Genomic DNA, 288358 nt, shown 5'->3' with positions numbered 1-288358 from the left:
CTTCCCTTCTCCCTGGTTCATCTCGACGAGCTGGATTTTGAAAGAGTCGGGCACTCATGTTTACTAAACGAACAGGTTCGGTAGTAACTCAAAGTGCACAAATAATCTACAAGTGAGTTTCATGGCGAGCAACCTTACTTCCCTTTTCCCTTGTTCATCTAACAAGTTGGATTTTGAAAGAGTCGGGCACTCATGTTTACTAAACGAACAGACTCGATAGTAACTCAAAGTACGCAAATAATCTGCAAGTGAGTTTCATGGCGAGCCTGAACTTCAATCCAACTAAAATCAGAAATATAGGCCTGAGATTTAAGACTAAAATCAGAAATATAGACCTATTTTTCAGGTAATTTTTACTTTCTTTAACTCTATTTTACCTGTAAATTAACTGTAAAAAATCAAAGATTTTTTATTATTTAAATTTGAATCGAATATTTTCGGATATCCGATAATTCTTTCGGATGCGAATTCGAATAGTGGTTAGTGATATCCGATCGGATTCGAATTCAAATATAGCACTATCCGATCGGATACCTATCCGTTGACAGCCCTAGCTAGATATGTGTCTACCCATATCCATATTCGGATTTTTAATTTGGGCCCAAATCCATATCCTACTGACTCAAACCATATCTGATTGTTTTTGCTTCCATTAAACTCATATCCATATCCGATCCGATCGAATCTATTGATTCGGATCGAATAATTTCAAACCATTACAATGTAATTTATTTTTAAAATGTGGCTTAAATATTATTTGAACTCAAGACCTCTTTCTTTTTTAAAAGAAGCTTTGACCACTACAACTAATACTCATTTGTTAATGAATGATAGACTAAAAAATATAAAAATATAACATACACCATACAAAATAATATATCACTCGGATAGAGGGATGGGTCCATATCTGACTCGAATCAAGGAACAACACATATCCAACTCATATTTTAATTTAGATACACTTCAAGAAACCAAATCCGCTAAAAATCGGATTCGGATCACTCGAATTTTGAATAAAATCTAACCCATTTTAATCCCTACTTGGATCAAAATCTTTTTATTTTTTTTTTTTTTTTTTTTTTAGGAAGATTAGAAATAGGATTAGAGGCTTCAGACTCATTGCTAGCCTCATAAGTAAATGAATTAAAACTCAATATTAAAACTAAGGATTTAATTAGAAGTATCATCACAATTTTGAAAATGTTGATTATTAAAATTTTGAGGTTCCATTATATAAAAATTAACAATAAAATAAAAAATAATATAGGTTAATTAGATTTCACTTTGAAGTAGAGAAAAAATAATAAAAAATAATAAAAAATAATAAAAAAAAAAAGGGAGAAGAAGATATTACTAATAATATGAAGAAAAAAATTAGAATCACTACACTTTAATGTTAGAAATTTTGATTTTGATTGATTGATCGTGTCACATGTCGATTTGATCGATTGATCTTACCAAGCAAAAAAAGTTCTTGATCACTTGACAAAATTAATTGATAATAAATATCAATTTAATTGAGACCTTAAAGAATTACTATAAATTATGAAAATAAATTAGAGAATTGAGAGATTGAGAGAATTTTGAGTAATAAATTATATAGAATGGTATAGGATATTTATGAAAAAACTCATATTCAAATAATTAAAAAATATTAAAAATATTTTTTGAGCTTGATCAATTGAATTGAAAATGGACGGTTACCAAGTACCCAAACTTAAAATTAAAATTCAACGGTGTTTTTAAAAATTTGCAGAATTTCGTCCTCTACAATCCCGTGGAATCAGATCATGTTTTAGAATGTCACAAATTAATCAAATTAGGGACAGGAGAGAGAAATTTCCACTCTTGTTGCTGACATCAATGGCTGTTGGACTGTGAGCAAAAAAAAAAAAAAAAGCACTCATTAATGATGTATCCCTCACCTTAAGACCTCCACGATGAGTTTGGGAGTCTACGGGGATCCTTTCTACGTAAAGGAGTGATGGATGTCCTTAATCGCAACTCAATTCTAAGCCCCATCCATGTGCTAAGAGAAAACATCCCCGTACACATGCGCTAATTATATTCCATCAAGCTCAGATCTAATGGCATAGATTTGACCGTCAACTATGAGATGTAGCCAGGTTGCTTTCGGATATATCTTTGATTTGACATAAAATTTGTAGATAACATGTAGTTAGATAGTGAACTGGCGTGCATCTTTGTGGATATGATCCACATAGAGTGAACCCACGTTAGCCCCTGTGGTGTGGATTATCCCTGCTTATTTACTTCCGTATTTCACTTCCTAACAAAGAATGTTCCCCCAACACATTTTTGGTGGTCTTCACCTACAAACCCTTTTTACTCATATTGTGGTCTGAAATTTTTTCTGCTAAAAAAATTTATTTTGTCGTTTAATTTGAATTAGTAATTCAATAATCCAAATAGAAGAAGAAAAACAGAAATCATGATCAATCATTCACTTCTCAATCAGGCAACATCACACCATAGCATAATGACCACTTATTTTATTTGTGCATTCTAAAATAAAACATTTAAGTCTAAACGTATATCTATATATAGATACATACATACACACACACACACACACCAAATTATATAACGAAAGTTGCCAGTTTGAAGTGCATTATAACATTTACATGGGTATTATCCTTCATACCCATTTTGTTGCTAGAAGCTTGCAATATTGGTTTCATGGTCGGTGCTTACGTGGATTTTGGGTGAAAAATTTGATTGAATGGAAGATTAATACAGTCCAAAAGAATCCAACGAGAATTCCGACCCATACTCCTTCCCACAAAAACCATGGCTCCTCCTCCTCCTCTTCATTGACTTTATAACTTGGTGGACTCATAATGGAACAGGGAACCTCAATTTGTCTCCCACACAAACCTTTGTTGTTAGCATAAGAACTGAGAGCATTCATGGTGTCCATCTGACCACCTGTTGGAATCTTACCCTCAAGTTCATTATTGCTCACATCCAATGTAGTAAGTTGTTTGAGATTCACGAATGTTTGTGGAATTACACCGGAAAGTGCATTATGTGATAAATCTAAGCTCTCCAGATTTTCAAATCCTCCAAAGCTTGCAGGAATGCTCCCAGAGAGTCTGTTACATGAAATGTTGAGTGACTTGAGGTGTTTAAGAACACCTAATGAAGGGGGGATCTCACCGGACAAATGATTTCTTGACAAATCTAGCAAGTAATATATACTTATCCCACTGCTAGGTAAACTTCGCATCATACTCTTCCAATTCAGTTCCGTGCCTCTCGGTGTCACAAAATTTCGCGGCCTTGTTCCGTGAAAGACATTTGATATATCATCAAAAGGATCATGGCTCCCAATCATACAGGTGAGATTTCCAAACATTAGTGGGATTTTTCCTGTGAATTTGTTGCCAGAGAGGTCGAGGATATGCAGGTAAGTTAGATTGGAAATACAAACGGGGATTGATCCATGTAGGTTATTGTCCCTTAACATTAGAATTCGCAAGCTTGAGAGTTGAGCGAGAAAGCTTGGTACCTCACCCGAAATTCTATTGTTCTGAAGTTCAAGGTGTCGGAGGTTTTTCATGGTTGTCAAATTCTCTGGCAAGCAACCTGAAAACCTATTTTGGCCCAACTTGAGTGTCTGTACATGTGACCCAATGTTCACTGGAACTTCACCATAGAATTTGTTGGAGGAAAGGTCTATATACAATAGACGGTCAAGTTTAGGAATTTTACCACCTAAAAATTTGTTCTGGGACAAGTCTAAATATTGTAATTTAACTATTCTTGACATGGAAATTGGCAATGAGCCAGAAAAGTTATTATGGCCCAAAGAAAGGATTCTAAGATTGATCGAATCACCCATATTCTTTGGAAGTTGGCCGATAAAATTGTTGTTTGAAAGATGAAGTTCTTGCAAGTTAAAATGGAAAAGACGAGGTGGGAGCGAACCTGTGAGATTGTTGTTGGATAGAAAAATTTCAGAGATATCCAAATCAAGAAGCCAATGAGGAATTGGTCCTTCCAATGCATTGTCCATTAGATTCAATGTTTCAAGATCTTTCTGGTTGGACAACCAATTTGGAAAGTTTCCGACAATGCCACAGGATCTCAATGATAAGAATTGCAATGAAAATTTGGCGGTGATCAATGAGTTGTTGCTCCAATTTAGTTTGTTTCCCTCTAGAGAGAGTTGCTCCAATTTGTCCTTTTTGAACAACTCCATTGGAATCCCTCCTATAAAAATAGAACCATTTGTTAAATAAAGGATTTCCAAAACTAATAACTTATTGAACCAATATTGAATTGAAACTCTACCTGATAATTTGTTGTTCTCAAGGTATAAGAAAACAAGGTTAGACAAGTTGGCAAGAGATGTTGGCAATCCACCGGTTAAGCGGTTGTAACTGACGTCCAATGCCTTAAGATTGAGCAAGTCGCCAATTTCAATTGGAATATCCGAAAGAGAATTGTTTCTGAGGCTCAACGACTGCAAATTTCTCAAACATGCAATGGATTTTGGGACACCTGTTATTCTGTTGTGACTTAAGTCCAACATAACAAGGTTCGACAAGTTGCCAATTGATGTTGGGATTATCCCTGAAAAGTCATTTCCCCATAGGTTCGACGTCTGCAAATGGGAAAGGTTTCCAATCTCCTTAGGGATCTTTCCAGATAGCTGGTTAGTGGATAAATCAAGCACTCTCAAACTTGAAAGATATCCCACTTCACTACTTATATCTCCACTTAGTGAATTCACACTCAGATCAAGGAATTTTAAACTTGTAAGACCAAATATCTTAGAAGGAATGGAGCTAGTAAGGCTATTACCACTCAAGTTGAGATAGACCAAACTCGTGAGGTTTTGAAAGCCATTTGTCGGAATTCCACCATGCATTCTGCTCCCAGATATATCCAGATTGATCAAGCTTGTTATCTGGAAGAGTGGTGTCAAAGATTCAGCAATTGAACCATTAGTAATATTGGAGAGATGAAGGCCTTGGACAGGCCTTGAAGACAAAAGAATAGAACAGTTCACCCCCTTCCATGTACAACATCACAACTGGGGACCCAAGACCTTAAGTCGAAGGACTTGAAATAGCGCTCGTTTTGATTTCCAACGAACAAGGATTTGAATTGGAGGAGGGCTAATTTATGATGTTGAGGGCAGCAAAGACAAGTGTTAAAGAGACTCAGAGATGTGAAGAGGAAGAAGAAGAAGATGAAGTAAGAAGTGTAATGGAGTCGGTGTGATTTGGCCATGGATTGGTTTCTTTCTTGGCTTTGGCAAAGAGAGGGTCTATTAATATTGGGTGATTGACGCCCATTCTTGACCCAAATTAAGATGGATGGGGTGATTGACACTAATTCTTGAGAAAGAAGACCAAATTAAGATGGATGGGGTGATTGACGCTAATTCTTGACAAAGAACCAAATTAAGATGACCAAATTAAGAAGAACCAAATTAAGATGGATGGGGTGACGTTAATTCTTGACAAAGAACCAAATTAAGAGGACCAACTTAAGATGGATAGAACCAAATTAAGATGGATGGGACTAATTCTTGACAAAGAACCAAATTAAGATGGATGGGGTGACTTTAATTCTTGACAAAGAACCAAATTAAGATGACCAAATTAAGAATTTGCATCAGCTTACTGTTGATCTTTCTCTGGATTGATTGTCTTTTAAATGCACGTAGGGATGTACGTTCAGGTAAACCCCAACCGGACCGAATCGAATTTTTGGACTTGGTCCTGATTTAGTTAGAATAGAGACCAACCCAATAATTCGCGGTCCTGATTCGTAATTTTGAAATTCAAATCTGTATTATAAAAGATGAGTTTATAAAGACTTGAACCAAAGATGTTGTAAAGTCACGACTCCCTATCAACTAGTCAAGTGAGTTATTGTATTAAAATTTATAACAATTAATTTATTATAACAACTTGGATTTAAAAACATATATAAATGTAAACTATATAACTTATATATATTTATAAAACTTAGATAAATTTATATAAATAATTTATATTTGTAATTATATAAATTATATTACTTATAAATAACTATACAACTTACACTTAGAAATATATCACACAATAAATAAATTAAAAATGAACCATAACTCTTTTATTGATAAAATTAGAAAATTCCATTTAGATATTAAAATTATTACATTGAGTATAAAAGTAAGTTGAAAAATTAAACTAATTATGATTACAAAAATAGGGAAGTATTGCATCAAAATAGTTTGAATATATCCCAACTAGGTTGGCACCCACTCATTTTATTTATCATATGCACAACTCAACTCAAATAAATAATAAAAAATAAAATCAAATTTAAAATTTCTCGGATGATTGTTCTAATTGTATTTCTTTTTATTGTTATTCTCCTCTTTAGCCTAACTACCAATCTTTCAAACAAATTAAAACTTCTAATATATCTGAAATGAAATGACTTCTATATTGAGATAAGATTTTTCCACCCGTACCGAATACTAATTCTAAAGTCACGATAGACACAATAATCATTAATAGATCACATGCCATTACAGATAATAAGCAATGTTGCATATTACAATTTTTTGACCATTCTAAAATATTATAATGACTATTATCCCCAATTTATATGAGACCAGAATTCAAATAATGTTGTAATTTGAATTTTGGATTATTATTATTAAAAGTTATAGGCGCTCTTAATAAATGTCGAAGAAAAATAATTTTCAAATCAGAAGATGAGGATGTTACATTATGAGAACTACTATTAGTAGTATTATTTAAACTATACTTAATTTCATAAATGTTATAAAGTTTAAATTTTTTTTTTTTTTAAATTTTTTTTTTTCAACTTTACCATCAAGATCACTATTTAAATTAAAAATAAGTTATAAAACCTTAATTTTAAATTTAAGGTCTATAATTGATGAAAATGCTAAGTTTGTGGAATAATTTTTTAATATTTATTAAATTTATAATTCATTTGTGTAAAATTATTATTATTAAAATTCAAATTTAAAAATTCTTTAATTTGAGTTAATTGCACAAAATTTGACGGATGTAACATATTTTTATCCAGAAAAAAACTTTTATAATTTTAACAAAATTTTGAAAATAAACACAAATATTATATTAATTATTCTAATCATGTTATTCCAATTTTATTCCATTAGGTGTGTCTTCTAAAATATTTTTTATTGGATTTTTATAGTGAATTGCGTGTTGTAATATATAATAGATGAAATTCTATCAATGTGATACATCTAATGATAATTAGTAGGTGGTAAGTCAAAAAATATATAATATCCATCAAATCATTTTTGTTTAATATGTGATACTCTTATACTATTAATAATTTTTTTAACATTTTCAAAATTATTATTTATATATTGAATATCATCTTGTACTATTAAATTTAGAATATGTGCCGTACGATGAACATGTAATAATTATTTTAAAATTGGTTCTTCAAATAAAACATTTTTAAGATAAGTTATAATATTGTTATTACTACTTACATTTTTTTAATGTAATTATAAATATTCTATTAATAATTTTATAATCTAATAAAATATTTTGTAAAGTTTCAAAAATTGCTAAGTCAGTATGTTTTGCCTTTAATGAAGAAAAAGATATAATTCTTTTATGTAATTTTTAATTTTCATTTATAAAATGTGTCGTAACACACAAATTGATATATCTTGAATGCAAGTCCATAAATCAAAAGTCAGGCATATTTTACTAGATGCATTTTGTAATAAATTTGTAATTTCTATTTTTCTTATTTTAATTACATATCTTTTCATTGTATTTATAGAAATACTTTCAAAATTAGAAAAATACGTTTCTTGAATAAATTTGTTATAATGTATTTTTTTCAATTACTAAAAATGACATTTCTTCCATAATGAAAATTTTAATAGTTTTTTGTCATTCTCTTTTTGTATCATATGACCATATGCTTACTTCGTCGATGATTGATTAACTAGGTAGATTTTAACTAATATCAGATTATTCTCTTTTTGATCACGAATTTTTTATGTGTTTATTCATTGTACTCGTTCCAGCAGATGTACTAAAATTAAAAAACCCTTTATTGTGGGGTTCTCCAAAAAATTAAAAAACTCTTATTCTACATAAGTCAAAATATTCAAAATTTAAAATTTAAATTAAACTTATCTAAAATATTATCATAATCTAAACAACTTAACAAATTAATTAGAGACCAATAATATTAACTAAACCTATAGGTTACTCTTCAAAATGTTTAAACAATAATATTGTACAAAACTTTTATAACATAAGCTTACAATCATGAAATCTTAACGAGTAAAAAACATTACAACAATAACAATAAGGAAATTAACAATAATTGAAAATCTTACTATTTAATTATTAAAATAAAATTATTGATAATTCCAAACAGAATCGAAAATCTAAAATATATGGATTTGATAAAACCCAAGCAAAATCGAAAATCTGAAAATATGTATGAGTTTGAATAAATCCAAGCAAAAGTGAAATCTGAAAGTATATAGGTTTGGAAAAACCCAAGTAAAATCGAAATCCAAAAGTATAAGGGTTTGGAAAAACCCAAGTAAAATCGAAAAACTAAAAGTATACAGGTCCAAGCAAAACCGAAATATCTTAAATATATAGGTTGGAAAAACCCAAGTAAAAAAACTGAAAAAACTAATAAAAAGTATATGCGTTTGGAAAATCCAAGCAAAATCGAAAATTTTGAAATATTTAGATCCAAAACGAAATCGAAATCTATGAGTATAAAACTCAAAATGAAAATCTAAAATCCATCAGTATAATACCCTAAATGATAATTTGAAATCTATGAGTATAATACCAAAACGAAAATCAAAATATGTGAGTATAGATCCCAAAAGCGAATAATCTTAAATTTATGAGTATGATATCAAAAATTGAAAATCTGAAATCTATGGGTGTAAATCTAATCACCATAAAATTTCTACAAGATTTTAAAAAGAATCTAGCTAATATGACAACAATCATGCGTGAATAGACTTTAATCTAAAATATAGAGATTCAAAAACCTACATTCTGATATCACATGTGAGATTTATAACACAATCTTATTCGCATAACTATTAGTCTATAATTCCCAAGATCAAGAATCAGTCATATATCTCAAGAACGTAATCATGTTCCTAAAGATCAAGAATTTTAAGGTATTACCATGTGTCATAAGTCAAATCGATGATCCTAGATTATATTAGAGGTGTGTCTTTTGTAATCCACGGGCCAATGATCCGATATGTGCAAATCTCAATCGTGTTTTTTTAATTTTAAGATTCACCTTCTCTCTCCTTTCTATTTGGATCAACTAGCGTCCTAGTGATTGATAGAGATCACCACGACTCAGAACCCTATAAGCTATGTATGTGCGTCTCTCTATTATGGGGTGTCGATCCACTTAAATAGATGAAAATAGAAGACTTAGATATCCTCTTTTAATAAGATTCCTATCTATCAAAATTTCCTACTAAAACTTAAAGAGTATATTTCTAATTCTAATTATATTAGGATTTATCATTTATTCATTTATTATTGATGTCTTTAATATATAGAATACTTATGCAAATAATATACTTAAAAAGTGTAGGTTACTTTGGACCACACAAAATTGGATACTAACGGTTCTCTATTCAAATGGAATTGGAACTTCAAAACCAAGAGATTCTTCGCCTTTCCACTAAATGATATGGGAATGATTTTCCATATCATGGGATCGAGCTTACCTGTTGATCAGAAAAAAAAAATTTTAATTTTTTTGGGACAATATTGACCGAAAAGTTACTGCACATGTTTACCCTTTCTTTTGACCTTTAGATGAAGGAACATGAACTAAAACTTGAATATTAGAACTTCAATGCCTATCCTCCCTATCCCTATATCAGTTTGCCTTTTTGATCTTGAATTAATCCACTTCTGCTGATTTCTTTTGTGGGAGAAGTGGATGTTAAGAAACCTCTCTAATGAAATTCATCAATCACCCAATCAAATTCCATTTATCCGATGATCCCACAAAGTTACAAAGCCGCCACAATACAGCTTAAACATCAAAGCAAAGAGTAGCTCCAAAACAAGTTTCAATGAGATCCGATGCGATCAAGACTTTCTAAAACAGCTCTCATCCGTGGCCGCATCTCTGGGTACAATTCTGTGCAACTAAGAGCAATGTGGAACGCTGCAATCACTTGTTTCTTTGCATAAACTTCATGCAGAAGCACTGAATCTATAATCTCAGACAGCGGACGTTCCTCACGAAACGCCTTCCTCACAAAGCTCTCCAATTCCTTCCCATACTTTTCCGGCCCTACTTCATCAGGAAGTTGTCCAGTCAAAATCTCCAAGATTACAATTCCAAAAGAGTACACGTCACATTTCTGTGTCATCCTACAGCCAGGGCTCCGAGCCTCTGGAGCCAAGTAACAGATCGACGAAGATGAGGTTTTTGTCTCGATTCCTGAGGATACAGGTTTGTGGGTAGAGCTGGATTTCTTGGAGATGAATTCCGTGGATTTAGCGGTGCTCGCAACAAGTCGGGCAAGGCCAAAGCCAGAGATATATGGCTGCAAATCTTCGTCGAGAAGGACTTTTGATGATTTAAAGTTCCCATGGACATACTTGCGAGGACTGCATTCATGTATGTGTGTAAGACCTTTAGCAACACCTTGGATGATCTTCAAACGAACTTCCCATGATAATGGTGGCAAGGAATTTGAAGGCCCTCCTGAAAATTTGGTTGAAATTTTTGTAAATATAACCTTTTCCCCTTGAGTTGAATGTATGTTCACAAGAAGGGTAAATAAGTAAAAAGCGAATGTGATTTATACATTTAATAACCATTTTCATTAAAAATAATAATTACAAACGCAAACATAGGGTCATTTTCTTCAATATTAAAATAACATGGCTGGTTCAATAATTGTTGCATGATATTCATTGCTTTCTGTATTTCCTTGCAAATATGGTGGTATTGTGGTTTCTATAAAGCCTACCACAAAAATAAGTAAATAAAAATAAAAATTGACCATCATCATCGTCGTCATCAAATCCATATCCCAAACAAAAATTTCGGATCGGATGAATAAATCCTATTTCTCCATTTAATTTTTGTCTAAGCCATGTCTTCTCTATCAGTCAATCAAAGTGTTTTCTTGTCTGCTCTCACTACTTCAGTAATGGGTTGTGCATCTTTAATATTTATTGACAAGTCTAGCATATTAAAATGATGCATATAAACAATTATCACCTTTATTTCGACAATTAAAAATGGTACCTTAAAACATTCCAATTAAAACGTGTTGGCCAAACAGTTGGCACCTGAACAGCTCCCTATATATAAATATACACCACCACTATAGTTAATTGCAGCTGCTACAACGCTAACGACAATTAACCCCATATGTTATAACGACAATGAGCAGAGCATAATTTTGAACATATACCACTCTTGTCTCGAGAGCAGCGTTGACCACCCAAAATTATTGGACTTGAACATGGTGGGTGGGGGTAACTAACAAAATGGTTGGTTCTGAATTTGCATTCAATCAGTCTGAAATGGTGGTCCAACTAGATTTAAAAATAAAAATAAAAAATAGTCAGTTTGGCTCAAACAGAACCAGGATATTAGAAAGAACCGACAGTATTCCACAGAACCAGGGGTTCAACCAACAAAAATTGTCTTAATGAACACGTTCAATAATCAAACTGATAGAAATTCAATCTTGTCCCTTTATGAAAATAAAATAAGGTAATTTATCATATTTCAGTGTATAATGAGGCTAGATTGCCTAATTATAAAGGCAAAAAAAAAAAAAAATTTATTACAGAACTGATTTTGAAAAGAAAAATCAAAGGTTTTGTTGAAGATGATGGCATTCAGGTCATTTTTTATTAGTTTATAAGAAAAGACTAAGGTAGTTTGAAAACATAGGGTTATCTTAAATATTCACAAACATGGAGGGGCGTCCATAAATCACCCACAAAAATCAATAGCAAAAGAAAAGATTGTGTCAGAACGCGTGCAGTCAATAAGACAAAAAATATTATATATATACTCAACTAAGCTAACACGAACACACACACATACTCAAATTCCAAAAATGCCCCAAATGAAATTTACAAAGACCCTTATACTGCCATACAAAAATATGTATATTATATATTATAATAATAATAAAAGACAAATAACATAGTTAATATCACTTGAATTCTGCCAAAACCAACCCTTCCCTGAACTAGTTGGGGTTTGAAGCTGAGTGAATCAGTCAACCATATGTCCCATTATATGCATTGGGACCACACTTAATCAACCCAATTAAATCATCCTAGCCATCCAAGCGCTACATACTCTTTTTTGTTGACTGAGGGATATTTTAGTAATCTAGATTCTAGAACAGTTTTCCCTATTTGGTAAAGAATTTAATTCCTAAAACGGTAATTAACCGGAATTAAAATGAATACTGTTCTGAAAGGGAAATTTCATAATTTATTGCCCATATTTTTCGGAAAGAGTCCGTGAGTAAAACATACCACGACAATTAAATTAAAATTAAAAGATGAAGAAAAGGAAATTTACCGTGCAACGCGGAGTACAAGCTGCCATTAGAGATGAAATCAGAGATCAAAAGTTTCTCATCACTTGCATAGTAATAAGCTCTCAACCGTACGATGTTTGGGTGGTGGACTCTCCCAATAGCTTCCACTTCCGATTCAAACTCTTTGAACCGCCAAATAACTCCAACTTCACTCAGTCGTCGTACCGCCACAACCACACCTGCTGCACCTGATCCTCTCCCCACCACAACCTTGTACACTATCCCACTCCGGCTCTTTCCCACTACGTACGCAGATGCCCTCAACAAATCCTCTAATTCCAACCCAAACCCTTCATCTACAACCGCGAATTTACCATTTTGCCCCTCTTCCTCTTTCTCCTTACCAATTTTTTCTTTTCCTACTATTTTACTCTTCTCAGAACTCATTTTTTTCCGAAACAACCAAATTGAAACCGAAACAGCTCCAACTATAAACGACACTCCAGAGATTAACGGAACCGTTACAAAGCTTCCTCTCGCTCTCTCACTCTGTTGGGGACGACTTGCTTCATTTGAGAGACTAGAGTTAGGGTTAGGGTTTGTAGAGATTTCAGGGATTCTAGGGTTTTGAGAATCTGGGCATGGATTCGACAATGGAAATCCACACAAATTAGGGTTTCCAGAGAAAGCCGTGGGGCCTTGATTCAACAAAGATCCGATCTGTGGGATTTTTCCACTGAGATTATTGTAACGAAGATCTAAGCTCACAGTGACCCGAAACGTCCCAAAAGATTCTGGAACTTCGCTGGAAAAACGATTGTAAGAAAGATTTAGCGTTCCTGTAAGATTGGAAAGTTCGCTGAGACTATTTGGGAGAGATCCATTTAAGAGATTCGAAGAGAGATCCAAATGGGTTAACGATTTAAGGGTTTTGATTTGATCTGGAATCGGACCAGTAAGTGAGTTGTGAGAGAGATCGAGTGAGATGAGAGAGGTGGCGTTAAAGAGGCGAGAAGGGATAGGTTTGGTGAAGTTGTTGTGAGATAGAGAGAGACGTTGGAGAGAAACGAGTGCGCCGAGTACTGAAGGTATGTAGCCATTGAAACTCTTATTGGGGAGGTTGATTTCGGAGACTTGACCATTAGAGCAAACGATTCCGACCCATTTACAAGGAGTTGAATCGGATTCAAACCACGTGTCGAGATAGTGAGTTGGATCGGTTGTTATGGCTGATTTAAGAGCAAGAAGAGAGAGACCATCGGAGTTGAGAGAAGAAACAAGAGAGGAGAAGAAGAGAATAAATGCAGGAAAGCTGAGTAGGAAAAACTCCATTTTTTTTTTCTTGATTTTGTGTTGGTGATGATGTAGTGCTTTTTGTGTTACTCTGCACTGGCTATGTAGGTAACATGCCTGCAACGAGGAGTTGCAGAGAAGAGAAGAAGAGAGTGGAGCGCTTTGGAACTTTTGTTGTTGAGGTGTGTGGTAGTGTAGAGTGGGGAGGGAGAGAGGGAGAGAAGGAGGGAGGGAGGGAGTGGAGCAGTGGGGAAACGGGGTTGTTTTCGAGACAATTAATTTGAAAGCGAGTTTTATTCGTAGGCATCTGTAGACTACTTTTTAAACAGTCGAGAGAGTGCTACGTTGAGAAAAATTACAAATAAAATAGTACTTTAACACTCCCCTCTAGGGTTCGTTTGAAATATCGTATTTAAATAGCTACTTTTTTTTTTTTAAGTATGATTTTGAAAATGAATAGCTACTAACTTCCAAATCAAAATTTAAATAATGTTATTAAACGAAAAATGCCAAAATTGTAGACAAAATTTTGTTGTATATGATTAAAAAGTTTTGAAATTTGCTGATTTTCTGTGATGATGGTCTCTCTCCTCACAAAAAATCAGTTCGTTCCAAAAATTTTAAACCCATAAAAAATATTTACAAATTAATTGTAAAAAAATTGACTATCTACAATTCTTTAACTTATAAAATTAGGGTTAGGAATTTTAGAATGGACTGATTTTTGTGATAATGATTTTTCTCATTTTGGAGATTATTCTCACAAAAAATTAGTCTATTCCAAAACTTTTAACTTATATAGGACAAAACATTTCATCTAGAAATTTGTCTACAAAACTTGACTCCTTACTTCTAATTGAAAAACTATATGAGCACATTTGATTCTGCGTGAAAAATATGATTTTAAATCTCGTATGAAACCAAGACAACTCATTTGATATGTCTCAATATTGTCCCCCAATGAGACACTTAGACAAGTCAAATATATCAACGAGATTTAAAATCATTCCTCAAATATATCGAAGAAATTGTCCGAGATGACTCAATCTCGTTCATGGATGAGACGTTAAAACAAGCTTTAAAACCATGGTGAAAAATAAGTGAAATTACATTTTTCATTGTTAGTTTTTTATGAAAATTGATTTTTATCCTCATCTAAAATTTTATTGGATTTTATTTTCCTACCCAACCTTGTAGAAAATGTAAATAAAATATTGAATTGTTCCTACAATATTGTCCTCGACACTGTCTTTACGTGGTGCTATGATAGAACCCTTTCTCAATATACTAGTTCGTACAATCTAAGGAAAATAAATGGTTCTTTGTTCAAAATGAAATATACAAGGTAATAATTGATTGTCATTTACTTCGTAAAAATCCCATCTTGCTATTGAGGATTGATAGTTAAATGAGTGACAAATATCATACCCTCGATAGCGAGTTTAGGGGGAGAAAATATAAGAGGTGTTGACTAGAGATTGAAGGCAACGACACTTAGATCATTTTTGGGTAGTATTCCAAATTCGAAAGTAGAACGTGCTCAATGTTTTAGCAAATATTTGAGTTACCCTTAGTTTTTTTCAAATTAGTGACATGTCCCCGAATCTCAGTCTTCTATAGTAGACTATGAAAAATGATTTAAATTTCCTCATCTTCAACTTGTAATCATAAACTCTTACGTTTTCTGTCCAAAACTGATCATCTTGAGGTACGATAAAATCTTTTACTGTATATCTTTTTTAACATAAAAAAATAAAATAAAAACTCTTCAACCTTAAGATTCTATAACTCCAAATATCCAAAACAAGATATAATTTTAGGAATAGAAGATAAAATTATTGATAAAATAAAAAAAAATCAAATGTTTTCTTCTAAGGATTAAGGTGAGATCAGAAAAGATGGATTGATGAAATTCAATGGGTTAAAGATAATTTACCATAAAGATTGAAGACTTTGAAAATTGGCTGATTTTTTATTTTTATTTTTTTTCAAGGGATGGGGTGGGGGTGAAGTCAAAGGTTTCTAGTTATGGGTTTTAGAATAGGGCATTTAGGTCATTTTTTAATTTATCCATAGGAGAAGAACATTGAGGTCAGAGCATGTCGACCATTCATGAAAATGTGAAAGCATATGTCCAAAACACCCTATTCACAAGTATTTTGAAGAATGAAGGAATTTAAAAATAAGACTTGATTAATAGAAATGCTGAAATTGACAATGAATATTAGTCTTGTTTAACTAGGTGTCAGAAACCTAATTGGTAAAGTCTTTAGGTGATGATATCAGAAACTTGGGTTCAAATCCCTCCAACATCGAGGTATTGAACTCATTAAAATTAGGCTTACAGATCACACGCACACACACAAAAAACAAAGACTTATTTAAGTTTTTTTTTTTTTTAAGGAAAAAAAAAAATTCAAAATGTTCAAAGGAGCATCTTCTCTTAAGTTTGAAAATCATTATTATTGAAAATCAAAATGCTCAAAGGGACACCACTGTAGAAGTTTGAAAATCAATTTTCAAATAAAAAAATTGAAAATCCTTGTTATCCAACAAAAGGCTCACACAAGCCACAATATCTATCATTTGACAGACTCTGATGGAAAATATTCTTAGGGATTCATTAGATGGTGGACCTGGACTACAAAACATGTACTAATTCGTACCATTACATTGACTCTGTGTGCCAAATCCAATTTAAAATGCTCAAGAGATACTAACTACCATCCATGTATTGGAAGTGGGACCACCACTTTCCAATGTTCTCTTTTGCACATCGACCTCACATTATTCATTTAAGGGGGCGACTAGTAAGTTTCAGGTGTAAACATCACATCTTTTATTTGTAGGATTTGTTAACTTGTTCCCCTAAAGTTGTATATTTTTAGAGTTTGTATTGCCGCACCCCATTTTTATTTATAGAACCATAATTTTAATGGGATTAAAATAAGTGATAAAAATGCCTATTTTTCTTTTACTTTCTTTTAGATTTCTTTTAAAATTGAAGGAATAAGTAAGAAAAGGGTGAATCTTAGTGGTAAACTCCCGATTATCATTTCAGAAGCTTCTTCTTTAGCGGTGTTTGATATTACTAGTTTATTTGAAGACAAAATTTCATATTGAATTTCTTAATTTTTTAGGTTGATTTAAGTAATAAAAAGCTATAAACTCTCTCAAGACCAACTAAGAAATGGAAGGAGGTAAAATTTATTTACTATCTTTTTTTTTTTTTTTTTTTTTTTTATAATCTCCATTTCAACATTATTTTTTGTATAATTATTCTTCTTTCTATCTCTCCTTGGTAGCTTGGTTTACAGGGCGTGGCGATGGTGACAATGGTTGGTGGTAGCTAGAAATTGAGACCTTCTATTATCGCACTAACTTTTACTAACCCCACCCAAAGATGTGTGCTACGAGTCATTCATGCAAGGAAACAACATCTACAGTTATGTGTGCACCTCCACGTCAGAAATGTAAAAATCACAATAAATCCAATGTCACCCCAGCATTAGTGGTGTACTATTTCTTTGGTGATTTACATAGAATTGCGGTGGCGTGAGCAAAAGTTGGTGTGGTAATAGAATCTCTCAACTTTTTAACCCTCGATGTTGAAGGAAAATGTTGGAGAAACATAAAACTACACATTGATTCTCACATCATTGACGTGAATGTATGTATGCAACCATAAATGCTTTTCATTGAGATAGGAACGAAAAGCATCTATGGTTATGTGCACACCTCCAGATCAGCAATGTGAGAATCGATGTACATTGCAATGTTACTCCAGCATGACTTTAAAAAAAGAAAAAAATTTGAAAGCATTTGAGTTATTTTGGGCATGTCCTCAGCTTGAAAACCTAGTGTATCATTTTCCAAAACATTTGGATTATTTTTTAAGTAATGATTAAATGACTCCCCCACATATATACTAAAAATACTCACCTACGTAGGGTGCGCTAGAACCATAGATTTTATGCCTTGGGATACACAACACACATCCCCATAAATCTGTGCAGGTTTGTATCCCAATGAAAGAAAATCAATGGTTTTGGCATACCCCAAGTCATGTGAATATGCCACGTGGAGGAGTCATTTTTATCACGATTCTTATTTTATAGGACATTTAGCGAAAAATAATGCATAATTTTATGACAATGGTAAAAAAGGTCTTTTTTTTTCCAAAAATATGAGTTATTGTAATAAATGGATTGTTTTTTAGTGTAAAAAAAAAAGTGGTCATTTTTTTACGTTATCGTAAGCCTATGGATATATATATATTTTTTTTTGCTGAACATGCTATTTTTTAACAAGCGGTTGAAGAACAAATGAAAGGGGTGTGCCATTGGTAGATTTAATGAAGTTTTGTCTATAAAGACATCCAATTTGATTTTTATAATATGAAACCATTTCCTTACTAACACAGTAAGATTTTGAGCCGTAAAAAGAGTTGTTTTGCTCAAATGGATTATCACATTAGAAATCCAACACCACAGTCCTTTAAGTTTTATCAAAAAAATTAGATTAAAAAAAAAAGAATTCAAAAAGCAATTTCTTTTGAACTAGATCCAAGGTTTTGAAATATGACAACTACCAAACTTTCACATAATTTTCAAACTTAAAAATGAAATTCAACGGTGAAAAATTACTCTTTTTTTAAAGAAAAAATATTCAAAATTCATAGAATTTTGCCCTCTACAAAACTGAAGCATCGGCTCATGCTTTTGGATGCCAAGAGATGAGTTCAAGGACCCTTAGTAAGAGTGAAATCCTTGCTTAGTAAGGTTAGGGGGACTCTTTTATAATTCATATGCTATAGGTGAAAGTTGGTGTGGTCATAAAAGCTTTCTATTTTTGTAAAAAAAACGAAGCAGTAAAGAGAACAAAAAAATTGCACACGAACAACACAAGGATTTACGTGATTCGACAATGTGCTTATATCCATGGATCAAAACAAGAACAATCACTAATTTTTAATTATAACAAATTAACTAAGCACTTCTTCAATATCATTTGACTATCTTTCCTGAGCTTTATAAGGGTTCCTGAGATTTCGAAGGTTAGTGGAATATTAATCTTGGAGTGAAAAAAATTATTTAAAATATATAAACTTTAACCCTAATTTTGATTTTTCAACAAATTCCCACTTTTGATCAAATATTCAAAATTATCAAATTTCCCCTAAGAAGAAGAAAATAATGGATTGAGAAAATTCATATATTTTTAGAAAATGAGGATCAAATTATTTAGAAAACTATTTCTGCAATCAAATCATCCGAATATCTTTGCATAAACTTTTAAAATTATACTACAAAATTTAAATATAAAAAAATATATAAAAAAAAAAAAGACAAAGTTGGCAAAAATTATACTTTTTCGAAAGCTTTGAAAATTGGCTGATTGATCATCAATTATGGATGATTTTACAAATTGGCAGCTAGGGCCCACCAATTTTTATTTTTATTTTTTTTACTGTCGATTGGCAAGACAAGATACAGATCGGCCTCACGGAATTTCCTATTGATTGTTTCTCGAAAATCACCAGCTTTGCTTCACTTTAGTAATAAATTAGAGTGGGGCCCGAGATCATATCCCGACATCTTTTAGTGTTTTTTAATTTTTTATTATTATAGATCTTTTTGAATTAATCAATAAAAATTAAATATTTTATTCATTTTGTCGTTTTTCATTTTTTTAATTTTTATTTTGTTTAGAATTGAAAACGAAAATCACCTCTTAGATTTCTATCAAACCGTGTGAGTACCATATATTTATTTTATTTTATTTTTGTAACCATGGTGTCTGGGTCTCTCCCGACAAATCCCTCGGACACGTGCAGTCCCCTCAACCCCACATGAACTAAGTAATTTCTAGAATAAATCACTAAGGATGGCCCCTTAAAAGCGATTAGAAATTAAGACATCCGCTTACTTAAGATTGGACCCCAATACACCAAGATGAATTCTAAAATTCATTTTTGCAAAAAAACTAACTTTAAGTTCGTAAAATTATAGTTGCAATTACATGTTTATAAAAATTACAAAAACATTTTTATAAATAACATTAAAAAAAATAGAGGAAATGATGTCTTGTACATACTAAATATGTATAGAAATATAAAATTACTTCTTTATCCACATTTTGAAAAATAAATGACATCTCACTAAAACCAACTCAATGATTCAACTCGAAAACTTGGATGCATAACTCTAAACAATCATCTTCAATCCATTGGCTTCAACCTCTTGAAGAAAATCATTTTATACCCAAAAAAATCCTTCATCTCTTACTTCCACACAAAATCATATCTTGTAAGTCAGTTATGAAGGTTGAATAAGATCAGATTCCACTCCCCACCATTTTAAGAAATACCTCATACTTTGCTTCGTGATGTTTCAATCATGGTTATAAACCTCATCCGTGATAGTGAGGAGTTGCCCAAGTCATCTAAACATCATTCGTGAACAAGATTTTCAATATGAATCGCAGATCTTATATGATTTGTATGTTATATATGTTATTTTGAAAATATCACCCAGAGTTAGTTAACTCAATATTCACAAGACGAAACATAACATAGTATCAAATATTTGCTATTTAAGGCCAAAATCAAGATATATTGTATGACAATGTCGTATTGATTATCTAACGGGTATCAAGGTCAATCAAACACAATCAGAATGCAAAAAACTCCTTTCTCACCAAAAAAACCCAACTTCTGGAACCACTTCTTGACCCCTAAAAATACTCCCTGAGCACTGATCAAACAATAGATTTCACAATAAAAATTCTTACATAAGTGACTCCATAGAAGCACTTCTGTTGAAAGCAGAGCTGCTCTAAATAAATCTTAAAGATCACTAAAGAACGATAAAGGTCTTAAAATGGGGAGAATGTGTAAAATTACATTTAGTGGCAATATAATTCTCTTGAAACATGCTGAATTATTTTGTGGCCCTGTTGTTCAAATTGGATTTAAGATTAGATGGATTGCGTACTCAGAATCTGTGAAGATCTCCACTTCATTACAGTGACTAAAGAGACAATTCATAATCTTTAGAAGTGCCAAGAAGCTTGAAAGGATGAAACATGAGGACCGATATGAGCGAAGGCAGATGTCATTGATTAAAAATAACTCCACGACATTTTATGTTGGTTTATGGCCCGAACTTGAGTAATATTTGGGTGTATTATCGCCACCCGTGGATGCAGGCAACTTACCGAACCATGTAAATCTCTTGTGCTCTATTTTATTTTCTCGTTTGAATCTTCGTGGTTTATCAATCTTGATAGATCAAAGGGAGATTTCGTAGTATATATATATATATATATATAAAGAGATCTGATACACACAAAGAACAATTGTGAAATATCAAAAGAAATGAAACACATCAGATGGTTATGGTGACTTGAAAGAATTGGTTATTTGCATTGAAATCTACGTGGCATCTATATAATGTTAGGTCACCCCCTCTCTTGCTTATGTGTGACATGCGACAGTACGAGGTTGGCCATACACCATCATAATTCCCAAAAGGTTATTAAATCAGCTACAAATTGAGAAGGATTCCATAATTTCTGTTTGAACAATAATTAAGATTGCTCTCAAATTCATTTTATATGTCTCTTGATTTCTTAAACCACAAAGCTTGAAAAGATGGTACTTACTAATCATGAACAAATTTTTTAATTTTTTTTACTTGTTCAACGATTTAATTCTCGGATTCAATACTTAGTAACTTAAAAGTACCTCCTGTGAAGACCCTCCAAATTAGGTGAAGCAGCAATTCTCAAAAGCCAAAATTACTAGGAGGAAGAAAGGCTAGTTCCTGAAAGACTTGTCCTCTGTGCTCAAAATTTCTAAACTCATCATAGCTCGCACAACCTGGGCTCAATACGATTGCATCCCCTACATTCGTCAAAAAACTGAATGAGATTCAGATCTTAATTCAAATTATCAGAATCTAGAAAGAAAGATACAGAATTAAGACTTGATTATAGTATTTTTAAAAATGTCAGTGCATTTATTTAAGGAGGCTTCTATTGCCACACCAACTTTTGCTAACACCACCCCAAGATGTGTGCTAATTCTTTGGTGATTTGCATATGAATTGCGGTGGTGTTAGCAAAAGTTGGCGTGGCAATAGAATCTCTTATTATTAAAGTCCCCATCTCAAGCCAAAAAAAAGACTCATCTAAACCATCCCAAACTAATTGAAGGCTCATTTGTATCACTCATATAGTCGCCAAGTAAGAGTACGGCCTTACAATGGGAAGGGAAAACTTCGGAGAAAACAGAAAAATGGGGGGAGGGGGGCGATGGAAAATTATTAAACATTATGAATAAGGTAAAATATATATCTATATATATGAACAGCGTTCCTAAGACTCATATTGGGACTCACATTGCGACACACCGTTTTGTCTTATATGGGCAAAAATATTTGGAATGGGCTGATTTTTTGTGAGGATGATCTCTATGGTGAGGAGATCATCCTTGCCAAAAATCAGCTCATTATGAAACTTCTAGACCGTCCAATTTTTGTTGAAAAATTATAGACCGTCCAATTTTTGTAAATCAATTTTGATGGGGTTAGAAGTTTTGGAATGGGATGATTTTTTGCCAGGATGATCCCCTCATCACAGAGATCATCCTCACAAAAAATCAGCTCATTCCAAACATTTTTGCCCATATAAGACAAAACGGTGTGTCGCAATGTGAGTCTCAATATGAGTCTTAGGAACGTGATATATATATATATATATATATAGGGAAATGTTCAGCACCCTAAGTTTTACCACACACTTTAACAAACGTTTTTTGTCCTACATGGGTTAGAAGTTTTGGAATGAGCTGATTTTTGGTGAGGATGATCTCTATGATTAGAAGATCATCCTCCCCAAAAATCAGCCCATTCCGAAATGTTTAGCCCCATGTTTACACGTTGAAAAATCGTGGACCGTCCATTTTTTGTAAATCAATTTTGACGGGGTTAGAAGTTTTGGAATGAGCTGATTTTTGGTGAGGATGATCTCCTCACCATAGAGATCATCCTCACCAAAAATCAGCTCATTCCGAAACTTCTAACCCATGTAAGACAAAACGCGTTTGTTAAAGTGTGTGGTAAAACTAAGGGTGGCGAACGGGACCCATATATATATATATATATATTATATATATATATATATATACATTATATATTTATTCTAAGCTTTCAACATATTTTTAAGCTAAAAACATAGTATTGAAATATACATGATAACATGTTTCCATTCATAATTAGATATGTTATAATGCTAAAAAAATCTGTAAGTCACCATATCTTTTGAGAAAAATAACACACTAATGAAAAAATCAACCACCATAACATCAAGACATAATCATAAATCAAATCTCACATTAAACTACATTCATAAATCACCAAATTCTACTTTATGTACTAAATCCCACATTAAACTACATTCAAGTTTAAAACGTTAAAAAGCATGTTTAAAAATGTTTTTTTTTAACTTATAACAGAAAGAACAAAGAGAAAAAACATGTTTAAAAACAAAAATAATTTGTTCTTTTTTAAAATGTGCTTAAAATGCGAAAAAGATTCTTAAAACATACAAATATGTTTTCTTTTTTTAATTCGCATTTTTTACTTGTTTTATTTGCCAGGGCAAAATGTGTTTTTTTTTTTTTAAGTAAGAAGAAGGTTTACTCCAAACTTAAGTAAGGAGGTCATTAAAGATCAAAACTTAGATTTATGTGTGAAAGTTTGCATCAGCAGAATTGAATGGAGGGAATAGGATTCGCTTAGCCGACCCCAAACCATTGGGATAAGGCTTCGATGATGATGATGAACTATGTACAACAAAATCTTGATATGGGAAGAAGGCAGACCGTATTTTGCTATACTGCGTGCGAAATTCACCGCATCCTTGAGATTTTCTGCTCTAATACAAGGAATGCTAAGACCAGCAGCACACAATGTCTTATGAATCATCGATCCTGAAGATCCAAACTTAAGACATCCATAGGTAGAGATAACGTTAGTTTGTAAAATTGTCTAGGAAATCTTCACGAAACATAAAAGCATAAATGCAAAATATTTGTGATAGAGAATAACTTCAAGAACTACTGATCCAAGAAAAGAAAAGAATTAACTTCAAGAACTCATGCAGACAAGCATCTATCTTAGTTACAAATGAAGAGACAATGTAAGAAAAGGATCACTTACAGTAATGACAGATCTATGGTACTTCAAAGGCTCTACTAGCTGTTCAAAACCATTGGATCCTTGAGTGTTTAGAACCTGAAAAGTCACAGAAACAATTTCTAATAAAATAGTAGTTGTATGACCATAATTTTGTGTGACCTAATAAACCATTTTATTATATATTTGTAAAACCAATTACGGTCGAGACATAAAATTCCTCAACTATATAGGCCAGCTAGGTAACAATGGCGGATCAAATCCTGTTCCCAGCATTGAGAATTCTACTTTCTGCTTTGAAGCCTACTTACTCCTTTATCGTGTAGTGTAGTCAAGGCAAGGAGGCCCGGAGGGATAGGCTTCAACTTACCGCTACCTCAAATCCGTGCCCCCCAATAATGGATGCTCCTCTTTGAGTCTGCTTACATGGATCTTCTGTTAGACCACTCAAGAAAAGGGCTGTGGCTTCTTCCTCACTAGCAGAAGAAACAGAATTAGCATAGTAGAGAGACTCAGAAAAGGCGTGGGGGAATCCGGCACTTTGCTCATCCGAATGTGGTTGACTACGAATTTAGGTTTCTATTGTTCCAACATGTAGGGTGTAAGGATCCAAAACATGCAGAGAGACTCAGAGAAAAAACAAGAAGGGGGGGGGGGGGGGGGGAATCCGGCACTTTGCTCATCCGAATGTGGTTGACATTGAATTTAGGTTTCTATGGTTCCAACATGCAGGGTGCAAGGAAGCACACTCCACTTCCTAAAAAAAATTCCTGCATTGGACACCATGTCTTACCCAAATGTCATAATTATGCCAACATATTTAACGGATAAATCTTTAAATGATTCAAATATTTGTTGCAGCTACTGTCATATGATTTTAGTGCATATTCTTTTTATATTGTATATATGAAACAAACTATTCACAAACACACACACACACACACAAGAAGAATAAGAGAGAGAGAGAGAGAGATGCTATTGGCACTCCAAGTTTTGCTTATTACACCCCAATTTCTTAAATTATTTATCACATCCCAATTAAAGAGAGAGAGAGAGAGAGAGATGCTATTGGCACCCCAAGTTTTGCTTATTACACCCCAATTTCTTAAATTATTTATCACATCCCAATTAAAGATTAAAATACACTATTCAAACATTACAAAGGTTTGGTTCAAGTTATTATCTCAACATTACAAAACATTATAGCACATTCAGTCAAGCAATTTTGGTAGTAGTTTACAGTTAGGATTAGGCTCATATAAAATCCAAAACCTTAAAATAGATATCTAACAAAAAAATGAGAGCTTCTATTGGTACCCCAACTTTTACTTATTCTCAACCATTCATTTATTTATTTATTTATTTTAATTGGGTTGTAATAAGTAAAAGTGGGGGACTTGGTGTGCCAACAGCAGCTCTAAAAAATAACTCTAATCAGAGAGAATAAATTGAACAGATGGTGGTGTATCTGGTTTGTGGGGTTGTTGTCCTAGACACCTCATACCCGTATAGACACAGAAACTTCGTGCATGTCTTTGTTATATAGCCTTGTGCATATCTTTATTGTATAGCTTTCAGAAATATAAAATAGACACTACTACACCCTACTAACCTTAAAATATTAAGAACATTGCAGATCACATGATTAAAATGATGGAAAAAAAAAAGACATATTAACAGAAGTAACCTTTGCAAGGCCACCGAGTAAAATCACAGATTTTTGTTCTTTAAGACCCATAAGCCCAGTATATGTTGCTTCAACATTTGTCGCCTTGCTGTCATCCACCCATGTTACCCCATGGGCATCTCTATGTACTGCATTAATAATTCAAAAAGTTCTCAGAAAGATAAATCCATTACGACAAAAGATTTCAGGACAATTGAAATTATCAGACACAACAAAAAGATGAATTGTTCTCAGTGTAATGTGTTGCATCCTAAATGTTTTAAGTTTGATCCTAGATTACCTGCCGACGTAGTTGTCATAGCAATCACATATGCTATTTTTGGTCAATAAATCGCATATTGTTTTTTTTCTTTTTTTTTCCCTATTTTTAAGTGTGATAATTAAATCTCCGTGCGAAAGCGTAACAAGAGAAAGAAAATAAAGATGAAAATGAACACACAAAGAACACAAGATTTACGTGGTTCGGCAAATTGCCTACGTCCATGGAGGAGAGGGAGAAAAATCCACTATCAAAGAAAAAGATTACACTCTTTTTCCTCTACAACTCTCTCAGCCGCAAGGAACCTCACAGAGAAAAAGCATAAAGAAACCCTAACCAAAAATACATATATATATATATATATATATAGGGTCCCGTTCAGCAACAAACATTTTGGCAAAACATTTTTCAAAACATGGGTTAGAGGTTTTGGAATGGGCTGATTTTTGGTGAGGATGATCTCTACGGTGAGGAGATCATCCTCACCAAAAATCAGCCCATTCCAAAACTTCTAGCCCTAGTTTACAAAGTTGAAAAATGGTGGACCATCCATTTTTTGTAAACCATTTTTGATGGGGTTAGAAGTTTTGGAATGGGCTGATTTTTGGTGATGATGATCTCCTCACCGTAGAGATCATCCTCACCAAAAATCAGCCCATTCCAAAACCTCTAACCTATGTTTTGAAAAATGTTTTGCCAAAATGTTTGTCAAAATGTTTGTTGCTGAACATTTCCCATATATATATATAGGGTAGCGTTCAATGGCTAACTTTTTGGCAAAACATTTTCAAAACATGAGTTAGAAGTTTTGGAATGGGCTGATTTTTGGTGAGGATGATCTCTACGGTGAGGAGATCATCATCACCAAAATTCAGCCCATTCCAAAACTTCTAACCCCATCAAAAACAGTTTACAAAAAATGGACGGTCCACAATTTTTCAACTTGTAAACATGGGTTAGAAGTTTTGGAATGGGCTGATTTTTGGTGAGGATGATCGCCTCACCGTAGAGATCATCCTCACCAAAAATCAGCCCATTCCAAAACTTCTAACTCATGTTTTGAAAAATGTTTTGCCAAAATGTTAGCCATTGAACGGGACCCATATATATATACCCAAGAAAATCGCCTCGGGGGCGCTGCCCTTGAACCATTGCATGGACCTAGTCGGGTAGCCCAACCCCTTCAAGCCCACTCTGCTTCAGAAAAAAGTCCCCTTTGATACTGTTTTGCCTCTTGAAGTCCAAGCACAATAAGAATACTTGACATATCCACCTTTTTTATTTTTTTTTCTTTCATTTATTTCTATTAATTAAAAAATATGTAAATTTTCCTCTTTGGGATCACACGTGCTATTGTGTGATCGCATATGCCCACAGACATATGCTGATCGCTCAACATAGCGTATGTGATAACATTGCCAACTGAAGAAAACCGCCAAATGTTCCATTTAAAAATCTAAGATGGCAAAGCATGAAAGGATGTAAACCAGCTTTTAGAAATTAAAAAGAGTCGGTAAGAGTAGCTGAGATATGCGGCTAATTAACACAAGAAAACCTGCATCTGTTTTCACTAACCAATTTGCATTCGATGAGGTGGAGGACTCAACAACTCTAGTGTTGAACTAATGGAATCAACATCAATTCCGACATCCAATCCAAGAACACAAAATGCAGCCACTGCAGCATTGTGGTAGTTATGGATCCCCATAGTTTTCATTGTTCCCAATTGAAGCTGTGAAACAAGTCCACTAGTGGGAATTTTCAAGTCGGCAACCTTTCCTTCTGTGTCCATCTTCGTAACATAAGCCACTACTGTCAAATATGTTAAATAAACCATATTCAAAAGATATAAAATATGTATAGAAGAGAAGAAGAACTTACCCTTAAACCTGGAAAGGCTCCTATCCAAGCAACATTACATTTGTCAGCGTAGTCACTAAAAGCTTCATTCAAAAGTTGATTTCCTGAACAGTTATGCATCACCAGCTGTTAAAAAAACTGATAATAAACTTCATAGGGAGAGGTTTATTTTGAAAAGTTAAAGTGTACGGAAAATATCAAAAGGGATTCTTATCCAGGGCTCGATAGATAATTTGATAAGCCAATGATTTTTTTCCGTGTTTCAGAATACGGTTAACCAACATGTTAACTAATCGATTACGATAAATTGGATCGGATTTTGCAGTTTTTTCTTCTGCAGTACCTCGACGTGACATGAGCGTGAAAGAGGTTCAAGAATTCGTTTTCTTTTTATAAGGGCTAAAATCACTTATTTTGGCTTTTTGACCCCATATTGTAGGGTGGATCTCGAAAGATATGAAAGATCTCCCTCCAAGCCACATACGACTTGCATCGAATACAGCTTTCCACAGAAAATGGATTCTTATCAATAAGTATTAAATTTAAAGCTTCAAAATATTGGTCTTATCCAAAGGTATGTCCCAAATCCATTTTCTGAATCAAGGAATCGTGCTTGTTCATTTCTTAAGGTTTTATGTTAGATATAGTTTTTTAATCAAGAACATTGTCTGCAATTTCTTTTAGTACATAAACAGCAGCTATATTTCTTAAGAGAGATGCTATTGCCACACCAACTTTTGCTAATGCCACCCCAAGATGTATGCCAATTCTTTGGTGATTTACATATGAATTGGGGTGGTGTTAGCAAAAGTTGGTGTGGCAATATAATCTCTCTTTCTTAAACATGTAATAGATGCCTTACTAACCAAAACCAATTAAAGGCCTACAAAATTTACTTGATCAAAGACTTATACCAATTGGAAGAACTGCAAGCTTGCTGAAATTCATGTGAGAAAATATCCTGGATTTAGACTCCGCATAATCCGGCATTGTCTTGTACCTCTCCAAATGATCCGGAGTGAGGTTTAAAACCACAGAAACCTGAAAATTACTTGTAGGATTACGAAAGGTTAACATGGCAGATTGTCCTAAGAGACTTAAATTTCTTGATCTACTCACCGAAGGACAGAAGTGCTTGTTTGGAATATCCAATTGAAAGCTGCTAACCTCCACCACTGCAACCTGGAAACATACTGCCACAAAAGTTAAATAATAGATACAACTAATTGGAAAAGATACCAAACCAAACATACAATAAGTGTGAGGGACAACATATAGGTTATAAATGAAGGTAACACATGGCTTACGGAGAGTTTTGATTCATAGAATCACATGTACAAAGAGGGCTAACAAAGGCTATAAATGATATGAAACAACAGGAAAATTAAATAAACCAATAAACTTGCCTGAAATTTGGGTTTCATAGAAGGTGATTCTAATAATTGAATAACAGCCTCTGAGAGTGGGTTTCCAAGGTTCCCACCAACAAATGTGCTGATGCCCAAATGACAAAGCATCTGCATAGATAATTCAAGTAATGGCAGATTAAGTATTAGTAAAGATGACATATTGGGTTATGTTGGTGGGGACTAACATGATCAATCATATATTTGCTGGAAAATTATATGGGAAATGGCCCAAAAAATTTCATATGATGTGGGAAACAAAAATCAAAGGAAATTGAAGTAACAAAAAGATGAAAAAGCTTCCAAAACCAGAGGATTTTTATGCCTATAAACCTCAAAGACAAATTGTCACTTCAAATAGAGACATGAGAGTTTTACATTTCAAAAACCAAGAAAAAAAACAAAAGCTAAGTCCAAGTTTAATAAGACCTGTCCAGCGAAAGTAGTAACGGTAGATTTTCCATTGGTTCCTGTTATTGCTAAAACCTTTATGTCTTTCGGAAGAACTTCAGCCGCAAAGTCCAACTCAGACATCACTTGCATTCCCTGTTTTTCAGCACAAAGAATGACACTTAAGCATCACAAAAAAGTATCAATGCATGTGTGCATGCGCGGATCTGTGTTATGCAAGCTATCTTGATGCATGTACTTCTATGTGTGTATTACCATACGTTTGTACATGCTAATGCACTTTGAAGGCCTATGTGTGCAAGCATTACTAAATAGATGGAATAATATATTTAACAGAATTTGAAATATAATAAGAGCATAGTCCTATGTGAAGAAGTACATGCTGGAAAGATAGTCATACCGTATTAACATGGGAAATGGCAAGTTGAATCTCTCCCTTGTTTATGTTTAGAGTATATGATGCAATAACATGAGTGCATTGCATACATTTAATCATATTCCATGTATCTCATCCATAATAGAAAGTTGTGATGTGTAGAAGGTTGTGGTAGAGATTAGGAATAATATTTAGAAGATTAGGAAAGTCAGATCGTGCAATCAATAGAAGTTTGGCTCTGATAACAAGTAGAAAATTAATTTTATTAAGAATTCTTGGATGATGATTACATATCTCATTGGGTTTATATAGATTCAAAATATCCATGAATATGGAAAGATAATTAATCAATGCAATATAATATAACTAAATGATGCAAATCTAAGATCTTCAAGATACAAGATGAGATACACCATAGCATTGATCAAGTGTATATGATGCACAGTATTATACCTTATCCCTATTAGTTTCCATGTAGTTTGGTTACAAATTTGGTTTTAGAATTAGAGCTTGGTCTTACCGATTGCAATAAAGAGGAAAGACCATGGTTCTCAAGGGGAACTCCAGGAGAAACAACCACTCTGTCTACATTCTCTAGGAGCTCTCTACTACAATCTCCAAGAATCGTTCTCAAATCACTATGTTTCTCAAATAAAGGATCTTGCTGCAATAATATAGATTTTTTCGGCATTAAACTAAATCAAAGAAATAAGAAAAACACTTAAATCGAGATTTGGTATCATAACATACTTCCAAGGGGACCAAATTCGTATTACTATCAATGGCTATAACTGAAGCACCACGTGTAAGAGCAAGCCTCGTTGCGGCTCTTCCAGATTTTCCCATGCCTACAACCTGAATTACAATATGGACTCATTTGTTAGACATGATTTCTGATGGATGTTTTCCAAGGAATGGTCCACTGAACTGGGAATTTCACAATTTTCTCTACTTTTTTGGCAAATTCCCATTTTAAAAATCCACCGAGGCAAAATGACTTGCCTGAGTCATCTCGATATCAATGGGAAACATGTATTAAATCACTGAAATATCCCTTAGTGTTTATTATTAAGCAGCTCATTCTTGAGAAGGATATTTTTGTAATTTAACTTATATTTTCCAGTTTGGTAAAAATTTAATACCAAAAAGGTAATTTATCATTTTCGAAATTATGAATAGTGCGCAGAAATTCAACAAAAGTTTTGGTAAATCAGCCTTTTAAAACCATGTTTAGTGTACCCATTTTAGTGTATGTTCGTTAACAAGTTTCAAATTGTGTGGAAAAAGATCATCCCTATAAAATTCCATATTCAAGGAAACAACTTTTCCAGGATCTAACACTAATATCAGTTCTGCTCTGCTTCGAATAAATCAACACCAAATACACACACACACAAAGAGAAAATCTCAAAATACAGAAAGAAGAAAAAACTCACAGCAACAGTTTGGCCTTTAAGGTCCTCTTTACAAGAACAACATTGGACCCACCCATTGCGAATCACCTTCTTTGCTGCAGAAGAAACTGAACTTGATGTTAGGGTTAGGGTTTCATTCACGGGGTTTAGTAAATTCGCCTTCATTTTCTCTGCCAAAACTGAATAAATTTTTCATTGAGTTATGAGTTTTTGGAAGGAAAATGTGGAAAATCACACGTGTCAAGGAGGGAAATTTTTAATGTTGTGGACGTAAAAACGGCCTTATTTAACAAACAAATGAAATGGTTAAGATGTAAACCATATTACAACGGCTATTTTTCTCTCGGGAAATAAATTTGCTTTTCTAAAAATCTTTTTCATAAAAATAAAGTTTTTAGCAAAACTATTTTCTCTCAGAAAATGAAATACTTGCGTTGATTGAACATGAGCAGTCAGGATTTTTTTAAAAAAATGAACGACCAGCTCGACAAAAATACTTAGGGAGCGTTTGGGAACACTGTGCAGGTGTGCACTGTGTTTTTTATCAAAAAAAGGTGTCTTGTTTTGAAATTAATGTTTGGAATTTCTATAGTAAAGCATTTTTTTTCATCAACAAAGAGCTTAGGTCCTGTTTGGATCAATTGCCAGCAGTAGGAACCTTGTTAGCAATCTGTCGTTTTATTCGCAAATTTATGTTTTTTTCCAATAAAAGTATTATTCATCGGAATATTTTTATGATTTGAAAATCTTGTGTATATTTAATGAGAAAATGATTTTTTTATGAATACTGTAATATTCAACAAAAAAAAATGACATTAACCTAAGTTGCCAATGAAGCTTTAGTCTTCTACATGGGTTGGACTTCATCTCTTCAACGGTCCATTCAAGTATATTTGTTTCTCTCACTCACTCTCTCTCTTTTTCTCTTCAGCAAATCTATAAAAAGAAACTAAAAAATTGGACTTGAAAGCAACGAAGAAGTATATCTAAAATCAAATAGATCTCTGCAATTTCGTAGAGAAGACTTGAAATCTTATTGATCTATGCAACTCTTTAGAAATTTTTTTATTTATTGATTTTTCTTTTATATTTTTCTTTCCCTTAAAAGTAGGAATATAGTGATCAATTTTTTGTAAAAATGAATTAGAAAATAAAAGTTTTTTATATTTTTATTGGATGAGAGTAACTTAACAGGTTACAATATCAACCATGGGATAATTACCTAAGAAGTTATAACTTCTTTTAACTCTAACCAATCTTTGGAACGTCATTTTTAAACCAATGCCTTTAAGGCATTGGTTCAATTTTGCCTATTTGCACCCCATTTTTTAAAACCTCTTCATCACACCTCTTTGAAATAATGGGAACTTCTAATTGTTTATTTATTGCAGTTAATACAAGAAGATAAAAATACTTCACTTCTAATTTATTCTCAAATAAATATTGTGAGATTCTTGAGTTTAAAAACATCCAATCGATTACGCTTAAATTGTTTTGTTATTTATTATATGTGAGATATATTAAAAGAGAGTATCAAATATTTTTGGATTCACCATAAACAGATATTGGAGTGTTACCCTCTCTGTTATAAATCATTGTATCCTAGGAGACAGACATCTACGAGCTGTTGGCACTAGAGCAGGGGCGAAATTTATCTTAAGGACATTGCGTTTAACGTGAAGGCTTGATCTTAATTTGTTTCTACAAACTGATAAACTCTTTTAATTTTATATCTTTTTTCTCCTAATATTTAATTTGGATTCGACTTAACTTCTTATTTAACTCTATACTTGATTCATTTTCTTAATAAAACTAATTTGCACCCAACAAACTTAAGATAGATCTTTGTTTAAGTGTAAATTAGTTTATTTGAAAAATTAAATCATCAAGAGAAATCAAAAAAAATTTATAGTAGTGACTTCAAAAGATGATAACAGAAAATGTTGTCTATCTTACTACCTTGAATCTAACCCATCTTCTTAAAAAAGATCCTCTTGTACCTAATGAGAATGTGGGAGATGAGACTACAGTTATTGCATCAGAAGCTTGGAATCATTCAGACTTTTTATGTAGAAACTATATTCTGAATAGACTAAATAATGTGTTGTACAAAGTGTACTCACAAATTCAAATCGCAAAACTGTTTTGGGAATCCCTAAACAAAAAATCCAAAACGAAAGATGTTGGAATAAAGAAATTTGTTGTTCGTAGATTCCTAGATTTTAAAATAGTGGAAATCAAATCCAAGATCTCTAAATTTTAATTCATGAGATTCATACCGAAGGTATGTCAATCAGTGAATATTTCCAAGTTACATTTATAATTGAAAAACTTCTACCGACTTGAAAAAATTTAAAAACTTACCTTAAGCATAAACGTAAAGAGAGTCTATGGAGGATTTGATTATGAGGTTAAGAATCGAAGACAATAACATAAATAATGAGAAGAAAGTTATGGTTTCATCCATGGAATCTATAGCATATATTGTGGAAGAAGATTCATCCAAACCCAAACCCAAACTCAATTCCCATAAAAATCAAAAGTGAAAAAATAATGATCCCAAAAAAAAAAAAATGTCAAGAAAATGGTAGGAAAATGCTTTGGGTGTGGCGAATCCGAACATAGAACAAAAGATTGCCGAAAGCGTAATGGACCTCATTCTTTCAAAACTATCAAGCATGTTCGAGTGAATGTGATCGAAATAGAGAATCTTACAGTAGTTATTTCAGAAGCAAACTTTGTAAATGAAAACAAAGATTAATGGGTAAACACTGGGGCCACTAGACACATCTGCTTTAATAAAAATGTATTCTCTACATATCATAAGATTGAGAATAAAGAACAACTGTACATAAGAAATTATTATGTTTCCTCAATTACGGGATATGAAAAGATTGTACTAAAGTTTACTTCAGAAAAAGTTCTCAACTTAAATGATGTTCTACATGTACTAAATATTGAAAGAATCTAGTGGCTGAGTCATTACTAACTAAGAAAAGTTTTAAGTTAATGTTTGAGTTAGAAATTTTTGTCTTGACCAAGAATGGGATGTTTGTGAAAAATGGATATTTGAGTGATGAATTGTTCAAACTGAATGTATCTATTGAAATGAATAATAAAGTTGTTTCTTTTACTTATATTCATGAGTTATTTAATGTTTGGCATGATAGAATAAAACATATAAATTTTGAATATTTGCAAAGAATGATTAATTTAGGATTTTTACCTAAGTTTAAAATAGGTAGAAAACATAAATGTAAAATTTGCATATAATCAAAATTTCAAAGAAAACATTTTCATTATATTGAAAAAACTAACGAACCTCTTGAATTAATTCATAGTAATTTGTGTGATTTTAAATTTATTCAAACTAGAAACAATATATTAGTACTTTTATTGATGATACCACTAGATTTTGTTATGTTTATTTGCTAAGTAATAAATATGAAGCACTAAATAAATTTTGAATTTATAAAAATAAAGTACAAAATCAATTTTTCAAGAAAATTAAAATTCTTATATTAGATAAGGATAGAGAATATGAATCTGATTCTGTAAATAAATTTTGTGAAAATTATGGAATAATTCATCAAACTTCTACATCCTATACTCCCCAACAAAATGACATAACGGAAAGAAAGAATAGAATTCTAGAAAATATGATTAATTTAATATTAAATAGTTCAAGACTTACTCAGAATTTTAAGGGTGAAACAGTTTTGTCAACAAATTATCTTTTGAATAAAAGTTTTTTAGATAAATTAGATAAAACATCTTATAAATTTTGGAAAAGAAAAAAATTTCATCTTTTAAATACTTGAAAGTGTAGGGATGTTTAGCTAAAGTTTTGGTCCTATTACCTAAAAGAATTAAAATTGAACCTAAAACTATTGATAGTGTGTTTATAGGTTATGCTAACAATAATAGTACTTACAGATTTTTTATTTTTAAATCTAATGTATTAAATCTTGAAGAAAATTATACTCTTGAATCTAGAGATACTGAATTTTTTTAATATGTTTTTTCTTTAAAAAAAGATAATTTTAGACTTATTACTTAAAGAAAATTGGAAGAGGGTTTAAGTAGCAATCAAAATAACTTTAAAATGACTTAGAACCTAGAGAAGTAAGAGGACTAGAGTAGAAACTTCATTTGGATAGGATTTTTTAACTTAACTGAGAATAAACCGCAAACATTTAAAGAAGTTATGTCTATTTAAAAACTCTTTATTAGAAAAAAGTCATTAATAGTAAAATTGAATTTATAATGCAAAATGATTCATGAGAATTAGTGGATTTATCACCCGGTAGAAAAACAATAGGATGTAAATGGATCTTTAAAAAAAATTAAAATTAGATAGATTTATTGATAAATATAATACTAAATAAATAGTTAAAGTGTATAGATAGAAAGAAGGACTAGATTTTTTTGACACTTATTCACTAGTAATTAAAATATTAATAGTAATAGTGACATTGTATAATTTAGAAATTCATTAAATGAATATTAAAACTATCTTTTAAAACGGTGAATTAAATGAAGAAATATATAGGGATCAACCTGAAGGGTTTGTGATTAGAGGTTAAAAACATAAAGTTTGTAGACTAATTAAATCTTTGTATGGTCTAAAACAAATTCCTAAACAATGAAATAAAAAATATGACAATGTAAGTTAACTAATGATTTTAAAATAAATGAGTGTGATAAATATGTATATATAAAAAGTATAAATAATTCACATATGATTATTTGTTTATATGTAGATGACATATTAATAATAGGTACTAACTTTGATATTATTAAATCTACTAAGAATTTTAGCAAAGAAATTTGATATGAAAAATTTAGGCCTTGCAGATGTTATTTTAGATATTAAAATATCTAGAAATATTGATGATCTTGTTTTATCACAATCTCATTAAATTGAAAATGTACTTAGAAAATTTAATCAATTTGATTGTAAACCTGTTAAAACTTCTTTGGATGCAAATTATAATTTTAAGAAAAATATTGGTAATAGTGTATCACAATTAACATAATCTCATATGATTGGTAGCTTAATATATATTATGAATTGCACTCGCTCAGATATAACTCATTTTGTTAATAGATTAAGTAGATACACTAGTAATTCGGGACATGATTATTAGGAAGTTTTAATTAGAGTATTAAGATATTTAAAATATATTCTTAATTATGGTTTGTCTTATTCGAGGTATTCTGTTGTAATTGAATGTTACAGTGATACTAATTGGATACCAAACTTAGAAGAGCTTAAATCCATCAGTGGATATGTATTACTCTTAGGGGTGCAATTATCTTTTTGAAATCTTTCAAACTGTCTTGTATTACTCAATCCACTATAGAATCAGATTTTATTGAACTAGATAAGACTAATTAAGAAGTCGAATGGTTGAAACATTTTTTGGAGGATATCTTTTTTTGGCCAAATACAGTACTTGCAATCTATATACATTGTGATTGTCAAATAGCAATTGCTTGAGCATATAATAATGTATTTAATGAAAAGTCTTGACATTTACATTAAAGACATAATACTGTGAAGCAACTACTCTCCAATGAAATCATTTTTATTGATTTTGTGATATCTTAAAATAACTTAATCATTTACATAACTCATTCTCTTAACCAAAAATCATACACATTAACCCTACCTAACACTCAACCCATTTGGGTCAAAAGTGACCCATTCCCACCAACTTAAATAACACCTTTCTCATACCTACACCTCATATCATTGTCTTCTAATCTTTTTTCCTTTGACATTTATAACCCTAAAAGCAACTCAAAAATCCTATAAATACCCCTCTTACCTCTCAGAAAGGGATTCATGTTATCAAGCCTTAAATGACTAAAAATTTTCAACCCCTCTCTCACTATATCCTCTATTCTAAAAATTCACATAACACTACTAAGGACTCAAGAAAAAAAATAAAAGAAAAAGAAAAAATGAATGAAAGAAGAAATCAAAATCTCAAGGTAGGTAAGAGAAATCATAACTCCCTCTTTGCTATCCCCTCTCTATTTTTCTTTTTTACCTTCCCCCTCACTTAAATTTTATTTTTAGAAAGCTCCTAAAACGCAATGCTCACCTTCTCCTACCTCCGATAGATGGACTTCAGTTCGGTAAAAAGTGTAGGAATTGTAACCACCTTCAAAAGAAATAATTTTAAACCCTTAAACACCCTTTTGCACGCATCTCACTCAACTCGTTTTGAGGCAATCAATAATTAACTCCTTCTTAACCCATGAGAATGGACCCATGACCTTAACTAATAATTTTTTTTTAAAACTATGTTTCCAAGACTAAATTTCTATAAGGATTATCTTTTTCAATGAAATAAGCCATATAATCTGAATCGATAGTAAACTCGTTCTTAAGATACAAATTATCGATCATTCGACTCTTTTCTCTTTTTATTTTTTTATTTTATCCAAAAATGACCAAGCTTTTGAGGTTACCATGATTTAATGGAGAGAGAATGGTGTCTAATACCTTCTCTCTCTAATCAGACCACTAACCTAAATCTTAGGTAGTCTAGTATGTTATCTGTACGAGAGTCACTATGATGCCAATACAATACTTTTCTAATTATCTTTCAGGTGATCATTCACACATTTTTACAAAAAAAATGGTAGTGACTCTAAATCTCCAATAGAGTCGCCAACTGTATATACATGATTTTCAAGTCCAAAGATTACCTCTACGTGGGTTGTGTACTGGATTAAGTGGTTAAGTTTTTGGAGAGTGGAGGAGGTGGTGACAAGTGTCTCAAAGGTGTGGGTGTGTATGTTAAGTTAGTTGATTAAGAAGAAGGGGTGTAAGTTGATTGTTTTTTGATGAAATGATAGGGGTAGGTTATGACATGAGTGTGAGTTGATTTATTTTTTCAGGATGGTAATGGGGTTGATTAGAAGAATTTGATAGGTGAAGGGTGGTGGTGATGAGTGTTCCCCTGGATGATCAAATGTTTCATGGATCTTGATTGGTGTTGATAATGGATATAGATATAGATAAGGGTCTGAACCTTAGGTTTGGACTTGATTGGGTTGGGCTTTTATCTTGATGAGGGCTTAGGTTTTAGAATTGACTTGAGTCTAGGTTTTATGTTAGAGTTGATTGCATGGGATTAGGATTAGGTTAAGTTAAGGCTTTGGCTAGGGTTAGGCTTATTTTAGGATGAGACTAAAATGATTTTTAGGGAGTTGAACGTTAGTGGGTGAAATCGTCTCGACCCGTTTTCCCTAAATTATGGATAGGGGTCCGATTGGTAAATTGGGGACTTTTAGGGAATAAGGAGTCGCCACCTAGTTTAGGTCTAGGAACCAAGAATAACTCCAAAACGGATCGGGTCGGTCCACGGATCAGATAAATGGGTAAGAGGTCAGATTACGGGTTTCGGAAGGTGTTAGGCACCGAACCCGCCCGATCGAGGTGATCGGTCTCTACTACGATCCAAACTATCCTACGGTCAACGGGTAGAGACTAAAGTCAAGATTATGGTCCAATCATCATCATCATCATCAAATTATATCGAATGTGCTAAACGAATCTCAAGGCCAATATTGTACCAAATCTCATGTGATTTCTCGAATTTCGCATAAAATGGTAATATTTGAAAAAGCCTTGATCCTGATCTATGCTCCAAAGTCCACGTGGCAACATTTCGATTACAAATCCATATCCGCAAATAATTCTCCAATTAGTTAAAATAGAAGCTTGTGAAAATTTTCTAAATTGGAAAGTTATGAATTGGAATTTCTAAAGCGGTATTCTATGAGATTTCTAATTTGGAAATACGAGATTATCCAAATAAGAAAATCACAAATATGATGAATTTTCAAATTAGTAATTGGCAAATACGAATTTTCCAAAAATAGAAAATTATGATCATAAAATTCCCTTGATTTGAAAATTACAAAATCCCAAATTTAGAACATTCCAAAAGTGAACCTTGCGAAAATGAGATTTATGAATATGAAAACATTCAAATTACGAACATGTGGCAAACATTAATAAATTGATTGATGAATTAATTCGCATATACACAAGAATCAATGAGTCGACTCATGCCCCTTTCATCAAAAATCCGATTTTGAAATCCTTATTGACACCAAAAATCGGTGAATTGGCTCACGTGTCAACTTTATCAAAAAAATCGACTTTAATTTTCTATGTACACATACAAATCAGTGAATTGACTCAATGTCCATTTTATTAATAAATCGATTTTGAAATTCCAATGTACATAGAAATCAGTGAGTCAACTCACGTGACAATATTATTGAAAAAATTGATTTTGAAATCTCTATATACACATAAATCTGTGAATTAACTCATGTGGCAAGAGAATAAAAAATCTGATTTTAAAACCTCCTATATGCACAAAACTTAGTGAGTTGACTCACACCCATATTAAAAGGAAAATAATTTTGAATCCCTATGTGAGCAAAAGAACAGTGAGTCGACTCACTTGTGTATATACAAAAGAAAAACCAAATTTAAATCCCTATGTGCACAAAAACTCAGCGAGTTGACTCATGCTCATTTTGTAAAAAAAATGATTTTAAATTTCCATGTATATAAAAGATCAGTGAGTCGACTCAGTTTCAATTTTGGAAAAAGAAAATCATTCATTTTTTTTTCTATGTTGACAAATTCTATGAATCAACTCAACCAAATACTTTGGAATTAGTCAAATGCAATACCATTGCATATCAAATTGAAGATCGGTTTGACAATATAAAAAAAACGATGAAGCAACCCGATAATATTGAAAAGCAATGAGCCGATTCACTAATTTGATATATGAGAGTTAATTCGATCAATCTATTAATACCAAAAATCAGCATGTCAATTGACTAATATCAAAGATCACAATTAACGACACATACATAAAAATCGGCAAACCAATTCGGATGCATAAAAAAAAACTTTAGAAATAAAATAAATGAAAAAGCTTACCTTCACCGAACAACCTCGGATGCTTGGATTCCTTCAAAATAACCTCGAAATAGTGTCTAACGCCAACGAATGTAAGAAGAGGATGAGAAGATGACTGCTGTGTGGAATCAATAAATCAGAGATGAAGTATTTTCATCAAGAAGAGTACATCAAAGAGAGAGAAGTTGCTGTGTTTAATCCAATGGGCCAAAAACTGTGATGAAAGAAGTGATGGAGAGGAAGCCGTGGGTATGAGTTATAGCTGAGAGAGATACAGAGAGAATCTGTAATGGTGATGGATGTGAATAGAGAGGCTGAACCGTGAGCAAAGGAGTGTCTGCAGCTGTTGATCGTGACTGACAGGAGGTATTCTTGATTGGTGATGAGGGTGAGATGGAGATGGATCAAGAGAGTAGATGAAAGAGAGATAGGTGTTGGAAGGGGTGAAGAGGACAAAGTAAGGATGGGCTGCTGTTTTGGAGGTGATTGGGGCTGCAATGGTATTGTAATGGTGCTGTAATGGGGTGAGGTTGGGGTTGCAATGGTGCTTTTGTTTTTGGACGGTGAGGTTGCTGGTTTTTGGGACAGCAAAGGAGCTGTTGAGGATGTTAATGGATGATGGTTATGGAAAGTGTTTGGGACAATGGTGAAGACAATCAAGAGATGATTGTTGTGTGAGTGAAATACATGGAAAAAGAAGATAAAAAAAATGTGGTTGTATGATGAAGTAGAAAGAATGAAGAACCAATAATAATGGTGGGGCTGATGAAGATGATGAAGATGGAGGAACTAAAGAAGAAAGAATGGGTTCTTTTTCCTTGATCTTTTTTTTTGTTTCTCTCCCCTGCTGCTCCCCAAGACGTCAGATTCTTCTCCTTTGTTAAAAGATTGTCAGCCCTCCTTTCCTCCAAAAGAAAAACCTTCTTTTATGAGTTCCAAAAAAACCCCTCTTAAGAGAACATAGGATTCTCTTTTTATATAGTTCACTTTCTAATTTATTTTTTCTTCAACTTTCTCTTTCTTTCCTTTTTGATGTTTGCCTTCAATTTCTTTTCTTTTTTTTATTTTATTTACTTCTTCTTTGACCGAACCAATAGAGAGAATATCTCTTTTTTAAAGTTTAGAAAGAATGGGACCATGATCCCACGCTTCGCAATACGTGGCACATTGGTGGATCAAATTTTGATTTTTAATTTTGGTTGATGGTTTGGGTTAATTTTTAATTTTGGTTTGATTTTGATCGGTTAATTAACTTCTGGATTGAATGTTGATTTAAATTTTAATTGTTTAATTTTAAATATTTAATCTTAATTGTTTAATTTTTAATTTGAGTTTTACTTTTTTAATTGTTCAAATTTGAATTGTTGATTTGGATTTTAATTTCAAGTTGATTAGTTGATTTGAATGTCGATTAGTCAATTTTATCTTGGTTGGTTGATCGCTTTTAATTTATATGTTGATTGGCCAATTAGAGTTTGATTTAAGTATTATCGATTGCTTGGGTTTTTATTTAAACGTTAATGGGTTGATTAAATTTCGGTTTAAAGTTTTCAAATTAATTGTTTAAATTGTGAATTAGATTTTAATTGTTTAATTTTGATTTAAATTTTAATTGTTTAATTTTTATTTTTATTATATTTTCCTAAGGATCGAGATCTCTAAGTTGGGTTTGGAGGTCGAGGGGCATTTTGGCCATTTTTCAATTTTTTCATAAATTTCTCCAATTTCATCGATTTGGGTACCGTTAGACTCAAAATCCTATTCTGAGTACAATGAAGGTACTTTTGAGACTTCTTGGAGGTCCGAAATTCATGAGGGGTATTTTCATCATTTTTTCAAATTTTGTCTATTTGGGTGAATTTTGGTGTGTAGTTTCTTTCAATTGCAGCGTGATTATTTCTAAGTTTTGAGATCATGTTTTGTAGCGAGGTCTCTAAGTTGTTCTAATGTGTAGCGAGCCTAAGTGTACGTGCTTGCTAAGTTGAGTGTATAGTGTAGCGATCCTAAGCGTGCGTAATTCTATGTCGCGTGGCAAGGAGAAAGAATAGAATAAAATTAGAAGGCAGAAGGAATTAGAAGGAGACTTCTCATGAACTTTCAAGTTCTTCGCGCTCATCATTAGGAATCCACAGCAACCGGGTGACGGATCGCCAAGTCAGGCGGATGCAAAAATGGGGTGTCTACAGTGGGCCTTAGGTGTGCTTAGAAATTTTTTGAATTCGAGATTAAAAGGGTAAGAGATGAAGAAGGCGAGGGGCTTGTGAGACCTTACTGTGGATGTATGAGACCTTTACGTTTTTTAAGCTCGTTGGCCGATTTTGCTATAAAATTTGATTTTTTTTTGTCTTTTCAAATGAGGGCCCATTCAAATTGAGTTATCTATAGTTGCCCTTTTTTGCAAGAACTGTGTGTAAAGAACTAGAAAGAATAGACTAAACTCCCTATTTGTATGGGTCCAAAAATTCTTGTCAAACAAAATTTCAAAACATCAAAGTGGATTAATGATTTTTGTAGAAAATGGCTCCTAAGCACAGGGTCTAACAGTGTTTGCGTTATTAATTTCTCGATATCATAACACAAAACTCGTTTTAGATCTAAGACTATGAAAATTTGATAAGTTTTGAAATTTAGGCATTTTTAATCTCATTTCAACAAATCAGAATTGAATACATATTGAAATAATTTTTTGTTTTGAAACTCTTTTGATCTTTATTTTTTAAAATCTTTTTAAAATCTTTTTTTCTTATTTTTTATTTTTAAAAAATCGCCTTTTGTATATATATATATATATTGTATTATTTTTATTTTTTATTAATTTTTTTATTGATCTGTGCATGGTGCACGGTTTGAGATTGGATTAAATTTATCTGTACTTCAAAAATGGATAACGTACACTTTATTCTATTCGTGCATGGAGCACAGATGAAGTTGGTTCGTTTTTATCCGTACTAGAAGCACATACCAGTGTGAATTTCAAACGCTCAAAACCTGCGCACCATTCCCACTCGTCACTTTCCCCATTTTTTTTATTTTTTCTCTAATTTTTCTTGTTTTCTTATGCCTTACTTGAATTTTTTCGATCTTCCATCGATTTTGGACCTTGATCTTGTTATTAGGGTAACTTAAAGCACTTTTAAGGAGTCAAGGTAAGTGTTTTTTTTCTTTGTCCCACTTTGCACTTTCCTTTTGACATCTATATTTTCTTACTTTCTTCCTTCTTTGTTTCTCATTAAAGTCTGGAGTGTTGTAGATTTTGGTTTGGACATTACGAAGCATGATCGAGGGCCTTGGGGAATTTAGTTGGAGTAGAGACCATGATTTTTTCAGACTGGGGGCGTGCATTGAGGTAGGTTTCTCCTCTTTTCTTCCCATATTTTCTCTATTTTTTTTATTTGTTCTCCCTATTTTCGATTTTCCCATTTTGTTTGGCTTGTTTTATGGATTGGGGTTGGGTGGTTAGGTATTTACTGGATGGATCGGTGATGGTGATTGTGGTTGTGTTGTTTATTGGGTTTGGGTTTTAATGGAGGTGGAAGGAGGTTGGGTGGCATCTTGGGTGAGAATCTCCCATGATGTCGAAAATTCTGGGAACGAGGGAAAAATACTAGGATATGGTTGTTGATGTTGTTGAGGGTGGGATTATTTCAAAGGGTTTTATGAGGGTTGGTAAATGATGGTTGAGGATGATTGACCTTGGCTAGGTTTCTGGGGGTTGTGATGTGTAGGTAACTTTGGTGATGGGTTTGAACTGTAATTGGATTGTTCTTTGGAACATGGGGCTATGGTGAGGGGGTTTTTTTGGGAGAGATTTGGGGGATGATTGAAAGGGGATTTGACTGGGGTTGGGGATTGTTTTAGAGGGAAGGTTTGGGCTATCTTGATAGAGGATTTGGGATGATCCTGAATTTTTTTTTCCTTTTCCTTGTGGTATGCTCTTGATTTTGTAATATTGTTGATCATGTTTTTTAAAACTTATTCATGTTATCTTTTTCATGCTTCTCACCTATATTTTCACTGTGGGCTTTTGGTGGGTTTGATGGGATTGTTGATAATTTTAGGTTTGGTTTATGTTGGAAAACTTGGGATAGGATACTGAGGGTTTGGATAAATAGATCATTATAGGTTAGTCGAGGGGGTTTATGAGACAAAAAGTTTGAGGTAGGTTGAACTGGATTTTGGTTTTGGGTGTAATAAGTGTGGGTTGGGATGGACGTGTTTTAGTGTTGGATTTAAGATGGGTTAGGTCTTAGATTGAGTTAAATGGGTTTATATGAATGGAAAAAAGGAGTTGGGAATGGAACTAACAGGTTTAAGTAGATGGATCGGCATAGGCTTGGCTTCAGACTAGATGGAATAAGATGTTGGGTAAGTTAAGGTAGGTTGGGGTAAAATGATTTTATAGTCAGGTTTAGGGGTAAGTTTTCCCAGGTTTGGTAAAATGGGTTTACCAAATCCGGGACTAGGGAGGCACCTATCTATGTTAGTGCGGTATGCTTTCTATTTTTGATTGGTAGTTGCTTATTTCTTGAAGACGACTCCTTAGTCTCTACCATATTCCTTTTCATGATGCAGGACATCGATCGTATCAACCATTTTGATTGGGAAAACTTGATCTATGACACCATTCTTGTTGGCCTAGATCAGATAGTAAAAGGGATTACTGCATCCCGTGAAGTCGGGATCTCGGCCCGTTTCTTTTGGCATTTTATCGAGGTACTTCTAATCTCTTATGTTTCTTGTTTGTTTCCCTTGTATCTCTGTACTTGTCTTCTGACCTTTTATCCCCTTCTACTTGCCGACTCGGTGTCACCTTGATGAGGGTTGTCCATTGGATGCCTTTTAGGCCAGCGGGGATGTTAGGGGGATCAAGAGCAGCCCTCAAAATGCTCGCTCTTTCATTAATCAATCTCGTCTTCGAGATGTGAGTGATCGAAATTTTATCCTTGTCATTTTCAACTTGAAGTTCTCTATGTTTGTGGTCTAATTTTCTTATTTTGTAGATCTTTTTTGTCACGCTTCGTGATTTTTTCGACACAATTAGTGGGAAGTAGGAGATGAGGAACACTTATCAGCGTAATACCCGACAATAGTGCTATCCTTACTTCATTGGTGAGCATCACTATACATTCTACTTAGGGCGCTCTGTTATTTCAACATAACGGGGGCCTTCGTATCCCTGTCGCACCACCTAAGCTTATCTTTAGGGTTATGACGGTGGATGAGTATCTAGCTCGAGATAGGGACATGAATACTACTGGTTTAGTAAGGGACAGTGATTTTCAAACTGGGTTTAGAGAGACGTCTATCGAATGTAGCATGCCTACTATCACTCTCTATGCTGGTGCTGCTAAGATCAGAGGGGTTTTGATGTAGGAGCATGTTGTTACGATACGAGTTCTGTCCCTATATCTTTTCTTTACTATTGCATGTCTTTGTCGCTCTTATTGTTTATGTGTTTTTTATCTCAGGCCGATCTTTGTCCCCTTCGGGAGGGTTACGACATCATTGAGGCGCAAACAACTACAAAAATCATTAATTTGAAAATGAATTTTTGAAAATAAAAGCCTTGAATATGAGATTCGACATCATGTAATTTTTATAGTTCAATTCAAAGTAACGCAAAAGATATTTAATTTTAAAAATCTAACGAAACCATCGAAATCTAAATTTTGTTCTTAGAACCAAAAATTTGATTTTGATCCTTTGAGATTTGGATTTTGAAACTATTCCCATTGTTTCGAAATAGAGGGTAAAATTTTATTTTCATTAAAGGACATTTACTTAAATGTTTTTAATAAAATAAATAGTGAAAAAACACATATAAGTTGTGGGGAGTGCAAACAAAAACAAAATTCAATTTTTGTCAAAAAAATTGTTTTGATGGTGTTGATAGCAACTCGCAAGTTGAGCGAAAATTTGATTTTTCAACCAAAATTTTTGGGTTTCTCATGATTCTTTGAATTCATTATCCCACCCACGTATAATTGTTAAAATATAATAAAAACACATCAAATATGAAGGTCTTGGCATGAATTTTAAATAAACGAAACTACATTTTTCGATTTTAAAACACATAACAAGTTTTGTTAAAAATCCAAAATACAAGTTTTCCAAATCTACAACTACTAGTAAGAATTGAGAGTCCCTTACTAAAGTTTGTGGTTGTCGGATGTGAAAAACTAACACATAAGTCGAGGATTGATAGCATGAAATTCAAGATTGGACTGACTTGGGTGTGAAATGAGCAAGTTGGTTGCGAAACTCTCGATGATGGTGTTCTCCCTTCTTCTACGATGACGAAAGACTCTCCTTCTAACTAGAGGAAGTTTCGAGTGGGTGGTATTTAAACCCACTTGCTAGTTTGTGATGAGAGACATAGAGAAAGAAAGAAAGACAAAGATTGAAGGTGGTTAGAATGTAGAGAGTATTGAAGCTGACAACTTTCTATCTTTCGTCGAGGCTCAAAGGCGACTTGATAGTGATGGATCTTGATGAGAAGGTGGTGGGAAACCTTTGGATGCCAATCAACTGGGTTTGGGTTCTTTGGAAAAGAAGATAATGAGTTAAAAGAAAGTCAACTTTCTTTTATAAAAGGGGTTGAGGGCATTTTTAGTATTTTTCACTTATTTATATTTTCGGTTGTAACTCGATTTTCCGAACTCAAAAATCGATGAATGAATATTTTATTCTTAATAATTTTTTGTTGCGGATCTAATGGTGCAATTGGATTTTATTAATTCTCATTCTAATAAAAATTCACCTTTTTAAGTCCCACTCGACATAAAATTCAAGGATTTTATAACTTTTTCATCCGAACTTGAATTCTAGCATACTTACAGGCTAAAATATGTTTTTTGACCATTTTGAATCTAATGACGATGTCAGATTTCTTTGAAAATGAATAGAACGAAATTCAAGTGTTTTATCCTAAGTCTTTCTTTTGAAATTTTCTCAAAATTTCATTATTAGATTTATTTAAAATACAAATTAAAAACTCGGGATATTACAAAGTTAAAGGGTGTGGTATTTGGTTAAGAGAATGGGTTGTGTAATTGTGGCGCCCCGCCGAACGCTAACACAAATCCCTATGTCAGATCTCGAGGTACTAGGTGGCACCTCGAAATTTCGGCATAGTCTCCTCTGTTTATGTTAGCATTTCAAGGCGTTCAACCTGCACCTGATAAACGACATACAATCCTGCATATATATACAAAATATAATACTAGCGGAAGCCTATATAAGTCTAATAACGTACGAATTATCAGAGTGCGGAAGAAGAAAATTTATATACAGGATTTTACAGAAGTTCCTCACTCTAACAAAATTCCTAACACTTAAAACAAAAATCTATATAACTCTTTGACGAATCGATATCACTAGGGGTATAACTCCAATACTCACCAAGTGACAGACTCTGGCTGTCTATCTGACCCACCAGATGATTCTCACTCATGTTCTACTCCTGCCTCGCTAAGCTTCGGATCTGAAACTAAAAAATGGAGAATGAAAGGGTGAGTAACAATGATTACCCAGTAAGGAAGCAACAATTTCTGCCAATAACCTCTCCTAACATGAACAAATAAACATACTGAATCATTTTAAAATAAACAAAGTTTTAGAGAAGAAAATTACGATTAACTGGTACATATAATCAGGGATGAGCAACTAAACATTTTAAAACTCACATTACATCGATCAGCAGTACTCACTATAACATTCTCTTTTTATACAAATCTAATTGATCAAATGGAAACAATAAACATGCATTTCATTTTATATATCAAAATAAGCAACAGATACATAATACACAATGGTGGAGTATTGGAATTAGAGAGTTGGGATTCACGACTGGATCGCTCACAGTCGGGCCATGATGTTACAATTTTTCTTTGGTTTTTAGTTCCTGATTTTGTGGCTGGTCGTTGTTTACCACGCTTGGTTGACCATTTATCCGGCTCAGGCTGGCCGTTTGACGTGACCGTAAGCAATGGGTCTCTTTTCGATGTGTCAGAACGTTCGACTACTATAGATTGTTAGTGATCATTGACTAATCATCTTCGTCTATGCCTATCAGGCGTGCATGTGATTCCCAAATATACAAACCATTCGTATACGACCACCTTTACATTACAAGTTCACTGATAAAGATAGAGAGGAATATCCCGGATTCCAGTTGTGACTCCATTCTCATACGCGTCCCATACCACGTATGAGCTTGGTGGTCCCTACCGTACATCCCAGGATAGTACACCACTCCAGATGATATGACGCACTATCCCTTCAGGCATTCACAAACTCTTTAACAGCTCACAAAATAGCTACATATATATATTATTTTCATTTGAAAATAAAAGAGAAATTAACAATACAAGGTTGAGAATAGATATCCAGGTTCCTACCATGCAAGTGTGGTCACCCGGTCTAAAATAAATAACAAAACGGAAACGTAAACAGCGCCTCGCGCTAACAGAAAGGAAATAAACATGCAACCAATAATATTATCCCTGGATATCTGTTCACCAACCTACACGCAACACAACAACGTAAAATGCAAACATCACCCCTCGGGTGTGACTCTGACATTTTACCGTTTCATACCCTTTTTCCCTTTTTTCGATTTTTACAATTTTTAATCTCTTCAATAAAACATCCATTTTCTGATATTCATCAACTCAATATGAGTTCATTGAATATTAAATCACATTTTCCAACTAACGAATTTATCTTTATCAATAATATTGAAAAAGAAAATAAATTTTATATCAAAACGGGGTCCGAGCAGTGCACAAGACCCAATTGATGGAAATAACCCGTTAAAATATCCTACCCACGTATGATTTGTTAAAAAATACAATTAAACATATCAAACATACATTTTCTGGCGTGAATTTTGAAATAACAAAAGAATTCTATATTTTGAAAATATATCCAAAACTTTTTCGATAAAATCCTAAATGCAATTTTCACAATCTATGATTACTAATAGAAATTGAGAGTTCCTTACAATCTTTAGGAGAAAGAATTGAAGCGTTGGCACAAAAATCGAGGTGATCGACGCGGAAATCGAGACGGACTGAACTTCGAAGCGGCTGATTTTTGAAATCGGCCCGGTGTTTTCCAAGATCTCGATGTGCTCGTCTCTTCTCCCTTCTACGGCGAAAGACGGTTTGACATCGAAATCGATGAAAACCGAGGTCGAAGTTACGAAATCTCCGTATAAAAATACGACTGATTTTTTACTATACGGGGTGAAAAAGACGAGAAAACGAAAGGAATTAGGTTGGGTTATGTAGAGAATGAGGCTGCAGACATTTTTTCCTTCTGCGTCGGAAGACGGTTTGACCTAGAAACGGACGAAATCCGAGGTCAAAATTTCGAAATTTCCGTATCTAAATACGACTGATTTTTGACGATATCGGGTAAAATAGAAAGTGAAACGAAGAAAGATTGGGTGGGTTTTGTAGATGTCGAGGCTGCGGATCTTTTTCTCTACTGCGGCAATCGTCGAAAGTAGACCGTTTGCGAAGGATCTGAGGTGGAAGGTCGAAAGAAAAACAATTTTTTTTCCGTATATGTCTCGGTTGGAATGACGAGTTGGGGAAGATGAGATTAAAAAAAAATTTAATATTATTTATATAAAATTTGAGACGAATTCGATATTTCGCCGGACTCAAAAACTAACAAATAAATACTCTATTTCGCCTAATTTTTCGTTTAGGATCTAATGGTGTAGTCAATTTCTACAAATTCTATCTCTAGCAAAAATTTACATTTTTTGTCTGAGGTGACCCCTAAACTTGATGTCGTTTTCGTTTTTGACGATAATCCGACTTCCTGGTCTCCAAAAATGACAAATAAATAGTCCATATTCAATAATTTTTCGTTACGAACCCAATGGTATAATCAAATTTTAAAAATTATTGCTCTAACACAAAGTCATTGTTTTAGCCTGGTCCGACCCGATAATCGAGGATCTTGCAACTTTTATATTCGGACTTGCATTTGAGCGTGCTTACAGGCTAAACTATGTTTTTCAATCATTTTGAATTTAATGTGAGGTCAGATTCCATTAACAATGATCAGAAACATCCTAAAGTTTTACCCCTAAATCCCACTTTCAAGATTTTCTTAAAATTTCATTATTTATTTTTTTCTCGAGATACGAATTAAAAATTCGGGGTGTTACAGTAATGAATTAAATGATTATGTTTTAAGAATGTAGAGGAGGTGGTTACAAATGTCTCAAAAGTGTGGGTATGTGTGTTAAGTAAGCTGATTAGGGATAAGGGGTGTGGGTTGGTTGCTTTGTGATGGAATGATAGGGGTAGGTTATGACATTGGTGTAAGTTGATTTATTTTTTGAGAATGATGATGGGGTTGATTAGAAAATTTTGATAGGTGAAGAGTGGTGGTGACAAGTGTCCCCCTTGATGATTAAGGGTTGCATGGATCTTGATTGGTGTTGATCATAGGTATGGATATAGGTAAGGGTATAGACTTTAGGTTTGGATTTGATTAGGTCAGGCTTTTGTCTTGATGGGGGCTTAGGTTTAGAATTGACTTGAGTCTAGGGTTTGGGTTAGAATTGGGCCTTGGCTAGGATTATGCTTGTTTTAGGGCGATGCTAAAATGATGTTTAGGGGGTTGAACATCGGTGGGCCTTAGGCGGGCTTAGGAAGTTTTCGAGTTCGAAATTAGAGGAGTAAGAGATGGAGAAGGTGAGGGACTGGTGAGGCCTTATTGTAGATCCTTGAGACATTTATGGGTCTTAGGACTTTTTGATGTAATCAAAATGTTTATTTTCAACTATTTGGATTTTTTAGGTCATTGGCGGATTTTGCTAGGAAAATTGGCTTTTTAGGTCCTTTCAAGTAGGGGACTCATTCAAATTGGGGTGTCTACAAGTATTATATGAATTTGAATCTGATTTGAATCCTACATGCCAACGCCATATCAATACTATTATGTATTCCCTAAAACTGATTTCGACCTTACCTAAATTTTTGATTAATTGGATGGATTTATAGTGAATTGTTAGATCTTTCCCCCCTTATTTCATCATTATAATTCTTTCATTTTATAAGAATTTATGTTGTAGAAAAGTATATATCTTTATTATTATAATGAGAGAACACGAAGTAAAAGTGGTTCAACACCAAAATTTGGATTTCAAAAATGCCTCCATCTTAAAATTAAAATAATCAGGGTCAAAAGCTTAGAAAATTGCACTCGCAACCCCTTGAAATCACATTGCTTAGTTTTCAAAATTACAAAAATATCCATGTAATCTTCAAAACCACTCTCTTTAATTAATTTTTAAATTACAAATAAGCCCTTCGGATATATGTGCGTTCGCACATACCACCTTCTAGTTATTAAAAATTAGAGTATGGAGGCTATATTTGATTTCGCATCATGGAATATGAGTTTCTATCCCCACTTTGCTTGAACAAGCACAATCTACAATCAATTTTATAAATTCCACTCTTGGTTTGGATTATTTCGATATGGTGGGCTCTATTTGCACCCATTTTTTTAGGTAAATTTGTCGCCTTAAAAATGAAAAGAAAATGATATTTGGGTCCCATGATTTTGGTAAGTACACCAACTTCATTTTTATATATATATATATATATATATAAACCTTAATCTTCTTGTTCGTTGCTCGTGTGTAGAAGACGAAGTGAGCAACTCACATTTCGTTTTTCCGATTGTTTTCTCCTCTTTAAAGCTTCTAAGATTAAAATTTTAGAAAATTACATCATAGAGATAGTTTTATATCATTTAATTTAATTTTATTTTATTTTGTAAAAAATGGATTTTTTGTGCCAACAAGTGCCTGTCAATACGGACAAAAATAAAAAAATAAAAATTCTATTTTGTCTGTGTCAATAGGCCAATGTCGACATAGTTCTTACCGTGTCGACATTACTTTGTCTATGTTGATTGGAAAGCCATGTTGATGCTGGAGTATCAACATGGAAAAATCAAATATTTTTTTAAACTATGTTTAAAATGGATTTGGTTGCTATTTTTTTTGTATTGGTTCTTGCGTGACGAAACCCTCGTAGAAACTTTCATGAATGCTAATAAGAAGGAAAAGAAGACGAATGAAGATGAAGGACAAAGAAGAAGAAGAATGCGAGAAAAACAATAAGAAGATCAAAATGGGGAGAAGAAGAAAGAGAAGGAGGAGAAGAAGTTATGAAGGAGACTGAGCATTTCGTTTTTGATTGGTGCACTAATGAAGTGGATTTAATTACTAAAATGTTTTAAACTTTGGAGTATATTTACATAAGTGGGTAGACTTACCTCAAAAAGTAGGTGCAAATATGCCCTCTTTCAATATACAAATAAAATATAATCGAATTAGAATTATTTTGGAAGGATAAATTGATTTAATCAAGATTTTAAATGAAGGAAATGTGGGTGATAAGAAGAAGAAAGTTGTTAGATTAAGTGTCTTTAATAGCTTTTATACAAGTACTTTTAACTATCTTACCTCTTTGGAAAACCAACCTCTGCAACCACCTTTGACCTTTCTTGTCTTTTGGAAAGCCAATATTAATTAAATCATCTCACCCTCTAAAAAAAAAACATTTTTATGATTTGGGCCCACTTACCTAATATTTTGCCTATCATTGTATGAGTACTCCTATATAATAACCAACGGAAACAATAGTGTGGGCTATGTAAAAAAAAAATTAAAGAAACAATAATGATTTCTCGACTCCCTCTCTAACGTACTCTTCTAATGTGGCATGTGCACATGTCACATCAGGAGAGTATGGTGGAGTATGTCAGAGGGTGATTCAAAAAATTATTACTCTTAAAGAGAAGATGTTATTTTTAGTGAATCAATCATACATTTAAGCCCCACATCAAATCATGGTAGGAGTGGAGAAGCATGAGAAAGGTGGAGTTAAGACATTTTTTTTCTTAAAAAAAAAAAAAAAAAAAACATAGAAAGAAAAAGAAAAGAAAGAAAGAAGAGATGATTTAAATATGAGTTAGGATCCCTCGACTCTTAAGAATGAATAATGAAAAAAACATATGATCCCAACCCTTTAAATGCAAAACCAATGGTTGAGATTTATTCTCAGGATAAGCATCTATGAGATTTGTGTTATTAGGATACTCATAAATCTCAACCATTGAATTTTGTGTTTAAAAGGTTGGGATCATGTGTTTTTTCATAAGTCATTCTTAAAAGTCAACGGATCCCAAACCTTTAAATATTATTAACTTACCAAACAGATAGTTAAAGATAGATGTAGGAGTCCATATTTAGGAAAAGAGTCGTTCTAACCTAACTTCGTACCACACTGTGCTCAATACTTTGCCAACTTGGCAATGTGCAAAAATGCTTATGTATCAAAATGACTTGTTTGTAATTAAAAACATTTGTTAAAAGAGATTTGAATATTATATAATAAAAAAGGGATATTTTTGTAATTTTGAAAATTAACCAAAGTGATTCTAGAGTTGTGCACTCAAATTTTCTTGATTTTTTATTTATTTATACCAAAATGATCCTGATTATATTAAGTTTAAATGAGAAGGTGGGGGCATTTGTGGGCTCCAAAATTTGGACTTCTTCTCTTATTATAATAGCAAAGATGACATAAAATCCAGAAAATTAATGTTTTGAACTTAAACCCACTTAATTTTTTTTCATTTTTTTTCTCCTATTTATCTGTATCGAATCGAGATTCCCTCTTAGTTCTCAGCCAAACTCTCTCTCTTTCTCTCCAACCAAAATATAATGAATGATCTCTCTTTAAAAGGAAAAAAATGTGGGTAGAAACGTTCAACAATTATCATAAACATTTCATTTTTCTATACTTAAGTTGCTAAGCTAATTATGTTATGATTATTTGATCTAAAATCAGATTTATATTCAAACACAAATAATTTATACCGAGTAGGTAGTGAGGGCGCACCCTCACTTACTTGATGCGTGTGATGTGCGGGCGTTTCAAGTGCCCTAAGACTAGTCCTTGGACAAGGCCATGGTCTATGGATTGGGCAAAAGCCCATGTACAGGCCTGAAACATTGTCTATAGAGATACCCAATTGTCAAAATAAAAAAAAATAAAAAAATAATACCTAATTTTAAAATTAGTGGGATAAATTGGATTATTTCAACTAACTTACTTAATTGTCTAATTATATTAATAAGATTTTATATATAAGAGAATAAAAAATAATTGGAGGCAAAGTCCTACTCCCTATTTTTAATAATAATGTAGATAAACAAAATTATAGAAATTATCATTGGATAAAACTAATGAGTCATTGGAACATAATTATTCGAGATTGATGGATAAAGACAACCAACTTGGCTTAATATTAGGAAGGTCAACTACCGATCCTTATTTCAATAGTTGTTAATAGACAAGTTACAAGCAGGTGCAAACTAATTTAGTTGGTAGAGTCTTTGGGTGATGATACCAGAGACTTGGGTTCAAATCCCACCACCATCAAGTATCATGTAGTTATTATTAACAAAACACTTGACAGTAACACAAGCATTTTCCGTGTTTTAACAAGTACTCTTGGTAGTTGTGTGGGTCCATTCATAAAAAATGCATAGTATCACTTCAAAATAACGTAAAATTTTGTGGAGATCTCATTATTGCCCCTTTTGTTTCTCTCACTACTAGATGAAGCAAGTATGTCTCTCCTCTCTATCTCTCTCACCTCTTTTTTCTCCAGTCTCCATATATGTCTCGTTCACTCTCTCTACCTCTACTAGGCTCTTATGAAAAGGTTCCCTATTTCTCCCTCTATCTCTCTCTCCTTCTAATTCTTAGATAAACCAAGTTTTTTCCTCTTCAATCTAGCGTTTCTTCTTTAAGTGTGTCTCGTAGACCCTGTTGATTCATCCTAGGAGACCTATTTTTAATATCATGTTAGAAACAAATGACAACTATGAAGATTTTCCTTTAAGGAGCTTGACAATCCTTAAAAAAATTGAGATTTTTCTACTTTGATCTACAAATTCTTCTCTGACTCTTATCTCCTGGAAGCTTCTCAATTTGCACTATATACATGGAGGCGGTTCATAGGACATACGTAAGAACAATCATTTTTCAAAATATGGGTTAGAAGTTTTGGATTTAGCTGATTTTTTGTGATGATGTCTCTATGATGAAAAGATCATCCTCACAAAAAATCAGTCTAATCTGAAACTTCTAAATTCATCAAAAGTGATTTACAAATAATTAGTAAAAAATCGACAGTCCACATTCTAAATCACTTTTGATGGGGTTAGAAGGTTCAGACTGGGCTGATTTTTGTGATGATAATCTTCTCGTCATAGAGACCATCCTTACAAAAAATCAGCTCAATTCGAAACTTTTAACCCATATTTTGAAAAATGATTGTTTTTTACATATGTTTTTACTTATGTCCCTTGAACACTCCCTTGTGTGTGTGCGCGTGTGCACGTATTGTTCATTTCTTCTAGATGAATTTTGTTGGATAATTTTATTTCATTGTGTCAAGAACTCTGTTTTTTTTTCTTTTTTAAATAACTTTTAGTGAAAATCTTTTGAGAAAAAATGGTAAAAAGTTTTTTGAATGTCATTTTGAAGAACCTTTGTAGGTAGATTTTCCGATAGACAAAAGACGACTCAGATGTGTTAGCAATGTGGACAATGCTATTGTCCACTCATACTTTATCATGTATTGCACTATTCTCCCTAAAATAGTAGTCATTGAATTTTAAATGGAACTTAGATATTTTGGATTAGAGTTTCATTCAGTTAAAAATAAAAAATAGAAGTGAGTTGTGACAGACATTGTTAGGTGCTTTTTTCATATAAGCATGCCCATAAATAATTCAAAAACAGATTCTATGAAGTTGTTAACATGTTGTTCTGGATCAAGGCACTTATATAGGCAAAAATATATGGTAGATCAATATCAAATATGTATCACCTTGAGATTAATTCTAAATGTAGATGGAGAATTTCCCATACTTCCCCAATAGTTAAGACTTGAGAGTTAAGCTAGCTTTTCAGATGAATGATCCAAACACAACCAACATAAATCATAAAATTTATTACCAATAGTGTAGATATGGGAATTCGTCATTATGACGGCCACTTCTACTAAGGATTGGAGTCGCCACCATCCATGTTGTAAGTGGGTGTGAATGGTCACCCGATGTGTATTTTCCAAAAAAAGTGACATTTTTGGCATATGGTGACTCGCGATGGATAATGATTGATCAAACCTTGAGATTCGGGGTAAGCGACTCGATTGGAGAAAAGGGAAGGTGTTAGGCACCCTTTTCTCCCCACCAAGTGGCGGTAACCTCAAAGAACTCGATCATTTGATTTAAAAAAATGAGAAAAATAAAGTGTCACGTGTGTGCATTTGTACCTTAAGTAGGGATTTACTTTCGCCTTGATCATAGGATCATCTCATTGAAATAGATGATCCTAATGGATCATTTGCCTTGAGATCCACTCATCTTAAATCCATTTAAAATTAATGAAAATGAGAGGGGATAATAGAAGAGGGAGGAGGAGAGGGTAGAGAGAAAAGGGGGTATGGAGTCTTGAACCCACCTTGAAGCTTCTCTTCTCTTCTTTCTTTCTTCTTTTATGTCTTATTGAATCCTTAGTAGACTATGAGAGAGTGTGTATATATTTTTTTAGAAGATTATTGTGAAGGTAGAATAGTAGAAGAGAGGTGAGTAGAGATTTGAGTTCTTTTTTTATGTGAGACTTGGTGTAGAGTTAGTAAGAGAGAATTGGTAAGAGAAAATTGATAATAGTGATTGGTGGTGAGAATTGGGGGGAGAATTTTTGTAGTGAAAGTTGGGAAGAAGATGAGGGTATTTATAAATGTTGAAGAGTTATTTTAGGGATATAATGGGGTAAAATGAGGAGAAGTGGTAGAATGGTATGGGGTTTAAGAGAAAGGTGGGGATAAATTAGAGATAATTGAAAGGCATTTGTGTAAGAAGGGTAAATGAATTGTTTTACAACCCAAATGAGTTGGATCTTTCAACCCATTTGGGTTGAGTATTAGATGGAATAAAATAAATGAGAGTGGTTGAAAGGATAAGATTGTGTAAGAGAGTAATTAATTGGTGAAGTGAGTTGAGGGGATGAGATTTTAATTAAAAGAAGGGTTGTGTAAGAAGGTGGTTGATGATATTTTGGGAGGGTGTGGGAGATGATGTCATGTATCAAAATGGGTAAAGATGAAAGGTTGAGATGGGTTGATGGGAGAGGTTGAATGTTTGACTTGAGAGGATGGGTGTAGGTTTAGGTTGTAGATGTGGGTTTTGTAGGGAATGATGATGGTAGATTATGAGGAGGTATAAGTTAGGGGTGTAAGTAGATGTGTTTGATTTGAGAGAAAAAGTGATGGGTTGATGTGTGAGTAGATGAGGTTTAAAGAAAATTAATGGGATAGGTAGTTGGATGAGGGAGGTGAGATGGGATGATGACATGTGTCACATTTTGATGAAAAAAATAGTGATTGGTTGATGTGGGTTGTGGTTTATGGGTTAGGGTTGTGGGTTGGATGTGAATTGGATATGGATAAAGGTTTGTGGGCTTTTTAGTGTATTGGGCTTGGATTATGAAATGGTTTTGGGTTTTAGGAATTAATTGGGGGTTATCTTGGAATGGATTTTGAGGGTGTAGGTTAGTTTTAGATCTTAGGTGATGTAGGATTGAGTTTAGGCTAGGGGGGAGGTGAGAAATGTAATTTGTAAGTGTTGAGGGTTTGCAGACTTTACTTGTGGGCTTAGGATAATTGGATTCGGGAGCGGAGCGGTGAAGGTAAAGGAAGTGATAGATGTCCCAAGTCTCACATTTTTAATTTTATCCATTTTTTTTAGATTATGAATTTATTGAATTAATCAAAATTCCACGTGTTGGCAAATCGGGCTTTTTAGGCCCATTGGTGAACTTTATCAAAAATTTGGCGTTTTTGATTTTGGAAGCGGAGCGGTGATTATTGGGAAAACGGAGGGTTGGCCGAGTCCTCTTGGCGGGCTTCCAAATCATTAGGAGGTTTTAGGGGCCTTGGTTCGATTAAAATGTCACTTTTCAATGACTTGGGCCCTTGAGGCTCATTGGCTCATTTATTTGAAAAATCTGTATTTTTAGACCCTTTCGAGTAGTGGCCCGTTCAAATTGAGGTGTGTACAAATAGGTTTTGTTATTTTTGGGATGTGGGTAGGGATTTCAATGGGTTGAATTTGCTTGAGTTTCACATGTAATTATAACTAAATAAAACCTAAATGGATTACGTACATATGATTTTGGTTAATCTCTAGTTTGACTAATATTGTATACTAATTTGTATCGAAACTTTGTTGTCTACCCCACTGCATTTTCTCAAACTTAGGATGATATTGAACAAATAGCTGGAATCATATATTATACCATTTGACATCATAATTTGTTTGACTAAAACAATCATCAGTGCAACCCACTTTAGGTTGAGTTTTACTATAATGATCTCGAGAAAAAATAAAAAATAAAAAAAAAAAAAAAAAAAAAAAAAATATAATAACTTAAGAGAAATCAATCCAATTAGATAATCCTAACTATTTGTTTGAAAAGAACTTGACTTTACTATAAACAATATCATTTTAAGAAAAAATATTGAATTTTTCTAAGAAATAAAAATTGTGCTTTTTTATTTTTATTTTTATTTTTATTTTTTTTGCATAAGACGTGACCTAGCAATCCAATTGTAAAATATCATAAAATTCAGTAATTGTAAAATTCTGCAAACACAAAGTTTCGTGTCGACAGTCTTTAGCGATGCAAATAACCATGGGTTTAAATTTTATTGATTTCGATTTCTATTAATTCCGTCTCTCAAATAAATGGAACCAAAATTCGAATCATCAACAAAGTTCTAATCTATTCTAATAAAATGGGACCTAAAACAGGGGTTTTGGGTTTTAGTATGGTTAAATGGGTTCAGTTAGGGGTGCAACTTGGTTTGTTTAGGTTCGGTTTGAGATCAAATTGGAACTGAACCGACATAGGTCGGTTTTACTAAATAAGAACTAGAACCGAACCAAATTCCATTGGAACCAAACCAATCTAAACCAAATTAAAGTTGATTTGGTTTCATGGATTGCAAATATTTTATAAATTATAAGTAATATTTTTTAATGAAAAAATAAACAAAAAATTTCATATAATAAATCACAAATTTATCTATAAAAAATCATTAGTTTATTCATAAAAGATCACTAATCTATGTACTAACTTTTAAAATAATTCATAATAATTATTATATACATATATATTTATTTATTGCATAGGGGATTGATTCTCGGTTTGATTCGGTTCTATACAAACTTGATTCGAGAACCGAATCAAATTATTCAGTTCTCCATTTTCGTAACTCGAAACCGGACCGCAACATGTTCCAAACCAAAGCAAACCACCTCAAAGCTATTGATTTGGTTCAGTTCTCGGTTTGAACCGGACCAAGTTGTGCCCCTAGGTTCAGTGGCACCTCTAGCGCCAAGTCACCTCGACTTCCAACTGAGTTGAGACGACTCGACTGAGTTTCTAGTCCAACAAGTCAAGGTGATCTGACTATACATTGCGAAGTAGACTTGAAAACACAGGGTTTTAATGTAATTTGACTTAAGTCGTAGGGATCTTAATTTGAAAAAATAAATAAATATAGGGTTGTTAGCGTCATTTGAATTAAGTTGTAGAGCTTTTAGTTTAAAAAAAAAAAAAAAGAGTGGTGATAATCTAACTTAGGCACCTGGCATACTCAATCGACTTACCCGACGTTTCAGGCTTGGAAACCGTAGATGTTCTCTCTTCGAGATACAAATCTACATTTTTTATGAAAAATCATAGTTTGTATCCCGAGGAATGAACATCTACTATTCCCGATCCTGTCACCTCAGGTAAATAGAATGAGTTGCCACGTCATTGAGTCAGATCATCAGTTCAAAAAAGTAAGGAGAGGGCGTTCCTGGACAATTCGTACATGTCACTATAAAACTATAATAAAGTGAAAAAGAGGAAAATGTTAGCGAAACATCAATAAAAAATCACACAGAGATCAGCCATTTGTAGGGATTCAAAGTTCTTTATCTTCTCTAGTTTCCATTTTGTGTTTCAGCAGAAGGAACATAACAGATATCCATGTATCGAGTTCACTGAGCTTGAATGGTGTTTCTGTGTTTTTTGATCTGATATATATAATGTCGTGGGAACTGATTATATTGTTGTTCTCTTTCATCGCTGTCATTGCTCTTCTTGCCGGGACTCTTTATCAGGTTTCTTTTAACCCTAACCCTAACCCTAATGTATGTTGCAGAAAATCTTTATTTTGTTCATCTTTACTCATTATGGTTCCTTCTTTGTTTAAAGTATCTGTTTTGGGATTTTTTTAGGTTTGATTTTTGTTAATTTTATTGGTTGGTACTTTTTTATTTTTCTGCAATTAGTTTACACAAATTTATTGTTGGGTGAGAGTCCTCTAGATTTCCTTTTATTTCTTCTTTAAGCATGAACTTTTCACCAATCAGGAAATAAAGAAACAAGAATTTAATATGAAATTATTGATTTCTTTGTCAATTATTTAGTATGAAATTTACTGCCCATCTGATATATGACCCAATGTATTAGCCTAGAGTGGGTAGTTTCTCTTATTGATAATCGTTGAGGAATTAGTATGAAAAGTACTGAAATGAGTGGTGTATTGTAAACCTGAAATACCTTTCTCCACTATCCAGCCGACAATAAAATAAATGATCTCACCTGTTGAGGAGTGCGCGTCTGCTGTTAACAAATTTCTGTATTAAGCTGATGAATCAGTGGCACGATGCCATGTGTACTGCAAAAGCAAGTGTGATTGGTTAGTTGAGAGAAAATTTAGGAAGAAAATTTCTGAACGGTTAAGTGTTTCAAGTTTAGGTAATTTTCAATACACATGGCGTCATGCCATTGGTTCATCAGCTTAGCACAGAAATTTGTTAACAGCAAATGCCAACTCCCTGTTGAGTATTGGTCAAACGGAAAAAAGCACGAACATAGTCGGTCTCTTTAAGGCTATTTCGCACCTACGCACTGTACTAGTATTTATATATCCAGAACCTATCTTGAACACTTTCACTTTAGAAACTTCCTATGATATGCAAGATTTTGAACAATTCTTATGGTATAATCAACAATGAGGGCTTCTCTAGAATTCTCTATGTGGACAATTCTAATTCTCTAGGGTCTGTTTGGAAGATAAAGTTGGGGGAGTTGAAGTTGCAACTCTTGTCACTCAACCCCGCTTGTGCTGTTTGGATGGCAAACTCCTAGAAGTTGAAATTCATGGAACCCCATCTCCCATATTTGGTATGGTCCCAACTGCCGCAAAGAAGTGTTAGAGTTGCCTCTATTGTCAAAGGGTGAGCCTAGACCATCTTGGCACCTAGGCGTTATTGGAAATAATATAGTTATTTTAGTCATAATTGTTTAGTTATAGATTTTATTTTCATATTTCTTATTGCAAGGGCTTTTTAGTCTTTTTGACTCTTTGATTATTATAAATTTCTGCCAAGATCTCTAATTAAGACTTGGTGATTTCTATTCCATTATTATAAATTCCTTCTCCATTTTTTTCTCCATCTTCGCTAACGCTTAAGGTCTACACTCGTCGGTCTCGCCCTCTTCCACTTTTGCCAACCTCCTCCTCAGGTATATCTTCTCCTATGTCTACACATATACCAGTCCTTATCCATTCTATTTCTGACTCTCACTTGCTTGTTGCCATTTGTAAAGGTAAGTGGGGGTGTGTGACTGATCATCTTATTGCCTAGTTTATTTCCTATCAGGGTCTTTCTTCTTCTTATCAGGCCTACCTTGCAGCCACTAATTTTATTCGCGTTCCTCGGTCTATATTAGAGGCTTTGCGAGACCCTTAATGGACAAAAGCTATAACTAAACAATTAGGACTAAAATAACTATATTATTGCCAATAGGCGTCACTCGTTTTAAGTGGAATTTATAAAGGGGGTATTTCGATAATTTTTGTTTGTTTCTCATAGAAGACCATGTTCTAGAGAGTATGCTATCAATTTCAAAATTGGGGTATGGAGGGGTATCTCTACAATGGTTGAGAGAGAGTATGTTGAATTTTCTAGTTAGGTAAGGCAATTAAGCCCTATTCCCTTTTAGTCATGCTTGATAGAAAAGAGAAGGAGAATAAGAACAAGAAGAAGATGAAGAAGTGGTATTGATTTGGCACCCCTCTCTCTTCTCTCCTTCAAAGACTTTTCTCCCCATCTCAATTATATGTTTGATACTATGCATCAGATGTTCTAACACAAACAACATTTGAGGTTCTCCATCGAACATACTAACGAGATGAGAGAAAAACACTCTCTCACACACACACACACACACACACACACAAACAGGTCTCCTAGAGACCACTATTGATTTCTTATGGATCCATTCTAGTTTTCAAGAAATCCATTATTGAAAATCTCTTAAACTATATCTAGGAATCCATATCAGCTATCGTTTAATGGAGATCTTCAAATGCCATTTGAGATTGGTATTTCTTTTTTTAGGCTTTCCATTATACATGTGGCTGAGATGATAGGAAATACAGGTTTTCTAGAGATATGTATAAAGTTTTCATTTAATCATTTTTTTTCTCATAATTTTGAAGAGTGTTAGCCTATCTCATTTGTTCGTATGATTGAGGGCATATTTATTGTTATTGTTTTTTTTTCCTTAATTAAAAAAGTTTGCTTGACCTTTACTACAACACTAAAAATTGCAACATTAAATTTTTTTTTTTTTTTTGGCTTCTTAAACCCCACCAAGGCATTGCCTAGGCCTTAACAACCTTGAGAGTTACAACTTTGGCCCCAACTCTACTCGTCCCAAGCCATAAACTACACGGTTCATTTGTTCCCATGTCCCCTAGGTTGCATATTCCAAGTTGTTCAATACTTTTGCATCCAAGTTGACCCTTCCCATTGGGTTGGAATTTGGGCGGGCCAAACTTGAACCCGACCTTGGGTTAAGTTAAGACATTATTAGCTTGCGTTTAGGCAAAAATAATTTGACCGAATGGGCTCCGGCATAAGCATCGGGTTGCCCAATTTGCCTGAACCCAAATTTAATATGATTATAATTTACAATTATTTTCAAATATCTTTGTTTCTTGGGACAATGATTGCGAAGGACTCTTTATTGAGAATATGTACCAAATAGCCCCCTAGTAAAGAATATGGACCATTTAAGACCCACTTGATAAAAATTGATCTATTAAAGATCTTTTGAAGATTTTTTAAAGGAAAATACTTGAAATACTCTCTTAACAACTTTACAAAGTGGTTTAATCGAGAGGAAACCCCTCCATGTGTTGGTAAATATTTGAAACACCCCTATGTTCAAAATTAGATGACATGCCCCTTGGTTATCTCTTATAGGTTAATGAAAAATTATCTAAATGACAAAAATGCCCTAATTTTTTCTTCCCAAACTAGTCATCTTCAATCCTCTTAAACGACGATGAAAGTTGTGGGAATAAAGATCATCATCATAAAACTGATTTTTGACATGTAGGTAGACCAATGTAAGGTCTAAAATATTTAAACCTCTTCAAATATATAGGTTAAATATTTAAAAATATTTTTAAACATTTAAATGTAGTTTTAAAACTTAACTTTAATGCCCATCAAATTACTGCGAAAACTTTTGAGTCAACTCAAATAAAATAATTTACAAATGTTTAAAAATATTTTAAAAAAAATAAAATATTTTTATTCTCCATAAAAATATTTTATATAATCAAATCCCTCGATCAAGTTTCTAACCTGGCTCGGTGCATTTTTAGTTAATTCGACAAATTTGATTCGAGAAGTTGGTTCCGTCGAGTTTGGGGCCAAGTCATTGCAAAATCCAATCGACTTGATAGCAATGTATAGAACTTGATTAGTTGAGTTAACTCAATTGGATTTGGTGGTTACTTAGCTCTAACTCGGTGGAACCAACTTCTTGAGTCAACTTGGCCAAGTAAGCTAAAAAATATACCGAGTCAAATAAAAAACTTGACCAATTTATTTGGTTATTAATGTTCTTGTGAAAAATAAAAATACATATTTTTATTTATTAAAAGTTATTCATAAATTCAATATAATTTTATTTGATTCATTTGAGTTGAATTTCTAATTTCTGAGTTGAATCAATTAAATAGATATTCAAGTTGAGTTTTGAAATTATGTTTTAATTATTTATATATTTTAATAAATCTAATATACATAGACCAAATCTGTTTGATGAGGATGATTATCATACTCATTTCCATCATCATCATCTATGTGGGTTAAAGATTACTAGTTTTGGTAAGAGAAAACAATTAATTTTTCTTTTCTTTTTTCATTTAGATCTTTTTTTCATTGATCTATAAGAGATGACCATAGTCAAGGTACATGTTATTAATTTTAAAACATAGGAGTACCTCAAATATTCTCAAGTAAACACTTTTCTTTAAACTTCAAAAATTGTTGAAAGGTTAATTACGGCATTTTCAGTTCAAAAATCCTTTTCAGTCTAATATTTGATAAAATGAGTACTAAAGAGTCCATATATATTTTTTTTTGAGGAGACGTTTTGGTACATATTTTCAAAAAACAGGTTTTTGCAGTCATTTCCCCTTGTTTCTTTTTCATTCACAATTCACATTTCAAACTTTAGTTATCATTATCATCTTCTTCTTTACATTTACTTGGAATTTTATGTATGTAAACTTTGAAATACATTTTTAGGGCAAATAATTGCAAATTTTATATTTTTTTAAATGCCAGTTATCTTTATATAAACTCTTATCATATCTAAATTATCTAGTGTTAATGAGGAATGTACCAAACTGAGTTGGGTTGGGTCGGGTTTGGGTTGAGCATTTCATGCCCAAGGTTGGGTTGGGTGTGGGCACGGGTTGGTGTTTGTCAAGTGTGGGTTGGGTGTGGTTTGATCCCCAACCCATCCCAACCTGCCCTAGTTGCAACACTACATTCCCAAGTTATCCATGCGACTTAAGCCGACCATGCCTAGGCCATCCATGCTCTCTAGGCCAATTGTGCCACCTAGGCCACTCCATGTCGGGTAGCCAATTCAAACTCCAACTTTAATGGACAACTAATGTTGGAATTCATTTGTAGATTTTTCGTCAATTCTACTACCCTAATTCCAACTGCAACTCCCTCCTCAACTATGTTTTCCAAATGGGTCCCTAGAGGCTAGAGCGTTTAGGCTTTCCTGAACTTCTTGAGCTTCCTTGGAACCTAGTGTGGTCGTTAACCTTAGTTTGAGCATTTAGCCTGTGACATTCAGTAAAATGAGTAACGTGGGCCCATCTGGTTGAATAATAATGGAATGACATTTTCTCATTCCAATTAACAATTTCATCTATACAGTCTAGCCGATAAAAGGAAAACCATGCCCAAAGCACTAAAGTCTGTGTTTGAAAGAAATGAATCATAATCAGCCTGTCACATATGATTTCTCCATTTTGCGTATACATTGATCAATTTACGTTGTTTCCATGCAAGGTTTGAAGTGCTGTTTCGAATTGTTGTTTCGGTTTTTTCATAAGCCGAAACAATCCTGAAACATTCGAAACAATCAGAATATTACATTAACATTTAAAAACTCATATTTCATTGGAGCCATGGTCAAGGGGTGTGTCATGAGTTTGAAAGCACAGGGGTTTCTCAAATATTTAGCAAAATATGGTTTTTTTTTTGGTCTAAAAGACCCCGTCTTTTATGGAAGACCAAGGTCAAGGGTTTGTATCTCTTAGATAAGACGAAGGTCAAGGGTATGTATCAGGTGATAAAGTCTATGGTAATATAGTCTGGCTTAGCTAGCGGTGATTTCAAATTTGATTTCACTATATGGAATTCCTCTCAAAGCCTTAAGGTCATTTGCAAGTACTTGAGTTGATACATTTTACTTACTACTTTGACGTATTAATCAGGTGTGTCTTTATGTTTTTTAGTAAGTCTAAAGTTTGCCTTCTTGACCCCTGCCCCTCTGCTGTAACTTTCAAGAATTTCATACCAAATCGGGCCAAGTTAAAGCTTATAAAAGATGTGTTATTGATGCAGGGCGCAATGTCCTACATCAGTTATCTTCAAAGGATGGGGCTAAAGTTGCTTAGGTTTTGTTCATATTCTTAATTCTTGTAAACATAGCATGCATGATCTTGTTATTGCTAAGAACCGAAAGATACTTTTTCACATATTGGTATTGTTAGATGAGATCCTCTGTATTGACTTTTGTAGCATGACTTGGAGTATTTCTCTAGAGACGAAAACCTCATTTGTGACGTCATACCAAGTATAGAAAATGAGTATGGTGTGGCGCCTAAGTTCATGGAAAGGTATCTACCTATCGAAAGGTGAGACATTAACCTTGATAAAGTGCACCCTTGCTGGTATTCCAATATACTTGTTGTTGATGTCCACCATCCCTTGGAGTGTGGAGGCAAGAATGGACAAGTTGATTTGGGATTTTATTATCGGGTGACAAATTTGGAAATGCGTAATTCTATTTGGTCAAGTGGAAGGTTTTATGCAGTTCCAAAGAACAAGGGGGATTAGGCATCCACAAGCTTGGAGAAATGATCATGCAATACTTGGCAAGTGGTTGTGGAGATTTGGGATGATGGTCGACCTCTATGGAACAGGATCATTAAGTCAAAGTTCGGGGAGTGAAACTTAGTCTGGGAAAGAGGGGAGTCTTGGTTTAGGAAAACAAATTGCTATTTAGGATGAGGAAATGCAATAGGGTTCTGTTGTGGGAGGACAATTAGTGTGGCTCATCACCTTTACAAGTTCAGTTCCAGTTTATATTGTGTCTTAGCTAAAAAAAGCTCAAAATCTAGAGATTCATGAGACACAATGGAGACGAGATAGTGTGGGATCTGGGTTTTAGTCTTTTAGATGAGGTTTCAACTATTGGGAAATGTGTATTATTGCTGGACTCATGAATTTGTTATTGTATTCATATCTCTGGACGAGGACCGGTTGATTTGGGCTACTACTAAGTCTTTTTATAACTCTCCAGTCATGTCCCAAGATAGGAAGAATTTCCTGTTGTACCTATTTGGAGCAAAAAAATCCCTTCAAAACTCTTCTTGTCCATTTTATTGGTGGCTGTTATTCTACTAATAAAATTTTAACCATTGACAACCTTATGAGAAATGGTATTACCTTAGTCAATTTTTGTTAGTTGTGCAAATCTTCCATGGAGTTAGTTGATCGGATCCTTATCCATTGTGAGGTTGCACATTGTATTGTCTCATTTTATGTTGCTTTTTCATTTCTCCATTTGTTTTCCTGAATTAGTTTGGTTGCTTTTTGAGAGTTACCAAGCCAAAAAGAGAGAATACTTGGGCATTTACTTCCATTTTTTATTGTGCAAATCTTCCAGGGAGTCAGTTGATCGCATTGTCATCCATTGTTAGGTTGCACATTGTATTATCTCATTTTATGTCGTTTTTTTCATTTCTCTGTTTGTTTTCCTTAATTAGTTTGGTTGCTTTTTGAGAGTTACCTTAGCCGAAAAGAGGGAATACTTGGGCATTTACATCCATTTCTTATAACTATCTTGCTATTTGCTTATTGTGTTTTTTTTTTGTTGGGATTCACTCTAGATACCCATGGGTTTGAAAAATCCAAAAATCTGTGAAGACTTATAATGAAACAAATATTTTCAATGGTAATTATGTTAGACTCCACAACTTTTGCTCTGTGCTTGGCAACTATCCTATCTAGATGCCAAAAATTATTTTGTCATAAAACTCCATTAAATTTACGAAGATCTTTGGCAAATTGAGCCCACTTATCTTGCACAACCGATTGGCCTTCTTCCCAGATTTGGCACTGGTTTATATTTTGGCGTTGTTTGGGATTCTAACCATGACACATGCTGGTCGAACCCACTGGAGTGTGGGTGGCTCACTCAACAAATTTAATAAATGAAGATAATAATCACAGGGGCCGATGGACATGAAAAAAATAGCAATATACATGCAAAATGAAAGTTCTCCAAAAGATTTAACCACAAACTCATATACAAATCATCACCCTTTCTAACACTAAGAATAACTTTGTACATCAAAATAACTTATTATGTTGAACAATAACATAAAGCTATTTGGAGCAACACGTCTCCTGCCAAGGTAGCAATGTCAAGGCATTGGAGAAGGCTGGAGGTCATTTTCTTATCCCAAATATTGGGACTGGCAACATGAATCCTAATTTGCCATTCAACTCTATCAAGAGTCACATCTTTAGTCAAGGTACATGTCCATTTTTTTCTTGCCACCTCCATGTACATTATTTTTAGCCTTCCTCTCACCCTTTAAAAGCTTTCATCTCACATCAAAGTGCTCCTTACTGCTGTCATTATTTGTCTTCCTTGTACATGCCCAAACATCTCAATTGACATCCGTTTTTTTTTTTTTGGCATATTCTACTAGAGATATTCCTAAATAAAATACACTTACTTTTAATTTTGTCTTTCTCGGCCTTACACTAATCATCTTAACATCCTTGTTTCTCTTACACTAGTTCTATGAGCACGTTTGTTGACTGCTCAACATTCAGATCCGTAGAGCATTACTTGTCTTATTGATATTTTGTAAATCTTTCCTATTTGTTTATCACTACACATTGGTCATATATTACTCCAAAAGCACTTCTCTACTTTATCAATGCAACGCTAATTCAGTTGGCTGTATTTTTGCTAATTTCTCAACTTTGTGGATATCCATCAATCTGAATGTGTGTGTGGCGGTACGTGTGCATGTCTCATCCGTACGAGTGTCCTCGCTAAATTTGTAGTACACATATTTTAATGACATCTAGAAATAAAAGATGAATAATAATAGTAATTAGATTAATTTTGTATAAATAAGAAAATAGTAGAAAATGTTGAATAGAACATCGATCCATTTCATATGGGGAAAGAGATGCTTTTGTTTATGTCATTTAATCTAGAATAGCTTTTTGCTATTTAAAAATGTCCATTGCATTAAAGTTAAGTAGGTTCCACACTCTATTGTCAAAAGCTGCACTTATGCCCCGCCTAGGCCCCACTTTGACCGCCTAGACCATCCAAGTGCTTAGGCCTTACCCGCTTAAAGTGGAGTTTCAAAAACTGGGGTTGAAATGATAATTTTATGAAATAATTTTTTATAAATTGTGTTTTAAAGGGTATTTATGCAATTTTAAATATAAATGGTGTCTCAAATATTTATCTAATTTTTGAGGTGTCACTGATTAAAAAAACTAGTAGGTGGCATGTGCAAACGTACATAAATTGCAACCTGTAGGTTTTATGAATGATTAAAATTTCTTCAAAAAATCATTTTTTTAAATTTTTTTAAATTGGTAATCTTATATTTCCATCTTTTATCATTTAATATTAATATATTGTAAAGGTCTTTGTTGTAATTTAAAGTATTAACTAAGGCTATTTTAAAGACAACATAATAAAAGGATATTTCTATTATTTAAAAAAAGTAAAAACTAACCAATGTGGTTGTAGGGTCATGGGATCGTAATTTTATTCATTTTGACAAAGATGACGTTGATAATAATAATAACTTAGATGTAAAGTTGGGGCATTTTTTGTCTTCCAAATTTTTTGTTGTCAACAAACACCTATTCATTATTATCTTATTATCACAATAAAGATGAGGGGAATCAAATTACTTCAATATTTGCGGTTACATTGTTTTCATTTTTCTTACATATTAGTTGTGTAGACGTATATGTTTGCTTAGTAGTTGGTAACTTAATATTATTTTGATAATGACATTTACATTATTTTTTTCTCTTATTGCATGGCCTTTACTACATATAAAAAATTGAAACATTAAATTTTTTTTGTTGCTTAAGCCCCGCCTGGGCCCCGCTTAGGCCTCGAGGGGGTCCACCGCCCAGGCCCCGCTCAGCACTTTTAATAACCTTGGTTCCACAATGTTTATCATCTTCTCAATTGCCTATATTGAGAGATGCTTCAGATTAATTTTGATGATTCGACTTTTATTTTCTTTTCATTTATAATTCAAGTTCATATACTTTTTTCTTGATTGGTTGACTTCAATCAAATAAAAATTCCATTTTTTTCGACCGAAACCCATTTTCTCCTAGGTCAATATTATTTATTTATTTAAAAAAATGCTGATCACTTTCTTGCTATACACCATTTATTCTTGTTCTATGCTCATATATTCTATCTCGGCAATCATCCAAGACTTGTTTCAGCTGTATCTTTACACTTGATGCATGAAGTTTCTTGGAAAAACTCATCTCTGTACTCTGCTTTTTCTCTGCTGTTCTCCAAATCTATGTTTCTTTCATAGCTTCTGAAGGAGTTTCTGCTTCAAATTTAATTGCTGTGATAGGTAGTTCAGAATATTGCCCCTACGGTTTACTACTATTTCTAAAAATTCTTAACTGCTGTTGCAGCTTATTTGCTTATCAGATTTAGAGAGTGATTACCTCAACCCTTATGATTCATCATCTCGTATTAATGCTGTCATCCTCAAAGAGTTCGTGCTGCAAGGAATACTATGTGCTCTTTTCCTCCTGACATGGCACTGGTTCATGTTCCTGATATCAGCCCCCATTACCTACTATCATCTAAGATTGTATGTATATCATCCATTTGTTGATCTATCATCTATACAGTGGTAAATTACTTGTGAAGGGTTTTTGTTAATTTATGTAATTTTCGTTCTTTTCTAGAAACCACTGAATTTCTTGGCGTCGAAGTAGAATATGAATAAAGAGTTTGCTTGAGATGATGTGAACAGTATGTTTATAATTGCAACCAGATCTTCCATTTTTGGTTGTTTTCTTATATAGATGGCAAAGGCTTACCATAAATTGTTGACTTGTTGCGATGCAATTTTTTTTATTTTATCCAATTCTCTAATAAATAAATAATTACTGTGGGCTTGAGCAAATTGTATTTCCTGCTTTGTATTCAATTTTGCAACTTGGTTTTTGCAGAGATTATTCATGATAAGTATGTAATTATGCTTATTTCACTAATACACTTTCACACTACAAACCTAAGGAAACTATGGAATGCCCCTCAATTGTTTAATATGCTATACTGAACAAAGCCTTCACCTGCATTGCAAATTGTTCCTCTCCTCCTAGGGATGATTCAAAAGCGCAGTTGAAGCTACTGCAAACTCAAGATGGATATTTTCTTACCCTTTTTGGACCAAGCATGCAATTGATCTTTGCACACAACTGTGGGGAGTTATGTTTTCTCAGATTGACTGATTTTTCGATTTGTGCATCAAGTTGTTGTCCCCAATGTTAAAGATAAAGGTGGATAATGTGATGTCAAGAGTTAAGCTTATATTTCACTCTCTTGGTAGTTGTGTTTTTTTCCTTGTCTGTTTTGACATCTTTGTTTTTCTAATTTCAGTTGAATTTTTATTTGACGTCATTATTGTAGATGGTGCAAATAATATGGGTCCATATGTATGCTGCATGGACTTGTCATGAGTTGGATGGAAACTGTGATAAGCCTAGGGTATTACGAGGATGCAAGTTTGGAGGCTAGAGATGAGTCATTTCCTGCACGTTGATGCCTCCTATACTTTTTCTCTAGAGAGGCAATGTGTCCTTTGGTTCATCATATGGGAGAAGCACAAATGACGCTTACCCATGATAGATCTCTGTAGAATATACAAAGTGCTCAATCAGTCTTTCCAAGGGTCAGTGCTTGGATAATGGGTTGTTAGGGAGGGAACTTTTTTTTTTCCTTTCCTTGCCAAGGGTCACTAATGGCCATAGGAGGCAAACAAGACAACATGTACTCCTCTTCCAAGGGGCAACTCTCTTTCTCTCTCTCAGGGTTAATACTCCTTACCTTTTGACACACCTCTTTTTCCTTACTAGCTAATACAGCAGTAACCGAACTAGAATGTACTCGGCTTAGGTGGGACCTGGAGGCAACTAATGCCCTTACTCTTATGTGTTACCTTTTCATGTAGTGAGCCTTATCAACTTCCTTACAAATATTTCTATCTGCATTTTTGTTTATGGAGTTTTCCTAACGGGGCAAGATTTATATGCCATAATTTCATTTTTAGGAAACTTAACCATAAAGGGTTATTAGGACTGATCATTTAATGGAAGGGGCTTTTCTATATGTAATTATTGCATCCTTTTTAAATCCAGTGGCAAATCAATTGGTCACTTGTCTATCCATTGTATCTTTGTGAGGGAGGTATGGACTCATTTTATTTCTTTGTTTCAAACTCCTTTGGTCTTTCCTAGTTCTACTATGACATTATTTCAAAGTTGGTAGATCAAAAGCCTTTAACATAGAGATTTGTGGGCTCTAACTCCCTTTGCCATGTGCCGGGGGTTCTGGAAGTGAAGGAACAATGAAAACCTTTGAGGGAAAGGAGCAATCTCTCTATGAAGTGATTATTATCATCTTAGACCTCTGGGTGTTTTTCTTTTTTCCTTTTTTGGTGCAAGATCTTTAAGGAATTCAGAGGGGCATTTTTTGAGGATTTCTTGTTCAAATGGAATATTCATGTGTAAGGTCTATCCTTAGAGTAGCTTTAATTTTCTTTATCCCTGTAGTAGCTAGGTCCTTTCAATCTCCTCCAATCTGGAATTTTAGTAAAAATTGTACTTCTAAAAAATAAATAAATTGGGCAAATGCTATTATTTTTTATTTGAAGCATTATTTTCCTGTTATATCTGTTTTTCTTTTGTGTTAGGTACATGGAAGGGAAACATCTTATTGATGTCACTGAGATCTTTAGCTTACTTAACGGAGAGAAGAAACAACGAATTGTCAAGCTTGTATTTTATTTGTTTCTCTTTGCCATAGTCATTTACAGGTTTGGTTTTCAGTTAATTTCATGTATCTGATATCATAATGCTTATATTGCTTAGTGATTTATTCTTTGCTGATTGAAGTTCTTCCCTGCTGTTCATGCATCTATTGCTTATTAGGTTCGTGTTGAATTCAATTATCTGCAATGACTAATCACATGTGCTCTCCCTTGTTTTTGAATTTTGATAAATCTCTCTTAGGAATAAAAGATTTTGATATGTAATGCTAGAAGTTTCACCATTATTTCCTCTCTAGCATGACACTTGACAAATAATATGTGAGATATAATTTGCATCTGACGGTCGTAGTGATATGCATTCTTTTCTTGGCTTCCAGAAAATTTCAACATCTCGTTAGATTGCATAAGTGCTCAAGTGGTATTTAGAATGTGCTTTGTTGATGTTCGAAATGCATCAACATGGAACTTGGCTATTTTCCTGATTCACATTGGGATGGGTTCAATACTGAACCAAGACACAAGTGCACAAACAATAAGAAGGCAAAAGTAACCAAGCAAATTTAATAGATTTTCAACAAGAACATATCTTCTGGTATCCTGATGTTGTACATGCCTCTTTTCTAAGTTCCGATGGATATGATTAATATGATATAGAAGTTGATAGGTGGCTTTTTGTTAGGGCTTAGAACGGGTCGGGTTCGGGCCGAATATGAGTATATCCATATCCAAATACAGATCCGTAGTCAAATCTTACTTGGATCCTATTAGCGAAAACCATATCTGAACCATTTTGCTTGCACTAAACCTGGATTTGGATCTGATCCGACCGAATTACTTGATTTAGGTTGGTTGGGGCGGATAATTTCGGATCGTTCTACATTTTTTTGCTATGTTTTCTTTTCTAATTGCTATACTATTCCATTTTGCCATTATAAATCTTTTATTTTATAAGAATTCTTGTTATATTAGAGTCGTAGAAGAAAGATATCTTCAAAAACATAAAATATAAGAGTTGTGTTACTGGCGACCATTATAAACACTCTTCGCGCCCACTTAAGTTTTAAAAAGAGCAAAACAAAAAAGGGTACTTACACTAATACCCTCATTGAACTACTCTACACACCCACCATCTTCTCCATCTATCTATCTACCTAATGAAAATCCCAACCATCTCACCATTTACTCTATCCATTCTCTCCTTCTCCACCATCTACCTCTCTCTCTCTTTCTCTCAATCTTCTTCTTCATATTCATCGCTTTTTAAGTTTTGTGAGAGGTTGAATCAATGGGGATGGGTTTTAGTTTTTTTTTCTTTTGATTTTTCTGTTACTTTTTTGTTTTTTCTTGTATTAAATCAGCAAAGAAGATGGAAAAACCACTATTAGAATATTCAAAATGACGATTTTGAATCGAAGAACTCGGAGTTTTTTAACAGATTCTGTTCGGTAGGTTTAGACCGAACTTGTTTTAGCCAATTCGATAAGTATCCTATTGAACATAATTTCCCACAAAACATTACAAAACCGATTCGGTGGAAATCTGGCAAAGCACTTATAGATTTTTTGATAGATATTGTTCGGTAGGTTCAGACCGAACTTATTTTGAAAGATTTAGTAAGTATCCTACTGGACATAATTTTCTATTGACCATTACAAATCCGATTCGGTAGGCACTTATCGAATACTACAAGATAGATTCGGTAGACACGATTGGAGGTGTTAGGGTTACATGAGAAAAGTTTTGTTCGGTAGGCGTCCACCGAATCGATTTAAGTAGGAAGTTATGTTGGGTAGGATACTTATCGAATCGTCTAAAACAAGTTCGATCTGAACCTACCGAAGAAAATCTATAAAAAAAAACTCCCGACTTAGATTCGAAATTGTTGTTTTGAATGTTTTAATAGTGGGTTTTCCATCTTCTTTGACGATTAAACGCAAAAAAAAAAAAAAAAAAAAAAAAAAAAAAAAAAGGATTTTTGAAAGAAACACAAACCCTAAAACCTAATTTCTATTGATTCAACTTCTCACAAAACTCAAAAGGAGATAAATATGAAGAACAAGAAGATTGAGGGAGAGAGAAGTAGATGGTGGAGAAGAAGGAGAGAATGGATAGAGAAGATGGTTCGGGTTTTTCGATCAATAGATGGAGAAGACGGTGGGTGTAAGGAAAAGGGTAAAAATGTAATTTCTTTTTAAAAAACTTAAGTGGGTGTGGAGAGTGTATATGGTGGGCACTAGTAGCACGACTCAAAATATAATTTTCAAAGCAATATATCATTCGGATCTAGGCAGATATAGGGATAGATCCGTATCTAACTTGGATCCGACTAGGGTCAAGCGATATCAACCCAAGTTGGCCCAATCAATCTATCAACAAAAATGGTCAAATTGATCCACTAATTTTTCGAAAAATTAAAGGTTGCCATTAATACCACGTATGCCCCCAAAATCAATGGATTAATTTGAATGCATAAAAATGTGAAATCAAGAATCAATAATAATAAAAATAAACTAAAAATAAAAAAAATAAACAAATGAATAAATAAAATAACTTACCTTCACCAAATAATTTTGGATGCGTGGATTCCTTCAAAAAGAAATTGAAAAGCTTGTGACGCCCAATGATGTTGGAATAGGAGGAGATGATGACCGTTGTGGAGTGTCCAATAAATCAAAGAAGGAACGTTGTCAAAGGGAGAGAGAAATTGCTATTATTTTTTTTATGGAGCGAAAGAGTATTGGAGAGAAGTTATAGGATTAATGGAGATACAAAAATGGGCAGCAAGATAGATGGAATTGGAGCTTTAATGGGTGGAATATGATGAAGGTGTGGCTGTAATGGAGATGAAAAAGTTGTAGCAACTATGAGGGAGATCAGAATGGAGAGAGAGAGAGGTGGCTGGGCGTTGGGTAGCAATGTGAAGGAGGATGTTGTTGAATTTTAATGAGGAAAGTTGTTGAAATTTGTTTAATGGGGGAAGAAGAAGATAGAAAGTTGCAGAATTTTTAATGGGGAGGAAGAAGATGGAAAGTTGCAGAAATTTTAATGGGGTGGAAGAAGATGGAAAGTTGAAGAATTTTTAAGGGGGAAGTTGCTGAATTTTTAATGGGGGAGGAAGAAGATGGAAAGTTGTAGGTTTTTGGTTATGGAGGGTAGTAAAAAAAAACGTCGGCTCGAGTCCCCTTTTCAATGGTCCCTTGCCTTTTCCTTTTATAGTGGTTCTCCCCAAAAATCATGAGAGAGGGAGAGAGGGAGAGATGGGAGAGATGGGAGAGTGAGAGGAGAACATGGGTGGTTATGAGGAGGAGTTAGAGATGTTGGAAAAGAAGATAGGGGAGTTGGAGAGTGCCCACGTTTTATTCTCTTTTTTTTTTTTTTTTTTAATTTTTAATTTTTTTAATTTTGGAGAAGGAGAGGTGGTGATCCCACGCTACTCGTACTACGGTAATTTCTCGCTAATGAGTTGTGATTGGTTGAATTTTATTATTTTTTTAGTTGAATTTTGGATTCGTTGACATTTTGATTTAACTTTTATGTTTTAAATTAAATTTGAATTTGTGTTTTTGGTTTTAAATTTTGGATTAAAATTATTAGATTAAAATTTAATTTGAATTTTGATTGCAATATTGGTTATTGGTCGATTTGATTTTGTTTCGATTGGTTGATCGTTCGATTTTTTTTATTTTTATATTTTAATTGGTTGAGTGATTTTCAATTTGATTTTAATTTGAGTTTTAATTGTTTAATTTGAATTTAATTTTTAATTTAAATTTTGAACGGGTTGATAAATTTGCTTTTTAATTTGAAACTTAAATTGATTTTAATTTTTAATTGGTCGGTTGATTGGATTTCGATTGGCTAAGTTTTGAGTTTTAATTTGATTTTAGATTGGGTTCGATTTTAAAATTTTAATTTATTGATAGAATTTGACTTTAATTTTGATGGTTGATTACTTGAAATTTTTATTTTGGTTGATCGAATTTTTATTATTATTATTTTTAATTTGAAAAATCTTTTTGATTGGATTTAATTGTTCGATTTTAATTTTAATTGTTTGATTTTAATTTTAATTGTTTGGATTTTTTAATTTGAATTGTTTAATTTTTAATTTGAATTTTATTTTTAGTTTATATTGGATTTTGATTTACATTGTCCTAGGGATCGGGATCTCTAAATTGTAGAGTTGGATATTGAGGGGTATTTTGGTCTTTTGGCGATTTTTATAGATTTTTCTCGAACTTCTTTGTTTTCATCGATTTGGGTCTTATTAGACTCGAAATCACATTCTGAGTGCAATGGAGGTACTTTCGAGATTTTTTGGAGGTCCAAGGTATATGAGGGGTATTTTCGTCATTTTGATGATTTTTTTACAAATTTTTATAAATTTATCTGTTTTCATCAATTTGGGTCCCGTTAGACTTGAAATCACGTTCTGAGTGCAATGGAGGTACTTTCGAGACTTTTCGGACATCCAAAATTAATGAAGGGTATTATCATCATTTTTGTGATTTTTACAGTTTTTTTAGGGATTTCAGCATGAGGTTTCTTTCAGTTACTGTGCGAGTATTTCTAAGTTCTAAATTTATATTTTTCTAGCGTAGCGAGGTCTCTAAGTTATCGAATTGTGTAACGAACCTATGCGTACGTGCTTGCTAACTCAGGTGTAAGATGTAGTGATCCTAAGCGTGCGTAAACTTCTATGTCGAGTTGCGACGAGTAGGGGGATGAAAATAAACTAGAAACATAAGGAATCAAGCAGTACTCACAAGCCTTCGAGTTCTTTTATATTCATCATTAGGAATCCACCAAAATCGGGTGACGAATTGTCGAATTCGGCAGATGAAAAAAATGGGGTGTCAAGAAAACTAGTGACAGTCCATTTTACAGCCTAATTCGGCAATTTGTCGAATTTGGCAGAGGGTGGAAGCAAACTAGATGCCCAATCTATTGTGGTAGATAGTGCGATATCCGAATGCCAAAGCTAGTGACAGTCCATTTTGCAGCCTAATTCGACAATTTGTCAAAGTATCCAGATCCTTGAGTGTAACCTCTCCTTGGAAAAATGTCAAATCCTTGAATTTTGAAAAATTCTCCTTGACTAATGTGAATGCAATACGAGTGCATGGGTGTGACATTGTGTAGTGATGAAAATAAAAATTCGTGCAACATGTTTTTTTTTTTTTTTTCTTCAGAAAATCAGGTAAAACTGAGTAAAATCTGAGTAGGTCTGAGTAAAATTTGAGAAAACCCTCGGCGGTGTTTGAGCAAAATCCGAGAAAGAATCTCGGCGGGTCTGAGCAAAATCTGAGCAGGTATGAGTAAAATTCGAGAAAACCCTCGGCGGTGTCTGAGCAAAATCCGAGGAAGAATCTCGGTGGGTCTGAGCAAAATCTTAGCAGGTCTGAGTAAAATCCGAGAAAACCCTCGGCGGTGTCTGAGCAAAATCTGAGTAGGTTTGAGTAAAATCCGAGAAAACCCTTGGCGGTATCTGAGCAATCCGAGAAAGAATCTCGGCAGGTCTGAGCAAAATCTGAGTAGGTCTGAGTAAAATCCGAGAAAACCCTCGGCGGCGTCTGAGCAAAATCCGAGAATGAATCTCGGCGGGTCTGAGCAAAATCTGAGCTGGTCTGAGTAAAATACTGGAGTAAAAATCTCACTCCACAGGAATTATTATTATTTTTAGATGCTTTGACTCAGCTTGTCTTTGGAGATTCTCGGCTCGACGAAGATTTTCCTTTGATTGCTATATATTTTGCCTAGATTGCCTGTTCAGGTTTTCAATCTAGCGAGCATGCTCTAACTTTTGCCTAGACCTCTTTTTCAGGTTTTCAATCTAGCGAGCTTACAATTTTCTTTTTCTTTGCTCTGATAGTTGCTAGAGCCGTCCTTTCGGATTTTCAACCTTGCAAGCTTGCCTTAATTTTTGCCTAAGCTGCCTTTTCGGGTTTTCAACCTAGCAGGTTGTCTTTTTTTATATTTTTTTATAAAGGTCTGGAGTTACTGTCTGATTACGCTTACTATTTTCCTCGACCTTTTCGTGTGGTACTTAGGAGGACTTCCATAGGTAGGCTTAGGAGTAGGCTAAGAAAGAAATGAGACTTGAGGCTCAAAAACCCGAATGCCCCTTGTGTGGCATTCCTTTAAAATAGTTTTCTTTTCCTTTCCCATTTTGACAATTTTTTTCTTTGCGGGAAACATATATTTTTATTTTTTGAATAGGTCGGGCCTGAAGTAACTTCTCAGGTTGCCTACGTACCCCAGAATTTTGGGATTAGACCAAAACGTAGTTCGAACATTTCCCTCCCCTGGGTTAAGTGATCGTGCTGAGAAAGAAAAATGTTTTTTCTATTTTATTTTTTTTTAAAAGGCTACAAGGGGCTGAGAAAAGAGATATTTAATTAGGTGATAGGAAAATTGGTTCGACCGAAGATGGTCTCCTCAAATGTAATACCGCTTGATCTGGTAAAGGTTTGTCAGTTCTGGTAATTCGATGCCATCGTGATCTTGGAGTTTGACAGCTTTCCCAAGCAGTACCTCTTTGACAATAAAAGGACCTCCCCAATTAGGCTGGAATTTGCCTCTAGGATTGAAGATGGGTGCTCGATTTTCTTTAAGTACGAGGCCTCCAGCTTGTAAGTCGTGAACTTTAACCCTTTTATTAAATGCCCGAGCGACTCTTTTCTGATAGGCTTGCACGTGGTACAATGCTTTAAGCTGTTTTTTATCGATTAAGTTCAACTCTTCGTACCGGTGACGAACCCAATTTGCTTTTGATAACTGACTTTCCATTAGAATTCTGAGGGACAGGATTTCCATTTCAACTGGCAAGATAGCTTCCATTCTGTACACTAGTGAATAAGGGGTGGCTCCGATACCGCTGAGGGTTTTCTCAGATTTTGCTCAGACACCGTCGAGGGTTTTCTCGGATTTTACTCAGACCTGTTCAGATTTTACTCATTTTTATCTAATTTTCTGAAAAAAAAACATGTTGCACGAAGTTTTATGTTCATCACTACACAATGTCACACCCATGCACTCGTATTGCATTCGCATTAGTCAAGGAGAATTTTTCAAAATTCAAGGATCTGACATTTTTCCAAGGAGAGGTTACCCTCAAGGATTTGGATACTTTGACAAATTGTCGAATTAGGCTGCAAAATGCACTGTCACTAACTTTGGCATTCGGATGTCGTACTATCTACCATAATAGATTGGGCATCTAGTTTGCTTCCACCCTCTGCCAAAGAGGGGCATCTGTAGACACCCCATTTTTTTCATCTGCCTAATTCGACAATTCGTCACCCAGTTTTGGTGGATTCCGAATGATGAATATAAAAGAACTCGAAGATTTGTGAGTATTGCTTGATTCCTTATGTTTCTAGTTTATTTTCACCCCCTTACTCGTTACAGCTCGACATAGAAGTTTACGCACGCTTAGGATCGCTAAATCTTACACCTGACTTAGCAAGCACGTATGCATAGGTTCGTTACACAATTCGATAGCTTAGAGACCTCGCTATGCTAGAAAAATATAACTTTAGAACTTAGAAATACTCACACAGTGACTGAAAGAAACCTCACATTGAAATCCCTAAAATGCTGTAAAAATCACAAAAATGATGAAAATACCCTTCATGAAAAAAAATACCCTTCATAAATTTTGGATGTCTGAAAAGTCTCAAAAGTACCTCCATTGCACTCAGAACGTGATTTTGAGTCTAACGGGAACCAAATCGATGAAAACAGAGGAATTTATAAAAATTTGTAAAAAAATCATCAAAATGACGAAAATACCCCTCATATACCTCGGACCTCCAAAAAATCTCGAATGTACTTCCATTGCACTCAGAATGTGATTTCGAGTCTAACGAGACCCGAATCGATGAAAACAGAGAAGTTTGAGAAAAATCGTCAAAAGACCAAAATACCCCTCAATATCCAACTCTACAATTTAGAGATCCCGATCCCTAGGAAAATGTAAATCGAAGTCCAATCTAAACTAAAAATAAAATTCAAATTAAAAATTAAACAATTCAAATTAAAAAATCCAAACAATTAAAATTAAAATCAAACAATTAAAATTAAAATCGAACAATTAGATCCAATCAAAAATATTTTTCAAATTAAAAATAATAATAATAAAATTTCGATCAACCAAAATAAAAATTTCAAGTAATCAACCATCAAAATTAAACTCAAATTCTATCAATAAATTTAAATTTTAAAATCGAACCCAATCTAAAATCAAATTAATCAACCCGTTCAAAATTTAAATTAAAAATTAAATTCAAATTAAACAATTGAAACTCAAATTAAAATCGAATTGAAAATCACTCAACCAATTAAAATATAAAAATAAAATTAAAATCGAACGATCAACCAATCGAAACAAAATCAAATCGACCAATAACCAATATTACAATCAAAATTCAAATTAAGTTTTAATCTAACAATTTTAATCCAAAATTTAAAACCAAACACAAATTCAAATTTAATTTAAAACATAAAAGTTAAATCAAAATGTCAACGAATCCAAAATTCAACTAAAAAAATAATAAAATTCAACCAATTACAACTCATTAGCGAGAAATTACCGTAGTATGAGTAGTGTGGGATCACACCTCTCCTTCTCTAAAATAAAAAAAAATTAAAAAATAAAAAAGAGAGAGAAAATAAAACGTGGGCACTCTCCAACTCCCCCATCTTCTTCTCCAACATCTCTAACTCCTCATAACCACCCATGTTTTCCTCTCACTCAGGGGCGGAGCCAGGATTTTGTTTTTGGGGGGGCAAATTACAAATAGAAAATTTTTCTGATTTTCTATGGGGGCAAAGCAGTAGAATGTTAAAATTTTTTGTGGGGGCAAATTACAAATAGAAAAATTTTCAAAACTTCTGTGGGGGCAAAGCAGTAGAATGTTAAATTTTTTTTAAAATTATTAGTACCTCCCTATTGATTTTAAAAATTCTTGCGGGGGCAATTGCCCCCACTGCCCCCACTGTAAATCCGCTCCTGCTCTCACTCTCCCATCTCTCCCTCTCTCATGATTTTTGGGGAGAACCACTATAAAAGGAAAAGGCAAGGGACCATTGAAGAGAGATTCGAGTCGACGGTTTTTTTTTTACTACCCTCCATAACAAAAAACCTGCAACTTTCCATCTTCTTCCTCCCCCATTAAAAATTCAGCAACCTCCCCATTAAAAATTCTTCAACTTTCCATCTTCCACCTCATTAAAAATTCTGCAACTTTCCATCTTCTTCCACCCCATTAAAAATTCTGCAACTTTCTATCTTCTTCTTCCCCCATTAAACAAATTTCAGCAACTTTTCTCATTAAAATTCAGCAACATCCTCCTTCACATTGCTGCTCAACGCCCAGCCCCTCTCTCTCTCTCTCTCCATTCTGATCTCCCTCATAGTTGCTGCAACTTTTTCATTTCCATTATAGCCACACCTTCATCATATTCCACCCATTAAAGCTCCAATTTCATCTATCTTGCTGCCCATTTTTGTATCTCCATTAATCCTATAACTTCTCTCCAATACTCTTTCGCTCCATAAAAAAAATAGTAACAATTTCTCTCTCCCTTTGGCAACGCTTCTTCTTTGATTTATTGGACACTCCACAACGGTCATCATCTCCTCCTATTTCAACATCATCGGGCGTCACAAGCTTTTCAATTTCTTTTTGAAGGAATCCACGCATCCAAAATTATTTGGTGAAGGTAAGTTATTTTATTTACTCATTTGTTTATTTTTTTTATTTTTAGTTTATTTTTATTATTATTGATTCTTGATTTCACATTTTTATGCATTCGAATTAATCCGTTGATTTTGGGGGCATACGTGGTATTAATGGCAACCTTTAATTTTTGAAAAAATTAATGAATCAATTCGGCCATTGTTGTTGATAGATTGATTGGGCCAACTCGTTATTTTCAAGTTAGTGGATCGGTTCATTGATTGTTGATGTTTATCAAGTTGATTCGCCGACTTTTGATGTTAGTGGGTTAACTCATTAATGTTGAGTACTCAATAAAAATTATTGGTGTACACGAAAGATAAAAATAAAAATCGATTTTCACAATAAAAATTGCGAGTCGACTCACTGATTTTGGGGACATTGAGAATTTGAATCGAATATTTAAAAATTAGGCACGTGGGTTAAATCACCGATTTAATACACGTGGCGATTCCGGAAAAAAAAATTATGATTCTTATGATTAAAAATTGCGAGTCGACTCGCTGATTTTGGAGACATTGAGAATTCGAATCGAATTTTTTAAAAATTAGGCACGTGGATTAAATCACCAATTTAATACACGTGGCGATTCAAAAAAAAATTATGATTCTTATGATTAACAAATTGCGAGTCGACTCACTGATTTTGGGGACATTGAGAATTTGAATCGAATTTTTAAAAATTAGGCACGTGGGTTAAATCACCGATTTAATATACGTGGCGATTTCGAAAAAAATTATGATTCTTATGATTAACAAATTGCGAGTCGACTCGCTGATATTGGGGACATTGAGAATTTGAATTGAATTTTTAAAAAAATTAGGCATGTGGGTTAAATCACCGATTTAATACACGTGGCGATTCCGGAAAAAAAAAAAAGGATTCTTTTGGTTAACAAATTGCGAGTCGACTCGTTGATTTTTGGGACATTGAAAATTTGAATCGATTTTATTTTAAAATTAGGCACATGGTTAACTCACCAATTTAATACACGTGGCAACTCAAAATTTGTGAGTTAACCCACTGAATTTAATGCACGTAATGGTTCAAAAATCGAATCTCTTTGATAAAATATCGTCAATGAGCGAATTCACTAATCTTATATACGCGGCATTGAAAATCGATTTTGTATTGTTGAAAATATGATCGAATTGATCCATTAATTTTTGGTGTCATGTTGCCTCATTAAATCATGTAATTATTTTAACCGTAGGATTTGTTTAGTAAATCCGATGCAATTTGATGATGCTTGGACCCTAGTTTGACTTTTAGTCTTTGAATGTTGACCGTAGGATATTTTTGGATCGTAGTAGAGACTGATCATTTTGATCAGGCGGGTTCGGTGCCTAACACCTTCCAAAATCCGTAACCTGACCCCTTACCCATTTCTCTGATTCACAAACCGACCCATATCCATTTGGATATCTCCAAGGAACCAAACCCGCTAAATTTGGATCACTTGGATTTGTCAAGGGACATCCACCCATTTTTTTTAATTCGGATATACTCCAAGGAACCAAAACCGCTAAATTCAGATCACTTGGATTTCAGATAAAATCCAAACCGTTTTTTACCCTACTTTTTGTGGAATGATTGAGTTGACTCTCAGAAGTACCATTTGATTGAATGTAAGATTGTGTGTTCTCTGTTCCCATTTATCTTCTTTCTTTCCTTCCTATTCGAAAGATTGTCATAGAGTCTGAAAAAAATGTTTTTTAGATTTTTTGGGGTTAAGGTGAAAATGGAATGAAGACCCAATTGGTCAGCTGGAGGCTTCTCATGTGGATGGGTTTTGTGCTCATTTTTTGCAAAAGCAAATCTTTTCCCAAACAACGGGCCTTAGTTGGCTTCTTATGGTAGAAAAAGTTAAATAAACTGGAAGTCTATGGAACTATCCAAAAATGTGGTTAATGTGGATAGTAAAATATGGCTTATGCATAGCAACTGTTCTAGGATGTGGGTCAATACATAAATTTTTTCTAATGTTCGATCTGATTTCAGAGTCAAGGAAATTCTTATTCATGGAGCTTGGGATTTGAGGCAGATTCAGCAATTTTTCTACCTTGGGTCTCTTTACCTAACTAAGCTATAAGTGAAGATATTTCTAATAAGAATGGAAATTGTTTTGAAAAGCTCACGTGCCTACAAAAATAAAGTTACTGGGTTGAAAGATTCTTCATAAAGCTGCTCTAGCGGATGCAGTGCAGACGTAATTGGTGTCCACTTGAAGTTTATGTTGTGCAGATTTAGATTACTATTAATCATCTGTTCTTCAAAGGTCCTTCTGTTCGGTCTAACAATTTTTTCAATATTTGGTCGCCCTATTCCCTCTATGTTTTCTATGCCTAACATTTTGACATGGTGCAAAAAGAATGGACAAAGTCAAGTGAGTCTTCTTGCTATGACAGCTCCTTGGTTCTGTCTTTGGGTGATTTTGATTTTGAGGAACAGAAGCAATCTTTGATGGGGTCAGGATTTCTACAAAGTCTGCTAAAAATGTAATATATTGGCTGAGAGAAGTGGATGGCAATGGCTTAAGATAAATGTTGAAGGATAAAGTTTGAGTAATCTAGGAGTTTTTGGTGAAGGTCTCATTGTTCAAGCTGAAGAGTGACATTTTATGTGGGCATGTAGTATGTTCTTTGGTGTTGTTACTAACATCATGGTCGAATTCAAAGCTTTGTTCAAGGGTATGAGATTATTCAACCCAGTTGGGGGTGTGGGGGGATGTTATACTTGAATCAAATTCAATGCTCCTTGTTAGCGTGTTGAAAGGTAGATCCTATCCTTGAAAGGGTGCTTGGATTTATTGAGCTCTTGTAATTGGTCTGTTCATCCTGTCTATAGGGAAGGAGGGAAATTTGGTGGCTGATTCACTAGCAATGTATGTGTTGAAATGGGAACTTATTTGAGTTTCCTTTTGACTGATCATCTCCCAATAAGTGTCTAAGGAAATTTATTGGAGATTTAATTGGTCTCCTGGAGTTTTGAGCTTTTGTATCCCAGGGGTATTCCCCCTATCATATTATATATTTATTTTAAATTTTGATACCTTCATTAAAAGTTTTGGTATTAGATCATTAAAAGATGTGTAATGGCATTATTAGAGCTTTTCAGCACACAGTTTTATTGGACAAATTAAGGTACATTTTATGGAATTTCAATTAGGCTCAATTGCTTTAGTAGAGCTTGTTGTTTATAATGGGGCCACTTTTAAGGAATGAAGATTGTTCCATGTAATAATTGTGTGCAGCCCAAGCTCAATGATTCGAATATTGTGTCCTCTAGTTTATAAGGTCGTAAGTTGTAACGTTATATCCATCCTTTTTGGTGACTCTACCTTTCCTTGGGGTTATCCAAGCCTAATTCTAGGTGAAGTATTGTTAGGAGTGGCAATCTCAACACGACTTGCGATCATGACTTGAAAACGACACGAAATTAGTGGGTTTGAGTCATAATAGTGTCAACCCGTCTAACACGATTATTGTGGAGGATATTTTTTGAAAAAGTGACATGTGGCAATCTCATGACAACTTAGCCGAATGTTCGAATTATGAGACAACTTAGTCGAGCGTCCTAATCAGCAGAGAAGGTAGAAAGGCCGGTATTTGCCTTCAACGAGCTCTGAGGGTCTGTAATTGAAGTTCAGGAGTTTCAAATCCTTTAAAATAAGGATTTTAACCAGATTCACAGGAATCAAGGAAAGCCCCTAACTGAATGGAACTGCCCAAATAGAAATCAAGGAGAAAATTTAGGAAGAATCAAGGAAAGAATCCTTACAAATATGTAGGTGCAAGGCACAAAATGGTAAGAGATCTCGCCCTTTAAAGTTTACACGATTTTTGTACTAAGATTTTGACTTGGGCATCGAAGAGGTGGTGTTGCAGGCATACCCAGAGGCACAAGGAGAGGAGATCGCGAGGTATCGTCACAAATCTCAAGGTAGTGTAGATTTTTGCATCTACAATTTGGCGCCGTTCGTGGGATCGAGCAAGGAAAAACGACCAATATGGTGAGAACGAGAAGAGATGAACCAACCCAAGAACCACAAGACTCTCTGTAGGCGGTACACAGCGGCAGAGATGAGGGCAGAGATACAACAAGGGCTCAAACACCAAAATAATGAAATTCAGGCGATAAGGAAGGAGAACGAAGAACTCAAGTAGAGGTTGAGTGAAGGAATTGAAATTGGGGAAAAAACGAGAGCAGGACAAGAACCCCCACGCCTTATAGTAGATCAAACAAAGATCCATTGAACGGTAAATTCGATAGGAATTGGAACTTAGCAGGAGAGTTTAGAAGCCCGAAATCTTATGATTCGGGAGGAAATGGAAGAGTTGCTGTGTAGGAAGGACGAGGAGCAGATCAAGGAAAGGGATGCGGGTCGACACACTCGGAATATTATCTGGGAATTCAGAGGGTCGCCATTTCACCAGCAATAATGGCATCTAACCCCTCAAGAATATTCCATCCCCCGAAATTTGAGACATTTGATGGGACGAGGGACCCAATGGAGCATATCCTTCACTTCAGAAATCAGATGGTGTTGTACCAGAATGACAACTCGTTGTTCTGCAAACTATTCCCAGTGACACTAAGGCATGGATCTGTATCCTAGTTTCAAGGGTTACCTTCAAGATCGATAAAAAGCTTCTTCGAGCTAGAAGAAGCTTTCGTTGGGCAATTCATACATTTGAGAAAGAGGAAGGTCGGAGTAAATTCACTTTTCCACTTGCGATAGGAGAATGGAGAGAGCATCCGAGCATTTATGATGTGATTCCGAACTTGAACGTTGGCGGTGGAAAATCTGGACAAAGCAACGATATGTGCAGCCTATGTAGTGACGATAATTCCTGGGACAAGGCTGCATGAATCGCTAATTAAGACCGACCCATCATGATTGGAGAACTTGTACTCTAATGTAGAAAAATACATCTTGGTGGAAGAATTGATGAAGAATATGGGGTAGCCAATACAGGCGGCCACCGTCAGTACGGTAGAACTAGAAGTTCCCGGGAAGCAAGAGTAAGTAAGGGAAGAAAAGGATAGGAAGAAGAGATGGAGGGAGGTAAATGGAAAGTCACGATGGAGGATAAGGCGAAACTATACCTTATTAAATGTGGAAATGTTTGAAATCTTGAGGCATATACGAAACCCATGGTTCGAACCACCACCCAGAGACTATAAAGGGAAGCTCGGAAAGCCCTATTGCGTCTATCACGGTGTGGAGGATCATCCAACCAACGATTGTTACATATTAAGGCATATCATTCAGGATATGATAGAAGACGGGAAGCTCAAGAGATTTGTAGCAGCCACTAGGGAGGAATGGAAGTAGGAAGAGCGGATACCACCACCACCACCTCTGAAAGAGGAAAGGTGCAGAGAGCATGAAGGGCGAAGGGTTGTACATACAATAACAGGAGTATACGGTTCAGAGGATTGGACTTGGAACACTGTTTGGACCATGATGAGGAAGATTCGATATTAGGTCGGGGTATACCAAATGATAGCGGGGGTAAATGTTGCACGATTGCCAAAGTTTGTATGGGGAGATAAAGCAACGGTGTTTACACGAGATGATCTCTGAGGAGTAGCTATGCCCCATTATGACGCCTAGGTGGTCACACTTTCTGTAGGGAATGTGGACTTTCGTAGAATTTTGATCGATGTAGGTAGTGCTTTAGATATTCTATTCTTGGAGGTTGCAAAAAATATAGGGATATCAAAAAGCCTTGAGCCAGCCAGGGCGACCATGTTTGGATTCAACGGTGCTCCGACCAACCCTATTGAAGAGATTGCGCTTCCGGTCGTTGTTGGGCCGGAGGTCGTCATGACAAAATTCATCGTAATTGATGCAGACTCGGCCTACAATGCAATTTTGGGGAGGTGGATATACGACATGAAGGTTATCTCGTCAACTTATCACCAAGTGGTACGATTTCTAAGTAGAAACAGGCCGATGGAGGTTAGAGGAGATTGGGAGATGTCTCAAAGATGTTTTACAATGGCACTTAAGGCTGGACAAGTTTCTGAGCCAAAAGTGAGGAAAAAGAGAAAGGAAGCATCAACCGAAAGTTGGGAGCAATACAATTATAGAGGGATCTGCGGAAGGAAAAAGTAGTTGCGGTAGAGCAAATGGTGTTAGTAAACCTCGGGGAAGGAGGGAAAACGAATATTGGAACGAGTATGTCCATAAAGCATCGGAAGGAATTGGTGCAATTTTTGAGGGACAACAAGGATGTCTTTGCATGGTCATTTGGGGACATGCCAGGAATATATCCTCTTATCGCGTACCACCGGCTGAATGTTGAAGCAGTAGCCAAGCCAGTCCGACAAAAACCAATAAGGCTATCTCCCCACTTAAGGCAAGGAGTGAACGAAGAGATTAGCAAATTACTCAAGGCGGGATTTATCAGGGAGGTTAAATATCTGAATGGATAACAAACATTGTGGCAGTATTGAAGGACGAAAAAGTTAGAGTCTACATCGACTTCACCAATTTGAACAAAGTTTGCTCGAAGGATAGCTTTCCATTCTCGCGGATTGACAGGCTGGTGGATTCAACCTCGGGACACGAAATGATGTCCTTCATGGATGGGTACTCAGGTTATAACCAGATCCCCCTGTCCCTTGAAGACAAAAAAAAAACATCAGTTGTTACTGAACAAGGGCTGTTTTGCTATCAAGTCATGTCGTTCAGATTAAAAAAAGGCAGGAGCAACTTACCAGCGTTAGGTGATGAAAATGTTCAATGACATGATTGGGAGGACGATGGCAGTATATATCGATGGCATGCTGGTAAAGAGCAAGCCAGCAAATGACAACCTTAAAGACCTCGGTGAAACATTTGCACGGCTTAGAGAGTATTGAATGAAGTTAAATCCAAAGAAGTGTACCTTTGGAGTTTCATCTAGGAAGTTTTTCGGATGCATAGTCACACAAAGGGGGATAGAAGTTGATCCGAAACAAATTCGATTGTTGACTGAAATGTCTAGCTCAAATAACTTGAAGCAGGTGCAAACTTTGATTGAAAGGATAGCAGCTCTGAATAGATTCATCTCTAGAGTCTCAAATAGATGTTGACTTCTATTTGAATTATTAAAGATAGGGAAGAAATTCGAATGGATTGAGGAATGTGAGATAGCTTTCCAGAACCTAAAAAAGTATCTTAAAGAACCGTCTATCCTCGATACACCAGCAAAAGATGACGATTTAGGGATCTATTTAGCAGCAACGACACAGTTGATAAGCTCAGTTTTGTTCAGGGTAGATCTTGGACGAGAATACCCCGTATACATCATAAGCAAAACTCTCGGATAGTCGGAGGCCAAGTACACCAAAACAGAAAAAAATGGTTTAACATTAGTATATTCGGCTAAAAAACTGACCATTCTTTCAATCTTACTGAATCCGAGTAGTCACTGATTACCCTTTGCGAGAGATGCTACAGAGAACGGATAAGTCTAGGAGAATGGCAAAGTGGGTGGTAATGCTTAGAGAGCATGATTTACAGTTTGAAGGTTGGACAATAGTAAAATGGCAGGTACTAGCGGACTTCCCCATCGATGATCCAAACTAGGAAGAAGATGAAGACGTAGTGACAGAGGGATTAGGTGCGTGGAACGCTCATACAGGATGGAGAATGTTCTTGGACAGGTCATCAAACTACAGTGGATCGGGGATTGGGATAGTTTTGGTAACACCAAACAATGACATATTGGAAAAGATGCTAAAACTAGGCTACGGAGCCTCAAACAAGGAAGCCGAATACGAAGCAATCTTGAATGACTTGAAAATGGCCAATGAGCTAAGAATCGACATGATCGCGAATGTTCACTGACTCCCAACTCATTGTTAATCAATACAACGACGAGTAGCAGGCAAAGGATGAGCGAATGGCACAGTATCTAGCTATGCTGAAAGCAGAACTTGGGAAGTTCATAGAGGTAAAAATATGCAGGATCCCTAGAGATGAGATAGGCATGCAGATTCATTAGCTTATATAACATCTATGCTCAGAGACTCGGAATCAAGAATGATCCCTGTGGAGTATCAAGATAGGCTGAGCATTGAGCAGACGCCAGAAGTTTGTATGCAAATCAATCAAGCTCCCAGTTGGATGGATGACTTTGTCGAGTATCTACAAACAGGAGCCGTCTTCGAAGATAGAAAGAATGCAAGGAACATGTTTTATAAAGTTGGAAGGTATACGCTATTAGAAGGGAAGTTGTACAGAATGTCGTTTGGGACCTATTGTTGAAGTGCATCAACCAGGAAGAGTCGGAGTTAGTAATGGCCAAGATTCAAGAAGGAATATGCATAAATCATTTGGGAGGTCGATCATTAGGAAATAAGGTAATAACGCAAGGATATTATTGGTCGAGGATGCAAGAGATTGCAAAAGGTATGTGAGATCTTGCAATAAGTGCCAGTAACATGCAAAGATGATTCACCAACCTGTCGAGGAACTACATCCAATGGTAATGCCTTGGTTGTTCGTAATATGGGGATTGGACATCGTTGGACCATTGCTGCGAGGATTTGGGGGTAGGAGTTTCATAATAGTCACCACCGACTATTTTACCAAGTGGATAAAAGCAGTTCCTTTAGCACGGATCAGAGAAGAAGAAGTCATGAAGTTTATGTGGGAGCACATCATAACACGATTTGGGTCTCCTATGTAGTAGTCTCGAACAACGAGGCTTAATTCAAGGGAAATCGAGTGCTCGAGTACTGCAAGACGTATGGGATACACACTCTAGTCGTCACTCAGGTATCCTCAGGGTAACGGACAAGCAAAAGTCTCAAACAAAACAATCATTGATAACTTAAAAAAGAGGTTGACAGAGCACAAGGAAAGATGGGTGGATGAATTACACTGTATTATGGGCATACTGAACGACGTTGAGACGGGCAACCAAAATAACACCATTTGCACTGGCGTACAGAATGGAAACTGTAATCCTGACCGAAGTACAGGTACTTATGGCTAGAACACAGGTAGCCAAGACTCACACCAACGAAGAATTATTAGCACGGAACCTTGATTGGCTGGATGAAACTTGGGAACGAGAAATGGAGAGACTCGGTAAATACCAACAACAGTTAAAGAGATCCTATAATCAGAAAGTCCGGAGGAGAGCATTCATGGAAGGAGACTTAGTATTACAAAAGGTTTTTCAAAATATGTAAGAAATGAACAACGGAAAGCTTGGGGCAAATTGGTAAGGACCATACATTGTCGATAGATAAGGGGAAGTCGGGGTTTACTATCTAAGGACTAGAACGATCGATGTAATTATGGCTCCATGGAATGTCTATAATCTCATAAAATATTATCAATAAAATTCCAACTTCCTAACAATATGGTTTTTTCTTTAGAGTCCCAAAGTCTTGGCTTGTTGGGGAAGTCAAGCCTAACCATGTGGGGTTGATAGGTCTTGGTTCGTTGGGGGAGTCAAGCCCGACCATGTGGGGTTGGCAAGCCTTGGCTCGTTGGGGTAGCCAAGCCTGACCGTGTGGGGTTGGTAATCCTTGGCTTGTTGGGGGAAACAAAGCCCAGTTGTTTGGAGTTGGCAAGCCTTGGCTTGTTGGGGGAGCCAAGCTCGACCGTGTGGGGTTGGCAAGCCTTGGCTTGTTGGGGGAACTAAGCCCGACTGTTTGGGATTGGCAATTCTTGGCTCGTTGGGGGACCTAAGCCCGACTGTCTAATAGGGCAACCTTTGGCTCATCATAGGAACCAAAAGCTGACCATATGAAAGGACGATTTGGGTGTTTGGGAATAGAAAATCCTAAAAATTTCTATTAAGATTCCGTGTGCTCTGAAATCCGAGAAAATCGCCTTAAAAGATTAGAGAATAAAGCAGAAAGTCATTTTGTATTAAGAAAATAAAATCTATTACAGATAAACACTTGGTTACGAAACTTTTTACATAAGATCGGGGTGGGATCGACAGCATCGAGAAAAGGGAAATGAGCATCTTTGACATCCTTAGAGCCCTCGGCAGGTGCAACGACAACCTTTCCCTCCAGAGCCAGCTTGACCTTCTTTAGTTTGGCTTTGAGTTTGTTGTAAGCCTTCTCCTAAGCCGAGTCTAAATCATCGAGCTCAGCTTGGAAGAGAGTGAGCTAGTCCAGGAGAACCCTTTCCTTCTCTGCATCATTGGCCTCCAATTACCCCTTGGCTAGGGCAAGTTCTCCTTCCGCCGAGGTGAGATCCTTCCTCACCTGCTCCATCTTTTGCTCTGAGCTTTGGAGCTTGGATTTAAGGGCATCCAAGTCACCCTAGATCTTGTGACTATGGGACGCTGCAGCATCCCTCTAGCTATGCTGTTTTTTTGCAGTTGCCTCAGCAGCATCACTATTAGAGATGACCGTGTCCCTAGATTGTCCGAGTTTTAGGACTTCGTGTTGAACCTGAAAAAGAAAACAAAGGATTAGACCTCACATAGACAACAAAAATAGAAAAACTAAAAGAGAACAAGGACAAAATGTCCTAGAGAAATCGAGCGTGGTTTTCTGCAAAATGTTTGTTTGTGAGCGCCCTGTCCTTGGGAAGACAGAATGACTCAAACATCGTTTCCTCAATCTGAGATTTGGAGAATGCGACACATTGATCTGTAACTGGGTGGCCAGCCACAGATAGGGAGACAACCCAGGGAATGCTTGGAGGGTCACTTCCTTTAGGTCCCGATCCAGAAGTAGAGGTCGAGGCTTGGATAGGAGCAGGGGTGGAAGCGGAAGGGGCCTCAGAGTGGCCAACTAGAGTAGGACGGGGGTCGGTTCCCCTCCGTAGTCTCTTCAAAAGAGATTGTTCTTCTTCTTCCTCCTCCCGGGGAGGAGAAGGCTGTACTTCCATCACCTCGTCATCGGAAGCGTCAGAATCAATAGGAGCAGGGCGGTTCGAGCGGAGCGACAAGTCTTGAAGATCGTCTTCGGTTGTCTCACGAAGTGGTTCAAAGGTTCTGAGCTCGGTGCTCGTACGCCTCACTTGTTTGCCTTCCACACGAGAGTCAATAGGGGTTAGGAAATCAGTAACTCAGTGATATAACTCCGGGCTGGAAAGAATATGGGTTATAATCACCAAGTCAGAGATTCTCTTATTTTTGCCCGTATCTAGTCACAAGAAGTCGGAAGTCGAATCTCAAAACAAGTAAAGAAAAATTATAAAAGAATTAAAGAAAGAAAACTTACCGACTCTGTTGAACGAGTTGAAGGTGAGCGGGGGAAATTCGTCCCTAGGTACGCTTTCCCACTGACCAGTCAATTTGATCGGGAACAAAAACCAATCTTTGTCCGAGTTGGGAAGCTCGAACAAGGATGGTTTCCCTGTCCTTTTAGTTAGGTGGAAGTACCCTTGTTTTTTGGGGCACCTCAGAGAGAATTGGGCTCTTATATCAAGTAGCCCGAACTGCAGACCTTCTTCCAGCCGAGCATTCATTTGCTTGATTGCATAAATAAGACGGTAAAAATTATCGCTCATTTGCCCAGGAGCCCTCTTATAGAAGTTTAAGACTTCCTGAGTTAACCTATTAAGAGGAACTCAGAGGCCAACCTTAAACTACCCCCAGTAAACTACAGTGGTGCCTTGGGGGAGGCCTTGAGAAGATGAGGGCTCATCTGAGAAATAAGTGCCCACATTGTCAGGGATATGATATGCATCCCTGATCTCAGATAAATGAGGGCATACAGGAGAATAAGTTTTCCCCCTAGCCATGAAAGAAGAAAAGAAAAGAAAAGAAAAGGAAAAGAGATGAAGATTGAGGAGAGGGATGGTTGTTCTCTAACCTTGTGGTCGAAAGAAAATTTTGGTACTGTACTGGAAGGACTTGTTGTCGAGCAAAGACAAGTGTGACGGCAAAAGAAAAATTTGCAGCAGAGAGCTAGAGAGAGAAGAAGAGTAGAAAGAAAAAAGTGAAAAAGAAATAATGAAGGGAAATGGGGTATTTATAGACCTTAAAGGCATTGAGATACAAAACAAATGGAAGGTTCTGATACACTAGAAAAGCGAAGTAATGATGAAAGGGCAACGCTTTTAATGTGCGTAGGAAACGATTGAAACAGTACGAACATGCGTGCGCTTTTGACCATTGGAGGGGCGACCCATGTATACGACGCATAAATGCACCGCAATACAAAGCAGTTGGCAATGCGCTCCACGAGAAAGTTAGTTAGAGCCCTGCCTTGGAAGTTCGAACGGTTGGACTTCAAATTTAATGCTATGAGTGGGAAGCTAACAAATAACCGTCTAATAGAAAGATTCCATGTGTATAACATTTATTAAGTTGTCTCGGAGTTTTAGATCAAGATCCAAAACCCCTGAGGGGGTATTGTGGAGGGTATTTTTCAAAAAAGTGACATGTGGTAATCTCGAGACAACTTAGTTGAACGTCCGAATTACAAGACAACTTAGCTGAGTGTCAAAATAGCAGAGAAGGTAGAAAGGCTGGTTTTTGCCTTCAACCAAGCTCCGAGGGTCTGTAATTGAAGTTCAGGAGTTTCAAATCCCTTAAAATAAGGAGTTTAACTATATTCGCAAGAATCAAGGAAAGCCCCTAACTAAATAGAACTGCCCACACAAAAATCAAGGAGAAAATTTAGGAAGAAGGAATTCCCAAAAAATACGTAGGTGCAAGGCACAAAGTGGTATGAGTTCTCACCCCTCTAAATTTTATACGATTTTTGTACTAAGATTTTGACTTGGGCATCGAAGAGGTGTTGGAGGCACACACAAGGGCACGAGGAGAGGAGATTGTGAGGTATCGTCACAAATCTCAAGGTAGTGCAAGTTTTTGCATCTACAATTATTAAATGGGTTGGGTTTGGGTTATGGGCCTCAACCCGCCTAAGCTGTTTAGACACGTTTAGTTATTCTATCATTAACGTGTAATTTTATATATCAACAATTATTTATTTATTTTTTAATTACTCATTTTTTTTTTAGAATTCGTTAGAACTTTTTCATAATACATTTTTTTATTTCAAATTCTATAAAATATAAAGGGTGTTTATCTTAAAATTAATAAATGGTTAAGCTTTAGTTTGGGAAAGACAAAACACTTAATAAGTTATTTATTTATATTTATATTTTTTTACTCCATTTTTTTCATTAAAATCTAGAGGTATAGTGTTTGATTCCAAATATTGGCAAAATGACCCTCATTAAGATTTAAGATCTCACCACATCACCTTATGGCATCCAAAAAACATCATCTGATGCCATATGGTTGTAAAAGACCAAATTCTACGAACTTCGATTTTTTTTCAAAAGAAGGTTATTTTTCACCATTGAGCTTAGTTTACGATCATGTGACCTTATTTTTAGTAATGATATTTTATTTTTGGTGGTGGAAATGGAACTTATGTTATAGTTCAAAATTGAAAGAAGAGAAAATTAATTAATTAATTAGCCCTAATTACGCTGTAAAGCTATTACATAATCTAAGTAGGTAAAAAGACTAAAAAGGACATCTAGATTTATTTTAACACTCCCCAAGTTGGTGCATGGATATCAATAATGCCCAACTTGGACAGGACACCTTCAAAGGTGGTTTTGCTAACACCTTCGGTAAGAACATCATCGAGTTGTTGAGATGTAGAAACAAAAGGAGTACAAATCTGTCTAGAAACAATTTTTTCTCTAATGAAATGACAATCAACTTCGATATGCTTTGTTCTGTCATGTTGAACTGGATTTGTCGCTATGTTAATTGCTGATTTATTATCACAATATAGTAAGAATGTGACTGGCACAAGAAGACACAAGTCAGCTAGTAAGATCTTGAGCCACAACAACTCAAACACTCCAAGTGCCATAGCTCTGTATTTTGACTCAGCACTCGACCGAGAAATCACATCTTGCTTCTTACTGCACCACGTTACCAAGTTGCCACCAACTTTAGTACAATACCCAGAAGTAGACCGTCTATCAGTCACTGAACCAGCATAATCTGCATCTGTCCATGCCTCAACACGAAGATGACCATGATTATTGAACAAAATACCTCGACCAGGACATCCCTTAAGATATTTAAGAATACAATAAACTGCAGTAAGATGAGATGTTCGAGGCGAGTGTATAAACTGACTTACAACACTAACAACATAGGCAATGTTAGGGTGAGTCATAGACAAATAGATCAATTTTCCCACAAGACGCTAATACTGACCAATATCTGACACACTCCTCCTCAAAATCAGCCAACCTGTGATTCTGCTTAATAGGAGTATCAGCGGGACGAGAACCAAGCTGACCGGAAGCACTCAGTAAATCCAAGACATACTTATGTTGAGAAATAAATATACCGGACCGGGACTGTGCAACCTCAATACCCAGAAAATAGTGAAGATTTTCAGAGTCCTTAATCTCAAATTGATGGCCTAAGTAAGTTTTTACCTCAGTAATGCCATCATCATCTCCAGTAAGAACAATATCATCCACAAACAATCAGAGCAACAATTTTACTCTGGGAGTGACGCAGAAATAGAGTGTGATCAGCAGAACTCTGATGGAATCCAAACTGATGCATGGCCATATTAAAGCGCTCAGACCATGCGCGAGGGGACTGCTTCAGTCCATAAAGCGAATGACGAAGACGACAAACTTGGGTAGGAGAAGCAAATGAAAGAAACCTAGGAGGTTGGACCATATACACTTCTTCCTGAAGATCATCATTGAGAAATGCATTTTTAACATCTAATTGATAGAGAGGTCAACCCTTAATAGCGGCAACAGAAAGGAGAACACGAATGGTGGTCATCTTGGCAACCGGAGCAAATGTCTCCTGATAATCTATCCCATAAGTCTGAGCATAATCTTTGGCCACCAGCCGGGCCTTATAACGAGCAATAGAACCATCCGGATTATGCTTAAGGGCGAAAACTCAGCGACATCCCACAGCTTTCCTTCCATGTGGGAGAGGAACAATTTCCCAAGTCTGAGTCTTTTCAAGAGCAGTCATCTCATCAATCATAGTTGCGCGCTACTCATGATGGGTAATAACATCTACAACAGTAGTAGGAAGAAAAATGCGGAAACAGAAACAAGAAAACTTCGATAGGAGGGTGAGAGGGCAGAATCAGATACATAGTTAGCAATGGGATAAGTACAAGTGCGCTTACCCATACGAGTGGCAATAAGACGATCATCACAAGGAACAGAAGGAGGAGGAGTTGGACGTGAGGAGGCAAGCTAGTCTGGCATAAGAGTGATGGTAGTATCGCGTGGACACTGAGAGTAAACCTGCAGGGGAAGAGGTGACAAATTGATAGGGGGTGGAGAGGGAGGAACAGGTAAGGGAAGAGGAAAAGGGACAGGTAGGGGATCATCAGGAGAGTCTAGGGGAAACCACTCAGATTGAATTCCAACGGACCCATTGTAGCTCAAAAAATTAAACATCTTGAGAAATGAAATGCCGTCGAGAAAGAGGATGATAACAATGATAACTTTTCTGGGTAGAGGAATAACCCAAAAAAATACATAATACGGCCTTAGGGTCAAGTTTAGTACGAGTTTGGTCAAGAATTTGAACAAAACAGACACATCCAAACACACGCGAAGACAGGGGAAACACGAGACGATCTGGACAGAGTAGAGAGAGAAAGGCGTGGCAAACTGAAGAACCAGAGAGGGGGTTCGATTAATAAGGTATACAGTAGTAAGAACTGCATCAGTCTAATAAGATTGTGGCATGTTCATACCAATAGAGATGGCATGGGCTAACTCTGAAATATGACGATTTTTACGTTTCGAACGATCATTCTGCTGAGGAGTCTTAACATTAGACATTTGATGCTCAATGCCAAACTCTAAACAAAGTCTTGACTGTACGACCAAACTGGGTATGGACCATAGCAAGAAATAGCTTGAAGATTCCACAAACTTCACTCTTGTGTTTCATAAGATAGACCCAAGTAGTGCGATTGTGGTCATCGATGAATAAGACAAAATAGCAAAAACTAAGAATGGATGGAACTGGGGAAGGACCCTACACATCTGAATGAATTAGGTCAAACAAAGCAGGTGCAGTAGTATTCATACTTACAGGATAAGAAGAACGCATATGTTTGGCTAATCGGCAAGTTTCACAAGAAAAATCAAGCAACTTGTTATTATTAAATAAAGCAGGGAACATGTGTTGTAAATAACCAAAAGAAATATGGCCTAAGCGTAAGTGCCAACACATTACAAGAGCTTTATTAGACGGACTATTACTACTACTACTACTACTACTAAGTTGAAAAGCAGAATTGGCGCTAGATGAACCAGGTACGTCCAATAGATACAATCCATTCACTTCACGTCTAGTTCTAATCGTCTTCTTCGACCCCCAGATCCTAAAAGACACAATGAGAGAGATAAAAGGTTACACTGCAGTTCAAATTTTTGGTAAGACTACTAACAGATATAAGGTTAGTAGTAAGTTGAGGAACATGTAGTGTGTTATTTAGGGATAACGAAGATGTAATAGGAAAATAACCTTGACCAGCTATAGAAGACAAAGAACCATCGGCCAGGTGAACCTTGCAATGACCAGAACAAACACTATAGGTTTTTAAAAAGGAAGACGTACCGGTTATGTTATCTGAGGCACCAAAATCAATGATCCATAGTGAGGAAGTGGTGGAAATACTGTATGCAGATGCAAAGGTACCTGAGTGAGGAAAGGTAGAAACTGGCTGAGATGAGGTCTCCATCTGATGGAAAAATTTTCTAAACTTGTTAAGCTCGGCTTGGGATAGAGATACCGAATCCGATGAGGAAGTAGTAGCTGAAAGATTTTCTAAATCAGTTGTCTGCTGAGACAACATGAGCTGAAGATCGTTGAGATTGTTGACGGTTCTGATTAGGACGACCATGAAGTGCATAACAACGAGTCTTCACATGACTCAACTTTCCACAATGATCACACTTATGTCGTTGACGGGTAGGCAGAGATCCATTGGGAGGTTGTGGAGAAGGTAAGCGAGCAAACATAGCGGAGTAATCTCCTGAAGAAAGAGGTAGGACAATTGCGCGACAATTCTTATCAGCCAATACATAAGAATATGCAGTCTGTAAGGATGGAAAAGGATCCATACCCAATAAATGAACTCTAACATACTCAAACTCATCCCGTAGACTCGCTAGAAATTGAAAAATCCGATTCTTATCCAGAATTGACGCATACAATGTCTCATCGAGAGGGTCCTTCCAGGCGTAGTACGAGGAATAAAATGTCAACTCTTCCCACCGAGTACATAGTTGTGATATATAGGTAGTAACAGAAGAATCACCCTGCGAGAGACGAGAATTCTCACGCTCTAGGTTGAAAATCCGGACATTGTTTAGATGTTGCAAGTAATTGTTTTTTGCGGAATCCCATATATGTTTTGTTGTCGAGGAGAACATAAAACTGGCTGCAATGTATGGTTGCATAGATGTAACCAGCTAAGAACGGATCGTAAAATCATTAGCAAACCAATGTGAATAAGAACTATCAGTCTGTGCAGGTTATTTATCCGCCCTTGTGAGCTAACCGATCTTCCCTTTTCCACCAATGAACATTTCAACCGATCGTGCCCAAAGGAGATAGTTAGGACCATCTAATTTTACGGTGGTGATTTGAATGCTTGGAAAGTCGGTTGAATGAGAAGGAAGACCACTCGATCCATTACTAATACCAGTGACCGAGGAAGAAGATGATTCAGAGGCCATCAAATAATCCGATTACTTTGGTTTGAAGAGAATTCAAGAAAATGAGAGCACGACTCCCTAGGATAAAGTGATTACAACACCCTAAAAGTGACAATGCACGATCAAAGAAGCTGTAAAGGTTGATTAAACACTATTGTCGGTGACCCAAGTAATCATTACCGCAAGTTTAAGGAATCAACGAGCAAGATAAGTACGAAAACAGCCTCAAACAACACCCTGCTGTGATCGAAAAATTTCGTAGGTGTTTAAAAACACTACCGGCACTCTCATATAACCACTATGGGAAGTGAAAAAATAAATCACAGCCACCTACTGTGTCGCACAAGACAGAGCAGCCACCTGCTAGTGTCGTCTGCTCAAAAACAATTAAAAAAATCAGCCACCTACAGCCACTTGCTGTGTCGCATAGGGCAGAGCAGCCACTTATTGGTGTCGCTTGCTCAAGATCCAACTATCTGCTTTGGTTGTAGAGCTCAAACAGCCATCGGCTGTGTCGTACGAAGCAGAACAGCTACCTGTTGTATTGAAAAATCTTTAAAAAAATCACCTGCTGTGATCGCAGATGTCCAGGCTTCTACCGTGGGTGTCGCAGGACTTCACTACAGTCTCCTTGGGTGTCGTAAGGTTGAGATACAGCCACCTTGGGTGTTGCAGGCCCTAAACAACATCGTTGCTGTGAGTACCGCCTGATCGCAGGCTTTGAATCTTGTTTAACTTCCTATCGCATGATGCGATTAGGGTTTGTAGCAACAGAGAACTCTCGTAGGGGTGATATGGGTTGAAAACGAGTGGTGTAGAGGTTTGTTTTAAGGAAGAATGGATCGATCGAGTTTGTAACAGATGAAGGAGTTCAATAGAGATACAGAGAGCAGGCTCTGATACCAAGTTCAAAATTGAGAGAAGAGAAAATTAATTAATTAATTAGCCCTAATTAGGCTTTAAAGCTATTACATAATCTAAGTAGGTAAAAAGACTAAAAAGGACATCTATACTTATTTTAACTGTTATCTAATAAATATTAGAATTTTATTAAATAAGTTATATATGGGTTGGGTTTGGGTTTGGTAAATTTTCATAATACCCTTACCTCAACACGACACGAACACAACCCGACCCATTGCCATCCCTAAGTATTGTGTATGGAATTTAACAAACATATAATTGTGTTGATTAGCCCATTATGTATAAACATTATTTAGGAATAAAGAGAGAAAAACTGGAATTCAATGGTTTCCCTAGTAACCATGGGTTTAGTGGATTTTTCATAATTTGGTGGACCAATTTCAAATAAAAAAGAATGCAAAATTCAGAGCTGATAAGAATGAGGGATAGGCTTAAGATAACCTTGAAGGTTAATAAATTTTTTGCCTCTTGTGATTTTCATTTTAATATGACACTAAATTTCATTGGATTCCATTTTTTTTTTAATATATTATTATTATTATTATTATTATTACTTTTCATACCCTACTAACGTTTGCATGTGCTCTGCTTATGTTCCCAATACCCGAGTTCCTAATTCCTTACATAGATCATTTTCCTGTTCTTTTCTTCTTATGTTACCGAAATATATATTATGAGAAATGGTTAAGCAACTGTTGAAACCATTGATCGTTTGCAGGCTTGCGGTAACTGTTGTTATGGCACTTATTAATGAAGATGATGATTTGTAACGAGTTTGGGGTATTTTGAAACTCTATTTGATTGATGAGTGTAGCAATTCACTGTAAGTTCTTCAATTGTTACTCTTTCTATTAAAAGAAGTTTGACCTTCAATTGGTGTGGTGTGTTTGTGCATTATGGTTTCTTGCTTCATCAAGGCTTGTAGTTCGGGATGTTATCTTGCAGAGAAAATTATGAATTAAATTGTGGGTCAAAAGTCATGGCGATTAAAGAGCATAAATATGAAACACATCCTAGCCGAGCTTCACTGTTGTGATTTATTTGTAAAGCATTTGTGATGTTATTATCTCAGGGTTTCTCAAGCGTAGTTTATTTTGAAATTACACTAACCTCCCTACTTTTAGGCCAGGTGTTAGAACCATGGGTTTTGTAGGTGTTCGGCATGGTTTTGTTTTGATGTATTTCTACAAATACGGGGGGGCATGTTATTTTTACAGAGATTAAAAGGAAACAATATGAAATATTTCCATTTCTACTAAATAATTTTAAATGCTTGTACTTAAAAATAGTTTGTACTTGTGTAGATGTAAGAAAAACAATAAATTAGTTGTAGATAAGAAATGTAATGGGCTCCTGTTACATAGAGTTTTCAAAGATTAATATATATATATATATATATGTATGTATGAGAATGCTAATGTCTAATGGATCATTTGGACGTTGGCAACCTCCAATACTTAATACTTTCCCACATCTTTAGTTGTGTCTTTTAGTAATAAAAGTAAGGGTATTTTGATCTTTTGAATTTAATCTTTTATTATTATTATTGAAAAAGGAAAAGATATTTCAGTCTTTGGATAATCCTTGTAAACATTTTACAAAAGTACCCTTACATTTTTCAATGAAGACAATGTATACAAATTAATCAATAGAATGTGAGGTCAAATGGTCTTTGTCAAGTCTTTTATAATTTTGGCTGTATCACTTTCCCAGTCATGTTCCTTTAGAACTTGTCTGTCTTGATCGTATAGATTACATGCTAGTTAGTAAACATCAACCTCTACCTCACAGCATGGTAATTAGGACTCACAATGATTTACTTAACCAATATACCCAAATAGTAATGAAACATGGCTTCATTTTTTAACTTAACGTGTGGGTAAAATCGGGACAAATTACGATGCATGTAGTATGACTTTCATGCTAATGATTGAGCTCCCTAAGAGTTTGTCAATTTCAATGCAGTATAGATTTTAGTCCAATCACACTACAGAGTGCCTAACCTGAACTCAAATCCAACAACTAACTGGAGCATTTGATTGAAAAGTTTATTTCAGACTTTCTTAGGATATTTATGATTCTATGAGACATACTTATAATGTTCAAATTCTATGAATCCCATTTTCACAATATTCAGGCATCTCTGCAATTATCAAATTTGCTGCCCTTGCACAATGACAATTGATCTGCCTTATTTGGCATCAAATTGTCCATGAAGTATTTTTCATCATGCTCGCAGTCTACGTTTCAAGGTGACCATCGTGTGATCAATGGATTATGTGTTATTGCGGAGTGCAAACCTATCCGATGGTTCCCTATCGTGACATGAATTTATCCCATGGATATTGCCATTTTATCTGAGTGAACATCCAAGCAGTCGTCCGTATTCTGGAATACACCCTCCTGACAATCAATCATTCAACAAGAGAAATAGACAAGAATATGAATATTTTTATGGGATTTATCATTTAAATTGTCAACTATGCCCCAGGCTTTTGGAGTCAATTTAATTCCTTACATAGATCATTTTCCATTCTTGTCTTATGTCACTGAAATATATATTGTGAGAAATGCTTAAGCAACTGTTGAAACCATTGATCTTTTGCAGGCTTGTGGAGACTGTTGTTATGGGACTTATTAATGAAGATGATGATTTGTAACGAGTTTGGGGTATTTTGAAACTCTATTTGACTGACTGGTGTAGCAATTCACTATAAGTTCTTCAATTGCAACTCTTTCTATTAAAAGTTCAACCTTCAATCAGTGTGGTGTGATTCGTGCATTATGCTTTCTTGCTTAATCAAGGCTTGTAGTTTGGAGTTTACTTGTCATCGTTCAAAGAAAATTATGAATTAAATTGTGGGTGGAAAAATATGGCAAATTGAAGAGCATTAATGTGAAACACATCCTAGCTGAGCTTCAATGTTTGTGATTTGTTTGTAAAGCTCTCAATGTAATTATCATTTCAGGGTTTCTCGAGTTTTACTTTAAAATTACACTAACCTCCCTACTTTTATGCCAGGTGTTAGAACCATATATATATATATATATATATAATATATATATATATATATTATATATATATATATATATATATATATATGTATTTTTTTTTTTTTTTGAGTTGTGATAATCTGACGCCCCCCATCACAGAACTGTAGATCATTTGCCTTAGGACACAAGAAAAATATCTATGATTCTGCGTATCCCAAGGCAAATGATCTACGGTTCTATGATGGGGGGCATATGTCAGGGTGGGCGTAAGAAAATCATTATTCAATCTTTTCCCTTGTAATTGTTGAACATGGTTTTATTTTGATGTATTTCTACAAATATGTCTCAGGGATTAAAAGGAAACGGTACTGGAATGTTTCCATTTCTACAAAATACTTTTAAATGCTTGTTAAAAATAGTTAGTGCCTGTGAAGATGTAAGAAAAATAATAAATTAGTTGTAGATAAGAAATGTAATGGTCACCTGTCACATAGATTTTTCAAATGGTGGGTGGTGTTATATGGATCAAAGGACCATCTCATCTTTCTCCTTGGCCCCAACGTCAACTAGGTGCTCAGAAACACCATTAGGCGCCACACGCTTCTTGAGCTTAACATTTTTTAAACTGTCAAAAAATGGGTAAATTGAAAAAGAAATTTTCACCGTTGGATTTGAATTTTAAAATTGGGAGTTCAGTGACCGTCCATTTTTAAATTTAAAATCTGCCCTAAAAATTAATTTTTTTATTTTTTTATTTTATAAACTACAAAATCAAGAGGGCTGAGGTGTCATTTAGATCAACTCATCATGGTCTCAAACACTTTTTTCCCATGTTGTTTTGTCTTTTAGTAATCAAAGAAAGGGTATTTTGATCTTTCCAATTTATTATTATTATTATTATTATTGGAAAGGTTAAAATATATATATTGGTCTTTGGAATTTGGATAATAAATCCTTGTGAACACTTTTGCAAAAGTAGCTTTTTTTATTATTTATTTTTCAATAAAAACAATGTGTTTGGTTAATCATTAGAATGTGATGTCAATTGGCCTTTATGGTCCTTAATTTTGGCCAAGTCACTTTCCCATTCATGTTCCTTCCGAACTTATCCGTCTTGGTCATATATCACATGCTAGTTGGTAAACAATCAACCTCGACTATGCAATATATTCATTAGCGATCGTAATGTACCTACTTAACCAATATGCTCACATCTTAATTACTTAACCATGGCTTCATTTACTTAAAAACGAATGGGTAAAATTAGGACAAATTACAATGCATGCATGTGGTATGACTTTAATGCTATGATAGAGCAGCCTAAGAGTTCTGCAGTGTATATTTTAGTCTAATAACACTACAAAGTAGGGTTTAAAGTGGGTTGGGTTTCGGTCGGATATGCATATATCCATATTTGGATTTTTTTTTTAAATTTTATTTGGGTCCAGACTCGGATCTTATTAGTTCAAACTATGTCCAAATTTTTTTTTAATGTTTTCATTAAATTTATATTTGGATTTGATCTGATCAAATTAATTGATTCGGGTCGTCGGATCGCATAATTTTAAATTATTTCAAGGAAAATTGTTTAAGATGTGACTAAAAGATTACTTGAACTTAAGATTTCTCTATTTTTTAAGAGATGTCTTGTCCACTACGCTAAACACTTATTGGTTGATGAAAGATAATTTGATAAATATAAAAATATAACATACAAAGTAATCTATCATTTACATATAGGGATGAATCCGTATCTGATTCGGGTCAAGGGACATCAATCCATATTTTAATTAATATATACTTGAAAGAACTAAATATGTTAAAAGTGAACTTGGATCAAATCAAATCCAACCCATTTTAAACCATCTTACAAAGTGTTATACTTGAACTCATCAATGGGACAACTAACTAAAGCATTTGATTAAAGTGCTCACTCTTGACCTTCTTATGCTATACGATTTTGTGGGTTTTACAAACAAATTCAATTCCATCTCTGCGACTATTTAAGCTTGCAACCATATTGCCATGGCAATTGATCTGCCCTTTTAGACATCAAATTGTCTAGAGTACTTTTTATTTTGCTCGCACTCTATGTGCCAACATGACTATTGTGTGATCAATGGATGGCTATAGCCTATTGACAAAAAAATAAATTTCATGCTCAAAACACATGAGCCTATTTCATGCAAACCCATCCTAAGCCTTGAGTAAGGTGTTATTGCGTTCATACAAACCTAATTCATGCTCGGTATGTGTTATTGTGGCATATGAACCTATCCCATGCCTAAGGTTACGTGTTATTGCAAAATATGAATTTATCCCATGGACATCGCCATTTTTTTCTAGATGAACATTGAAGCAATCACACGATTCAACAAACAAAGATCAAATCATAATTGAAGAGAAATGGATATGAATATAAATATTTTAATCTCAAATTATTGACAAAGTTCAAGCCTTTTGCGTCCAATCTCATTTGTTTTTATAAGATTGCATCCCTCACATTTGACACCTCTTCTCCCCCGTCATTTTTCTAAATTTTCAATCTTTCTTATTGTCTAGTTGTATCACTTTATTTAATCGTGTCATGATTATTTAGTGTCAACTCTCAATCTTGTTGTCCTTGCACATGCTACGTCATGTCTCATTTCTCAATTGGGTTGTATCTGTTTACTTATCGAATTTGATTCTTATATCAAGATTTCATGTTTCCCGTCTAAGATTAAATGTAATTCGTAAGTTCAAAACTGTTTACCATCCACCTATGGAATGGCACGTGCTAACAACTAAAGCGGAGCCGACCTGTTACAATCAAATGTTTAATACATTGATCCCCTCATGGCTTTGTTTCTTCATGGGGCCTCTCACGTGGGTTGATCTCAAAAATGTCCTCAACCTACGTAGCCATCCCCATGTTACTCTAATACGGATAAGCCAAGCTGCCAAAAAGATAATGTCGGACGCTAAGAAGTCATAGCTTCGTATCTCTACACGTGGCAACATCACATGGTTCCAGCAAATCTGGGTTGATGTCTCATCCGTGATATCTTGGTCAATCGCAATCTTAGGCCCTCGTTTCTCTCCGCGTTATTCGTTTTATTTTTTGAAAAAAAAAAAAAAAAAAATTAATTTTATAAAATAAGTAAGAGGAATGTCTTTATCTGGGGCAGGAATATCCAGGTAAGGTAGTGACTGAAGTCAAAGATACTTGATCTTATAGACTATGATATCCATATATGAGTTATAGGTAAAATATAATGAGTAATTTATTGCCACAACATTTATCTTTTTAGAGTTTCTATTTATATATATTCTCTCCCAAAGTTAGAAAGAATTCTCCCAAAAGGCCAAATCTCTTACTTTAAAAATTCAACCCTCACAAAATCATTTATTTCTAAATAATTAGATTACTCCCCTTTTGCAAGAATTGAATGAAGATTATAAAAAGATGATTATATTTGTTGGACAAGAAATATCTAACATCATTAAAATAGGGACCGACTAGTTGCACACCACCAATCGTTGGTTCAACACCAACCTTATTTATTTCTGATTTTTTAGAACTAATTTTTTAACCGAACTTCAATACGTAATCTTTTAGGGTTTAAAGTTTATTCATCCTCCTGTAGTTTTGTATTCTCTGCCCATGTTCTACTTTACTTGTGATTTTTACTCGTCCTCTATTTTTCTCATATTCTCTGCTTGGAGGGGCGCACATGGTTCAGTTTGATTCGGGTTGGGGGTAAAATTTGAATCAAATTGAACTTGATTGGTTCTATAAATCCAAAATCAGAATCAAACTGACTACCCTCTAGAATCGAACCAATTGAAACCAACCTTAGTTTAGTTTGGTTCGATTCTCAGGTATCATAAACATAGATATCAAGATAGCACTTATCAAATCTCACGGCTAAAAAATCCACGACCTTTAATGATTTCAGTCAAAAGACTCAACAAAAATAATGACATTAACAATATAATATTAATATTTCTATAATCTCAATTATCTACTTAATGACACGAGTGATTCATCCAAAATTGAAACTCATTAGATGGTTGTCATTTGGACCATTCAGACTGATAACTAAATTTGCTAGAATATAAAAGCAAATGGTAAGAAATCTTTTTTGTTATATTTAATTTTATTTGTTAAATATATACAGGGGGAGTTGTTCGGATGCCCTAAAGAGAACCAAACATTGTGCCAAACATTTTTCAAAACATGGGTTAGAAGTTTCGAAATGGGTTGATTTTTTACGAGAATGATCTCTACACCATAGAAATCATCCTCACAAAAAATCAGTCCATTTCAAACTTCTAGCCCCAGTTTACAAGTTGAAGAAATGTGGATCATCCATTATTAGCAAACCATTTTTGTGGGATTAGAAGTTTCAGAATGAGCTGATTTTTTTGGAGAATGATCTACTCACAATAGAGATCATCCTTAAAAAAATTAGCCCATTTCGAAACTTCTAACCCATGTTTTGAAAAACGTTTGGCTTTCTTTAGGCCTTTGAACACTTCTCTCTCTCTCTCTCTCTTCTCTCTCTCTCTCTTCTCTCTCTTATATATATCTATATCTATATATATATATTATATATATATTATATTAGGGTCCCGTTCAGCGCCCTAAGTTTTACCACACACTTTAACAAACGTGTTTTGTCTTACATGGGTTAGAAGTTTTGGAATGGGCTGATTTCTGGTTGATGATGATCTCTATGGTGAGGAGATCATCCTCACCAAAAATCAACTCATTTCAAAACCTCTAACCCCATCAAAAATGGTTTACAAAAAATAGACGGTCCACAAATTTTCAACGTGTAAACATGGGGCTAACATTTCGGAATGGGCTGATTTTTGGGGAGGATGATCTTTTAATCATAGAGATCATCCTCACCAAAAATCAGCCCATTCCAAAACTTCTAACCCATGTAGGACAAAAAACGTTTGTTAAAGTGTGTGGTAAAACTTAGGGTGCTGAACATTCCCATATATATATGGGTCCCTTTCAGCAACAAACATTTTGACAAACATTTTGGCAAAATATTTTTCAAAACATGGGTTAGAGGTCTTCGAATGGGTTGATTTTTGGTGAGGATGATCTCTACGGTGAGGAGATCATCCTCACCAAAAATCAGCCCATTCCAAAACTTCTAGCCCCGTGTTTACAAGTTGAAAAACCGTGGACCGTCCATTTTTTGTAAACCATTTTTGATGGGGTTAGAAGTTTTGGAATGGGCTGATTTTTGGTGATGATGATCTCCTCACCGTAGAGATCATCCTCACCAAAAATCAGCCCATTCCAAAACCTCTAACCCATATTTTGAAAAATGTTTTGCCAAAATGTTTGTCAAAATGTTTGTTGCTGAACATTTCCCTATATATATATATATATTATATATATATATATATATATATATATATATATATAGAACAGCGTTCCTAAGACTCATATTGGGACTCACATTGCGACACACCGTTTTGTCTTATATGGGTAAAAATATTTGAATGGGCTGATTTTTGTGAGGATGATCTCTATGGTGAGGAGATCATCTTTGCCAAAAATCAGCTCATTATGAAACTTCTAGACCGTCCAATTTTGTTGAAAAATTATAGACCGTCCAATTTTTGTAAATCAATTTTGATGGGGTTAGAAGTTTTGGAATGGGATGATTTTTTGCCAGGATGATCCCCTCATCACAGAGATCATCCTCACAAAAAATCAGCTCATTCCAAACATTTTTGCCCATATAAGACAAAACGGTGTGTCGCAATGTGAGTCTCAATATGAGTCTTAGGAACGTGACCCATATATATATATATATATCTTATATATTATATATATATATATATATATATATTATATTATATATTATATATATATATATATATATATATTGATTTTAGGATTTCCTGAACCAAGAACCGAACTGAATCAATCAAATTTTCAAAATTGTAAATTAGAACCGAATTGATGAGCTAAAAAATCGAACCAAACCAATCTGAAATGCCTTGGTTCAGTTCGATTTCGCCCAATCCAATGTGCAATCTGCTCGTGCTCTACTTTGATCGTGATTGCTAGTTGTGCTCTATTTTTCTTGTCATTAATTTTGCTCATATTCTCTTTAGAACTAAAGTATATCTTGCAAAAAGATTTTGAAACATGAAAATTTTAAGTTATGAATTGCAATTGGCAATGGGTGGTGTGCAACTAGATGGTCTCTTAAAATATTATTTAATTTTAAAAAAAATCCCACATCATTTGCAACGGAGTGAAACTCACTTTCTTGCCAAGAACATATAAAGAATAATAATAGAGTTCAAAAGAATTGTAAAAAAACAAAATATTTCTCACCATCAAGATTATGCTATATATATATTGCGTATTAAAAATCTAAACTGGAGTGAAAAATTAACTTTCTTTGTTCAGAATATACAAATCTAGCTTTATTTTTTTCACAATTTGAATTAGAGTAACACAAAAAATATTGGAGAAAAAAATATTTTAACATATTTTATCAATGTATTTCTGAAAAGAATATATTTTTAATGATATGATCTTACCGTTCTCTTTTATTTCAGTTTAGAGTTGATGTGATAGAGTCGTCGTACAGGAGTGACCTCAAGCTTGGACCTCATATTGCACATCTTGGAAATCACAGATTTTATGTCAGAGTGAGTGTGCGATATGATGTCCAAGGTTGAGGTCACGTCAAATATTTTTAATGTGAAAAAATAAAAATAAGGGAAGGGGTGGGGATGAGTCGATTTTGGAGACCCACGTTTTACTGATCCCTAGAAACCCCACTCCATCATAAGCCTACGTCTCAATCTTGGATTTTCAATTTTTGGTCTACAATACACAAATAGTGAAATTTTATATCTTAATGATTTGATTGAAAATGAGGATCAATTTTTATCTTTTAAAATAAGTAATATTTTAGATATTATGCGTCCAATATCATTGGATACTGGGACTTTCCTTTAACAATTTATAATGATTACGAAGGAAGAGTAATTCTATGATCTAAACATGATTTTGTCAAAAAGAATTTGCAAGGAAGTTGAAAAAGTAAGGTTTAGTGAGAGTTGTTTCAGCTTTTAAAGAATATTTTGGAAATAGTACTTGTGTTTGGAGTCTCTCAAGTAAAAGATATATCTTTTCAAACAACTAATAACATATCATAAGCAAAAAGATTATTCACTTTTTAAGACAAAGTAAAAATAAATAAAAAATAGTCGCATCAACAATTTGAGAGCTTCTTATTATTGGAGTATTACAAGATGTATTACACTAAATCATGTTCTCTAAAGATTAGGATGGTATATGATTAAACTAGATTAGGTTTCTTTAGATATAGTTTGAATGAGATGTGGATGTGGAATGGATGGAATGTGGATTTGTATGATTTTTTTGCAAGTACAATTTTAAGACATTTAGCATTTGGGAACAAACAAAGGTCTGAGTAGGCCGTAAAGTAATTCGACGACTTTAAGCTATCAAATTTATGATTCGATGCCAGATTCGACGGCCTTTAGCCGTCGAATTTATTATTTTCGATGGTCAAAAGTCATCGAATTACTGTAATTCGATGGTTTAAAATCGTCAATTTTAAATTTTTGACGATTTTCAAGGTCGACGAAAATATTTTCTATGACTTACAGCTGTTGAATTTTTTTTCGACATGGCCCATTTCGACGAAAAAATTTGACGTGTGAGGCTATCGAGTTTTTGAAAATTCAACGGTTGTAGGCCGTCAAATTAAGGGTATTTTCACGTAGTGAAGAGAGAGCAAACTAAGTTGACTATCTTACGTGTTATACCTTTAGAGCTTTGATCTGATGCTTTGAGGTGGTGTAAAAGGGCGATTGGTGTATTAGACACTTTGTGATGCACTTTGCACTTCGCATATACACATTATCACGAGGAATTGGAGATCCGTAAAGTTTTTTGAGATTTAAAGGCATCCAATGGTTGTGGTTGATCCATCACATCTGATGGACTAGGTGTAGTTTGTATTGCACAATCACACTAATATCCGATCGGATACAATAGATCAAGTTAGTACCCGATAAAAAATAATTAGATGCATTAGATCAAGGTAGTACCCGATCAATAATGATTGATTGTTTAGGTTCATGATTGGTATCCAAACAGAAACAATCAGAACTGTTAGATCAAGTGGTATCCGATCAAACATGGTCAAAATCGTTTGATTGCGTCAATTCAACCAATAAGTGTTGATGATAAGGCACGAGACATATACTTTCAATAGAGTGTCATATGGATCGTTAAATCTAATGTAGACATGAAATGCTCGCCATGAACCTCAATGCTACATTGTTTGGAGTCGCCACCATTCTTTTTTGAAAATGGGTGTGAATGGGCACCCGAATTGATTGTTTTGAAAATCATTTTTTTCCATGGCATTGTAGTGATTCTCATGTGTTGGAAAGGGCAAGGTCTACCTAAAATCTAGGTAAGGAGGTTCAGTTAGAGGATGGGGAAGGTGTTAGGCACCCCATCCTCTCCACCAAAGGTGGTTATTTTGCTTGACCATTTTATTTTGTAAAAACTTAAGAAAACAAATATTAAAAATGCATGAGAATGTATGACAAGAGTGGTGTGTGCATTAGAGTGAAATGTCCCCTTTACAAAAGGGTTTTGATTTCAAAGTGACATTAAGGGCATTCTATGAAAGAGAATGATCCATGTAGTCACATTGAATTTGAGAATATGAATGTAGGTTTGAGCTTTTAGAGAGACTCCATGATGGAGTTCCCCTGAGGCCACAACCTTGATGCATGTATGCATGGCTAGAAACTTAGTATTTCACCCTATCAAGATGATGATACATTTCTTCATTATTGTCATGCATAGGTGAGTGTGTGCATTGTGTACAAGATGATGCATGAGATTGGGGTAAAAAGGACTTCAACCCCCATCCTTTCGATCGAACCTTAGTCCAATCTACCAGGGATGGGAGATGGTATGCATTACATCCTAAGACTTCTAGAAAGAAGAAAATGAGAGAGGTAGAAGAAGAATATGCATCCTAAAGTTTCTAAAATAAACAAACTACATCTTAAACCCCACCTTGTCCCTTGATGAACTTGAACCTTAAAAAGTAGACTTGAGAGTTGAGTGAGATGGTTGAGGGTTGAGTTGAAGTTTAGAAGATGAGAGAATGAGTAAAAATTTTGGTAGAATTTTAGGTTGAGAGATGGGGGCTTGAGAGCATGAGTTGCTTATAAAAAATGAGGGTATTTATAGAGTTTTTGGAGAACTTTTGGGGATAAAGTGGTCAAATCTTAAAAATAAAGAAAATGGACATTGGATTCAGGTTATTTCTTTTTGGATTTTTCATTTGTATGAGGATAAAGATGACATTTGTGAATGAACCCTAAAAGTATTCTTTGATCTTTGATTTTTTGGTAAATAGAGGTGAGAGAACAAAAATATTTTTGAGAGGGTGAATAAGGGAGTGACATGTGTAAAGGTGGAGTGGTAGGTAAAAAGTAGATCTTGGTTCATTTGTAAATAACAAATAAAGCAAGGATGGAAGTATATTTTTGAAATGGACCAATGGGAGAACACAAGTACTTTTGGGAGGGTGAATAAGAGAATGACATGTGTAAAGGTGAAGTGGTAGGTGAAAAGTAGACCTTGGTTCATTTTTAAATAACACATAAAGTAAGGGTGGAAGTATAATTTTGAAATGGACTAATGGGAGAACTCTATGTATAAATTTGAAGATTCTCACCTTTTGAGGGTATGGTTGGAAATTCTCTCACCTTTATGGATTATTACTAAAGACCAAATAACCTTTTTGGTTTGACTAAACTTTTTTAGAAGGGTATTCTTGAATTTTCACAAAGGGGAAGTTGACTCTCCAATTGATGATGCATTGGGTATTGGGGACTTATGAGGGATCAACATGTGTCATCTTGTGAATGAGTATGAGAGAATGGGTTTGGAGTGGGTTTGGTATTGGGCTTAGAGAATGGATTTTGTCTTGGGCTTAAGTTGGGTTAGAAAATGGATTTAGGTTATGGGTTTAGAATGGCATTGGGTTTTGGGCTTAGGTTGGGCTAGGTAATGGATTTGGGTAATTGGGTTTAGGACTTAGAGAATGGACTTGAATTTAGGTTAAAAGATAGACTTTGTTTTGGACTTAGATTTGGTTAGGGGTTTCAGTTAAACTATGAGAACAAGAGTAGGTTTAGTGTTTAGTAAGTGAACCTTAACCCACCGGAACTAGGTACGAGAAGGCGGTCACTGGAAGTAAACAGTCGGTAGCTCGATCAATGATACTTCCGTCTCAATCCCCCCATGAGGGGGTATATGCTGCCTTTTTAGGGTGTGTACCAGTTGAGACAAGCCGTACTAAACTACGACGTTGGCTCCATACGGGGGGAACGTGGTATGGATTGACCATGGTGAGGGTATGGGTGATGGATCGGTTAATGGAGAATGAATACGAATTTGGAGCGGGTTAGGGATAAGGTTGAGCATGCAAACTATATGACATGATACATGTATGCATGAAAATGATGCCAAGTGGCAATGCGGGTCCGTTGAAAATCTTAAGTTCTAAATCAGAATCAATTCGAGGAAATTAGATTCTCTTAACGGGTTCGTGCAAATTGGGATGTCTACATCTAAAATAAGACATGATTCAACAAATCTTAAATCAAGAGACATTGAATCATAACTCTTGGTCAACATACAAAAATAACTATAAAAGGCTAACCAAAACTTAGATTTCAATATAAAAAATTTATGTATTTTCATATGTCTGAGCTTAAGGGTTTGGCATCATTAAAAATATTTTTCAAAGTGTTCTAGGTTGAAATTGGATCATACATAATCAAATTCAACATTTCTAAGCGTTGGCTTCAGTGTAATAATAAGACAAAATATTCCTAGAACCGTTTGTGTACTTGTGGTTTAAACTAGTAGGGGAGAATATTTGTCTAATTCGAACTTGAAGTTCTTTATTCTTTTTTCATCGAATTTCTCCTAATTTCTACATTAATATTTTCCAATAGATTTCAGACTATATTTATATTAAACTTTCATAAATCCATTGGGTGTCTTATCAGACATATCCAATACCACATGCAATGAGTGATTTCTAAGGATTTAAGAGATGCACAAAATAACCTAGATCTAACTTGAGAATGTGAAATTGATTAATTGATATATTGAGTTTTGTACCCAATGGTGCTGGTGCTCGTAGTGTTGGTTGTACCTCCCTTTGTTTCTACGATCATATGTCTGTCTGAGTCTCTAAATGCGCCCTAAGATGGGTGTTCTCACGTTGGAGTCAAGCATTTGGTCTCCTAGCTCAGTAACGTTATGTTGTAACTTTACAAACGGAGTGAGAAGGCTGTGGAGTCTAGGTGCTTTAGTGGAGGTTGACTACTCGGACATATCCATTAGAATGTAGTAGGGGACCCTTGAGGTGTGTGATCTATTAATTGTTCGAAAGGATTTAATGGCGTGAAGATGAAATGGGACGTTGTAATTGGATTTGATATGAAGGAAAATGTAAGAAGTTCCCACAGATGACACCAAAAGTGTGGAGGCTTTTTATAGCTTTCACTCCTTGAGATTAGATTGATACCTTGATGATGATGATTTTGATTAATAAATCTTATCTTCAAATGTTTCAGTGGCTTAAAACGGTTGATGGGGAGAAGGAAAAGGCTCCGGTGTGGTGATTGTTAAAGATTCTCTAGAAATTTAGTTAATAAAAATGAGAGGATTTATCAAAAAAGAGAAAACCTTAGATGGAGAAGAATATCAATAGTGAAAATACAGGAAGGATATTCTTAAGAGAGAATGAATGTGATTTTATCAACCCACTCTCAATTTTTGATAGAGGGTTTTATAGTCCAAATTTTGGGTTAGGTATGTTTCACTGTTAGGGAGTGGGTGAGTCAGAGAGTGTCACACTCACCTCATTTGATAAGTAACCTCATATATTGCATTAAATGAAGAAATTTGATGCATTAGAAGGTTTAAATCACATTTAATTCTTCGTCTTTTTTAAATGTACCTATTAGACTCGATCTAGTATTTTATTGACCTCATAGACCATTTTAGCTAGTTATTCACTGATACGAGATTGAGCTTGTGCCTTTGTTCCATTAATCTCGATTTTAGCCTTACCAATTTCTTTCATCAAGTGTTTTCTTTTGATAATATCGTAAATGTAATATCATCGTGTTTGTTGTTTATCACTCAATTTAAGATGTTAAGTTGCATTTTGCTGAATGCCTATTCTTAAAAGTATTGAATTCACCTTCTCATTATTTTAGATCAGTATTTTCGGACTAATTGATTTTTTAAGACCAGATCAACATTTCAACTTAAGGCCCACCTGATACTTAAGGACATGTGTCCTCGTCTTAATAATATGACAAATACTAAAAAAAATACTATGTTTTTCTTCACTCCTTTCCTATACATTAATTTTCTTGCTAGATGTATTATAAAAAAAGTTGGTGTGACAATATAAAATATTTAAATAAATAAATAATTGACTATATATTAATGAGTCTTAGAATTAGAGGAAACAACTTGACATTTGTTTTAAAGAAAAAGAGGAATGACAATATAAAAATCACAAATTCCAAATAAAAATATATTTTCTATACAACACTTTTAGAAGTTTTGGGGTAGAATATAATTTTTATTTTCATATAAGAGACTCCTCACAAATTGAATTTTGTTCTTGAAATGAAAATAATAGAAGACAATTTAAGAAAAACTCCATAAGATTTAATTTGAATGGTCAATTCGATTTCTCACTTACTTTTAGATTTTTTTGATAAATACAAACAGATTCGACCAAATTTCCCTGAAGTCCAATCAATCATTGTTCTATTTTTAAAAATGATATAAAAGACAAACTTTCATAAAGACGTCAGTGATTATCTGTCGAAATTTTGATACCTATGTCAGCAAAATTATACTTAGGCACTTTTTTCACTGATGCTAAACATAATTTTTTATTATTAAAATTCTTCTCCGTGTTCACTGAGTCGGATCAATTAAAAAATCCCGAGTCATTGGGATGAATCTAATTAAAATACACTGATTTTATGAATATTCAAATTTATTTTTTTAACAAGATAACTTGATCTAATTTTAACTTGATTTGATGCATTACGAGCTAAATCAAATGAGTTGAATTATAATCAATTAAAAAATGTTGACTTTTTAAATAGGATATAAACATCATATCAGATTGGGACGGAACTTGAAAATGACAAATTGCATCGAGTCTGTCTAATAAATGCTTTATCTAATCGAAATGCAACTTGGGATCAATCACTTACGAACCCAAACCATTGACAACCCTAAGTAATAAGTGAAAGATGCCTCTTACTTTTTGAGATTGTGATTTGGCATCATTGCACTGTCATCTGCTCGTTTTGATTATTTTTTTATTTTTTTATTTTTTGAAAGGTTTGGAATCAAATTTTTTTTTTTCCTAGACAAACAAGATGATTAATGGTTTATGTGAAAGTGGGTTCAACAAGATTTGAGCTTAAGTCGTGGGATCAACACTCCACACACCTTTTACCAACTTAGCTAAGTTGGCACCTTCAATTTGGAATCATTATACTTGGTAAGAGGTGGATGGAAATCAAAATGATTAAAGTTTGACTATTTTGAATTAATTCAATTAGGCATTGATTTCACTCAACTCTATTTATTTTAATAATTTTTGTATTTTTTTACAAAAAAATTAAATAATAATTGGAAAAAAAATTTTAAATCACCCCATTCCAATTGATGATTTGACTCGACAATTTCTAAGTTGAGTCCACGAGTTATTTACATTATGCTTCAGGGCTTAATCACCTCAAAATTCAATTGAATGAAGTTGACTTAGACAAGTTCCTAATCCATGAGTTTCAAAATTATAGAAACAACTCTTTTTACCTTTTTAGTACAAATTCACCTAAAAATCTAATCGAATAAAGTTGGCTCGGACAAGTTTCTAATCCACGAGTTTTAAAACTATAGAAATCCAATCAAATGAAGTTGACTCGGACAAGTTTCTAATCCACGGGTTTTAATACTATAGAAACAACCCTTATTAACTTTTTAGTACAAAATCACCTAAAAATTTCACCCACATATGGTCTAATTTAATCGAGTATCAAATTGACTCTAAACGAGTTTTACAGCTGTACTATAGAAGTGATAGTTGGAATAAGTGTGCTGTCATCCGTCGTTGTTACTCGCTTATCTGTTTTGCTATCCAAATAGCTGACCATGTCGGCAGGCCACCACCACCTCAATATGACATAACTTGCCTGACTCAGCTCACAGCTCGGTCAACTCAAAATTTGATGGAACTAACTCATCGAGTAAACTTCTGAAATAGTGAGTCAGGTTCAAAATTTTAACTTTGTTATGCATTTATATTTAGTTGACACACCAATCTATATGTATATAGTTTCAGTGTAACTGGTTTGCTGTAAGTAAAAGTTGGTGTGTAAATAGAATCTCTTTATTTTTCAGAGAATAATATAAGAGAGATTCTATTCCCACACCAACTTTTAGATTTGATTATAATCTATTGTTTTAAAAACAAAAGAATTAGCATACATCTTGAGGTGGCGTTAATAAAAGTTGGTGTGGCAAAACAAGCTCTCAAATAAATATTATTTTTATTAAAAAAATGAAAAATAGTTTTTTTATTTAACTCGTTAACATCCGAGTTGGCTCGAGTTCTAAGACAATTGAAAGATCTTATCCCTGATGCAGCGCTGAAACATGGACAAAGTAGACTGAAACTGAAACCTGGACCTAAAATTACCACGTATATAGTCATCCTGAGCAAGAAGGTTGGGGGAAAAGTTACTAATGCCTAGGAGGTAGTATGGTCAAACTATTGACATTTTCTTTGACCTAGGTCTTTGACAAGTTCGGGAATCATACATCTATATGCCTCAAGATATATGCTTTCCGTGGGATAAACTTTTTTATAAAAAAAATAATGGAAAAGTGCACTCATGTATCCCAAGGTATACAGATCTATGGTACCCGAACTTACCATGTCATAGAGTCATTTGTGTATGCCACATGGCAAGTCATATTATCATGACTCAATTATTTAAATGTTGTCACGTTTAATCTATGAGCCGTGCTGGGGTGACACAAAGGTGACAAAATGATGTGGTGTCGCGCACATTACGATAAATGCTTTTCCACGAGATACGAGTAAAAAGCATTTACAGTTATGTACGCGCCACCACATCATTTTTGTCATGTTTGTGTCTCCATTTATGCATATCATACCAACATTTCCTTAATCTATAGTCAATTATTTATGTATGCCACCTGACGAGTCATATTATCATGACTCAATTATTTAAATACTGTCACGTATAATCTATGGTCAAAACTCTTGATTTTCATTTTTAAAATTAATAATGTTGGAATTCTTCAATCTTTATGGTAAATTATTTAATTTATTGCAATAAAGTGACTTGCACATATTTAAAATTATACATGTACTCGTCATGTAAAATTAATTATGCATAAAACTTTAAAACACATAATTCAATATTCACAAAGAGAGCCAAACATTGTGCCAAATCTTTTTTCAATGTATGGGTTAAAAATGGTTTACAAAAAATGGGATGATTCATAATTCTCCAACTTATAAAGTTAAGACAATACTTGAGAATATCTCCAACATTCAAAAAAAAAAAAAACCTTGGAGGGGGTGTATTTAATTCACTCAGCAACTTATCCCTCTTACATGTAATAAATTTCACCCGTAATTTTTAATTAAACAAGGGGCAAATTCGTCACCATAGATGTATAAAAACGACGTGAGTCCCCTATCTTCATCTCCAACTTAAGTTAACGTTAGACTCACACACACTCTTTAGTTTAGAATTTTACATTATGGGTGTAAGCATAATCGGTATCTTCTTCTTCTCACTCATTATCCTCTCCGTTACCTCTTCCGTTAATTCCTGCCCACCGTCAGACCGGGCAGCTCTTCTCACCTTTAAATCTTCTCTAAAAGAAACCAACTTGGGTATCTTCAACTCATGGACGGGCAACGACTGTTGCCTCAACTGGTACGGCGTCCATTGCGATCCAACAACTGGCCGAGTCGCCGATCTAAACCTACGAGGCGAGTCAGAAGATCCGATTTTCGAAAATCCCCACCGTTCTGGCTACATGACGGGCACAATCTCTCCTGCAATCTGTAAACTCGACAGCCTCACCAACATAATAATCGCCGATTGGAAGGGAATCTCCGGGGAGATTCCCTCTTGCATCACCTCACTTACTTACCTTAAAATCCTCGATCTCATCGGAAATAGAATCTCCGGCCCATTACCGATGGATATAGGGAATCTCAAGCACCTCACTGTCTTAAATGTTGCCGATAATCTCATCTCGGGAAAGATTCCTCGTTCGATTGTTTATATGACCCAGTTAATGCATCTTGATCTTAGAAACAATCGAATTAGAGGACAGATTCCACGGAATTTTGGAAAACTTAGAATGTTAAGCCGAGCTCTTTTGAGCCGGAATCGGATCTTTGGTTTAATCCCGAGCTCCATTTCTAATATCTACCGACTTGCTGACTTGGATCTGTCTTCTAACCGATTATCCGGCCCAATACCTGAATCGATCGGGAAAATGCCAGTCTTATCAACGTTGAATCTCGATAACAACTTGATATCGGGTTGGATCCCGATTAGCTTGTTGAATGGGTCGTCGGGTTTGAGCATTTTAAATCTTAGTCACAACGTGATTGATGGTAACATACCAGATGTTTTTAAGCCAAGAACATATTTTACGGCTTTGGATCTTGCATATAATAAGCTAAAAGGACCGATACCAAAATCAATAACCAGTGCTTCGTATATCGGTCATTTGGATCTTAGTAACAACCATTTGTGTGGAAGGATTCCTTCTGGGTCTCCTTTTGATCATCTTGAAGCTTCTTCATTCGTGAATAACGACTGTCTTTGTGGATTCCCGCTTAAGAGTTGCAGATGTTGATGGTGTTTCGGGATCCGATACATTGAAGATATGTGTCTCGGGTTGGTTAGTAACGGAACGTTACGAGTAAGATATTTCATATTTATATGTATTTTGTATTATTTAATATCGGCTAAAAATATAGAATTTATGTATAAATGTTTTTATTGAAAATGAAGTTACATGCACGTGCGGATGGTCTGATAATAATAGACCGGTGGTCATTTACTTTGTTTGATAGGTGACCTTGTCGAACAATTTAGAAAAGATAAGGTCATGTATGGTCATTTTCCTTTTTATTAATCCAAGTAAGAGTGTAGGTGGGAACCCATTTAACCCGACCGAACTGAAATTGGTACTGGTCCAGGGAAATGATCATAGTTAAGGGAAATGTTATTAATTTTAAAATATATGAATACTTCAAATATTCTCAAATAAACATGTATCTTTAAATTAAAAAAAATTTAAAAGGGTAATTACGACATTTTTTGCTTTAAAAATCTTTTATAGATAAATATTTGATAAAGTGAGTATTAAAGAGTACATATTTTTTTAGAAGAGACTTTTTGATACATATTTTCAAAAATTAAGTCTTTGTGATCGTTGTCCCTCTTTTTTTTTTTTTCCAACGAATCAGAGCATGCGCATGGTTTTTAAACTCGTCTAAGACCAAGACGTATCGTCCGAGTTAACTCGGTATCGGAACCTAACGAGACCAACTCACAATGTGTCATGAGACAATCGCGTATTGTGAGATAAGCAAGTCGTCTCGGACGATATTTTCACAGAACTCGAACGACACGAATGAGATATACGAGACAACGCAGATATTATGTTAATTTGCGAGATAAACGAGTTGTATCGGATGAGGTTTTCAAAATCTTATCCGAGTTAATCGAGATAACCGAGTTTTACCTCAATCCTCAATTATTTACCCCCAAATCGATTTTCCTCAATTATTTCTTCATCTTCTCCATCAAGTGAATAAAAAAATATAAGATTTTAGGAGAAAACTTCATTTTCTCCACCAAGTTAAGCCTCAATCTTCTATTATTTCACCCCTCAAATTAATTTTCCTCTATTATTTTTTTATTTTCTCTACCAAGTGAACAAGAAAAAGTCAAGATTTTGAAGAAAACTTTATCTTTTTCATCTTTTGTTGTTAAGTTGATGATTTTTAATGATTAATTGGGAGATTTGTGCTTCTTAATTTACTCTCAATATTGACATACTGAATTGGAGTATTTTATTTATTGTTCCTTTATAGATTATATTTAATTGCAGAACAATACCCATTATTTGACTTAATTATGAAGACATAAGGTCAAGGTTATTGTATTCGGTTGTACTTCACAATCAACCATCAAGTCTTTAGGTTTCTTATTAAATTTACAATCCCAAGTGATTTTTTTGATTTTTATCTATCTTGGATTTGAGCTTGTTTGGTAGGTGCATCAATGCAAGTGATTTTTGTTATTTTATTTTCATGTTTTAATAAATTTTGTGTTAGTTTCTCTTAATTTACATATTGAATTTATAGAGAGCAACTAGAGAAGGACATTTCATGGAGGTCCCCATTTGCCAAAAAACATTAAATACAAGAAAAAAATACTTGCTAAAATCATTAATTTTGGATTGATCTATATGAATTTATTTTACTCATTTGTTTGATTATTATAAATATCATCACAGATGAAGAATATGTTTCTTCTAGATTTTAATGGTGGTGATTTAATCTCTGTGGTTCTGGTTCAAGATCCATGGTTAATTTCCAAGATGTTCATGGAAGAAAGACTTGTAAATATTTACTTTATTTATTTTGATAGGTATATTATGAAAAAAAATTAATTTTATATATATATATATATATATATATTGGGTTCATTTTTTAATAGGAATCATTTCTGAATTTTTCCTGAATTTTTTAGATTTTTTCAGATTTTTTAAATGGTTAAAAATCATTATCTCAATGTCGAACGAGACGACTCGAACAAAACGAGACGTATCGTCCAAGTCAACTTGGTATCAGAGCTGAATGAGACTAGACCAAATACCGAGTTTAAAAATCATGAGCGTAAGAGTACTTGTATTTCAGTTCAAATTATTTAATTAGGATCTGAATCGGAATAGACCCATTATCACCCGTGATGCAAGTGTCCATCTTCAGTTTATAACTTAATATTTGAGTAGGGATACAATACTTGAGGAGCTAATTATATGTCTCACATTTCTATCTGGTGAACTTCTTTTGGCACAATAACTTTATCTTATAATACACTAATTTATGAAATTTTGTGAAAATAAAAATAAAGAGACTATTTAGAATAAAAGTTTCACGAGCACTCCAATGCATTATAGTAAAAATAAGGCAACAGATTTTAAAGTAAATGCTCCTTTATTACCTTGGAGTGTTATACAAGGATTGATAGGCCCAACCCAAATGTATCCAGCAAAGCAAGATTTTGGGCTACCTTCATCTTTAAATTTTCTATTCCTCACAACACCAAATGAAGCAAATCAAATATGGTCGAAAAGTTCTTTAAAAAGTTATGAGTAAAACAGTGAAGGGTGTTTGAGCTGACTGCAAAAATGAAAATGATTTTTTTTTTGTTTTTGTTTACATTTTTTGGATTTTGATGCAGCACATTTTCTTAGGCTTTGGATTTGGTAGTTGTAGCCCATCTTTCTTAGAGGCTAAGTTTAAGATGAAGTAGTTTCTTTAAGTTCTTAGATTTGTGTTGAACAGGACAATTTTTATAGAATTTGAACAAAGTTCAGCACTTGACTTTTGAAGAAGGAGCTTTTTGATTCCCTTCACAATGTGAAAAAAATCTCAAATTTGAAAGACAAAAGGGTAGAATTGGTGTCGAATTTTTCTTTGTCAAACTTTTTTTTTAACGGGCCAAAACTGTCAAATTAATGAAGGTGGGAGAAATTCGACAGCTCTAAGCAGTCAAATCTGGGAATATCTAGAATTTCAACGGTCCTAGACCATCAAAATTCAGTTTCTAAAATTCTTGGGCCTTGGTCCGTCGAATTTTCCTATTTTCACGTAGTGCTTGTTCTTATCCCTTGGTGGATTTCCAATGGGCGGAGAGCTAAATTAATCTAAATTATGACTTTTATATATTTCTTTGTCACGTCTCTATTTTTCAATGTCAGAATTGATAATAGAACCTCCTTCGTTTTGTAGTGGTTGGTCGTCGTTGGTGTGTGCCTAATATCGAAGAAACTCCAATTCATGAATGAGACCTACGTGACATTGACATGGATCATTTGATTAGTAAAGTGCAACAACTCTAGAATTATTTATAATGCTATGAACCTTTGGAACATGATGATTCACAGCAAGAAGCATCCGATGTAGAGGTGATTAACCCCTTCCACCGCTTTCGTCATCAAGCATATGATGGAGAAAATCTCCCTTATGTCGAGCTAGATAAAACGTTTTTTCCAATGAGATTACGATGTCGAAGTTGATATTCCAAAGTTTGAAAGAAGGATGCATCTAGAGGAGTTAATTGAATGTTTTAACACTGTTGAAAGGTTTTTTTATTTTTTATTATTATCATAAAGATGTTCCAAATGATCGCAAAGTTAAGCTAGTTGCGATAAAGTTGAAGAAACATGCCTCGATATGGTGGGAACATCTCAAAAATCAATGAGTTCACGAAGAAATGAGCAAAATTTTTATGTAGGAAAAAATTAAAACAAAAAACACTAAAAAAGAAATCTTTACCAAAGCACAATCGACAATATTTTATTTTCTCAAGTTCTATAATTTCAAGAAAAAGGCTCTGCTTGCAAAAGAATATACAACTTAGTTTGATCATCTTATGACGCGTTGTGATGTTTTCGTACTAAAGGACCAAACCATTGCCCAGCCTATTATGTTGGTGGATTACAGTTAAAGATTTGCAACATAGTTCAGCTACAACCTTATTACACTTACAATGACACCTTCAAGCTAGCAATCAAGGTGGGCTAATAACTCAAATAAGCATGTGAGAGTAATTCTTGGATTTGGGAAAAAGAAAGAATTTCTAACGAGGGACATGTTTCTATTTCCAAGTCTTCTTCGACAAGCAAAGCACCCAACTTTAAGTTATCTCTGAAGCATGATAGAGCAGCTAGTTCGAGCCATCCTAACTATTCTAATAACATTTCCCGTCGGTTTTTCAAGTATCAAGGATTTGGTCACTGTTCGTTGTAAAAATGATGTTACTCTATTGTCATGGAATAAATACAAAATTTATCTTTCTAGGGTTGGTAAGTAAGGGTCGATCTACGGAAAAACGAGTGGTAGTCAAAATTTAACTAAAATTAACAAGAAAAACAGTAGATTTTTAAAATAGAATGGAATTGTAAGCTAAAAATTAAAATTACACAAAAGTAAATACAAGAAAGAAAGCAAGTTAAAAAGTCTAAGGGAATTGATCCCACCATGAGATGAGTTAATAGTTAGTATTAGTCCTTTAATTTAGTGTCATTTTATTTAACTCAAATTAAGACCGGGTAAACGATCTTGATTCAAAAGATAGTTCAAAATGTCCAATAGTCCAATAGTCCAAGTGTCCAAAGTTTCCTTCCATTATGAAGAATATTTCTCAATGATCTTCCATCATTTTGTCCATCTTTCATAATTGGAGTTAACCCAAAAATGAAAGATCATAACTTATGATGAAGGATAATGAAAAATATACTTAATAAAATTAAGAGACAAGATTTTAATGAAGAGAAATCTATTAATCGTTAAGAGTTTTAGGAACATAAATTAAATGAACTAAACTAACTACAACTTGCTCATGACTTCCTCAATTTTCCTAAAAGAGGAGGATTTTGCAAGATCTACGCTAAATTAAGAGAAAAAGAGATGCTTGGATTGATCTTGAGTTTACAATCTTCGAGAACCTTCCCTCTTCTTCAACTTACAACAAAAATTAAACTAAGAATTACAAGAACTATAGAAGAAGATGGAGGGGAGAAATATGACATGGTCTTTGCATAGTGTCTTCTTTGTGAAGAAATGAAGGCTATTTATAAGATGAGAATGGGTTAATTAGTGGACGACAAAGATTAATGGATTGAGGTGGAAGGCATGAGCATACATTAGTGGAAAATCAATGGGAGAAATGTGAACTTAAGTCAATTGGGCGGCTTTAGGCCTTAAATGGACTTTTAAGTACATCTTGTGAAGAAGCCAAAAGACTTTTATTCTTGGTTGCTTGTTGTCTTTGACTTTGGTTTTCACTCTTTGATCGTAGTTGTAATACCTTAGCTAAATTTTAGTCTAAAATTAACTTGGTCAAATTTTATTATAGTTCCGAATTGGTAAAACATTAAGTTAGACAATAAATAAATAAAAGCAATGATTTTATCTAATTTTTTATTTTTTATTTTTGGTTCAATGTTTTGATCTAAAACAGTGGTGGGTTAGGCCCAAGATATTGGAAAGAAATTAAGTAAAATAAAATTAATACTTGTATAGGCCTCTATGTGGAGACATGAATAAAGTTGGAAGCCCAATTGTCTTTTAAAGGTTAGAAGGTTTTGGAGACTTTATCTTGGACGTTTGTCTAGATTCTCTTGATCGTTATTGGTTGAATGGACCTAATGTCATGTTAATGCGTTATTCTAAATCAATTTTGAAAAGAAATTGAAGGAGATACTACTCCAAATACTAAGAAACGTGGAAGAGAATGGAAACAACTTGGGACGTTGGGTTGACTATGGTGACCCTCTAAAAGGCTGTGACCATCTTGTTCTAGCATTACAATCACATTTCTTCATCATCTCACTTCATCTTTTTTTTCTTTTTGTTCATTTTATTTGTTAAAAAAAAAAAAAATTTTGAAAAATTTGCCATCAACTCACTTTATACTCCCTTGTGCTTGTGGATCATTGCTAATGGCGACAAAATGTGAACCGGAAAGAAATGCTTGAAGACTTAGTAAATTCTTTTATTCAAATATCAAGTAGGTGACTTCTTTCTCTCTAAATATTATGATTTTAATATGAGATGAGTGTGAATCAGACAATATAGTGTAGGATTTTCTTTGATTTTCTTAAAGGCATAAAAATGTTTTTAATTTTACTTTTTGTATATGTTATGCGTGTGCTTTTCAAATGTGTTTGGTTATTTATGAGGTTGAAAATCTTAGGGAGGAAATGTTCATCATAAAGGGAACAAGTTGAATAAAATGTTCTTAAACAAAAAAAAAAGTACCCTCGAAGAAGATTCCTTGTTTTGGGATTGAGAGTCTAGTTGAACTGGTGTGAAAATCAGCAAGGAAAGCTTAGTTGAGCTGGTATGAAAATTGAGCCTTATGCATTTTATTATATATATGTTTGTTTGAAAAGAAAAAAATAATTGTGACACATACTTGTATGTACATATTCCTATAGATGTATTTTATTGATTTCGTTATATGTGTTTGAAGCATGCCATATTTGTTTATAATTTTATAATCTTTGGAAAGAAAGGTATATCCTATAGAGTTCTAGGACTCATTGTTGTTTATCAAAAAAATTTAGATTTGAGATAGGTGGCGATGCAGACAAGAAGACCATTAGAAGAAATTTCTTTTCCTATTTCACTACAACATTTTTGAGCTACAACTACGAATTTTTCTATCACTATAGGGTACCTTTTCTGCCAATAAAAACTATTGTGACTAATGAGCAACAGAACTAAATGTAGTGGTGGACATCTTGTTTTGCTATAGTAGGTAATACCTTTAGTGGCGCATTTTATTATCCACTGCAATAGGTCATTTAAAATAAATAGAATATAATACATATAGTAGCAGATAATAACATCAGTTGCTAAAGGTTTTTTTTATAAAAAAAAATATATATTATATATTCTTCTGAAACAATATATAGAGGCAGAAGTTGTATCCGATGCTGAAAGTTTTTATTATATACATTTAACCTGTGTCCTTCAACCTACATAAATTGAAAACTCTAAAATGAATAATAAAATAGAGCAGTTATGGCCACACCAACTTTTACTAATGCCACACCAATTTCTATGTAATACACCAAAGAATTGCACACAGTTGGTGTGATAGTAGTAACACTCTAAGAAAATAAGAAAAGTAATATTTGTTAAACTTCTTCAACCCTCCATGTCCATGTACAGTTCAAAGTCATCTTTTATGCTTATATAACATAAAATATATTTTTAAGTTGCATATTTTTTCTAATAGGATAAGGTATGGCATTTAATTTGCAATTGTAAAGACATAAATTTTATTTGTTGCACTTATCTAGTGTGTGATAAGCGTTTACAACAAGAAGAAAGTAAGAGAGATATGAATTTAAAGCTTCTTATTCATTCAAAAGTTGGTCAAGCAACAAAATGAACTTCCCAATATAATAAAAACAACCTAGTGAATCATTGGTTTCATTACTATAGAAGTAAATTTGCAACCTGTAAACAATCAGAGAATATTTTAAAAAAAATATTCAAATATAGTAAATATTGCAATAGAATGTGTATAGTTCATGTATGCAACTGATTGAGAAACCCCCTTTGTAAGCCTACGTCAACTGTAAATTATAAATGTTGTGACAAGAACATAGGCCATAATGACATGAATATTGTGGAGGATATTTCTTGCTAGGAATCGAGGGGTGACACGTGGCACCTAGGGTTCGAGTTTGGTATGGATATACGAGGGTAAGCTCGGCGAAGAATAAATAATATTTATGAGATATGTCCCAAAATCTCCTTATAAGTAGGAAAAAGGTAAAATCAGTAATGGGATCTAAATGAATCCTAGGGTCCCATTTCTATAAATAGATGGATAAATGAGCTAAAAGGTATGAGTTCTCCCCCCTTCAAACTTGACTTATTTTCTGGTACTAAATTTCTGACTCAAAGTGGTGTCATTGTAGGCATACCTAGGTAAACGAGGAGAGGGGGTCGCAAGGTCGCATGACAGATCTCAATGTAGAACGAAAATCTACATTTACAATTTGACACCGTTTGTGGGAAACGAAATGAGAACCACGAAAAATGACATGGTATGATTAAAGATCGGATCTGGAATTTCTAATTTGATCTTACCGAAGAATAAAACAAAAAAATTCTAAGGGAGAATCTAATCATATTCAGAGTTCTAGATGGCAAGAAAAGCATATATGTTGCTAGAACCAACACCATTAAACTTAGGTTTTGAATGTAGGCATCAAATCCTTCGTCTATATTTCCCAACACATCCACTCTTTTTCGTATGAGATCAAATTGAGAGGGAAATAAGTAAAGCTTTTTACGAACACAATCGAATACTGCGGGAATATGAAATGGAGGTCTAATCCGTTTTCTCATCTTTCAAGTCTCGAAATCATAGCCATGGATTCCGATCTAAAAAAATAATGCTTTACGGAGTTGATCGTGAAGTCTATGTTGGAGAAAGGAATGATTTCACTACTGGAAAACCAAAGCCAAGAAGGGTTTGTTGAAGACGATAGTAGTGTATTGTCTCAGTACATCAGTGAGTTGGTTAAGTTCTGGTACTCCAGATTAATGAAAATATGGGACTCACATGCAAGTGGCATGAGAAGAAAACGTGTGAGTTTGCCCCTACTCATGAAAAATGACATCGCCATATATTGTGTATAGATCAGCAACTTAACAAAAAGAAAAGCAACAGGTGAAAAAGTCAAAAGGTATGTTTAAAAAAGTAAAACTTTGATACTTGATTTATACATCAATCTTGATGTATGAGAGTGAGATGTTTGTTTCATGTTTAAAAAGAGTAAAAGGTATTCTCAAAGGCTAAATTTTAGTGTGTGGCATATACATCAATTTGGATGTATGAGCCCTTTTTTTCTTGCTAAATTCAAGTAATTAATGACATTGGAGGGATAACATTACTCAATGCTTGTCATGCACATCAAATATTTGATGTATATTAAATCTACACTCTTGTATAAGAAAACAAAAGTTAAGAAAGGTACATTGGACTGATTCGATTTATTGGGGGGCCCCTAATTCCCAACAAATTGCACCGGTTAGCAAAGTTACTCGGGGGGCTTAGGTCGCACGCGTAATAAAGTGTCATGTGACCCTATTTATTACGTGAGCTAACTTAACATAAAAGTGACATAGGACTTAATATGAGTCTGACACAGTCACATCAAACTTATTATTTTGAAATCAATTATGTTGAGATACTCAATTAAATCATGTACAAATAAAAAAAATTTTGATCGAGTCAAGGTGACTCCGTTGAATTGTGTGGCGAATAATAGGAATTTGTCTGAGTCAAGTAGCTCAGTGGATTATGGGAAAATGTATGTAGGGGTTCAATTTAACCCTGACTCATCGAGTCATATGGGAAACCAACCCCAACTCACTAACCTCGACTCAACGAGTCGAGTGGGTTTGACTTAAGAGATTGATTTATAAATAAGATTTGATCGAACCACATTGTTCTAAGCAATGACGCAGATCGACAACATTGGATTGAGAATTAATTTTCTTATTAGTTTATGCAATTATTATTGTTGTGTGCCCATGCTACTTTAAAGATGTAGGATGCAAAGGAATTTGACACACACCCGATTCGTATGGGGAGTCTGATCCACATCCTAAGTCGATCATACGGGACCACTTAACATCAAACTTAACTCGTACGGGGAGTATGATCCACATCCTAAATCGGTCGTGCGGAACCATTTAACGTCACACCCAACTCGTATGGGGAGTCCGGTCCACGTCCTAAGTCGATCATACGGGAATCCGATCCACATCCTAAGTTGGTCATGTGGGACCACTTAACGCTATACCCAATTCATATGGGGAGTCCGATCCACATCTAAAATCAGTCGTGCGAGACTACTTAGTGCCACACCCGACTCATATGGGGAGTTCGGTTTACGTCCTAAGTTGATCATACGAGACCACTTAGCGTCACACCCGACTCATATGGGGAGTCCGGTCCACGTCTTAAGTTGGTTGTACGGGAGTCCGATTCACATCCTAAGTCGGTCGTGTGAGACCATTTAGAGTCACACCCGACTCTTATGGGGAGTCCGGCCTACATCCTAAGTCGATCGTGCGGGACCACTTAGTGCCACACCCAACTCGTATGGGAAATTTGATCTATATTCTAAGTCTGTCATGTGGGACCACTTAACGCCACATCCGACTTGTATGTGGAGTCTGGTCCAAGTCCTAAGTCAGTCGTGCGGGACCATTTAGGCACTCAACTCGTATGTGGAGTCCGATCCACATTCTAAGTCGGTCGTGCAGGACTACTTAACGCTACACTCGACTCGTATTGAGAGTCTGGTTCACATCCTGTAACACCCCGGATTTTCAACTCATATCTCGAGGAAATTAAATGGTGAGATTTGGAAGAAAATATCGAAGGAGAAACTTAGAGTAAAATACTCGGATCTTGTTATGATTAATTTCGAGGAAAATCAACTTCGCCATTAGATTCAAAAGGATCGAAATATATACATTAGCCTGTAAGCAAGTCCGAATTCGAATTCGGATAGAGAAGTTATAGAATCCTCGAATTTCGTGTTAAGTGGGACCCAAAACAGTGGAATTTTGTTAGAGCGAGAATCGAAAAGATTTGATGATACCATTAGATCCGTAGTGAAAAATTATTCGAAATGGTATATTCGTTTGTCGTTTTCCGAGTCCGAATAGTTAAGTTATGATCGAAACTAGAAATGATGGGGAAATTACAAGTATACCCTCAGCCCTCTTATAAAAGAAAACTCACATTCTTTTATTTCCTTTCACTTTTTCATTCCTCTCCAAAGAACCCAACTCAGCCATTTTCTAGACCTAGGGTTTGAACCCATTCCTATCAAGATCTATCCCAATCAAGTCCGTGTTGAACCTCGACGAAGAAGGCAAAGTCGTCGGCGTTGTCGAGCTCTACGTCCTCACCCCATCCAACCTCCATTTCCTCTTCTTTCTCTTGGTCTCCCACAAGAATCAGCAAGTGAATTTTTGTATAATCACTTGGAACCTCATCCAAATCGTAGGAGAGTCGTTGTTGGTCATTAGGAAGCGGGGATAACACCTTCAAAGAGGGTTTCACAACCAACCACTCCGTTGGCACCCGAGTTCAACCACTTGCGGAACTTCGAGCTGCCTAACATTGATCCTTAGTGTTGATTCATCACCATTGGCGTCCACAACCATGTAAGGGACTTCCGATTCCTATTGGTAACTTTAGATTTCTCAAAATGTGCATTTAGGTTATTTTAACCAAACTTATTGTTTGCTTTTGAATCGTAGACGGTTGTAGTTTGATTTAAAATTCATGATAGAAGTAGGTGTTTTAATTATGTTTTATCGAATTTTGATAACCAAATCGTGGGTGGGTTGAATGATTCGAAGAATGGAAGAAGAATCCGAAACATGGATCGAAAACTCGAAGGTTCGAGTAAGGTTCAGGCTGTAGGTGGGTAGGGTCGGTGCCACCGGCACCTACCGAAAGCATTCTGTCGGTCCCACCGACAGAATGAGGTTTCTGCCACCGACGAAACCAAATAACGCGAGAAAATTTTATGCTGTCGGCAGGACCGTCGGTCCCACCGACATCTGCCGAAGACCAATCTGTCGGTTCCACCGACAGAATCCTGGGTCTGCCACCGACAGCCACCGACAGACACAGTTTTGATCAGAACAGTGTTCTGACTCTTGCCTTGACCTCCTCACACCTTATACACTATTTTCCACCCTTCATTTCATTAAAAACATTTAAGTAAATGTCCATTTACTTTAAGTTCTTTAATGAAATTAAGGTTTTACCCCCCATTTCGGAACAATGGGAATGGTTTCAAGATCCAAATCTCAAAGGATCAAAATCCGAATTTTGGTTTAAAGAACAAAACGTAATTTTCGACGTTTTCGACAAGTTTTCAAAATGAAATAACTTTCGCGTTTCTTTGAATTAGATTACAAAAACTATATGGTGTCGAATCTCATGATCGAGACTTTCATTTCGAAAAACCCGTTTTTAATTTCGAGAACTTTGAAAAATTGAGTTTTTGACACTTAGCCAAATTTTCACCAGCTTTCATTATTTTTAACAGCTTTTGCTCCGTGCATCATAGGGACCTTGTTTTTGAATAAACTTTGAAGGTTTTCAATGAAAAGACCAAAAGAATGACTTTGAAAGATTGAAAATGAATGGTTGATTTGAAAGGATGAAAAATGAGAATGTTGAGAGAATGGGAAAAGGGAACGAACGGTAAAATGGCAGAATCACGCCCGAGGGGTGATGTCTGCATTTTACATTGTATGTTGTATGTAGGTTGGTGAAAGGATATCCAGGTTATTAATGAAAGGGTTGCATGTTTATTTCCGATTATGTTAGCGCTTGCGCTGAGTATTGTTATTTATTTTAGGCCGGGTGGCCACAGTTGCATGGTAGGAACTGGATATCCGTTCTCAACCCTGTTCTGTTAATTTCTCTCTTTTGTTTAAATGAAAAATCATATATGTACGTAGCTACTTTGTGAGCTGTTAAAGGGTTGTGAATGCCTGAAGGGATAGTGTGTCACATCATCCGGAGGGGTACACTATCCTGGGATGTACGGTAGGGACCACCAAACTCATACGTGGTATGGGACGCGTATGAGAGTGGAGTCACAACTGGAATCCGGGTCCATTCCTTTCTTATCTTTACCAGTGAACGTGTTTTGTAAAGGTGGTCGTATACGAGTGGAGTGTCTTTTGGGAATCACATGCACGCCTGATAGGCATAGACGAAGATGATTAGTCAGTGATCACTAACAATCTAGTAGTAGTCGAACGTTCTGACACATCGAAAAGAGACCCATTGCTTACGGTCACGTCAAACGGCCAGCCTGAGCCGGATAAATGGTTCCACAAGCGTGGTAGACACGACCAGCCACAAAATCAGGAACTACGATGTTATTGAGGAATATCATGTCCTGACTGGGAGCGATCCAGTCGTGATCCCAACTCTTTAATTCCAATACTCCACCACTTGTATTATGTATCTGTTGTTATATTTCGAATTACAAACTGAGAAGCATGTCTATTATTTTAATGTTGTCAACATTATTTGCATAAAATGAAAAATGTATTGTGAGTATGGATAATTGATGTTATGTGTAATTTTTAAACTGTTTAGTTGCTCATCCCTGGCTATATGTGCCAGTTGATCGTATTTTATATTGTAAAACTTTGCATGTATTAAAATGTTCAGTATGCTTTATTCGATCATGCTTAGGAAGGGTTATTAGTAGGAATTGGCTGTGGACTTGCTGGGTAACTTTCGTTACTCACCCTTTCCTTCCTATTTTTTTTAGTTTCAGCACTTGCAGCTACCGAGACAGGCGTAGAGTAAGTATTCGAGGAGTATCTGGTCGGTCAGATCGACGATCAGAGTTTATTGCCTGGTGAGCACTAGGGCCACATCCCTTAGAATTGCCAGTTTCATCCAGGATGTATGTAGTTTTTGGATTGAGAGTTTAGGCCTATGTTAGAGTGAGAGTAGTTTGTAAGCCTGTATATGATTAAATCTTCCGCACTCTGATCTATTTACATATTAGATGTAATTAGTCTTCCGCTGTTATTTTCCTGTATCTACATTTTTATATACAGGTTTTGTTATAAATTGGTTTATCAGGTTTGAGTTCCGTGAAACGCTAACATAAATAGAGGAGACCATGCCGAAATTTCGAGGTGCCACCTAGTACCTTGGGATTTGTGTTAGCGTTTGGCGGGGCGCCACACATCCTAAGTCGGTCGTGCGGGACCACTTAACGTCACACCCAACTCGTATGGGAAGTCCGATCCACATCCTAAGTTGGTCGTGTGGGACCACTTAGCACAAAGTCTAACCATATGGGGGTTGGTTTAGCGAAAACTTGGGTCCTTTATTGATGTCAAGCCCAACCAAGGGATTGGTTTAACGGAAAGCCTTCGTCCTTTACTGGTGCCGAGCCCAACCGAGGGGTTGGTATAGCGAAAAACCTTAACTCGTCATGGGAGTCGAGCCCGATTTAGGACTTCGATCGGTTATTCTATCATTTATCAAAGTCTTAAATCGTTTTAGGATCCAAGTCCAATCTAAGATTTCGATCGATTTTTCTATTATTTATCTAAGTCTTGGATTGTTTCGGGATACAAGTCTGATCTAAGAATTTGATTGGTTCTTCTATTATTTAATAAAAATCCTAGCTTGTGAGGGGAACAAATCTCTACCATAAAGGGGTTGGCACACAGTAAAAATCTTGGCACGTAAGGGAACCAAGCCCGATCAATGAGGGTCGAGTTAACTCGTATTTATTTTTTATAACGACTGGTTCGTAAGGGAGGCAAGTCCATCTATTGGGTGGGTTTAATTGATTTCTGTTTCAAACCCGACCATAAAGGGTTATATCTATTGGGTTTAGAGATTTGGTTCGTAATGACACCAAGTACAGTCGATAATCAGAAAATGACAATTTATGAGGTGCGTGACCACGTGTCACATGGTACCATTCGTTTATTCTCGGGTGCTCGGACTAAAAGTCCAAACCCCCAAGAGGGGGGTATTGTGGAGGATATTTCTTGTTAGGAATCGAGGGGTGACACATGGCACCTAGGGATTCGAGTTTGGTATAGATATACGAGGGTAAGCTCGGCGAAGAATACATAATATTAACGAGATACATCACAAAATCTCCTTATAAGTTGAAGAAGGATAAAATCAATAATGGGATCTAAATGAATCCTAGGATCGCATCTTTATATATAGATGGATAAATGAGTTAAAAGTATGAGTTCTCCCCCCTCCAAACTTGACTTATTTTTTGGTATTAAATCTCTAACTTGAGCATCGGAGTGGTATCGTTGCAGGCACACCTAGGTGAACGAGGAGAAGGGGTCGCAAAGTCGCATGACAGATCTCAATGTAAGGCGAAAATCTGCATATACAAATATCTACTTAAATAAGGAGAGTTCTATCATCCATAATATTTGACATAACTATATGCAATAAGTAAATGAGAAATAAAAAATGATCATTACCACCAAATTCCTAAGAGTCAACTTGTTGACTCTGTTACTCTCAATCGTTCCTTCAAATAGATTCATGGTTTTCAAGGCTTCATCAACTTTCATGAAATGCATCAGATCCTCTAGCTAGATAGAGTAACATATAGAAAAAAAATAGTCCCAAATAAACCTATGAATGAATTAGAATTAACTACAAAGATGAACAAACACGATTAAATTGAAAATGCTTATCGATAAACAACCTTAAGAAATATCAATGGGTCGAGCCATAACTAATTTTCTAAAAGAATTAGTAAAAGAAAAATAAGATTGACTTTCTAATTGCAACAGATAGTCTAATTTTTAGTTGGACCATAGCTAATTTGATTAATGTTTTAAACCCAATGTAGAAAACATGATTTATGTTGGAAATAATAGAGACTTACTTGGACTGAAACTTAGCCATATTGTTGAAAATATTCTTGACAGTAGTTTTTCCCTCAGATTCAATTTTAATGTGCATTGCAAACTCAACACCATACGTCAAATCCAGTACCTTCTCATCAAGTGTGGAAAGAACCCCATGTCAAACATTTTTTGGTTCAGTTTGTACAGGTGGTTGATTGTGATTCCCTTATCTTGCTTCTTTGAAATCACTCTCGAATATTTGAAGCTTTGAATTCTAATATTACCAAAATATAAGAGGTGTTCTTATACTACTATGAATTCAGCATATGAAAATATGTATTGAAAAATACAACACAATATCAAATGAATGTTAGAAAAGAATATCTTGAGTAAAAGGAGTACCAAATCTAAAAATAGATTTAAGGCACCTAAGTCTTATTTTTTATCTCTGTAACTTTAACTTCAATTGAACTCCAATATATTTACTCAATAAGAGATGAAGATGAAAAATGATCAAAATGACATGATCAACACAAACATGGCAAAAGACAATAGAAAAAATTAGATATCAATCCATATATATATATAAATGACATACATTCAAAACAAGTTTTTGTCTAGTTTTCATTTTTACATAAAATTGAACAACTGTAACATTTTCAGCTATTACTAATGGAACTTGCAATACAAAAAATTGATTATTAATTATTACTCAATAAAAGTTTGTGGATCAAACAATTACTATTAATGGAACTTGGAAAATAAAAAATTGATCATTGATCTCTACTCAACAAAGGTTGTGGATCAAATTATTACTAATAATGAAACTTGCAAAATAAAAAGTTAATCATTGATTACTGTCAAAAAAATCTTGTTGCCTAAATTATTATTGGTAAATGGAACTTGTAAATAAAAATTGATCACTACTTAGTAGATGTTTGAGGATCGCTACCATTGGAAGCTTACAAACAATATTATTTTAACTATTAGTATAAGAAAATGCAATTGAATATTTTTTTTAAAGAGAAATAACAAATTATTACCTATGCACCCCAAAGTACTTCAAAATATATTTATGGTACTACTAAGTTGTTGACTCATAAATGATATCAGTACTTAGAATTTGTTGATGTATGTGACTCATATTTAGTGGAACACGTATATAAAGAATAAATGCAGATGCTAGAGTGGAGAGAGGAGAATTTTGTGTTTCGAATGGAGCGAGGAACGCATAATATACCGAACGATGGCATTTGCTAAAAACATAGGCTTGTCAGGGATAAATTTTGTAGGTTGGGGGTGCGAGGGTAACGCCCCCGCGGTATGTTACATGAGTATTATTGGAATTTTTTAATACCTACTATACGACTAGAGTTTATTATAAATTCTTATGATGTAACTCTAATTTGATATATAGTGAAAATTCAGTTTCTCGTTTTGTGGATGTAGGTAGATCGTTAAACTACGTTAAATCTGTGTGTTTATTTTTATTTCTTTCTTATTGTTTTCTTTCGTATTATTCATCAAAATGTCGTACGTAGCACAATAAAATTGCATTGACATGTTTGTCTGAAATTTAGTCATCTCTCGGTGTGTTTTAACGATTTCTTGACATGTCTCATCAACACTACGATTTGCTTCGATAGCCTATGAGATACACTCTTGACTAGTGGGTTGGGGGACGAAAGAAGTGAAAAGTTTCACTCCCATCCCCATCTGCCTAACATGACGATGACCATATTCTCCCATAATATGAGAGAAGATATCATTCCTACCTGTGTTGCTCTAGGAGCCTTAGGACAGTTGGGACTTTTTTTTTTTTTCATTTCATCATCAAATAAATTAAATACAATCAATACCTACATGATTTAGAAAAGAAAAGACAAAAAAATTTAAATTTAACTTGAAAACATTTTTATAAGATAGATAATTTGAATACATAAGTTTTTCTAATAGAATAGATTGTAAACATATACTTACAACGACTTTCGCTGTTTCCGCATCTATAAAGGTCTTGTCCTCTCTTGTATGGGTTAGTATGAACATTTACATTTGGGATTGTTCCATCCCATTATTCTTCTTTGTCTATTAATAAGTAAAACATAATAAGTTAATAAACATTAATGCAATCATGGGGTGAATGGGTTAAATGCTCATTAGATTTTACCTCATCTTCAAATTTTCTTACGAAGCTCTTCGTGCCAGATTTATGGTGCATTTTTGTTTCTTATGATTGGCTTTATTTTGTTAGATAATATTCAAACCTCATCATCAATTAATTAAATGAATTTATATGTAACTATAGTTGTTACTCATACCTTACCAACTTTGTTTTCCCACTTAATCCATAAATGATGGGAGGTTCTATTTTTCCTAATCTAGAGTACCCACAAAGTCTAAATAATATTTTTTTCTTCAAGAGAGATTTGTGGTCTTTCCATTTCTGATTGAGGATTCGAGAACCTAACCTTTCAAGTTGACATCGATATAAAAAATCCCTTACATCACATTTAAAAAAGCATAGGAGTAAATTTTTTTGATAAATATAAACAATCAGAGAAGTTTAATTGATTTACTTTTTAGATTACCTAAACAATTTGCCAAATGTTCTCTTTGGCTTCAATCAACACTCTCCTCCAATTTGAATGCATGAAATATATGAATCATGATTTCTGTACTTCGATACCTAAAAACTTCCCAAGTAACTTGACCTCATTGCCAATAGGCTGCTTGTAATTGTTTTTTTTAAACATATTTTTTCAAATCCATGGGCCAATGTTCCAAAATGATTCAAGATGTGTATTACCCCGCACATGTTTTTTATGTGTCTTGGTAAACCTTGTATGAAATCATGCATAAAAGGTTGATTGAATTGCATCATTCAATTATTTTACATATACATATATGAATGTAAAATCTTTAAAAAAAATTACTTCTGAAAGCGCCCTCGATCCGCGGGGTGCGCGGATCCGCTTTTGACCATTGAGGTTTGGGAGTCGCCACCTAGTTATTGTGGTCTAGGAACCAAACTGACTCTAAAATGGATAAAAACTAATCTACTACAGGAAATCTGAATCCGGGGATTATGTTACGGGGTTGGAAGGTGTTAGGCACCAACCCCGCCCGGCCAATGCCGGTCTCTACTTATCCCAAATAAATCTACATTGCTAATGACAAACCTAGAAAAAAAAAAAATAAGCTTACCTTTGATCTGCAAAAGTGTTATTCCCTCAGATCTGGTGAAAACGACTCCTTGTACCGTGTTCCTTACTTCGTTATATCTCCGAATCTGATTTCTGATCTCCGAGGTAAAGTATCTCCTTCTTGGATCTAGGTGCTTCGAATTTGTTGTGGATTTTTGGAATGTTTTTGAGAGGTTTTTGGGTGTTTTTTAGGCTAAAATCGGAGTAGGGGTGTTAGGGAAGGAGTTGGGGCTCCAAAATTAGGGTTTTGGAGGGGTTGTAGAGGCTTCTTCACCTACTTTTTCTAGGGTTTTTTCTTTGATACGAAAATAGGGTGTGGAGCTCTTATTTATAAAGTTTTTAGAAGCATTTAGGGTTTGATTAGGGTTTCTTTTAGGGTTTCAATTAGGGTTTTGACTTATTCTTTAAGGTTTTAGGGTTTTGACTTTAGTCTTATGAGATTGACTTGATTAGTTTTAGATTAGGGTTTGGATTTAGGGTTTTGACCTTAGTCTTATGAGATTGACTTGATTAATTTAGATTAGGGTTTTGATTTAGGGTTTTGACCTTAGTCTTATGAGATTGACTCGATTAGTACCTTGACTTCAGTCTTGCTTGATTGACTTTAATTTTGACTTCAGTCTCACTTGATTGACTTTAATACCTTGACTTCAGTCTTGCTTGATTTACTTTTAATTTTTAGAGAACCCCCTTCTATTATATCTTTAATTCTTTGGACCCCCAAATGGAGGGGTCCTTAAAGAAATATCCCACGAACCCTCACCAATTTTGCCTGAGAGTCCAATTAATCGATTTTTTAGGTTCAACTTTTTAAATTAATTTCATTAATGTTTCACTTTAATTATTTAATGTTTTATTTATTAATTTCGATTTTTTTAATTATGAAAATTGTGAAATTACCGTTTTGCCCTCGAAGAGGATTTTTTACGTTTTAAGTCGTTTTTCAATGTTCCAGGATGTTTTGGAATCAGTTTTTCGTAAGGAATTCAATGGGAATGTTGGTTTTTGTCATTTATGAAGTTTTTTATATGAAATGATCGTGAACTTTATGAGGGGTATTTTCGTAATTTTGTCAAATTTTGTGAAAATTGGCGAAGTGGTTTACTTGGTTTCGATTTGTTGTTTTATGTGTTTGAACGGATTTTCCTAAGCGTAATGTAGGCTCTAAGGTTGTTTTGAGGTTAGGGGTATTTTGATAATTTAATCATTTTTAGTGATTTTTATCGTGAAGCTTCTTTTTGGTTGTAAGATGATGATTTCTATGTTTCTGGGGTCGTATTTTCCTAACGTAGCGTGGTTTCTAAGTTTTGTCAGTTCGAGATACCTCATCCGGATTTCTGAAACATATCTGGTAACAAAATAAAGCATTGGAATAGACATTCATTATTGGGAATCTTTGCGATCGGGTTGACGACTTGATTAATCAGGCGGATGCAAAAATGGGGTGTCTACACTTCATCTTACCAGTTGTTGAATTAAATGCTTGATCAGAAGGGGCAATCATGTCTATTTGTGTGGCCCCAAGTGTACCGTCTCATCACCTTGTTAGGGAGGCTGTGAATCATGAAGATACTAATTACAAAAAAGATCAAGAAAATGATTGATTCTTTTTAAAACTTATAGGAAATATTATTAATTTAATAATAATAATAAAGGTTAATTCAAAGACTTATTAATGAGTTTTTTGAATTAGTAATAATTAAATCTATGTCAAATGATACATTGAACTTAAAAGTAATATTGTACATAAATAATTTCAAATAACATCATTGGACTCCAACTCATCCCCATCAATACTATTGAAATTTGACTCATTAATGTCATCCGTGGCAATTAAGGTGTTGTGACAATTAGAGATGCATTAATTATTATTCCAACATATCTGCTCTATCCTATATTAAATTATCATCATAAGCGATCCATGTATCCACCATACTCAGATTATTGCAAGGTAAGTTTTACAAGTAATCATCAATATCCTCTATGATACCATTTTCTCTCATTTCAAATAAGTATCTTGGTTTTGACTGTACAATAGTATACCAATTTGAATCTATGGAGTCTTTGACATATAATACTTATCTGGCTTGATATGCTAGTACAAATGATTCATCATAAACATTTGTTTCAGTATTGGATAAGTGTGACAAATTCACGAGTATAAATCCCAAGTTATATTTTTTTATTCATCTTCTAACATCAACTCATTCATACTTAAACAATACAACACATTTTCATCCATAATAATTGAGCTCTATGATATCAATTAATACACACCAAAGTGGGTAATGTCTCATTAGATTTTTATCACTAACACTTGGGAAACTTGATGTATTTACAACTACAATAATTTTTCTATTTTGAATTTTTCCCTTATGCTCACAATTTTTTGTGCAATTTGAACTCATTAATGACGTACGCATTTGATCTTATACAACACGGTCAAGACCCTTTGCTAATTTCCTAACTTCACCTAAAAGTACAAAATTCTCTGAATAGGATGACTTGTTGAAAAATCAATCATTAAATTTTTCGGCATGAAGCTTATTAACTTCAAAATGACTAACTTGACAATGCTGTTATTTAAATTCATTCATGTGTTTTCTGCATATGTTTAAATTCAAGAGATATGATTAACTATGAATATATTCTATTACAACATACATGATAAACTTAAAATAAATTTGTGCTTACTCAAAGTATAGGACAAGTGCTTTAGAGTTGAAGAGCATGTATCGATTTGCTTGTCTCCATGATCTTTAATCTAAAGTAAACACTTATTTTTTTTCCAACAGTCGACTTGAGATAGCGTTACCAAAGTTATCATTTCTTATTGATCGATAAAACTTTATTTCCATATTGTCAAACAATCTCGAGCAAAATGTTAAGCATTCTTCTGCGAAGTACCCTTTTACAATGGAATCTTCTAGTTGACTTTGATTACGCACATACGATTTAAGTATGAGAAGGTACCTATGACTACACATTGAGATAATTTGATTATCTAATTGAATAATATGATGCATGTAAAACTTAAAAAAACAAAAAAAAATACAATGATTAATGCACACCTTTCAATAAGGTACATCCATCGATAATATATTGGTCCAACGATTCGTGCCTTAGAAGCCAAATGAACGGGTAAATGCACTATAACATCAAAAAATATTGGGGGAAAAAATCCTCTATTGAAGGTATTTTTACCTGACTCACAAGTCTTTAAATGATCTGTCCTCAAGTTTGAGTCCGGCATTATGGTAAAATTGAGTCATCATTTTTTCGCATCTAGGTCTTCCTTGAGTAAGCCATTACATCTTTACATGTATTCTTATAATTGTTTATTTCTCTAATGTTTTGATCATTTTTTGGCATATTAGTATATTGTCCTTCACTTTTAGATCCTGAAATACCTAATTCCAGATTCGGTTGTACTGGACTTGGTTTTGGTTGCCTAGTATTTCCTAGACTTGGTATATCACCCTCTAAGGCTGGCCGTGGGTTATCAGAGGTTTGCACCATCTTTTCTCCATCACTTGTGCCATGATCCAAACCTACATTCTCTTGACTACCCATGCCCTAGTTTAACTTATCATTACCTAATTTCTCATCTGTCCTTATCTAATTGCTCTCCGTCTAGTATCTCCAAAAAACTCATGGGATTCAAATCTTCACATGATTTCTCCCCCTCCCCCTGAAGATGAGCATTATGAAAAAAAGATTTTGTTTAAAAAAAGGTCATATCCATGGTAGTATGCATTTTTTTTAATGGTTCAAAACACTTATATCCCTTTGGTGTAGGAGAATACCCAACAAAGATACATTTCCTAGCCCTTGGATCAAATTTTCCACGGTTATGCTTATGAATGTAGACAAATGCAGTGTAATCGAAAACTTTTAAAGGTAAATTAGAGAAAATCCGTGATATAGGAAATAATTTGTTGAAAACGTCAAATGGAGTTTAAAATTTTAAAACTCGTGTGGGCATCCTATTAATTAAGTAAGTTTCTGTCAAAATTGCCTTTCCTCACAAGTATTTAGGGACATTGGTTGCAAACAATAAAGATCTAGCAACCTCTAAAAGATATTTGTTTTTTCTTTTAGCCACTTTGTTTTGTTGTGGCGTATCATTACAAAAGCTTTCATGTACAGTATTATTTTTAAGAAAATATTTTCCTAAGACTAGACTAAAAAATTCTTTTCCATTACCACTTCTGAAAATCTTAATTTTTCCCTGAAATTGTGTTTGAATCATCTTGTGAAAATTTTTGAAAACATATCATACTTTTGATTTTTCCTTTAACAAATATACCTAACAAATTCTTATATGATCCTCAGTGAATGTAACAAACTATCTCTTTCTAGAAATTACATTGTGTTTATTGAGCAAGAGTCATGATTTAATGTCTTTTAATTCAATAGTCTTTGGATTGTGTCTGATTGTAGACACCCCATTTTTGCATCCGCCTGATTAATCAAGTCGTAAACCCGATCGCAAAGGTTCCCAATGATGGATGTCTATTCCAATGCTTTATTTTGTTACCAAATATGTTTCAAAAATCCGGATGAGGTATCTCGAACTGATAAAACTTAGAAATCACGCTACGCTAGGAAAATACGACCCCAGAAACATAGAAATCATCATCTTGCAAACCAAAAAGAAGCTTCACGATAAAAATCACTAAATTATCAAAATACCCCTAACATCAAAACAACCCTAGAGCCTGCATTACGCTTAGGAAAACTCACTCAAACACATAAAACAACAAATCGAAACCAAGTAAATCACTTCGCCAATTTTCACAAAATTTGACAAAATTACGAAAATACCCCTCATAAAGTTCACGATCATTTCATACAAAAAACTTCATAAATGACAAAAACCAACATTCCCACTGAATTCCTTACGAAAAACTGATTCCAAAACATCCTGGAACATTGAAAAACGACTTAAAACGTAAAAAATCCTCTCCGAGGGCAAAATGGTAATTTCACAATTTTAATAATTAAAATTTTCGAAATTAATAAATAAATCATTAAATAATGTAAAGTGAAACATTAATAAAATTAATTATAAAATTTAAACAAAAAAATTGATCAATCAGGCTTTCAAGAAAAATTGTTGATGGTTCGCAAGATATTTCTTTAAGGACCCCTCCATTTGGGGGTCCAAAGAATCAAATATATAATAGAGGGGGGTTCTCCAAAAATTTAAAGTCAATCAAGCAAGACTAGAGTCAAGTATTAAAGTCAATCAAGCAAGACTAAAGTCAAGATATTAAAGTTAATCAAATAAGACTAAAGTCAAAATTAAAGACTAGAGTCAAGTATTAAAGTCAATCTCATAAGACTAAAGTCAAAACCTTAAATTAAAACCCTAATCTAAACTAATCGAGTCAATCTCATAAGACTAAGGTCAAAACCCTAAATCAAAACCCTAATCTAAACTAATCAAGTCAATCTCATAAGACTAAGGTCAAAACCCTAAATCAAAATCCTAATCTAAACTAATCAAGTCAATTTCATAAGACTAAAGTCAAAACCCTAAATTAAAACCCTAAAGACTAAGTCAAAACCCTAATTGAAACCCTAAAAGAAACCCTAATCAAACCCTAATGCTTCTAAAAACTTTATAAATAGGAGCCTCCACACCCTATTTTCGTATCAAAGAAAAAACCCTAGAAAAAGTAGGTGAAGAAGTCTCCACAACCTCACAAAAACCCTAATTTTGGAGTCCCAACTCCTTCCCTAACACCCCTACTTCAATTTTAGCCTAAAAAACTCCTAGAAACCTTTCAAAAACACCTCAAATATTCACAACAAATTCAAAGCATCCAGATCCAAGAAGGAGATACCTTGTCTCGGAGATCAGAAATCAGATCCGGAGACAGAATGAAGCAAGGAGTACGGTACAAGGAGCTATTTTCACCAGATCTGAGGGAATAGTACTTTTGCAGATCGAATGTAAGATTTTTCATTATTTTTTAATCTAGGTTTTGTCATTAGCGATGTAGTTATATTTGAAATAAGTAGAGACCGGCATTGGCCGGGCAGGGTTGGTGCCTAACACCTTCCAACCCCGTAACATGATCCCCGGATTCAGATTTTCTATAGTAGATTAGTTCTTTTTTATCCATTTTAGAGTCAGTTTGGTTCCTAGACCATAATAACTAGGTGGCGACTCCCAAACCTCAAGGGTCAAAAGCGGATCCACACACCCCGCAGATCTAAGACGCTTTCACTGATATCAGATTTAACAATTCAGATTGCACCCTATCGAAGGTATGTGTCTCATGCCTTTTAATCAACACCTATTAGTTAAATCTGCATGATCTAATGGCTCTAATCGTATCCGATCAGTTGTTACTTAATCTAACAGATCTAATCATCCTTAATCGGATACCAATCATGAATCAACACACCTTATCAATTTTGATCGGGTACTAACTTGATCTAATGCACCGGATCGTTCTCGATCAAGTATTATTTTGATCCATCATATCAAATTGATTCCCGACCCATCACACTTGACGAATCAACCACAACTATTGGATGATTTTGTATCCTGAAAAATTTAAGGCTTTCCAGCTTCTCGCGACGATGCGTACGTGCGACGTGCAAAGTGCGCCTCAAAACGTCCAATCGCCCTTTCATACGATGCATGTGTGTGTACGTGAGTAGTACTTTGCACCACCTCGAAGTACCATATCAAAGTCTTAAAGGTGTGACACAAATACAACAAACTTTGTTGATTTCTACTTATAAGGTACACTCCTTTCTCACTTGTGAGCAATATGAGACTAAACCTTACATATACAAAAATCCCCAAAATCTAACTTAAGAAAATTAAAAAAATTAAACCACAAAAATCAGAATTTTATTTTGAAAATATTCAATAGTTTTGTCCTACTACAATGAGAATTTCACATAGGGCATAATGATTTTGACAATGGATAGTATAAAAAACCAATTTTAAGTTGTGAAGAACTTGAAACATGTGATCCCTAGTTGCTTGTGTTTTCTCTTTCTGTTTTTCAATTTCTTCTTTTGCTTTGATCAGTTCCATAAAAACATAGAGCAAGTTTGGTGAGAAGTCAATACCAGGTTGAAGTAGAATCAAATAGAAAATTATATTTCGCCTACTCATTAGAGCTTTCTTTAAGATAAGTCTAGCAAAAGAAAGAACAAAGAATACTTTGGACTAGTTCCGAAGTGCATTCATTAAGGGTTTGCTTCCATTTTTGTTTGTGTTAGATCCTTTGTTAGATTGGTCAGTGCTTGCTTGATTTTGATGTCCAAAAAGTATGTAAAAGAAAAGCCTTTCCAAGAGAATGAGTATGAGTTGCACCAAACTAAAGTCAACATTGATGACGATGTTGTCACTTGAAAAACAATATCCAAGGAGTACTTATCAAAGGAAATGTGTAAAACCCCAAATTTCCGATTCGTATCTCAAGGAAAAATAAATAGCGAAATTTTAAGAAAATCTTGAAAGTGGGACTTAGGGGTAAAACTTTAGGATGTTTCTGATCATTTTTAATAGAATCTGACCTCACCATTAGATTCAAAATGATCGAAAAACATAGTTTAACATGTAAGCACACTCAAGTGTGAGTCCGAATAAAAAAAGTTACAAATCCTCGATTACCGAGTCGGACCAGGCTAAAATAGTGACTTGTTGGTAGAGAAAGAACTGTTAAGATTCGATTATACCATTGGGTTCGTAACAAAAAATTATTGAACATGGACTATTTATTTGTCATTTGTGGAGATCAGGAAGTAGAATTATCTTCAAAAACGAATCTGTGACGCCCCACCGAACGCTAACACAAATCCCCATGTCAGATTTCAAGGTACGAGGTGGCACCTCGAAATTTCGGCATGGTCTCCTCTGTTTATGTTAGCATTCCAAGGCGATTCAACCTGCACCTGATAAACGACATACAATCCTGCATATAACAAACAAAATATAATACTAGCGGAAGCCTATATACGTCTAATAATGTCCGATAGATCAGAGTGCGGAAGAAGAAAAATTATATACAGGATTATACAAAATTCCTCACTCTAACATAATTCCTAACACTCAAGACAGAATCCATAAGACTACCTGGAGAAACTGACACCACTAGGGGGTATAGCCCTAATACTTACCAGGTGACGGACTCTGGTTGTCTATCTGACCAACCAGATGATCCTCGCTCTTGTTCTACACTTGTTTCGCCAAGCTTCAGATCTGAAACTAAAAAAAATGGAGAAGGAAAGGGTGAGTAACAATGGTTACCCAGTAGGGAAACAAACAATTTCTGCCAATAACCCCTCCTAACATGAACGAATAAGCATACTGAATCATTTTAAAATAGTCAAAGTTTTGCAGAAGAAATACGATTAACTGGTACATATAGCCAGGGATAAACAACTAAAAATTTTAAAACTCACATTACATCGATCAACAGTACTCACTATAACATTCTCTTTTTATACAAATCTAATTGATCAAATGGAAATAATAAACATGCATTTCATTTTTATATCAAAATAAGCAACAGATACATAATACACAATGGTGGAGTATTGGAATTAGAGAGTTGGGATTCACGACTGGATCGCTCCCAGTCGGGACATGATGTTACAATTCTTCTCGGGCTTTTAGTTCCTGATTTTGTGGCTGGTCGCTGTTTACCACGCTTGGTTGACCATTTATCCGGCTCAGGCTGGCCGTTTGACGTGACCGTAAGCAATGGGTCTCTTTTCGATGTGTCAGAACGTTCGACTACTATAGATTGTTAGTGATCACTGACTAATCATCTTCGTCTATGCCTATCAGGCGTACATGTGATTCCCAAATATACAAACCATTCGTATACGACCACCTTTACATTACAAGTTCACTGGTAAAGATAGAGAGGAATAAACCCGGATTCCAGTTGTGACTCCACTCTCATACGCGTCCCATACCACGTATGAGCTTGGTGGTCCCTACCGTACATCCCAGGATAGTACACCACTCCGGATGATATGACGCACTATCCCTTCAGGCATTCACAAACTCTTTAACAGCTCACAAAATACCTACATATATATATATATATATATATATATATATATTTTTCATTTGAAAACAAAAGAGAAATTAACAATACAAGGTTGAGAATAGATATCCAGTTTCCTACCATGCAAGTGTGGCCACCCGGCCTAAAATAAATAACATAACGGAGCGCCTCGCGCTAACAGAAAGGAAATAAACATACAACCAATAATATTATCACTGGATATCTGTTCACCAACCTACACACAACACAACAACGTAAAATGCAGACATCACCCCTCGGGTGTGACTCTGACATTTTACCGTTTCATACCCTTTTTCCCTTTTTTTTTGACTTTTACAATTTTCAATCTCTTCAATAAAACATCCATTTTCTCATATTCATCAACTCAATATGAGTTCATTGAATATTAAATCACATTTTCCAACTAACGAATTTATTTTTATCAAAAACCTTAAAAAAATACAAAACTTATATTAAAACGGGTTCCGAGCAGTGCACCGGACCCAACTTACAGAAATAACCCAATAAAATACCTTACCCACGTATAATTTGTTAAAAATATAATTAAACATATCAATCATGCAATTTCTGGCGTGAATTTTTGAAATAACAAAAGAATTCTACATTTCGGAAATACATCCAAATTTTTCCAATAAAATCCTAAATGCAATTTTCACAATCTACGATTACTAATAGAAATTGAGAGTTCCTTACAATCACTAGGCGACGGAATTGAAGCACGTGCGCGGAAATCGAGGCAATTGGCGCGGTAATCGAGATGGACCGAACTTCGAAGCGGCTGATTTTCGAAACTGGCTTGGTGGTTTCGAAGATCTCGATGTGCTCGTCTCTTCTCCCTTCTACGGCGAAAGACGGTTTGACCCCGAAATTGATGAAAACCGAGGTCGAAGTTACGAAAATCTCCGTATAAAAATACGGCTGATTTTTGACTATACGGGGTGAAAAATACGAGAAAACGGAAGGAATTCGGTTGGGTTATGTAGAGAATGAGACGACGGACGTTTCTCCCTTCTGCGTCAGAAAGCGATTTGACCCCGAAACGGACGAAATCCGAGGTCAAAGTTTCGAAATTTCCGTATCCAAATACGACTGATTTTTGACGATATCGGGTGAAATAGAAAGTGAAACGAAGAAAGGTTGGGTGGGTTTTGTAGAGAACGTAGCTGCGGACATTTCTCCCTTCTGCGTCGATCGTCGACGGCGAGCCGTTTGTGAGAGATCTGTGGTGGAAGAATCGGAGGAAAAATAAAAATTTATTATTATTATTTTTTTCGTTTATTATGCTGTAAGGACGAGTTGGGGAAGATGAGTTATATAAAAAAATTAAATTTTTTTTTTTTTTTAATAAAAGTTAGGACGAAATCGGTATTTCGCCTATTGTTTTGATCGATGATAACTTGATCATCCGGACTCCAAAACTGACAAATGAATACTCTATTTCGCCTAATTTTTCGTTCCGGATCTAATGGTACAGTCAATTTCTACAAATCTTGTCTCTAACAGAAATTTACATTTTTGGCCTGACGTGACCCCTAAATTTGATGTCGTTTTCGTTTTTGACGATAATTCGACTTCCTGATCTCCAAAAATGACAATTAAATAGTCTATGTTGAATAATTTTTCGTTATGAACCCAATGGTATGATCGAATTTTAAAAATTATTCCTCTAACAAAAAGTCACTGTTTTAGCCTGGTCCGACCCGGTAATCGAGGATTTTGCAACTTTTATTTTCGGACTCGCATTTGAGCGTGCTTACAGGCTAAACTATGTTTTTCGATCATTTTGAATCTAATGGTGAGGTCAGATTCCATTAAAAATGATCAAAAACATCCTAAAGTTTTACCTCTAAATCCCACTTTCAAGATTTTCTTAAAATTCTACTATTTATTTTTTCCTCGAGATACGAATTAAAAATTCGGGGTGTTACAGAAACAACATCAAGTTTAGGGGTCACCTCAGGTTAAAATTGTAAATTTTTGATGGAGACATAATTTGTAGAAATTGACTATACCATTAGATCCGAAACAAAAAATTAGGCGAAATAGAGTATTCATTTGTCAGTTTTGTAGGCCGGATAATCAAATTATCGTCGATCAAACCAATTGACAAAATATCGATTTTATCCCAAATTTTATATAAATAAAATTTTAATAATTTCTTTTTCAATTCGTCTTCCCCAACTCGTCCAAGAGCTATGACATATATAAACGAAAAAATTCGTTTTTTCTTCGATCTTATACCTTAGATCTCTCGCAAACGGTTCGTTGTCGACGATCAACGCAAAAGGGAGAAATGTCCGCAGCTACGTTCTCTACAAAACCCACTCAACCTCTTTCCATTTCACTTTCTTTTTCATCCAATATCATCAAAAATCAGTCGTATTTAGATACGAAAATTTCAAAACTTTGACCTCGGATTTCGTCCATTTCTAGGTCAAATCGTCTTCCGACGCAGAAAGGAGAAATGTTCGCAGCCTCGACATCTATAAAATCCACCTAACCTTTTTTCGTTTCATTTTCTATTTCATCTGATATGGTCAAAAATCTGCCGTATTTATATACGGGAATTTCGAAAACTTCGACCTCGAATTTCATCGGTTTCGGGGTCAAACCATCCTCCGTCGCAGAAGGGAGAAAAGACGACGGCGTCGAGATCTTCAAAATCACCAGGCTAGATTCAAAAATCAATCACTTCGAAGTTTGGTCCATCTCGATTTCCATGTCGATCGCCTCGATTTTCGCGCACGTGCTTCGATCCTTTCGCCTAGAGATTGTAAGGAACTCTCAATTTCTATTAATAATCGTAGATTGTTAAAATTGCACTTATGATTTTATTGAAAAAATTTGGATGTATTTCTAAAATATAGAATTCTTTTGTTATTTAAAAAATTCACGCTAGAAATTGCATGTTTGATATGTTTAATTGTATTTTTAATAAATTATACGTGGGTAGGGTATTTTAACGGGTTATTTCCAGAAATTGGGTCTTGTGCACTACTCGGACCCGTTTTGATATGAAATTTGTAATTTTTTTCAATATTATTGATAGAAATAAATTCTATAGTTGAAAAATGTGATTTAATATTCAATAAATTCATATTGAGTTGATGAATATTAGAAAATGGATATTTTATGAAGAGATTGAAAACTGTAAAAATCGAAAAAAGAGAAAAAGGGTATGAAACGGTAAAATGTCAAAGTCACACCCGAGGGGTGATGTCTGCATTTTACGTTGTTGTGTTGTGTGCAGGTTGGTGAATAGATATCCATGGATAATATTGTTGGTTGCATGTTTATTTAAATTTCTATTAGCGCGATGCGCTGTTTACGTTTCTGTTTGTTATTTATTTTAGGCTGGGTGGCCACACTTGTATGGTAGGAAACTGGATATATATTCTCAATCTTGTATTGTTAATTTCTCTTTTGATTTCAAATAAAAATAATATATATATATATATATATATATATAGGATCAGGTTCAAACGACAACCATATAGACAACCATATAGACAACGCGTTTTGTCTTATATGGGCAAAAATGTTTGGAATGGGCTGATTTTTTGTGAGGATGATCTCTATGGTGAGGGGATCATCCTGGCAAAAAATCATCCCATTCCAAAACTTCTAGACCGTCCGATTTTTGTTGAAAAATTATAGACCGTCCAATTTTTATAAATCAATTTTGATGGGGTTAGAAGTTTTGGAATTTGATGATTTTTTGCCAGGATGATTCTCTCATCACAGAGATCATCCTCACAAAAAATTAGCCCATTCCAAACATTTTTGCCCATATAAGACAAACACGTTGTCTATATGTGTGTCGCAATGTGTGTTGCAGGAACCCGACCCATATATATATATATATGTAACTATTTTGTGAGTTGTTAAAGAGTTTATGAATGCTTGAAGGGATAGTGCGTCATATCATCCGGAGTGGTGTACTATCCTGGGATGTACGGTAGGGACCACCAAGCTCATACGTGGTATGAGACGCGTATGAGAATGGAGTCACAACTGGAATCCGGATTATTCCTCTCTATCTTTACCAGTGAACTTGTAATGTAAAGGTAGTCGTATACGAATGATTTGTATATTTGGGAATCACATGCACGCTTGATAGGCATAGACGAAGATGATTAGTCAGTGATCACTAACAATCTATAGTAGTCGAATGTTCTGACACATCGAAAAGATACCCATTGCTTACGGTCACGTCAAACGGCCAGCCTGAGCCGAATAAATAGTCAACCAAAAGTGGTAAGTGCAGCGACCGGCTACAAAATCAGGAACTAAAAGTCAGAGAAGAATTGTAACATCATGTCCCGACTGGGAGCGATCCAGTCGTAAATCCCAACTCTCTAATTCTAATACTCCACCATTGTGTATTATGTATCTATTGCTTATTTTGATATATAAAATGAAATTCATGTTTATTATTTCCATTTGATCAATTAGATTTGTATAAAAGAGAATGTTATAGTGAATACTATTGATCGATGTAATGTAAGTTTTAAAATGTTTAGTTGTTCATCCTTAGCTATATATACCAGTTAATCGTAGTTTCTTCTGTAAAATTTTGTATATTTTAAAATGATTTAATATGCTTATTCGTTTATGTTAGAAGAGGTTATTGACAGAAAATGTGTTATTCCTTACTGGGTAACTATTATTATTCACTCTTTCCTTCTTCATTTTTTTAGTTTCAAATTCGAAGCTTGGCAAGGCAAGTATAGAGCACGAGTGAGAATCATCTGGTAGGTCAGATAGACAGCCAGAGTTCGTCACTTGGTGAGTATTGGGGTTATTACCCCTAGTAGTGTCGATTTGTCCAAAAAGTATTATAGATTTTGTTACGAGCGATAAGACTTATGTTAGAATGAGAAATTTTCGTATAATCCTGTATTATAATTTCTTCTTCCACGCCTTGATCTTTCGTACGTTATTAGACGTATATAAGTTTCACTAGTATTATATTTTGTTTGTTATATGCAGGATTGTATGTCGTTTATCAGGTGCAGGTTGAACGCCTTGGAATGCTAACATAAATAGAGGAGACCATGCCGAAATTTCGAAGTGCCATTTAGTACCTCAAGATCTGACATGAGGATTTGTGTTAGTGTTCGGCGGGGCGCCACAAAATGTCAGTGATTATGACTTCATTAATGATGATGATAATCATGTTTAATATAATGACTTCGTGTTTCTTGTTATTTGTTCTTTTTTTGAGGACTCATTGTCTTCTTTTCAATAAAATCATTACTTATAAAAAGAAAAAAAAAACAAAACAAAACAAAAGATTAAGTGTTTATTGTTATATTAATTTTGTAAATTATTTTTATTTTAATTGTTGATAAATTCTTGAGTGAAATTTCCTTTTACTTGACAAATATATTGACTTTAATTGTTAAGGATTGCTTGGTTAGATATGTTTCGTGGAAAATCTTCTAGATGAGCAATCCAACAAACATCTACAACAGGATCTTCTGTGAATGTTGGAGACAATGGTGGTAGTGCATGTGTGTTAAGTTATTTTGAATATCATGTAGAGGGGAAGAGGTCCTATACAAGGCATTGATAATTTTGGCCAAAAGATGATGTTAGATTGGAATAAACATAATCAGATTACGTGATACATTTAAAAAGATTGGTTCCAATTAATGAATCAAACCTCAATGGGGCGGCGACAATACATAAAAACGAACTTATATATATATATATATGAGTTTACATGCATCATATAATATTAAATTTAATTTGACTAGTATTTTACCATTCTTTTGCTAGGGAAATCCCAATATTTGATGAAGTATGGCGTAAGTTCTTTGGATCGGATTAGATCTTGAGAACCCGTATAGATGAGAGCCTTGATATTGTTCTTATTCGAGAGGGACCCATGTGTGAGTTCACAAACTTGTGGTTGGTTCCACTAGTAGAATTGGGCAGATCCTTGTTCGCAAACTTATGCTTAGGGGATACAATGTCAAGGTATTTTTCTTTTAGTCTACTTAGAAGGCTAGGGTCAAAGGGGCATGTCAGCTTGAAGGTGCAAAGGGCTTGGAAACTAGTAAAAAAATTATAGGTTGAAAACAATGAAAGACGAGGGCATATGGGTATTTTTGTTGTAGTCTTCTAAGAAGGCGGCATGCCAGCAATAATTAAACATGGGTATCTCCAATATTTAGCAAAACATGAGGTGGCATGTCTAAAATCACAATTTTTTAAAATTATTCTTATTGCGACGATCGTGACTATAACTAAAAGTTTTATTAAAAAAATGCATTATACTACAATGATGGCCATGACTGTTGCCAAAAGCTTTATTTAAAAAACCATTATACTATAGTGATAAAACCAAATTTCTTTCCAAAATATAGCGACAATTTTTTAAGTTGGCAATGATGGCCATGTTGGCTAATATTGTAATTCTTTGCGATAATTTTTGTTGGCTGTAGCAATAGTTACGATTGTCGTTATAACTCAATTTTACATTAGTGTAAGGTTGTCACGTATAGTACATTCACATACCACAACAATTCTTTAAGCAATCAATGTAATAGTCATGTACAATTAATCAAAATAAATTTTCAATTAATTAATGTGATGATCATAAACAAAAACTCAAAAAGAATTTATATATATTTAATTAAACAAAAATAATTAACTCACATTAGATCAATCCAAAAAATATATAAATATTAATCCACCATCGATGATCAAAATAAAATTATAAGCTTCAAGTTTCACATTTAGCTCTAACAAATATTTTAGCCAATAATCTTTATAGATGAGTCCATCAAAATTATTGAATGCAAAAACTAAAAATAAATAAATTAAAAAGAAACTAGAGAGGGAAAAAGTGTAGAAAGAAAGATTGGAGAAGAAAAAAATAAAAATAAGTCTAGAGAAATAAATAATGGTAAGAGAATTATCAATATGGAAATAAATAAAAATAGAAAATGAAAGATATGGGAGGAGAGATAATTTAAAAAATTGAGAAAAAGAAAAACAAATAGAAATAAAAAAAAGATATGGGAAATATGTATATGTAAAGATTTCTACTTTTAGGAAAATTTTCTTTCTTTCTTTCTTTAGTCCTTATAACTTTTCTCATAATTGCTCCTCTACACTTTTGCATATTTTCTTCACCAAAAATCTATTTTTAACCCTTTTTTTCATTTTCAGCCCCAACACCTACAAAAATAAAAATTCAATTTGTTAGGCCATACTAACCAAATCAACATCAGTTAATCACCATAAATAAGGGATAAATAATAGTAATTTATGGATTTATCAATGAAAATAATACATACTAATTGTAATAAAAAATGTTGCCAAACTTTGGGCATGAGATAAGTAAACATATAATTAAGTTATGGACTATAGTAGAACTAGGTGAGTGTCTTTATCAAGACACAATTTAGTTAATTAAAATAGATTTATTTTTATTTAAATTATAAAAGTTCTTATCTATATCTATATCTATACTATATATAAACGGGCGCTTGTAGCTCAAATAATTGTTTTTGTTTTATTACTTACTTACTAACATGTGTAGAGCACCTAAGAGAATTTTATCGACAAATCTATATACAAACAGGAAGTTTACGGGACAGGCCTCACTCCTGCATTTTTTGAACTTGATATTCTCATGTTTTCACTCATCCTTTTGCATACATACCCACTCCATGATAAGGGTGTCAATGGCTACCCATTTAACTAGAACAAAAAAACCTACCCCGGTTTCCAATTACCTTTTTATTGGATACGATTAGAGTCAAATCTAAAGTGGAAATAGAACCGATAGGTTCTATTAGATGGGCACTCGTAGGTACATGGAATTGTTTTATTTTATCATTTATTTTCATATTATGCATAATTTAAGGTTTCCCTACATCTTAAATTTAATACATGTCATATAAAATTCTTCAATTTTTCAATATAAATTATGCATTGGAACTTAAAATAAAACCATCTCTTCTAAAACTTTATTACTTGAAAAGAAGATGAATTTTAATTTTTGAAAAGAATCATTAATTCATATCTTTAGGGGGACAGATTATAATTAAATTGATATTTTGATCATAACATGTTAATTTTTTTTTATAATAATTAAATTTTTTTTTCCGTTCAATTCTTGAGAATTGAAACTGATGGATACTTGTATTTCTTGTCTGGTCTATTTTCGATTCCACTTTATTTTAGAACGACAACTAGAGTTGACAAAATCGAAATTCAAAAAATATAAAGAGATTTATCGAACAAACCTATTTATTAGGGGTGCAACTTGGTCCTGTTCAAACCAGGAACCGAACCAAACTCATAGCTTTTTGGTGGTTTGATTTGGTTTGGAACAAGTTGAGGTTCCGTTCCGAGTTACAAAAATGGAGAACCAATTAAATTGGTTTGATTTTCGGATCAAGCTTGTATAGAACCGAATCAAACTGAACCGAGTCCTTATGCAATAAATAAATAAATATGTACATAATAATTATTATGAATTATTTTAGGAGTCAGAACATAGATTAATGATCTTTTATGAATAAATTAATGATTTTTTATGGATAGATTAGTGATTTATTATATGAAATTTATGTTATTGTAATTTGTTTGTTGATTAAAAAATATTACTTACAATTTATATAATATTGGCATGTCATAGAACCGAACCGAACCAAATCAAACTGATTTTAATCCGATTTGGGTTGATTTGGTTCCAATAGAATTTGATTTGGTTTTAATTCATATTTGGTAGAATCGACCTTTGTTGGTTCAGTTCTAATTTGAGCTCAAACCGAACCAAGTTATACCCCGACTATCCATGGGAATTTTATTATAAAAAGCTTACTTAGTAAGATCTGAAATCTTGCTAAGGATCGTTGGCCCATATGGATCATCAAAGTAGCTATTCAACGTCACAAACTTATAGATTTCATGAAAAAACTTTGATTCAACAGTAAAATTCACAAACAACAACAACAACAGAAAAAAAAAAAAAAAAAAACATTTTTAAAGTGAGGTGTGCCTTCAAATATACTTTATTGTCTAAGGAGGTAACCCAAAAAGAGAAGAAAATATTGAAGATTTTCTTTTGTTCGTAACAAACTCTGCTGGTTCTCTGTCGGCGCTACAAGCCTACAACAGAGAAACCTTATAGAAACAGGAAAACTAAATTGAGAGATACAGAAATAACTGAGACAGAGAGTGATGGTCGGCCGTTGAAGCTCTCTCTCTCTCTCTCTCTGTTTTTCAGTTTTTTCTCTCGAATTTGAGCTCGAATTATTTGGTATTTGAAGAAGCTAATTAGGGTTTCGAAGGTGTTGAATCTGTCTGGGCTGGAAATTGTTGAAAAGTAGTGCGAGATAGAAGTGATTATGGTTTAATTTTTGAGTCTTGGAGATGTTATTTAGGATGAAATGCCGAGTAGATAAAGAAATTTCACAGAAATTGAGATCAGATTTCACATTTTGCCATCAGATCTGGTTTGATTTCAAATATATTTAATTGATTATGGAACCAATTTCAAGATCAATCGGCAGATCAGGGAGTCTCAGTGGCGATCATCAGGAGATCGCAGAAATGGAAAACCTTCTTCTACAGAACCTGTCACCGCCGGAAACTGGCAGCTCTTTCACCGCTCTTCTAGGTCTTCCGGCTAATCAAGCTATGGAACTACTCCATGAGCCAGATTCCGGTGAATCTACGGTTATGTCCGGTATTGAGATATGTCGAGATGAGTTGCAGAATCAAAGAACCCTAAATTACGCATTCAACTCGTCCGAAACGAGTCAAAATTCACTCAAATTGAAGAACGAACCAACCAATTCCGAGTCGAACCCGAGTTCATCACCGATTTTCTCCTATGGAATGACTTCGAATGCTAAGCAAAGAACAACGAAGAGGAAGGAAAGAGATAGGAAGGTAAACCAGTAAGAGCATTCTAGGGTTTCCTTTTATAGTAACTAGTTTAGATTTTCTCTCTAAAACTTTTTTTCTTTCTATTTTGGAAAATTAGGTTAAAGTGTCTTCTAAAAAGAGCAAAAATGTTGATAATGTGAAGTTGAAAACTGAAGAACAGAGCGAAGATGGCGAGAAGGTTCCTTATGTTCATGTTCGAGCTCGTCGTGGACAAGCCACTGACAGCCATAGCTTAGCTGAAAGAGTAATAATTACTTCGAATTAACAGATAATAATCGCAATTAATTTATTAAGTAATAATTAACTCTTAGTTTATTTTGTAGGCCCGGAGAGAGAAAATTAATGCTCGGATGAAGTTGCTTCAAGGATTAGTCCCCGGCTGCTCTAAGGTTAGCTCTCTCTCTCTCTCTCTCTCTCTCTGTTATTTTTTTGACTTTCTTTTTCTCTGTTTATTTACACTTGTGCCCTTCTATTAATCTAACATTTGTATTTGGGACTCTTTCTGAAAATATTTTTTACTTTTTTATAAAGACCTTATTTAAGTTTTTTAAGATATATTTTTCATAAATAAATTAAAATTTAATTTTGTGGGAAACGAACGGTTGAGATGAAAGAATTCTTCAAAAAAATATATATCATTAAGAAACGGTTTGCCTCAAACATCTTTCGAGGAGTTGCAAACGTTGCTGCTAGGTTGGTTAAAGAGAGACACATGGTACATAAGAAGTTCATTTTATATTTTGTTTTCTTTCTGATACTGTTCGGAACTTTTCTAGTCCTTTTATACTTTTTGAGGACCTTTTAGTTAGGGTTAAAGTTCAGAATTGGGCACATGGAAGCTGAAATTACCGTGTCAGCCCTGTTTTCAAAATATCTAGCATATATAGGGAATATTCTCTTTTTTATTTAATTTTATTTCGTAAGTCCTTAAAATTAAATAAAAAAGAAAAGAAAATTACTTCTAAAGCCTTGTAATTTGCAGTTATTTGAATTAAAACTAGAGAGATTTACCGGCAGACCCAACTGTTACATTTTTATTACAAAGACTCCCTTGGAGTTTTGACTACTCCAAGGGAACCTTACTTTATCAAGTTTGTTACCCATCAAACCTCACTTTATCAAGTTTGTTACGGAGCAAACCCTGGAGTGGGGATCCAGATCATAAAATTCAAATTTGTGATGTTAATTTGTTACTTAACATACCTTGGAGTGGATTCTAACTGCATCAATTTGTGACAAACAAAAAATTGATCTGATGTCACTGCGGTTATAAAGGACAAATTTTTAAGAATTTTGAAAAAAAAAATATTTGTTTTCACCATTGAACTTTAGTTTTAAATTTTTTGGGAGTTCGGTAGGCTCAAAAAGTGTTTATTTTTTGAATTTTTTTTATTTTGGATCTGATTTTTTTCTATGAAACTTAGAAGGCTGTATTGTTGGATTCTAATTTGATTATCCATGTGGACCCAACGACCCTTAATAAGTTTTGAAATCTTACTTAGTAAGTCATGCTAGCATGATTCATAAAGTAAGGTTTGTTCAAGTAATGAACTTGATAAAGTAAGGGAGTTTTTGTAATAAAATTGCAACAGACAGGTCTGCCCGGTAAATGTCTCTGAAACTAAGGTATACAGAATAAAATAAAATATGTAAGTAGAGTAGGTTCCCTTTTTGGTAAACAAATTCCATTACCAAATAAGAGATGTTTCCTCTATTTAACTGGCATGTTAATTTTGGCCTTTTTACTCACCAGGTTGGGTGAAAAAATTATTATTTTTATAGGAACATGACTTTTTTGTCCCAAAGTTCCAATTGGAAAAAAAAAGGATCTGACATTAATCTTTGCAATGAGAAAAAGGATCAGAGCTCCTCGTGATAACAAGTTGTATCCATGGTTTGATGACTTGTCCAATATGTTTCACTATCGTCCACCAATGAGACGGATAGAAAATTCAAGATTATCGACGGGATTTAAAACCATAGTTCATTTTTCTCATTTTTGAACAAGATGACTCAAATGTATTGGAAAACTTGTTCGAGATGACTCGGTCTTATTCATGGACAGACGAGACGTTAAACGAGTTTTAAAACCATAGTTGTATCCCCATATATATATATATATATATATTAGTACCTGCTTGTGAAGGATTGTGAGGTTTCATTGTTCTATCTCTTGGTTGGTCCTACTATTGTGAGAGAGGGTTAGAGATTCTAGATTTTAGTAGCCTTATAGCTAATTTTGGATGAAAATTGTTGTCTAAGTTACCTATTTTGATGGTAAACCTCACACACTTTTCCTATCTACATTCAGACAGAGAGAAACACACCAACAGAGAATATGAAAGATAGCACATCAATGAAGGCAAAGTAAATAAATCCATAAAGAAAGAAACAAGAGAGCAGCACATCATTATTTTTACGCAGAAAACTCTTCAATACAAAGGGAAAAACAACTGGACCTAGTCCAAACTTTCATTATATTAAGTATATTGATATAAAGTCTTTTCTAACACAAAAGAAAAAAAAAATAGAGTATATTAAACGTCAATAGTAAATCACAAATCCTGGTTATGAAAAAAAAAACAAAAAAAAAAAGGTTCACCGATAAGATGGATTTCAAAAAAAAAAAAAAAAAAAAATAGAAGAAGAAGAAACTCTCACTACCAGAAAATTGTAAATATTGGAGAAATGAACTTGCAAATCACCACTAGAAGCTGGATTTTTCTTCTTCCTTTAAGATGGATTTCACCATAAAAATAAGAAGAAACTCTCACCACAACAAAGAAATATTTTTCTTCTTCCGTTAAGATGGATTTCAACAAAAAAACAAACAAACAAAGAAAAGAAAAAGGAAATTCTCACCATAACAAAGTTGTAAATATTGGAGGAATGAGCTTGCAAATCACCACTAGGAAGCTGGATTTTTCTTCTTCCTTTAAGATAAATTTCAACAAAAAAAGAAGAAACCCTTACCACAACAAAGAACTTGTAAATATTGGAGGAATGAGCTTGCAAATCACCACTAGGAGACTGTATTTTTTATTCTTCTTTCTCTTCTGTTGTTCTAAAAAAGGACTCCCAAAATTTCTATTTTCTCAGCCCCCTTTTGTTCTTATTTTTTCATATAAAAGAAAGGATCTCAAAAGGCTATTTGATAAGACAAGATGGCATTTGATGTTGTCAACAACCCCAAATTTGAAATTCCAACAAACCCTTCTATGAATTTGTTGGAGTGTTTCTCTCAATACAATAGGTGAGTCCTACCTCCAAATGAGGAAGGAAACCAACAACGTCATCCTCCCGACTCATGAGGAGGGATCCATCTTGCCCAAACTTCCATGATTTTATTAGATTTTTTTGTTATTTTTCTCTCTTGAGCTTATGATACCCCTTTTCATGTGTCATGGATTTGCACAATTGTAGAAATTAATCTCTTTTCTCGATTGGGACATCTTTTTAGCTTCGCATGATTGTAAGACATGTGTGAGGAATGTTGGGTGTTGATGCTTGGTGTAGACACCCCATTTTTGCACTCTCCTGATTAATCAACTCGTCAACCCGATCGCAAAGGTTCCCAATGATGGATGTTTATTCCAATGCTTCATTTTGTTACCAGATATGTTTCAGAAATCCGGATGAGGTATCTCGAACTGACAAAACTTAGAAACCACGCTACGCTAGGTAAATACGACCCCAAAAACATAGAAATCATCATCTTGCAAACCAAAAAGAAGCTTCACGATAAAAATCACTAAAAATGACCAAATTACCAAAATACCCCTAACATCAAAACAACCCTAGAGCCTACATTACGCTTAGGAAAACCCATTCAAACACATAAAACAACAAATCGAAACCAAATAAATCATTTCACCAATTTTCACAAAATTCGACAAAATTACGAAAATACCCCTCATAAAATTCACGATCATTTCACACAAAAAAAATTCATAAATGATAAAAATCAACTTTTTCATTGAATTCCTTACGAGAAACTGATTCCAAAACATCCTGGAACATTGAAAAACGACTTAAAACGTAAAAAAATCCTCTCCGAGGGCAAAACGGTAATTTCACAATTTTAATAATTAAAAATTTCGAAATTAATAAATAAATCATTAAATAATGTAAAGTGAAACATTAATAAAATTAATTATAAAATTTAAACCAAAAAATTGATCAATCAAGCTTTCAAGAAAAATTGTTGATGGTTCGCAAGATATTTCTTTAAGGACCCTTCCATTTGGGGGTCCAAAGAATCAAAGATATAATAGAGGGGGGTTCTCCAAAAATTTAAAGTCAATCAAGAAAGACTAAAGTCAAGATATTAAAGTTAATCAAATAAGGCTAAAGTCAAAATTAAAGTCAATTAAGTAAGACTAGAGTCAAGTATTAAAGTCAATCTCATAAGACTAAGGTCAAAACCCTAAATCAAAACCCTAATCTAAACTAATCAAGTCAATCTCATAAGACTAAGGTCAAAACCCTAATCAAACCCTAATCTAAACTAATCAAGTCAATCTCATAAGACTAAAGTCAAAACCCTAAAACCCTAAAGACTAAGTCAAAACCCTAATTGAAACCCTAAAAAGAAACCCTAATCAAACCCTAATGCTTCTAAAAACTTTATAAATAGGAGCCTCCACACCCTATTTTCGTATCAAAGAAAAAACCCTAGAAAAAGTAGGTGAAGAAGCCTCCACAACTTCCCCAAAACCCTAATTTTGGAGCCCCAACTCCTTCTCTAACACTCCTACTCCGATTTTAGCCTAAAAAACACCTAGAAACCTTTCAAAAACACCCCAAAAATCCACAACAAATTCAAAGCATCCAGATCCAAGAAGGAGATACCTTGCCTCGGAGATCAGAAATCAGATCCGGAGACAGAACAAAGTAAGGAGTACGGTACAAGGAGCTGTTTTCACCAGATCTGAGGGAATAGTACTTTTGCAGATCGAAGGTAAGGTTTTTTTCATTTTTTTTTTTAATCCAGGTTTTGTCATTAGCGATGTAGTTATATTTGGAATAAGTAGAGACCGGCATTGGCCGGGCGGGGTTGGTGCCTAACACCTTCCAACCCCGTAACATGATCCCCGGATTCAGATTTTCTGTGGTAGATTAGTGTTTATCCATTTTAGAGTCAGTTTGGTTCCTAGACCACAATAACTAGGTGGCGACTCCCAAACCTCAAGGGTCAAAAGCGGATCCGCGCACCAAGTGGATCCGCGCACCCCGCGGATCGAGGGCACTTTCACTTGGTCAGATGTTGCAGGCATCTACTCATCAGATTTTCTAATAAATCAGAGCATAGATCTTGACACATAGCTCTACTTAAGGCATATGTCAGGATGGAATGTCGGCTCATGCACCAATTGCTAGTTTTGGCCTGTAAAAGATACTATGAGATGAATGGGGAAGGCCAGAAAAAACTCTCCGATTTCTCTCCTGAAAAATGGTGACTGGAGAACCATTGGGCATGGGTTGTCAAATTTCCCTAGCTTAAGAGCTAACCATGTGTACTAAAAAGCCTTATACCCATATTATTTAGCATTGTAACCAGGTGACTCATGACCCATCACTCACAGTATACGCATACTCGTTATTTATTGTGTCTTGTATCTCATCCATAGATGGATTTTAGTCTAGGTTAGGATAAATCCCACTTTTATAATCCTATAAATAGAAATGTTGAGACTTTTTTATAATTAGGGTTTTCTTCTTCTAGGTTTTGAGAGAGATAGGGAGAGGGGCGTTCAAGAGTTTCTGGGCTTGGGATTAAAACTTGGGTATTTTTCTTGTATTGTTCTCCTTTGATTCTCATAGTAAAGAGGAAGATTGGATCAGCCTGTGGATATAGGCATTGTTTTTTAACCACGTAAATCTTAGTACTCTTTGGTTGTTTCTTTGTTTTCTTGGGTATTTTCTCCATATTTGTGTTCAACAGGTATCTCCAAAATTGCAACATGCTATCATCCGTGTTCTAATTAGTTGGATGTACTAATAATGTATTTTAGAAACAAAAAATATACATGAATATAGCCCTTAATATTTTGTTCATTTAAGCAAATGTTTTAAGTGTGTAGGTATATGTAATTATGTAACATGGTTATTCTCATTTCCATGTAGGATATAATTGTTTTGACTATTAGGCTCTTAAACATGCACGTTAATGTAGCAGAAATGCTATTGATCTTTATTTCCATACTTCATGTGATTGTTAGTTGTAATTTGATGACTTATGGGTATATTTTAATTTTTTTTTGTAGTTTTAATGAAAATTTTCTCAGTATTTTTATCATTTCCATGAAAATTATATTAATTTTCATATTAATCAAAGTATTTTTACGAAATATTTCCATGTTTAGGCTGATGGAAATAGACATTGAAACCGAAATTTAATACATTGGTCACCAACATATATTCTCTTCACGAATATGCACTTGTTACTGTAGGAAACTGAATTTATTGAGAATTCTTGTATATCTATTACAAATGCCCTAATAGGGTATTTATAGACCAACTATCCTATTACAAGAATATTCTAGAAAACTATCTTATTGTAGAAGATTACAAGAATATTCTAGAAACTATACTATTGTAAAAGATTATAAGAATATACAAGAATATTCTAGAAACTATCCTATTGTAGAAGATTATAAGAATATACAAGAATATTCTAGAAAACTATCCTATTGTAGAAGATTACAAGAATATTCTAGAAAGTTAAGAAAAACAAAAAATAATCAAGAATGTCCTATTTTCCTAAAATAAGCCTTGGAGATTTTTCAGTACTCCCCCTCAAGCTGGTGAATATATGCTTTCCATTCCCAACTTGCCAATGACCTTTTGAAATGTGGTTCCAGGTAATCCTTTCGTTAGAACGTCTGCCAGTTGCCTTCTGTTGAAACGTATGGGGTGCAAATTAAACCACTGTCTAGTTTTTCCTTTATGAAATGTCGATCCACTTCCACATGTTTTGTACGATCATGTTGCACTGGATTATGAGCAATATTGATGGCTGACTCGTTATCACAATACAATCTCATTGGACTATCCCAGGTGATTTTAAGATCTTCCAGAATTATTTTGATCCACAGAAGTTCACAAATTCCTTGTGCCATTGCCCGAAACTCTGCCTCTGCACTTGATCTTGCTATAACCGGTTGTTTTTTACTTCTCCATGTAACTAGATTTCCTCCTAGAAATGTACAATAACTGGATGTCGATCTTCTATCCACCATGGACCCTGCATAATCTGAGTCTGTGTATGCTTCCAAACGCAAGTTTGCTCCCTTTTTAAATAAAATTCCCTTACCTGGACTACCTTTTAAGTATTGGAGGATGCGGTATACGGCTTGCAAGTGTATACTCTTAGGATTGTGCATGAATTGGCTAACCACACTAACAGAATATGCTATGTCAGGCCTAGTATGAGAGAGGTAAATCAGTCTTCCAACCAAACGTTGATACATCCCTTTGTCTACAATCTCATCTTCTAGAGCTTCACTTAGCTTATGATTTGCTTCTATTGGTGTCTCCATGGGCCTGCAACCTATTTTTCCAGTTTTCTTGAGAAGATCTAGCACATACTTCTGTTGTGAGACAAATATTCCTTCCTTTGAACGAGCAACCTCTATACCTAAGAAATACTTCAACTTGCCTAGGTCCTTTATTTCAAACTCTTCTGCAAGACGCTTCTTGAGTGCTCCTTCTTCCTTCGCATCATTACCAGTGACAATAATATCGTCCACATATACCAGTAGTGCAATTACTCCCCCAAAGGCTGAGTGTTTTATGAATAAAGTGTGATCACCTTGACTTTGTTTGTAGCCCATTCATAACATTGTCTTTGTAAACCTTCCGAACCATGCTCGTGGAGATTGTTTTAACCCATACAATGCTTTCTTCAACCTGCATACCTTCTTATCTCCTGAATTGTCATCAAATCCTGGAGGCCTCACCATATAAATTTCTTCCTCTAGGTCTCCGTGAAGAAAGGCGTTTTTCACGTCGAATTGGTGTAAACTCCAATCTAAGTTGGCTGTTAATGACAACAAAATCCTTAATGTGTTCATCTTAGCCACCGGTGCAAATGTTTCTTCATAGTCCACTCCATAGGTCTGTGTATAACCCTTTGCAACTAACCTGGCCTTGTATCGTTCAAGTGATCCATCATCTTTATACTTTAGAGAAAACACCCATTTGCATCCAACAGGTTTCTTTCCTTTGGGTAGCTCTACCAACTCCCACGTTTTGTTCTTCGCGAGTGCATCCATTTCTACTTTCATAGCATGTCTCCATTCTTCTTTGCTTAGGGCCTCAGATAGTGTTTGTGGTATGGTTGTGGAGTTTAGATGGGTGAGAAAGCTTTTGTGTGATGGTGACACTTTTTCGAATGACACAAAATGAGACAATGGATATTTTGTACAATTTTGGGTACCTTTTCTAACTGCAATGGGTAAGTCAAGATCATTTTTTTCGAACAACTTCAGAAGACAAGTTGATGACAGGGATATCAATATTTATCTTATTTCCGAGAGTTGGTTCAGACGCTTGAGTTAGCTTCGGCTTAGCAGTGGAACCTCTCTTCCTTGAGTAAACTTGCAATGGTTTCGTGATAACTGATTCAATACAAGTATGTCCTGGGGTTATAGGTTCAAGCTGTCCAACTTTGGGTTGTTTTGAAGGCTCAACTTGTTCTTGTTCAAGTTGTTTTGGTGGTTCAATTTCAAGCAAGGGAAATGGTGGAATGTTTTGGGTTGGTGGTTGGCTAGCTTGAGCAGGAAAGTCCATTAGAAAGCCATGATCCCCTTGATCCTTATCTTCACTAGTAAGTGTCTCCCCCTGAAGAGAAGGTTGGAAAAAACTTTCACCTTCAACAAAAGTTACATCGGCGGACACAAAGATTTTGCGAGATGGTGGATAATAACATTTATAACCCTTTTGAGTTGAGGAATACCCTACAAAGACACACCTAAGAGCTCGAGGATCAAGTTTACTACGACCATGAGAATGAATATGAACAAACGAGACACATCCAAAAACTCGAGGTGACAATCGATTGTGAGATGCAAAATCAGGAAAAAATTTGGAAAAGACCTCCCAGGGACTTTTAAAATCAAGAACTCGAGATGGAGTACGGTTTATTAAGTGGGCTGATGTGAGAACTGCTTCACCCCATAAGTATTTGTGGACATTCCGTTGGAATAACAGTGCACGAGTTGTTGACAAGAGATGGCCATTCTTCCTTTCTGCCACTCCATTCTGTTGGGGTGTATCTATGCAAGAGGATTCATGTATTATCCCCTCTTTTTGAAAATATGGAGATAATACTTGATTAAAATATTCTCTTGCGTTGTTAGATCTTTTTTTTTTTTTTATAACCCCAAACTGATTTTTGACCATGTCATGAAAGATAGGGAGAACCGTACAAACATCAGATTTTTGTTTTAGCAAAAAAACCCATGTGACACGAGTACAGTCGTCAATAAACGTGACAAACCATTTAGCCCCTGAAATATTTGAAATTCTTGACGGTCCCCAAATGTCACTATGGATTAATTGAAATGGAAATGAGGATTTTTTATTACTCAAAGGAAAAGAAACTCGTTTGTATTTGGCAAACTCACAAATGTCACAATGAAATTCACGAATATCAATATTCTTAAATAAGGAAGGAAACATGACACTGAAAGTCCTAAAGGAATGATGTCCAAATTGAAGGTGATAAAGCCAAATCTGGTCTTTTATTGGAGATCTTGTATCTGACAATAAGGAAGATGGATTGTCAATCCTACAACTCTTATTTTTATTCTGCACATCAAGGTAATAGAGGCCACTGCTTTCCTTAGCATGCCCAATCGTCATCCCCGTAGCTTGGTCTTGAAAAATACAAGAGATGGATGAAAAGGTCAAGGTACAATTCAAATCCTTTGTAAGATTTTGGACATAGACTAGATTTATTGTAAGTTTTAGAACGTGCAAAACATTTTTCAGAATTAATGAAGGACTTATGTGAATATCTCCTTGACCTGCTACAGTAGCAAGTGACCCATCGGCCAATGTAATTTTTCTGTTACTAGAACATGGACTATATGTGGAGAATAGAAAGGAGCAATGAGTCATATGGTCGGTTGCTCCTGAATCAATGATCCAAGAGTCGAAATAGTTACTATCCAAGACACTAAAGGCATGAGAAGAAGAAACCATACCTGAATGTGCAAATGAACACATACTCGATGGTTTCTCCAAGGAGTTGAGAGGTGATCTTAGCCATTCAATGTCTTCTTTGTTGATCTCCTTGCTATTAGAATTCTCTTGAACATCCGAGCCATCACTGCCGGTTTGTGCCAGATTAGCATGTAACTTTTGTTGCCAATTCTGTTGCCAATTTCTTGATCCTCCCCCATTTCTACTAGAAAAGTTTTGTGGTCTCCCATGAAGTGTCACCATCACAGACTGATTGGTGGCTCCTGACTCTTCTGACATCGTGAATTTAGCAAAGATCACAAGGAAAAAAATAAAGGGAGGGTAAAAACAGATGAACAATGAACAAGATGGCAAAAAAGAAAAAAAATCGATTCCCAGGATATGAACCTAAGGCTCTGATACCATGTAGGAAGCTGAATTTATTGAGAATTCTTGTATATCTATTACAAATGCCCTAATAGGGTATTTATAGACCAACTATCCTATTACAAGAATATTCTAGAAAACTATCTTATTGTAGAAGATTACAAGAATATTCTAGAAACTATCCTATTGTAAAAGATTATAAGAATATACAAGAATATTCTAGAAACGATCCTATTGTAGAAGATTATAAGAATATACAAGAATATTCTAGAAAACTATCCTATTATAGAAGATTACAAGAATATTCTAGAAAGTTAAGAAAAACAAAAAATAATCAAGAATGTCCTATTTTCCTAAAATAAGCCTTGGAGATTTTTCAGCAATTACTTAGTTGTAGAGCTGAAAATGCTAAGTAAAGTAGCTATTTCTAAATAATGCGCTTTTTTACATTAAAATATTGCAGATTTCAGGTATGGCGTTAGTGCTGGATGAGATCATTAACCATGTACAGTCCCTACAAAGTCAAGTGGAGGTTAGACTTTAAACACTCACAACCCTTCCCTCTTTTAGTTATTCATATAGAGAACTGCTATGCTGGGCTTGGGGTTAACTGCTAATCTGCGCCTGGTGTGGGCCCTTACACAGGATAGTAGCATTGGTTAGTGGGTTCAAACAGACCAACTATTATTGGTCGATTTGGATCCGGTGACCACCACCCTGTCACATGGCTGCTATTGTGCTAGGTTCTAGGCCAGGTTCTAGCTTAAGGGGTTGAATTTAGGCCCAACATAACACTTTCAAAATTTTCTACCAAGAAGGTGGAGAACAACCCCAACTATGACAAGCAATTTTATTAATTCTCTAGATGCTTAAGTACCTTATTAGTACTGCTATCTTTATTTGTTCTCTCTTGCTTTGAAACTAATCTAGCCTGGTTTAACGATTTTTGTTTCAGTTCCTTTCGATGAGACTTGCTGCAGTTAACCCGAGAATTGACTTCAGCATTGACAGCTTGTTAGCAGCAGAAGTACGGACCCTGTTTTGTATTGTCTTTCTTTTATTTTAACAATTATCATGATTTAAAAGGTTATTTTTGCAACATTCCCTTGGTACTAACTAGCATCCCTTTTACACTTTCAAACTTTATGAATGCTTCCTTGACCTTTATCTATCCCTCCATTGTTCATTCATATATAAAGTTTCAAGTTGGGCTCATTTTAAACATTGGAATTGTTTAAACATCCATGCCATATTGCAACAGTCTGAGTTCAGTAATATGAATAGAATTGTATCATTTAACTTTCAACTCTATGTACTTGTAACATTTTTAGAAGTTCTAATAATATTGCAGAGTGGATGTTTAACGGTTGGGATGGGTACCGTCCCGAGTACAGCACCAGTTGAGTCATCAATGTGGTCTATCCAAGTCAACGATGGTACGGGACAGCAACTTCAGAATCAGCAGTTGTTGCACCATGATGTGCTCCGATCGCAGATCTGGGAAAGAAACAGCCAAAACTATATTAACAGCCCAGAGGACTCTGTTTTCAGCTAATATTCTGTCAATTCAGGTAATTTTACCACTTCTTGTGCACTCTACAATAAATTGTGGATTAACAATTGCTATTTCAATTACACTACAAGCTTTGGCATATATTACATGGGAATAAAAAATGGAAAGTAGATATAAAATGGAATGTTTTTGACAAATCATCATCCAAACCATAGCTTGAAAATTTGGCGCAGGTTGAAAAAATCTTGTTCTTCTATTCAACAATGTCTTCTATTAATTCATGTGTGTTTATATCTGCTCTCACTACCTTAGGCCACATTCCCTTTTATCACATCCTCTCACTCATTTTAAACCTTCAACTTGTAAATTCCTTCAAACTGGGGGCATTCGTTGAATGTGATACCAAACTACATGAAGAGAATATGATTTTGCATAGTAAACCATCATGGTGCGTTTGAAGCTTACTGTTGCATTATGAATGTGATTTCTTAAAGACTTGTTGAAGTCTGTTAGATAACATTCTTCTTTAGTCTTTTCTATGTTTTATCTCCAGCAGTCTGGTCTATCTCCTGCATAGCACACATTCAAGCAAGGGGAAGGAGTGGACATCACTGTTAGTTAGAAAGGGTTCATGTTGCTGATCTAAATGTTTTGGGATACTTGATAAATTGATGATGACATGATCTCTCATGTCAAAGCAATTCTAACACACATTCAAGCAAGGGAAATGCAGTGGTGATCACTGTTAGAAAAGATTCAGGTTGCCGATCCGTAGGTTTTTGGATGAATAATGTGGTATATCTCTTATTTCAAAAACTAATATTCAATTAATGACATATTATGGAACCCCAGTTGATGACTGCCCCTCTTTAGTCTTTTGTCCATCATGTTTAGCGTTGAACAATTATCTCCCTTGAGTTGCTATAAGTATTTTGTATTCTCATTTTATGTTCATATGACGTCTAGATTTAAGAAAAGAATGGTAATTTGAGTTAACCCCTTGGTGAAATTTAGAGATACTCTCTGGGTTTTCAAACTGATGATGTTCCCCATGACTTTGGACTTCCAAGAGAGATTAACAGAAAATGACCAAAATAGCCTCATCTTCAACCTTTCTCCAAAGCCCCTCAATTTTTCCCCAAGACCCATCTTCAAACGTTCAAACCTCAATAACAGTATAGGTTTTTGCGGTGGTTGAATGTGAGGTTTTTTGGACTGAAATCAGGGGTTTTGGCAAAGATGTAAAAGTTTATGGGTTGCAGACATGAAAAGCATTTTTTCCTATAAATTCAAGAGGCTGAAGACAATGGGATTGTTGGCAAGAGGATGAAGAATAGAGTATTTGGTTGTTACTTTGGGAGAAACTTTCCTAAAGGTCGAGCCATACTGCACGTGGTGTTCCTCCATAGACTATGTTGTTTGTGAGTGTTTTATTAAGTGGAATTGAGAATCCATGCCAAAACTATGTCATTACAGCGTTCCCATGCATGGTGTTCCTTTGAGTTTAGTACTGGTTCTTCCAGGGTTCTGAGTGGAGATCAAACCAAAATAGTACCAGGGTGATCAGAAGAATGAAGGTGAAGCCACATCATTGATGGGATTTGAAGTATTGGCTTCCATTGAAGAGAGATTCTATGTGGTAGACTAAGATAGAGATGGAGCCATGAGCTCTGATACCATAACAAAAAAACAAGAATAGAAATCAAATGATCTCATTGAGTTTTTTTTTATTCCATCAACACACACACACACACACATAAATACTATAGTGCAATATACACATAAAAGGAAAGTAGCTTGGTGACAGAGATTTCAATAGCCTGATGGCAGAGATATCCTTGGTGGTAGAGATGTCAAGTTCCTAATAAAACATTAATTTGATTCGGTAGTATCCTCCTTGGTAGCAGAGATGTCAACTTCCTAATAAAACAGGATTGTTTCGGTGGTATCCCTCCCTGATACTCTTTACCCCACACCCACCCCACACTTGTAGTTTTCATTCAAACTTGACATTCACACACACACACACACACACACACTTTCATTCATACTTAGAGTGGATTCAATTCCACTATTCTAATATCCTTTTTTTTTTTTTTAATTTATGTTTTGTACAGTTGCTGATCATCCCAACCCATTGAAAATGGAACTCTAAAGCTAGAACCAACCTTTTCGAAGTAGCTTGAGTAGGTGTATATATCAGAAATATTGTTAGCAGGTATGTAGTTAGGGTTTCCCAGGTCATAGCATTTTTGACAGAAATAGATGGAAACCCATAGTTTCCTTTTTTTTCTTTTTTTTCTTTTTTAAAGCAGAAAACAAGTAAATTTGATTCCTATATTCTTATATCTATCTATATAGAAGGTCTAACTCACTTGTGTCATTCTCTTCTACTATGATTTTGTTTATGAGAATGATTGAATTAATTCATCTTGTAAAACATGGAACAAGCAATTGCTCAAATATTATTCAAGTATTCTTAAGAAATTTCCATATAAGTTAGGCATGGCTGGTGTTTGATTCGCGGACAAACTGTAATTGTTATGTATGTCATGTGTTATTAGAAAAAAAAAAAAGTAGAATGCCTTTGATGCTCAAATATTGGCCACTTCTCAAGTTGTTCTTAAGAGGAGGTTTTATCAACATTAGCTGTTATGTTTCTGCCTTTAATTTTGTTGGTGGTATATATATTGCCAAAATTTTCCCCAATTTTGGAATTTTTGCACTAGAGGAAATTCTTTTCTATTAAATGGATTATAAATTCATAGCCAAGTTGTTTAGGGTTTTATGAGATTTTCCTTTCTTTTTTAGAGGAAGTGAATTGAAAGATTGTAATCCTGTTTTTCGTGGAAATAGTGAACGGATTTCATTGCTCATGGATGTTGGTAATCTTGCTGAAAAACGTAAATTTTGTGTCAATCTCTTTACTTTTTTATTTGGGTTATTTAGATTGTTGTCATGGCTTCTCATACCCAATTGTTCAACAGTGGTGATGAAAAATTATTCGAGGATAAGTGGGCAGTATCACAAAAAAAGTTAAGTAGGTAATTTTGATAATTTTATTACGGTTTGTTATATCATTTCATTCTCAAGTATCAGATTATTTAGGAAATTCTATTTTCAATTTTTAAAAATAATTATTTTATAGTTAAAACTGTCAAGTATATACATTAATGCAAAGATCTAGGTAAGAGGTTTTTTCAATAGTTCTATTTTATTTATTTTACAAAATAGATGGTAAAAAGGTTAGAAAATTAAATATAACTCAAGACCTTATGGGGATGTTAGCATTCTTCAACACTTTGTTTTTCTAATAATATTCATATTCATTTTGTCTTTTATTGAAAACAAGTAGGGGCATAATAATCTTTTACACAATAAATTATATTGTTTGCATTGATTGTTAAATCATTTATTGCAACAAGACATTTAATTTTAAAAATTAGATGTCTTTAGTATTTATTATGAAAGAGATCAGTATTAATTAAATAAATAAACATTTATTATGTAAAAAAGGTTAATATATCCTTGTCTTTTTTGTTAAATGATAAAATGGGTAGAAGTACTATTGAAAAAAAAAAAACTCCTTAAGGTTTTGGACGTTAGCATTCTCATATATATATATATATATATATATATATATATATATATGGGAAATGTTCACCAACAAACATTTTGGCAAAACATTTTTCAAAACATGGGTTAGAGCTTTTGGAATGGGCTGATTTTTGGTGAGGATGATCTCTACAGTGAGGAGATCATCATCACCCAAAATCAGCCCATTCCAAAACTTCTAACCCCATCAAAAATAATTTACAGAAAATGGACGGTCCATGATTTTTCAACTTGTAAACTGGGGCTAGAAGTTTTGGAATGGACTGATTTTTGGTGAGGATGATCTCCTCACCGTAGAGATCATCCTAAAAATCAGCTCATTCCAAAACCTCTAACCCATGTTTTGAAAAAGGTTTTGCCAAAATGTCTGTCAAAATGTTTGTTGCTGAATGGGACCCTATATATATATATATTATATATATATGTACACATACTTTTGAAGAGTGAATATACCAAGAGAATATTTTGTATAGCATAAAAGAGAAAATTTGAATATTAACTTTTAACCATACATGTTTGTCACTCATATCTCAGATGAAAAGCATCAATGGTTCTGTACTTACCTCTAATTCAACAAAGTGTGAATCAAAGTCAACGTTGAGTCCACTCCAGCATTATTCTTATTTTAGAAAAAGCCTAAGTGGGCGAGACCAAAGTTCTATCTAATTAGGCCCACTGAGGGCTGGAGCCTGGTACTTCAGTTAAAGCTCCAAAGCTCTATTAAGAACCTCCAAAGCCCAGCCTGAAATTGACCCTTCGATAATAATCGATCCTACTTAGTTAGCGTAAGTTAAGTCAATCGGCCTTCTGACCGAGCCCGATTTGCTCGAAAAAAGAAGGGTTAGGGACTTGATCTTGAGCCCATATAAATATGGTCGGCAAAATTTTCAACCCAATAAACTTATGTCAACCCAAGTAAGCCCATAATAATGCCCAACCCAAATAAGCCGATCTGTTAGTGTATTTTAGATGTTTATATTATGTATAGATAGATGTATGATTTTAAAATACTAAACAACTAAATATATTATAAAGGGGGGCATTGGGAGGGAGGCCCTAAACAGAGCCAAACATTATGCCAAACAATTTCTATTTTTCAAAATATGGGTTAGAAGTTTTGGAATGGGCTGCGTTTTTGTGAGTATGATCTATAAGGTGATGATATCATCCTCATAAAATAAAAAAAAAATCAGCCCATTATATAACTTCTATCCCCATCAAAAGTGATTTACAAATAATTAACTGTCAACATTTCTTCAATTTGTAAAATAAGGTTAGAAGTTTCAAAATGGATTGGTTTTTTATTTTATTTTAAGGATGATAGAGATCACCCTCACAAAAATAAATAAATAAATAAATCTTTTGAAAAATGTTTGGCTCTCTTTGAGGCCTCCGAATGCTTCCCTATTATAAATACTAAGTTTTCAATTAGAATAAGACATTGGATCCCTAATTTCATGAAATAAATATCAAATGATTTGGAAAAACACATGAATTTTAATATATTTTTATTTATTATAGAAGCTGAAAATCAATTAGCCGACGTTAGGGCTTGGCTCGAGTATAGCGAACTTAGGCATGATAGAGTATAGTGAAGCCCAACCTAAATCTGCCCATGGAAACAACTTCTATTTCCTCCCTCTCCTTTGCACTAATAAGGGTGTCATTCAAATATATAGATAGGACATGAGGAAAATAATCTTGAGCAACACTCAATGGTGAGATTCACTGATTAAGGATTGTAATAGAAAGTGCTTTAGTGAATATTTTGAGATGTATTTGTGTTTCCAAACATATGATACGCCCTCATTAATATTGATCTTGATCTGCTCTAATATTTTACCTTCAATGAACTTAAATAAATATTTTTTATTTATTTTAAAATATTAAAAATTATTATTAAATATTTATAAGATTAGTATCTCTTTACAATTCATTTAAGTCAACTCACAAGTTTCCTAGTTTACACATTTAAGTATTTAAGTCAACTTTAATTTTAAAAATATATATATATTTCTTTTTTGGGTCCCGTTCGACACCCTTAGTTTTATCACACACTTTAACAAACGCGTTTTGTCTTACATGAGTTAGAAGTTTCGGAATGAGCTGATTTTTGGTGAGGATGATTTCTATGGTGAGGAGATCATCCTCACCAAAAATCAGCTCATTCCAAAACTTATAATCCCATCAAAATTGATTTACAAAAAATGGACGGTTCACGATTTTTCAATGTGTAAATATGGGGCTAAACATTTCGGAATGGGCTGATTTTTGGGGAGAATGATCTTCTAATCATAGAGATCATCCTCACCAAAAATCAACTCATTTCAAAACTTCTAATCCATGTAGGACAAAAAACGTTTGTTAAAGTGTATGGTAAAACTTAGGGTGCTGAACATTTCCCTTCTTTTTCAGGGTCACTTTGTTCCAAGTCTTCTTCCAATAGACTTCAAGAGCAAAGTCTTTCGTGTGGCGTGTTTTGAGACAACTCTGACAAAGTCATCAACTTTTTCAATTCACGCGGTTTGACTAATTACTTCATATCTTCTCGTCCATTATTACAATGGTTGTGAAGTTGAGGCGGCTTTCCCACATTTAAGACTTGACAGTTATTTTAGTTAATTAAAAATAAAAAAAAAAAAAAGGCTCTTATATCCTGCATGGAAAAATAAATTATTTTGTGAAAACTATGATTTGGTTGTGTTTGTCTTGTCATTCGACTGATCGTTGAAAATCTGTTTTCTTTATACTAGGGTTTATATGATTTGTAGGGTATTTATTTTCGGGGAAGTGAAATTAAATTTCATTGAAAAATGATTCCTACCATTTGATTGCACTTAGGAAATGTCGAAAAGCGTAGGATTTTAATTTGTGCGATTGGGGAATTATAAGAAAATATCAGTGGGAGTGGTTCCATGCCTAGATGTGACAATAAACACGAAACCGACGAGGTTGAGCAATTAGATGTTGAGTAATTCAATGGTTAGATCGAAGTTCAATGTGAAAACATGACTTACAATTGTAAACATGTTTCTGTTTTGAAACATATCAGGTAATTGCAAACACCTTCCTCCAAAAAATTTAAATAAATAAATAAATAACTCTTCAAATAAAAAAAAAAAGAATTGCCCTCTCTCATTCAATCTCTCTCTCTCTCTCTCTCTTCAATCCTAAAGAGAAAAAAAGTAGACTTCCGAATAATCTCTTTCACTCTTTTCTCTCTCTCTCTCTCTCTCTCTATATATATATATATATATATATCAAAACTCTCATCTTAGTTTGTGATTTTTGAATGATAGGCATACACTTAATAGTGAGAACGACAAAAGTGCACTACGAGAATCCCTCGTTCTTTCGTGGTTCATCAAATCTAATTTCTAGAAGACGAGTTCAATTTTTTATATATTACAAAATAGAGTATTATAGATATACAATGATAGAGTCAACCCAAGGTTAATTGGGATAGTCATTTGGTTACTTCCTCTCTAATTTTCTCTTTGATTTCTGTTCTTTTCATTTTTAACCGTTCTTGCTCTTTTAAGAACTTCCCTTGATTCTTGCTAAAATGGTTAAATTCTTGATTTTCAGGGATATGATGTGACCGAACTATATCCTCGATCCTCGGAATCTCGATTTAAGATTCTCTTCCTGTATTACCCGATCTCCCTTATTCCAATCTTTACTGATCAGTCGAATCTTCTTCACATGTGACTCGATAGAATCATCTCATAACTGTCATGTGTCAATGTCTGAAAAATATCCTCCATAATACTCCATTTCGATGTTTCGGATCTTGATCCGAGGCATTAAGACCAAATTATTAATTATCGACACGTGACAGCCCCCCATTGGATCATTAACATTCACTTTTCCTTTCACCTTCTGCCTTTGGCATTAAATTTGAAATCCGACCATTCGAACTTTTATGGCAACGCGATTAATGACTTCCTCGTGCAACGCATTGCCGACTATCAAGTTTTGATAATCGTGTGTGTCAGCTGTGGTGCATTTATGCGTCGCGTACACGTATCACATTTTGGATGGCTAGTTGTGCATGCGTGTTCATACCACTCTTTCGTTTCCTACGCACATTCAATGTTTCGACAGTCCATCATTATTATGTTAATTAAGGCAATCTTAGCTTTCCATCCTTTGCGTATCTCGACGCTTTTGAGGTCTATAAATATCCCCTCCTCTTTCTCGTATTATTTTTTATTTTTATTTTTATTTTCTACTCTTATTCTTCTCTTGTTTCTTGTCTCAAGAGTTCTTACTTGCCCTCTCACCTCCTTGCTCGGTTCCAATGAGATTTAGTAGAAGCTTTGTTCATAAGATTTTTGAAGGTTAGAGCTCTATCATCCTTCCTCTCCTCAAGTTAAAGTTCAAGATCCTTCTTTTTTTCTTTCCTTTTAAGCTATGAAAAATTTAGTTGTTGGGCGAATTGTGCTTCAATATTATCAATTGCTTTTCTTTCTTTTTATTTTTTTTAGAGAATTTCTTATCCGATTTATTACGTGGATCCAAGGAATTGTACCAGAGAAGAAAATAATTACTGACCTTCTCATTCTTTTCTTCATGTTTCAACAAAATAATAAGTGTATAAATAAAATAGTATTTAGCATGAAACTTTAGTAATGATACCCATGGACAGGGAATACTAATAAATTAAAGGGGTATAGTTAGGTATTACTTCAAAGCAACTATTTCACTACATCTATTTTATTATACATAAGGATGGCGGAATTGAAGATGACGTTTCCCATAAGATTATAGCTAAAATTAAATAAATAAAATGCCAATAAGACTATTTATGCTAATAAAAATGATAAAATCATCATAATTCTTCGGATAATTTAAACATCACTAATGTTGATGTGACATTGAATTCCCTGTCATTCTCACATTTCTGACATGGAGGTGCACATATGACCGTGGATGCTTTAAGTTGTATCTCAAGGAACACAACTACGGTTATGTGTGCATCTTATGTCAGAAAGGTGAAAATCTTAGTAAATCCCAATGTCACCCCAGCATGACTCTTTAAACATATCTGTTGACCGTAAAATTAATTTTATTGAAAATTAATGAAATAAAATTTTCTATTAAGATAAGTTTTCAGAAACAATTTTAATCAAACAAACTTCTGATTTCGAATTGTAAAATTAGTTTTCAGAAAAAGTGTAGTCAAAGAAGATTTAGTATTATGGAAATCAGTTTATATAGTTCACTTAAGACGATTAATCCATAATCAAAATCAGGAATCAGGTTCTGCAATTTGCACCAAACACTCCCTTAACATTTCAACATCACTTTGCTCACCCGGGCCAAGTGGTATGTTCCTTGTTTTGATCTCATTTTGTGGGTCAATAAAGATGACATGACACTCATTTCTAGAACATTGAGAAAAAAAAAATCCTCAAAATAGTCCGTAATAAGGAAACAACATCCCAACTTCCTTCTTCCCATTTTTCTCTCTCTCTCTCTCTCTCTCTCTCTCTCTCTCTATATATATATATATATGTATATCTACCTAACATTCAAACTTCAACGCAAGTATTTCCTTCTTCCCTCTCACTTCAATTCAGCCTTGTTAGACATGGATTTCAACACTCTCTTCTTCTTCATTTTCTTCCTCCTTGCCATCTTCCTTCCAAGGTACTTGCTTGGTCTCCATCGAAACTTGAAAAACCCACCGGTGACGCTTCCTCCTAGTCCACTGGCTCTACCCGTTGTCGGTCATCTCTACCTCCTCGGTCCCCTCCTTCATCAATCCCTCCAAGTCCTTTGTACCCGCTTCGGCCCTCTTATTCATCTCCGTCTCGGATCTCTAGGACCCGTTGTTCTAGTCTCTTCCCCCTCCATGGCCAAAGAAATCTTCAAGACCCATGATCTCAAATTCGCATCAAGGCCAAAGTTAATAGGATCCGAGTATACGGGTGAAGGCTCTTCGGGTTTCACTTTCACACCTTACGGACCTTATTGGAGTTTCGTAAAGAAGTTATGTATTAATGAGCTTTTTTCTAGTAAGAAACTCGAACATTTTTCCAAGATTCGACGTGAGGAGATTCAGTGGTTCTTGGAATCTCTTTTTGAGAAATCCAAGTTGGGTGAAGCAGTTGATATGGAACTTGCACTCACAGCTCTTACAAATAATATTATTTGTAGAATGGCTATGAGTACTAGATGTTCAGGGACAGTTAATGAAGCTGAGGAGTGTAGGATGGTTGTGGAGGAGCTTATAGAGGTGGCTGGTAAGTTAAATTTGGTGAATTTGTTGGGTAATTTTGGGGGATTTGATGTCTTTGGATATGGAAAGAGACTTAGAGATGCTCATGGGAGGTATATGGTGATGGTAGAGAGGATCATGAAGGATCATGAAGAGAAGAAAATGATCAGAGAGATGAATGGATGCAAAGATAATAAAGATGAGGATTTGATGGATATTCTACTTAAAATTTCTCAAGATGATACAGCTGAGATGAAATTATCAAGAGACAACATCAAAGCTTTTCTTCAAGTAAGATAATTTTTTTATTATTTATTATTATTCTTCTATACAATTCTACTAATGTTTAATTTTACTATACTACATCTAAAATATTAATATTGGGGCTTTGGACTTGGGAATTCTATTTCACACATTCAATCTTATTTTTAAGAAAGAAACTGGGGTGGCAATAAATTAGATGACAACGCAATATAAAACTCAATTTCTATTTATAAAACTCATACTTAGGTGAGTTAGGATATTATATAATTATTTCATCCAGCATTATCATCACTCCCAAGTATTTATTTTATAAGGACTCTCCCAACCATCTCATCTATAATTTCCTAAGATCTAGCTACATCAAAACATATATATATATATATATATATATATATATATATATATATAGGGTCGGGTTCCTGCAACACACATATAGACAACATGTTTGTCTTATATGGGCAAAAATGTTTGGAATGGGCTGATTTTTTGTGAGGATGATCTCTGTGATGAGGGGATCATCCTGGCAAAAAATCATCCTATTCCAAAACTTGTAACCCCATCAAAATTGATTTACAAAAATTGGACGGTCTATAATTTTTCAACAAAAATTGGACGGTCTAGAAGTTTCATAATGAGCTGATTTTTGGCAAGGATGATCTCCTCACCATAGAGATCATTCTCACAAAAAATCAGCCCATTCCAAACATTTTTGCCCATATAAGACAAAACACGTTGTCTATATGTGTGTAGAAATGGTTGTCGTTTGAACCTGACCCATATATATATATATATATAAAATTATTTGGTGGTGTTCTTTCAACAATCTTAGGATGATAAAATGCTGTCCAAACGTTTGTCCTATTTGACTTAGAAATTTTTAATTGAACTCAGTTTTTGTGAGGATGATTTCTATGGTGAGGAGATCATCCTCATAAAAAAATCAGCCGAATCTGTAACTTCTAAGTCCATCAAAAGTGGTTTAGAATTGTGAACCATCGATTTTTGTAAATCATTTTTGATGGATTTAAAATTTTCAGATTCAGCTGAGTTTTTGTGAGGATGGACTGATTTTTTATGAGGATGGAGATCATCCTCACAAAAACTGAGCTCAATTAGTTATTTTTAAACCAAATAGGACAAACGTTTTGATTTTTTCCTATATGTATGTATTAAAGTTGACTTTTGATGTAAAGGACTTAAGATCTGTTTGATTATAAAAGAAAATGGATGGAAAACTGTTTTTTCTTAGAAAATATGATATCTGGGTGTTTGTTTATCCAGTATTTCTCTCAGGAATTCAAATTCCAACCAAATATAATTTTCCACATTGGGACGGAAAATAGATTCCCATTGCAGATAAGAATATATAAATATTTAAAAAATAGTTTTTCAAATTTTAAAATGAATTAGAAATTTCTTTTTGTTGTTCACAAAAATATTATATATGACCAAAAAACTTGATCTAGTTATTTAATTATCCTACTTGGTGTATTTTTAAGTTTACTCAGTGTTTTTTTGAGTTGACTCAAAATCTAATAGAGTCAAGTTGACTCAGCCTAGTTCTGAGTCGACTCAATAAATTTTAAAATTATGGATCACATCAATGAATTTTGGGATAAAATAAGTTGGATAATTTTCCACATACAAACTGGGATTTTCCCTTGATTTTCTCACCACCTAACCAATCACTCATTCTATTTTTCAACACACACGGCATCATGTTATTGATTCATTAGCTTAGCACATAATTTTCTTGAGGATCAGGATCTAGAACGATGTCTACATGGCACGTTTTGGTTGGATTATAAAACATATTGAACTCTTAAACATGCCGTTTTCTACATAGCACACAGCCCAACATGTTTTTTCTCCAACGAAATTAAAGAGTGCCACGTAGACACCATTTATTGCTATAGGAATGGGATATTGTTCTAGATCATGACTTTTTTCTCAACACTAAATCTTTAACAACCATGTTTACAAAATCTATATGATAAAATACAACAGTAGATCTCACTTCACTTCTTTTATCCCCTATGTAAAGATGAGTTGGGATTTAATATCACTACGTATAAATTTTAATTTTATTGCCTTTCCTCTATTCTTTGTTTTCAATAATACCCTTCTAAATGTATTCTCTTTCCTCTTGTGCCTCCCTTTTTAAGAGTACCCTTCCATTATTATTGTGTTTCCTCTATTATTTATTTTTCAAAAATGCCCCTCTAACTTTATTATCTTTCCTCTACTATGCTTTTTCAACCCCTACCAACTTTATTGCCTTTCCTCATTTACCCGATAACCCCCAAAGAGGATGCCGTGCCGATAGGCATGGGCAAACACTGGCATGGGCATCCTCCTGTTGATGCACATTATAATCTCATTTTAGAGTACTATATACTCATTAATTTCAATTACTGGATTCATGATTTCTTTTGATTGTTCCACCTTTGTATCTGCAGGATATCTTTGCAGCTGGCACTGAAACCTCATCTATAGTCATGCAATGGGCAGTAGCAGAGCTCATAAACCATCCCAATGTCGTCAAGAAAGCTAGAGAAGAGATAGAGTCTGTAATTGGAAAAAATAGACTTCTTCAAGAATCAGACATCCCCAATCTCCCTTACATTCAAGCAATTGTAAAGGAAACTCTAAGACTGCACCCAACAGCTCCTATCATTATAAGAGAATGCAACCAAGATTGTAAAATAGCTGGGTTCGACATACTCGACAAAACCAAGATCTTCGTCAATGTTTGGGCGATTGGTAGGGACGCTACATGTTGGGAGAATCCACTCGAGTTTCGACCGGAAAGGTTCCTTGCTTTTGATGGGTGTACTCAAAGTTTAGTTGATGTAAAGGGGATGAATTACCAATTTCTACCATTTGGAAGTGGGAGGAGAAGCTGTCCAGGGACTCCTCTTGCAATGTATGTCTTGCATGTAACAATAGGTGCAATGATCCAATGCTTTGATTGGAAGCTTAATAATGGCTCTGATGGGAATAAGGAAATCAAAGTAGACATGAAGGAGAGGGCTGGGTTCACACTCAGGATGGCAAACCCATTACATTGCTTTCCCATCTGCCATTCTACTCCATTTCATAATTCTCTTTGAAGAGCACATGTCATTAAGCTTCTTAATATATCATATATAGGCTGCTGATGCATATAATGATAAATTGTGCATTTACATGTATCCTTGTGTCCCTAGATCTGGAGATGTTTATTATGAGATAATAAATAAGAAACACAAGATTTATGTGGTTTTGCAAGATTGTTTATGTCCATCTGGGCGATAATGAGATTCTTCCACTATTTTAATGAAAAATAGGATTACAATTTCTTAATCTCTCATAAAACTGAAAATCTAAATGCGTTAACGTGAATTTATGGCTCCCTCCATCTTACCTACCATCAACATGAATTTGTAAGACCTGCCCAGGTTGGTCATCTCGACCGATTTGGTTCCTTTCATAAATGCAATGCTATTTATCAAAAAAAAAAAAAACATAATAGTACAATTGCAATAATAATGGTATGTTTTGGTTGAAAAAAGAATAAATGCCCATTTTTTGATAAGCAAGGCAACAGATTTCATTAATAATGAAGAGCAATGTCAGCCACATAGCAATAAACAAAACAGATTGATGGATAAGAGTTACTCTCTCGTGATACAATACACCTCATCCCACCTCACAACAAAATTCTCGAAAAATATCCTTCTAAGTTCCCTCAAAGTTTTGGAGGACAAGAACAAAAGACCAAGAATTGAAAGGATGATGTCCGTGATATCCAAATGTTTTCATCTATTAATATCTTGCTCAACCAAATGTATTAGAATTTTGTATTATTTTCTTTCTTGAGATTGTTAGAAAATTAGTAAGGGAGAAGAAATGTAATAAAAAATTTTCAGGACCAGACTCATTTTATATTAAGTGTAATGATTTTGTAACTCAACTTGACAGGGTCACTCAAAATCTCAAATGATTCTTGCACCTACCACGTCAGTGAGTTTTTGAGTTACCCTGTCAGGTTGAGTTACAAAATCAGCACTCTTATATTAATCATTAATATTTAAAATCTTACGAATTATTCATAATTGTGGAGGGATAAAAATTAGTTCTCATCTGATTCATTCATTCGCACCAATGACACATATCTCGAGAAAGACATGTGACTACTATAAAAGTGGGAGAAGAGAAAGAGAGGAGGAGAGGAGAAAGGGAGAGACCAAAAATGAGAGATCATGTAACAAATCCTGATTATAGTGGAACGGTTCTCCGAGCCCCCGTGGATGTAGGCACGTTTGCCGGTGATTTGACCAAGTTTTCCAATGACATCACCTATTCACAGTAAAAACTCGCTCAAGGACCCCACAAATTTATTGTGACTCGATCGACTTGACTCAGCATCGTCCGAGTTTTAAACCAATTATATTGAATTGGGCAGGTCCATTAATGACTTTGGAGGGAAGAGCTAAAATGCTCCATAAACTTTTCAAAGCCAACCACCTCCATTCACTCACAAATACGGTTTCCCGGGAAACAAGACTTAATTTCCCACTAAATTCAAATTTGAAAAATCTATCAATCAACGGTCAATTAAAAGAAGCTTTGTTAGAGATGTCCATTCTTGGAAACCTAGTGAAGTTCGAAGGCTACGATTCTCTGCTAACATTATGTGTGAATCAAAGAGCCATTAGAGAGGGCCAGAGAGTTCATGCACACATGATCAAAACCCATTATCTCCCACCTGTATACCTTAATACAAGACTTATAGTTTTATACACAAAATGTGATTCATTAAATGATGCACGAAGGGTGCTCGATGGAATGCCCGAACGGAATGTGGTTTCTTGGACGGCCATGATTTCGGCTTATTCGCAGAGGGGGTATCATACTGAAGCTTTGGATCTTTTCACTCAGATGTTAGAAGCAGGTATGCTTGAAGTTTTATAATGTAGTATCCTATATTTATATGACAATTCAATGATTCAGAATAAATTAATGATTTTTTTTTTTTATGTGGCAAAATATTTTTCTCATTGTTGGAGAATAGTATAGAACTAATATCTAATATTGAAATTTAAATTAAAAAAAAAAAGACATAATTTTGTGAGTTTTTTTATTTGTTTTTTTGCCAAAAAGTTTTAGAAGGAAAAAACCTGAATTATATTTGGAATTTGATAAGTTCAAATAATGTGGCAATTCAATGATTACGATTAAATTCACTAATTTTTTTTTTCACCCGAGGAATGATTTGCATATTTTGGGAGAAATATATGTTGAGTTAATTTGGTGGAATAGTCTTTTATGTAATTTTGGGGAGTTATAAGGGTGTGGTTGTTAAAAATTCTTAAGTGAGGAGAGGCAAAATAGAATCTAATTCTTTTTTAAGTATTTTTTTGGGTATAGAGGTCATCCGTTCCAAGAAGGTATCTTTATACCTCAAAGTACATCTTAGACTTATTGACACATATTTGTAAGATAGAATCTCGACTAGCAGACACTCCTATTTATTCTAATTATAAGTTCAACCAAAACGAGGGGGACTTTTTACCAAACAAAAAAGATGTGTCAGATGCTAACACTAGTCGGCAAACTTTTGGATTATCTCTTATCAAACCTAATATAGCTTTTGCAATAAGTGTTGTAAGTTGGTCTATGCAGGCCCCATAGGCCATTCACTTCTGGGTGGATTAAATAATCTTGAAATATATGAAGGCATCTCCTAGAAGAGGTCTATTATTCACAAATCATGGTCATCTACAAATAAAGGTTTAAACTTATGCAAATTGAGTTGATGAGATTATAAAAGGTCAAGTACAGGATGCTACACTTTAGTGGGACGGAATTTGGTTACTTGGAGGAGCAAGATAGAGATCATGGGGGCTAATTCTAGTACTAGAGCGTAATATATGTCCATGGCGCATGGTGTAGCAGAGTTGTTGTGGTTGAAAATTTTGTTGTGTGGTTTGGGGATTAAGGTTGATATTCCTATGAAGCTATTGTATAAGAACAAGGCGGCCATTATTGTTACAAAAAAAATCCAATTTGACAAACAATAATAAGAACACGGAGTCGACATGCACTTATTCATGTGCAAGTTGTTTCTCAAGATCTTTGTTTACCTTTGTAACAATTGAGAATCAGCTAGCTGAAATTCTCACTAAAGGAATCATTAAGAAAAGAAAATAGAATCTGTTCTTAGCAAGCTGAGCATGATAAATTTCAATTTTCATCTTGAAGGGGAGTGTTGGTTGTTTGGTGCAATAGTCTTTTATGTAATTTGTAGAGTTATAAGGGTTTGGTTGTTATTTTAAAAGTTCTTTCTAAATATATAAGTGAGGAGGGTCGAATAGACTAAAATCTAATTTTCACTTATTTGTTTCTTTTTTTATTTTCCTATCATCTTCCATCTAGGGTTTTGTTCAACTATGTATAAAGACAAAACTATAATATTCTGGTTTTTTTGTTTTTGCCACATTTTGTTACCCCCATCCATTATATTTTTCCTACTGCATTGATCTGTATGGTTTTAAATTTTCAAGGTTTTTAATAAAATAGGAGACAAACATACTTAAGCTCAACATTTAATTTGCAGAAGTACATTTTATATGTGTTTTGAGGAATTAAGTAACAATGACCTGAACTGTTCATCATGTGAGTTGCTTCTTCGATGGGCATAAAACAGAACTCAGATCAATTAAATAAAAACAAGATGGTTTTAACTGTCCAAACTAAAACAATAAGAGAGAGGGATTTGCAAAAGCAATAACAATTTTTTTTTTTTTTAAATAGATAAATGTCCATACACACAATGAAAGCCCAAATTTGACGGACAAAGGGGTCGAATTGGCATCGCATTTTTCATTGTCAAATTTTTATTTTCGACAGGCCGAAACTGTCAAATTAATGAAGGGTGAGAGAAATTCGACAACTCTAAGTCGTCAAATCTGGGAACATCAAGAATTTCAACGATCCTAGACCGTCAAAATTCAGTTTCTAAAATCTGTGGGCCTTGGCCCGTCAATTTTTTCTGTTGAATTTACCAGTTTTCACATAGTGACAGAAAGGTCCATATCTAGTTCGTTTCTATTTAATCAATTATAACTCAGCATAATTCTTGCAGGGACCTTGCCTAATGAGTTTACTTTTGCAACCGTGCTTACTTCTTCTACGAGTGCTTGTGTGTTCAACCTTGGAAGGCAAGTGCACTCCCTTTTAATCAAGTACAATTTTGAAACACATATATTTGTTGGTAGCTCACTTCTCGACATGTATGCCAAAGCTGGTAGAATCCAAGAAGCCCTAATAATCTTTGAAGGGTTACCTGAGAGGGATGTAGTTTCTTGCACTGCAATCATTGCAGGCTATGCTCAGCTGGGTCTCGATGAGGAGGCATTAGAAATGTTCCGCCAATTGTCGAGAGAAGGAATGGAGTCGAACTATGTTACCTATGCCAGTGTTTTAACTGCATTATCTGGACTTGCTGCATTGGATCATGGACGACAAGTTCACAACCGGGTTCTCCGCTCTCAACTGCCCTCTTATATTGTTCTTCACAACTCTCTGATTGATATGTACTCAAAATGTGGAAGCCTCACTTACTCAAGAAGGGTTTTCGACCGAATGTTAAAGAGAACTGTAATCACATGGAATGCAATGCTTGTTGGGTACGGCAAGCATGGATTAGGCAGAGACGTGGTTGAACTTTTTCGGTTGATGAGAGAAGAAAAAGAAGTTAAACCTGACAGTGTCACATTCATGGCTGTTTTGTCAGGATGCAGCCATGGAGGGTTAGTTGATGAAGGTTTGGCTATATTTGACGAAATGATAAGTAGGCAAGACGGGGTCAAACTGGGGATAGAGCATTATGGGTGTGTTGTTGATCTTCTTGGACGTGCCGGGCAAATAGACAAGGCTTTGGACTTCACTAAACAAATGCCCTTTGAACCAACATCAGCTATGTGGGGTTCACTTCTAGGTGCATGTAGGGTCCATGCAAATATTCTTGTCGGGGAATCCGTGGCACACCGTCTTTTTGAAATCGAGCCACAAAATGCTGGGAATTATGTCATTCTTTCTAACTTATATGCTTCTGTTGGTAGATGGGAGGATGTGAGAAACGTGAGAGAGTTAATGAAAGAGAAGGTTGTGACAAAAGAACCGGGGAGAAGCTGGATCAAACTCGATCGAACGGTCCACACTTTCCATGCTGGCGATCAGTCCCATCCAAGAAAGGAAGATGTATATAAAAAAGTCCGGGAATTATTTGTGATGATCAAGGAGGCTGGCTATGTTCACGATTTGAGCTGCGTTTTGCACGATGTCGATGATGAGCAAAAGGAGAGGATACTACTCAATCATAGTGAGAAACTAGCGATAGCGTTTGGAATGATTTATATACCTATAGGTCTTCCAATTAGGGTCATGAAAAACCTCCGTATTTGTGTAGATTGCCATAACTTTGCCAAGTTTGTATCGAAGGTTTGCGAAAGAGAAATATCTGTAAGGGATAGTAATCGGTTCCATCACATTGTTGGAGGAATATGTTCTTGTGGTGATTACTGGTGAGTGACGAAGATTCTCTTGAGGGATAGTAATTGTTCCCATATCTTGAAAGAAGCGCGCAAAACATAGAGAAACTAAAGGATGGAATTGAGACAATTCACTGCCCTAAGTGCATAATCTTCATTAGCTACTCAGGTTGAGGTGTGCTTCTTTGAAGAGCCTTTACATTTTTGAGGTGAGGTGCAACTAAGGTTCCTTTATGATGATTAGTTTAAAGGTAATTTTGAAGATCCCCTCCGGGTTTTCAAACTGATGAGATACCCAGCTTGACAGTGGTCTTCCACGAGAGACTAACAAGAAATGGCCTCATAAATACCTTTATTTTCACTAAAACTCCATCGTCTACAACCTCTAGGATAGAAATTTTATACTCGTTTTATTATCTCCTTCAACATCCAAACCTTTTGAACAAGATGAAGTTTTGGGGAGGTTGAAGACGATGAGTTTTTGGGTGAACCATGATGGTTAGCTCGACCATCTTTCCTTTTCATTAATATACGTACATCTTATATCTTTCAAAGAAAATATTATTTTTGCGAAGAAAAATCAAGGACTTTTGACAAGAGGTTGAAGATGAGTGTATTTCAGTCATTTTCTGTTACACTCATGGAAGATCATGGTCAAGAGGGAATGTCATCAATTTGAAAAACCGAGGTGGGTATCTCTAATTTTCACCAAAACCCATAGGAGGGGTACCTCAAAAATTTCCCTTATTTAATTACTTATCATCACTTGTTTAACTAGATTTCTGTTTGATTCCTCTTGTTTACTGTTCTGTTGGGATTGTTCTATAAATAATTCTAATTGAGAAAAGCATGATGACAGAGCTCTTAGATACTTTCTTTAGGGAAGGAGAAGACAGAAACATCAATGATTATATTTTTCTTCTGAATTCTCTAATTGTAATGTGCAGCTTATGACAGCTCGCACTTATTGCAAGGAAGGACCGACAACGAAGATAGGGTGATGCCTTATGCACACACCAACACTTGGTGTCAGGCATGGGCAGGGGACTAATGTAGATGTCGTGTGGATCGTTCACATACTCGAAATAAGGGAAAGGTCTAAGCCATGTCAGCCAAAGACATAGGCGTCATGACATGGACATTGCAAGGACGTGTCCATAGGGATGATGCCACATGTCAGGGGACCGATGCTTGAGGGGTGGGCCACTCCCAACCTATCTTAGTGGGGGACCGTCACTGACCACGTGCGATGTTTGGAAGCCTCCCATTGGATGAGACGGCACGTCTCAACCAGCACCACTGACAGCTGAGAACATGGGGATGGTGTGTATTGAGGGACAGGACATGGTGGTTGCACAAGTTGGAGAGTGCCACATGGAACCCCTTGTATGGCAAAGGAAAAGAGGCATGGCACCACTGAGAGACTGCCACCTGTCACAGGTGGAGCCGTTGTTCCTGTCAAAGGGTGCCCTATGGCTCTTGCCTACAATAATAAATAGCATATTTGTTGGATGTCTTCCGTCGAACACTATTGGATATTATGATGATCTTTTTAAATAATTTCTATAGATTGGAATCAAGGAGAACCCATCCTTTAGTTATGAGTTGGGTATTTTGGTTATTCGCACTATCTAGGAGGGAGAATGGGTGTTTTATGAATGACGGAGTATTTTATTGAAATTAACCTTTTTAAAATATTTTTGAAAACAGATATGTACCTTCTTCTTTTTTAAACTTTTAATGTAAGATCACTTTTGTTATATAGTTATTTTAGGACTTAAACAGGTCGGGTTCGGACCGGATATAAGTATATCCATATCTGAATCTAACTTGGATCTTACTAGTTAAACATATTCGGATTATTTTGCTTTCACTAAACTCGTATCTGGATCCAATCCAATTAAATTAATTGATTCGGGTTAAATTATTTCGAATCGTTCAAAGTTATTTCAAAGAAAAATGATTTGAATTCAAGACATTTTCATTTTTGAATGGAGGCCTTAGTCACTGTGTCCAACACTTATTTTTGAAGAAATATATCTTAAAAAGTATAAAAAAATAACTTATCAAGTAACGTATCATTTGGATCTAAGCAGATATAAGTATGGATCCGTATTCAATCTGGATTTGACTTGGGTCATCGGATATTTGCAAACCTTGTTGCAAGTGAAAATGCTTATTTGAACTTTTTCATTATTTCATCACATAGAACATATGAGATAAAGTTGAGGAGATGGTTTGTGCAACAAAGGCCTATTATAGTCCAAGTTCAAAGGTGTAGACGTACACTTGGAGGTTCACTTAATGCAAAAGTGAATTACCTGACTATTAAATACCCTTGCAAGTCATATGAAAGAAAGGAAAGGGATTAATGAAGTGTCGGGCCTAGTTTGTGTTGCCAAATCTTGATACACATCAATACCAAATAAGGTTAAGCCATTATAACTTGGGGGCATTATTATCATCAGATAGTCCCAAACATTTATAAATAGTGCCCTTGGGGTCACTTAGAAGGGAACTAAAAAGGAAACTACAGTCATGTTTCCTTGTATCACTCTCACTTCCGCACCCCTTGTCAAAGGAATGATGATCAAATGGTCGTCAAATTTGTTTATGCAGAAATTGGAGCCATGTTACTTAGCTTTTAATCTGCCGTACGTGAGCTCAATTGGCACTTATGTGTTTAGTCACATGCATTAAACTTTATCTACACCCCTTATGGAAGGAACATTCAATTTGTAAGGTTCTAAAGGAGAGATGAAGACTCAAAAGATCACGGATTGAGGTTTTTAAAGCGATTAAGATCCCACTAGAAATAAAATGGAATGGAGGGGATAGGCCTTTGATGGTATAAAGATATGAGAGAAGTCAAGTTGTAAGCATGTTTAAGTAATTTACAACCTCACCCAAACTCCCTATTTAATCACTAATTACTTTAAGTTCTGCAAGCAATATAGCCATTTCCAGTTATTGAATCCTATGCTTACTCGATATTGATTATTTTCTAAAACTGACAATATTCGCATTTCCTGTAACTACGTTCCTAGAAATCATGCTTCATTGAAATCCTTCACTTATAGCGTATTGTGTTACATTCTGAAGCTTTTTTAAATCTCTCTTACAAAAACCTATTCTATGTCGTCATTGGCGACTCATCAGGCAGAACATGCATTAGCCCAGTCTAATAAGTGATCATTAGTTTTTACTTTTTTTTTTTGGAAGGTAATCGACGGCTTAAGCAGGCTCCCAACCGACTAGATTAACTAGAGAGAAACAAGATTACAAGGCCATTGAAGGCTCCCCACAATTTACAGTCTTAGGTGGGATGCACCTCCCTTATCCTGATTCAGGATATTATGAAAGCTCACTTGACAAATTATCTCTATCGAAAAATTACAACCAGTAGATAATCCGCAGCTCTATTAGCCTCCTTGAAGACATGTGGGCTTCAAAGATGTGGCAAATTCAAGAACGCAATAATCTTCGTTATTGCATACGAGTGAATAATGCACCTAAGCAAGTTAGAGAGGTTGATATGTTAGAGATAAAAAGAGAGAGTCATGGCTCTATGGGATTGTTGTGAAAGTCTGTGATGCTGATGGTTGCTGTCTGAGAGGGAGAAGGTGAGATGGAGATTGAGAGAGAAAGAGCTCGAACAGGTGAGGAGAGAAGTGGGGTCTATGAGTGTGATAGTGAGAGATGAGGTGTGAATTGTTGTAATAGAGTGGGTAAAAGAGAAGACAAGTGGGGTCATGAGCTGTTGTAGTGGAATGTGAAGTCAAGAGAAAATAGGAGTGGAGGTGGAGTATGAGGAAGTTAAAATGAAAGGAAAGGGGTTGAGGTCGTATAGGGAGGCTGAAATCGAGGGGGGGGGGGGGGGGGAGAGGAAAAGGGTTGTGTGGGACTGAGAAGAAAGGGGGTGAGGTCGTGTGGGGTTGCTGCTCTTGTAAATTCTGGTTTTAGTTTTTGGTTGTGTTCTTGAAACAGTAATAGAAGAATATAAAAAATGCAAAGAAATTAGAAGAACTAATTGGTGACTAAGGCATGGAGAAACCGCTGTCCTTAAAACCAATTCGCCCCCTTAGGAATGAATCCTCGGTGCAGTCACTCTCAGGTGTCTGGTTTTCAAGATTCAACAGTCACTATCTCTATTAACAATGTACTTGGAAATAGAAGATCTACGGTCAACTCGATTGAATCGAACGTTCTACAAGCAGCAAGATTTATGCAAGATGTTACCTTGGAGAGAACAGTAGAGTAGTATAGAAGAAAAGAGAGATCAAAACGGTTTTTTTTGTATATCTCAAACATTAAGGCATGATCTGTTTTATAGACAGTAAGCCCAACAGTTTAAAAGAGCCTAACGATCCACTATAGTAATGGTAGATACGTTTGTAGGGACATTGTCTAAAAGGCTGGATGGGTTTTCTTTAACTTCCTATAAGAAGTGTAGGGACATTTTCTCAAAAAACCTTATGAATGTGGTTTGGGATCTATAGGAGAGAAATTATTTGGACTGTGGTTTAAGTAGTACCCTTGTGGCTCTAGTCCCTAAGAAAGTCGCGGTGGAAGATATTGGTGATTCTAGACCCAATAGGTTGGTGGCCTCCATTTATAAGATCGTTGAAAAAGTCCTTGCTTGGGACAAATGATGTGTTATAGGATTTGATAGCATAAAAACATGGGCCTTCCATTGAAGGTAGACAAATTCTGGACGAGATGCTTCTTGTGCGAAGGTCTTGCTAAAACCCACACACATGATTGAAACAAATTCAGAGTTAAAGGAAAAAAAGGAAAGCAAAATTTATGTGGTTTGACCTTCGCCTACGTCCACGAACAGCAAGGAACTTCTTCACTATATCAAATCAGGAATTACAAGTCTTCTCTAACCTCACTCGCCAACCAATATTACCCAATACAAGAGGAATCTAGAAATTCTCCAGAATTTCAAATCTTATATAACATTCAACTAGAGTTAGTTTTCTAATGGGAAACAAAAACATAAGCAAAAAAGGAAAACTGTGGTAGACTTTCCCAAATAAAGTTTATTTACAAAATACTTGACAAATTTTCCCCTTTACCAAAACATGTGTAGTACACACATCATCAAGCCAATTTTCCAACAAATCCCCACCTTGATGAGATATGAGCTTCTTTGACATAGCATATGCACATCCAACAATAACTCCAAATCCTGTCTCTGTATCTCAACCTTGGCATGAACAATCAAACCATCCCAACAAAGAGAATGAAGAAACCTTGGTGCCTCCAAATGCGCCCATAGGCGCTATGCACCCGAAAGTGCTCAAACTCGCAAGATATTGATCAAGTCCAAGCAATGCTTGAGCTTGACCCCAGTCACTACCTTGGTCATTATATCTGCAAGATTATCAGCAGTTCTGAGTTTCTAAAGAAGTATATTTCCCCCATCAACAATCACCCTCACAAAGGGAAAACACACGTCAATGTGTTTTGTACGTGCATAATTAACTTGATTCTTTGCCAAGTATATTGTACTTTTGACTATCGCAATAAGCATTCACGTGCACTTGGACAATCCCCAAGTCATCAAGCAACCCTTGAAGCCAAATGGCCTCTTTCATAACCTCTGTTACTGCAATGTACCCTAGAAATTGTAAATACATATCCCGTAGTAGATCAACACTTGTCCAAATCATTGGCATAATTAGAATTCACATATCCAACCCCATGTTGACCAGCACCATCATCCTGTTGAAACACTAAACCAATATCCTTAGTACCCAGAATGTCCCATAATCCCTTTCACTGCTTGCCAATGACCCTTTCCAGGATCATACATACCTGCTCACTGTACTAACGGCCTGATCACAGCCTAGAAAGTATATTTTGAGACCCTAATTACAGAGACTTCAAGGATAAAATACATGTTAAAGCCCCTAAATAAAGATAATGTATTCATAGCCCATGTTTTGGTTATTTTCAAATTTATTTTGATATCTAACTTAATTTTGATTAATTGTTTGTGATAGGTCAAAGGTACGAGACTCAAAAGGAAGGATCAAGTAGCAAGAGCCCATTGCATTCCAAAACACAAACCCAAATACCTAGACCAAATATCAGGTCCATTGGGCCCACAAGAGCTGATCATTTCTAGGACACATAGGATTTTATCGACATTTCATCAAGGATTTTGGAAAATTTTCAAAACCTTTATGTGATTTATTAGCCAAGGACACCACAATTGATTTATCCTCACCTTGTCTAGAAGCCTTCGAGAGGCTCAAAACTGAATTGACCTCAGTACCTATCATCTAGCCACCCAATTGGGATCTCCGAGGTTAAGTTTGTAGAAGTAAAGTACTTGTCGAAGGGAGGGGAGAAGAAAGGGGGGGGGGGGGGGTGGAGTTGATTCTAATCAAAAGTACTATTGCAAGCATCCCATACTACTTTATTTCTTTTTCTTGATGCCTAAGGTGGTATAGGTTAAGCTAGAGAAGTTAATGAGGGACTTTTACGGAATGATAAGGAGGGGAATAGGAAGTACTAGTTGATTAGGTGGAAAATTATGTATTCCCAAAAGAAGAGTGGAGACTTTGGGATTCGAGGCGTGAAAAAGACAAATAAGGCCTTTTTGGGTATTTGGTTTTGATGTTTTGGGAGGCGAGGCGTGTGTGATCAAAGTGAAGTATGGGGAGAAAACAGTTGGTTGGGAGATTAGGGAGGCAAAGTCCTCTTATATTTATAGTGTGAGGAAAGGAATTCTTAAAGTTTCTTGTGAGTTCGATAAGGGGGTTAAGCTTAAGGTGGGAAATGGGGATAGGGTTATAATTCAACTCTATTGCATTAGTACCCTTGTCTTTATGCAGCTTCTTTGAAAAAGAATATTTTTATTCATGATTGTCTAATTCGAAATGGGCAAGAGTTCTCATGGAATTTGGGTTTAAGAACTAACTTTAATGTCTGGGAAATCTAAGAAGTAGCATCTTTCTTAAAGTTTGTTTCTTCTTTCTAGTTTGATAAAAATGAGGAGGATCGAAGAGAATGAAGTGAGAGTAGGGATAAAAGGTTCTTTGTGCGCTCTTTCCACATAGATCTCTTACCTCCTTTAACTTTAGCTTTCTCAAAAACTGCAATTTGGTCTCCTCTTGTTCCTTCCAAAGTTACATTCTTTGTTTGGCTAGCCTCCCCAGGGAGTATTCTAACTTTGGACAATTTGATCAAACTCCAACGAATCAACTCCTAAATTTTGCTTCATGTGCAAGAAGAATGGTGAATCTGGTAATCATATTCTTTTATAGAAAAATGCCGGAATGACACAAACGGAGACACAAAGGTGACAAAAATGATGTGGTGGTGCGCACATAACCGTTTATGCTTTTTACTCATATCTCGTGGAAAAGCATCTACGGTAATGTGTATTGAGAATCCCTGTAATCCTCTACCATTGACTCTCGGGATCCTCCTTAATTGTAGGAGATGATTGTTTTGATTCTTTCCCTTTATTGTAAATGATTCTTTCCTTTTATTGTAGATGTTATAGCTGTACAGATTGTAAACAATATTATAAATAGAGAAACTCACCAACGTCAAATGTGTGGTGATTTGCAAATCCTTTCATGGTATAAGAGCAGAACACGTTCAATCTCCCACCAATCCTCATGGCTGCCAACTCCTCCAATTCTTTCCTTTCCTTCAACACCATGATTCATATGGTGACAATTAAACTATCTTCCTCAAATTACCTTCTCTGGAGAAATCAGCTCATCCCACTTCTTGAATGCCAGGGACTTCTTGGCTATGTTGATGGGTCCATCATTGCTCCACCCAAAAACTCCATCTCTGCCGATGAGTCTTCTACAGCAATCCAGAAATACATGGACTGGAAACTCCAAGATCAGCGCATCCTCAGCTTGATTTTTTCCTCCCTCACCGAAGAAGCTATGGCAGAAGTGCTTGGTCTCACTACTACCAGAGACGTTTGGCTTGCTTTGGAAAATTCTTTCAACCATCATTCCAAGACACGTGAACTTCATCTCAAAGATGCGTTGCAATTGATGAAAGGAGGAACCCGCAGTGTTTCCGAATATTCTTGCTCCTTCAAAGCATTATGTGATCAGCTATCGGCAATGGGCCGTCCTATTGATGATAGGGACAAATCTCATTGGTTTCTTCAGGGGTTGGGTGCTGATTTCTCCACCTTTTCTACAGCCCAAATCTCGTTTACACCCCTTCCCCCTTTCACCGATCTGGTTTCTAAGGCTGAAAGTTTTGCCATTTTCCAAAATATCTTGAGCAATCCCCTACTGCCCCTATTGCGTTCAACGCCACCCATGGTTCCTCTTCCAACTCTCACAGTGGTGGTCACTCCAAACAGTCTTGTGGTCATGGTGGACACCAGCGAAACAGTGGACCTGGTCAAAGCCGCCGTCAATACAATCCCCGTTGCCAGATATGCAAAACCGAGGGCCATACCACTGATTGTTGTCGAAATCGCTATGAGAAAGCTGATGCTCAACTTGCTAAAGCATTTACTACTGCTTGCTCTCTTTCAACTGAAGCCAAATCTGATTGGTACATGGACATGGGTGCCTTGGCACATATGACCCCTCACTTGGGTGAACTGGACACATCAGAACCTTATTCTGGTAAGGACCATGTACTTGTAGGCAATGGAGCCTCTCTTCCAATTACCCACACTGGTAGTGTCTCCCCCTCTCAAAATATTCAACTGCCAGACGTGCTTGTTGTTCCCCGTCTAACAAAAACTCTTTTATCCATTAGTAAATTAACGACTGATTTTCCATTCACTGTTATATTTATTAATGATCGATTTATTGTACAGAACCGACAAATAGGAAAGGCAGTGGCAACCGGTAAACGAGAAGGTAGTCTTTATGTGCTGGAACGAGGAAATCAGGCTTTTCTTTCTGTTCTTGCTAAAAAATCTTTACGTGTCTCATTTGATTTATGCCATGCTAGACTTGGACATGTCAATCATTCTACTATATCTTTATTGAATAAAAAGGGCCATTTATCTCTTACTTCTTTGCTTCCAACTCCAAATTTATGCTCTACATCTCAGTTAGCAAAAAGTCATCGATTGCCTTTTTCTTCTAACGATAGTAGATCTAATTTTGTGCTTGGTCTAATTCACTGTGATATTTGGGGTCCATCCCCTGTTAAATCAAATGTGGGTTTTATTTATTATGTGTTATTTATAGATGACCACTCGCGTTTCACATGGCTTTACCCATGAAACTGAAGTCTGATTTCTTTGATATTTTCCTTTGCTTCCAATGATTTGTGGAAAATTGACTCTCGGCAAAAATAAAAATATTTCAAAGTGATGGAGGAGCCGAATTCACCAGTAATCGATTTCAGTCTCACCTTCAGGACAATGGCATTCATCATCAAATGTCATGTCCTTACACCCCTTCCCAGAATGGGCGTGCTGAACGCAAATATCGTCATGTGACTAAAACAGGTCTTGTTCTTCTCTTTCATTCCCATGTTTCCACTCGTTTTTGGGTTGATGCTTTCAGCACTGCTACTTACATTATCAATCGGTTGCCCATGCCAATCCTTGGTGGTATTTCACTTTTTGAGGTTCTGTATGGTAAGTTTCCTAATTATGAGCATTTTCATCCCTTTGGCTGTCGGGTATATCCTTGTTTACATGATTATGTTTCTTATAAATTTGCTCCACGTAGTTTGCCTTGCATTTTTATTGGTTATAGTCCATCTCATAAAAGCTTCCGCTGCTTGGACTCTGCTACTTCTCGTATTCACATTACTCGGCATGCTCAATTTGATGAGTATTTCTTTCCTTTTTTGGATTCTTCACATGCACATCCCTTTTCGGAGTTGGTTCTCTCTAACTTTTTAGAGCCATGCACTTCCATTTCTACTCCTCTGGCTCCATCTCCTGTGACCAATGTCCCACCGTCCCTTACTGACCCATGCACCATCTGTGATGATTCTCCTGTTTCTGAGTCCATGCAGGTTTCTAGCCCATCATCTATTTTGGATCCTACTGCACGTGAGCCTCATGATTCCTCAAACTTTGGAGCTCCCTCCCCTGCATCAGATACATCCACCTCAGTGTCTAATCTAGCTCCACCTGCTCATCACTCTATGGTCACTCGAGCTCGTGCTGGGATCTTCAAGCCCAAGCATCTGGCTCTATTCAGCTCTATGCAACCTTCGGCCCTTCTACATGCCTTGCTCAGTACTTCCAAGCCTAAAGGATTTCTTACTGCTGTTAAGGATCTTGCATGGCTTGCCGGTATGGATGCAGAAATTACAGCATTGCTCAAGAATGATACTTGGTTTTTTGTTCCTCGACCACCAAATACAAATATTGTGGGATCCAAATGGGTCCTTAGGACCAAATATCAATCTGATGGTTCCGTTGATCGGTTCAAAGCTCGCCTAGTTGCCAAGGGTTACACACAGCTTCCTGGACTTGACTATATTGACACCTTTAGTCCCGTGGTCAAAGCTTCCACTGTCAGGGTTGTTCTCTCTCTTGCCGTGTCTAATCAATGGCCCTTACGTCAACTTGACGTTAAGAATGTCTTTCTTAATGGTGTTCTTTGTGAAGATGTTTATATGGAACAACCTCCTGGCTATGTTGATCCTCGGCATCCTCTTCATGTGCGCAAATTAAAAAAGGCTCTATATGGTTTGAAACAAGCTCCGAGGGCCTGGTTTCACCACGTCAGTACATTTCTCTCACAACTTGGTTTCTCTTGCAGTCGTACTGACATGTCCCTCTTTGTCTTCAGTAGGAATGCCGACCTCATCTATCTGTTGCTCTATGTTGATGACATCATCATTACCGGGAATAACTCAACACTTCTAAACGACTTCATTTAGCCGCTACACTCAGAATTTTCCCTCAACGACTTAGGCTCCTTGAGTTATTTTCTTGGCTTCGAGTCTTCTTCTCTTCTGGATGGACTCTCTCAGTCAAACCAAATATGCTCATGACATCCTTGCTCATGCTCAATTACTTGATTGTAAGCATGTTGCTACACCGATGGTTGCGTCTCAGTGCCTCTCCTCTGACAGTGCACCCTTTTTGGATCCTACTCTTTATCGCTCTTTAGTTGGTGCCTTGCAGTATTTAACCATCACGCGCCCAGATCTTGCTCAGTCTATCAACTCCGTCAGTCAATTTCTTCATGCTCCAACTAAAGAACATTTCCAGGCCGTCAAGCGTATTCTACACTATGTCAAGGGCACTCTTCAATTTGGCTTAACCTTTTCTGCATCATCCTCTACTGGTCTCATGGCCTATTCTGACGCTGATTGGGCAGGGTGTCTTGATACTCGACGCTCCACCTCTGGTTATTCAATTTATCTTGGGGACAATCTTGTCTCCTGGAATGCCAAAAAGTAGCCTACCGTTTCTCGTTCCAGTTGTGAATCTGAATACCTTGCTCTTGCTCATACTGTTGTTGGGTTATATGGCTTACTCATCTCCTACATGATCTTAAGGTCACTGTCGCCCATCAGCCCCTATTACTCTGTGACAACAAGAGTGTGATTTTCTTAAGCTCGAATCCTGTTTCTCACAAGCGCGCCAAACACATCGACCTTGACAACCATTTCTTACGAGAACTTGTTGTTGCTGGCACCCTTTGCACTCAACAAGTTCTGTCCAACTTGTAGGTCGTCGATATCTTCACCAAAAATGTTTCCCAGCTGCTATTTACCTTCTTTCGATCCAAGCTTCGCGTCAGCTGCAATCCCATGCTTCGTTTGCGGGGGGGTATTGAGAATCCCTGTAAATCCTCCACCATTGACTTACAGGATCCTCCTTAATTGTAGGAGATGATTGTTTTGATTCTTTCCCTTTATTGTAAATGATTATTTCCTTTTATTGTAGATGTTATAGCTGTACAAATTGTAAATAATATTATAAATAGAGAAACTTACCAACGTCAAATGTGTGGTGATTTGCAAATCCTTTCAATGTGCATGACAGCACAAGTTTTTTTCACCCTTGTGTCCCCCTTTGTGTCACCCCAGCACGACTCTCTTTTGTATTGTCCCTTCTCTTCCATGGTTTGGTCCCACATTCTGTCTATTTTCCAATGGGAATCACCATCTTGAGTCAACTCAACAATTTATATAAGTCAACTTGAAACTCCAACAAATCAAATAAAAAACCCGACAAAATTATTTTTATTTATTATAAACTACTAAACATTATTTTTTAAATGTTGAAAAATTATATAGTGTATTTGACTCATTCAAGTTGATTCACAAATTTTGAACTTGACTTGACTCAATGGACATTCTAGTGGAGTTGAGTTTTAAAACTAGGCAAGGCTAGGTAGTATAATTTGAACTGACAATATCCATACTTAAATATGGGGTCAAAATTGAATTGGACTTGGGTATGTATGAATCGAGAAATAACACATGATCCTGATAGTTCAAGCAAAAAAAATCTTACTATTTAGATTTTATTTATGCCTATGGTTATCCTCATTGTATATATCACAATGATAATAACCCTAAGGATAATTTACAATTGTTGGATTTTATGCCTATCTTAATTGTGCATATACCCATGATAAGGATAATTGCCCTAATTAAGTGGATTTTTTATTATTTATTTTGTCAAAAAATTTTATAAATCAAATTGATAAGAGTTACTAATCAAGGATAATTTAAGGCTTATTCGTTTGAGCTACTGGAGTTGACTTTTTTTTATTTTATTTTTTTATTTTCAAATCCAAAAAGTCAAAAGAATGACGTTCGTCTGGGCTTTTTTTGCTCTTGCAGATTTCAAATGAAGCCCAAAACAACTCTTAATGGAAGTCGTCCAAGAGGGACTTCTTCAAATAGCTTTTGTGAGAAGCAAAAACGTAAACACAGCTCAAGTCTAGTTATCAAAATACTTTTAATCTTTAATCAACTTTCCAATCAAACTTAATCTTAAAAAACAAAGAAGATTACTAAAATATCCTTCATTTTTACCAAAATACCGTTCATCTTTATCAAAACACTCTTCATCTTTAATCAAATTTCTAACCAAATTTAACCTTAAAAACAAAAGAGAATTACCAAAATACCATTCATCTTTTATCAAATTTCTAACCAAACTTAACTTTAAAAACAAAAGAGAATTACCAAGATACCCTTCATCTTTAATCAAATTTCCAACCAAACTTAATCTTAAAAACAAAAAAGAATTATCAAAACACCCTTCATCTTTAATCAAATTTTCAATTAAACTTAACCTTAAAAACAAAAAAGAATTATCAAAATATCCCTCATCTTTAATCAAATTTCTAACTAAACTTAACCTTAAAAAACAAAATGAGATTACCAAAACACATTTCATCTTTACCAAAATACTTTTCATCTTTAATCAAATTTCTAACCAAACTTAATCTTAAAAAGTAAAAAGAAATTACCAAAATACCCTTCATCTTTAATCAAATTTTCAACCAAACTTAGCCTTAAAAAATAAAAAGGGATTACCAAAATACCCTTCATCTTTACCAAAATACTCTTCATCTTCCAAAATGGGATTATTACCAAAATAACCTTCATCTTTACCAAAATACCCTTCATATTTACTATTAAGACCAAAAGCAATTCATCATCACTACTTTATTACTAAAATATCCTTAATCTTTATGTGGATGTTGGATTGTATATTATGCAGGTATTTTCTTTATCAAGAAAATTTCATATGTTCATTTTTAAGAGGAGATGTTGTCGAAATTTCGATAGAATTATAAATTTGTTTAAATTAAAATAATTATTTTTATAATTTTTTATTATATTTATATTTAGTATAATTATATTTTATTAAGATATTCTAGTCATTTTTTGTGTATTTTAGGTGTATTATCAATATTAAGGGTATTTTAATAATTTTATCAAAATTTAGCAATAAACACCTGTCAAACGAACATCGATTTCTGGCTTATGTGCTTCTATAACGAATAAACTTCTTCTGAATGTAGTTTTTCAGATTCTAAATTTCTGTTTGTTCTAGAAGACAGCTTTTAGTGCTGGACCTGATTTCTGTAAAGAACATATCCTTAATGCATGGGTCCAAAAAATTTAAACATTTAAATCATTTTCAATGAGCCCAAGGGAGAAATGCGTAGTAAGTAAGATGTATTGGATGTTGGATGGCCCGTTGAAACAACCGCAGTAACATTTTCATTAAGACGTAACTACTTCAATTATGATATCTTTTAAGTCGCACCAACGGATAAAAAAGAGACTTTCTATTTTCGTTGCTACTTTCTTGGAAAGCGCAGATTAGAATGTTTAGAAGCTTTGAAAATATATATAGCTTTATTCTGTTTTTCTCACTCTTACCAACCAAAAAATAAAATAAAAAATACCTAAGATTGAGAAACAGAGTCACTCTCTCTCTCCTCTCGTCTCCTCTAGTGCTCTTGCTCTGTTCCAACTCTCTTTCCAGTTTTTTTTGTTCTCGCTCGCAATTCTCTCCATTAAGGTTTTTATTTTTTTACCTCAAAATCGTCTTTATTCTGCTTAATTCGCTAAGAAGTGCTCTTAGGTGGTTGCACGCGGTGGTGAGAAATTAATGGCTACTCATTTCGGGTATCTTGACGATAATTGGCGAAACCATTTTAAAACGATGGATAGTTGGCGTAACTTCTTTAAGACTGCTCCTCATGATTCTGATATCTTTGAGGTTATCAAATATGGAATCTACGTCGCTGCTTTGGATTGGCCAAACAAATTCAGGACTCAAAGGGATGATATCGCTGAGTTACTTGGGTTTAACACTAACACTATTGTTTCCTCTGCCTCTGATGGTGATGATGATAGTGAAAACTGTACTGATGATCAATATGAGAGTGATCATGATGATGATGATGCTGATGATGAGAAGAAGAAGAACGTGAAACAACCAATTGTTGAACAAGTGACGACATCATCAAAGGAGGAGAATATTAAAAATGAACGTTCAATGGTTGAGGAGATCAAAGATCAGCTTCTTCTTCATCTTCTATCCAAAAATAATGATGATAAGGTTTCCTAGTAATCTCTTAATTAATAATTAACATTACTTCCACTTTAATTTTACTAATTATTAATTTCTCAATGGTTGGTTAGAAAGAAAAGAGTCAATGGTTCGATGTTTGCTTGGTTACATACATATTTCAATTATTATTATTTTTTCTTTTTTAATTTGTTGGTTCTAACTTCTAACTGGTTGTTGCTTATAGTCTGATGGGATATTGTTGAAATCATTAAGGAGGCTTCAATTGATGGAACTTTCTTTCGAGACTCTCGAGGTTTGAATTATAATCTAATATATATGTTACTTGTAGTTAATCCCCAACTAATTACAAATTTTGTATATCTTTTTAATTAATTTCCTTTTCATTCTGATGTATTGGATACTACTTCTCATATGCATAATGGAGTTCCTTCAATTAATTTTCTGATGATTTAATTTTCAGGATACAGAGATTGGAAAGCTTGTCAATTCTCTTCGGAAGAAGGACAAATCTAAGCAGATTCGTAACATTTGTCGAACTCTTATCATGTATGATCAAATAAAATATATGATATTGTTATCACTTTAATTAATGAATAGGTTATACATGACATGCTACTTAATTTAATGGACTACATTAGTTAATTAACAAACTCTGCTTCTGTCTATTAATTCATTTTTTTAAAATTCTTAAGTTGTTTGTTTTTTATCAACTTTAAATTTGAATATTGTAGTGGGTGGAGGAAAGTGGTAGACAAATGGATCGGGGCTACACCAACTATTATATCAGATTGTGTTGTCGATTCTACTAATAAAACCTCATCTCTTATTGACAAAAAAAGGGTTTCTAATTGTCAAAACCACTTGGAATATGATAAAAAAGACCTTCCTAATACTATAGAGCTCTCTCAGCTTCAGCTTAAGGTAGTAGTAATCATAGTTTTTCTTCATATATTAATTATAATTATTCAAAGTATAAATTAATGACTAAATTTTATTTTTGTTATATTGGATCATAAGAATGATGATGAAAGGAAAGATAGTAGTGATAAAAAGAATGTTGATCAAGATAATGGTCATGAGAAGAGCATGAAACGAGCGATCACAGCATCAAAGGATGAGAGTTTGAATATTATTGGGGAGGTTCTGAGGATCAAAGAGCACCTTCTTCTATCCAATAATAAAGACGAGGTTTGTCTCTTTAAAAATATATTAATTAGTCTATATTTCAAAAAATATTCTCTATGTTTGTTTGGTTACAATTTGAAATTCTGTTGTTTATGTATCGAAGATTTTATTATCTTTTGCTTACGTACTTACATAATTTTTCGACTTTAATTTTAGTTGGTTCTAATTTTTGTTGATTGTTGCTAACAGTCTAATAATGGGGTGTTGTTGGAATCGTTAAAGAGGCTTCAATTGATGGCTATTTCTGTCCAAACTCTCGAGGTTTGAATCCTCAACTAAAATTAAAACTTCTGCCACAAACAATCTTGTTTGTTGATGTGGATTTGCCTTAATTGTATCAATTGTTTTAAGAAATTGGATTCGATTATCTAATTAAATTCATTTCATTTCTTTCTTTTTTTCCTTCCTTCCTTGATGTCTAGAGAAGTTGGTGGACTACTTCTCATGCATGCATGGTGTTCCTTTAATTAAATTTCTGATGATTAAATTTGCAGGATACAGAGATTGGAAAGGTTGTTAACTCTCTCCGGAAGAAGCACAAATCAGAGCAGATACGTAACATTTCTCTGGCTTTAATCATGTATGATCAAATAGAATGATCTTATTATCACTTTAATTAATTATGTGTATTTCTTTTGTCTATTTCCTTTCCCAACCTACAATTGAATAATTGAATTGATGGATGGATAATAATATGAAATTGCTTCCTGATTTACTAATAGAATTTAATATGGAATTATTTCTTTTTATATTATACTCTTAGAATTATTTCATTAGATTTTAAACTAATATGTTTTTTTTTTCTTTACTTTGAATTGTAGTGAGTGGAGGAAAGTGGTAGATGGTTGGATCAATGGTACACCATCTACTATCGCAGTTAGGAATCAACAAGAACAACCCTTTGTTCTAAAAATACAACTATCGAATGATCATACAAATGTTATCACCAACAATAAGGAGAACAACAATGGACAGCATGATAGGATGACGACAATACAAGAACCTACTGTGAACAGACCCTCCAAAATTGATGAGTCAACGACGTTATGTTTTGGGGCACCAACCCACTAACGATAAGAAGAAGCCACATGAGGGACCAAATACATTCAGAATTCAAAATAACTCTACCTCTATTCAGCAAGATGTAAGTTTTATATATAATAATGGAAATATATATATATATATATTTTTTTAGTTTTGAAATTGTACCCAAAATTTTTTTATATCTAAAATTTTCATTTGTTCTATTAGAAATCGAAGAATTCAGATGAAGATGCAATTCTGTTACAAAAAATTGAATCTACAAAGAGAAAGTTCATTGAAGGATTACAACATAATAAGAATGGTTAGTACATCCCCATTTTTAATTTGAATCCCCAAATTATATGCTTCTTTTTTTTGCTATTAATATTTATATAACATATTTTCTTCATATATACAGTGAAGAAGCAAAGGGGGATAAAGATTTTGGAATTACATGAAATCCCTACAAATGCCCTTAGTCACCCAATTACCCAAGGGAGGCGTGGGAGCCGCAACCAGCGTTGGTTCAATGGTCGTCGGTTCGCTTACTAAGTGTGTCAAGATTCAGCAGGGGTCGTTCATTGACTTGGCGTAGTTGAGCGTTATCGATGCAGTTTCATTGTAGATAGGATTAACATCTTTTGTCATTCTAAATCTAAACAAGTTGAATATATTGCAAGCTCTGTTTATTGACATCTAAATGTTTGTATCTAAATAAAATGTTTTTTGTCTTTCTGATTGAGCCTCTATTATAATGATAAATAAATAAAATTGTATTTTAATATGAAAGTTGATATTGGAGTATATTTAAGTATCCTTGTTTTGAGTCTGTTTATCATTATTCTTTTGGAAAAGTGTGACATGGTAGAAAAGAGAGAACAAATGTAAAGAAAACAAATCTTGTTAGCAGGGGGTTCTGCATGAGTGGGTTGAATTTTGGCAATGGGAATACAATATATATTAGTACTATTGAAGTGAATTATCAGTTAATCAATATATTCTTTCAACATTGTATGACAAGCCCTTTGTACAGAATTTAAATATTGGTGTTAAAATAAAATGAGTTCAAAGCTCTTGATCTAATGAATGTTGAGCTGAGCTTGAAGATCCTATGTAGATTCACAAAGCGAAAGTAGAATTTAAGCCCCATGCATTCACAACAAGGAATTGTGACTTGACTCACATACCAAAAAATAATTTTTCATATCAACTTACATGAAAATCATCGAGTCAACTTACGTGTCAAATATAATAAAAAAATCTTTCACGCCGGATCGATTCGAAACACTCCCAAAATTACCTAGTTAATCCAACCAAATTTGCTAAAAGCCTTTTCGATTAAATTTGTTAAAGAATGTAGTAAGAAAATCAATGAATTAAATCAAATACATTTTCCTGAAAATCTCTCTTTTATAATGGATGTGCCTCTCCTCAAATATCTGACCCATTTTTAAATTCAGATATACTTGAAGGAACCAAACCCGTTAAATTCAAATTCGGATCACTCGGATTTCGAATAAAATCCGACCGATTTTAAGCCTCAAGTTATTTACCTGGCATGTGAACTTACATTCAGTTGAATATTCGTAAAAGTGAAGCATTCTTGGTAATCCAAACCATTTCATGACAATATTAATGAAAACAAAATGATTTTTGGTATGTTCCATGCCAATAATCCAGTGTCGACATGGATTAAGCCATGTTGATAGGCTCCTATCAACACAATTAAAAAATCATTTTTTCTAGACCACAATTATTCTTAATAATTTGGTTTTTTAGATCTAAAAAAACTACAATACAGAATATTGTTTATAGGCAAATAATGACTCTTAAAATGATTCTTTAAAGAATGCCAAACATTTTTTTAAATATATGGGTTAGAAGTTTAGGAATGGGCTGATTTTTTGTGAGGATGATCTCTATGACGAGGGGATCATCCTCACCAAAAATCAGACAAGGAGATCATCTTCACAAAAAATCAGCCCATTCTAAAACTTCTAACCCCATCAAAAGTGGTTTACAAAAATTGATAGTCCACAATTCTTCAACTTGTAAACTAGTAGAAGTTTCGGAATGAGCTGATTTATGACGCGAATGATCTCTTCATCATAGAGATCACCCTCACAAAAAATCAGCCCATTCTGAAACTTCTAACCTCTATTTTGAAAAATGTTTAGCACAATATATGACTCACTTTAGGGCCTTCGAATGCTTCCCTATATATATTTGGACAATATTTCGTATACAACATTCTAGACAATGTTTTGTCCTATATGACAAAAGAGTTTTGAAATTGACTGATTTTTTGTGAGGATGATGTTTATGGTGAGGAGATTTTCCTCACAAAAGTTCAGTCGATTCTAAAAGTTCTAACCCTATGAAAAATGGTTACAAATTAACAATAAAAATGAACGGTCCACAATTCTTCAACTTGTATACTAGGGTTATTAATTCCAGAATGGGCTGATTTTTTTAAGGATGATCCCCTCATCATAGAGACCATCTTAAAAAAAATCAGTCAATTATAAAACTTTTAGCCCATATAGGACAAAACACATTGTCTAAAATGTTGTCTATAGAACCCAACCCTATATATATTTACAGTCGAGCAGTTGTTTTTTGGGTCTATTATTCATTTAACTCATTAGTTCATGAATTTTTTTCGAGTTAATCACTCCTTTTCTATTGAAATCACTGAGTTCCAGGTTGAATCCATAAAAGAACACTAAAAAGAAGGAATTTTTTGGTAGGACCTACCTCCAGCGATGTCATTTTTACAAATATGGTTTTGGAAGTTTTAGAGAGGCAAAATCAATCAAAAGAAGAAAGTCCTGATAAAATGATTCGCCAGGTGGCATACTCAATTGACTCATTGATGCAGATAAGTTTAGAAACAGTAGATCTTTCCGCCTCGGGATACATGGCTCCCTTGGAATATAATTTTTTATGGGGAAGTGCAATCATGTATACCAAGGCACACATATCTATGGTTTCGAACTTGTCACGTCAATGAGTCGATTGAGTATATATGTCAACTAGCAAGTCATTTTATCACGACTCAAAAAAAACAAAAAAAAGGAATGTGATTGTTCACTTTGTCTTATGCACGAAAAGTGCGAAGGAGAGATTAGGGCTTTTATTTGAAAGTGATTGGTGCACATATAAAACAATTGAGGGACATAGAAAATATTTTATTGATTACATTTTTTTTTTAAATTAAATTTGTGCACTTATGTCAAATGGTAGGTGTAAATAAAGCAAATCTTTTACTATAATCCCATACAGTACGTTTGATAGAGAGCCTCAAAAGCGTTTCTAGGATGGTAAAATCCTTAAAAAAGCAAAAAAAAGGGGTTTATGGAACCAAGAAAGGGACATTTGGAGTGAAAAAAAAAAAAACACACCAAAGCAAAAGAAATACTTAAATAGGTGAAAATTTGCTTTGCCATGCCTTTTCTATTGGGAATTGTCTCGTATCAGTGCAAATCTTGACTTTTAAGATATATCTTGAAAAAAGATGAATGATGTCCCACAAAATCTAGCATCCATTCATTAGAGTAAAGAAGATATTTAACCAAAGTGAGTTTTCAAAGAGATTAAAAATATTAAGATTTGAATCTTTTGACAACTTGTTACTATGAATTATATCAATCGAGTTTATAGAAACTTGGCCAAGTTAATCTGATTGTGTTTTTTATTTATTTATATAAAATAGTTATTTTATTATTAATTTAAATATTTATCATCAATATAAATTATAGATTTTGTGCTTGAACGTCTACTAATTCACCTTATAATAAGAAATTATATTATTTTTAATATAAATATACGATACTTAAATGAATAATGATTTTCTGGCTCCCCCCTCTACTCTCCCAAAGTGGCGTGTGACAGAACATTGTGCAAATGTGTATCTCGAGGAAATCTATAGTTCTATCACACACCACATAGAGAGAGTAGAGGGGGGAGTTAGCAAATCACGACTCTACTTACATACTGTAAATCAGGATAAATGATTTGACTCAACAAGTCAACTTTGTTAGTCAGGGTGAGTTGCGATACCTAACTTTAAAACCATGATTCCAATTCATAGAACCACAATTATTAAAAAGATCATTTCATGTAATATATGAAATTATTTTTCAATTGTTAAGATTCTTCAACCAATTTGGTAGTTCATTTCAGCCTACACAAAAGTTGGTCCAATGGTTATGGAATTAGTAAAAGGTGATCCACTTATAATGTGAATTTTCATTCTTAGAAAGATAAAATTAGAAATGAACATATTTAAGAAAATGTAAGTATAAATCCAATAAACATTAACCTAAAAGAAAGTCGATTGAGATTGTTTAGATACATTCAACAAAAATTGATTACAACAACAGTTAGATAGCAATTGCAAGCTAAATGTGATAAAAGAATGAGAGGAGTCACTCTAAACTTTTCTTTTCTTAACAGTCACTGGAGTTCATCTCACGTGTATAATATCATTGAAATACTCAAACTACCATTTTCTCATCTTCTTCACATAATTAGATTTTTCAATGACGATTGTGATCATTTCCAACGATTGTTAATAATTTTCAATGATCTTTGATCATGAATGACGAATGGAGAATGATATTCTTTTAATTTTGATTTTTTTTTCTTTCTTTCGATGATTTATAAATAAAAAAATGAAGAACAAAGTTGATATTCAAAAATTTTTTATGATTACATCGTAATTTTTTATTTGCAATCTTGATTTGTGCATTTTGGGTATTTGAAGGAGATTTGCCAAGTATAAAAGTTGGAAAACATGAAAAATCTTATTCACGTTATAGCGTTGAACTCACTATTTAATTATTGTCAAGTTCGACGATTTTTTTCTTATGAAAATATTATCGAATTTGACAGTAATTAAATAAAAAGTGGTGAACTCTACACTTGGTATCATGGTTGCTACTTTTTAACTTAGTGTCGAGTTCACCACTTTTTAACTTAGTGTCAAACTCACCACTTAATTTCGAGTTCATCATTTTTATTTTATTACTGTCGAGTTCAACAATATTTTCATTAGAAAAAAAAATTGTCGAACTTGACAGTAATTGAATGGTGAACTAGACAATAAAAAGTGGTGAACTCGACGGTGTAAATGTGAATCAAATTTTTTTGTTCTTCCAACTTTGATATGGTAAATCTCTTTGAAACACCCAAAAAGAGGAAGGAGATCGTCGAGCGTGCTGCACAGCTGGATGTTGTTGTTACCAACAAACTGGCTAGGTTGTGTAGCCAGGAGGACGAGTAAACCCTGGGCAGTTCAATTTTGGTGGTCTTTTGTGCCTAGGCACAGGGCTCGTTTAATTATCTGCAGGAATATCAACTTTAGTACTTCAGAGATATTTCTTGTGTGCTTAAAATTATTGGGACCCCTACCCTTTGAGTTTATTGTTTGGTAAGTAGTTGAATTGTTTTGTTGAGACACGTGTGCTTAAAACCAATAGGTTACGATATCTGTGATATTGTCCCCCTACCTCTTGAGGGTGTAATACCCTGCAATATCCAGAGATATGCTCCCTTATTTCGATGATTTATAAATAAAAAAAATGAAGAACAAAGTTGATATTCAAAAATTTTTTTATGATTACATCGTAATTTTTTATTTGCAATCTTGATTTATGCATTTTGGGTATTTGAAGGAGATTTACGAAGTATCAAAGTTGGACAAAATGAAAAATCTTATTCACATTATCGTGTTGAACTCACCATTTAATTATTGTTGAATTCGACGATTTTTTTCTTATGAAAATGATATCGAATTTGACAGTAATTAAATAAAAAGTGGTGAACTCTATACTTGGTATCAAATTTGCTGCTTTTTAACTTAGTGTCGAGTTCACCACTTTTTAACTTAGTGTCAAACTCATCATTCAGTTTTGAGTTCATCATTTTTATTTAATTACTGTCGAGTTTGACAATATTTTCATGCGAAAAAAAAATATTTTAATTAAGATACCGTCCTTAGGGATTATTTCGAAAAAAAGTCCTTCTACCAGGGTCATTTAAGTAATTTTACCAAAAAAAATATGAATTTGATAGTATATTAATAATGTGTAACAGACCTTTTATGGTAGACATTTGGGCTCACCTACAACGTCAATTTTCCAATATACAATGATATCTACACAAGTGAAGGATTGAAAGATCTCAAAAAGAAAATCCCCACAACTTTGAAGTCGTCTATGGGATTGCACACTTGTTAATTTTTGTTGTACAATGTCAATTGGATTCCTTATTTACCTTATAAAAAAATAAGAAAAAAATCCCACCATATTACATAAGCGGAAAGCTAACGTCCAAGATCTCATAAGGACATTAGCATTGTCCATAAAATTTATTTTTCAATATTACCCTTTTGCATCTTGTCTTTTAGTGAGAAAGACAAGGGCATATTAGTATTTTACATAATAAATATTTGTTCACGTAATAAATGTTAAGACATTTTAATCTTTTAATTTAAATATTTTTTTTTAAGTAAATGTTTTGACCATCAATGCTAACATAATAAATGCATTTACTAGGATCATGATAAATGTAATTTATTATGTAAAAGACAAACATATCTTTTTTTCACCTAAAAAAAAAATCGGGAAGAGTATTATTGAAAAAAAAAATTGTGGTGGAGAAAGTTAACTTTTTCATGAGCTCGTAGACATTAGCATTCCTTGTTATATAATTATGTGTGAATAATGGATATCTTTAAAATAAATTATAAGAAAAAATAAATAGAATAATGAGATAATAAATATATAGATAAAAAAAAAATAATAATAAATGATTTTATCCCAAAAATATCCAATTTTAAGTAAAAAAAACATTCTTTGGCATTAAATCTATTGATCGTTCAGTTTTTAATAGTGATTTTATTGAAATGTTCTTATTTATTTATTTTTTTCAAAACAAATTTCTATTAAATAAAAATAATTTACTTTATATTTTCTTCTTTCCATCAGTCAATTTTAAATTTTGCATTTTTAATATTATATTTGGTTGGCCCCACTGCCCAGCATTATTAAAAGTGGTCTGGTAAATAATGGTAACTTCTCGTGCTAGAGTGACTATCAAATTCACTGTGTTTCACACTGTGCTGACGTGGATGATGAAAAGAATCACCAGCATTTTCCATCCTCTTTGACGTGTGAAAAAGAAAATGCCACGTTAACATTCTTTACTTGACTTTGGTCAATACTTTCGCTTCATGTCCTACGTGGCATTTTACAGAGAGAAAGAATGAAATACGAAAGAAGGTATTAACCAGGGGTATTCTAGGTATGGAAGAAAAATGTCTCCAATTATTTCTTGGATAAGGTAACCGGGAAATCCGGGTGTGAGTGAATCCCACCGACAACACTATCAGGTCATATGAAACCGGCCGTACGTACAGTTGACCTTTTAAAAAAGGTTGCACGAAGCGAGTCAGCTATCTTAGTAAATCGTCTGAAAACCGAGTCGTTTCGTCCGAGTGTTCGTAGAACTTAGTTGTTTCTATTTTCTTCTAGATTGAATCGGTTTCGATATTTTCTATATTTTAAATTCTTTTAATACTGTAAATAATAAATATTTCTAATTATTGATTCAGGAAACTTTGACTCTGTTCAACTCGGATCGGATTGACCCAATCAAATCGGTTTTGATGGATGATGATCCGATATTTAAATCCGTACGATCTCACATGAATGTTCAGAACAAACAAGACTTAAGAGAATGAGAGAATGACTTTAAAAGAGAGGTGCTATTGGCACCTCAACTTTTACTTATTATACTCCAATTAAAAATAAAGAAAAAGGAATTTTCCCAAAACATGTTCAACTTATGTCAAATTTCCGATTTCGATATATTGTTCATTTTAATTCCCAAAACATGTTTTTCCCGTGAATCCGTCACTTTTATAATCAATGAATTCGTAGATAAAGTATTAGAGAGATCATTGATATGATAAAATCACAGGTATTTTTATCAGCGAATTTGTAGATTATAAAAGTGACGAATTCACTGAAAAAACATGTTTTGACAACTAAAATGAATAATTTATCAAACTTGATATTTCGTCATATTCAACACATGAAATGAAGATTCATCCTAAAGAAAATAAGTAAATGTTTGAGAATAAGTAAAAATTGATTTGCCAATGAAAATTCTCTCTCAAATTTTATTTTATTTTCTAATTTTTATTTAAGATTTTATATGAGCCTAATCATAATAGTAAACAACTATTGAAATTGTGAACGAGTGTTATAATGTTAAGATAGTAATTTAAGCCAAATATTTTTAATGTTTGAATGATGTGTTTTAATCTTTAATTGGGGTGTAATAAGTAAAAGTCGGGATTCCAAATCAAGATGCCTCATAGGAGTTATCCCAATCTTGTAGTCAAATGAGCAAGATAGTCAAAATCTGAGTTGAATTATCCAATATTTTAGTGGGTGATCAATTCTTCTAATCATGAACCTTCTCTATCTCTTTTTTATTTATGATGGGGGTTCTTAACCTGTAGTCCTAACTAGAAGAACGAGACAGCTGGCCTCTTAGAGTAGGAAAATGCTGAAATAACAAAAAGGTTTTACTGCAATTCTCACAAGTCTGACGTGGGATGTACACATAACCATAGATGTGTTTCCTCGCGATACGATTAAAAATCATCTACGATTATGTATGCATGCCCACGTCAGAATTGTGAGAATCACAGTAAATCCTATGTCACATCAGCACGACCCCTGAGAGTATCATATCTTTACTCAAATCTCTAAGATATATGCAATACCCCCACAAATCACACGTACCTGAGCTGGGCAAGGAAGCAAGCAATGATTCTTGTAAATAGAGATTCTTACTTCTTTCATTAACTCTTGACTCGTTCATGTATGATTCGGACGAGACAACTCGGCATCGATGTGGGTGGAGACGAGCAGAGACAACTGGTTTGATTGAGACTTCTGTCAGTGTGATGTGATGAGAAGTGAGAGGTCATTCCAGAATAAATGTCCAATAATCTATATAGAAGTTAGTAAACCTCGTTGGATAAACTCAGCGATCTTGCAGATTTGACAATGGCGGATAATTGAAGGTCGCATTCGAAGATTAAACGATCCAAAGAATCTAAAAAAGGTTTAGTGAGTTCTCTTTTTTCTTTAACAGTCTTACGTACAGATTTCTTTGTCAGGTATTTTCGTCTTGTTCTTGATTATACATCGAAGAATAATTCAATCGAAACGCGTTTTTTGTGTTTTTCTCTTAAATATTCTGATCTGAATCTCTCTAAAGCTGGATCATGGCGTTTCTGTAGAATTCTGCATTTTCTCTCCTCGTTTTTACTTTAAAATTTCGATTCTGGAGATGTTTAGATCTATCTAGTATTTCTATTTGCGTAAAATAAGTTCAAAGCTACTTCCTTGAAGCTCGATCAGAGCGTTTCTTCGTGTTTCTGTAGAATTCTGCATTTCTCTGCTCGTTTTACTTTAAATTTTCGATTCTGGAAATGTTTTGATCTGTTTAGTTGCTCTACTTGTTAGCATTGAGTAAAATAAGTTCAAAACTACTGATTTGAAGTTCGGTCAGAGCATTTCTGTAGAATTCTGCGTTTCTCTGCTTGGTTTACTTAAAATATTTTATTCTGGAGCTGTTTTGAATTATTTAGGAGCTCTACTTGTTGGATTTGAGTAAAATAAGTTCAAAGCTACTGATTTGATGCCCGATCAGAGCGTTTCTTCATGTTTCTGTACAATTCTGCATTTCTCTTCTCGTTTTTACTTAAATTTTCGACTCTGGAGCTGTTTTGGTTTATTTGTAGCTCTACTTGTTGGATTTGAGTAAAATAAGTTCAAAGCTACAAATTTGAAGCTCTATTAGAGTGTTTCTTCGTGCTTTTGTAGAATTCTGCATTTCTCTGCTCGTTTTACTTTATTTTTATTTTTATTTTTTTTTAATTCTGGATCTGTTTTGATCTATTTAGTAGCTCTACTTTTTGGATTTTAGAAAAATAAGTTCAAAACTACTGATTTGAAGCTTGATAAGAGCGTTTATGGAGAATTCCGAATTTTCTCTGCTTGTTTTACTATGATTTTTATTTATTTATTCTGGAGCTGTTTTGATCTATTTAGTAGCTCTGGTTGTTGAAGTTGAGTTAAAGAAGTTCAAGGCTGCTGATAGCAGCTTGATCACGGCATCATTTAAGAAATTTTCATGGTGTTGGTTTCCTTCCCTAAAGTTGTCAATTCTACGCCCCCAATAATTGTTCTTGGTGCTCTGGGTATCTTCCTGTTGAAATTTTGTTGTAGTTTTGTTGAGTTTGATTATTTGTACATGTTTGTTTTTCAAAAGATTCGAGCTTAGCTTAGTATGTGAATTTTAAGCAGATCTAGTTTGTGCTTAAGTTCATTCGGTTGAAAGCACTCTTTTAGTTGGGACATTACTCTCTGTTTCCCTAAATTTCCAAGAATTTGTGGACTTCAAAATGAACCTTTTAAACCACCTTTTTTTTTTGACATCTCACGATGCTGACTGGCAAGAAACACCCGTTTGTGTGTGTGTGAGTAGGTGTCAGCATAATCACAAAGCCCCTGAAATATGGTTGCCAAAGAGAGCAGAGATGAAATAGATGATAGTTCAAGTGACTTGGAGAAAGAACCAAAGCATGGGGAGGAAGAAGAATCTGATTGTGAGACAGTAAAAGATTATGTATCATCTGCACATGCATCCGAGTACAACAAGATGGAAAGGGCTTCAAGGGTTCCCAAAAAACTTGCAAAAAAGGATTCTGCAGAAACTTATGGTTGTGTTTCTAGGGAGAAATCAGATTGGAATGAAGCAAATAAGACACAAAGCATGGGATCACATACTAACCATAAGAAATCTGCAAAGTCCAATGGAGGGTCTCCTAAAATAACAACTCAATCTAAGAATATGAAAGTTCATCCGCAGTCTTCATCAGAATCATCTGAAGGATTTGATGGTAAATGTATCGAAGAGGTAAAGGAGATAGATTTCTTGGATGAGGTACCAAACGGTTTGCAAAGTGTTGGAAGTGACAATGAAACAGAAGATATGGAAGAGAATGGTTTGGGTGAAGATCGGGAAACAATGGATCAGAGGATTAGAGAAATGGAACTAAGAATCGAGAAACTTGAAGAGGAACTTATAGAAGTTGCTTCTCTCGAGATTTCACTTTATTCTGTTGTAGCAGAGCATGGAAGCTCAGCGCATAAGGTGCACACACCAGCTCGGCGACTTTCTAGACTCTATATTCATGCTTGCAAGTATTGGACTCAAGACAAGCGAGCCACAATTGCTAAGGACACAGTGTCGGGGCTTGTACTGATAGCGAAGTCCTGCGGCAACGATGTCCAAAGGTATAGAATCAAATGCATGTGTAATTTTGAGCATCTTCGAGTGCTATATTCGCTTCTTATAGACTAATATTCTGTCTTGTATTATTTAAGGTTAACATTCTGGTTGTCAAACGTTGTTGTCCTGAGAGAAATTCTCTCGCAAGCATTTGGTAATTCACTTCATTCAAGTATGACTACGACAATCGTTGAATTGAACGGTGGAGTGAAGAGAAGCGAAGTGAAGTCTTCGTCACTGAAGTGGAAGGGTGGTACTGGAAGCAAACAAGTTAAGATTGGTTTCACGCAGTTTGTTGATGACTGGCAAGAGACAACAACATTCACATCCTCATTGGAAAAGGTTGAATCCTGGATTTTCTCGCGGATTGTTGAGTCTGTGTGGTGGCAGGTAAAAACTGAAATTGATACGATTTGAGACTTTAAAACTTAATATTATATGATTTGAAAGAATCATCATCAATAGAAACAAACATGCTTATATTTTAATGGATTGCTAGCCTGGTTTTATGTGCTTCCTTTTCCACCATGTATGAATATGAGATCTTATATTTCCACGCCAACTTTTAATTATAGTACACTGATTAATGAAATTTTATACAACACACCAGATAAGTGTATAGAGACACCAAAAAGGGGTTATGAAACAGATGGGGGAAAAAGAAGGAAGGAATAGCTTTGGTCTGATATAATCTGACATCAGCCAACCTTTGATTTCTTCATCCATCACACTCATTCTCATATTCAATCCCTTGAGAGTTTGAGAGCTTTTCTTAATTGAATAGAAACCCAAACCAAAGAGCTTCTTTAGAGGAAAAATGGAAAGGGGGTGCTGTCATTACAAAATAGAGAGGTTATCTGCACGCCATACACTATTTATTTTCATTGCCTATTGTGCTATTGAAAAATTGGTGTCCCAATATAATCTCTCATATTATTACTGCAAATTCATGTTTTCACATTTATTTCTTTTAACTGGCTTACATATTTTGGTTTCAGACTTTAACTCCATGCATGCAACCTCCAGCTGAGGAGATGTATGCTATAAAAAGCCATAGTAGGTTGTTGGGACCAACCCTGGGTGATCAACAGCAAGGCTGTTTTTCAATTAACTTATGGAAAAGTGCTTTCCATGATGCTTTTCAAAGGCTTTGTCCCGTTCGATCAGAAGGGCATGAGTGTGGTTGCTTGCCAATATTGGCTAGAATGGTACAAAGTTTCAAATACTTGCTATTACATTATATTTTCTATGCTTCAAATATGCCACTCCATATGCAATGCACGTTTATGATGAAAAAAAAATGAAAAAAAGAAACTTATGGGGACAAAGTGCATGAAAGTTTAAGCTTTTGTCTGCATTGGATTTGACATTTTTATTATCAGGTAATGGAACAATGTGTAGCCAGATTAGATGTCGCCATGTTTAATGCCATTCTGCGTGAGTCGGCCCATGAGATTCCAACAGACCCCGTCTCTGATCCAATTGTTGATGCCAAGGTTCTGCCTATTCCAGCTGGGGACTTGAGTTTTGGATCCGGTGCTCAACTCAAAAATTCTGTATGTATCATTTATTCTTCTTTCTTCTTTCTTTTTTTCTTTTTTCTTTGTTCTTTTTTTTTTTTTTTTTCTTTTTTCATTTTTCATTTTTTTTTCATTATGGATGGTTCGAACTAATTTTTGCAGTCCTAGTGCACGATTTCATGTCTTTTATGGTAAATTGTTATTTCTAATTTGCTCAGACATGTTGTTCCCGACATAACTTTGCATATTTCATTTAAGCCACATATAGTATCGGTGGTGTGTATGAAGCACAGATGTTATCATGGTTTAATGTCTTCTCTCATCTTGGAATGTTTGGGTTAAGAACAGAATGAAATAATTACCGCAAAACATTCAATGATTCGAGAATTTTTCCTCTGATTGTTTCGGAATGTCTTGGTTGATACATGGCCTCAAGATGAGTTGCTTGGCATATATTAGGTAATCACATATTTGATTGCTAAATGAGGGGAAACTACTCCCTTTGCAGGTTGGGAATTGGTCTAGATGGCTCATCAACTTGTTTGGTATGGACTCTGATGATTCTCTGAAGGATGAGAGTGAGGACAGACATGGTGGGGATGCTGAACCCAAGTCCTTCCTTTTACTTAACGCCTTAAGTGATCTTTTGATGCTCCCAAAAGAGATGCTAATGGACAGATCTATCAGAAAAGAGGTTGAATTTACAATATTATTAATATATTTACATGAGTTCAATTTCTTAGTGTCTTTCATTATCTATTGAACTTAATCTAATTTTCAAAATTTTTTTGTAGGTGAGCCCCTCAATTGGTCTTTCCTTGATTAAACGGATACTATGCAACTTTACTCCGGACGAATTCTGTCCGGACCCCGTTCCAGGTGCTGTCCTAGAGGCCCTGAATGCTGAGGTACAATTTTCAATGCTTTTCAAAACTCATTCCTCTAAAAGTCACTGTGAATCGCCATCACATTGACTCACTTAAAGATCTGATATGACTTGCTTTGTATTGTGAAAGTTCCATCACATTGACTCATGACTCATTCGATATGAGAAGAATCTGATGAGTCAACTTGGCCTCGGTGGTTACCTAAGACGAGTACCAAGTTTGAAGACTGTATATTAACAGATCCCATGACGAAAAATTGCTTCAATCTGATGAAGACAAAATTTTAATTACTTGTGTATTTGTTGTATCCAGGCCGTGATTGAACGGGATGGGGAATTGAGCGATAGCTTCCCATATAGTGCTGCTCCAGTTATTTATGTTCCTCCTTCATCAGCCAACATAGCACAAAAGGTTGGAGATGTTAGGGGTAAATGTCAGTTGGGGAGGAATGCATCCATCATACAAAGGAAGGGTTATACAAGTGACGACGAATTGGATGAATTGGGTTCTCCTCTGACGTACATAATCCACAAAACACCATCATCCATGGAAAATGGAAATGAGAGACACAAGGAAAAGGAAAGTTACGGTAATGCAACTGTTAGGTATGAACTCCTTCGTCAGGTTTGGACTGTTTAATTATTGCCTCAGAATTCTATATGTATTGACATTGTTTTTATCATCATGTCATCAAAGCCTAATTATGAATCCAAGGTTTGGACTGCTTTCATGTTGATGAAAAAAGAAAGAATTTGTAAAGAAAATATTGTGGTTTGTCTGAAATTGAGTTTCATGTATATGTCAGATGTCCTGTAATTTGCTAGACAGTCAGAGCAATTTCGTTGCATATAATAAGTTTAAGCATCTCCTTGTGGAATATATTTTTATCATGAACGCAAGAGTGCGGAATACAATGGTTGGAACAGTGACATGTATTTCAGCTAACCCAGAATTTGCCAAATCAGTGTTTTAGAACCCAAGTGAATTTTGTAATTGTTAAAATATTCAGTTTTCTACTATTACATTATTGTTGTTGTAATAATCATCAATATATCTTGATTACAATCATTATTTTCAGACCTAAATTGTCAATATCTATTTCATAAAAACAATACTCGATATGGTGGGCAAAGTTAGGTTCTTAATTGATAACGGATTGAAAGCGGGGGGGGGGATTCGAAAAGGATCAACTCCCAAGTGCCATAACAAGGTCTGGGGATAAGAGTGGACCTCTAAAGAAGGATCCGGTCACTAGCTGTCTGGCTAATGTAGTCGGTGAAACCTAATTTTATAGTTTCATACATTTCTTTATAGATAGAATTGAAGATCTTGATTACCATTTATTTTTTGGTTCTTAAATGATCAACCGTACTGAATTTTTTTAGAAACCTTTTTAGCAAAGAAGGCAATCGGTAGACTAGTGTAATTTCCCAAGGGAAAGAATGACCAGAACGATATGGGCTATAATTGTCACATCAATTCCCCCAAATCAATTGATTTATGTCCTCTTTTCTTTAAGAATCATCAAGAAAGTGTTCTTTGAGGAATTCAAATGGTAAAGCTGCCACAACAAAGAGGATAATAAGAGAAATTTATTATACCAATTTAACTTCAACTAACAACTCCCCCACGTAGATTCAAGATACAACAGTATAAGATTCATCACTAAAGCTTATGGAGTACATTAATAAGAGTTTTCACCTAGATTCAAGCTCCAATATTGAAATACACAGTATAAGATTCATCTCTCAACATGAACAATGGCATCAACAAGAAATTTCTCATCGCCCCCTTTGCCACAAAACTGATGGGATGATACTCACTTATCCCTCCTGTTAATGTAAAGCTCGCCCCGTGCTCGAAACCAGCATGAGCAGACCCAGACTGGCAACTAAGCTTAATGCTTGTACCGGCACTGTAATCTACACCACTATAGATGAAGCAATCTTTCTTGCTCTCCGACTCCAATGAAATTGTGTTCTTCTTCCCATCCAATCCAGCAACCACTCGGAACATGGATAATTCCTTGTCCTCGGCAGCATTTGCCACTGCAAGGTTGCCATTTGGTCCCTTTTGCACTACCAGCATACCAGGAAGGTCAAAAGGCTCTAACATGACTGACTTTCCAATTAAATCACTGGGCGATAATGAATGAGAGGGATTCACATCTTCGGAGATGAGTCTGAAGGTGGCATGGACAGCAGAGTCTGTGCCGGATTCCTGCAATTTCTCCATTGTAATTGACTGGTTCGAATTTGTCAAAACAAAGGTTTCATTGCGGGATTCTTGGGAAAGAGAGATCAGTAGTGAATTATAAGTGGCTGGAATTGCAGTTATCCAATCCGAAAGAGACTTAGCGGTACCAATTTTGATGTCCCAGTCACCACTGCTTAGACCAGCAAGTAGGTAAGGACCATAAAGGATTGCCTGAATAGATGCATACTCAGGACGATCATCTACGAACCACATTTAAAGATATTGTGAGTAGTTTTCAAGTATAAAACATCCTTATATTTCTAAGAGCAAAAAATATTTATCTTATGCCCATATTTTAACTAGACTTGTAGATAAAGAGATGCATATTAAACATATATTCTCTATTGGGTGCATCGACATACAAAACTAATTCATCATCAAAAGGATTACTAGAGGATTCTACCTTTTATGGCCTCCGTTCTTAGAGTCATCGGCAGTTGAAGGGTCACTTTATCTCCAGAACTCCATTTTCTACTGATAGACAGGAAAGTACCTGCTCATGGGAACATCTGGCCATTAGGGAATCGTTTTGCTTTATTATGTATATTAATGAGTTACATCTATATTTACTCATTATTTATACTCCCATCAGATGATTTTAATTTTTAATGATCCTAATTGTAATATGTGTCTTCCAGAATGTGGAGACCACCCTAAAAAAATATTAATTCATTCTTACATTTCTAATCTCATGAAGAGTTTAGTTAAAAAAACAAAAAATTGGAAAAAAAAAAAAAAATGGACTGCCAGAATAAAAATTCTTGGTTTGCAAGGTTGGACCAAACTGATTTTCAACAGCATTGATCATCTTGGTGAGAAAAAATCATTACACAGTTGGATTGGTGTATGTGTGTGTGTGTGTATGTATGGGTAGCGTTCGGCGGGCAATGTTAGGGAGACAATATTTGTCCTATATGACTTATTAAAAGTTTTGGACTGGGCTGATTTTTTGTGAGAATTATCTCCTCACCATAGAGATCATCCTCACAAAAAATCAGCCAATCCAAAACTTTCAAGCCATATAGGACAAATTTTGTCTCCCAACTTCATCTCCCTAACGTTGTCTGCCGAACGATACCCTGTATATGGGTTAGGATCCGGTGACTCATGAAAAAAACACATGATCCCAACCGTTTAAATACAAAATGCAACGGTTAAGATTTATACTCGAGAAAAGTATCTCTGAGATGTGTGTTATGGAGATAAGTATAAATCTTGGCCATTGCATTTTGTGTTTATACGGTCGAGATCATATGTTTTCTCACGAATCATTCTTCATGAGTCAACAGATCCCAACCGTGTATATATATATTCTAAAAAGATTTTAACAAGACCAAGAACACCATTCTAAAATTTTTAGTCGTATCAAATTCAGACTTCATGCTAATAGTGAAATAGATCTCCAAAGTTTTTCAAATTAAATCCAGTTTTCTCTAAGAGCTAGAAATGTCAGAATGAGCTGATTTTTGTGAAGATGATCCCCGTGATGAGTAGTTCATACCATATTGAGAATGGCATATTTTGAGATGGCTTATCCCTAAAGACATTGAAATCCATGTCAGGATAAGCAGCTTCAGAATTCATAACCCACATTCATGATTTATTGTGTGTTTGGGGTGGGGTGGGGTATAGAACGGGATGGTAGCTCATACCAGGAGTTGGTGGAGGCAAATCCTCAGCATTTAATGTTGCCTTTGCACCATTTGAATATGTCCAAGGTGGTATCCTCACGTTCAAATTAGATGACTGCCCTGTCCCCTGCATAACTGAAACTAATTAATGATTTTCGAAAAAAAAAAACAACTTTCTAATAAAGAAAATAATACACTTCACTTTAACCCATAAAAGTTAAGAAGACCTTCAGATTTCTAACAAAAAGTGTCTCAATCCTGAGGGATTAATATAGTTCTTAACTTGGTAGGGACACATGAATAAAGCACCAATAATGTCTAATTTGCAAGAAATAAAAAGAATATAGGAAGTCTTTTTCATATAATTAAATAGAAAATCAATTACCTTCGTAATTTAAACTAATTAATGAGAAAACTTGAGTTAACCCTGAGTGAGGCATCAAGGTGAGGCTTACTTTTCCCACTTTTTTATCCAAAAAAGGCCCAAGAGCTATAGAAATAAAGATACAACACAAAGAACCCAAATTTACAAAACGGCCAAGCTACTTAAATGCAACTAACCATATATACTCACTTGTCATGCTGGCGTGCGATAAAAAAATGATACCAGTTGGAAGCCCTCTACATTCTCATTCATTGTGAATTTGCTAGGCCCATTTGGTGCCATTTCCGATACCTTTCTCAGACAACTTAGCCCTTTCCTAGGTCTGTGTCTTGCCTATTCCAAGGTTGGTTTTCCTCCCGTTCTGGGGGTAGTTCTCTGAAATTTGACACTTTTTGTCATCTGCTAAAACTTGTGGAAGGAAAAATGGGCAGGGTTTCATGGGAAGGAGCATTCACTTCCTGATGTTTTATGTTCATTTTAGGATACATTTTCTTTTGGTGTAAGCAGTTCAAAGATTTTAAGGGATTCTTTTTTGAGGATTTTTTTTTGTTCAAGTGGGAGATGATGTGTTGCAATAGTGCAGGTAGTGGTCATTAGTTTCAAGTGCTTTTCTTGTTTTCTTGTTTTCCAGTTTTCATTGAGGTACGTCTTCTTGACCTCGTTTGTAATCTCTCCTTTTACTTCCTTGAATGAAATTTTCTTATATAAAAAACAATTATTAGTTATATTTTTCCTTTTAAGGCCCAAGGAACTTTATTCTTAGAAAAATGCTAAACTGACTTCCTACAACACTGCGCTAATGTGGTGGTGTGCACAGAACCATAGATGTTTTCCTCGAGATACGAGTGCTATACTCTAGAGGAAAATCAAAGGTTCTTTGTAAACACAATGTTGAAGGAAGTCAGTGTAGCACGGATCTTATTTTTTATGACAAACATGGTGTATAAAAGACACATGGTTATTTTACTGATCTAACTTTTTAATATTTTTACTATAACTTTTATCTAAAACAAATCTGTCATTATTTAGAAGAACTCTATTTCTACATAAGATGGACTAGATGCCAATAACAAACCTCATTCGCAGAAAATGTCAACATCACTTTAAGGTAAGGATCCCACGAAACAACAGGATCTACTTTTTGATTTATCACAATTCCTCCAGCTTTCCAGTCAAGTGAACTTGATATGAACTGTATGATGTAAAGTTGGGGGATAATTCCCTCCTCATCGAAGTATATGGAATCTCCTAACTTTGAAAATGATTCAATTGCTGTAGAAACAAGATTTGAAGATCTAGAAATTATCAAATAGATAGAGCACTGAAATAACACACCAAAAAAATGTAAGATATGCAAACAGCAACCTAATCAAGCTTGCTCTATCAAATTCACAATGTAACAGGAATGAAATACACGTGGAATTTCCTAAATTACGATCTAAGAAATCCATGTTCATTTTAAGTCCTGTACATAGAAGAAGTGTAGTGTAGTCACCAGTTTCAACTATGGCTTTAAAAATGTCCTAAAATGGTACATAACAGCCGTTGTAAAAGTAATGCCCAAACCTGCATCCTTTTTTCTCAAAAAATAAACGTGTTCTGTTATTGGGTCATTTTACGGTTCATGAAGGCTTTGATTTACATGAATAACAGTCATTACAAAATTTTATAACAGCATTATTTAAGCATTTTTAAACAAGGTTCGTTATTTACCATTATATTGAAAATAACAGCTGCCAATTACTGTTAGTTCCGTTATTTATGTTATTTAAGTTCAAAAAATGAATTATCATTTTGAAATCTGGGTAAACACTTCTTTAAACTTATTTAAAACCTAGCTTCAGGACAAACCTGTCCCATAACAGCACCAAAAAGAATTGAATTTTGTTCCCCATCCATGGTAGCTTCGGGCCTTGGACTGTCCACGACCCTGAGGAAGCATATAGATCATCACTCCCGGCTCCCGTCCTCTCTGGATGCTTAGCACACCATTGGTTAGGGCACGCTCATAATAATCAGCATATGCAATTTCTTTCGTCCACCTGAATAGGTGACGAGAAACCTGCACAAAAAATGCACATATAATTCAAAATGAAATAGTATTGAAAGAACTGGGAAGTAAACATGGAAAATATTGGAGGAATTCTTGTGGTCAGCATTTAACAAAGTTAACATATGGTTCTGAAATGGACTAGAGGTAAATCAAAGCACGAGATCAATATACTATCATATGATTTTCCATATACACTCAGCTTTTCTTGGCATAATCAAACTCTTCCAATTCTCATCATATATCTCAAGAAAACCAGAATTGGATGAAAGAATCCCACAGTTGGGAGTTTAGCATAACATAGCTTTGTTGTGACAAGGACAGTTCATTTTCAAAGAATTTTCATCAGATGCAATGTTGTACTCACACGCTCAACACATACCGATACAACTATCACTCCATTCAAGTATTGTGTTACAAGCTTTCATTTATTCTAAAGTTTGTTTATGCCTACTGGCATGGGCATCCTATTTGGGGTTCAAGGGTTAAAAAAGGAAAGACAATAAAGTTGGAGGGGCATTATTGGAAAAGGGGGTAAAGAGGAAAGGCAAGATACAACATTGAAGGGGGTATTCTCAGAAAAGGGGAGAATCCTTGAGATGCGTACGAGATTGAATATGAGCCCCTCTTTGTTGGGGGGTAGGTAAACAATGGGAAGACAGCCATTGTGTTTTATTATATAGATAATATACAGTAAAATGTGCAAATGTGTCATATTAGGTTTGTGAGTCTTAACACATTGTATCCATGTAGGATGCTAACACCTTCTTCCATGTCTTCATAACATAGCATTAGATGGATAATCATAACCAATTGGTACTAAATTCATGAAATTCCATTCGAAATGACCAAATTATTACAGGTGGTCATGAAATGTTTGGAAATGTTGTTTTGGCAATATTTCAGTAGAAATAATCACATCAATAGATTTTGGGGCATTCTAAGGAAAACTAACACACATTCAATATATTGGATTCTAAAATTTCAGGCGACATCTTCAATTTAACCTAAATTTTGTGCCCAAGCTTATAAATATTGCAATCATTCTATTCATTGTAGTTGAAATTTTATTGTGTAAATCTACTGCACCATTCAAGATTTTGAGTAAACAAAAAAAAGGAAAGGAAACCTCCCCAGTTGATTATGAGGGGAGACTGAAACATATAATTTGGAGTTTTCTTTGTAGATCGATGATAAATCAGTTTTAGAAGCATAAATACATCAGATATACCATAAGGAAGTGTTGGGTCTGGTGGGATGTCTTGGCAGAATGATGCAGGACAGTGAAACTTCTCCTAAAATGATGAATCTGAGATATAGACTGAAACAACAAAGCACGAAGAAACGGCTAAATACGTAAGCTTGGATCCTAGGAAGTCACAATCCTACAGTTAGTAATCCCTCGAGTGTTTGGATGAAGGGATGCCAATAGAAGTTAAACTTCCGCTATTTAGAGTCACAATTCTCAATCCAAGTGAAGACTCTTAACCATTTCAATGACTTAGAGAACGATCTAAGACCAACTGTCTATCCAAATTGTGTTAATGTATGTAGGGATCAACTTAAGAATAAGTATGGATAAACAAAAATAAATAAAAATCCAGTAACATTAAGTTCAAAAGAAATAACCTAATTGATCTAATGGGGAGGGTTTAAGTGGTTCGGTTGGGTTTGGTTGGGATCATGGAGGGCTAAAGTTATTGGGCAGCAATTTTAATAGGGCTAGGGATGAATGTGGTGACGTGTGATTAAAGCAAGGGAATGTTGTAACAGTGTTCCAACAAAGGGAATAGTGGCGAATGGGTTTGGAGGCTAATTGGGACGTGCGATTGGAATTGTTATGCTGTCCAGATGTTGGATAGCTGGTTAAAATGAAGATTAGGGTTTGGGATTGATTTGAGTGAGTTTTAAGGTGTGATGGTGTACAAGTATGCAGCCTGGATGGGACATCAAGTGGAAGGAGTCCATAGGGGTTTAGATGATGTGTGGCTTGGTGAATTGGGATGTAACAATGAAGGAGGAAAGGTAAAAGCAGGGAAGAACCATTCGCTCTCGGTACGTGAAATGCAGCGAACCAACGGACTGCATTTAACTTTTTTTTTTTACATCCCTTCCACATGTTTAGTAATATTTGAGAGATTCCCCAAAATTTTCAAATTAATAGCATGCCCCTATGACCTTGGTCTTTTTCGATAGACTGATGAAAAAATAAATCCTCATCTTCAACTTTTAAGTAAAAAAAAGCTGAACTTTTCTCTCTCCAAAATCTGTCATCTTCAATCTCTTCTTTACCCTACTCATCACTTCAACCTTCAAATGCCCTCATCTCTGTCTACCCGTATGAACTGGGTTCATTCTTGAGCAACAAACCACGAATCCCAAACCCAAATTCCAACTGAGCAAACCCACAAAACAGGTAACATAGGGTAAAAGAATGGGAACTGGTTTTAGAAGGGCTTTTGGAAGGTTTGGGACTGAATGGATGGTTCAACCACTACAAAAGGGCCAGGGTTTACTCAAAATAAAAAAATAAAAATAAAAAGAGGAGAAGAAATAAGAGAGATAGAGATACGTAGAAAATTTACCTAGATTCGCACCAACTAAGTCTTCTATACCTTGGAGTCACAGAAAGGGAGTAAGGCATTACGCCAACCAGTCCAATCATGGAGGTAGGTCAACATTCTGTAAATTTTTATTCAATAATCTGTTGTAAATAACATAAGAGTATCTTTAAATACTAAAAACAAAATCCTAAAGCAAAGAGATCAAAAACCTAAACTACCCCAACTGAAAGATAGAAATTACTGAATATAATCAAAACCTCTAAATAAAACATAAAATAAAATCTTAAGTTGAAATTTAGCACTCTAACGGCAATGATGTCTTTGTCTCACGGAAGCACAATTTAATAAGTTTTGTAACAATGCAATTTCCATAATGTATCTGAAAGAAGCTAAACTATACACGTAGAGGAGTTTGAAAGGTCAGGACCAAATAAGAAAGAAAGGGTTAGAATGGAATCGAATTCTGGAATTATGTTAACAAGCATACAATTAATTTTGATGGGAATGAGGGGAAGTTCCAGTAACAGTAGACTGTATAAGAGCACAATAGAAGGTGTGAAAAAGGATTATTGCATGAAATTCTCCAATTGAACAATAGGATATCAAGCAGAGGGTGGCGATGGAGGCCAATAGACCCGTTTGGCTCTTGATTCTTAATGCTGGCAAGAACTCATCATTTAATGTGGGGATTTTGCTTGTAAACTGATGATGAGAGATCCCATGCTCAAAGATCTACCCACAAATCCACATGCACAATGATGGGAGGATGCAAAGAAAAAAAGGTTGAAGAATTCCTGGTAATTAAAGAATCTGAGGAAAGATTGAGAGACATATCTGAGTCCTTACACTTCAACTATATTTGGGCAAATGTAGCAAGCACAGTTTACCACCACAACAATTCAACAAGGCTGCATGAGTTGGATCACGTGTGATGTACTTGAGATTATGAACATATTGAAGGAGATGGCTGTAGTTTTAGAACTCCTCTGGCAGTTTGATAAATGTATTTATTGGATCAAAATACGGGCGACTTACAATTTGGCCCAACTTGACTACCTTGGCTTATACCTCAACTTTTTCGTTGATTTTTACTCGCATCAACTTGTGTCCAGACACTCCTGTCATCAAAAAGGAACTTATGTCCAAATTGTCCAAGTAGACTCTGTATCAGCAGTCAGCACTAGATGATCCTTCTTTTTAAAATCAGTAATGGAATAGTTGAATGACTACTAGATTATCTAAAGAACTAGTCAATAGTTGAGGTGGCAATCATTTGAGCTGGATGGATACCGCCTATAAGAATGTTTGTTATCAACTTTACGGCTTATAGGGACGAGTGGGTGACAGATGGGGTATGGCTGCAAGGAAAATAATTTTACACAAGTAAGAAATATCGAGAAGATTGTGAACAGAAACTCATTTTAAGTATTTCTTAGGTAATTTTTTGTTGATAATATTTTCATTATTTCGTTACGTTTCTATTTCATAGGTAATTTGGTGAACATTCAATTGCAAACAGGATGGTTGACAGGGACAAGATGCCCGGTCTCTGTAGTTTGTACCATGTCATTAACACATTAGCGTAGGGGAAACATGCTAATACCAAATCTATAGGAGGAAATAAGCTAGAGATAGACAAAGCAGCTTGGGCATCCCCCCCTTCACAAGGCCGATAATTGTTCTAGTCTATGTTAATATTCCGATAACTTGATTGTTGTTATTGAACTACAATAATAAAGATCACAATGTAGGAAGTATAAATATGATATTGGAACCTAGGATAAGTTATTCACAGAGAAGGTGTAAATTATATAATATCTTACTTTTTCTTAATGTGGTTGTATATTGTAGTTAAATGATGTAAGAGTGGATTCATTCTTCATTTCCATGTCCTAAGTAACTCCTGAGATAGAAATGAATATTTCCCTCATTTCCAAAAATTTTAAGCTAATTCCACAGTGGTCGGGATATTTTTATTTCTAGGCTCCCTGAAAAATACCATGAAATAGAAATGTTAAACCATGGGATTATATGATAACTCTTCCATAATAACCTAGAATTTCTAGTCCATGTTCTCCCAGAGAATTTATAAATGTGAAAGCAAATGTGCAAACCTTTAGCATGTTGTACGTAGTGCAGGATTCTTCATTTTCAGTCTTTAGAGTGTCCGCTAACCGTTTTGGGTTAGACCTGCACATAAAATGAGGCAGCGAACAGGAGAAAACAATATGAGCTTAAAGATACTATAGAACATTACTCATTAAGCTATGGGATATAACCAAAAGTTTCCTACTACTTCTTTCTATTAACATTCAATCAAAGCATCCAGGATGAAGGAAATGGTAAATCCAATAAAGGGAATATATACTTGGATGCAAAGAAGCTCCCTAGTGCCATTACCAGAATTCACTGACTGATGTTCCCCCTGTTGCATAGCTGTGAGAAGAATTGACAACATCCATAAAGAACATCCCTATTTCCTGCCAAACAACAAGATATAATAGAACTTCAATGTAAGTTTCAACTTTAAGTGCTTCCTAGAAGTAACTTAGTTAGCAACAAGAAAGAGAATAAAAATAAGGGAAAACGACTGCAATTCCACATAAACTATACAAAAGAAACAAAACCATATACATATTTTTCACTTATCGGGGGGGAGGGGAACCTTGAACATATTTTCAAATCCCTCACTCTTTTCAAGACTTCTAGATAAAGACGATGTCCATTTGGAGAGACTATGATTTCTTTACATGGGATGAACTACATTTTGCAAGAACAACAATTTTACCATCAAAGTTGGAGGCATGCTAGTGAGGATTCAAAGAGAACTAATGAACACAAGATGGGACTCTTTACTAAGAAAAAATAATGTATTCAAAGATCAATGCAGCAAAATTAAGGAATTCCATATAACAAAAAAAGGAAGTATTAGTACATATTTAAGCAGAAATAACAGCTTTCAGATTATACAGAAATTATTCTGGACCCATTTACCATATAGAGGGGATCACCAGTAACTTCATATCGCATCTGAGATCCAATAACAATTGGGATATGTGTATTGGCATGAAAATTGGAAAGACTATCGGCCTGCAAGCGACAGAGAGAAATTTAATAACGAACATTCTAGAAGGAAAAAAGGTGACAACATGAGAGAAAACAAACAGCTCATTGAATAGTGTGCAATTTACTAATACATTTTACAGGTACCCTGTTTCAAATGAGATCTATTAGCAGGAGAAGGGTGAGGGTGGGTTTTGAAGGTGTTGGTTTGCTAAGTTGGTAAACCTAGTGAGTGTTGATTCCACAGATCTGGGTTCCAAACCAGCTACACCTATGAGTTTCTCAGCATCAACATCATCATCAAAGCCATATCCCAAAAACTTGGTGTTGGCTAAACGAATCCTTTTCCTAATTTTGTAAAGAGCCATGTCATGATTGTGCCCCTACAAAGAATTGAAGTAAAGCTTCTTCAATGTTATTGACATTATAATGGCATTGTAGTAACAGCCATTACAATATGACAATATGACGGCAATATAACATTTTCAGTCAATTATAATAGATGGTGGGTAGGCTGGGACCAAAGCTCCTACTACCTCAAGGTTACCGCAATAAAGTATAGCATCATAAAAGTTTCATTATCTTATATAGACATCACATATCAGTACTCGTAAGGATCATACTAATGTCTATAACTACAGTTTTCAGATTTTAACTCAAAGTTTATCTGAACATCAGTGGTTTTTATTTTACTGTCTCAAATGTAAATTTGAGAATCCCTTAGTAACAAATTGCAGCCGAACTGCGATACACATTTGCAGATGTTCAACCCAGATATTGAGTTTACAGGATCAATTATTGCAAAAGATCTCCTAGTCATAAATTTAAATTTATAGACTATCTTGTAATGCATAGGGGAAGAAGAAAAAATATATATACAGAACATCTTGTTTAGTCAAATCTTGATGGAAAAAAAAATGGTAGTAGAAAATATCTATAAGCAAACCCACAACCAGTGATGAAAGAAGGAAAAAAAAAACCGTTTACCTTTAATGCAAGCAAACCCAGAAAGCATGGTTTGTCGAATAGGTGAGCCAACTCTAAATGCTTCTGGTCTCCCTGCACACAGTTCAAATGAAAGAGTAAATTCAAAACCCTGAAGAACACAATACTAAAAAAATGCCAACAAATAGTAAATATAATAGAAAGAAACCAAGGGATCAATCCATGACTCCTGACTTGGTAAAGTTACAAACTCAAACTGTAATGGACATCACAACTCTAGTTTTGTGGAAAAATTTTGTGTATGTAGAGGTTTTAAATAAACTTCATTTTTCTAGCTAAGTAGGATGATATGGTGGCTATGTGGTCATATTAATTTGTTATGTATGTAACAAAAATCATTCTATATAAGACAGTGATTAATGTATCTGTACGGCACTATGTTAAGGATTTAAGTATCATTACAGAACTTCATGTCATTCCATTTTGGAACACCAGTGAAAACATAGGGGTGTTGTACTTATTAAAAAAAAACATTGTGAAGTCATCTCTCTTCAGAAGCTGCCGAGGGGTTTGGATGAAGAAGATTGCTTGATATATCAGAAACCAGAACAAGGGAGGGGACTTGATACTCGAAAATACAGCGAACCAAGAAATGAAGTGATCGTTGACTCTGCAGTTACCAGAGTTCTTTGGTCCGACAGAATAGAGGGGAAAAGAGATCAGTATCAGAGGGGTAGTTCAAAAATGGAAGAAGGAACCAAGGTGAAGATTACAGAAGGAGAGGCTGACGTGGAGTTGTATAGGAGGAAGGGAGGATTTTCAGATGGCTCTATCATAATAGTCTCAAAGAAGAGGGACAGAAGTCAAAATACAGTGTGGGAGAATTGTGGGTTGTCGCTAGATCCAGGGAGTTCGAGCATGCAGCATGTGTGGCAGGATAGTCGAGGGAATATTTCTAGGGAAGGTATTTTTAACTCTTCATTAAGCACATTTGGTTTCACTCTTCTCCCTTTTTCGAACACTTCTTCTTGGGTTTCTTGTATGGGCTCTGGTGGGTCTTCCTGTCGTGTTTTCGTATTTCCTTGGTATTCTGTTAACAGGTCTCAGATTCCTGTAGCCTTGATCGAATCTCATCAGATCAGCGAGATCTCTCATGTTGAGGAGAATTTAAGGGAGATTAGTAGAGATGTCCTATGTCGTTCTTCGTCAGAGATTCTCTTGACCCAGATGCCGGAGGAAGTGACGGGCTTGAATCAGACAGAAGCTTATTTCGATGGGCATTGGGATGACAGAGGTTTAGAAGATCCAAATTTGGTTCAAGAGGAGGATTTAGTAGTTCAAACTGAAATGGAAACAATTGAATGGTTAGTGAGCCAAGCCTTGAGTATGGCAGAGGAGTTTGGAATAATACCGGAGACAGATGATAAAAATTGTTCGCTTATCTTAAGAGTGGTCATAGGAGACTCGAAGGACAGAGCTCTCCTTGAGGAAGAGTTGAAGGAGTTAAGCAAGGATAATGGAATTGATGTTGATAATTTGGGGCTGGAGGCGTCAAATAGTCAAGAGATTCAAACATTTAGGGATGGGCAATCAAATGAGTTGGTTGTGGTGGCTCCTATGGAATCAGTGAAGAAGATGTATAGGCCAAAATTGGCCAAGATGGCGGAACAATAATAGAGTCGTTCGTTGGTTTAGGTTTGGGTTCTTGTTTTGGTTGCTATGTCGATTAAGATTTTGTCGTGGAATGTGAGAGGGTTGGGGGAAAGAATGAAGAGGGCGGCTGTGAAAGCGTTTATCATAGCCAAAAGGCCAATCTTAGTTTCTCTTCAAGAGTCGAAGCTTTCGTTTTGTGAGGATAAGGTGATTAAGGACCTTTGGAGGGGGAATATTGGTTGGGTTGCTCTTCCAGCTCTTGGGAGTGCAGGTGGTATTCTTTTGATGTGGAATAAGGATTTCATTCAAGTGATTGACAACTTAGTTGGGGCTTTTTCCATTTCTATCCTTTGTAAGTGCGTTAATGATGATTTTCAATGGGTTTTCTCAGGGATTTATGGCCCCACAATGAGTAGGGAGAGGCAACAATTTTGGGAAGAGTTGGAGGATCTTGCGGGTTATTGGCATAAGCCTTGGGTTCTAGGGGGAGATTTCAACGTTATTAGATTCACCAATGAGAGGAATGGGGGGCAGAGGATCACTAAGGGGATGAGGGATTTCAACGCTTTTGTGAATAGATTTGCCTTAATGGATTTACCCCTTCTAGGTAGAAGGTTTACTTGGTCCAATAATCAAGCTGAGCCTAGGATGTCCAGACTAGATAGATTTTTGGTGAGTGGAGATTGGGAAGAGAAATTTCGTAATGTGGTGCACACGGCAGCCCCGAGTCTAATTTCGGATCACAATCCTATTGTTATTGAGGCGGGGCAAAGTCGATCTGGTCCGATTCCTTTCCGATTTGAAAATATGTGGCTTATTCACCCAAATTTTGCAGATCTAGTTAAAGATTGGTGGAGGGAATGTCCAACAGTGGGGTACCCAGGAATTGTTTTCAAGAACAAACTCAAGTATCTAAAAGAGAAATTGAAAAAGTGGAACAAGGAAGAAGTGGGGAGAGTTGAGTTGAGAAAGGGGGAGCTCCTCAAGGAAATTGAGGATCTAGATTATAAGGAGGAGCGGGGGGAGTTAGAAATAGTGGAAAGAGGAAAAGAACTGAGCTTAAGTTAGAATTTCAAAGAGTTGCGTTGATGGAGGAGATAAGTTGGCGTCAGAAATCTAGAATTCAGTGGCTTAAAGAGGGTGATAATAATACCAAGTTTTTCCATAAGGTGGCCAACTATCATAGAAAAAATAACCAAATGGACAATTTGATGATCAATGGGACTATGGTAGAAGGGGAAGAGGGTATTAGGGAGGGAATAGTAAGTTACTACAAAGAGCTTTATAAAGAAAGAGAGGATAGGAGGCCTCGCCCGGACAATCTCGATTTCAATATGCTAACTAATGAAGAAAGGGCGGGGTTGGAAAGGCAGATCGGGGAAGATGAAGTGAGATCAGTTGTCGCATCCATGGGAGGGAACAAAGCGCCGGGACCAGATGGTTTCACAATGGAATTCTTCAAGCATTGCTGGGAAATTATCTCCGAAGATTTTATGAAGGTGGTTTGGGAGTTACAGGAAAATGATTGCCTACATTATGCTCTTAACAGTACCTTTGTGGCATTGATTCCGAAAAGAGTGGGGGCGGTTGACTTGAGTGATTTCAGACCCATTAGTTTAATAGGATCGGTGTACAAGATTATATCTAAGGTGTTGGCGAACAGATTGAAAGAAGTTATGAAAAAACTAATTGGTCCTGAACAAGGTGCCTTCATTAAGGGAAGACAAATTTTGGATGGTGTGTTAATGGCTAATGAATGTTTAGACTCTAGAATCAAAGCCAAGAAGGCAGGGTTAATAGGAAAAATCGATATGCAGAAGGCGTATGACCATGTAAGCTGGGATTTTTTGGAGTATATGATGGGGAGGATGGGGTTTGGTTCTAGGTGGATTGGGTGGATTATGAAGTGTATAACGTCAGTGTCTTTTTCTATCCTAGTCAATGGTAGTCCGGCAGGTTTTTTTCGGAGTTCTAGGGGGCTGAGGCAGGGTGATCCGTTATCTCCATTTCTATTTCTTATAGTGACGGAGGCTTTGGGTAAGTTGTTCAGTAGGGGGGTCGAGATAGGGAGGTTATCCGGGTTTAGGGTGTCTGTTGAGGGGCCATTAATTTCGCATTTGCAATTTGCTGACGACACCCTAGTATTTCTTGATCCGGTTACAGACCAAGTTAGAACTCTTCGGGTTTTATTATGTTGTTTCGAAGCAATTTCAGGTTTACACGTCAATTTACAGAAGAGTAAGCTGTTTGATGTTGGAGAGGTTCCGAACCTTTCAGTCTTAGCAGCTACTTTGGGTTGTAGGAGTGATATGCTTCCATCTTCCTATTTAGGATTACCTTTAGGGGCTCCGTATTGTAGTAAGAATATTTGGCAGGGTGTGATCGAGAAAATGGAAAAGAAGTTAAGTACTTGGAAGGCTAAATATCTCTCAAAAGGGGGGTAAGGTGACGCTGATTAAAAGTACTTTGAGTAGTATTCCGATTTATTTCTTATCCTTGTTTACATTGCCTCAATCGGTGGAAGTGAAAATTGAAAGACTTATGAAGAATTTCCTGTGGAATGATAATAATGGTGGTAGAAAGTATCATTTGGTGAATTGGAAGATGGTTTGTACTCCAAAGAAGAATGGAGGCTTGGGGATTCGAGGTCTAAGACTAACTAATAAAGCTCTCCTAGGTAAGTGGCTATGGAGATTCGGGGAAGAAAGAGATAACCTGTGGAGGAGAGTGGTTAAGGCTAAGTATGGTGAGAAGAGGTTTGGTTGGTATAGTGGAGAGGCTATAGGGACTTATGGGTGTAGTGTGTGGAGAGGTATTCTGAAGGGTGTCGAGAAGTTTGAGAGGGAGATAAGATTCAAAGTTGGGAGGGGAGACAAGGTGAGGTTTTGGGAGGATATTTGGTGCGGAACTTCTTCTCTATCTACCCAATTTCCATCCTTGTACGCTTGTTCTTTGAAAAAAAATAACTCAGTAAGACAGTGTCTGATTCGGGATGGGATTACGGATTCTTGGGATCTGGGTTTAAGAAGAAATTTCAATGATTGGGAATTGACGGAGGTTACATCTCTCCTACATCTCCTTAACTCGACTCAAATCAAAGAGACCGAGCATGACAGATGGGAATGGTTCAAGGCGAAGGATAAGAAGTTCTCTGTTAAGTCTTTCTATTATTGTTTACAGCCATTAGGTGATGTATCTTTCTCGCCTTCTGTCCTTTGGTCTATTCTTGTTCCTTCTAAGGTATCCTTCTTTCTTTGGCTTGCCTCTTTGGGAAGAATTCTCACCATGGATAACTTGATAAATAAGGGGGTGGGTTACTCCGAATTTATGCTTTCTTTGTTGTAAGGATGGGGAGTCTGTCAACCATATTCTTATTCATTGTCCTTTTTCCCGATATATTTGGATGTTCTTCTTATCTCGCTTCAAGGTAAATTGGGTTCTTCCTTTATCTTTTTTTGCGCTTCTAGAGGGTTGGAGTTACAATATATTCTTTTCTAGAAAGAAGATTCTCTGGGCTATCCTTCCATTCGCCATTGCTTGGGGTATTTGGAGAGAGCGTAACAACAGGGTTTTCCTCAGCAAGGAGAGCACATCGCATACTGTAATCTTGGAGATTTTGGGTTTCTTGTTCCTTTGGTCCAACTTGAGGAAAGACTTTGAAGGAGTGGGCTTCCAAGATTTTGTTTTCAACTGGGATACTATTTGTGACTCTTAGTTCACCGTCGACATTGTTTTTTGGTTACTGTTCTTCTTTGTTGTTGTTGTTGTTGTTGTTGTTTGGGGGCTATCTCAGCCTCCTTCTCTTTTCTTCATTAATATAAATTTATACTTATCAAAAAAAAAAAAAAAAATTAAATAATTTACTTGTAAAATATGTGCTACGAAAAAAGAGAGGATATTATTCAGTAAACATTACATTTGAGCTTAATTAAGCATTAAAAGTATTTTTGTGTATTTGTATCTTCATATCCAAGCATATCGGTGAATTGTTATTTTTCCAATGTGTCATACTGGAAAATAATGTCACTGATATTTAGTGCCATCCTCCACTTCTACATGATAGAGGATCACACCCTTCATAGTAAAGCCTGCATCAAGCCACCGAGGTCCTCATTTGCGCTATGTTGGCACAAATGACACCCCAGCCCTCTAGATTTCATGGTCTAGATTAAATTTTTTTTAAAATCCAAAATAAAAAACTTGTTTTCGCCTGATCAATGGTTTGAAATTTGACAGCCACTAAAATTCCCAAGTAAAATCCAACTCCAGAGGTGAAAAAATGTCCTTTTTAAATTGTTTTTAGAGTTCTTACAATTTTGTGCTCTACATCCATGTGGCACCCAATCATGTTTTGTGCTCTACATCCATGTAGCACCCAATCATGTGGTTGGAATAATGCATCCACAATATAGTATATTCCAAATTTTATATTTATGTATGAGAGATCCTCACCTTTTTCATCAATTTAATTTTTACAGGTTACATACGGAAAAAAAAAATTCCACAAATTTCTATGTACAATTATCAAATCATCAGAATTTTCCTTAACAAGAAAATTAAATGTTGCCAAATCACAAAGGATGAAAACCACCAGATTAAAAGATTACAACGGTAGAGAATTTGGGTGAAGTTATGAGTTTATTTCTATGAGTCTATGGATCCCAACCCCTATATATATATATATAGATATATGGGAAATGTTCAACACCCTACACTTTACCCTACGCTTTACCAAACGTGTTTTGTCCTACACCGTAGAGATCATCCTCACTAAAAATCAGCCCATTCTGAAATTTCTAGCCCCATGTTTACAAGTTGAAAAATCGTGATATATATATATATATAGATATATATATATAGATATATATATTTCTAGCCCCATGTTTACAAGTTGAAAAAACGTGATATATATATATATATAAGAATATCGAATACTTCCTTTTTAAATGGATTTGAATGCTTCTTCTTTAGAGGGAACAAGAGGCAAGGTAAAAAAACGGAGAATTTTATTTGCATAAGAATGTGTATGGTATGACCATGCAGTGCACAGTGACAATTCTATTGGAATTAGACACAAAAGTTTTACCGTTATGCTGTACAGCTTATAAAGGACATCATTCATGCCACCAGTTTCTTCGTTAAGTGACGACCAATGCCTTTCCAGACTGTATTTTGTTATGACATTATGCACTCGGTTGCTGAAGTAGTCTACCATCCAGATAGCCATTTCTAAAGCTTGCTCGTTCCTGCCTAATGAATATTGATCCAAAAGGCCTGCTAAGATCTGTCAAAGTATGCAATATAAGGCTTCTGATATGAAATTTACACAACCAATGAAACTTAGCACACCTAATATGACACTCTCAAGGTAAAATCTACCTTGTGAATGGTGTAATATGGTGCCCAAACAGGTTTTATAGCTTCAAAACGGTCAAATTGTTCAGACGGGAAGGCAGACAGATACCCTGTGCCCATTTTTTTCTGGCAGTCATATAGCACAGAAACCACCGCAGACATTTTTTCATGGAGAGTATCATCGTGAGTACTGGCCCACATTTGTGCCGATGCACTCATGTAATGCCCTACAAGATTTCAAAGGAAGTTGTTTGTATAAATCATGTGCATCAAAACCTAGAAAGAAGATGGACAAGATTCGGCCTATGACATGTATAATTCACCATTAAGCTGAGAAGCAATTTGAAATCCATGATAAGTTCAATCAAACAGCACCACTTGGGCCATTTGAAATGGGTAATTGATTCCAGTTTCAAGTCATGGAAAAGAATTTCACTATAAACAAATTAAAAGAAAAAAAAAATGGAATTTGATCCCACATAAACAACAGAAATATATGCTGGTAAAGCTCAAGCATCTAAAGGGATGGTTACTAAGTGGTGTGACAGCACCACTTCCACGATATCTCAAGAGAGGTTTTCATTTCTTAATTCAAGTTTAAAAAAACAAAAAAACAAGTAAGGGATAACCATGTGATAATAGTAACCCAATAGTAAACTAATCTTTACTATATTGCTGTTAATGGAATGCCTAACTTAAGATTTATAACAAACAAATGATGAATTTCTTGTTAAATAATAGGATTTTTTTATAGGTACAGGGTTAGTGGTTAGCAAATAAAATTGGGTTCGAGGGGGTTTGAACCCAAGATGTTTGAAAAACACTCCACGCATCTTACCACTTAGCTAAGTTGGCACTTTAATGAGGATATGTATTCTTTGAGAACTGAAGATAACTGTAGAAATTCAAGCAAAAGTAAACTCAAATCTTTGTTAAGAGTCAAAGCAGACTAATTGTTGTCAGTGGGTTTCTCAATCGAAGAACTTGGAAAAGAAAATTTTGTTAGATAAGTAGATTAAGCCCAAGTTTACAATGAACCCATATCAATAAATCCAGAGTTAAGAGATGGGCCTAAGGGCATGTTCGGCTGCAAGATTTACATGGATAAAATTATCCTCGTCCCTGAATCTTTCTTTCCCTTTCATGTGTGTGTGTGTGTGTGTAATTCTGTTTTTTTTTTTTTTTGGAATTAAAGTTTCTCTTATAAACTCTTGCTCTTCTTTTTGAATTTTAGTCTGTGATTGTTTCACTGCCTTCTTCAAATTCCCATTCTTTAGTAATGAACTACAAGTACATCTATGTAGCAAATTCATCAGAGCTTTTTGTATCTTCAGATACAAACAGATATTATAGACTACTAAGAATCCAATAATGTAAATCAAACTGTGACGAATTAATAATTAAGCAAAATGAGGAAACTAAACTAACCCACAAAATGCCCTCGAAGCTCACAATCCGAAGCCTCCCATCCTCCATACGGCACTCCAGGAGTCGGGAAACCAGCCGTCTTCCTAAAGCTCCAAACCAAGCTATCAACATCCAACATAAGCAAGTACTCCAAGTTGGTCTGCTGCGCCTTCCCTTGAATTGAATCAGGATCCAATCTCACGTCGTGTAACGACACTTCTCTAAGGAAATTCCCTCCTTTTTGACTCTTAATATTCCTATACATAATCATCCAATTCAACTTGTCCTCATCTTTAAGAAATTTCCTCGGAAACAAATTCGACCATGCAAAGTCATCGGTTGGGATCACATGGTAATGAGAAAACATCTCCTCTCTCCATGAATCGTTTTTCGAGGACAACAGATGGTAACGGATAGTGTGTGAAGAGGCCTCAGTGGGAATGTTGGTGCATTCTTTACCAACAGCATAATCTACGAAGAACACGGAAATAAGAACTAATAACAAGAATTCAGACAACATTAAAATCTTCATTATTAACCAAGAGAACCCTAATGAAAATCAAACCAAATGGATTCAATTTAACCCATTTTTATTGTTTTACTTTCTGAAGAAAAATGAAGCTTTGGAGCTCTATTTATGGGGATTCCAAGTAAGAATCTGAACTTCGAAGTTAAATTAACAATCTCGTGAAATTTAAGATAAGGTTTTCTTTGATGTAAGATTAAAGAATCAGAAATAATCAGATAATACAAACAAAAAAAACCAAGAAAAAAAAAAAAGATTTTTTGGGAGGAGGAAAGTAAGAAAGGTGGATTGAATCCCTGATTTAGTGTCGGATTCTTTGGTTTGATCGAAAATTTTCTACAAAATCAGAAATAGAGATGAAGAAAATTGCTAATTTAGGTTGAATAATAACAAGAAGACAAAGAACAAGTGGAGCAAAATCGAGAAATCGGACAATTTTAGGGTTCGAAATGGGAGATTTTCGGGGATCACCATATGCTCTCACAAGTCACAACTGTGAGTCGGTGATTCGCTTGAGTGACGTTTCTGGACCTTTTCGGATTTGGCTTTTAGGCAATTTCTTGATCTCGTACTGTAGAGAGTGTGATAACTAAACAACGCCTATTCTCCATTATGAATTACGTGGCATTCTTTTTTATTTTGTTTGTAGGATCACTTTCCAGCTCGAAAGCAATTAGAGGATACGATTGACACGTGGCAAAAAAGTTGAAGTATGGAATTTGTTAACTGCCTCATCCTTAGAGTACAGGATACTTTTTATTTTTTTCCCTAATATAGACGTCAGTCTGATCCAATTGAAATGCTATCCAACAACTTCTGCCGCTCTTTTCTCATAGTGTCGCTCTCTTTTCACAAGGAATATTCTTTTGTAAGAAAAGTGAGAAAGGGTAATGTTATAGGCATCCCAATTATTATTAAGGACACCCCACAGTCAAATTTTGAGCTGATTTGTGGTGAGAATAATCTCTATGCATAAAAAACCAGCTCATTTTGAAATTTCTTACCCCATCAAAATAAGTTGAAGACTCATAAATCATTTATATTTTTGTAAATCACTTTTAAAAGTTGAAGACTCATAAATCACTTTTTATCAGTTTCAAGAAATCAATATCACCAAAAATCAGTCTATCCTGAAATTTTTAACCTATTTAAAACAAAAACAAATTGGCTATGGTGTGGGGGTGCCCTTGGTAATAATTGGAGTGCCTTTAATCCTACCCAACGTCAAAACCTATTTTTCTTGAGCCTTTCTACACTAACACTACAAGTGGCATTATGTGCAACCATTGATTTTCCGCAATTATATAAAAAGGCTTCTTGAGAAAAAGTATTCATGGAGTATGATTTTCTACACTCACTAGTGTTATTTGAAAGGGAAAATTACTTAATAGACCATGTCAAAGGGATTTTTTTTCTAAATAATCCCTAAATTTGGGGTTTGATAATCTACTTAGTAAATTTTTTATGTCTAATTTTTTTTATTATTATGAACAACGAATGTAAAATCTCATACTCCTAATTTTGAACATTTAGATGTATTTTTTAATTTTTTAATGATTTATAATAATAATAATAAAGGTTAATGAAATTGGGATTCCAAAAATTTTACAGATTCCATCATAACTTTTGATTAAGTGTTTGTTTCACAATTATATTAGCATTTTGGATATTTTGAGAAGATCTATCCAGCATTGACGTTAAAAAAAAAAAAAAGAAGATCTGGATCACATTTGGAGGGTCGAGTTCACCACTTTTTATAGTTAAGCTCAGCATTTTTAAAGATATCCTATTGTCACACCAACACTTATTAAGAGCATCCCAATTGCTTTTCTAAACCTTTAATTGACCTTGTTAAATTGAAGGCTAATGAGAGTTCGCGACTAACATCCTAAAAAGGGCTGTTGGGCATGTTAGCCAAATAACACCACAGCCCTATCAAATCTGTTGATCTGATTCTTAAAATTATAAATAATAATAATAAAAAATTTGGCTTGATCCAAGAGTTCGAAAATTTTCTTATTATTATTTATGAAAGTTCTTCAAATTTTATGTTCTACATTATTTTAAATTCTATGTCAGATTTTTTTATGCTAGATGGAGGACTCCTTTTCTTTTCCTTTGAGAAAAATATGAAAACAGAAGAAACGTTTGATTGTTGAGTCTTACCATCTATTAAGGTAAGGATAAGGATACGGATTTAATTAATGTCATGGCTGGGCTCAAGTCAAGCCGTATAAAAATTCTCTAATATGAATTGTCACATCATCACCCTTCTCAACCGTGGGTTATCTTTTATTAATGGTAGGGATTAGGTGTAAAGGACGAGAGTATAAACGGAGAGTATGTATAAAGTCTCTCTCTCTCTCTTTATTTATATATTAGAAGTTTTGGAATAGGCTGATTTTTTGTGAGGGTGATCTCCTCATCATAGAGATCATGCTCACAAAAAATAGTCTATTCCAAAGCTTCTATCTCATATTTTGAAAAATGTTTGGCAAACTTTAGGGCCATTGAACCGCTCACACACACACACATATATATATATATATATAGAAAGATGGCCAGATTAACCTTTCTTCAGCTTTGGGAGTTCATTGCCTGACCACGAATCGATTGTTTTTATTCATTTGAATTATCTATTTGTTTATCTTTTTTTTTTTTTTTTTTTTTTTTTTTTGAGGGGGGGGGGGGGGGGGGCAAAGGGATATATATATATATATCTATATATATATATATAGAGGAGTGGGGGCAAAGGGATATATATATATATATATATATATATATATCTATAGGGTCCCGTTCGGCGCCTTTCAATTTAGCAGTCGTTTTATCAAACGTACTGAAATTGTTGGATTAAATGTGAACATACGACTGAGATTGAAAGTTAGCGAACTTACGAATTATATGTTATTTACAGCGCCAACCTTAAACGTTTAAGGATTTAGTGCTACCTCCCTTTTAACTTAAAAACCAAATAACAAGAACAGAGAGTTCTCTCGTCTCCTTCTCCATCTCACTGCTCGACCCTCTCTCTCTCTCTCCCTAATCTCTCTCTCGTCTCCTTCTCCCTGATATCTCTCTCTTCTTTTTCCCCCACACACGAAATCAAAAGAAAAAAAAAATATGTTGAGTTACAACTCTTCTTCTCTACAAATTTCTCTGTCGAAGTTGCCTCGGAGCTCGCTGCAACTCTCTCTCTCTCATTCTCCCTCTCTCATGACTGAATGAGGATCACCCATTTTCTTCTTCACGGCCTCACGATTAAGAGCTTCCCACGAAAAGCTACCTGCAACTCTCTCTCTCTCTCTCTCTGCAACTTTCTCGCAAATCCTCCCTCTCTTATCGAGGGTTTCAGCGGAGCGAGAAAGAGAGAGAGAGAGAGAGGGAGAGAGAGGTTTTCATCGATGAGTTGCAGCGAGAGAGAGGAGGGTTTCGAGGTTTCAACGGAGCGAGAGCGAGAGAGAGAGAGGGGTTCGAAGGTTTAGAGAGAACAGACGAGAGCTCTCTGTCGTTGTAATTCACTCGGGGAGGTGGCACTAATAATGAGATAAAAGAGGGATGGCGCTGTAAAAAATAATAAATTATAATTGTCGTTGTAATTCACTCGGGGAGGTGGCACGAATAATCAAATAAAAGAGGGATAGCGCTGTAAAAACCAATAAATTATAACTTAAATGCACCATACAATCTCGACCGTGCGATTCAACAATATCCAACGGTCGGGTTTCTTTTGTTAAAAGGACTGATAAAACACATGCATCCGAACGCCTCCCATATATATATATATATCATCCTCACAATAAATCAGCCCATTCCAATATATATATGGGAGCGGTTCAGCAGCTTTAAAGTTTGCCAAACATTGTGTCAAACATTTTTCAAAACATGGGATAGAAGCTTTGGAATGGGCTGATTTTTTGTGAGGATGATCTCTATGATGAGGAGATTACCCTCACCAAAAATCAACTTATTCCAAAACTTCAAATCCCATCAAAAGTGATTTATAAAAATTGAATGGTCCACGATTCTTCAATTTGTAAACTAGGGTTAGAAATTTCAAAATGAACTGATTTTTTATGAAGGTAATCTCTATACCTCATTCCAAAATTTCTAATTCATGTTTTGAAAAATATTTAACAACTTTTAAGATCGTTGAACCGCTCCCACATATATATATATAAATAAAGAGAGAGAGAGACTACGTGGTCCCCGTTTATACTCTTGTCTTTTACACTCAATCCCTATCATTAATAGAAGACAATCCATGGTGGAGAAGGGTGATGACGTGACAATTGATATTAGAGAATTTTTATATGGCTTGGCTTGAGCCCAGCCATGACATTAATTAAATCCGTATCCTTATCCTTACCTTAATAGAAGGTAAGACTCAACAATCATACGTTTCTTCTCTTTTCATATATTTATCAAAGAAAAAGAAAAGGAACCCTCCATCTGGCATAAAAAAATCTGACATGGAATTCAACAGAGGTTAGAACACAAAATTTGAAGAATTTTCATAAACAATAATACTAAAATTTTCAAACTCTTGGATCAAGCCAAATTTTTATTATTATTATTTATAATTTTAAGAATCAGATCAACACCACAGATTTGATTGGGCTGTAGTGTTATTTGGCTAACATGCCCAACAACCCTTTTTAGGATGTTAGTCACTATCTCTCGTTAGCCTTCAATTTAACAAAGCCAATTAAAGGTTAAGGAAAACAATTGGGATGCTCTTAATAAGTGTTGGTGTGACTATATATATATATAGGGAGCGGTTCAGCAGCCCCATTGTGGTGCCCCATATGGTGCCATGCATTTTTCAAAACATGGGTTACAGGCTTTGGAATGAGCTGATTTTTTGTGAGGATGATCTCTATGATGAGGAGATCATCCTCACCAAAAATCAGCTCATTCCAAAACTTCTAACCCCGTCAAAAGTGAATTACAAAATTGGACGGTCCACGATTCTTCAACTTGTAAACTAGGGTTAGAAGTTTCAAAATGAGCTGATTTTTTGTGAGGATGATCTCTTCACCGTAGAGATCATCCTCACAAAAAATCAGCCTATTCCAAAACTTATAACCCCATCAAAAGTGATTTACAAAAAATGCATGGCACCATATGGGGCATCATAAGGGACTGTTGAACCGCTCCCATATATATATATATGGGAAATGTTCAGCAACCAACCATTTACCCAACAATTTGCCCAACATATTTTGTCCTACATGGGTTAGAAGTTTTGAATGGGCTGATTTTTGGTGAGGATGATCTCTATGGTTAGAAGATCATCATCACCAAAAATCAGCCCATTCCAAAACTTCTAATCCCATATTTACAAGTTGAAAAATTGTGGACCGTCCATTTTTTGTAAATCATTTGTGATGGGGTTAGAAGTTTTGGAATGGGTTGATTTTTGGTGAGGATGATCTCTACACCATAGAGATCATCCTCACCAAAAATCAACCTATTCCAAAACTTCTAACCCATATAAGACAAAACATGTTAGGCAATTGTTGGATAAATGGTTGGGTGCCGAACGGGACCCTATATATATAGGGAGTCATTCGGCGTCGTACTACGTAACAAATAATTTGGCAAATATTTTGCTACCGTTGGATATGGAGAGATCGGAAGGACGATACTTAATCTCGTTGTATTATAGAGCCATCCCTCAATTTTTTAATATTTAGTGTCACTCCCTTCTTCTCTTTAAACAGAAACAAAACAGAGAGTGAGAACTCTCTCTTGACAGAACCCTCTCTTTCATTCTCTCATTCTCGATCAAACTGAAACCCTCTCTCTCACGAAACCCTCACTTTTACTTTTATTCTCTCTCGTTTTCGCTCTTGCAACTACCTCGCTAAAACCCTCGCACGAACGGCCGCACTCTCACTCTCGTTCTTGTTCTCACTCTCGCACGAAACACAAACGGTTGCAACTTCAACCTCGCTGTAAGTAAGTTTTTTTTTTTTTTTTTTTTTGAATTTATGAAATCACAAACACTGTCAGGGAATTATTCTGTGAAATAATTATATATTTGTGATTTGATTTCCGATTTTATGAAAACAAAAAATCTGAAATTATTTAGGAATTTTTTTTTCGATTTAATTTTTTTGGATTATTTATTTTATGGAGACAAAATAATTCTCAGATTTCATTCAACACAGAGGTGGGGCCACACCTCTTTGGACGAAAGAGACTATCTTTGGAAGTTTATGAAGCATGGTATTGCAGCAGCTACCCTCGGAATGCTGAGCAGTGTTATTTGCACTAGGACAAACTGTTCCAATTTAATGCCTTACAATTTTAATTACTTATTTTCATTTCAGAGCCTTCTGTTTTTTAGCTAAGTTTCCTGTTTCAAATTTGTAACAATAAAACAACATTTTCTATTCTTTCGTTTTAGACACCTACTTCTTACTCATGGTCAGACACGTGGAGACTTTTATATAGGATAATATTTATTTTAAAGCATTCTATTTTGTTGCACACTGATGTTAACCAAATTATTATTAAAAAGAATTCCTATAGTTTAAGGAAATGGAATGAACTGCTTGATGCGCCAATGTGTGCCGAAATACTTGGTTGCTTTCAATTGGCATTGTTGTTGCTTGGAGAACTTTTACTTCTTGATTTCATACATGTCCATGCCCAATGCAATGTCTGTTATTGTAGAAAATGCAAAATCATAACTACATCAAAGCTAGTAATCTTTGGAGAGTCAATTATGTTTGGTGAAGCATTAATTGAAGACCAATAATGAAATTATATGTTGTTTTCTTAACTTCGATGGAATTTATCTTCTATGACTCTTTTTGAGTTATATGAGAATATCACAATATAGATTTCTATGTTATAATACTTTTGAATATTTCCTTAATGTGATAAAGATTAGAACTGATATAAGGCTCCCTTTCTTATTTATATAGGTTCCATAGCATTGCAAATCTTTAACAAATCTGGTGGTTTGAGGTCAAGTTCTTGTTTCCAACAAGGGCTTACAGACTATTCTTCAAGCTCCAATTGGGCAAGATCTCCAAGAAATTTGGCCGTCGGATTTGTAACTCCCAGTGTCCATGGGTGGGACAAAAAGCTCGTTCGTTTCCAGTTTTCAACATCAAATGGGCAGCATGCCCAGTCCCAACGTTTTTTGGGTGAATCCGGTACCTGGATTGACTACCATAGTGGAGATTTTGTCGTCAAAAATCCCTATGTACCAACCAAGATCAAGTTCTCAATGACCCATTGCACCCATGTTGTTTCTGAAGCATTTGTAATACAAAGAAATGTGTATATTTTGCTTCTTTGTTTGGGATGGTTATTGAGCTATATTTTGTGAGTGTTTTTTCTCCATCATATGTCTTGTATAGCTATAGTTGTAGAGAAAAAGATATGGTTTTGATCATTGACATTGGTTGATCTCCCTCATATATTACAAATTCTCCAGTTGTAAATAAGTTTCATTGTGCTACATATTCATGTATGAAATGTTGGATTGTGTCTCGAATTTGGGAACTAAATAGAAAAGGTGATTTTGAAGGGAGAGACTATTGAACAATATCACGTCCAGGTTTCTTGTAAATTGGGTTGGATTTTTGAAGTGAAGTTTGGTGTAGAATATGATTACTATTGGCTTTTGATTCTGTTTTTTTTGGTTGGCGCTCTATTGTTAGAGGCACTCAATTTTTTTCAGAGTACTCATTGCTACTAACAAATTTGCCAAACTTAACAGTATTGACATTAATGTTAGTAGGGTAGCTTCTATCTGATTTCATATTTCTTTTCATTGTATTGTCAATGTGTTCTGTTAATTACTTGCACCGTTCATCATGTTCATTATTTTTTGGGGAATGTGTTAGTCTTACAAGTGGATTCCAAGCACAATGGAGGGGAAAATAATGATTAAACGCATCAGCTATAAACTCACCAATCATGCTGATTTTTGGTGAATGGGTCATGTAGATATGTGAGTGTTTAAGACTTTAAACCTTATCTCATGTGCAAATTATAATTTTTCAAGCAAATGAAAATTTGAATATAATGCATTAATTTTCTAATGAGGAAAACCAGCACAATTATATAGAGAGGAAGTCGCACACTTCGTAACTCTCTTTAACATTATAGTTAGTAAAAAAATATCAGTCATAAGTGGTAAGTAGTGCCACCTCCCTCTTCTTCGTTTTAAACCCGAGAGAAACAGAGAATAGACGTTCTCACATCTGAATTTAAAACAGAGAACATACTTTATGATTAAAAAAAACAAAATTTACAAAATTTTACATGCCCCAAACAAGAACACATCTGAGTCATCAGTCACAACACCATTTACAAAATTTGCTAGTTCCATGTATGCACATTGAGCTTCTGCTTCCATGGGTGCAATGATATACGGTAAGCCAAACATTTGCAGTAATTCCTAAAATTAGCAAGGGAAGATAACAAATACAATAAGTATATAAGATTAAGTGGACATCATTAGTGAAGCATGATCAAATGTCTATGTTAACAAGCTTTACAATGTCAATTCAGCTGAGATGAAACTCTTCTATAAACTGAAAAATTAGAATAATAATTCCATTTATTTTATCTACATAGCAATTGTAGCTTCACCAATTTTGAAGTATGGCTCACATTTTTTTTTCAAATTGAAAAAGCAATCTCTTTGGTTGGCATATCTAATCAGTTCATTCAGCCCACCCTGTATTCATGTCCTAGAAGCTTGATTGAAGGTGAAGTTTTGGAGTAGATTGGAAAGTAGACCCTAGTCAAGCATGTTCCCATAGAGAGCTAATGAAGATAATTTCTTTCTTTGGTACCACTCAAGAAACAAATCTCCCACCATTAACAAAACAACCAGTCGAGTTGGTTGACCATTAAAAAAAGTCGAGATGCATTTTATAACACACAATCAACAAGTAATATACATCTAAACAATTATCAAAGCATCGAGACATCTTTCTAAGGCCATGTGGAAGTAAACAAACAAACTTTGCACATAAAAGAAATAAAATAGTTCAGTTCCTAATTTTTGAGGATGCCCACACTTGAAGACCATGAAATATACATGTATTTTTTCAAATCAGAAAAAGACTCTTTACAAAAAAAATATACATACATCATTATTGAAGCCTTCCAAAGATCATCCATGTATATTTACTATCCCACTACTACCACCACCTCAAAATTTCATTACCAAAAAAATAAACACACTACAAAAGTGAAAACAGAAACCCCATCTAGTGCTCTGCTCTAATTGCTTGCAGCTGTTTGTCGGTCTATTGAAGTCAACTCCTAAAGTGGATTCATTTTCTTTTTTGGTACCAACTTGATTCAAAGGAAGATGTGCTTTTGTTCTCAATAATGGAGCAAGCATCTGTACCGCATTTTCAATATCCTTGGTTAGCATGCTTCAAAGTTTCATACCGTTTGGGAATGTTTCAGCCAAGACTGAAATTTGTAATGTTATACCATTTTAGTTTTTCTATAGACCAAAACATTACATCCAAACGAGAATTTTAATTTTGTTAAGGAGTATGTACATGTATCAATTCAAATAGAAAAAAGGCCATACATCTAAGTTCTCAAGGCCATATATTCAGGACGGTCGTTGATATGGTGGTGGTGTTTTAATTGCCAAACCTTAAATTGCATTCGTCATTCTTCTGGTACCCTTCACACCAATACCCAGATCCAACAACTTCTGTTACTTTCTTGTTGCATAGCATGCAAGACCGATACCACATTGTCACATGAAGAACAACACATGAAGATTCAACATACGAGCTAAAAAGAAAGGAAGGTGCACCTGTTACACCAATATATCCCACATTTTAGAGACCACTCAAAATTTGGATTTGAAGTAACCACAACTACTAAACAAACACAGATAAAGGGCAGTAATAGACAGAAAACCAAAGATTTCAAAGCTTGGTACCATAACCAACAATTGAGAAACAATCCAAACTGCCCAACCTGTTTATATCATAAAATATACTAGGGGAAGGGAATCCCCACTACACGAGGACAAAACTTCTAATTTCACAGAAATGGGTAAAAGAAATAGTCAGAATCTCATAAATAACTTTAAAAAAAAAAAGGATTAAAGCATTTTAGTTCAATAAAATCAATGAAAGGCCAAGATTAAAGCATTTTAGTTCAGCATCAAAAGCAATAATAGAGCTCATTATCCACATGGAAAAGTCAATTAATGTCAAATAAAAAAGCAAACTCATCATGGAAAAACTAATTAATGTCAACTACATTAGATAAATGGAATTATATATATATATACATATATGGGTAGCGTTCAATGGCTAACTTTTTGGCAAAACATTTTTCAAAACATGAGTTAGAAGTTTTGGAAAGGGCTGATTTTTGGTGAGGATGATCTCTACGGTGAGGAGATCATCCTCACCAAAAATCAGTCCATTCCAAAACTTCTAACCCATGTTTACAAGTTCAAAAATCGTGGACCATCCATTTTTTGTAAACTGTTTTTGATGGGGTTAGAAGTTTTGGAATCGGCTGATTTTTGGTGATGATGATCTTCTCACCATAGAGATCATCCTCACCAAAAATCAGCCCATTCCAAAACTTCTAACCCCATCAAAAACAGTTTACAAAAAATGGACGGTCCATGATTTTTCAACTTGTAAACATGGGTTAGAAGTTTTGGAATGGGCTGATTTTTGGTGAGGATGATCTCCTCACCGTAGAGATCCTCCTCACCAAAAATCAGCCCATTCCAAAACTTCTAACTCATGTTTTGAAAAATGTTTTGCCAAAAAGTTAGCCATTGTACGCTACCCTATATATATATGTTCACTCAATTGGTCTCTTTATACAAGTCTTGTTTGGGGGAAAATGTGGAGAAAAAAAAAAGAGTGTTTGTAAAGAAATTGTGAGAGAAACCTACCTCACCATGCAAGCTCACCACTTGCAGCCATTTGTTTTCCATACTCAACTATGCTCCATGACATCATGGTTATAGTGACGGCCATGGGTAGTCCAAACTTCACATTGTCCCCTTCATCATGGTATCCTCCCACTAGATCCACCTAAAATAAATAACCTAAAAAAATTAAATAAAAAACCCTAAATAATTCTGGATTTTTTGTCTTCATACAACCGAAAATCAAATCACAAATATATAATTATGTTGCCGAATAATTCCATGACAATGTTTGTGATTTCATAAATTCCAAAAAAAAAAAAAAAAACTAACTCACAACTAGGTCGAAGTTGCAGCCGTTCGTGTTTCGTCGATGGAGTTGCAACAAGTTCGAAGTTGTAGTCGTTCATGTTTTTTGCGAGAGAGAATGCAAGAGCAAGAACGAGAACGAGAAATAGTGCAGCCATTCGTGCGAGGGTTTCAACAAGGTAGTTGCGAAAGCGAGAACGAGAGAGAATGAGAGTGAGAGTGAGAGTGAGGGTTTCGTAAGAGAGAGGGTTTCAGCTCGATCGAGAGTGAGAGAGTGAAAGAAAGGGTTTTGTCGAGGTCTGTCGAGAAAGAGAATGAGAGAGTTCTCACTGTTTGTTTTGTTTCTGTTTAAAGAGAAGAAAGATGTGACACTAAATATTGAAAAATTGAGGGATGGTGCAGTAATACATTGAAACGTTATAAGTTAAACATTAAAACAACGAGATTGAGTATCGTTTGTCTGATCTATTCATATCCAACGATAACAAAACGTTTGCCAAATTGTTTGTTATGTAGATGGCGCCGAATGGCTCCCACAGCGAGATTGAGTATCGTCCGTCCGATCTCTTCTTATCCAACAGTAGCAAAACGTTTGCCAAATTGTTTGTTACGTAGTAGGGCGCCGAACGGCTCCCATACACACACACACACACCACACACATATATATATATATATATATATATATATATATATAGGGAAATGTTCAGCACCCTTAGTTTTACCACACACTTTAACAAACGTTTTTTGTCCTACATGGGTTAGGAGTTTTGGAATGGGCTGATTTTTGGTGAGGATGATCTCTATGATTAGAAGATCATCCTCCCCAAAAATCAGCCCATTCCGAAATGTTTAGCCCCATGTTTACACGTTGAAAAATCGTGGACCGTCCATTTTTTGTAAATCAATTTTGATGGGGTTAGAAATTTTGGAATGAGCTGATTTTTGGTGAGGATGATCTCCTCACCATAGAGATCATCCTCACCAAAAATCAACTCATTCCGAAACTTCTAACCCATGTAAGACAAAACGCGTTTGTTAAAGTGTGTGGTAAAACTTAGGGTGCCGAACGGGACCCATATATATATATATATATGGGAAATGTTCAGCACCCAACAATTTGCCCAACATGTTTTGTCCTACATGGGTAGAAGTTTTGGAATGGGTTGATTTTTGGTGAAAATGATCTCCTTGGTGAGAATGATCTCTACGGTTAGAAGATCATCCTCACCAAAAATCAGCCCATTCCAAAACTTTTAACCCCATGTTTACAAGTTGAAAAATCATGGACCGTCCATTTTTTGTAAACCATTTGTGATGGGGTTAGAAGTTTTGGAATGGGCTGATTTTTGGTGAGAATTATCTTCTCACCATAGAGATCATCCTTACCAAAAATATAGCCTACTCCAAAACTTCTAACCCAGGTAGGATAAACATGTTGGGCAAATTGTTGGGTAAATGGTTGGGTGCCGAACGGGACCCATATATATCTATATATATATATATATATATATGGGAATGGTTCAACAACCCTAAAGTTTGCCAAACATTTTTCGAAACATGGGTTAAAAGTTTTGGAATGAGTTGATTGTGAGGATGATCTCTATGATGAGGAGATCATCCTCACCAAAAATCAGCCTATTCCAAAACTTCTAACCCCATCAAAAGTGATTTACAAAAATTGGACGGTCCACGATTCTTCAACTTGTAAACTAGGGTTAGAAATTTCAAAATTAGCTGATTTTTGGAGAGGATGATCTCTTCACCATAGAGATCATCCTCACCAAAAATCAACCCATTCCAAAACTTCTAACCCATGTAGGACAAAACATGTTGAGCAAAATGTTGGGTGAGATCATTCTCACCAAAAATCATCCTATTCCAAAACTTCTAACCCCATCACAAATGGTTTACAAAAAATGGACGGTCCGTGATTTTTCAACTTGTAAACATGAGGTTAGAAGTTTTGGAATGGGCTGATTTTTGGTGAAGATGATCTCCTCACCATAGAGATCATCCTCACCAAAAATCAGCTTATTCCAAAACTTCTAACCCATGTTGGGCAAAACATTGGGTGTCGAATATATATATATATATGGGAGCGGTTCGACAACCCTAAAGTTTGCCAAGTTTGGTGCCAAACATTTTTTGTAAATCACTTTTGATGGGGTTAGAAGTTTTGGAATAGGCTGATTTTTTGTGAGGATGATCTCTACCGTGAAGAGATCAACCTCACAAAAAATCAGCTCATTTTGAAACTTCTAACCCTAGTTTACAAGTTGAAGAATCGTGGACCGTCCAATTTTTGTAAATCACTTTTGATGGGGTTAGAAGTTTTGGAATAGGCTGATTTTTGGTGAGAATGATCTCCTCGTCATAGAGATCATCCTCACAAAAAAAAATCAGCTCATTCCAAAGCTTCTAACCCATGTTTTGAAAAATGTTTGGCACCAAACTTGGCAAACTTTAGGGCTGCTGAACCATCCCCTATATATATATGGGAGCGGTTCAGCGGTCCTAAAGTTTGCCAAACATTGTGCCAAAGATTTTTCAAAACATGGGTTAGAAGCTTTGGAATAAGCTGACTTTTTGTGAGGATGATCTTTACGGCGAAGAGATCATCCTCTCCAAAAATCAGCTCATTTTGAAAATTTTAACCCTAGTTTGCAAATTTAAAAATTGTGGACCGTCCAATTTTTGTAAATCACTTTTAATGGAGCTAGAAGTTTTGGAATAGGCTGATTTTTGGTGAGGATGATCTCCTCATTATAGAGATCATCCTCACAAAAATCAGCCCATTCCAAAACTTCTAACCCATGTTTTGAAAAATGTTTGGCACAATGTTTGGCAAACTTTAGAGCCGCTAAATCACTCCCTATATATATATAGGGTCCCGTTCGGCACCCTAAGTTTTACCACACACTTTAACAAACGCGTTTTGTCCTACATGGGTTAGAAGTTTCGAAATGAGCTGATTTTTGGTGAGGATGATCTCTATGGTGAGGAGATCATCCTCACCACCATCAAAATTGATTTACAAAAAATGGACGGTCCACGATTTTTCAACCTGTAAACATGGGGCTAAACATTTCGGAATGGGCTGATTTTTGGGGAGGATGATCTTCTAATCATAGAGATCATCCTCACCAAAAAATCAGCCCATTCCAAAACTTCTAACCCATGTAGGACAAAAAACGTTTGTTAAAGTGTGTGATAAAACTTAGGGTGCTGAACATTTCCCATATATATATATATATACACCATAGAGCATCATGACAAAAATTCAGCCCATTCCAAAACTTTTAACCCATATAGGACAGAACGTTGGCTCCCTAAGTGTTGGTTGCCGAACGCTACCCTATATATTAATTTTCTCTTGATTCATAATTGTTCAAAATTAATGATTCATGCAGGGCAAGAAGCGGGAATTATATATGGAATTGTAGACACCCCATTTTTGCACTCGCCTGATTAATCAACTCGTCAACCCGATCGCAATGATTCCCAATGATGGATGTGTATTCCATTGCTTTATTTCGTTATCAGAAATGTTTCAGAAATCCGAATGAGGTATCTCAAACTGACAAAATCTTAGAAACCACGCTACGCTAGAAAAATATGACTCCAGAAACATAGAAATCATCATTTTTCAAACAAAAAGAAGCTTCACGATAAAAATCACTAAAAAATTACCAAAATACCCCTGACATCAAAATAACCCTAGAGCCTACGTTACGTTTAGGAAAACACTTTCGAACACATAAAATAACAAATCGAAACCAAATAAATCATTTCGCCAATTTTAACAGAATTCGACAAAATTACGAAAATGCCCTCATAAAGTTCACGACCATTTCACACAAAAAATTTCATAAATAAGACAAACCAATATTTCCATTGAATTCCTTACGAAAAATCAATTTTAAAACATCCTAGAACAAAAATCGACTTAAAACGTGAAAAGTCCTCTCCGGGGGCAAAACGGTAATTTCACAATTTTCATAATTAAAATTTTCAAAATTAATAATAAAACATTAAATAATAAAGTGAAACATTGATGAAATTAATTTAAAATTTTGAATTAAAAAAATCGATCAATCGGACTTTCAAGTAAAATTGTTGAGGGTTCGTGGGATATTTCTTTAAGGACCCCTCCATTTGGGGGTCCAAAGAATTAAAGAAATAATGGAGGAGGGGTCTCCAAAAATTAAAAGTAAATCAAGCAAGACTAAAGTCAAGGTATTAAAGTCAATCAAGTGAAACTGAAGTCAAAATTAAAGTCAATTAAGCAAGACTGAAGTCAAGATATTAAAAGTCAATCAATTAAGACTAAAGTCAAAACATTAAAAGTCAATCAAATAAGACCAAAAGTCATAATAGAGTTCTAATTAAATAATAACTCAATCTAATAGAGTTCTAACTTAAAAACAATTCTACCTAAAACAATTCTAATTAAAACACAATTCTACCTAAAACAAGTCTAACTAAAACACAACTCTAATTAAAAGAACTCTAATTAAATACTAACTCTATCCAAATCAACCCCTAAAAAAATCTATAAATAGAGGTGCTCACAGCCTATTTTCGTATCAAATCATAAACCCTAAGAGAAGTAGGTCTAGAAGCCCCCTAGCCTCCCATAAACCTTAGTTTTGAAGTCCCAACTCCTTACCTAACATCCCTCCTTCGATTTTAGCCTAAAGAACACCCAAAAGCCTTCCAAAAACATCCCAAAATTCACAACAAACTTGAAGAGTTCAGATCCAAAAATAAGGAGATACCTTGCCTCGGAGATCCGAAATCAAATCCGGAGACAGAACGAAGCAAGGGAGTACGGTACAATGAGCTATTTTTGTCAGATCTGAGGGAATAAAATTTACTATCGGAAAGGTATAAAATTTTATTTTATTTTATTTTATTTTATTTATTTTTATCTAGGTTTTTTAGTAATGTAATTTACTTGGGAAGTTAGTAGAGACCGGCTTTGGCCGGGCGGGGTTGGTGCCTAACACCTTCCAACCCCGTAACATGAACCCCGAATTCAGCTCTTTTGGTTCTAGATTAGTTTTTTTTTTATTCGTTTAGAGTCATTGATCGGTTCCTAGACCGTAATAACTAGGTGGCGACTCCCAAACCTCAAGGGTCAAAAGCGGATCCGCGCACCCCGCGGATCTAGGACGCTTTCAGGAATCAATTTCAACTCTAGAAAAGGAAAGCTAGAGTGTTTTGGTTGTTCAGGGACTAAGGCCCATGAGCTATTTTGAGGTGTGGGAGATTGAAATCTTGTTTTGAGAAGATGATTTGCTATATATGTATTTTCTCTTTTCAACTAGAAGTCCCATTTCAACCCCGTATGTTTTGAAATAGTTAAGAGAAAAGGGATTGAAGTGAGCAAGGTGGGAAGAAAACAGAGTTTTGCAGAAAATCAAAGAAGGGACTAAAGCAAGGAAAAACAAAGAATATGAGAAATCATATGAGATTAAGAAGGTAATAGTGGCTCAGGGGATTGCCCCAATGGATGGTCCTGATGGAATGATTAGGAGACCCGCTATGCCTCTCACCCTATAAGAGCATGAGGTTGACACTACTTGATATGGCAAATAGGTTAACGACTTTGTCATGGTGACGTCGTATTTCGATTTAGAATGAGCGAATTACTTGTAAACACAATGTTATTCATTATCAACAGTAAAGACAAGTGAAGATAATTGATGATGAGAATAAACAATGTTATTATTTGTCAATAGTAAAGACATGTGATGATGAGAATACACAATAGCAAATAGCAACAGTAAAGACACAGGTGGAGACCTGCTATGCCTCTCACGTTGCAAGAGCATGAGGTTGACTCTACTTGAAATAGCAAATAGGTTAACAACTTTGTCATGGTGACGTCGTATTTTCGATTTAGAATGATCAAAGTACTAGTAAACACAATGTTATTCATTGTCAACAGTAAAGACATGTGAAGATAATTGATGATGAGAATACACAATAGCAAATAGCAACAGTAAAGACACACGTGAAGATCCGTTATGCCTATCACCCTGCAAGAGCATGAGGTTGACTTTACTTGAAATGGCAAATACGTTAATGACTTTGTCATGGTGATGTCGTATTTCGATTTAGAATGATCGAATTACTGGTAAACACAATAGCAAATAGCAACAGTAAAGACATGTGGAAACCCGTTAGGTCTCTCACCCTACAAGAGCATGGGGTTAACTCTACTAGAAATGGCAAATAGGTTAATGATTTTGTCATGGTTACATCGTATTTCGATTTAGAATTATTAAATTACTAATGTTATTCATTGTCAACAGTAAAGACATGTGAATATGATTGATGATGAGAATACACAATGTTATTCATTGTCAACAGTAAAGACATATGAAGCAAATAGCAACAGTAAAAGACATGTGAAGATAATTGATGATAAGAATATACAATGTTATTCATTGTCAATAGTAGTAGAGACATGTGAAGATACTTGATGTAAGAACTTTTTTTTTTTTTTTTTCTTGATGGGGTTAGTGGTTAATAGTTAACATTAGTATAAGAAGGGATTTGAACCTAAGAAACAATCTCCACAAGGTCTTACCACTTAGCTAAGTGATCATTCTTATGAATTTATATATAACTTATTCAAATCATTTACTTAACAATAACATTATTAATTTCTATGTCTATTTAATGAATTTTTTTTTTTCTCTTTTTAAGAATTTTGCTGAAGTGACCTCATCGCACACCCCCTGACGTAGAAGTGTATGAAAACCATAGATTCTTTCCTCGAGATATGAATGAAAAAGTATCTATGATTCTTATCCACTTTCATGTGGAGATTTGTGATATGAGGTCCTTGAGATCATTCCAATCCGAATCTTTTTTTCATAAACATGAGAAATCTACTGGATAACGTCAAGATATGGTTTGACTTTATGTGGATTTGTGAAGGTTACCTGATCCACAGGTTAGGCAACTTAAGATTGGGTTGGTTTTAAGTCCAACTCAACACAAACTCACGTCCAATTTGCCCAATTCAAGCTTCTCATCTCTAAGTTCAAACCCGTTCTACTGTAGGGCCTAAAATAGGTTGGACTCAGATTGGATCTGAATATATCCATATCAAGATCCGTTTTTTTAAAATTGAACTAGATCCAAATCTGACTTGGATCCTACCAACTAAAATCATATCCGAATCATTTTGGATCCGTTGAAGCCATATCCGACTTGATTCAAATTGTTTAATTTAGGCCGGGTCAAATAATTTTGGATCCTTTGACCTCTTCTTTCCCTTACTTCACTTCTTTGCTGATTTGGCATATTATTCTATTTTACCATTATAACCTTTTATTTTATAGGGATCCTAGAAAAAGGACATTTTAAGTAACGTAAAAGCATGGTTTTCAAAAGTAAGATGTAATTCAAATTGGACTCGAATTTGAGTTGGGTCAAGGAACATTAGTCTCACCTAATCCACTTCTATTCAGATTTACTCAAAGAATTCAAACTATTTAAATTCAATTCAACTCTGATCTATTTTATGCCCCCTACGATCAAAGTAAAAAAGGGAAAATTACTTAAAGGACCTTGATGAAGGGATTTATTTCTAAATAGTCTCTATATTTTTTACGGTAACTAGATAGGACATTTAGTAAACTTTTTATTTCTTAATGATCCCTCATTATTGGTGAACCCGCCACTTTTTTATTTTATGTCGAGTTCACCACTTTTTATTTCGTGTCAAACTCAGTGCTTTTTTATTTAGTGTTCAGTTCACAATTTTTACCATCAAACCCACCAATATTTATTATTTACTGTCGAACTTAATGTTTTTATTTATTGTCGAATTCAACTCTTTTTAAATAAATAGTAGTGAACTTGAAATTGGTAAGATTCATTAATTTTCAATTTTTCGAGTTTTTTTGACTCAAATACATGGAAAGATCTACTAGAAATTTAAGATAACGACTTGTTTAGATGATTTTAACCCAAAAGAACCATTCTTGATCGATTTCCATAAAAAAACTATGAAGAAAAAAATCCCAGGTTTTTACGTACATCTTCAAAATATTTGAAAAAATCCCGGGAAAATGACTTTTTCTTCCTTCTTAAATCCTTTTTAAAGGAATTGAGTCTCCGAAACTTGATAGAGATGCCAAAAATCCAATTATTTATTTATTTATTTATGAAAATAATGAGTTCAAACGGTTAAGGCTTTCAATCTTGTGAAATGTGGGAGATGAGGTCCAGGGACTGTTAAGAAAAGAAAAGTTTACTAAATGGACTGTTAAGAGACAGGTCAAAACTTAGGGACTATTTATAAAAAATCCCTCCACCATGGTCCCTTGAGTGGTTTTCCCAAATATAAAAGAGAATAGTAATCCTATAGTTGAAGCATGAATTGAAGGTCTTAAAGAGATCTAGCCTTATTCAAATTGTAATTTATTCCAGGCCAAACAAGTATCTATTACCAAACATCTCCTCTCACGTAATATTATTTAGTTTAGATGTAAAAATAACAAGAGATGAAATTTATCATATTTAAACTGTTTCAATACTAAATCTGGTAGAATAAGGATTACGATAGGTGGATCTCATTAATTTCCATCTCTTATGAAGGAGGATAATTTTTTATAGAAGAAAACACTTCAAGTGAAATTGGGATGGGAGCGAACAACAATATTCTTGTCCTTGGTAGAATCGGAATTAATTTGCTCGTATTTGAAATTGCCTCGACCCTCTTTCCACTAAATAATGGATAGGGGTCCAATTAGTAAATTGGGAATTTTTGATAAATGGAAGCCGCCACCTAGTTTAAGTCTAGGAACCATAGATAACTCCAAAATGAATCAGGTCGGTCCACGAGTAAGAGAAATGGGCAAGGGTCAAATTACAGGTTTCGGAAGGTGTGAAGCACTAAACATGCCCGATCAAGATGATCGGTCTCTACTACAATCCAAACTATACTACAGTCAACGGGTAAAGATTAAAGTCAAACTAGGGTCTCATCATCATCAAATTATATCAGATGTGCTAAACAAATCTTATGGCAAATATTCTTTCAAATATTATATGATTTCTCGAATTACACACAAAAGGGAAATATTTTGAAAAAGGCTTAATTTCCTTTCATGTTCTAATGTTCACACGACAATATTTCGATCACCAATCCATATATACAAAGATTTTCCGAATCGACTAAAATAGGAATTTGCCAAAGTTTTCTAAAATGGAAAATTATGAATCTGAAATTTCTAATTTGAGAATTCATGAAGTTTTTAAACTAGAATTTTAAATTTTCCTAAATTGGAAGTTTATAAAAATATGAGAAGCTCCCAAATTGGAAACTTAAAAAAAATATACTCCCCAAAATAGAAATTTCCAAATATGAGAGTCCCAAATTAGAAATTTATAAAAATGATTTTTCAAAATAGAAAATTATCAATATTGGATTTTCCAAATTAACAATTTACAAATATTAATTTTTCAAAAATAAAAAATCATGATTTTAGGAAAGTCACCAAGTCAATAAAAATTCATAAATCCCCAAGATTGGCATGCTATGATTTTTTTAAAAATTCATTTTTACCACGTAAATTCTTCGAATTTCACATAGTGGAATCTCACGATTGATAATAGTTACGCGGTACCAAAAATCAATGGATTGATTCAGTTATATTTCAGAAAAAATGAAATCAACTTTAATACCACGCGCACACAAATCAGTGAGTCGACTCATTGATGCACTTTGAAGAGTAAAAATAAATTTTCGTCTCTATATGCCCGCAAAATTAATGAATCAACTCATAGGCCAATTTTATCGAAAAAAATCGATTTTGAACTTCCTATGTACACACAAACCAGTGAGTTGACTCACACGTGCCCATTTTATTAGAAAACCCGATTTTGCAACTTCTATGCACACAAAAACAACAAGTCGGCTCATATGTCATTTTATTAAAAAAAAATCAATTTTTGACATTCCTATGCACACACAAATCAGTGAGTCGACTCAAATGTCTATTTTATTAAAAAAATCGATTTTTGAAATTCCTATGTACACACAAATCAGTGAGTCGACTTACATGTCCATTTTACTAAAAAAAATCGATTTTTGAAATTCCTATGCACACACAAATCAGTGAGTCAACTCGTGCTAATTTTATGAAAAAATTTTGATTTAAAACTTCCTAGGTGTACAAAAACTCGTGAGTCAACCATTTGCACATAAGTGCAATTTTTTATGACACGTGGCAAACGTTAGAAGCATGCTAATGAAGGTCGGATCATCATCCACAAAATAAAAACAAAAAAAGGAGAAATAATAATAAGAAGATAAACGAAATAAAATCTAACTTACCTCTATGACCAAATGATTGCTGCGATGTGTTCCTTCAGGCGCTTGAGCGTCAATCAAGGCACGTGAGTTAATGGACCAAGTATACCATTTTTGGCTGAGATGACGAGTAAGAGACGGACTGAGAGAGCTGTTATCTTAGGACGTGGAGAACAAAGGAATTATTTAATGGGAAGAGAAATGTGACTAAGAGAAAGGGACTGCTGAATGAAGGTGAATGGGTGTAGTTTGGGGTTGTTGTAGGGGCTGCTATGGACTGTTTTAATGGCTGTAAGGGCTGGTTTTGAGACTGGTTTTTGACTGAAATGGGGCTGATTTTTGGACTGATTTTAGATTGTTCTAATGGCTGGGAAACTAAGTAAAAGGGGATTGACAAAACGTGATAAATGGGGGCTATTTTACAAGCTGAAATATTGAATGAATGGGGCCGAAAAACGTGATGAACGATGGTCATTTTGTGGGCTGAAAAACTAAGGGAATGGGGTTGAAAAACGTGGGAAAGAGGGTTGTTGTCAATGGTGGTACGAAGAAGATAGAGGAAAATAGTGAGGCAAGAGTTGTTCATCTTTCTTGTTCTTTTTTCCTTTCTTTTTTTTCTCATTGTTGCTGTCCTAAAACACCAGACTCTTCCTTTCTTCTCTTTCAAGAATGTCAGCCTCACTCTCACTTAAAGAAAGAGAGACTTTTTATAGATGTCTTCTAGGTTCTCTTTTTAACAACTTTCTCTTATTTTCTTTATTTGTTTCTTCTTTCTTTTTGTTTGTTGATTTCTTTTTGTTTTATTTCTTATTCCTTCTTTGACCAAATCAAAGAGGGAATCGCTCTCTCTATTTGAGTTTAGAAGGAAATGGATCATGATCCCATGCTTTGCTACCCGTGGCACGTTGGTGGATAATTATTGATTAATTTTTAATTTTTAATTTTTAATTTTAATTGATTGATTATTTTTTTTATTTTTAATTTTAATTTTGATTGATTGATTATTTTTTTAATTTTTAATTTTGATTTGATTTTAATTGGATGGGTTAATTATGTTTCACTTTTCGATTTTGATTGGTTGATTAAATTAAGATTTCAATTCGATTGGTTGATTATGTTTTGATTTGAATATTGATTGGTCGATTGAATTTTAAATTCAATTTGATTGATCGATTGGATTTTAGTTTCAGTGTTAATTAGTTGATCGGATTTAATTTCAATTTGATTGATTGATCGAATTTTAATTTGAATGTTGATTGGTCGATTTTATTTTTGGTTGGTTGATCGATTGGATTTAAATGTTGATGGGTTGATTAAATTTTGGATTTGATACTGATTTAAAGTTTTTAAGTTGATCGTTTGAATTTAAAAAATTTCAAGTTGGTTATTTAGTTCTGATTTTCCTAAGAGTCAAGGTCTCTATATTCAAGTTGGACATCAAGGAGCGTTTTGGTCATTTTTTGATTTTTTCATCAATTTCTATGATTTCATTGATTTGGGTTCTGTTAAACTCGAAATCCCATTTTGAGTGCAATGGAGGTACTTTCGAGACTTTTCGGAGGTCCAAAATTTATGAGGGGTATTTCATCATTTTATTGATTTTTGTCAATTTTGGTAAATTTTGGCGTGAAGTTCCTTTCGATTCAAATGTGATTATTTCTAAGTCTTGAGATCATATTTTCCTAGCATAGTGAGGTCTCTAAGTTATCCAAATGTGTAGCGAACCTAAGCATACATGCTTACTAAATTGAGTGTATTGTGTATCGATCTTAAGCATGCATAATTCTATGCCACGTGGCCAGGATAAAGAAGAAAATAGAATTAGAAGATAGAGAAAATTGGAAGGAGGCTTCTCACAAGCTTTCGAGTTCTTTGCGCTCATCATTAGGAATCCACAGCAACCGGGTAACAGATCGCCAAGTCAGGCGAGTGAAAAAATGGGGTGTCTACAGTATTATGAAATAGCTCTCTTAACAACTCGTGTGGTCATGGGCATTTTAGGAAGAACCGTGATAAACTAATTATAAAAAAACATACTCGAAATTCACTCAACTGGCGTGGCTGTGCATTGAGACATAGTTTTCTTTCCTTGGGATACATATGGAAAAGTATCTATGGTTTTGTGCAGTTGAGTGAATTTTGAGTGACTTTTTCGACTCAAGTTATCATTATCTTTTTCATAATGGGGCTTTGCACGTACGACATAGCTAGTGCACGTTAGTCTTCTATCAAGAAGTCATCTAGGGTGGTTATTTCTCTATAAATTCCCATTGAAGGAATACATTTTTATTTAAGTAATTAGATAAGCACCCTATGAATTAATAAGCGCAACCCATACCAAAGCCAATTTTTTTTATTTATTATTTTTTGTCTTATATGGGTTAAAAATTTCACAATGAACTGATTTTTTGTGATGATCTCCTTGGTTTGGCGATCATCCTCACAAAAAATTAGTCCATTTTGAAACTTCTAACCCCATCAAAACTGGTTTACAAAAAATGGACGATTTACGGTTCTTGAACTTGTTTTGATGAGATTAGAAGTTTCAGAATGGGCTTATTTATTATTTTGTGAGGATTATCTCTTCATCGTAGATATATCATCAATAAAATCAAGTCATTTCAAAGCTTTTTAACCTATATAAGAAAAAATAATTCAGCTATGGTGTGGATTGCCCTTCTTAATTCGTGGGGTGCTTTTATAGCTATATTTCTTATTCTTGAAGAGTTTCTGTGGCGCCCCGCCAAACGCTAACACAAATCCCAAGGCCAAATCCCAAGGTACTAGGTGGCACCTCAAAATTTCGGCATGGTCTCCTCTGTTTATGTTAGCGTTTCACGGAACTCAAACCTGATAAACCAATTTATAACAAAACCTGTATATAAGAATGTAGATACAGGAAAATAACAGCGGAAGACTAATTACATCTAACATGTAAGTAGATCAGAGTGCGGAAGATTTATCAATATACAGGCTTACCAAAACACTCTCACTCTAACATAGGCCTAAACTCTCAATCCAAAAATTACATACATCCTGGGTGAAACTGACAACACTAAGGGATGTAGCCCCAGTGCTCACCAGGCAATGAACTCTGATCGTCGATCTAACCGACCAGATACTCCTCAATTACTGACTCTACGCCTGTCTCGGTAGCTGCAAGTGCTGAAACTAAAAAAATAGGAAGGAAATGGTGAGTAACGAAAGTTACCCAGCAAGTCCACAGCCAATTCCTACTAATAACCCTTCCTAAGTATGATCGAATAAAGCATACTGAACATTTTAATACATGCAAGGTTTTACAAGATAAAATACGATCAACTGGTACATATAGCCAGGGATGAGCAACTAAACAGTTTTAAAAATTACACATAGCATCAATCATCCATACTCATCATACATTTTTCATTTTATGCAAATAAGATTGCCAACATTGAAATAATAGACATGCTTCTCATTTATAATTCGAAATATAACAACAGATACATAATACAAATGGTGGAGTATTGGAATTAAAGAGTTGGGATTCAAGACTGGATCGCTCCCAGTCAGGACATGATATTCTCCAATAACATCGTAGTTCCTGATTTTGTGGCTGGTCGTGTCTACCACGCTTGCGGAACCATTTATCCGGCTCAGGCTGGCCGTTTGACGTGACCGTAAGCAATGGGTCTCTTTTCGATGTGTCAGAACGTTCGACTACTACTAGATTGTTAGTGATCACTGACTAATCATCTTCGTCTATGCCTATCAGGCGTGCATGTAATTCCCAAATGACACTCCACTCGTATACGACCACCTTTACAATACACGTTCACTGGTAAAGATAAGAAAGGAATGGACCCGGATTCCAGTTGTGACTCCACTCTCATACGAGTCCCATACCACGTATGAGTTTGGTGGTCCCTACCGTACATCCCAGGATAGTGCACCCCTCCGGATGACGTGACACACTATCCCTTCAGGCATTCACAAACCCTTTAACAGCTCACAAAATAGCTACGTACATATATGATTTTTCATTTAAAACAAAAGAGAGAAATTAACAGAACAGGGTTGAGAACGGATATTCAGTTCCTACCATGCAACCGTGGCCACCCGGCCTAAAATAAATAACAGTACTCAGCGCACGCGCTAACATAATCGGAAATAAACATGCAACCCTTTCATTAATAACCTGGATATCCTTTCACCAACCTACACACAACATACAATGTAAAAGGCATACATCACCCCTCGGGTGTGATTCTGACAATTTACCGTTTCATCCCTTTCCCATTCTTTCAACATTCTCATTTTTCGTCTTTTCAAATCAACCATTCATTTCAAATCTTTCAAAGTCATTCTTTTGATCTTTCCATTGAAAACCACCGAAGTTTATTCAAAAACAAGGTCCCAGCGATGCTCGGGACCAAGGCTGTTAAAAATAGAGAAAGCTGGTGAAAATTTGGCTAAGTGTCAAAAACTCAATTTTTCAAAGTTCTCGAAATTGAAAACGGGTTTTTCGAAATGAAACTCTCTATCATGAGATTCGACACCATATAGTTTTTGTAATCTAATTCAAAGGAACGCGAAAGTTATTTCATTTTGAAAACTTGTCGAAAACGTCGAAAATTATATTTTGTTCTTAAAACCAAAATTCAGATTTTGATCCTTTGAGATTTGGATCTTAAAACCATTCCCATTGTTCCGAAATGGGGGGTAAAACCTTAATTTCATTAAAGAACTTAAAGTAAATGGAAAGTAAATGGAAACTTAAAGAGGACATTTAAATGGAAAGTAAATGAAAACTTAAAGAGGACATTTACTTAAATGTTTTTAATGAAATAAAGGGTGAAAAATAGTGTATAAGGTGTGAGGAAGTCAAGCCAAGAGTCAGAGTCTGTTTTTGACTCAGAACAGTGCTGTCGACAGCAGAACCTTGTTCTGTCGGTGGAACCGATGGTTCCCGTCGACGGAAGAAAATTTTCGGTGGCAGAAGCTTAATTCTGTCGGTGGAACCGACAGAATGCCTTCGGCAGGTGCCGGTGGCACCGACCCTTCCCACCTACAGCCTGAACCTCACTCGCGATTTTTGGGTTTTTCGATCCCTTTCCGATTTCTTCTTCCATTTTTCGAACCATTCGACCCACCCACGATTTTGTTATCAAAATTCGATAAAACATAAACAAAACACCTACTTCTACCATGAATTTGAAATCAAACACCAATTTCTACGATTTAAATGCAAACAATAAGTTTTGTTTCAAAACCCTAAATGCACATTTCGGAAATTTAAAGCTACCAATAAGAATCGGAAGTCCCTTACTTGCTTGTGGACGCCAAGGGTACAAGCTAGCACTAGAACTCAAGGTTGGATGGCTCAAGAGTCGAGGTTGGGCTGACTTGGATGCGAAACGAGCGAGGGTTTGCAAGGTATCCGAAAATGACGTTCTCATTCGCTTCTACAATGAAGTATATACTTAGCTCCTAACTCGATGAAGCCCTCGGATGGAATGTGTTGGGGTTTACTCGAGCTACCCGGCTATTTTTTGATGGAGGATGGAGAAAACGAACAAGAATGAACAACCAAAGGTGGTGAAGTTGTAGCCCTCGTCGTGGCCGACAACTTTGCCTTCTTCGTCGAGGTTCAACTCGGCTTCGTTCGCGCACAAACTTGACGGAAATGGGTCGAAACCCTAGGGTGGAGAAGTGGCTGTCGTTTGGGGTTTTCTTAGAGAAGAAGAGGAAATAATGAAATAAAAGAAATCAGATTCCTTTTTATAATAAAGCTGAGGGGCATACTTGTAATTTCCCCCTTATTTCTAGTTTCGATCGTAACTTAACTATTCGGACTCGGAAAATGACAAACGAATATACCATTTTGAATAATTTTTTGATTCGGATCTAATGGTGTCATCAAATCTTTTCGATTCTCGCTCTAACGAAATTCCACTGTTTTGGGTCCCACTTAACACGAAATTCGAGGATTTGTTAACTTTTTCCTCCGAACTCGAATTCGAACTTGCTTACAAGCTAATGTATATATTTTGATCCTTTTGAATCTAATGGCGAAGTCGGTTTTCCTCAAAATTAATCATAGCAATATTCGAGTATTTTACTCTAAGTTCTCATTCGATATTTTCTTCCAAATCTCACCATTTAATTTCCTCGAGATATGAGTTGAAAATCCAGGGTGTTACAGTTTCTCTCTGCCTAGCTTGTTCAAGGGGAGAGAGAATCTTAGAGTGCTCAAATCAAGTTACTTCCGTTTGTAACTAAACAACCTTCATAATCTTTCTTCACAAACACTTTTAAGGAATAAAATAATTAGGAACGAAAATAAACTCTGATCGAATCAGTTTTTAATTTACTAAATTTTCTGTGAAATTTCAATAAATTTGTCGTCATGGATATGTGATTCCCCTTGATAGGATTCAAAGATGAAATTGTGTAAAACTAAAGAACTAATGTTAAATAACTAGAACTCATCAAAGACTTGTTATTCCATTTTGCCAAGTACACATTTAAATAGACTACGAATTGTAACTTCTTTCCTAACAATCATTATGAGAGGGATCCCATTGTGTCTAGGCCTACAATACTTACATTTTTAAAGGAGATGGTCTCCAAAAAAAATAAAAAAAAGAAAAGTAAAATGAAAAAATTTGAGAGAGAGAGAGATGGAGTGGGGAGAAAATGAGAGTTACATCCTACACCCATCTTGAAGCTTCTTCTTCTTCTTCTTCCTTGAGTTCTAGTTCTTGTTCTTGAGTTCTTGATGATATATTTTTGTTGGACTTATTAGAAAAAAGAGAAGAGAGAATAGAGGGGGTTGAGTAGAAAATTGGGTAGAGTTTTTAGGCTTTTAAGAGTGTTGTTAGCATGAGTTGTGTAGAAGAAAAGTGAGGGTTTATATAGAGTTGGGGGGATGAATTTTTGGTGTAAAAAGGTCCAACCCTAAAAATAAATGAAAATAACATTTTTTTATTTTATTTTCTTGTTAGATTTTTTAATTGTATGAGGGTAAGATTGAAATTTGTCTTAAGATTTTGGGAAGTTGATTGTGGGAATGACATTAGGAAAGAGGATATGATTGTGGCGCCCCGCCGAACACTAACACAAATCCCCATGTCAGATTTCAAGGTACGAGGTGGCACCTCGAAATTTCGGCATGGTCTCCTCTGTTTATGTTAGCATTCCAAGGCGATTCAACCTGCACCTGATAAACGACATACAATCCTGCATATAACAAACAAAATATAATACTAGCGGAAGCCTGTATACATCTAATAATGTCCGATAGATCAGAGTGCGGAAGAAGAAAAATTATATACAGGATTATACAAAATTCCTCACTCTAACATAATTCCTAACACTCAAGACAGAATCCATAACACTACTTGGAGAAACTGACACCACTAGGGGGTATAGCCCTAATACTTACCAGGTGACGGACTCTGGTTGTCTATCTGACCAACCAGATGATCCTCGCTCTTGTTCTATATTTGTTTCGCCAAGCTTCAGATCTGAAACTAAAAAAAATGGAGAAGGAAAGGGTGAGTAACAAGGGTTACCCAGTAAGGAAGCAACAATTTCTGCCAATAACCTCTCCTAACATGAACGAATAAACATACTGAATCATTTTAAAATAAACAAAATTTTACAGAAGAAAACTACGATTAACTGGTACATATAGCCAGGGATGAGCAACTAAACATTTTAAAACTCACATTACATCGATCAGCAGTACTCACTATAACATTCTCTTTTTATACAAATCTAATTATCAAATGGAAACAATAAATATTCATTTCATCTTATATATCAAAATAAGCAACAGATACATAATACACAATGGTGGAGTATTGGAATTAGAGAGTTGGGATTCACGACTAGATCGCTCCTAGTCGGGACATGATGTTACAATTCCTTTCTGGCTTTTAGTTCCTGATTTTGTGGCTGGTCGCTGTTTACCACGCTTGGTTGACCATTTATCCGGCTCAGGCTAGCCGTTTGACGTGACCGTAAGCAATGGGTCTCTTTTCGATGTGTCAGAACGTTCGACTACTATAAATTGTTAGTGATCACTGACCAATCATCTTCGTCTATGCCTATCAGGCGTACATGTGATTCCCAAATATACAAACCATTCGTATACGACCACCTTTACATTACAAGTTCACTGGTAAAGATAGAGAGGAATAAACCCGGATTCCAGTTGTGACTCCACTCTCATACGCGTCCCATACCACGTATGAGTTTGGTGGTCCCTACCGTACATCCCAGGATAGTACACCACTCCGGATGATATGATGCACTATCCTTTCAGGCATTCACAAACTCTTTAACAGCTCACAAAATAGCTACTTATATATATTATTTTCATTTGAAAACAAAAGATAAATTAACAATACAAGGTTGAGAATAGATATCCAGTTTCCTACCATGCAAGTGTGGCCACCCGGCCTAAAATAAATAACATAACAGAGCGCCTCGCGCTAACAGAAAGTAAAAAAACATGCAACCAGTAACATTATCCCTGGATATCCGTTCACCAACCTGCATACAACACAACAACGTAAAATGCAGACATCACCCCTCGGGTGTGACTCTGACATTTTACCATTTCATACCCTTTTTCCCTTTTTTTTTTCGACTTTTACAGTTTTCAATCTCTTCATAAAATATCCATTTTCTGATATTCATCAACTCAATATGAGTTCATTGATTATTAAATCACATTTTTCAACTATACAATTTATTTCTATCAATAATATTGAAAAAAAAATACAAATTTCATATCAAAACGGGGTCCGAGCAGTGCACAAGACCCAATTTATGGCAATAACCCGTTAAAATACTCTACCCACGTATAATTTGTTAAAAATACAATTAAACATATCAAACATGCAATTTCTAGCGTGAATTTTGAAATAAACAAAGAATTCTATATTTCGAAAATACATCCAAATTTTTCCAATAAAATCCTAAATGCAATTTTCACAATCTATGATTATTAATAAAAATTCAGAGTTCCTTACAATCACTAGGCGACGGAATTGAAGCACGTGCGCGGAAATCGAGACGATTGACACGAAAATCGAGACGGACCGAACTTCGAAGCGGCTGATTTTCGAAACTGGCTTGGTGGTTTCGAAGATCTCGATGTACTCGTCTCTTCTCCCTTCTACGGCAAAAGACGGTTTGACCCCAAAATCGATGAAAACCGAGGTCGAAGTTACGAAAATCTCCGTATAAAAATACGGCTGATTTTTGACTATACGGGGTGAAAAAGACGAGAAAACGGAAGAAACTTGGTTGGGTTATGTAGAGAATGAGGCTGCGGACGTTTCTCCCTTCTGCGTCGGAAAGCGATTTGACCCCGAAACGGACGAAATCCGAGGTCAAAGTTTCGAAATTTCCGTATCCAAATACGACTGATTTTTGACGATATCGGATGAAATAGAAAGTGAAACGAAGAAAGGTTGGGTGGGTTTTGTAGAGAACGTAGCTGCGGATCTTTTTCCCTTCTGCGGCGATCGTCGACGGCAAACCGTTTGCGAAGGATCTGAGGTGGAAGGTCGAAGAGAAAAGAAAAAAAAAAAAAAAAAATCGTTTTATATGTCTCGGCTGTGTGGACGCGTTGGGGAAGATGGGTTTTAAAAAATTAAAATTTTTTTTTTTTATTTATATAAAAGTTGGGACGAAATTGGTATTTTGTCAATTGTTTGGATCGTCGATAACTTGATCATTCGGACTCCAAATCTGACAAACGAATACTCTATTTTACCTAATTTTTCGTTCCAGATCTAATGGTATAGTCAATTTCTACAAATTATGTCTCCATCAAAAATTTACATTTTTGGCCTGACGTGACCCCTAAACTTGATGTCGTTTTCGTTTTTGACGATAATTCGACTTTCTGGTCTCCAAATTTGACAAATAAATAGTCCATGTTGAATAATTTTTCGTTATGAATCCAATGGTATAATCGAATTTTAAAAATTATTATTTTAACAAAAAGTCACTGTTTTAGCCTGGTCCGACCCGATAATCGAGGATTTTGCAACTTTTATATTCGGACTCGCATTTGAGCGTGTTTACAGGCTAAACTATGTTTTTCGATCATTTTGAATCTAATGGTGAGGTCAGATTCCATTAAAAATGATCAGAATAAGGTCCTACAGTTTTACCCTAAGTCCTACTTTCAAGATTTTCTTAAAATTCCACTATTTTTTTTCTCGAGATACGAATTAAAAATTCAGGGTGTTACAATGATAGTGTGGGATGATGATGGATTTAAGAATATTCTCATGGAGAGATGAGCATCAAATCTTTGTTGTCTTGAGGTCTTTACCTGATTCTTAGGAGTAAATGAAGTTCAATATGACACACAATAAGAGTATTACCAACTTCTATCAGTTATTACAACATCTTGAGTTAGAAGCTGAACACTAGTCTGTAGAGACTAATAGTGTCACTTTCACTGTTGAATACGGTGAACTAAAGAATTTCAGATCCAAGTGTAAGTCAAATAAAAGAACTCGAACTAATGATCTTGCGCTTAAGAAGAACCAAAATTTCAAACGCCATAAAAGGAAAATGTAATGGAAAGAAAGACAAGTCAAAGATGACATTCCACAACTGTAAGAAATTGGGACACTTCATTCTTGAATGCATCGAGCTGAAGTAGGTAAAAACTAACTTTAATATCTCTTATCATTGCTTTGTTTGCACAAAGGTGCTTGTTGTTTATTTTTATGATCCTGATTGGATTATAGATTATGGTGCAACCAAACATACAACAAGGGATAAAACAGAGTTTTGTCGAGTCTCTTATGACAGCATAAAGATATTCATGAAAAATAGTTCTAGTGAAGACGAAGTAAGAGTGAAAACATACTAACTATGGATGTGCCCAGGACACACATTACTACTCAACGATGTTTATATGCACCAGGAGTTTAACATAGTTTACTTTAAGTCGCATCACTACTAAATTTAGGTTTTGATTTTCATTTCTTTCATTAAAGATATTTAGCATTTCTTTGGATTCAGTTGTTTTTAGATATATTTTTATTTCAAATGATTTGTTTAAATTAGATGTTAATTATAGTAATTTAAACATTAATGCTTATTCAATTTCCAATAGTATTGTTTCTCATTCTATAAAATAGCATATTAGATTAGGTCATATTCGACAAGATAAAATGTATAGACTAGCAAAGTACATGATTATACAAAAATTCATCACTCTAACAAAAGTCCTAACGCTCTACCAAAATCTATAATACAACCTGGGCTAATTGGCATCATTAGGGATTATAGCCCCAATACTTACCAAGTAACGGACTGTGATCATCTATCTAACCCACCAGATGATCCTCACTCGTGCTCTATACCTGTCTCGCCAAGCGTCGGATCTGAAACTAAAAAATGTAGAATGAAAGGATGAGTAAGAATGGTTACTCAGTAGGAAAGCAACAATTTCTACCAATAACCTCTCCTAACATGAACGAATAACCATACTGAATCATTTTAACATATCCAAAGTTTTATAGAATAAACTACGATTAACTGATACATATAGCCAGGAATGAACAACCAAACATTTTAAAATTCACATTACATCAATCAGCGGTACTCACTATAACATTTTATTTTATACAAATCTAATTGACTAAATAAAAATATTAAACATGCATTTCATTTTATATTTCAAAATAAGACAATAGATACATAATACACAATGGTGAAGTAATGAAATTAAAGAGTTGGGATTCACGATTAGATCGTTCCCAATCAGGATATGATGTTTCATAATGAAGTATTAGTTCTTGATTTTGTGGCTGGTCGTTGTTTACCACACTTACAGAACTATTTATCTGGCTCAGGTTGGCCGTTTGATGTGATCGTAAGCAATGTGTCTTTTTTTTATGTGTTAAAACGTTCGACTACTATAGATTGTTGGTGATCATTGACTAATCATCTTTGTCCATGTCTATCAGGCATATATGTGATTTCCAAATATAGAATCCCATTAATATACGACCACCTTTATATTACAAGTTCACTAATAAAGATAGAGAAGAATAAACCTAGATTCTAGTTGTGACTCCACTCTCATACATGTCCCATACCACGTATGAGTTTGGTTGTCCCTACCATACATCTTAGGATAGTATATCACTCCGGATGATATGACAAACTATCCCTTCAAGTATTCACAAGTCTTTAACAGTTCACAAAATAACTATATATATACATATCATCTCTTTTTTTTTAAGAAATAAGAAATTTTCTTTAAAAAATATAAAAAATTAATATTACAAAGTTAAGAATAGATATTCAGTTTCCTACCATGCAATTGTGGCCATATGGCTTAAAATAAATAATAGAATAGAAACATAAACTGCGTCTCGCACTACAGAAAATAAATAAACATGCAACCAATATCATTATCCTTAGATATTTGTTCACTAACCTACACACAACATTATAATGTAAAATGTAGACATCACCCCTTGGGTGTGATTATTACATTTTACCATTTCATTCTTTTTTTTTTATTCTTGTACTTTTTTTGTTTTCAAACACATAATTCATTTTCCAATATTCATTCACTCAAATATTCATTTTTTGATATTCAATCATTTTTTCAAGTTTTTAAATTTATTTTTATATTTAAATTAAAAGTTTACAAAACTTATATCAAAATGAGGTCCAAGTAGTGCATAAAACCTAACTAGCAGAAATAATCCGATGAAATATCATACCCACGTATAATTTGTCATAAAATACAATTAAACACATCAAATATGCAGGTCCTAGCGTGAATTTGAAATAATGAAAAGAATTCTATGTTTTTGAAACACATAATAAATTTTCGTTAAAATCCTAAATGCCATTTTCACAATTTACGATTATCAATAGAAATTGAGAGTCCCTACTACTCTCTATGCAACAGAATTGAAGTATGTGCGTGAAAATTGAGATGATCGGTACAAAAATCGAGATGGATCTAATGTTGATGTGGTTGATTTTTGAATTGGGTCCGGTGGTTTTGAAGATCTCAATATCGTCGTCATTTCTCTCTTATGTAGTAGAGGATGAAATGGACTCGAAGTAAATGAAATCTTTGAAGTTTCAGAACCCTTGTGTATCCTACGACTATTTTTTGACGAAACGAGAAGAGAAAAAAAAATGAAATTGGATGGGTTTTGTAGAGGTCGATGTCACGGATGTTATTATCTTCTTCGTTGGACGTCGACAACGACCTGTTCGCAACGAATGTAAGGTTGAAATTTGGGAGAAAAACTATTTTTTTTTTAAAGCTCTCGGCTGGTTTTTATGCATTTAAAGAGAAGATGAATAGTGATTTTTGTTTTAAAAATTATTTATATAAGTTGCAGGACAAAACCAGTATTTTTAATATCGTATCATTTGACGATAACTTGATCGTCCGGACTCCAAAAGTGACGAGTAAATATTATATTTTATATAATTTTTTATTTTGGATCAAATGACTTGGTCAGATTCTACAAATTCTTTCTTTAACAAAAATTCACTTTTTCGACCTGCTGGGATCCTAAAATTGACGTTATTTCCATTTTTTTTTTACGATAATTCACCTTTTTGGGCTCCAAAAATGATAAGTAAATACTCTATTTTTTATAATTTTTTGTTACGAATCCAATGGTGTGATCGAATTACAAAAATATTCTCTAACAAAATGTCATTTTTTACCTTGGTCCGACTCGAAAATCAAGGATTTTATAACTTTTTTGTTCGAACTCACATTTGAGAGTGTTTATAGGCTAAATTATATTGTCCAACCATTTTGAATCCAATGGTAAGTTCAGATTTCATTAAAAATGACTAAAATAATTTTAAAGTTTTATCCTAAGTCCCACTTTCATAATTTTCTCAAAATTTCATTATTTTTTTCCTTGAGATAAAAATAAAAAATTTAAAGTCTTACATAGCACATGAGTTCTATGAAATAATAGAATCAAATTCAGAATCATAAGAGGAATATTCACTTATCCTCGATGAGGATGGGGAAAATATACATTTTGATGATCCAATGATCGTCGAGGATAGTAGGAGTGTACCACTAAATATTTTTTATGATGATCTCAAGATTCGTAAGAGTAAACGTGAAATTATTGTCTGCTCTAATTGATGATGACAAACCTAGGAATTACTGGGAGGCGTTGTCATCCCCTGCTTATAAAGAATGGATAACTATTATGCAAGATGAAATTAATTCTATGACAAAAAATCAAGTTTGAGAACTTGTTGATCTTGATTAATGATTATAATAGACTTTTAGATTCATTGTCATTCTTGAATATTTATATCTATATATATGTTGCTTTCATATGATTATTTTGTCATTATATTGCATTATTTTTTTATTATATTATATCCACATACTTTTGACATTTTTTTTAACATTGATTTATTTTTCATCATCAAGTTAAGGTCATTCACTCACCTAATGATTGCCCTGGCGCATAGACTAAGAGCGGGAAGAAAAATTATTTAGACATTTGAACCCTAAGGGGTGAATCAATTTACAAAATGCAATGATTACGAGCTTGATATTTGTATTGATGTCGCCTCAAATATTGTCGAGATGAGATTTATAGAAATCAAAGATGATTCGTAGACTTATAGAATCATATAACCTGAGGAAGTTGGATGTAAACTTTAATCAAGTACTTTGGTGAGCAATTGGATCAAGTACTTATAATGCGACTAAACTTAAATTCATATGGTGTTGTCGTTGACAAACTCTTAAGGAGCTCCATCATAGCATGTAAGTCATATTAAATGTGTTATTTATTTTGACATGTATTTACCTACATGAATAAGTGAATGATTCCTTGTTTCCTTATTGTGTGAGTATACTAAATAATTAGGTAATTATTGTGTCATTAGTGACTAATGACTATATTATAAATCAGATGTCAATTTTTACTAACTCTGGCATGCTATATATGATTAGGATTGATAAGGTCTGATAGAACATGACTGGGAAAGTAACTTAACCAAAATTAAGCAACATGAGGACTTAAGGAAGACTATTTGATATTACATTCTAATAATAAATAATACAGAATGATTGGAGCTTGTGTCGACATTGATATTTCTATTTTCAAAAGGTTTTTTTTATAATATCGTATATTTAACTATATGTATAGATTTACAAATTATTTTATTTTTGAAAAGAAAGTTTGTGTATTATGTACAGGGTTGAACATTATTCTGAGCTTAGACTCATAGGGGTTTGAAAAATGCTCAATTCAATGTGACTAAATAAGTTTGGGACATGTGTGAGTTGTTGGAAATGAGATGTGTTCTGTTAGATATATAGAAACTTGGCATAATAATCTCTCCGAAAGACAAACTCTCATTGGTCGTACACCTTATTCCCATGTATGAAGAGAATACTTGCATAGCTTGATATTAGGAGATCATTATTGAGCTCCACTATGGACGAGTGGGAGATGTTGATTATTTTGGGCGTCCATGTGAGCCCATCTCATATTCACGTATACTAGGACTCCTTTAGGAATTAGAGTACTAGTGAGATTGAATCCCTATTTAATTAGGAGACTGGTATCTCATTATCTATTTATCCCTATAAATATGAAAAGAGTTTGATACATGAAACTAACCAAAAGGCAAATTAGAAAACATCATCTAACTTCTCTCATCTCTAAGTTTAGCAAGCATTTTTGAATTTCTATCAAAGACCCTAAGGTTTAAGGTGTGGAATCATCGTGACTGCTCTAGTAACGTCAATGTGATGGGTATTTGGACTCGTCGATCTCTGAGGATAGGCAAAACGTGACAAGACTCAAGGTTTCAATCTTTGCTAAGTTTAATAGGTACGCTCCCTAAAATCCTAACAATATATCTCCACAAGATGTCATATGCGTCGGGCCAAGTAAAAAAGCAAGTGCCCTGATGATGTCTCGATAGAGACTCAGAGCTTATTGATGGTTGCTAGTGAGGCGTCGGCGTGTGGAGAGCTTTTTTTCTCCAGAGTCGTAACTCTTCTCTTTTTTCACTAAGTATCTCTCCAAAAGCTCCCCCACTATGTCTGGGTCGTTGTGTAAAAGCTTTCCACGAACAACACACTACAAGAAATTTGACTTTTAGCCACAATATTTTTTGTAACTAAATATCTAAAAATCATTACTAAAAGTTTAACTATCGACATTTTTATCTCCACTAAGCCGAGGCTAAAAGTGCTATGACTAAATGTTTTAACTGTGATTTTTTTAAAATCACCACTAAAAGTCTAACATTTAGTCACAAGAGAAATTACCATTAATTAAATATTTTATTGTGATTAAAAGTATTAAGTTGGCACTAGAAATTATTTAATTAATAAATAAAATTGAATTTTTAGTGACAACTTGATGTTGCGGCTAAAAATAGACTTTTAGTCATAATCATAAATTGCCACTAAAGGTGTCCTAAATATGTTTAGTAGCAGATTTAACAACGAATAATTGTTGTAGCTAAAATTTTAAGATTTAAATTTATATATATATATATATATATATATATATATATATATATTTTCATCACTACTAATATTGAAAAAAAAATTCAAATTTAATTTATTTAAGTTCAATATTCTTACATAAACTGTATGTATCTAACACATCATAAAAAACGAAAATACAAGATAAAAAAGGAGTCTTGATCATCGATATTTTGAGAAGTTATGCTGAGAAAATATGCATCATGTCTCTAACCTACAATAACATAACTAAAAAATGATTAGATTATTATAAAAATTAAGTACAATATATGACATATATGCAACAAATTAAATGACTAGATCATATGCATCGTTGGATCACAAGTTGTTCACCTTGAACAAAAATCAGACAAAGACTATTTCGATCATGTGGAATTATGACGCACCTAATAAGAAAAAAATTATATCACAAGTGGTCTTCATTAAAAATAAAATACATCCACATAAGGAAACCACCACATTTATCCATATTAATACATTAGAAAATAGGCCCTCTTTACCTTGTAACAAAGAAAACAATTGCATCACATAATTGGCGACGCCACTATAGTGGGCAGTTTGACTAAACCACCCTTATATATATTGGAAGCAGTTTCTATGAAATTGGTGGCAGTTTAAAACCGCCTAAAAAAACCTCATATTTTGTAGTGTATTGATCGATTTCTAACTTACGTAACCATAAACAAAAATGCTAAAATTTCTTTCTTTAATTTATTGTCATATTCATCATCTTCTATTGCATAATCATTCTGAAAATTACAATTTGATCTAGATCATCAACCCCAACAGTCTAATAATCGATCAAATGACTATAAAATGTCAGATTTTAAATTTAAAAAAAAAGTTCAAATTACAGAATCAACCACTTTAAAGGAGGCTTTTTAAGTTTAAATTATCTTTCAAATGATAATTGCTGAATTTTACAAATGAAAAGTGCTCCTATGAGGCAGATATAACTGGTCTTTAACCAAATCATTCTCTCAAGTGAATCTTAAGTTGTCCTAGTTTTATTATGAAAAAAGAAGAAGAATTATAGATTTTAACCCAAGATGTGGGTCGACTATACAAATCCTTCTCTCATAGAACATCAAAAAAATCCAAAACAGAGACAAACCCTAACCCTCATCGTAATCAACAATATCATATCACATAATCACTTTTTTATATTAAATGTAAACAAAAAAATAGAAAATTAAAAAAAAAAAATCAAAACAAGAAAAATTATTCACAATCAGATCATCAAATCAACCCTGAATTGTTTAGGAACAAAAAAGATAAGGAAAAAAAAAAAACTACAAAAGATAAACTATAATTTGGGATTACGATCTGACCTTGATTTTGCAGATATCAAGTTAAAAGTCAACTTTTACAAATATCAAATGGCACATAATACTTTCCTCACTTCAAGTATGGTACCTATTCCATAATCTTTTCTCCATTGAAGCATGTATTCCCACATTTGAATGGTTATATCAATGTTGAATTCTCTAACTTTCAAAAATCTGTAATAAAAGGAATCAAAGGCAAACAAAGAAATGGAAGGAAACAGAATTCAAACCTCAAATCCAAAATGGGAAGAAATGAATCAATACAGTAGCTTGCATGGAAAGATTAATTCCGTAATCCAATTAGCATCACCATTTCCTATTCCACAAGTTTACACAAGCCACAAATTGAACGATGTCTTCCTTTCAATTTGATGCCAATATTTGTTTTCCAATTTTAAAAGGCTCTTTCATGTTTATAACCAGAGGAAAAAAAGGTGGACTAATTTTTTATTATAAAATCAATGTTTCCAAGTAATAAGTTAGCATTATTGGGCAATTTCTGCAAATGAAAAGTGGCACTCACTGTGTTTGCACATATACAATCCGATGCACGAAATTTGATTTTTTTAGTTTAGACAGTGACAAAGCAATCCATCAAATTAAGCAACGAGTTCATACAAAAGGATTTTAGAATATATTGAAAGGAAATGTGAACCTTAACAATGTGTGATTGCATCATGCCTTTGCGGTAACAAATCTCTAGCAAGTAATTTTTTACGTTATTCATTAACCATATTTTCCTCCTTTGCACATATGTCTTTTATAGAAACTTAAGGAACTCTATATCAAATTGAGAATATATTGTAAAAGCTTATCCACGTTTCTGTATGTCTAGGTATTTGAAGTAGGGGGGTCTCACCAACGAGAACATATAATTTTTTTTAAAAGTTTTGTCACATCTTTTTGTTTTCTTTAAGTTTTACTATGTGATTTCTAAGGAAATAATCAACTTTGCTTTGAAATGTAAAGTTGTAAAGGGTCTGAAATTATCATATAAAGTCCACATACTTATATATACTTGTAACAAACTTTCATAAGTGCAAACGTCAATTCCAAATCCTTTGGTGATCCATTGAAAAAAAAATACAGAGTAAGCTCATTATCAATTTCAATTGAAGATTGAGGACAATAATATAGTTGCTAGGAGAAACACAAGGATCTTGGATTATAAACCATAAATAAACTACATATTTAATATTTCTCTCTTTTAGGATTCTTAGCTAACATTACTCATAGCAATGGAGAGCAAACATATATCAAGAACATTAATACAATAGGTGGAGCTGATGAACAATTACACACACACCCACACACACAAAACAATCTTAACTTTTCTAATTTGAGACATGATGCCTGAATTTACATTATCTCATGAAGACACTTCAATTCAAAACAACAAGGAACCATTTAAGGACATATGCATCCTCCTTCAATCCATCATCTAAAAGGGCGACCACAAATCATTATTGTTAATTTTAAACTAAATATTAAAGGAAACATACTACAGCCTCAATCAAACTTAATAAACTGACTATAACCTATTTCAAGATAGATATACCACCACAAACCAATTGAAATGACTACTAAAAAGTTTTGATCAATGTGTTTTTTACCCTCATCAGGGTTATAAGATGGGCAATTTCCTTAAGCAATCCACGAGGCAACCTGTTTGGTGTTGTTGATCCACATTTTAAATAAAAATAATGAATATCATGTTGTAACAAAAAAATTTATAAAAAAAAAACTTGAAAGCAGACTCAAAACTTGCCTAAGTATTTACTAAACAACTATGAGACTTGATGAATTTCTAATCGAAGGAACGAGTTAGTTAGTACCCAAAGCATACATATTAAATTATTTGGTGCAGTAGTGGAGTGGGAGAGATAAATAGATCCGGGATTCCAAAGACTCATAGAAAATCACACTGGAGATGAAGTAAAATCCAAACTTATAATATTACCCTTTAACTTGAAAAATGAAGTCCATTCTCATCAGTTGCAACAAGGTGATAGGGAATGGAAGGCTCTCTTTTCGGTTAAGAACATTCAATGAAATTACTCCAGCGTTGTTAACGGAAACTTCACTTGGAGTAGATGCCTCAACCTGTGTAGGGTTTGAAGATCTTAAATCACTTGCGAACATTTCACAAAAAAAGTCAAAAATTCTATTTATACAAGCACCGAAGACTAAAGAGTTAAATGATTGAGGAGCAGCAAAAATGGATGCTCAAGGGATACAATCATTCAAAATGCTATTGCATTACTCAGGAAGAGTACACAAGCTCAATATTGTATAGAAGAGAAACACCTCTTACCTCTTGCTAGTTTTACTTTCCAATTCCAATTTTTTGTGATGTCTTTAATCAAGCTAATTCGCAAAGTATTATGCTAAGGGAATAAAGTGCAAGTAACTGGAAAGTTTCCTTCGAAGGTCCTGAAATCACCAAATGTGGAAAGAGATTAGACAATGTTGGAATGTAAAATGTACACGTAAGAGGAAAGTTTTGGAATTTTGATCTACTTCTTGAACAGAAAAAAAAAATGCTTCACGAATGAATAGAAGGCAAGGGGTTAGATAGTACTTTCTAGTAAATTTGATGAAGTTGAAAATTTGTTTCATTATAATTCTAGGTGATAAAAAAATATGACCCAAAGATTCTTATACCATCAAGTAAATGATCATAATCATCTTACTATGTGAACTATTTTCAACAGTCATTGAACTTATACACAATTCTTCCAGGTTTGCATCAATCATTTTGGTCTAGTAATTCTTTCAAATTTTTAAAAATAAGTTCAAAAGATCCAAAATTTTGGATAAAGAATAGGCTATTCCAATGGGGTGGTGTTGTTTTATTCATCTTATGTCTTCTTCTAGCTCTTCTACATCCTTAAGTTTAATTAAGTTTCACCAAAACCTAAGATACGACTTAAAGAGGAAAGTGGTGCAAACCATTGGAGATTTTGAAGGTAATAAAGCCTTGGGCTAGACTTCTTTTCTTTCCCCTATAGAAATGCATGATATTTTAAACAGGGTACTTTTGAAGTTCAAAATAGTCGACTTAGGCAATGATCTTTCATCTTGTTGATAGGAAAGCAAAAAATCAGGTACTTCCTCTATATCCATCTAAGGCTAATTACAAAAGAAAATAATATGATAAGAAGAAGATCCTGAATCTTGAAAGTTGATTTTGAGTTTAAATATAACTCTTTATGAGATGATCTTATGTTTAAATGGGACTCCCAATGTTCAAATTAACTATGTAGTTTCTTAATTTTTTATAGTATGTAACTGTTCATGCTATACATTATGATAAAATAATAACAAACTAAAGACCTTGGCAAGCAAGGGTCAAACCACAGAGAAAACGTTAATCCTGAAGTCTCTTTTACTTTAAATCAAATCCAATTTACATAAACGATTAAAAATAATTTTTCGAGAGAAGTTATCTAAAATAAACTACTAAAAGAAAAATGTTTAGAAAATGATTGAGAAGTGTAGATCAGATGGATCCACCTTCACAAGCTTTATCAATGATTTTTGGTCATCTATTTATCTCGATCTACTAAACAAAGCTAATATTTCTAGATCGAAAAATCAAACAGTTATAATAGAAACAAGATTGAAAGTATGCGATAAATTTAACCAAGATTATGAGACAAGTATTAATTGTTTTCTATGAAGCATAGTTCATCTTGAACTTATCAAAGAATGAACCATCAAAACTTTGATAAGCAATCAATAGTAAATCCAAAAATACATACTTAACAACTATCACGATAAAATTATTAATCAATTATGAGAACAATAAAAATACTGATAAAGTCTTACTCCGACTTCCCAACCGATCTAACGAAGAAGTTAGTCGATAATCATTACAAAAACAATAAAATAAAGTAAAAGAAACATAATGTAAAAGAGAGATAAGAGATTAGAGAAAAGTATTCTTTTTTTTCTTTTGAACTTCGAAACCGACAAGGGTTATTGATTACAATTCCTTCAAAAATTAAGAACGGAACATAAAATACAAATTACTATTCTTTTAATTCTCTAGATGATATTAACTCTTGGCAAGACTCCCTATTTTGATCACGCCGTCCAAGTCAACCTGGGAGACGCGGTCAGCCTGAGCCTACATGACTTGGGTCTTGGTCAATTGACTGTTCCCAATTCATTGATTGTAATGCATACTTCAATTGTTCTTACTATATCTCGAAAATTTATGATATTTCCTATCACACAAAATTAAAAGCAATAAATTTCAAAACACCTTATTTAATAAAAATCTATGAGAAATATGGATTAACAATTCATTACGTTTAACAAAGGAATTTAACATGCAATTTATCCGTTAAACTCATGCAATAATGGCTCTAAAAACTATTTTCTAGACCCTGATCATATCCCTAAACCTAGATTTTGCTAGTCTTGAGCAACAATAAGAATAAAAACTAAGTTACAAACCACTTTCATAGGTTACACGACAGCATTTAGTAGATGCAGCAAGCCTTTAAACCCATAGGTTACCTCTACTAGATGAGTTTGACTCGTGAGAATTTGTAGTGAATATACTCATAAAATTTCTACATTTTATAGAAATATCTAAATCAAATTAAATAGATGTAAGGCAAACATAACGATATTTCACAAATTAGTCACAAGTCCTTTAAGTTTAAATAAAGTTCTAATTTTCATTCTTCACTTGGAAAAATTTCAAGAGTAACTTGAGTGCTTGTGTAACTTTTCTGATTTTTCTTTTAAAAGCAACATCTTTCAAGAACAAGATTTCACCTCTTAACTACTAAGAATGGTCAGTTCTAACTCAAAATTAAACATCTTGTCTGGGATTATGAGAGGTGTGGATGTTCACTTTAATACTTCTATGGGGCATTATTTGTACTATTCCAACTTACTCACATTTTTACCATTGATGGCTTTCATCCTACTGAACTATTTGGTCTTATTGGACTATTTTCTTTTTGACACTTTTTTAGTTCTTGCCTTTTTTATTTTGATTTGATCTTTCTAACATCTTACTTTTTTATTTTTTTTCACTTTTTCACACATCACCATTTTTCTTGTGTTATTTTTACAAAAAATAGGTAGCCCTTTTCAAGGTGCCCAGTCTAATCCTATGCTTATTGTCCAAGTTGCACTAGATCTAGTTTTATTTTTCTTTTAACCTGCTAATGAAAAGATAAGGAAATCATAGTTCATTAGATTTAGTGTCCCCTGACACTCTAGATAGAGAAAAGGGTCGACTCTTGTTCCATAAAATCTTATTTTGATAGATTAGAAGTTTCGTGAATTTTAAAAGTAATCTTTTTATTTTCTTGATGAGAAACAAAAAGAACATATGCTCAAAAAAATTCCGGACAACTTAAGATTTGAAATTCATATGTAAACTCTACATACAATGAGTTTGAAAAAAATATTTTGCATGCGTTAAATATTTTTTTAATTTTTTTCTGAAAACATTAAAAGTAAACTAGTAATAAATTGAAATGAACTAGAAATAAAATGCAATTGTGAGCTAACCCTACCCCCAAACCTAAATGAAGTATTGTCCTCAATAGGACGTAATAAAGAAAGCGAGAAGATGTTGGATCACTCCTGAATCAATTTTGGCATTAAAAGCATTGATGTTACACTGATTTGCATAAAATAAACATACATGTAATCGAAAGAGATTTGCGGGAAAAGAAATACTACCTATGAAAAGGAAAGCATCATAACTAGAATTTAAAAATAACCTAAACTACAAAACTACATTCTACGTAGAATCTAAATTCTCGACTACTTGTGCACTATTACAAGCCCTCAATTCCTCAATATAGGCCAATATCTGCCTCTGATCAGCTTGCAGATCTTTGTAGCATTGGTTGACCTTCTTGAAATCTTTTAAGATTTTCCCAAAGGTAGTGTCATGCCCTGTCTAGGGTATTTGATTAAGTTAGGAAATGTCCTCGAAGTTCGATCCTCTTCAGGTTGCTCTTCTTCAAATTTCATTATTAGGGGTTCATACCCTTGGGGGCCATCATGCTCTTCCTCATTGATGCCCGGGGACTTGAAACCTTACACACAGGTCTTTAAGGCCATT

At 34.7% G+C, this 288358-nt stretch overlaps 11 protein-coding genes and 2 long non-coding RNA genes across 20 annotated transcripts; 8 read left to right on the top strand and 5 right to left on the bottom strand.

Annotated features, from left to right (window-relative positions):
- Positions 1–1730: 1730 nt before the first annotated feature.
- LOC147400496 (uncharacterized) lies at positions 1731–5390 on the bottom strand. 2 transcript variants are annotated; one of them, XM_086446196.1, is made up of 3 exons: positions 4318–5386; positions 3952–4236; positions 1731–3393 (listed from the first exon to the last, which is right to left on the bottom strand). In XM_086446196.1, the coding sequence occupies exons 1-3, from the start codon at positions 4895–4897 to the stop codon at positions 2699–2701; spliced, it is 1560 nt and encodes a 519-aa protein (XP_086302322.1). In that variant the 5' UTR covers positions 4898–5386; the 3' UTR covers positions 1731–2698. The 2 variants fall into 2 exon arrangements, with proteins under 2 accessions (XP_086302322.1, XP_086302321.1); XM_086446195.1 differs by having other exon boundaries at positions 1733–4236; positions 4318–5390.
- A 4628-nt stretch (positions 5391–10018) lies between these two features.
- LOC147400495 (receptor protein kinase-like protein ZAR1) lies at positions 10019–14161 on the bottom strand. The gene is made up of 2 exons (XM_086446194.1): positions 12622–14161; positions 10019–10770 (listed from the first exon to the last, which is right to left on the bottom strand). Exons 1-2 carry the CDS (start codon positions 13910–13912, stop codon positions 10127–10129), a joined length of 1935 nt encoding a protein of 644 aa, XP_086302320.1. The 5' UTR covers positions 13913–14161; the 3' UTR covers positions 10019–10126.
- A 7302-nt stretch (positions 14162–21463) lies between these two features.
- Positions 21464–31802, bottom strand: LOC147400494 (uncharacterized). Of its 2 annotated transcripts, XM_086446192.1 has the most exons (13): positions 31508–31799; positions 30822–30926; positions 30592–30735; positions 29714–29830; positions 29285–29395; positions 28998–29060; positions 28793–28919; positions 27900–27982; positions 27594–27810; positions 25760–25887; positions 24097–24171; positions 23760–23880; positions 21464–21779 (listed from the first exon to the last, which is right to left on the bottom strand). In XM_086446192.1, exons 1-13 carry the CDS (start codon positions 31649–31651, stop codon positions 21661–21663), a joined length of 1554 nt encoding a protein of 517 aa, XP_086302318.1. In that variant the 5' UTR covers positions 31652–31799; the 3' UTR covers positions 21464–21660. The 2 variants fall into 2 exon arrangements, with proteins under 2 accessions (XP_086302318.1, XP_086302319.1); XM_086446193.1 differs by lacking the exons at positions 30592–30735; positions 30822–30926 and having other exon boundaries at positions 31508–31802.
- Positions 31803–60465: 28663 nt separating this feature from the next.
- LOC147400493 (protein cornichon homolog 2-like) lies at positions 60466–104659 on the top strand. The gene is made up of 5 exons (XM_086446191.1): positions 60466–60744; positions 70957–71138; positions 73245–73367; positions 102385–102489; positions 104275–104659. Exons 1-4 carry the CDS (start codon positions 60670–60672, stop codon positions 102434–102436), a joined length of 432 nt encoding a protein of 143 aa, XP_086302317.1. The 5' UTR covers positions 60466–60669; the 3' UTR covers positions 102437–102489; positions 104275–104659.
- A 15878-nt stretch (positions 104660–120537) lies between these two features.
- LOC147400492 (uncharacterized) lies at positions 120538–121908 on the top strand. Its single transcript, XM_086446190.1, has one exon. The coding sequence runs from the start codon at positions 120604–120606 to the stop codon at positions 121717–121719; it is 1116 nt and encodes a 371-aa protein (XP_086302316.1). The 5' UTR covers positions 120538–120603; the 3' UTR covers positions 121720–121908.
- Positions 121909–148251: 26343 nt separating this feature from the next.
- On the bottom strand, positions 148252–151302 carry LOC147400491 (uncharacterized). Its single transcript, XR_015179010.1, has 2 exons — positions 150063–151302; positions 148252–148537 (listed from the first exon to the last, which is right to left on the bottom strand). It is a non-coding gene; the product is annotated as an uncharacterized LOC147400491 (long non-coding RNA).
- Positions 151303–158492: 7190 nt separating this feature from the next.
- On the top strand, positions 158493–174248 carry LOC147400490 (transcription factor bHLH48-like). 5 transcript variants are annotated; one of them, XR_015179368.1, is made up of 7 exons: positions 158493–159287; positions 159382–159528; positions 159608–159673; positions 170323–170391; positions 170815–170886; positions 171211–172167; positions 173490–174248. XR_015179368.1 is itself a non-coding variant. In XM_086446188.1 (7 exons), exons 1-6 carry the CDS (start codon positions 158877–158879, stop codon positions 171412–171414), a joined length of 969 nt encoding a protein of 322 aa, XP_086302314.1. In that variant the 5' UTR covers positions 158493–158876; the 3' UTR covers positions 171415–171430; positions 172598–173469. The 5 variants fall into 5 exon arrangements, 4 of the variants coding, with proteins under 4 accessions (XP_086302314.1, XP_086302312.1, XP_086302313.1 ...); XM_086446188.1 differs by lacking the exon at positions 173490–174248 and adding an exon at positions 172598–173469 and having other exon boundaries at positions 171211–171430; XM_086446186.1 differs by lacking the exon at positions 173490–174248 and having other exon boundaries at positions 171211–171430; positions 171929–172236.
- A 6270-nt stretch (positions 174249–180518) lies between these two features.
- Positions 180519–184803, top strand: LOC147400489 (3,9-dihydroxypterocarpan 6A-monooxygenase-like). The gene is made up of 2 exons (XM_086446184.1): positions 180519–181504; positions 183937–184803. Exons 1-2 carry the CDS (start codon positions 180584–180586, stop codon positions 184588–184590), a joined length of 1575 nt encoding a protein of 524 aa, XP_086302310.1. The 5' UTR covers positions 180519–180583; the 3' UTR covers positions 184591–184803.
- Positions 184804–185731: 928 nt separating this feature from the next.
- Positions 185732–191615, top strand: LOC147400488 (Pentatricopeptide repeat (PPR) superfamily protein). The gene is made up of 3 exons (XM_086446183.1): positions 185732–186413; positions 188607–190223; positions 190962–191615. Exons 1-2 carry the CDS (start codon positions 185933–185935, stop codon positions 190049–190051), a joined length of 1926 nt encoding a protein of 641 aa, XP_086302309.1. The 5' UTR covers positions 185732–185932; the 3' UTR covers positions 190052–190223; positions 190962–191615.
- A 13022-nt stretch (positions 191616–204637) lies between these two features.
- LOC147400487 (putative mediator of RNA polymerase II transcription subunit 26b) lies at positions 204638–205595 on the top strand. Its single transcript, XM_086444600.1, has 3 exons — positions 204638–205036; positions 205233–205301; positions 205470–205595. The coding sequence occupies exons 1-3, from the start codon at positions 204638–204640 to the stop codon at positions 205593–205595; spliced, it is 594 nt and encodes a 197-aa protein (XP_086300726.1).
- A 154-nt stretch (positions 205596–205749) lies between these two features.
- LOC147400486 (uncharacterized) lies at positions 205750–206456 on the top strand. The gene is made up of 3 exons (XR_015179512.1): positions 205750–205930; positions 206027–206197; positions 206384–206456. It is a non-coding gene; the product is annotated as an uncharacterized LOC147400486 (long non-coding RNA).
- Positions 206457–216207: 9751 nt separating this feature from the next.
- On the top strand, positions 216208–221893 carry LOC147400485 (uncharacterized). 2 transcript variants are annotated; one of them, XM_086446181.1, is made up of 8 exons: positions 216208–216361; positions 217790–218601; positions 218692–218986; positions 219595–219804; positions 219979–220152; positions 220625–220810; positions 220911–221024; positions 221316–221893. In XM_086446181.1, exons 2-8 carry the CDS (start codon positions 217820–217822, stop codon positions 221640–221642), a joined length of 2088 nt encoding a protein of 695 aa, XP_086302307.1. In that variant the 5' UTR covers positions 216208–216361; positions 217790–217819; the 3' UTR covers positions 221643–221893. The 2 variants fall into 2 exon arrangements, with proteins under 2 accessions (XP_086302307.1, XP_086302308.1); XM_086446182.1 differs by having other exon boundaries at positions 216289–216366.
- A 687-nt stretch (positions 221894–222580) lies between these two features.
- LOC147400484 (uncharacterized) lies at positions 222581–243324 on the bottom strand. Its single transcript, XM_086446180.1, has 12 exons — positions 242334–243324; positions 240930–241132; positions 240637–240834; positions 233940–234011; positions 232884–232979; positions 232290–232369; positions 232004–232079; positions 227127–227337; positions 226351–226547; positions 224912–225017; positions 223663–223752; positions 222581–223459 (listed from the first exon to the last, which is right to left on the bottom strand). The coding sequence occupies exons 1-12, from the start codon at positions 242842–242844 to the stop codon at positions 222711–222713; spliced, it is 2589 nt and encodes an 862-aa protein (XP_086302306.1). The 5' UTR covers positions 242845–243324; the 3' UTR covers positions 222581–222710.
- Between the last annotated feature and the right edge of the window lie 45034 nt (positions 243325–288358).

Source organism: Akebia trifoliata, chromosome 6, assembly GCF_017979445.1.
Source record: "Akebia trifoliata isolate Shusen 1 chromosome 6, ASM1797944v1, whole genome shotgun sequence".
NCBI classification, from domain to species: Eukaryota; Viridiplantae; Streptophyta; class Magnoliopsida; order Ranunculales; family Lardizabalaceae; genus Akebia; species Akebia trifoliata.
The sequence above is the reverse complement of the archived record's forward strand: the minus strand, read 5'-3'. Positions and strand labels throughout refer to the sequence as shown.

What these genes read in the sequence shown, in the direction of transcription:
- LOC147400496 (XM_086446195.1), bottom strand. Translation starts at nt 4,897, where the DNA reads ATGCATGGTGGAATTCCGACAAATGGCTTTCAAAACCTCACGAGTTTG. An exon ending in TGAGAACAACAAATTATCAG is followed by an intron (nt 4,237 to 4,317) that starts GTAGAGTTTCAA and finishes CTATTTTTATAG; the next exon opens with GAGGGATTCCAATGGAGTTG.
- LOC147400495 (XM_086446194.1), bottom strand. Translation starts at nt 13,912, where the DNA reads ATGGAGTTTTTCCTACTCAGCTTTCCTGCATTTATTCTCTTCTTCTCC. An exon ending in CTTGTACTCCGCGTTGCACG is followed by an intron (nt 10,771 to 12,621) that starts GTAAATTTCCTT and finishes CCAAATTTTCAG; the next exon opens with GAGGGCCTTCAAATTCCTTG.
- LOC147400494 (XM_086446192.1), bottom strand. Translation starts at nt 31,651, where the DNA reads ATGAAGGCGAATTTACTAAACCCCGTGAATGAAACCCTAACCCTAACA. An exon ending in TTACTACTTTCGCTGGACAG is followed by an intron (nt 29,396 to 29,713) that starts GTCTTATTAAAC and finishes TTATCTATGCAG; the next exon opens with ATGCTTTGTCATTTGGGCAT. An exon ending in GAGCCTTTCCAGGTTTAAGG is followed by an intron (nt 27,811 to 27,899) that starts GTAAGTTCTTCT and finishes TATGTTACGAAG; the next exon opens with ATGGACACAGAAGGAAAGGT.
- LOC147400493 (XM_086446191.1), top strand. Translation starts at nt 60,670, where the DNA reads ATGTCGTGGGAACTGATTATATTGTTGTTCTCTTTCATCGCTGTCATT. An exon ending in ACCTACTATCATCTAAGATT is followed by an intron (nt 71,139 to 73,244) that starts GTATGTATATCA and finishes CTTTTGTGTTAG; the next exon opens with GTACATGGAAGGGAAACATC. An exon ending in TTTGCCATAGTCATTTACAG is followed by an intron (nt 73,368 to 102,384) that starts GTTTGGTTTTCA and finishes GATCGTTTGCAG; the next exon opens with GCTTGCGGTAACTGTTGTTA.
- LOC147400492 (XM_086446190.1), top strand. Translation starts at nt 120,604, where the DNA reads ATGGGTGTAAGCATAATCGGTATCTTCTTCTTCTCACTCATTATCCTC.
- LOC147400490 (XM_086446185.1), top strand. Translation starts at nt 158,877, where the DNA reads ATGGAACCAATTTCAAGATCAATCGGCAGATCAGGGAGTCTCAGTGGC. An exon ending in GCCATAGCTTAGCTGAAAGA is followed by an intron (nt 159,529 to 159,607) that starts GTAATAATTACT and finishes TTTATTTTGTAG; the next exon opens with GCCCGGAGAGAGAAAATTAA. An exon ending in CCCTACAAAGTCAAGTGGAG is followed by an intron (nt 170,392 to 170,814) that starts GTTAGACTTTAA and finishes TTTTTGTTTCAG; the next exon opens with TTCCTTTCGATGAGACTTGC.
- LOC147400489 (XM_086446184.1), top strand. Translation starts at nt 180,584, where the DNA reads ATGGATTTCAACACTCTCTTCTTCTTCATTTTCTTCCTCCTTGCCATC. An exon ending in ACATCAAAGCTTTTCTTCAA is followed by an intron (nt 181,505 to 183,936) that starts GTAAGATAATTT and finishes TTGTATCTGCAG; the next exon opens with GATATCTTTGCAGCTGGCAC.
- LOC147400488 (XM_086446183.1), top strand. Translation starts at nt 185,933, where the DNA reads ATGACTTTGGAGGGAAGAGCTAAAATGCTCCATAAACTTTTCAAAGCC. An exon ending in CACTCAGATGTTAGAAGCAG is followed by an intron (nt 186,414 to 188,606) that starts GTATGCTTGAAG and finishes TAATTCTTGCAG; the next exon opens with GGACCTTGCCTAATGAGTTT.
- LOC147400487 (XM_086444600.1), top strand. Translation starts at nt 204,638, where the DNA reads ATGGATAGTTGGCGTAACTTCTTTAAGACTGCTCCTCATGATTCTGAT. An exon ending in CCAAAAATAATGATGATAAG is followed by an intron (nt 205,037 to 205,232) that starts GTTTCCTAGTAA and finishes TGTTGCTTATAG; the next exon opens with TCTGATGGGATATTGTTGAA. An exon ending in TTTCTTTCGAGACTCTCGAG is followed by an intron (nt 205,302 to 205,469) that starts GTTTGAATTATA and finishes TTTAATTTTCAG; the next exon opens with GATACAGAGATTGGAAAGCT.
- LOC147400485 (XM_086446181.1), top strand. Translation starts at nt 217,820, where the DNA reads ATGGTTGCCAAAGAGAGCAGAGATGAAATAGATGATAGTTCAAGTGAC. An exon ending in TTGAGTCTGTGTGGTGGCAG is followed by an intron (nt 218,987 to 219,594) that starts GTAAAAACTGAA and finishes TTTTGGTTTCAG; the next exon opens with ACTTTAACTCCATGCATGCA. An exon ending in TGCCAATATTGGCTAGAATG is followed by an intron (nt 219,805 to 219,978) that starts GTACAAAGTTTC and finishes TTTTATTATCAG; the next exon opens with GTAATGGAACAATGTGTAGC.
- LOC147400484 (XM_086446180.1), bottom strand. Translation starts at nt 242,844, where the DNA reads ATGAAGATTTTAATGTTGTCTGAATTCTTGTTATTAGTTCTTATTTCC. An exon ending in GCTTCGAGGGCATTTTGTGG is followed by an intron (nt 241,133 to 242,333) that starts GTTAGTTTAGTT and finishes GAAATCTTGTAG; the next exon opens with GGCATTACATGAGTGCATCG. An exon ending in TGACATTTTCTGCGAATGAG is followed by an intron (nt 225,018 to 226,350) that starts GTTTGTTATTGG and finishes TCAGTTATGCAG; the next exon opens with GGGACAGGGCAGTCATCTAA.